This window comes from Oryzias latipes, chromosome 3 (assembly GCF_002234675.1).
Source record: "Oryzias latipes chromosome 3, ASM223467v1".
In the NCBI taxonomy this organism is placed as follows: Eukaryota; Metazoa; Chordata; class Actinopteri; order Beloniformes; family Adrianichthyidae; genus Oryzias; species Oryzias latipes.
Genome location: NC_019861.2, coordinates 20657493 through 20945850, shown reverse-complemented (window position 1 = coordinate 20945850; position 288358 = coordinate 20657493). Strand labels below are relative to the sequence as shown.

Genomic DNA, 288358 nt, shown 5'->3' with positions numbered 1-288358 from the left:
TTTTGCAACTTAGAAAAAAAAAGATAATGTGAATAAACTTTTTTGTTTATGTCACCCATCATTCTGAAATACTTCCTATTCTTTGCCCCTCCGCTCGCTGTCTTCCTCCAGTGTGATGAAAGGTTGCTGGCTCTCAGTCTTGCTTTATCCACCGTTCGTCTTTTTCTGCTATCAATCAAATTCAGATTCTCTGGGGAAACATTTGACCATTTCTTTCTGACACTTTTCTATATTTAATTGTAGAGCATGTTTGTGTATTTGGTTTGTGTGTTTGACTTATGTGTCTGACTGCTCGGATTCAAGAGAAACAATGCATGCAGGTTCTTTTGCACGTTGTACTCTGTTGTGTGTGTGGTGCAAGGTGAGGGTGTTTGGAGTGCTGTTGTTTTTTTAAGAGCAAAGGAAATGAAATTCAACACCGAATGAATTATAGAGTGTGCATTGTTACCCCGTCCGCATTGTTCAGAGTGTATGAGAGAATAGAATTCATGTGTGAAAGGTGCAGCAATAAAAACACAAAACGCAGTGTGTTGCAGACTTACAGCCACATAGGATATGTATTTCCTATGGTTGGCTTGCAGGTTTGATGCCTTTGAAATCCAAAATTTCTCTCCTTTCACTCTTAAGAAAAACACATCTACCAGCAAGAGGGAACCTTTGCTGTTTTACCAACTTCTTTTTTTTTTGCAGAGAAAGCAAAACTGTGAGGAGTAACAGCCTGATTCCAGTTTTTGTACAGATGTCTCATGAAGCTTTCAGAGTCATATTGGCATTGTCCTCCAGCTTCCATTGCATGCATCTCGTTTTACTGCGAGGGGCTAACTGGTGACACCAGAAAATCACTGCAAATTACTGCTGTTGCATTGCTTTGTTGAGTAAAATGATTATCTTTCATCAGATGTGCTAGTAGAATGTTTTTCTAGGAATTACTCATCAAAGGAAGAATGAGAATTTGACTGCTGTATTTTCCCTTTAGAAGAGGAAAAAAAAGTATACTGTAATTTTGAGAAATAATTTGCTTTGTTATTGACATGAAATGCACCTTCTGAGAAGCTTGTCTCCGTCAGTTACACAGACCGAGCCTTGTTGTGTTTAATCTTTATATTTTAATTTGATTTGACACCAGTTTTGCAAATAGAGGCGAAGCTATAAATACCTGTATTCTGATCAGTGTTTTCATTGTTTTGTATTTCCTTAACAGTATTTTATTTTTCAATGATTTTTCAGCATTTCTTCCTATCTTTTTATTTTATTTTCTACATGCTCTGAATGCCCTTTCTTTTTCACTTTCTGTCTGTGGATCTCCTTTCAGTCATAGCCATCCAGTTTCTGTACTTATTTATTTAATGTTTTTTTTTTCAATTTGGCTGGGTGATGGTGATGATGGTGGGGTGCAGGTTGTATATAGAGGTGGTGTCAGGAGGGGTGATCATAAATATTAGGAGCTGCAGGGAGACAAAGAGGCTAAAATGGAAAGGCTTGGCTGGACGAGGGGACCTGGCCATGTCATGTACCTCAGTCATTTTTCTTGTGCGCTTAGAACTCAGTCAGGGGTTTAATTGGAATCCAGACTTCAAAGAAACCCTCAGCCCATCCAGCAATCCCCTCCCCAACTCAACTCCACCCCTTCTTCTCTAACTCCCCTGGCTGGATCTCTACACATCCACTGCACATGCCCTCAGACCGTGACCACAACAATATCAGAGCGAGCATCACAATGCAGGACTTCTGCTGAAATGTGCTTTGCTCTTACTTGCACAAAATGTTTAGGTGTAGAGGGGTTGTCCTGCAAAGCAGAAATTACACATTTATCAATAAAAATGTTTGCGATTGATCATGTACAGACTACAAATGAATGATTTATAAATTGAAAATAAATATTTTTTTAATATATTGCTTGGAGGCAATGTGTAAAGGCACAACATCTATAGCCAATGTACATAGCTAATGCTATAAATCTAAAGCTTAGTCCTTTTAAAGTCCTGTTTACAGGCAAATTTGTTCAATTTCCTGATATTGTGAGTCTGGTATTTAACTTATCATTTGTTTGAATCAGATATTTTGCTGCCCAAAAGGAGTCTGTGGATACAACTCAGCTCTTGTTTGAAATCTGAACATACCTATGTACCAAAATGTTATTATTATTCGTTATTTCGTTGTAACACATCTCCCCACTCAAACATTAACAGATCAAGCAATCGTACTTTAATTTTCTCACATTTGCTGTGTTATTTGACACTATCAAATGACTTTGTGTGCTGAGTTATTTCCACTCTGAATTGCCAGGTATTAGCCATAATTGGGTGAATTAGAAAATGTGCTATTTATGGCTCGGAATAGAAGTGAGAAAAGTTAACTTAATAAAAAGCAAAGCCTGAAGAAAATGGGTGGAAGAAAATGAATGTTGCACAGTATAATTAATACTGCAGAAGCTGGAGCTGATGGGTAGTAATATATGCACTCTGTAATTAAGGCTTCTGACTGCTCTGTTGGAGCTTCAGTGGGTCCTGTTCACAAAGAGCTGAAGACTCTACCTGTAAGATAATTTGCTTCAGTGCTATAATTATTATCACAGATAGAGGACATTTTTTCCAGACCTCTAATGAATCACTTTTTTTTGTTACACCTGGCAAAAGGTGTTAATGACTCCTTGTCTTTCTGATTTCTTCATTTGAATTATGAAATAGCTATATAATTTATAATATAGTTAAGGGAGTGAATGTGAAATGGCAAAAAAAAGATTCAATTTCAAATATTCAAATTTTTTAAAGAACTGAGCAAAAGGGAATATAAAGGAGGTAACTGAAACTTTGGAGATCTAGATTTTTAATAAAGCTTACGGGGTCAGCTAATATTATAAAAGCAGGGATTTTTTTTCTTCTTTTTGAGTTGATGAGACACCAGCTATAAATAAGGTATTTTTTTCATCCAAGATTCTTTCTAATATTTGCTGGAAAGGATTTTATTCTTTTCATGTTGAGCCGATTTTCCATTAAAAGCTTAATTTATTCTTGTGTTTCTGTGTTTCAGCATTCAGCTGATGGTTTTTTTTTACATGCAATTATTCAATTCCTTAAATTATATGTTGTAATTTTAAACTTTGACTTGTCAAAGTTTTATTATTTTGCATGAATATCTGGTCAGGTGCAAATAAAATAATGTAAAGTAAGTCACTAAAGTAAAGTATGTAAAGTAAAATACTGTGAGAAGTCATTTCAGATGTGCAGCTCAAAAACATGCATAACTGATGAGAGCTGTTTTCATAGTATATTTTAAAAATACATCTGCTCATAGAACAGAGTTTGTGATCAAGTTAATCACCAACTAAAGGTTACTTGTGAGTTGTGTTTTTTCTCCCCTTTAGGTAAACATTGCTACAATTCTACCAAAGTGTTTTCTTTGTTTCCTATCATCTTTCCTGTTTCTACAGAAACCTTGAGTCTAAAAGGTGCATTCAGTAGTTTAAGATATCCCACAATAAAGTAAGAAAACATACAAAAACAAGAGCAAATGGCAAACAGACAGCTTCAGTGGGAGAAATTGGTGCTAAATCACAGAAATCTCAATCAAGCATGATTTGACTTGAAAGAACTAATGTGTCTCTACAAATTCGGCATCAGTGACGTTCGAGGAAGGCCTCTGCGGCACGAGAGGAAATTCATGATTCATATTCTGTGGCACCAGACTGACTCACATTCAAGCTCATCAAATTAATTCATGTCTGCTTCCAGTGGAGCTACAGAAGTGTGTGACACAATAGAACTGTTTAGGGAAAATTGTGTATATGAGGTGAGGATTTTTTCTGAGGCAGATGGAGGTCAGGGGTGCTGTGGGGTGTACATGGAGAGGTGGTAGTTAGGGGAGAGACAGCTTTTATGGTAATTGCATCTCAGCATCCCTTTATCAGTTGGCTCAGTGGTTGGTCTAATTTGGTAGTGCGGGTTGTTGTGTGTTGCACTCTGGCAGGCCATGCTATTGTCATATCCAGTGGAGCACGAGGCTCTGCTACACGTTCATTGCTGGTTTTTATTGAGTTTGGAGAGGAGGTGAAGGTTGGGTTAAATGGATGCACGTGCCAAGAAAATGCTGAACATTTGGTCAAACTGATGTCCTTGCATGGGATTAGGATAATGTCTAGTCTAGTCAATGTCTTTGTTATTGGTGGCCACATTATTTTAGCTCATGCTACACTACATGTGCAGCTGTCAGTTATTGTGCACTCTACAAAAGGATTTATATTATTGTTTTGACCCTCAAAGATGACATTGGGTTTACATTTAATGCAACGTAAACCCATGCATGCACTTTTTTCTTACAAATCTAATCATAGAAAAAATAAAATACTATTTTCTTTTAAGTAATGAGTAATGAATCACATTCATTAATGTTATTATATTCAAGAAAGAATCAAATCTGTTTTTGGAAGAGTTTACTGGTAGGTTTTTTTTTTGTTTTGTTTTTTTTTGCTGGTACAAGTATGAGCTGTCTGGCTATATTAAAAAAATGACAAATATTATTTATTTTTTTACATTTACACATTCACATTTGTTAATTAGGCTAATACATCTGTGTTGATTTACAATCTTTGAGTGAAATCAGACCAGGATGTACCCCACCTTTGCCCAACAGTAGCTGGGATAAGCTCCAGCAACCATATGACCACAAAAGGGATTCAGTGGGTTTATAAAGATGGATGGACGGATGGATGGATTGATGGATGGATAGATGGATTTAATCAGTCTGCCAATCTTGTAGTGTTCACTTCAGATGATACAATGTTTATATAAATTTGCAGAAAACAACATCTTGGTTCTCAGGAGCAATTATCCATCCTCCTGATCATCAGCATCAAGACAAATGAGCTAACTATACATTTTCTATGAGTGGATGACGAGCTTTACTAAAATCTTACTTTAATAACTTTATTATCAGAGCTGAGGGTTCCAGAAAAAGTCTACGTCAAGTCAAATAATGAGAATCTAAAGAGCAAGGATACTACATGACTTTAACTTTCCTAGAAATTCACCTTAATATAAACATAATCGGTTCCAGAATCTCATTGATCAAAGATACCTGACATGGGTATTCATCATCTCATTGGTGAGTAGGGGCGGGCATTGCTACGGTGGATGTGTTAATAAACCCATTTCACTGTATCGTCAAGTAAACACACGATAAAAGTAAATGTTGTAGGAGAACATTCATTTATAAAGACAAATTAGCTTTTTTTAAGTAAGAGCAGCTTGGATTTAAAGACAATAAAATGTAAAAAAATTAAAATGAAAAGCAAAAAAAAAACATTTTAAAATTTTAAATGGCAGTTCTACAAAAGAACAACCCAGACCCAATGAAAGTAAACGTTTTAAACGTTTCAGAACAAAAGCCTTATCTGCCTGTGGTTTTTAACAAATAACCTTGCAGTGCATCAGTGTCAACTTACTAAAGCTGAAAAAAAGGGCTGCAGATATTTCTGGTATTGAAAATCAACAACTGTACAATGAGTCATAAAGAAACACCAACAAATAAATAAGTTTATCTGAAAAACAATGATAAAAACCAAAGACAAAAAAGCAGTACACAAACTCCTGTTAGGTTGAAGGTCAGAGAATAAAAAAGGCTTTAAAGTTGTGTTTTGAAGGAAGACACAGAAGGGGCTTGTTTTACATAATGTACTAAAATGGTCCACAGTTTTGGTGCAGGTGGTAAAAACACGAGCTTACTGCTTGTTAAAGGGCAGCAGAAATTTCTGTCTTAACATTCAGAGGCCCAAGTCCTCAGCTCACCATATCATGAGCTACAGAAAGAACTGTTGAACAACTTGATTCCTACATAGTCATACAAAAACCAAAACAAACTTGGTAGTCCATCCATCAAAAAAAGTAAGGTAAAAGCCAAAAAGAATCTAATAGTTTTGTTCATATTTTGAAGAAGCAGAGGCAGTTGCATCATGGAAACAAGATAATGAAATCTAAGCAGGAAAAAAAGAGAGCAATAAGGTAAAAAAGAAAAAGAAAAACCCAGCTGGTATTATTTGACAGGGAACGCCAAATATTTTGCAAATCTTAACTAGATCAGGCTAAAATGGTTTCCATTTGCAAATCTCTTTTTGACAGCAAGCTTGGAATGACAAGTTGAAATTGATCAGCCTTGGCAAAATAAAGGGCGCAAGAACTTTAGCGCCTTTAATGATTTTTGTGGTCTAAACCAAGAACATCTCCTCTCTGCACACACACACACACACACAAATGCATCTCCGCTCACAAAGTGTTGATAGCTAACTGTACTGCAGAGGGACAGAGAGTAAATGAAACACAGTCACACTTCTCACCTTGCAGCGCAGACGGAGAAAAGTGAGCGTCTCCACTAAACAGCCTCACCTGCCTCTTGCCCCTGGTGTAAACATCGTGGCCTGCTGCTCTGTCATTGTAGGAGTAAATTCACACACCACATATATGTGTTTATTTATAGGTCTCTAAGCCTCTTGTTTGGGCACATTCCACGTAAATGCTGTCTTAAATGTCAGAGGGAATATTCCACAGCACAACGTCTTCAAATCATAAATCTTTCCAGATCACACATACGTGGTATTTAAAAGAAAAAAATGACTAGAATGCCAGCATCATAGTGAAATTATATTTGTTTGTCCTTTTCCTGGTGTGTTTTAAAGGGTATGGCATTACAGCCAGTGCAGAAAATCACCTGCTAGCTTTTTTTTAAAAGGCAAACTATTGCACACACTCATTTATCACATTTAATAGCGGAATTGTCAATATAAAAACCCTGTCTCATTACAGGTGGTGGAACTTTACATACTGATTCATGTCCTGAGAGATGAGTCACTCATATAATGACCAGCCAGGAAGCTGCTTACCCAGTGCTTTTTTTTTTTATTGTTTTGGAGCAAGACAGACTTTGTTTCCAGTGTTTCACTTTACTTATTGCTCATCTTGAACTGCCTGCTACTGTAATGTTAAAAAAATAAAGCAAATTGAAGCATTTAACATAAAAAACACTTCTTCCTCCAATTAAACTTAATAAACTTATTCCAAACTTGTATAATAATGTGCCTACATGTTAAAAAAAACATTCAAATGTCTTCTGAATACTTCTCTACATTAAAGAAAAGCACCATGAAGTCTCTCAAAGGAGTGACAGCATCTAGATGCCACTGTTGATGTTCTTCTTTTCATTCTTTAATTCTTCTCCTCAAACAACGGTTTCACCAAACTAAAACACAAGTACAAACCTTTATCTTCTAAACCCATTTTGTCCATTTCGGCGTCATGAGGCTGCCAGAGCCTATCCCGGCGACTCGTGGACATAGGTAGGGAACTTCCTGGACAGGTGGCCAGTCTGACGCGAGGGCACAAATCACACACCCAATCACATTTACACCTAGGGACAATTTTAGAGTAACAAATTAACCAAAGAAGCATGTTTTTAGACGGTGGATGTTAGCAGGTGTCCCCAGAGAAAACCCACAAATGCACTGGAGCTCCCCCAGCCGGGACTTGAACCAGGGCCCTCCTTGCTGTTAGGCAAGAGTGCTAACCAAGCTGCGCCAAAAGTTCAAACAAAATCACAAAAGATTTTAGAGTGTAGCACAGTGCATATGTGAAAAAGAAAAACACATTCAGAAGTTTTCTGTAGTAGGATCTAGATTTTTAAATTGTTAAGAATATCAAATCAATTTAATTTTATTTAGATACATTTTGCATTTCAATTTTGCATTTCAAATTGCTTGACAAGAACCCATCAGTAAAATAAACCCCCAATGTAAACACACCATGTAAGTTTTGTTACTATTTTTATATTAAAAGAACAGCTAAAATGCCTTAAACCCTTAAATTGTGGTAGTTTTTTTTGCTTTTTATTCATTTCTTTCAATATTGCATTAATTCTAATTTTGTGTGAACTCAAGGTGAGACCTAACTTCTCAAAACTATTTCTGTAATGATCTATGGTTCAGATTCTTGGGCTTCCATTTCTGAGGTGGGTGTGGCTCAGAGGGTCTTACAGGAACCCACCACATCCACAATTCCATGTAAGATGCTTTGAGGAGAAATGTCTCCTAATACTGGGCTGTTTGATGTTTTTCTTGCCATTGGTCACTAAAAAGAGACGATTTCCTGTTTTATTCTGCAAATTTTGTGTTATTCCTGTTGTCTGTAACTTGTACTTTTTGTCAGCCTCACATGTGTTGCTCAGTACCACACATGCTCCTTTTTTGACAAGATTTTCCCCCCAGTACGTAGATCTACTCCCAGTTACTTATGGTCATTTGCCAGATCCTGTTGATGTTGGTTATTTTAGTAGTTTCATTTGGGTTTCTTTAAATTTCTGTTAAGAGGCTGTCTCATCTTTTTTTTTAATTATTGTTTTTTAATTGGAATCATGAAACATTTGACTTGTATCAAACACTCAAGTCAAAAAAATGACTTTAGAGGTGTTAATAAACAGGCAGAACTAATTTCTGAAAGACACAAATTGAGATTAAACAGACAACCCAAGAAAAAAGACATTTTAATAATGAAATCTAATGTGTTTCTTTTTTTGGTCAAATTTATTGTGATTTCATGTCATAGCCTAAATAAATCAGAAAAACTTTTGGAGTGTCTTTTTATTGACAGTAAATAATGATTTTGAGACTAATTAAATGTAGCAAATAAAAAACAAAAACAAAACACAATAAACATGAATTATAATGGTTTGTGCTGCCTTCAATAAATAAAAAAAGTAGACATTAGAAGCGCTAAGTGTTATTCATCTTTATTATTTCTACCTTTTAACCCCAGCCTCTTTTGCTATGACAGTATTATCCCAGAAAATCTCCTTCATGTTCCCTGCTGAAACCACAGGCTGAGAAAACGCTGCTCCTCCTGCGGTTCTGTGTAGTAAAAACCTGCATGTTTCAAGCCTCTACCAAGAGGATTAGGCCTGCCAGGGGAGAGAAGCAGAGAAAAGGCCTGTTGTCTTAACGTGGGAGTGATCCTCTTTGCTGGTGGCTGTTGTGTGTGGGCTTTTCCACCTTCTGAAGCTGCACTTCACATTAGCCTAAATTACCTATGCTATACAAGCACTCTTCTTAGCGTTTGGAAGTCCTGGAGCTTTTATAGCACAAGCGGTACCTCTGAAGTCAATTTGAGGTTTTTTCATTTTACTTGAACGTCTTTGTACGTTGGATCTTATAAGAAACTGTTTTGTAGTTAATCAAATCTCAGGGATGGTGCATCTTCTCAAGAATTGTGTCATGAGTTTTGGATGAAAACGGAGAAAAACAAACAAACACTGACCGACCTACCAGTGTTAAAACCAGCCCTTCCACTGCAAGGGTCCCTGGTTCCATAAAAGCCTTAATTGGTCTGTAAAGTGTTACACTAATCACATGTGGAGAGCCTGGAAATCTTTAAACACCCAGTATGTGGTATTCCTCTCTACCCTCTGATATGCCTTTTCCATCTATGTCACGCTAAGACAGAACATGCTTATTTCAAAGAAATCCAATTTGGGAACCGTTTCTTCTCTCAGTGCTGTTGTTGTCTTTTTCTTTTAGAAGTTACAGAACAGAGTTTACAATTTTAGTTTTCAAATTGGCCCAGAATTGGTCTGCTTATATCTTGTACTGCCAGCACAAGTTTCACATGGTGAGACATGGTCTCATTGTTACCATCTGGTTTGAAGTGTATTGTTGTGAAAATTGAAAGTTAATTTTAGCAGGGCGCAGCAGGAAAGACTGAGTCATTCAAAGGCTGAAAAATAGGATGAAAAAATTAGCTGCAGAAAAAAAACGGTCTGGGTTCAGGTCAATCTGGGTTTTTTTCCACCTTCCTCCGCCCACTCACCCACTTAATCATTCGTTCTGCAGAGATGGACTTCAAAGTAGTAATGAGGACATAAAGCTAAGCTGACAATTTTTCATTTGATTGTAAAAGTAACATATATGGTGCGTCAAACAATGTTCTATTAAAATTTTCAATTTAAATTGGACAAAATATGCTTTTAAATGTAAATACTGCTGAATTTTAATCAGACACACTAAATGATTTTTTTTCAAACTTTTTTTTTAAAGTAGTTTAATAAAATCCAATTTCAAAGGGGGAAAAGTACGGAGCCCGTGTCCTGACATTAAGATATAAAAATATATCTTGTTCCCACAGATTAATATCTTGTTCCCACAGGTTATTATGTCGTTCGCACGAAATACTATTCCGTTCCCACAAGATACTATTCCGTTCCCTCAAAATACTATTCCGTTCCCTCGAAATGATTAACTCGTGCGAACGCAATAATTATGTCGTTCGAACGCAATAATTAATCCGTTCGAACGCAATAATTATTCACGTCATAAGTCATTCACGCGGATATGCTCTTTGTACGCCGGCAAAAGCCGCTTTCAGCGGTAACTTCCGTGTCTCTGTGCCCATATTCGTTCAAAAATGGAACATGAAAAACAAAAATGATCACTTTATTACCGTCTCAATGAATATAAGAAAAATATCAAAAGATTTATGATAACTAGGCTGCTTTGTCATACGATAGCTCCTGCTAGGCTACCACTAGCTCCGCCGCAGAGCTCTTTGATGTATGCCGGCATTTGGGCAACTGGCTGGTCTGTTGTCAGACAGCTGATATTGTAGTTTAGGGTCGAATAGGAATAATAATATTCAGGACTTGTCTTTTACTAACTTTAGCAGTCAGTATCTTTACATTCGAAGGCTATTAGGCTACATGCTAACTGACTAGCCGATCATTTCCTGTTATTAATTTACGTCATAGATTTACAGCAGATACCTTCACATTTCTGCCTGTGTGTGTCTCATTACATTGCATTGAAGACACGGAGGATGTTTAGAGAACAGATTTATTTATTTCAAAAAGCACAGAAGAATCCATCGTATTCACGTTCATTCACATGATGATGATGATCTGGTACGCCCTCAGTCATCTTGCTGCAAAAGCCGCTTCCTGCCGCTACTTCCGTGTCTCTGTGTGCATTCAATAGGGGTAAAAATAAAAGCAAGAATGGCCGATCTGTTATTTTCTCGACGAAAATCTGAAAAATATCATATTAAGCTGGATGCTTCGCCTAAAGCACTTACCTTTAGCTTGTAGCATAACAACAATAGCAGTACGTCCCGTTTCCCAGCGTGCTTTGCTGCTAATCACTGGCCAATCACCGTGTCCCTGTGACCAAGGTCTAACAACAAGACCAATGATTGGCCAGAAATTGGTAGCAAAGCACGCTGGGAAACGGGACGTACTGCTATTGTTGTTATGCTACAAGCTAAAGGTAAGTGCTTTAGGCGAAGCATCCAGCTTAATATGATATTTTTCAGATTTTCATCGAGAAAATAACAGATCGACCATTCTTGCTTTTATTTTTACCCCTATTGAATGCTCACAGAGACACGGAAGTAGCGGCAGGAAGCGGCTTTTGCAGCAAGATGACTGAGGGCGTACCAGATCATCATAATGTGAATGAACGTGAATACGATGGATGCTTCTGTGCTTTTTAAAATAAATAAATCTGTTCTCTAAACATCCTCCGTGTCTTCAATGCAATGTAATGAGACACACACAGACAGAAATGTGAAGGTATCTGCTGAAAATCTATGACGTAAATTAATAACAGGAAATGATCGGCTAGTCAGTTAGCATGTAGCCTAATAGCCTTCGAATGTAAAGATACTGACTGCTAAAGTTAATAAAAGACAAGTCCTGAATATTATTATTCCTATTCGACCCTAAACTACAATATCAGCTGTCTGACAACAGACCAGCCAGTTGCCCAAATGCCGGCATACATGATCAGACAGAGAGCTCTGCGGCGGAGCTAGCCTAGCAGCTGCTATCGTTTGACAAAGCAGCCTAGTTATCATAAATCTTTTGATATTTTTCTTATATTTATTGAGACGGTAATAAAGTGATCATTTTTGTTTTTCATGTTCCATTTTTGAACGAATATGGGTCACAGAGACACGGAAGTTACCGCTGAAAGCGGCTTTTGCCGGCGTACAAAGAGCATATCCGCGTGAATGACTTATGACGTGAATAATTATTGCATTCGAACGAATTAATTATTGCGTTCGAACGACATAATTATTGCGTTCGCACGAGTTAATCATTTCGAGGGAACGGAATAGTATCTTGTGGGAACGGAATAGTATTTCGTGCGAACGACATAATAACCTGTGGGAACAAGATATTAATCTGTGGGAACAAGATATATTTTTTTATCTTAATGTCAGGACACGGGCTCCGTAGAAAAGTAATTTTCTTGGAAAAAAAACATTTTCTTATGCCATTATTAAAACTGCAACCAACAGTTTTTAGAGTCGGTGAGTGGGGGGCAAAGATGAGACTGGCAACAATAGTTAAGAGGGTCTATTGCTTGACTCTTATGCTACGTCCACACCAGGCACGTGACATGCAATTGAGGACATACCAAAAACACACTCTTTTCTTTTACGATGTGTCAACGCGAGAGTTTTGAATGCAGAAGACTTACAAAGAATTCTCATTCATTGGAAGCGGTTGGCTTAACATGCATTGCTGAGGGTTATGTGAACGTAGCTTTAGAATTGTATTGACATCTTTCAGTTGACGCTAACAGTGGATTCTTAGTTGAGAAACTGCAACAAAACTATTTCACAAGGGAAAATGCTTGATTTCTTATGTTTGTATTATATTTTCATGTTTGCCAAGTGCAGTCTTCCACATGTTTTCACCACTAAAGTAGAAGTGGTAAAGTTGACGTCTCCATGAAAAGATTGACATCATTTGGAATGCTTGTAATTGCGAGACTGAAACAGCGCTCGAATGTTTTTAATCATGACGTTTGACGTTTTTCTTTTGATGTTGGTGAAGTGGTGTCCAGTTCTGTTATTGCACCTGTGAAAGCTGATAAGGTGAGTGTAGATACATGCTGATAAGAGTGGTTTTATCACAGCACGGCGGAGATACCAGCGATGGCTGCACGCACCCAGAGGGTACAGGTGCTCATTACGCATCCTATATGAAGACGGCATTTGCTCCAAGACACCCAGTCTGGAAAATGAAGCTTGAACGCTCACTCTAAACTGATTTCCCTGATGAGTTTGCTTTTAACTTTGTTTCCTCTCACTGTCACACGGCATCTGGGCTTTCCTCAATGATACAAAATTATGAAAACCGTGCAGGAAACGTTTGAGCTGCAGTTGTGAAATGAGACATCTGATGTCCAGCATTAGTAGGATGGAAAAATGCTTTTAAATCCACTTTCTTACTGATTATTTTTCTCATACTGCTTTACTTTGCTCTGTGTTCCCTACTTTCTGCAGCCTTTTTAGAAAGATCAGACAAATGTGAAACACCCAGTGGGAGCTAAAACACAAGCACGGTTTCACTCTGAGTCTTCTCATCTTGTTGTCTCTTCTGGTCAATTGTGTTGTACAACTAATGATGGATATAAGATGAAGCCTATTATACAAATATTTTGTACTTGCAAGACATTATTCGCTTTCTTAGTTGTTTTCTATAAAACTCCTGAAATCTTATTACTGTCATGGCAACAGCTGGAAAAAATCCCAACATTTGACCTAAATAAAAGTAACGGTTTTGGAATTAAATGCATGGTTTTGCAATGTAAATGGAGCCGGTTTTCTCCCAAATAAAAACATATAAAAGTATGAGTTGGGAAAAAACATGAGATCAACACTGTTACTACAAATGCCTACCATCAAAAAGAGATTGCTGCTCATGTCATTTACAATAGCTTATCCATTTATGGCTGGAGTTTCAACAGATAATTTCTGTAAAGCTGATATGGTATTTTTTCCTCCGATTTTGGTGGGCCAATGTTTAATTGATTGGTCATCACAGACCATGGTGCAATTTTTTAAACAAACTGAGAAAAACAGGCTGTATAAGGGAACAACAAAGATTGCTACAGAAGATGGATGACAAAAATAAAAAATAATAAATACAAAAATGTAAAGGAGAACAGGGCTGATTAGCACTGGTCTCTGATAAACAAAGCAACATTGAACAAATTAAAAAGAAACAAAGTGAAAGAACATGTGAAACACAGGCATGAGCTGACATTCAAGAAGTGAATACTAGGAAAACTTATGTCAACTGAAAGGATGACAAAACTAGCAGCTGGAGTGGTCATTAAACTGAGGCCAAGTGTGAGCAATTAACAAGAACGAGGTTGACGAGTCAAATAACAAATGCAACCAAATCAAAAAACCCGAACAGCACTGAAAAGTCAATACATTTATGTTGATGAACAGGTTGTAATTATGTTGTTATGATAAAGTCTGAATCAATACGGTGTATTCAATTTTAGACAATATTTAAGCACTTGCATTCAAGGCATACCAAGCATTTTATTTGTTTTAATGTTTTGAATCTGCTTTCAGTTTATGTTATTTTACATTAGCTTGTTTAGAAGAATTTCTCAATATTTTCTTTAAATTTTCTGTATTTTATCAATGTTACAATTCCTAAAAAAATCTAGTTACAATAGAATGCATTTGTCCTAAATAAAGCCACATTGTTCTTTATATTTTACGTTTTTAATCGGATGGACTTTCTGCAGTCCTTTGCTTCCACATACCCTTCTTGGAATGCAAATGTCCAAGCTTTACAAAATTTGTACAAATTCTGGGAATGCTAATTGTGAATTAAAAGAGAATAACATTTGAAGTGTTCCCTAAATACAGAGAAAAGCTCTTTTTCATGAAATATTTTTGCGTGAGCTGGGTTCTCTACTGCTTTAATCCTTGTGCTATCCTAAGCACTTTAACATTGGGAGTTGGGTCATCTAGACCCACTAGAAAGTGCGCTGAACCTTTTTTCTTCAATGATTTGTGATCTTCACTGGTGTCCACGGATTACATGAAATCTTTCCACCTTTATCCACCTTTGTCATGGTAGGGCGAACACTCAATGTAAGGGTGGGGTCATCTAAGATAGCACAAGGGTTACACCACTCCTTAACAAACACACCTCAATCAGTTCAAATAGATCTTTTGACTTGAACAATCTATAAATAAGATACAGATTAAGACTTTGCCTAGTGAGTGTTCTATATTGCATATATAAAACATGCTTTTTTTCATATCCTAATCTCTCTTGCTGCACATTTATTGAATCCTAGCATTTACAAAAATGCTCCTAAACCTGTAGAAAGTGGGGAATATTGTCTTCCTTCCCATTTTTCCTCTTTTATTTGAACCTCATGTGAGTCAAATTTTAATGTTACAAGAATTTAGCTACACTTTTTTTACAGTGTCTAATGTAATTCCTTTTACCTGGTTTGAGCACAAACAAACATTCAAGCGTAAGCAGTTTTTGGATATGAACCAGCGCGGGCTCTGGATGTCATGAAATTGTATGTATCACCTACAGAATTCCCTTATCGTAAAGCATTCTCCTGCAGAGCTGTGGCTTGCTGTTCTCTAGTGACACAGCAAAGCCTTACATGTGACACCCCCCTGTTGCTCCCAGTGGACTCTATTACTACCATCTCACCTCCATCTAGTCCAGGTCTGTGGCCATTATGACACCTGAGGAGAAAGGCAGGGAATGGAAAAGACAGAGAGCAGTCACACTTTGAGCAACACAAGCCTGACAGGAAAGGAGAACAAAGACTGTTTCGAAGCAGCATACTACATGACCTTTTATTCTTAAAAGCGGAACCATAGAATAGAATTATTGTCTCAGGCTTCTAATATTCTTTATTTTTTGTGTTTTTGTTTTTTTTAAGATGGATATTTGCCCAGTGGATATTTGCCATTTGCCATTTTGAAGCAGGTTTTACAAGGTTGCAAATCCTATTTCTTCTTTTCACTTCCTCAATTTTTGTTTGATACATTCACCCATGTTAGGGATGGGTTAAGCGTATTTCACCCAAAATGTCTGTAAAGGTTTAGCTTCTTTTGCTAAATGGAAAAAAATAATTAATTAGAAAAACATACAGTCTTAACATAAAAATGTCAAAGTAAGGAAAAAAAAAGATTTTTGAAGGATTCTGGGTTGACTTGGTAACTAAATATGTTTTGCTTTTTATTTATTTTTAAATGATTTTAGAGTGAAGAATCATCAAAGTGTGGAAAACACTCCAACCTAGCTTCTGATTCTCTAAAAGCCTTTCATAGGTTGAGTGATTGATGTGTAAAGAGGAAAAGAAATTATACAGCAGAGAGAAAAAAGGTAAAAAAAAATACTTGACAGGATTACTGGCTTCATACCTTTAAGAAACTGAAAAAAGACCTATAATTTACACAGATTTGCACAAGAAAAACTAGTTTGCAATTCATACTTTAAAGTAAAAGTTTTTTTTCTTCCACAAACTATAGCCATATAAAAATTGCAGAGGGCTGTATTTGAATCATAAGTCAAGTTGGACTTGTGATGAACATAGAATTTTCCAGCATCAGTCAAGTTTCAAACATTACTGTTGTCTTTATTCATATACAGGATGACAGAGAAATCCTTCAGTCACTTTTCTATCTCAACACATCATCACAAATAAATACGTTTTTTTAATGTAATTGGAGTTTAAACTCTTTTTAAAAGTTACTAAATGTTCCTCGTGATAAACTAGAGTTAAGGGATACTGATGGTTGTTTTTTAATTTTTAATTTTATGTGCATTGTAAGCCTAAATTCAAGTATTTCTTGTCTTTTTTGTGGTCATTCTCCCCCAAATCCACTTAAAAGAACTTATTTTGATTTAGCATGCATCATGAAAAACACATTCTAAAGCCCTGATGTGAGATAATCTCTGACTGCACTGTGCCAAGCAGTGGATGCAGTTCATTTTCCCAGATAGAATCCCAACTGTAAATTTGTTTGTTCTCACTGCCTAAGATAAAACTAACTAAATTAACCTACCCTATTTGTAACACATACTGTAATTTTTGTTTTTGTCAACAAAATAGTGTGTGTTCTTTATCAATAACTTTGCTTAACTGAATATACTGTGAAACAAATTTATGTGAAGCTTTGAAAGAGCTTTTGTTTTAAAACATTTGTTTGTTTTTTGTGAAGAGGTAGGCATGATTTTGACTAAAAAATACCCAAAAGAACAGTTGTTGAAAGGATTTGTTTGTTTGAGAGGGTTACCAAGGGAATAAAATCAATTACCTAAAGCTTTTGTATGCACGTAATAAAGTTTTGTACCCAGGCATTCACTTTTTACATTTTGGCATCTCATTTTATTCCATGGTGCTTCAAAGACTGACACAGTACTATAATTTTAATTTTATATTGCATTTTAAGCTTTTGGAAGGGGGTAGGGTTATAGAAAAGAGGATGTGATGGGTTAGATGCTGCATGCTGATTTATGGGAAGGCCAGAGAGCAAAGCCCTGAAGCAGCAAATGCTGTGCTTCAAATAGAGATTGCTGATGGCCTTTGGTGTGACCGGTGACCCAAGATGAGGCACTTTGTGATTTATGTTTCACATATACCCTCATCTCCTTTGCTCTACAGTGGTCTTGGGCAGTATAAAACATATAGAGCTTCCTGAGGAGCCTTGGTCTCGGCTTCCACCTACTTCAGAACAGAGACTAGCCCGGCCTGAAAAGCAGTAGAAAGGTAAAGCAAACATCTCTGATGGTTAAGGTTTGCCACAGACGTAATGGGTAACAGTTGCAGGTCAACATATCTCTTATACTTCTTAAGTTCATCAGCTGCAAAATGCAAACCTGTGGTTTTGTAATGTAACTAGTTTTGTTCTCAACTTCTAAAGAAGAATTTACAGATGTGTAGAACTGTTAGATTTTTTTTTAAATGTAAGACAAATAATACTTTTCCTGTAAACCTATGCACGATAAATAGGTCAAGGCCTCACAAATGTCTGGGGTTGAGGATGGCTAACAAGGAAACGTCTTCACAGTTGACTGGATTTGATACTAGGAGGAAATTCTGCAGAATCAGTTTTACAACGTCATCTGTCCAAAATCAGGTCTGCATGAACATGTGCAAAACAGTTTAATAGATCAGATTGTTTTTGTGCCAGAGCAGAAGAAAGACTATATTATGCAATTAGTGTTTTGTCCATTACCTGCATTTCCCATGGCTTGAGATCTTTTAATTTAAATAATTCTCTGTGCAACTGAAATTGGACAAAGAAAATATTGCACAGCTTTGGCGAGTTGAGTTGTCTTCTGTCCGTCTTTATGCAGCAGAGGAGTTTTTAAAGAACGGATGAGGCTGGTGCAGAAGCAAAGGACTGGAGGAACATACCCAACACTTTCTTTTTGCTATGAGTCTGCATTCGCCCACAGTTGGGGTCCTGCAAGTGGCCCAGGACAGAAAGCCATTTCCAGCCAGTGAAAGGTGATAATGAGCCAGTATAGAAAGTGTCATTCACCTTGAGGCTCTCTTTGTAACACATGAGGGTTATATGTTGGTTGGTTTTGGTGGTATAATTGGACAGGCAATATGTGGAGGAGAAAATGACAGCATTGCTCATTATTCTCCACCAACAGTCAGATGTAACCTCTCCAGTTCTGATTAGTCCCTGTTGATTTGTGTGAAGATACTGTGTTTAACTTTCAAAATTATAAAATTAAGTAGAAATTAATTGATAATTTTATTAAAATGAGCTTCTAAAGAATTAACGTTGAAGACATTTTACAGATTACAGAAATGTTTGTGGTTAGATGCAACAAGTATTGCATGTTTGTATATGAGTTCATTTCTACAGGCCAGACCCTTGGGACTTCAGTCCATGTCCTTTTCTGATGCCTCACTGTAGCTTCTTCAGAACCACATATTAGATTAGCTAGAAAATCCTGTCTTAAAGCCACTTCGCTCCACACACTCACCACTAATGAGAGGTGGTGACTATCAGCTTCAAAATAAGCCACTCAACACCACCAGAAGGGTAGCCTTAGTAATAAAGAGAATACTGATGTTACAGACAATTCTGACTCGTTACGAGAAGTATATTATCGCTTTGGCTGCAGTGTCCATGTGGTGTTCATTTTTGCTGTAACAAGAAAGACAGTAAATGCACCAGCTCAACCTGCAGGACAGGAGGGGTGTGACACAGAAACCTTTTCTCTTCTTGATACCTTCACAGAGAAGTTTTAGTTTGGCGCACATGTTATGCTAGTGTAACAAGAGACAACAGTAGCATAACTGTGTAGGAAAAGAACCAATCACAGCAAGATTAAATGAAAAGCTCAATTTTTAAATCTGAATTTCCTCAGATATAAACGGGGCCTAATTTTAAAAGCTGAGTAAAGCAGGTAGAAATTAGCATATTTAAAAATTAATCAAAAGTTGTATATATTGAGTACAAATTTGTCAAAAAGAATGTGCTCATTTGCCCAAATTTCAAAATCGATGTCAGACACTACAGGGGTGCCACAGCAGTCCTGGAGACATTTAATTGCAAAAATCGCAAAATTACACAACTGCACGGGACATGACTCACATAAATAGATATGACAAAACAATATATTTATTTCACAATAACATGGACCTTTTATGGATAAATGAGTGCAGGGTGTGGTAGGAGAAAAAAATTGCATTTATGCACAGGTGACCACAGGCTGGTATAAAAACATGCACTTTTTTTTTCTTTGCATCTTCATATTTTTGAATTTGGATGTATGCCATGTTCTATGTAATCTGAGCACAATTTTTTATTGAGGCTCTTGGTCTTTGGTGGAATGAGGAAGACACAACACAATTTAACATCTACATCAGAGTGGAACTCCAACTGTAATAGGAAGTAAAAGCTGCAGGATGCAGGGCAAAACTGCAGAGTAGTTTTTGCGTGCTCATTTTTTTAATAGTTCATTATCACAGACCTCTATGTCTACTGATCCCTTGTGAGTTCATTGTCACCAGTTGGCTCCAAATTCTGCACAGAATAAAAAAAGAATAAGCTAGTCAAAAGCATTTCTGATTCTTTGATGTTAATAGGGTCTCAGAATTTTTTAACATGGAACACAGATGCCAATATTAACCCCAGCTGAGAAAAAGCTTTTGTCACTATGACAAATGGCATCTACGGGGTTATTTAGTTTGGTGGCTGTTTGTTCTTTAGAAAGAAAAGGAGCTGGAGTGAGACACATCTATTAGTTTCCATAATATTTGTCAACTCTGCGTATGTTTCTGTGACGGATCCAACCATTACATGGTAATGTAAACTAATTTAGTTTAATGTATTTACTCACAATCAACACAGCCCTAGTTTACTATATATTTTTAAAGCAATGTCGTGCATACATATAAGATTATAATCTGTAGACATTTTCTTTGTTTGTTATCTGAACATGCTCTTCTTCAGGAAGCAAAAGTTGTGGCTAAATAAGCAGCTGGCTGAAATGATGAAGGCAGCTTGTGAGGCCTTACATGTGCCAGTCTCAAGTGAGAGGTAAATTTATTCTAATATTGTTTTGTTTTTCATTCGTTTTTTTATTTTTATTTTCTTTATCTCTTTAGATTCCAGGTGCTTTGATATCTAAACCCTTTTGTGTCTCTTGACAAACAACTTGTCATTTAATCTTTAGTTATAGTTGAAGACCCGCTCCGATAAAATTGTTTTTGGGTGTTTTCTGCATTTTCTTGTGGCATTTTTCATATGATGAAGGACGTATATGTGAAAAAACTAAGTTTAAAATCTGATGCTTTTACTTTTGGATGATTAGATCCATGTAAGTCTTTGTTTTCCTCGTCTGACCTGGCATCTGGCTAAAAAGTGTACGACTGAATGGCTCCAGTATTGTTCGCTATTTTTGTTGCACCTATAATGTTAAGCTAGGGTTGTGAGGCGCTAGCGGGAGAGAGTGTACACAAAGGTGTGATGATGGGACGCTACTTCCATGCCAACAGTTTTGCCCAAAACTCAGTCAGGAGTTTCTAATGAGCTACTGCGGCTCTGCAGAAACTGTACAAGAAAACTACAGTTTTTTTTTTTAATTTGGGCTAAAAAGGACCATCATAATTAAAAGATCACTGGGGACACTTTTTTAAAAGATCAAAAGATTGTTGGAGTGGGACTATAAACACTCTTTACTTTTCTTGCCTTTCTAATTGGTCTCTAACAATTTCCACGCTTTTATTTTAAATCCAATTTAATCATAAATGTAAAAAAGAAAGCCAAGATGGACATGTGATAGTTTGGTAGTTGGATGAATAATTTACAACTTTAGTAAAATAAAATTCATAGCTCTTAAGTAGCAGGTTGCAACAACTTAACAAAAAAACAAACAACACTGGTGCAGGGCTAAAAATGTCCAAAACATGGTCATACACTTATTTTCAAGTAAATAAAAAAATGAATACAATGAAGTACAAGTCTTTATTGTGATGCTCCACACTATCAACTTTGAAAGTCCAAGATGAAAACTCAGCTGGAAAACTTCCCAATGCAGTCACAATATTAAATATTAAATATTAAAATTTCCTCCCAAGAGTGGCTTTTTTTTTCTCTGTAATTGTTGTAATTAGAAGGAGTTATAATCACGTTTGCGTAAAACACTCTTCTAAGTATGTAACAATCAGTCTTGTCCTTTTTAGCCAACTACCTCAACTCTCACAGACCTCTCAAGCTGTCACTTATCTTAGTTCTATACACTGTCAACAATGGCATTCATTGGCAGACCATTTGATTCATCTGCTCTCATTCACTATTTGTTCTAACATCTTGTGGCGTTATTTGAGCAGCTTATAATGAGTTCTGAGAAATTAAAGGTTGTATTGTTTGGCTGCCATGGCCATCCTTGATCAGGATGCCAATTATGAAGGGTAATTTTCCTACTCTCTCCTTTTCTTCTGTGTATTTCCAACAATAGGAGGTTTCTGCAGGGAGGATCGAGTTGACGCATGGTGACAGATTCTTTTATAAATCGCTTCCCCCAATAATATTTCACAGCAATGATGTCGCTTTCTGCATCTTCATGAATCCTACCCCCATTTTCTACTTTTATGTGGGGGTAAAAAACAAAATACTGCTTTTTTGATTTAATTGAGAATGTCACCAGAGGTTTTTCATTTTTATATTACACAAATAACTGTTGTGACAGAAGGGAACAAAGTCTATCTTTATTGGTAAAGATGTAGTCAGACAAGTTTGCTCTAACTGCTGCAAGTCTAAAAATAAGTAAATAAATCTCAGATACTTTGAGGCAGATGGGGGGAATCTTTGCCTTTTTTCATAAACAATGTGTGAGGGGGTTTTTGCAAGTGAAATCCTTGAAGATTTACAGCTTGATTTGCACTTTGAGCTTTTTAATAAAGCAAGCTGGAATGCATTGGACATAGACAAAAGCAGAGTGAGTAGGATCTTCAAAATAATAAGAGTTGTTTGATTATATTCAGTGCATCTTACTCACCTCCTTATTTAATGCCATCTTGGATATGTAAAAACATTCACATTTACATCTTACACTTTGCATTTTTATTCAAAACATATTGCCAATATTAAACATTCTACAATTAGTATGTGGTCAAATGTAACATTTCCAATAATTAGAGCTTTAAGTTCCCCTGCATATAATGGCTCTTATAGTCTGGAGGGTAAGAGGGTTTTTGACTGCTGGTTGTGCAGTGACCTGTGCACATCAAGCCTTTCCCTGTTTATTGGGTTGTCTTCGTTCCACACTAATGGCCATGGGGGCTGAGTCCAGGCTTCACCTGACCACTGCTCACCAAGCTGGCTCTCTGGATCCGACAGGCGGAACAGAAATCACATTAACCTAACTCAAACCAAAAGGGAAAAAAAGCCTGTGTACTCCAGTGCAATATTCTAAACAAAAACAAGAGAGCCTCTCTGTTTTCCCCCTTCATCAGCAGCATGTGTCAGTTTAGTTCATTGTTGTTTATTCTTGTTTCACGAAGGCCGTCTGCCACCCACACCTCCTTCTAGAGGGCGGCCAGGAAGCACTTTGCGAGAACATTGGCGTTGTGCAGACCTATATATTTTGTAATAGATGGACAATAATCCACATAGTATTTGAGTAATATTATATTCTAATTTCTTTAATTTTGTTGGGCGTTTTTAATAGGTCAAGAGATCAGAGGATTTTCATGATTATATAAAAAAATCTAGGTTACTGTTTTGTGGAAAATAACAGGCTGCCTTTGGGTTTAAGCACAAAAACTGAAAGTGAATTAAAGCTAAATTAGTTATTAAAGCTTTTATTCTGCCTGCTTGGTTTTTTTTAAGACAGGATTTGATTTTTTAAAGGTGAGTCTCTGTCTCCCATCTTTTATCTGAGTGTACAGCTCTGTGTCCAAAAGGCATCTAGACTCATTTCTTTTGTACCCTTTGTGCTGCACCTCATCATAAACTCCCCCACAATGACAAATCTGTGGAGAATAAATGGACAATATTTCATCGCTGATGTTCACTGCCCACTCCCTGTTCAGTTGAAAAGACCAAAACAAAGGCATTTTATTGTTTTAATTTAATGTGTTCTTACTTGTATGTTATTTTTTTCTTTTTCTTGTAACAGATACCCATTTCTGTGTTTTAGCCACTGCACCACTGAGAGGATGCTTTCTCCAAACAGGCCTTTGTCCTGCTTTAATAGGCCCGGCACTCCTTTGAGGCCTTCATCTGTCTCAGGCCACTGTTGCTTCACTGCCTCTCCAGTTAGGGTTGCAGCTTTTTGCCCATTAGTCCTGTCTTTATATCACACCATACCTTTTGGTTATCCCTCTGCTACCTCACCCCCATCTCCTTCCTTACCTCAGGCTTTGCCTTCTTTGCTTTTTGTCTCCCAGCCTGCAATATTTTATCAGTTATAATATGCAAGCTTTGACTGTAACCCCCCCCCCCCCCCCATCCCCATTGCCCTTTAAGATCTGGCCTTGTCTTGTTAATCTGTATGATACAATGTTTCAGTTTTATGTCACAGTTCATCAATATTTTATACGGTTTATATCTGGCCACTAGGTAGACATTCATTTTTCAGGTTTGAGTGTAAATATGTATGTATGTCCTCGCAATTTCTGTAAAAAAATTAATGTCATGCAAATCCAAGTGGTTTCGTTGACTAGTTTAACTTTAGTCACCAGTTCAGCCATTTTTGGGGGAACTTTTCAGAGTAATGGCAATACAGCCTATAAATGGATGACTTTAATATGATGACGATAATGATAATATTTTATTTTCAGACACTAAAGGAAAGACAACATAAAAAGAAAGAAATATCCACAAAGCAATGAAAAGAAGGAAAAGCCTTATAAATGATCACCCCCCCCCCCCCCGCTCTTGACCAAATTTTTTACTACACCTGATGCACCCACTATCTGTTATAGTCCTGTTCTCTCTCTAATGAGGACACATTCAGTTTCAGATATAAACACACACATATAAATACACATATAGACACATACTTGGAAACATCTGACAGACATTTGTATGTAATATAAAAAAACAAAGTAAAAACTAGAAAGTTTGTAAAATTCATTGGAACAGATAACAAAATGGAATAGTAAGATCTAGGTTTTTTACAAAAAGAAGCTTCATTTAAAAACTGCAGAATTGTCAGAAGTATAAACCTTTTCCATAAAAGAAGAAATACATATTTTTTTCTTTTCTGTCTTGGACAATTTAAATAGTTTTGAGACTTTATGCTGTTTGAATTGTTTAAGTTGTGTTGTGTAATTGATGAAAACTGGTCACAGAGTGAGAAATAATATGTTTTTTGTCAGTCATATAGCAGTGGTATGGACCCCAATTTTATAGGAAAAGCTAAAACAAAGTACTTTTTGGTCAATTTAAGTTTTTCATCATAATAAATCAGTATTAAGTGTTTTGTTTTTATGATACCTTCAATTATTATATTTTTGATATAAAAACCACATAGCAAGTCTCGAGTTTGGTGCATCAATAAGTCATAAGTATAAGTTAGAAAACTACGATTTTATTTTTTTTAAAATAGCAAAAGTGTACAGAATTTAAGGTTTTATATTGTATAAATGTTGATAAAGATTCCTTTCTCAGAACATAAAAGTGGAGTTGAAACAGTGGACATCCGTCAACATCTAACAATCTTCCCAGATACTGTTTTTTCCCTATAAAGATCTGTCATTAAGTTACTAAACTGATTGCAATTTGATGTCTAAATTTGGCGCTGCATTCAAATTTATAAACATTTTTGGCATTGAAACAATGAAAGATATTCGTGTAACACATTAAAATCACATTAAGTTCTAACAGAGAAGCATCAGAATGCTCTTCTCTGAACTTGTGGGCCATCTTAGCATGAAAGGTGTGCATTCATTGACAGATTGGCAAAGCAGTTTGTTCTACCAAATTTAACAATGATATATCATTATCACAACTTCCGTAAAATCTATGAAATCAATGGGCCTGCTGGTGGAGTGGGATTAGTATTACTAACACGCTGAGAGAGTGTTAAAGTGCCTGAGTATGGATCTCAGTTGTGGCTTGGATCAATGGCATTTGTGGACACTAAGCTCAATAACAAGCCATCCAAGAACTGGTTGGAAGAAGAAAGAAATAGATGTGCAAAGCAAATTTGCTGGTAGAGAAGCTAATATCCTGTGCGCGCCTGGCTGAACATGAGCTGTGCGGCTGCTGGGTAGCAGAGGAGAGTAGGAGAGGGAATGTTCCTCTGCTGGAGAAACACGTGCAGCTGTCGTTATTGATGCTGTCCCATCACTGGTATTGACAGACTGGGCAAAAGAATGTAAAATGCATTGATCTCAGAGGGTGGGAAGAATGCACTGAAAGACATATGTTGATTTAAGTGGGTGTTTTCAAAAGCAAAGGAGGCACTGAAGAGTTTTCGAGAATATCATGTAACAAATAACTAGCATTTCTGAAACGTGCCGATCTCGATGATTGTTTGGGGGCATAAAAAGGTCCTTTTTGCTGTTTGTTTCAACATTAAAACAAAAAAAAATAATGTTTAAGAGATTAGAGCTGTTTGAAGTTTATTTTGATTCCCATCTACAAATAGATCACATGTATGTTGCTTGTCCTATGAAAAGCTCAATATTTTACACTTCCAATGGCTGAAGTAGAAGATCAAAAGTCAAATTGATTGAAAAACAAATTATTTATTAAATAAACTAAAACTTATGACAAAAGAAACTGAAGAACAGAACCCAAACTCTATCAGATCAAAACATGACAAAACCTGAATCATGACGAAATTTGACAGGCCTAAAGGGGAAAAAGACACTATCTGACAGCAAGTAACGAAACTATGGACCTGTTAGCACGGAGGAACGTTTAACTAACAGAAAGCAGCTGTGATCTTCACTTTTATTACCCAGATATGATGGGGAAAAAAAAACAATGCAAACAGTTTAAGCATGAAACATGAACTACAGGCACAAAAAAAGGAAAGAAAAAAATCAAGTCAGCTTCCAGATGTTTCTAGAAAAACCTTAGAGGGCCTCTAAAAGGAGCCAGAACTGCAAAGTGTGATTAGTTTATCATTTCTTTAGATTAAGGGGTAAATTATTCATTAAGTTCTTTGCTCTGCAGGGGACCTGGTGTTGCAGTACACCAACAAACCTTCAAAATGACCACAAAAATGTAAATATTCTTTACAGTAATAAAGTGAAAGTAAAGTCGAAATGAGGTGAGTTAAAATCGTTATTAACACAAAAGTGGGTGAAGATAGTATGCAAAAATAAATATCTTTGAGAGGGATCAAGCACGAGTTAATGGCGTTTTATGACCCTGCCAGAGGGACATAAAGGTGTCCTTTCAAACTATTTTTATTTACCTTTTCCTCTCTCTGAACAAACAAAGCCTCTTTTTCTTGATCTAAGTTGATCGTCTATGTCATTTTTCACCACTGTGAAAGATATTTTCTATTCTCCAGGAATCGGCTTGAGATTGTTGTTTTTATGAAATCGGCTGCAGTGGATTTCAGAAGTTGCTCATAAAATGGCAGACTTGTTATTAAACTAAGAATTTCCTGATTCCCAACGTCTAAGGAAAGTAAAAATGAAAAGGCCAACAAGAAGTAAGATTTATAAGTAGAGCATTAAAACATTACGCAAGTAACCACAATATTTCATTTTAGCTGACCCCTATATTACCTGAATAAGCTACCGCTACTTGCTGTTAAGAATTCGCAGTCATTCACAAAGAGAAAGTAGCTATGGCCTTAGTCACAACTGCCCTCATGGGTAGATACTGGCTGTCTGCAGGGAAAATGGGCAAACTTGCATGGGACACATGAAATATCAAAGTCGTAGACTGCTCAGTGATCCTGTAGAGCAAAAAAGTTCATGTACATTTTTTCTACTGGCATGCTCTGGGTGACAGGTTTCAAGGTACAGATTTTCCTCGTTAATTGCAGGGGATAAGTTGTAATAAATGAGCAGCTATAGGTAAATTTCAGCTAAGAAAATTACAGATGTTTTAAGGATATAAAACCCCACACTACACACTTTATATACTTTTTTCAGGCAGACATTTTCACGCTTTTTTCTTTTGTTTAAACTCTCAAAGTTAAAACCTTCGTGGAAAAATTACTCCAGTATTATAGAATAAAAACAAAGATCTGCTGAACGCATTTTGTTCAAGAAACACGGCACGGAGGAGATTGATTGACAGCCATTCGGGACACAGTGCAGTATGGTAAAGGCATGCAAAGTCTGCGTGGTCGTGATGAAAAAATCTGTGGAACAGTGAGACTAGAGTGGGTGAACCACAATACAAAGAGAGAACTAAACAACACGCAAGGGTAAAGTAAGAGTGAAGTAGGTGAGACCCAAGCGTGTTGAACAGATTTTTCGGTTTTTCAACCCCTCCCAGATTCTACGCACTGCGGAAGGGGTCTGTTAGTGCTATTCAAGTGATAACTGCGTGCCTCACCGTTATAAACTTTTTTTTAATTTAGGATATTCGGCAATTAGAGCCCTATGGGCATTTATGGATCACCTGCACACCCTGTGCATTTCTGTGCCATCAGTAAGGAAACATTGCACCCACCGTACTAATGATTAGTGTGGCGTAGTACTTACTAAAGACTGGAGCAGGGGTGTCAGAGTCCAGGCCTTGAGGCCCAGTGTCCTGCAAGTTTTCCAACCAACCTGCCACTAAGGTTCTTTATTGGCCAAACATGCCTAATCCAGGTAATAAGCAGCAGATGAGACATAATTTCTGTAAAACCAGCAGGAGGCTGGCCCTCAAGGCCTGAAGTTTGACACCAGTGGAGTAGAGTGTGGCATAAGGGCATCAACGAGTATCAAGTGAACTGCAAGACATACCTGCACTCTTCTTAGATGCTACCATTCCACATCTACAACCCTCCATGGATCCAGACAACCCAAAAACCCACAGCAACCCTCCGTATGGGGGCATGTCACTAAGATTTTTACATTCTTGGTCCAACGATATTGATGTCCTTGTAGAAACGAGACGCTGTCAATGTAAAACAAAAAAAACCCACACCTAATGACAAATTTTCCTTTTATTCCTGCACAAGCAAAACTGCTGTGTTTTTGAGTTTTCTCTTACTTTTGACTTGTATATTCTGAAGCACACAAAAATGTTTTCTTTTGTGTAACATATCTCTAATATAGAAACCAAGTTTGAAAGCCTTATTCTGAGTCAATCTTTGTGTACAGTAAACACTTCATATGTGCCTATGAAATTATCCACCATATAATTATTATTTGCAGCAAAAATCAATTTTTTTATTTACCTAGCCTCTCTCTAAACAAACAGTGAATCTGTCACTTGTTCTACGATGATTGCTCATGTGATTCTGCTCTCTGGCTGAACATCCTACACTGACAGGAGAAAGACGGCAGTGAGCTGTGGTCAAACAACATCACTTCCCTTTGAACACACATGGTTTGTCTACACAAAAGCTTATGATTACAGCAGCACAACAATATTGGCTCTGAAGAAAATAGAAAAGAAGAATGATAAATTCAGCAGAAGAGAAGAAAAGATGGATAAAAAGGGCAGGAACCAGCTTGAAGGAACCATGCAAGAACAGGGAATATGAACATACGGAGAAACTACAGTCCTTTTTTTCTGTGTTTGTTTCGTCCCCCTTTTTGACTGAGATGGGAGATAAATGAGAAGAGATGCCAACACGACGTAATTAAACAACCTAATGAGCCTGAGCGATGATTTCAGAACAGCTTCTGAAGGGAGTCTTGGATTTGTGCCAGAAAATCTCCTCTTTCAGAGATGTCAAAGAAGTTTCTGACAGAGCAGTTATCACAGCATGTCAAATTGCTTCAGCTCAAGAAATTATTTGGACTTTTTTTTTCTTTTCAGTCCTGCAAAACAAAAGCCCCCACCCTCCCTAATTTGCCTTGGCAGGGTCCCTCTAGGTGGGGGGTCCGCATGGACAGAGAGGGTTTTACCAGAGGATTTTAAGATGAGAGTGGGTTAGATGAGAGACTACAAGTGTGTTTGTGAGCTGGAGGTGTGTGTCTGTGTATGATTGGCACGAGGGTGTGGTATTAGTAATGGGGTTGCTGGCAATTTTATCCAAAGTGGTCCAATTGCCCCCACAATTGTACAGTGCAAAGCACTGCTGCACATTTTCCAATCTATTCATTATTATTTTTAATTTACTGATCTTTGTTTCACAAGTTAAAAAAACGCATTAAGGGGTCATTTTTGTGTGGTGAAGAATTTTTGTTAGAGTTCCATGCTCTAACGTTGTTGAGTTAAACTAATACATAGCTAGGTTTTACGTTCTGAATTGTAAATCAGTAATTTTGTCTTTTTAGCGATATTAGAAACTGTGTTAGATCCCGGATTTCTTCAAATTGCGTCTTCCTGCAGTCTCATATAATGCCTTCTTTTGGATGAAATTACCAATTTTGTGGTGTCAAATTAGTGCAAAGAAAATTACATTATTGTTCTGGGACACATGCACACAAAAAAAGAAAACATAATTTTTATAACCTGTGAAATAGGAGTTTATGATTTTCTATCTCTTTGAAACTTAATCCCCTCATAAATGATTCATTCTTGGCGAGAGATCATCTGACAAGGAATAATAAGCCCATACTAGCTGAGACGTATTTACATTCAAACAAATGCAGACAAAGGGAGTTCATATGAAACTATATTTTTTCTCTGTCTTATGCACAATAAAACGCAGTCATTTTGTTCATCTCAATGACTGACAAAGCTAATTTACAGTTAGCTTTTCTTGAATTTAAGACTTTGACATGACATCATTGCAGATTCAGACTTTTCTATTATTGCGCTCAACCATGTTTTATTTGATACTTGATTAAGAAAACAGCTTATTTGCACTGCTAGTAAAATATAACCAAAAGCCTCCACCTGCAATTGTTCAGTCCTCATTATCGAACATGGAAATAAAAAAAATCCTTTTATCAAAGTTCTTTTTCTTAAGGTGATAAAAAATAAAAAATGCACACAACAACATCATGGATAAGAAGTTAAAATAATGACTCTTAGGCATTTCTGCAAGGCTTTATATACACTTCATAAATGCTCAAGCCTTGACAATGTTGTAAACTCTTAGATGCTAAGGTTTATGGTTTTTATAAATTGTAATGAATAACCTCTGAATAACAAACAAGCTTGTCAACTCATGAAATCTGTCCAATCATATTGTCCTTTTACATTGGGGACACAATGCAGCAGGAAGAAGCACCAGTGCCAAAGGGATGTCAAAATGTTCCTTCTTTAACTCTAAGTTACTGCAGACACAGAATAGAGATAAAGAAACTGACTTAAAAAGCACATTCTTAGCACACAAAGACAAAAAAAAGATGTTTAAAGAACTATTGAACGACAAAAAAAATGTTTTTTACCCGTCCAACTTAATTACTGATACTTCTATTTAATCGGTGCCTGATTTGAGGTAGATAATTAGATAGGATATTGAAGAGAGCCTCCAGGGGCTAAGGTCTGGAGGATCAGGCGCACGAAGATGAGGGGAAATGCCATCTTTTCAAATTATTCTGGGGTCGAGTGCTCCCAAGCAGCTTATGCAGCTAAGGCTAGATAATTAAATTATAATTTAACCTGCTGAGGGTGAAGTGGCAGGGCTGGACCGGCCTGTGGGTGGAATGGCACTGACAGGATTTACACTTAATGAAATAATAAAGCAACACCAGCAAGGTAGCTGGCAGTGGAGAAACAGATGTGATGCCACTTGGCTTTCTGTTTATCCACTCTTCAGCACAGAGAGAGTTCAAAGCCAATAAGCAGCTCTCTGTCTGATTTTCCATTTCTTTTTCTTTTTTATCTATTTATATGTGCTTTTTGGTTTAGTGCAAGCCTGTGTAATTTCATTTTTACTTGTATGTACTCCCCTCATGAGTGCATGATTTTTTTATACTTTGCTTGCCAAGACCAATGTCTTCACAAGTTGAATTGGTAAAAGAAAATCTTTTATGTATTTGAGACTTTTTAAATGTCCACTTACTCTTCATATGCAAAGCTTCACTTTGAAAAGCATACTTGTGGTTCTGCGTTTGATTTCTCTACTGATTGATTTAGGATCTTTAAAAAACCTTACCAATGCCATCGAAAGAGCTGGTGGTTGGCACTTCCATGAATTAAAAGGGACTCCATATGTCACTATCTGAGTCCCTGATTGGTCAAAGTTTGACCTGGTTCAACTTGATTTCAACAGCCGTTTAATAGCTGTGCATTTATGCACAGCTCAAAAACAGTTAGAGAAACTTGTATAGCTGTGCATGAATGTGAAAGTTTTGAACGCGGAAGCCCTAAACGTGGATTTAAATCTGTTTACAGACTTTTTGGTGTGTTCAAGTGGTCACTTGAACAAGCTGTTCAGAGGCTGGTGTAAAAGTAGCTAAACGCAGTATAGTTGGATCCCTGGCACAACATACCAGGTCCCAACATTACTTTTGTTGTTAGGTTTACTCATTGACTATATTTGTTTATTATTTTCAGTCACTTGGAATAAGGAATTAGACCTTCAGTTGTGTCATGAAGGTTTGTTTCACTGAACCCAAATCCAATTGAAAATATGCAAATAAAATGCATCTTAGACAACATCTGACAGACAGCTCAGTGTGGAAGCGAAATGCAGTGTTCACCAATCCTGGTCCTCGGGGCCCCACTGTCCTGCATATTTATTTGTTTGGCTTCTCCAACACATGTAATTCAGCTCACCATCAAACTCTGCAGAAGCCTGATAGCAGCAGTCATTTAAATCAAGTGTGTTTGAGGAAAGAAGCAAGTGAAGCATGTGGGGCAGGCGACCCTGAGGACCCGAATGCTGAACCATTTCCTAATCCCAGTCATTAGGCCCCTACTTTTCATTTTTCCACTGTGTGATTCATGTTATTGTCATGCCTCATCAATGCTTGATGAAGAGATGATTAACTGAATCAAGTGTGCAGGAAAAGTGTTACAGATAAAACAAGCAGAGATGCTCTGGTCAAGAATTGTGAAGTTGTTGGGGAATAATATTTTTGACTGTTCTTGTATGAAAAAATATAACAGAAAGCCAGAGAACACAAAAGGGAATGAAAGACAAAAGAAATTATTTGAAGAGCGATGATGAAAGAAGCTTTTCATTCATGTCAAACGCTTGGTGCTGCTGCATCTTCTTTAAATGGCTTTTTGTGCGAGTGCCTCTCGGTGGGGGAAGAACTCATGCCGGGTTCTCTTAGACCTGCAATGCCCCAACCTCCCCCACAATAAAAACCACGTCTGCCACAGCCTGCCCCGCTCTTCCTGTTCACCCAAGCCTAAACCTGCCCCCAGCTGCAATCCAGCCACAGGCAGTGACAGACAGGCCTGGTTAACAGTCCCTGTTAGCCGGGAAGGAAAGCTGAGCATAGAGGTAAAATGACTGGACCAAGAATGACAGGTGTAGTTAAAAGAGTGAGGCTAAGAAAGGCTGGAGGACAGAAAGCCAGGACGGCACTGCAATAAGCAGGATGAGGTAGCTCAAGCATTGCCTAAGTTTTCTTGTCTCCTTCAAGAACACCCATCCTCAGATAAACAAAGGGAAGAGAGTTGAGAGTCTTTAAGACACCTCCTATCTACATTCAGTCACTCTTGAATTGCAGGAACGATATTACAACTAATAAAACGTAAATGAGAAATGATGACTGAGATTTAGGACCTTCAATAGTATTCTGTTTGACAGCACTACTTGAATTGTAAATGAGAAAGGAAGTCATTTTGTTTGCTCACCTTTGACTCATTAAGATGGATGCAGTGGAGATTTGCCTTCATGGTTGCATTTATTTTCTGTGTCCTTCATCCATTGTTCATCTTTTTAATCCACGGTGTGCCCAGTTTCATTTTAAACTAATCACTTGCTCTGCTGTATCCTCATGCGGGACAGGAGGGGATGGAAACCCAAAATAAAACCCAAAATAAACAGTAGAGACTCCTGCTGCTGTTGGGCTACGAGGACAACAAAGAAATGTCTGTTCTTTAGCCAGAAAACACCTCGAGTATGATAAAAGATTAAATTGTACATTAGATTCTCAAAGCAATGCAAAAATGCAGATGTCCACAAAAAACAGACACCAGGCTGTGCAACACTGACAGAACTCAAATGTACACCTTTTTAGGCTTGAAGAAGTGAAATATATTTACTTTGCCTCTGGAGGAATCTTCTAATTTTTGCAGTTCTTTTTATTTTAAAGACAAAGGGAAAACCTTAATCATAATTAGTTATAATAAAAACACTTTTAGGCATAAATAAATAGTTAAATGAAATTATGATAATGCTTACAGAATAAATAATTGCTATTCTCACCAAACAAAATGTTCAATTAAGCATATTTTAGTGAATTTTATGTTAAAAAAGAATAAATCAAAGATGTAGGACCTCTTTTATATATGGCATTACAAGTTTAGGCTTTTGCTAGGTTTTTAAAGGGTTATCCACATACCAGTGTCATTATTATAGAAACGTAACTGTTTCTCATGCAACATTTGTGAAAATTCAAGTAAATTATTTTTAGTTACAGACTTTATGAAACATTTAATCATGTCAGGAAAATCACATTGCAGCTTTTGGTCTACAGAATGTTTTTCATTCCTTCTTGACTCAATGCAGAATCTTATTGTCCAAGATAGAAATTTATTATTGAGTATATTGAAATATTGGATAATTTTGTAAGTATTATTAATCACTTACAGCCATCGTGTTGTATTTTGAATGTTTGAGTCGATAGGTTCACTTATTGGTTATTTACAAAGAATAGTCATTAGAAGCTGAATGGCTGGTTATTGTGCTTTAATTGTCTGTATTTGGTGTAAAAAAGGCATCTGTGACAAAGAATCAAACTAATGATCTATATTTTATCTTACAGATTTAGTTTAAAAAATACATTATTTTATTCATCAATTTGACAAAACACATCTGGCAAAATTTGACAGTCAAAAAATTATAATTTCCACTTTGTGGAATTAACAACGTACTATTCTATTCTATTCCACTTCTATTCTATTCTATTCTATTTTATTCGTAAATAAATAAATAAAAGACAGCCGGTAAACTATGTCTTATTTAGGTTGAGGGGTTATGGCATTTGACTAATTCAGTCATTAGCAATTAGAAAAGGAAACGTAAAAATAAATGTCAATGTAAATGTGAGATATCGCCCCTTCTTCCTCTCCTTGTCATCCTTGACAGCGATTACACTGCTGATGGGATGGGTTTTAAAAGGATTATCGCTGTTGCTCCCATAATTAGAATTAATGCACCATAATTACTGATTCAGATCAGGAAATCTGAACTTCATTATCCCAAGATTGCTTCTTGCCAATAAATCTGATGTGTTTTGAGCATATAGACCTAGCTAGTACCTAAAGACTTAAAACCTAATGATTGGCTCCTAACTAACCCACAACCATGACAGACTCACGTCTACTGAATGGTAGAAGCAAATCTATCAATTATTCATGTATTTCACTTCTATTTTTACAAGTGTGCATATTTCTCAGGATTGTTTAGAAGGGGTTTCATACATGAATTTAGACTAGCACAGTAATTAAATGACACATGCGCCCATGTCAACAATTCATACACAAAAGCAATGATCAGACATGAATGAGAAGTTGTCATTTATATGAAAAGCCTTTATTTTGAAAGTCTCCCTTTAATCTTGCTTAGATTGCACAACTGCTAGGGCTAAATTAGCCAGAAAAATGTAATTCTCCTTCTTGTTTGAAACTATTTAAAATTTTGAGAAAGAAGGAATCATTTGACTGTAGATATTCTGATCATAAGCTTTTGAAACATTAAATCGATGTCAACCAATATAGAGCCATATTTTATTGTTGTAAATACTGTTTAAATATAAAATTTACTGAAAATTATTTGGCAATTTTGAATATTATATCTTGTACTGGCAAATTTTGAAATTATAAACTGACTTATGACACTTAATAAGCCTTTCACCATGAAAACACAACATTAAAATATTTAAGATGTTAGCTTTTATCGAACCATAACTTATTTGTGACATGTGAAACCTGCCATTATTCTTAGGCTGGGTATGTCAGTCCCTTGGTCAAAAAAAGCAAATCTTTCATTATCAGCAGAGCTTAACGAGGTACAAGGAAGATAGCACATGTAATTCATGTAATATTCAGATGAGAGGGTCAGAGTGCTCCTGTGGGAAAGAAAGTCTCCATCCTACTTCATGATCAATGAGGAGAAATGCCAGCTTTGATGGCTTTGGATGACAGAACTTCTCACAGGACTTTTTTTGCTGCTGATGTTGTTTCTCTAAAAAATAACCTCTTGGTAGCATTTTGGACCTTAAAAAAAAAAGAGGACATCTGATTATCTTAAGGCAAGAATCATCCATGACTCTCAAAGTAACACTTTATACTTGCGATCATCAATAGAAAAAAAGAGCAACATCTTAAGATTTGGTTTATTTTTTATTTTTATTTTTTAATGTTATGCATGGCCAAAGGAAGGACGCTCTGCAATCTTAGAATATTATGATATGTCAACCTGGGAAAAGATTTGGTATTATTCATTTTCCCATCAGATTAAATAATGAAAAAAGAATACAAAGCGCATGTACCATGTCAATAAAAAAAACTTCTATGCTGTGGTGTTCTATTTGTTTTTTTTTCTTTAGCACATTATGTAATATTGATCCTAATTCTGTTCTTCTCACATCAATAAACCTTTGTCAAGATTTTTTTCTTTCCGAAGTAGTTTCATGTTATATCCTGACTTTGCATGTCAGTTCTTTTTATTTTGCCATTTTAAATCCATTATTATTTATATAGTACTTTACATACATAATTTTGTATCTCAAATCTTAATATCTAATTTTCCTAAGTTTGATACATCTTTGAATGAATGTATGTATACTTATTGTATCGTTTTGTGCATTATTCCTTGATTGCTTGAAAATAAATGAAAAAAATAAAAAAAAACATATTTGACTAAAACCAATCTTAAAATTCTAACCTTTGCTCACAGAAAGTTATCAAAACTTTAGGAACTACAAAACAACATAGTAAGCAATTTTTAAGGTGAGGAATCTTATTTTGCCTGGGTAATAGTAGTTAGAAATGTGTAATTGTAAAATATATGTCCATATTTAATTTAATTTAAAAATCTTTTGAGTCAGAGATGAAAAGGGAGCGAAACACACGCAGACAGCTGATAGAGATAAAGAGTAAGCCTCCTTTCAAAGTACATTTACTTTTAATTTATTTTTATTCTACCCAAAATTTATCATTTTTAATTTCTGCCCTGTGTTCTGATGAGTTCTCCATGAGTGTGTGTGGTGCCCTCTTCACTCTGAGCTGGGTCAACCCCTGCCCCGCCCTGTAGCTCCAGCTGAACTTTGATGCCAGCATCCATATCTATGTCACTAGTCTGACACCGTCATTCCTACATCAATAAATATTTGGGGAGGGCAGATTTTTTAAAGCTGAATAATTTATAGTGCATGATTAGGAAACTCTATACTGAGTGGAGGATTTGGTTGCTTGTATGTTTGTCTTGGATCTTTCCAATAGAACATGAGCTAGTCTGATTAGAGAGTCTGGGGCTGCAGTGCTTGTTCTGATGGCGTGTATGTGCGTGTGGGACATGACAAAAGCTCTCGCTTTTATATAGAGCAGTGAAGACAAGTTTACTGCATATAAAAATGGACAACAAGGGTGATATACAGGTTTTCTAAAGTGGACTTTTTTTAACTGAGACAAATATTCATTGATGATCATGATTTTTCCGTTTTTACGCCAAATAAAATAATCTGTGATGATTTCTAGGACAGTGTTTTTCAACCAGTGTGCCGCGGCATACTAGTGTGCCGTGGGATATGGTCAGGTGTGCCATGGGAAATTGCCCTCATTCACTGATATAAAAACATTTTCCATCTCCAAGATATCAGCTCTTTGTTCATCCAAACAGGCCCTGATAAAACACTGAATAGTTAGGAATATGAAAGATCATAAAACACTTTTTTCTTTGTGTTTATTTGATTCTATCAAAGAAGTAAGAAGGACTGTACCGCGATTTAGCCGCAGCGTCAGCTGGTTTCGGAAAAGTCCCGCCCCTTAAACTGTTTCCACCAATCATTCTTGGAGGCTTCATCATATGTCATCAGACTGACCAATCAGAAGTGGTTAAAGTCTTCACTTCCTTGTTCCAATTCTGCTCATAAAGTCTCTTAGTTCTAACAAAAATACCAGCTAAAGCTTGTCTTTAGCGGTGTAGTTTTCCACATAATCCGGTGTCAGACCGTGAAAAAAGTGAACAAAACCGTCAAGCTCAGAGACGCTAGTGTGTTTGTGTTCGGTGGCTGTTTGCACTACATCTCCCATGATGCATTGGTTTAAAGTGACAGCGCACAATGAGTCTTACTTTGACATCTTGAAACCACAACGAACATGCATCAAACAGTTTTTAAATCTTTTAACTTAACTTTTAGTACATCTTTTGGAAAAAACATCCAGCTTTTTCTGCCACAATTGTGGAGGGGCTGTAGATCAATACAGACTAAGAGTTTCTCCTTTTTTTTTTTTTTTTTGGATGCTGGTGTGCTGCGGGATTTTTGTCAAGGTGAAAGTGTGCCGTGGCTCAAAAAAGGTTGAAAAACACTGATCTAGGACATAGCAGCAGTAGTTCATTAAAGATTTGACTCGGAGTGCTGGGCCCCAATTTACCATCATCTATCAGTTTACACTCAGAACCCCAACACGATGTTAGCGGTGCAACAAAAAATGGCGAGTAATATTGGAGCTATTCAGCCGTACAGTTTTGAGCCAGATGTCAGCTCAGACAAGGAAAACAAAAACGTACATGGATCTATTTGTCTGCAAATGGATGCATCAAAATGAAGCGGAGCACAGAGCTTGTGGCACGCTGATTGTCACTGCCACAAGCTTTATCGAATGGAATTTTTCAGCTGCTCCTGACTTGAAACAATTTGAATAAAGAAATACTTTGAACTGCTCTTTTAAGTTTAGTTTTTTTTATATGTGTCCTCCATCATGACAAAAATGTCACAAGAACATGTCAAAAACGATTTAAGGCCCGTACACACCGGGACGAATATTCGCCAGGCGTTATTCGCCAGCGTTTTTCGCCACGTTTTTTGTGTTCACACCCAGGCGATTTTCGCTGACGATGAGTGGAGTGAACATGCAATTTCATTCCCTGACATTAGATGGCGCTTAATGTAAAACAGAAATACTCCTGTACACAAGGTGGCGCTGCGCAACTTTACGCTTCTTAAAGTCGCTTTTCACTCAGAAGAAGAGAGCAAGTACTTACACGCTTGTCAGAATCAAACAAAGAAAACATGAATATTTCAAGCACCAGTAGCTCCAACTGGTACTTGGTTCGGGGATGTTTTAGAATGTCCGTCATTATTGCTTCGCGGCTGTGTAGACGCTACTTGGCGTCTATCTTCTTCGCTGGTATGTGTGCTCAGCAAGGCAGTTTTGTGTTTGAGCGCCCCCAAGTTGTGTTTTACTGTAACTTCAGAAGCTCCAGACACGTGAGCAAAAGCGCCATTCTCATTGGTCGAGTAGATTTCGACGCGACGCGTCGAAAAAAAAAAACGAACCCGAGGCGTTTTTTTTTTCTGACGCTTTGTCGCGTGGCGTTTTTTCGCGTCGGTGTGCACACTCTCATTGGGGCCCTTTGTTTAGTCACGAGGCGTTAAACGTCGGCGATTTTCGCCGACGAAATTCGTCCCGGTGTGAACGGGCCTTTACACTGTAAAGACCTGTTCACACCGGGACGAATTTCGCCGGCGATTTTCGCCGACGTTTAACGCCTCGTGACTAAACAAAGGGCACCAACGAGAGTGTGCACACCGACGCGAAAAAACGCGACGCGTTAAAGCGTCAAAAAAAAAAAACGCCTCGGGTTCGTTTTTTTTTTTCGACGCGTCGCGTCGAAATCTACTCGACCAATGAGAATGGCGCTTTTGCTCACGTGTCTGGAGCTTCTGAAGTTACAGTAAAACACAACTTGGGGGCGCTCAAACACAAAACTGCCTTGCTGAGCACACATACCAGCGAAGAAGATAGACGCCAAGTAGCGTCTACACTGCCGCGAAGCAATAATGACGGACATTCTAAAATATCCCCGAACCAAGCACCAGTTGGACCTACTGGTGCTTGAAATATTCATGTTTTCGTTGTTTGATTCTGACAAGCGTGTAAATACTTGCTCTCTTCTTCTGAGTGAAAAGCGACTTTAAGAAGCGTAAAGTTGCGCAGCGCCACCTTGTGTACAGGAGTATTTCTGTTTTACATTAAGCGCCATCTAATGTCAGGGAATGAAATTGCATGTTCAATCCACTCATCGTCAGCGAAAATCGCCTGGGTGTGAACACAAAAAACGTGGCGAAAAACGCTGGCGAATAACGCCTGGCGAATATTCGTCCCGGTGTGTACGGGCCTTAAAGTAAATAAAACCAGACATCTTTTAGTCATACACATTTTAAAAACCCGCTATTCCATTATAGACCCTCAGAAGATGCAAAACTTTATTTTAAGTAATACATTTATTTCACTTTGGCACTCCCATGACTTTGATTTTTTCTTCGTGCGAGTCTCCTATAAGCCTAAAAACTTTCACTTTGTCATAGTAAATGGCAGTGACTGTCTGGCAAGCGTCTTTGTCCTTCACTGATGCCTTCTTCTTTTGGTGTTTTAGACGAACAGCAGCAAAAGCGCATCAGAGACTTCTCATGACTCCACAAAGAGTCTGTGTTTGGGGTGGGCGGGCGAGGGGTATCGGGGTATGTTCATTAGCACAGTCAAAATGCCTGCAGGCACAAGTACAAGTGGAGTGCATGAAGTAGAAGAAGGAAGGGGGGAGTGCTTGTATGGAAATTGACCAGTGTGCTCTAACTGTTCATCTGCTGTAGACCTTTGAAGTTAGCTGTGCAGCACTGCAGCCGGCCTTGTTCTTGATAATTGCCTAAATGATCTCCGTGGAGTGTTAGCTTGTGTTACAACAGAACTAATCCAGCGGCAACCCTCTGATTTGACAGAGAGCTCCACCACCCTCCCCTCTTCTACCAAACAACAACAGCCCATCTTCCATTCTGCTTTGTCTGTTTATTGGACTAACGCAGGAGGGGTGTCATGCCGACGTTCTGGGTTTTGGGGGAGCGAGGAAAGCGGTAGGGGTTGCAGGGATTCTGTTTGTTGCAAAGCTTGGCCACACGCTTAACCTACACTCCCTGACATTGTTCCCCCGCTTTGCCTTTTTGACATGGAAATGTGCAGCAGCCCCAACTGCAAATGGGGCTGGAATAATTAGTCTAAAACAACTACAATGACACACACGTCCTATCCGAGTGAAGCTGCCCCGTCTTTGTCATTTGAGCTACTTTTGGCAATCTGACAGCGACACTCCCCCCCACACACAAACACACATCTCATCCTTTCACCCCGAGCTGCTGCACCAAAGACACGGGTGGGTGGTGGGGCTTCTACAACAACTACAGTGTTTGGCCTTCTGGAGCCTCAACAGGATTTAGGGAGCCGGCGGAGTACAGAGGCCAGGCAGAGCTCTAGGCCATGAACGGCGAGTACAGAACACGATATGGGTCAGAGACCTTTCTGGTATGCAATAGGGTCAGACCAGAGAACGAAGCCAAAAAAACAGTGAAGCCAAAACCCTGGGACCTGAGCTTTACGGGTCCTGGAGGAAGAAGGCATCATACCCGCACACAAAAAGGCTAATGCTCAAATGGTAAGCAAAAGTTAAGTCAACAGTGACAAAGGCAGGAATGAGAGTCAGGAAGAGGATGTCTAAATTACAGGAAGAAGACTGAGAAAAATAAAAAAGCTGATGGGAAAAATATGAACAGCATCTGTTTCGGGAATACGACTGCAGTCTGACTGGGAAAAATAGATTATTATGTCTAATTTACATACATTTCTGGTGCTTCAAAGAAGCTGGTGTCATATTAGTGCTCCGGTGCCAGTCGTAATGAAGAGCCTCCCTCCCACTGTCCCAGGACAGGCCCAGTGGCAGAGTATCAGGTAGACTAAGGTCCCATATAAAAGCGGCCCCTATGAATTATAAATCATAGGCCACTGGAGCCACAGCCTGTGGGATACAGTGGGGGTAAGAGGGACTATATTCCTGGAACAAAGGACAACAAAGGGAAGAGCCATGGGGGAGCGGAGGGTTATTGTCAGACAGTAAAGCTTAAGGAAGAACAGAATATAAAGTCTCTTTATTTATAGTAAGATTTTGCAATAATGAATTCAGCATGTTGAAGCGTCATGTATTTTGGGACCCCATGAACGGTTTGTGTTCTGCGGAAGAATTTCTGAAACAGCAGGAATTTTGGATCTTTCCCTCACCGGTCATTGGGTTTCAGGCCTGGTTTGGTTTGAGGTGATTGAATAGAAATATTGTTGTATGTTTTTGTTTTTCTTCCTTTGTGGGGTGGGGGGCATACTGATGAAAGGTTGATTGATATGGTGTCAAGAGCTCTGTGATGGATTAAACTGCGTGTGCAAACGTTGTGGCCCTGGCCAGTCATGGCTGTTGCTGCCTTTTCCGCCAGCCGCTGCTGCGGCAGCTTTAAGAAAATTTGATTTTCGCAGCTCAGAAACACACGGCAGCCCCTTTCTCTCTGCTGCCTGACTTCCATTTAGTTTGAGAGTGCACAAGTGATTCTTTATTGGATGAAATCTGCGCCGGATTGGATAAAGTGTTAGAGCGCTGAGCCATCCATCACTATCACCGCCCCAGCTCCAGTTTCATTTTAAAAGAAAAGAATGAAAGCAAGAAAAAAAAAGAAGAATAAAAACAGACAGCCACAGGATGTTGGAGATTTAAAAATTAACAGTGGCAGGGGAAAAAAGATCTATCCTCCAACCACTAAGCCTGTTTCCTCTGCTAGAGAATACAATGCTTTGCTCTGTAGAAAAACCTCTAGGAATCTCAAGCTCTTCTTTCTCAAACGGTGTAAAGTCCACTCCTGTTCCATCTCTGCTCTGCAGGTGTTAGTTATTTAATGGAATAGTTGCTTTTTGAGTGTGGCCATCAGGTTTAAAAGTGTGCATCAAAATACTGGCTATGATCTTGATGTCAGTCCTTGACACAGTAAAACAATGAGCTTTTTACATTTTTGCACTCAATGTCAGAGTCGTGAAGATGATTCTTGGTAGAAATCTAACAAATCTGTTTCCTTTAGCTAAACTAAAAGATTTTATTTTACAAATTTACATTTTAAGGACTTGGTTTGTCTCTGTTTATTATTCATATTGAATAATGTTAATAAGACTAAGAAGAACACTGATGCAATTAATTTTCAAAGACTGCCAGATTAACATAAAACATCTTTAATGGCAATTGGTAAATATTTTATTTATTTGTGCTCGTTGATTTGTTGTTCAAAATGTATTAGTATTAATTATAGCACAGAATCCCTTCCATTATCCTTTCTAAAAACGTACAGAGAGACACAAGTGCTTCGAAAAGGAATCAAATGCATAACATTTCCTCTGTCACTGTAGGAGGCATATTGAGTAATTTATTGTCTTGATGGTGTCACTATGTCACCTTGCTGTCAATTACAAATATAGGTTGATTAGCTGACCTCAGACAGGTGTGTATTTTGGCCGGAAAGGTAAAAGTGTTTCATCCGGTGTCCGTAAAGAAACAGAAGAATGAAATGGAATCATGTTTTGGATTATGAAAATATTAAAATCAAACATTATTTGCTACTTTGAGCGAAGTGGAAAGACTTTCATTTTAGTCGTCAGGAAAACAGCAGTTTAGTTCACTTAGCACGTCAGCCAGGTCAATGTTGTGTCACACGCCTCAGTAGCTTCAGGTTCTAGATTTAGCTCCTATAGTCACTGTTACAGGTAACATTAGTCACAGGGGGTTTAAGTACTGATCACTCTGAAAACCTGTTAAAAACTTCCTAGAATGGGTCAAACTTACACTCAAAAACAACAAAAGCCTCACTAAATGAATCTGACAAATCTTCCATAGAACAGATTCTTTTCTATTTTAGAGTAAAACTTTTAAGTACATACTGTTCAAACATTTTTTGTTTGGAAGTTGAGTCATTATAACCGACAATAGTTAAAATTAGCTAATAATTGTATCTTTAACATAAGTTAAGAAGGTTCATTCCTCCTGTACAGTCCTCAACATGACTGAATTGGTCAGACTCATATTTGACAATCTCTGCTTCATCTTTCTTATGTCCCTCAACTATCCATTAGTACTTAGCTGCACAAAGAAAATGGTCATGATTTTACCTCTAGACGATGCAGGCAAGCTTATGAAGGGAGGAAGATTTCACTGTAAACCCCAATAGATTCAATCAACTCAAAATTTATGAGGAAACTGATTACATAATATTTTTTAAGTGATCTTACTTAAAAATGATAAGTTAATCGGAACTTTAACTACATTTAAACTATTACTTCTTACTCATACACATTCCTCTCTGGGTCACGGGCCTGCCAGACCTATGGTGAGAAAGCCAGACTTCCAGCATGCAAACTCCACACAGAAAGGTGTGCTGTTACAGGTCCCACAGTCGGAACTTGAACCAGGGTTTTCTTGTTCTGGGGCAGGAGGACTAACCGCTGTGCCACAGCGCCTTTAAGAATTTACTCAGTATGTGGCTGGGTTCATGTCATAACAGTCATGGGCGTTTGTTATGACGTAATCACGTCTCTTTACTTATACGTTTTGACACCAAGGTTTCATTTACTCAAAATGTTTTAGTTCAAGAAAGATATAACAAGTCAAAGTTGAATCAGGTTATAGGTTTTAAGCTGACTTGACTTGGTTGCTACTTTTGAGTTCTATGATTATAAAACTTTTTTTGAGATCATTCGGGTTTACAGTGTTGCTAAGAAAAAAGCAGGGAGTGTTTTTGAAAAAAAAAAAGGTGAAACTCCGATGTATTTCATTACTTATTGCATAATTCATCATGAAATGCATCTTGGATGATGTAAATCTGTACAGAGGCCCTTTTTCTTCCACGCCTTTACCCTTAAATGTCTCTGTGGTTGAAATGTCCTGAGGCAGTTTGGACCCACCAGCCTTCCCCACCCCCAGTCTTAATAAATCATTATGGAGCAGAGCTGCACTTATCAAGCTGGTCAGAGACTCCTAATGAGCGCAGGGACCACGACTCTGCACAGACCCAGAAATATTTTATCAGCAGCACATTTAAACACACTACTCAGGATGTATGGTCACATTGGTGAGCTCTCTGTAAAGATCTGCTTCATAAATAACAGGCCAGAGACTGAAAACTCTATGAAGAGATGCCCAGTAAGATCCAGTTAACTGTCCTCTTATCTGACCTATCCGCAAGTCAACACTGACTGCTCTCTATGGAGAGCTAAGATTATTTCCTGAATCTCAATGGCTCCTACGGGACCTTATGACCTTTGTTCAGATGCTTTAGTTATGATGGCCCATCAGAGAGGAGAACATACTTGCAAGTCAGACTTAGTCATTTGTCTGAGTAATGGTGTTCTCTTTCTCCTGGACCATTGTTTGATTTATGAGGTAAGATAGGTACTCAGAATTTTACAGCTTACCGTGTAAACAAGAAAAACATGTTTACTTTAAATTGTGTGGGGTTTTTTTAAACCATGAAGAATACTTTTTTTTCTTTGTCGGTAAAACAATCTTCCTGTGTCTTTAGTGAATCATGGTACTGTATTTGGTCAGGTGCAAGACTGCTAATCGAAAGCAAACTGCATACCTGTACGGCCTCCACATTTTTGAAAGAGAAGCACTTTTCTTTTAACAACTCTCAGACATTGTACTCCTTCTGTCTGCTTTGTCAAATGAAACACTGTTTTGATTGACAGGATCATGACTTTTATTGTATGATTGAAGGGAATATTATAAAAGAAGTGTGCAATTCTTCTCCTGAGATTTTTTTTATTATTATTAATGAACTAATGCATTTTTATATGGGTAGGTAAGACATTTAGAGGTAAAATGAGAAAAAGAAAGAGATCATATCGCAGGTTGTGGCCACTCTCTTTGATACAGGCAGACTATCATTAAAGAAATGCTTAAGCTCTTAGCAATGAATCCACTATTCAGAAACACCTGACCCAAGATAATGGCAAGTACATTGTTAATGCATCATTTTTTTAATAAGTATGAAAATTGCCTGGAATACTGAACAAAGGCAGAATGATCAAGGGCCCAGGAGTAGTAGTAATAATAGCAGGTAAAAAAAGCCTTTCTTTAATGTTCATGTTCTGTTTTAAATATGCAAAACTAAAAAAAAAATGCAATAAAAAACATTTCATGGTAGTTACTTTTTGTTTTCTGCCAAGAAACATTAGGTTGTGTAGAGATTACTTAAAAAGAGGAAACGCTGTACCTCTTCTTTTTCTGCTTTGTTTAAATTTTATTTTTTAATGAGAAATCTGCCCAGAGCTTGTCTGGAAAAGATATGAATGTTTTAAAATTTAACTCAGACAATTCAAGAAAAACAGGGAGAAACAGAATTGCAAGAAGATACAAAGTAAGAAAGATTTTGATTTAACAAATTCACCGTGCTGTCCCGTTAATCCTTCTTTTTCTTTCTGCTGGTAATCTTTGATGAAGATACACCTTATTTCTCTGCTGTGCTCCAAAGAAGAGGTGTTACGAGATGAAGATAGGCCTCTGATGAGACCAGGATGAGACACTTATAAAGTAAATGGAGTTTGGATGAGGAAAGTCATCATTTTTTTTAATCTTTAAATGCACACTAATAGTGGAAAATTCTTATAAATTAGCTTCTGAACAAGACACTGCTATATAAACACACTTTTTTGGTTAGTGAGGACATGCCACATTTAAATTGAGGCAAGGTATTACTGTTTTTTTTATAAATTCTTTTAAGAAAATTTTAGTATGTAAAGACACATTTTGCAGCGCCGATATATACTACAATACATGCTGGAGTTTCTATTGTATATATTGTATTTTGGATGGTTTTGTGATTGTCCATCAGCGTACAGAGCTTGCTGAATAAAATTACTGAAATATTTTCTGTTTGTTATTTTGAAACACATTCCATTGCTCCATGTGGTTAGTTTTATTTTTTCTAAGTAAAGATATCAATGTCAAATAATGATGTCTAAAAATAGTGGCCATTTTCTCAACAAGAATGTCTGATGCTTCTGCATCGTGATGAGGGGTGCCATTGACAAATGATTAGTAGCAAATTTAACACAACTTCATAACCCCGAACTTAGAATACCAGGAAAAGCTCACGGTAAAGTCAGTAAAACCAGCAGCTCTGACTGAACACCATAGTATGAAGGGTGGATGAAACAGTTGGATTTGGTCACTAAAAGTCTCAAAAATTACAGCTGTTGCAGAAGTATTTTTGGGCAAATTCAATTTATTTTTATTGTATTTTTACTACATGAAGTTGGGTTGTTTTTGCAAAAGTATCCCACATAAACTACAGCTCAGCAACAGTTTCACACAGGAAACAGTTTGCGATTCACAGTTTTGAAAAATAGAGATAAAACAGTGAGGACACAGGAAAAAATGAGTCTGAGATGATGAGGGAGAGGGAAGGATTTGCTGCTGAGGTGCAGCCCTCTGCTTCTCTTTTAAGTAGAGCCCCAGCATGCTCAGCAGCACAGCCAGTCAAACCTGCAGCTCCCCGAGGATTCAAGCTCTGCTCAAGGAGTTCTCCACTGTGAGGCTACTCTGTGTGAACGACAGGCCATGGCTGCTTTTCACCTCCCTGATCACATACATGATTTCTGACCAGGATTCACATGTTGTTGACACTGTGTCTGAGGAAATGCTCTGTGATAGCATCCCATTATTGATCAACTATCTGTGATCATGGCTGCTGAAAAAGGAACCTGGAGTTTATCAGCAATGATATTTAATACTATAGTAGATAGGCAGCCCAGCCTGTGGTCTGCCATACTAGGGATGAGGATGTAGGGTTCACCAAAGGTGAGAGGCCCTCCTTTCCGTCTGTAGTCATGAGAGTCAAGTTCAGCCAAAGGGTCTGTGGGGGGACGGAGGTCTGGACGCCACGTCCATCTGGATCAATCTGAATATGGAAGCCAGCCGACTGAGATTACGACAGCCCCCCTCCCGGCCTGCGACCGAGGAAGATGGCTGAAGGGGGCGGCTGATTTAGAAAATATGAATTTTCTAACCAGGAAATAACTGAACTGACAGCTTTTCAAAACACTTAATGCAATATAAATTGATTTTCAACATAAGCATCCATTTTTTTGATCTTGCTTGTTCCTGTCTATCAGACCTACTGCATGTGTGCAAGAAAGCTACAGTTTTTCATTTTTTTACTTGAAAAAATGACATCAAAATTAGGTGACATTAAACCTTTGACTCTTTAAAACCATTTTAATATTTGAATGTCTTTTTTTTTAAACTATGCCCAATGCAAGTATCCCAACAACTGTTTTGTTTGATAATAGATGTCATGCATCTGTGTGGGTAGATGTGTGTGCAAAAAGCATTCATGAGATTAGTGTGAGCCTTGTCCTCCCTGAAGGTTCAAAGGCCAGGCACGCTGCCGCTGCTCATATGCATCTCTTTTATAGTCCATTGTGTGCAATCACAGTCCTCTCGCTTCTCAGAGCCAGACTTTTGACCCCTTTTATTTTGCTGTCCATTTTCAGCTGCTCCGCAACATAACAGGCAGTGGGCTGCTGAACAGATGTGGAGGGGGAAGCCAGTGAATACTAATGAAGGCCTCAAAAACTCCAAATGTGTAGTATTAATAGCAGGGTAGACAAAAGACGTATAACAGGTTCTGAGGGCAGTCTTTTTTTTTTTTTTTTTTTTTTTTTTTTTTTTTTAGAAGGAATGAAGATTTTATTTTAGCTTAAATTAAAAGTCACCGTGCTGGTACCGGACCATAGGGGAGCATGTGTCTGAGTGTGTCACCCTCATGTAAGCGTGTGCATGCAGCCGTCCATATGCCTACGTGTCCCCAGGGTAGATAAAACACGGAAGTCTTTGGCAGTTCCCTCCTGTCTCTGCAAAGGCCTCTGTGTGTGCAAGAGTGTGATGAATCTCACACAGACCAGTTATGGTGGTAGGACAGCATCCAACGCTCCCGCCCTCACCGCCTCTCCCATTTCTCTTCCTCCTTCTCCTTCGGTCCTATCTTTCCGTTGCTCTGACTGGGAGACAGTGGGAATGTCGGGTCAGACGAGTCTTTAACGTGCCCGTCTTTTGGGAGGACAATTAATGCATGCAAAGCTGGAGAGCTGATTGGCCAGCAGACACCTCCATTCAGGTACATGTGCCATCCTTTTCTTTGGAGCTGTTCAGCTCTGTTTGGTGCTGTCATCCAAGCTTTGCTGACAGACTGATTTACTCTCCAGCTTCCACTGTTTTACACTGTCTCATCCCTCCTCCCTCTTTTCTCTTAACCCAACACACACACCTACTGTACACAAGGTTTTGCTCAAGTGTGTGTGTTTGTATCGTGGAGTAACTTTTAATAGTGTTTGCTAGAATGAGAATTCATAGCTTGGTTTCCCTCTACACTGTGTGGGTTTACAAGTTTACAGGTGTAGAGTGGGAGAGGCACATTTTATGCTCTGAGGTGGCAAATGTCATGTTTTTGAAGTTGAAGTGGGTTGTCTTTACTGCTCTGGGCTGTACCAGGTGCTTCTGCACCTCTGATCGCCTCTGATCGACTTTCACAAAGGTTACATCGTCTCTCTTTTCTGTGATTTTGAGCATTTGATGTGTTATTCCACGCTGAGATAAAAACCAAGGTGTGTGGCAAACTGTGATGATTCTGATGCAGTTAAATCTGTTTGACTGCTTTGCAACATGGTTACTTTGTAGCCGGAAGAGGTTTCTAAAATCATGCACTTTCTTTGGATTAAAAATTGAAACTTTAAATGGGAATTTAATAAAAAGCGGCACATCTTTTCGTATTTTATTTATTATCTATTAAAAGGCAAAATATGTCTGCTTGTTTACTTAATTTTTATTGCCTGAATGTAATAATATTTACAACTTGCCAATTTTGTTTTTAATTTAAACGTTTAAATAAAAAAGATTCTTCACTTTCTAATTATGTATCAGTCCAAATGTGTTTATTTTATGATTTCTTCAGACATCATAATGTACATGTTTGTGCTTCCTCAGCCGGCACATTCTCAAAGTTTATGCAAGCCGCAACTTTACCAATTTATAAGAGCAGGAAGCAGGGCTTCCTGTAAATGTCACACTCAGTTTTAGCTGAAAACTTCTTTTTTCAAAGGGTCAGTGCAAGAATCTATGTTTTCTGCTACTCCATGAGCTTGGAAAGTGAGCTCAGGAAAACCACTTGACATATTTTCCAGAAATGTGCCAAAAAATGAACATCCTGCATGTCATGGTGTTCTAATATATCTTAAATGTGTTAGCATTCCACTTATTGAATGAGGCTGGGTAACCCATTTAGAAGTTGTTTTAAACTGATTTTACACGTACATCCACCGGTCCAAAAGGTTAATGGCTGACAAATTAACCCCTGAAGCATTATCTTACAAATGGCCTACAGCACATGATAACCTATAATCAATATCACCAATTATATGTCAGACTGAGGCTGCCGGCCGCGACCCGTCTCTCATGAAGAGACCTTCATAGGAAACAGGATCTCTTCCACTATGCAGATGCAGGATATCTCCTACACTGATGTCATTAGAGACACCTGGGACCCCCTCAAATCCACTGACTGCATCCATTTGTATGATTCTGTCACGCCAAAAGCCTTTCCTTTTTAAGACCTTCATCACTGTGCCCGCCACCTCCCCAAAACCTCAACACCTTCCAGACAGATCCTTTATTTTTATCAGTCTCTTTTTTATTTTTTACAACAGTCAGTTTTCAACACTAGTTTTAAAAGTTTGGCTTCTCCTTCAGTGTTCTAACTGTTTAATCACATATGCTATTAAATTTAGTCTGGTGCAACAATGAGTCTCTAATTTAACACTTCCTTCTTTTGCGGAACTTGACTTCAAGAAATAACTTTGCTTTTATGATGTATCTGCTCTGATATGATCTTGTGATAATAAATCACAACATGAGATAAAAATGTGGCATTTCCCATGTAAATAATCTGAAAACAGATTGCTCAAACAATTAAACACATTTCAAAGAATTTATCATTTCTGATTACAGGTGTGACATGAATTCTCTATTGTTTATTCTTCCAGTTGACTCTATAAAAACTCTCTTTAGAACGAAAAAATGACAGAAGGAAAATGAAAAAGATTTGTACCAGTATTGTACACTTTTCATTAGGTTATTCATACAATAATTTGAATTTGTAAATTCTGATTAATAATCATTTTTCCAAGTGAAACAGTAACAAAAAATAAAATTGAGGAAAACAATTAAAATAGATGTTGGCCTTTATCTTAAGATGCAGATTTTAGGATTATGCAAATGAAACATTAACATTTGTTTCTTTTCAATGAATCTATGAACATTTTAAAGGGTATTTATTATATATATATTTACTTTTATACATCAAGGCTAAATAATGTTATAAATGAAACCAAATTAAATAGAAAAATCTGGTATTTCAAATTATTGTACAAGCCCACATGAAGATATCAAAACAGACTTACATTAAGCCACATTTAAAAATAATATCACCGATGATAATACAAATAATAATAATAATTTTCCTTCAGTCGTGGAGCCTTCAGGACAGACTGAGGGCAGGAGGGGACACAGGCGGCAGACTCTGCCGTCTGTGTCCTTCCAGTTTCGTTAATGGTCACCGCGGAGACCTTGAACTTCACTGGCTGGGGGGCCATCTGAGAGCCATATGCCCCCCTCCAAAATGACTGCTGTTCCCCAGAAGTGGGTGAGTAATGTTCGCTGCCTGCTGCTGCTTCGGCCTTACCTGGATGTCAGCTAGTCTACGTCAAAAACACCTTCGTGCAGACGTCACCTTTATGTTTTTCATTTTTTGCTTAATTTTCGCGCATCTAAAGCCTTACCTGACAATTATTGGTGTTCTATTTTAATGAAAATTGTAATATGGATGTAATTTTAGGTTTTAGCTGCTAAACGGGCTTGATTTAGACGGCCTTCTGCAGTTTTCTGGCTATGAAATATTTAGCATAAACCTAGAGATAATCAGAATCAGGTAGTCGGCCTTGCTTACATCCTTTTACTCATGTTTCCCAACCAAACCGATACTTCTGTGTCTGTAGTGCAGCTTCATTCAAACACGTGTTTTTTTTTCCTTCTTCCTGTTTTTGTTTCTCCTAAATGTGGCGATCACATCACTGCTTCTCTCATCGGGTTTTATTTATATATTTCTTTGATTTATTTATTTTTATTTTAAACACCGGCTATTTAGTTTCACCAATGGTAATTTATTAATGATGAGCGCGGCAGTAGATCCTTTTACATCCTGCATTGATGTTTCAGGTCGCTATTTTTTGCTGCACATCAATTTTTGGCTGCAGCAGGCAGCACTGCAGGCCCCATGTCTTCTGATATGTCAGCTCAGGGACGGACAAGAACCACAGCCACTAAACAAACCAGCTTTTCTGTAAATATTTTTAGATTTGAAGACGTAAAACGTTACTACTTAAAAAAGAGTTTTTATTTAGCTAATAATATTTATGCGTATTAATTACTAGCTTTAAAATACATTTGTTTTGCCTTTCTTCTGAAAAGCGTTGTCTTTTTTACTAACTAAAATAAATACAAAAAAATATATACATTTACAATTTGTAGTCATGTTTAAAAAAAATCGAAAATGAATCGTAACAGGTTCCTGTTGCTTTGCTGTTGTCCTAATTAGTGCATCCATGCTAACAAGAGACCTATTAGAATATAATGAATATTAAATAGACAGAATGAACTTGTCACCTTCAATTGGATCAGGCGCCAAATTCCTCAACAGTTGCCCTGCTATAGGCAATTAATACAAGCTATTACCCCGCGTTTAAGCCTAATTAGCTCCGATTAGTTGCGAAAGGGGAGGGGTGGGGCTGCTAATTGAAAAGCCCTTCAGAAAAGCCGGTTGTGGGCTCCTCGGAAGCAGCTCTCACTGGTAAATACCATTCACATTCAAATGAGAGCGACAAACTTTGGCACGGAAACAAGCACGCGTCCGCCTCCCGGCCTCACAGGCTGCCTTAAAAAAAACGCCTTTTGTTAACCCGACACGTGTTTTATTGTTAATTCCGTGCCAGGGTGGCAACGTGCCAGAGCGTCCGGGGAGCACACGGAAAACAATGTAAACATTAGGCTAGCAGAATTTTTGTTTTTGTTTAACTTTATTTGAATCATCGTTTTTTTAATCTGATTTTAAAATACTACAAGTGTTATTTGTAAAAAATAAATAAATAAATGAGTAAATAAATAAATAAATAAACAAAAAGCGCTCACGCACGAGCCCAACAAAGGGAGACTGGAAGAATAATCTCATTGAAATAAAATAAAAAAAGGGGGGGGGGGGTCGTGTTAAAAATGGATTTTAAATGCGTTTATACAGTGCACAGAGCAGCAGAGCCTTGCACCTGTCTCCCTTTCGCACCCCTCCTGCTGCTGCCTGCGACGAAAGTCGTTTTTCTGTGTGGATGTGCGCACGCGCGTGCGTGTGTCTAGCCATGCATGTCATATTTCTGACCGACACACACACACACATGCAAACAACGCCTTTCCTGCGGCATTTGTCTCTTTCTTGTACATTACTGTGAATATGTGACCTAAATAACCATTTTATCGTCTGTTCCCCCTTTTAGACTTCTCACAAGAATAATCTGTAAAATTGCACGTTTTGTTGCATCTCCCTCTCCTTGCCTACAGTATAGTCTTCTTTGATAAGTGTAATATTAACATGATAAGGAGATGTCAATGAAAGGCTCTCTACCTGACTGAGCAGAAGGCTCTGTGATATAAGCTACTGGCTCTAATGTAATATTAATGCATGCAGGGCTGATTTCTTATCAGGAAAGATCTCGCCAAAATTGTCCTCCACAGGGACCTACTTAGAGTGAAGCACACATAATAGGAATGATCACTCTTTTTTTTAGGCAGCACCTAAAATTTATTCCTCGATATTTTGCAATAAGTGGCTAGAATTTAAAAAGCTTAAATTACAGTGCTTTTTAAAAGTGAATTTATGAGGTACATTTGAAATAATAATTTGTAATATTTTAACAAAATAGTTTTTTCTTTAGCTTTATAAATACATTTTATATCCTTACTTAAGTTCTAAATAGAGATCATGAACTACTTGGACAAAATAAAAGCTCAATGGAAAACAGAAAAACACAAAGTGAACTCGGCTCAATTCAAAATGATTTAAAACCAATAAATATTAATAAAATAGCATTTTTACTTCATTCATAATAGTTAAATTGCAAAACATTATTGTTTATTACCATGTATTTGCTGCACTAATTAAACAGGTATTTTTGTTTGCCAAAAAGATCATTTACATCTGTTTGATAATAAACAGAAAAAGGCAGGATTTTCTTTTTAAGAATGAGGCCCACTTTTAATTTTCTTTCCCCCTCCTCACATGAGACATGCTCAAATGGATAATGTCGGCTGTTGTGTGTATTGATTGTGGGACTGCAGACGTGTAAATAAAATAGAGTGCTGATTTGTCTGCCCGGCATGCGGACACAGACGACCCGAGGATAATGAGACATAATGCTGCATGAGACGGGCCTCCTGCTGAATAAATCCCAAACCATTCCCCAAACTCATGAACGTTCGGCTGGGGGCCACAAGGTCAAGTCCATGACCTCTGACCTCAGGGAGTCTGGATTGGGAGTGGAAGTAAGGCAGGAGCTTGCTTACATGCTGCTGACAGTGCCTGGGACCTGATTGTTGTCTCCGCAGGGTGCTGTCCTCAGTCCTGCATTCCCTTAACTGCTTCTTGATTTTTTTTCCAAAGCCTCATCCATTATTTAACACACTTAATAAAAGTTTTTTTTCAGAGCCATCAGGTCTTACCAGATGACTTGAGAAAAGGGGCCTCCTGAGTGGCCAGACAGACTAGAAAATCCAAATGGACACAGTGGACCTGCTAAAACACGCAGGGGCTCTAAACAAACAGAAAACACAGTTTGCATTATTAAGAAGTGCATTCAGTGAAAAAGCTTTTTCAATATTTCACAAGCACAATCTCAGATATAGATGAATGTTTAATTAAAGCCAACTTTTGCAGTGTGTCAAAGTAAAACAGTGCAAAAATAAAAAGAATTTAAAACTAAAACAATGTCTTACTGACAAATAAAGATTTTTAAAATGTGTGGTAAATCAGAATGTAACACTTAAATGTAAAAAAGCACTAATTTTGACATTTAGAGATTTTAGTAATAGTAGTTTTGAATATTATATCTTTTGGCGCTCTAGTTATTTAAAACATTGAAGTCAAATTATTTATTTTGTCCAATAAAACAAAACAACACAAAAAACACCCATCAAGACTATTTACTAAATCAGAGGGACAATTACTTTTATCAATCCTTTTTTGGGATAATTTAACTTCATGTCCGTTTTAATCCCAATTCATCTGAGAAGCGGTGGCTTTTACTTTGGAGACTGACTTAACCTATGTCTGGTAACAGCTTTTGTACTGGCCTCTGCAGGGTTTTGAATATTCAAATCTTTGTTGAAGAAGCGTGACATAACCTTTCCCCCTTAATGAGATGTGTGCTCATGCACTTCCCATCTGTGTCCAGAGAGGGCAGGGCTATCGTGGGAGTGGGGGTGGGTAGACGGCGTATGGAGCAGTAGCTGGCCAACGCAGAAAGGTCAGTGGAGGCAAGACACAGGCGGGCTGCACGGCTGCTAAAGCTTTGAACCTAACAGATGGTGAAGGTTAGGTGACGTCCCCTCTACTGCCCTTTCCCTGGTAATTGAGGATAATTTGAGTACCAAAGAAAGCAGGCCTGTCCACTGTCAGACCCAGAGAGGAGAGACGAGGTTAATATGAAAATGATTTTGCATTACAGCTGGCTTTGTGAGGCTGGGTGCTATCCTAATCCTGGCCTGGGGCAGCAGGAATGAAGAAGTGTCACCCTGGGTCCAGGCACCACGCCATGCACATGAATACATTTCCAACCCACGGCCCTGTGCCCCCCATTAACCAGCATTCTGCCAGCACCGATTACACACTCCCACTCAGGAACCAGGCAGGCTTTTGGGGCATTTCAGCAAGGATTGGGTGTGAACCTACATCACCTCTTATCCCGTAAGAACAAAAGACGTGCAGAAAGATATCAATGGGGATTTTCCACCTCTTTCAAAGGTTACTATTGCCAATAACTCCCTTTTTTGCCAACAAACTTAGATATAAATTACTTTAAAGAGCCCAAATTACAGATTTGTCTTTTAAAAAAAAAAAGATTCGAACATTTGGAAGTATTAAAGTCAGTAATGTTTTTTTTTATTTCAACTTGACACATTTTTTAAACTTTAAACCAAATTTAAATCCAAATTTTCTTTCATCTCCAGCTATGGAATCAAAAGTGTTCACAGAATTACCCCTTCGCTCCGTCAAAGGCCTTCTGCAGCGGAGAACTTCCTTAAGATGGTTAAACTGAGGAGCTTTGGACAGAGTTTTAATGGAAGTACAGCGGGGACCCCATCATGACCTTAAGCAGGTTGCGATACAGAGTTGTGCTTTAAAATGTTAAATCCAGCTCCACCCGTCTTTGAGGGTTCTGTCGAGCTTCCTCTCTTTCTGTGCTCATGGTGTGGTTATAGAAAATAAATTACCATAAACACAATGTAGTGTTGCTTACCTGGCAAATGAAAGCAAATATTTCAAATTATTGTTTTAAATTTGTATATCAATATTACCAAAAAAGCACACAATAGGATTTTTAACTCAATGTCGCATAGACACTGGGAGTCACCTGTTTTAGAACATCATATAATCATAGGTCTAACAGTGTTTCCATCCTGTACACTTTATTTAATTGTTGCTTAAAAGTTATTCCGGTGTCTGTTTTTCGGTAGGTCACATGTTCGATGCTCACACACTGAAGTAAATAGACATCACTCCTTGTTGTTTCTGATGTAGTTGCTTTGTTGTGGGGCTGGGTGGGCCCCGGGCTCCCACAGGTGTAGTCCAGATGAAGGGGCCTTTACCGGGATGTCCCCGCTGCTGTGCCCTTTGCTTGTCCGTCTTGGTCTCGAGAGCAGTGAGCTTTACAACGGCTCGGCCTGTGACCCCCCTCCTTCGGTGTGGCTTGTCGGGAGTGGGATAGGACCCTCCCAGCCCTGGAGGCTTTTTTCCCTTGCTAAAGCAACGGCTATCATCCTTCTCTACCGCTCCTTTCGTGCCACTCCTGCATATAGAAGTCCCTGTTGCAGTTTTTGAGAAATAAAACAAGTTCAGGTTAGTGTGTGAGCATACCTACATAAGCTTTAGTTTGTTTGGATCCATATTGGTTTCGATCAAGCAGAATAACTGTCAGTTAGATTGAGTTTGCTTCCCTTGTTCTAAAGACGGGATGTCCATCCTGTTGTGTTTTCTTCCATTTCCCTTAATGTCTACGCAGCCTCGTATGTTTTTGTGTTCTGGTCAAGTGTCGTGTTTGTCATTTTCCCTGAGGAAGAAGGTCAAATTAAAAGTTTTTACTACTTCCCCTGACCATGAGTAAAACAGCTGTTTTATCTCTTTTTTATATGTCTCTTAGGCAAGCTTCTATTTACCACGTGACACAGAGCTTGCACACTCTAAATGTATTATCTACTTTGCTCCTTTATGCAACTCAAATTTGGGATCATTTTATAATCTTTCATTTTTGTCATATTTTTACATTTCTTTTTCACCTGGAGAGCATTTCCACATCTCTTTTGTTCGCTTTGTTTTACAGTTTTTTATTGTTGCTATTTTTATTGATGTTAAACCAGTAAAGCACCACTTTTATGAGTCTGCACTCACACTTTGACACTGTTTTGTTCTTTTTGTAACAATGGGAAAATAAGATATTAATCTTCATCTTCCTCTTAACCAGCTCCATTACAGTTTAAAACAAAGAAGAAGAAAAAAAACAGTTTTACATAAGATCAATTCTAAACAAACCCAGGGCAGCTCTTTGAAAACCCATGCCAAGAGATTTACCTTGCCCTGTGGCAAATAATATGCCTTGAACTTGGTTTAAGTTTCAAGTGTCTTGGGTTAATAAAAAAACATCAGGAACAAAAGAAAAGCATAATCTGAACAGCAAATATTGTCTGCTGGTTGGGCAAAATGTCAAGATTGCCTTTTTGTTGTCTCAGAGAAGTTGATCTATTGTCTGGCAAATCCTTGAATGTATCCCCATTTTCTGGAGTGTAGTCAGAGCAATGTAAAACATCTGGATGTATGGTTTGAGGGTTGATTCTTCTGTATCTCATATTTTCTCCTTTTTATTGGAGGTAGATGGTTGTTTCCTTCCCTAGTTTTTGGAGTCTTTTTTATTTTTTTTGTTTTGTTTTACAATGTGGGTTATTTTGTGTAATGACGATATTACAGAAATTTCCACAAGGCACACACTATTATTTGTTTGATGAATGAACATGTTGAAACTAAAAAATTCTTTCTTGCTTTGTAATAGCAATTTTTTTGGGATGATAAAGATTTTAGTAACTATTTCCTCTTTCATGGTAATAGCATTGCTGGGGAACCAAGTATTGCTCTGTTCCCCTAATCAGCCTCATCAAGCGATGATGAAAGCTTATAGGAATCTGTCACAGGGGCCTGGTGTGACATCCATTACTCCTTAATATCCCCAAACTTTGCACTCTTCTCTCCTTCTCTTCTCTACCTCGCCTTTTTTTTTTCTTAAACCTGAACATTTTGTCTTTTGTTTGTTTATGTGAACACATCAGAGCAGGGTAGCTAAGTAATGATCAAAGAAAGCCGCTGCTGCACTGCTGAGTCACTTTTCTTTTAATTGGGCACAGCTTTTTCCGCGATTCTCACCGGCTGCATGAAGGGAGGAACGATACTGCCTGTAATTTGGTTTTCCTTTGTAGTGAGCCCCTGTCAGAGCCAAATAAACTGAGTGCAGCTCACCGACCAGGCAACCTTTCCCTGCAAACCGATGCACCCCAGCAAGACATCCTTCCCTGTCATCTGATGTTCCACTCCACTTAAAACAGAGCTAGGGGGTTGGAGTGGAAAAAAAGACAAAAGCACCAGCCCTCCTATCATCATTTTATTTTTGATTTTTTCCAATCCCATTCTTTAATCCTTCTGATGGAGTCTGGACAGGCAGAAGCATGCTCTCGCAGACAGCAATTTCACTTCACCATATGTGACTCACACTTGGAATGGCAGGAAGGAGAAGGGTCTGTCGTGAGCGTAGCCAGGAGAAAGGAGAGAGGAGGAAAATACACAATGTGATACCCAGAACGGGCAGCAGCCGGGGCTCGCTGTTACCCTGTGATGTTCTGCTTTGCAGCATCCCGTCGTTCTTCTCCAGCGACATGCCCATCATGCATTCTGTATCACAGCCTCCCCATAATGAAGGTGTCAGAAATGGCGCGCGGCCTGTTAGAATTATTCAACACAAATACATGTAAATAGAAGAGCCAGGTACTTACACCAATAGAGCCAGGTATGCACACAAAATGGTGGTGAGCACAGTACTGCTTAGCCCCTCCTTGCAGTGACGCGGTGCCGATACTCTGATCACATGACGAGATCCAAAATAGCTGTGAATGTACTGTGGCTGCGGTCTGGTTTTCCTGTGTTATTCATCTGCACAGAGGCCGTGCCGAGAGGAGATATGTCGTTTCCAGACAAACAAACAAAGAGACAAGTTTAATGTCTGATTAAAATCCCATGAAATGGATTAAGAAATCTGTTTATTAAAACCTGTTTTATTAAAAAATGTTGCCGTATTGACAGATGTTGGTTAATAAACTTACCAGCAGAATGTGATACTAAATTTTCCTTAAAAAAACATAGATTCATGTCTCAGTGAAGAAGAAGAAGGGGAAAGGCGATAGATGGAGGCCAAAATAATTAAATTTAGGTCAATAGACCTTGCCCTGTTACACACAAGAAGAGATTCATAATCCTGCTTGTTCCTTGATCTGCTTGCATTTTCCACACACCATGTGCTGACCAAGCACAATGCTCTTTAGCACTTATACTCACTTCCCATATGCATAATATATTCCTCTCATATTTACTCCAGACCTGTTTGTAACCCCCCCACCCCCCCACACACACACTTGCAAATGCACAGATCTCTGAAGGATCCATTGCTTTTATTTGTGACAGAATGGATGGATGCAGGGGAGCAAGTACCAGGTCAAACTCTGATTGGGTGGAGTGTAATTAAGGTTGCATTTGTCAGCTTTCAATTTTAGGTGAAAATTGAAGGGGAAGTAGAGTGGTTGTATCTATTACTAGGCTCACCTCAGAGTTCTGGGGCATGTATCAGTTCTCAGTCCCCTCTAATAGGTCACTACGGCTTGCTGACATCAGGGGGGCATTTGGAAAGAGCAGATATCTTCAGAAGATTTCAGTAACTTTAAAAAGGGAAAGGGGAAAAAAAAGATTAAACATTGCAGCATTCTCCACAGTAGTGCACCACTGTTAAATATGTCCTTGCAGAGTTGGACAGTGGCTCCAGCGAATCGTTTTAAATGTATTTTAAATGGCAGTAATAAGGCTTGCTGAGTGATTGATGTTGTCAGCAAATAGCGTATACCTAAGCAACCCTGAGCCCAGCAGGTGTAGATCAGCAGCATATCAGACAGAAAGGAGATATGTGGCACGCATGTGGTGATGTCTGGAAGAAGAGACATACATCAGCAGCTGCATTACAATATGCGTTTTAGTCACTGAATGTATGGTAAGATAGTTCTACCCAGGAGAATCTGGATAATTCTCTTCATTTGCTGCAAGGGAAACTAAAACATCCCAGGATATTGATCCACCTATTGGCGTCATCAGATGGTTTCTTTCAAGGATTGTGTTAAATTGCCAAGTGATGCTGCAGAACTGTCTTGGGGTGATCTCTGTCATCAGGGTGACATGCATGTACTACAGAATAGACGCAATCAAATGTTTCACTTAAAAGAACAGTTATGTTCTGTGCATCATGGTATACATTGGCAAAAATGTCCCTCTCTAAATAAGTTAAACATAATGGGACCAGCAGAATTTTTTGGGTAAGACTTCTTCAAATGGCCTGCCATTATAAGACAACAGTAAATCTCGAAAATGGCTATAAACAGTTATATTTAGGAGTATTACTCCAGTATTTGGAAATTTTATGCCTTAAAATATGCATATATCGCAAAAAAAAGAGTTTTATGTCTTTAAAGTAGCTATATGCACTTTTTCCCCAAATATATCATATTTTAAGAGCTACAACAGTCAAGCTTTTTTTTTTCTAGACCACAATCACCGTTAAGTGAGATCAGAATTACACATTATAAAATAAATTTGTTCTAAAAATTTACAAGTGATAGAAGTAAAATAAAACTTTGTAGTTTCCTGAATCAGACAAGTCTGTTTCCTGAAACTGGACCACTCACAATTTCCAAAAAAACAAACTTCTCTTTAAAAATATTAGGTAAATGAAAAACAAAAAACTTGTTTCCTCACAAATGTATCTCGTAAAATATGATGTTTTCAAGATCAAATGTCAAAAGAAATTCAAGATTTATTGTCCTAAAACAAGTCATTTCATTTCTTTGAAAATTTAGAATGTTGCTCTTATATCAAGTATTTATAGTGTAATAATTTAATGTAATAATTTTTACAAATAAATAAATAAATGAAATTGAAGTTATGATATTTAAACTACAAAGTTGACTAAAGTAGATTTTTTGTTTTTTGCAGTTGAAGCAGTTTTCTAGATCACAAAAAAATGGCCACTGACTCACGACCGCAGCCTGATTTTAATTGCATTAAATTGTAGAACAAAACATGTCAGTATATATTTTAGCAGTTTTCCTGGCACAGCAAAAGAAAAAGAAACTGTTGCTATGTCCAGTCAGGGGGGAATGCCCTTGACTTTGAGCCATTCCCAGGCCCTTGAGGACTGGGAGGGTCTCTGAGGGGACAGCTTTGTATTACGCACAGAAAGCAGATGTTACCCTCCATTTGTTGTGGTCGGTTTAAGTCTCCGTGCAGACCTTCCCCCTTGCCCCCTGATCCTTCAGCTCTATTAGTATGCTGCTATACAATATTAGAAACAAACAAACAAACCAAAAAAAAAAACTTTTAATTTGCAGATTTATATAACTTCAGTAAGATAATTTTGGCATTCTTTTGGTTCTTTAATGGTGGCATATTTAAATACAACAGATTTCATTCTATAATAGGTCTTAATTTGATTTTTAAAAATAGAAACACCTTTTTTCATGCTTTGACATTTTGTGGGATCAGCTCTTGTAAGATGACAGCTCTCTTCTCAAACACGTTTTACAGCCTTCTTTATACCGGCTTGTTTCAGGTGATCCATTTTTGGCAACTTTATCCTACTATCCAAATATATTTTTTCCGAATATTATCAAATTTCACAAATGCATATCTTTTTAATTAATTTAAAATCATTCTGTATAAAGCAAAAAAGGCCACATTAATATAAAGCAAATATGTGTTTGTAAGAGGATATATTTCACATGTCTAGCAAAGAACTGATAGAACCCTAATATAACTCTCATATTAGGGTTTCAATAAGAATAAATAATAGTTCTCTATAAATAGAAAGGGCACGTTCTAATATCCATTCCAGCAAGAGTTTAGCAGGACTTAAACATGACACTAGGCGGGCAAGAAGATGGGCGATGTTGGACAATTATACTGGTATCTGGATTTGTCATATGAAAGTTGCCTGCGGTATGACAGGCTCAAAAGATGGCGTGTTTCATTAAAAAACGGCATGGAATGAAGTTCCAATGTTATTTGGTGCAGGTGGTAGCTTTTTCAGACATTTATACGCACTTAAAGCAGAAGAGATTGTCAATTCAATTCATTTTGAACTCTTTAACATACAAAAATTTGTGTTTGGGTAACTTTTACTAAATGTAAAAAAAATTCGGGGACATACTAGTGACATAATACACTGATTTTTAATAGATAATTAAGTGACAGATTGGCACTGGCACCCCATGCTCTTAAATAAATTCCTTATGGCCCTTCTTCTGCTCCATGAAATGTGCTGCAGTTAGAGCTTTCAAGGCTGCTCCCCAATTGTCCACCTTCTGGCCCCCAGGCTTTCTGAGGGGTATGAGCTACTTTCTATCCTCTTCAATAAAATTCCACAACAGGTATCATTTGCAATTCTTGTACGCGTGTTCAGACTTTATAATGTGACAAGCAATGTCAAAATCCAGTTGGATATAACACCATACATTGTCCTCCAATGGCTCATTTGTTAAGGGTCTAATACTGATTGGTGCTCAGGACGGTTAGAAAGATTCTGGAAAATTGGTTCCTATTAAACCAGGAAAAGTAAACTTTCCTTGAGTTTATCCAACTAAATGCGGTGCTGTTGACGATACAGCTTTGTTACTGAGACTGACAGGTCCTGATGGCATTGCTCTGGATTTTGACATTCGCAAATGATAACTCTTCCTTATGTTTTGGCACATAAACTACTTGGTGTTGTGTTATTGCATGATATTCTATGCAACAACACAATGTGGCAAAACTAAATCTTGACAGCTTTGATCCCTCACTATGCTGTTATTTATAATTTTACAAAAAAAATAATTGAACCAAAGCTATTAAGTCACTTAAGCTCAAAGAAATGATCACATGCTTAAAAAAGTTAGCTTTTAAAAAAATCAGGTGTCTGAACAGTGGCAACCCTGTATTGTCCCTCTCATCAAAGGCATGGCGTGCTGAGTCTGATTTTACCCCATCCTCATTGTTGACATTTTCAGGGTGATGTTATATTGTGTTGTCTGAGGCACAGCGATTACTACTTTCTCTACAAAACTTTCTCCAGGATCAAAAAGTGTCTTACCTATTAATAAAGGGTGTCCAGCTGTACAGGGAAGAATGAAGAAGTGTGAACAGTGTTGTAATTTCATATTGCCATCTTTTATGATTACTGGGCAAAATGTATATTTATCTGAATTTGACAATGATTCTATTAGGTCAACTGAATCTGTATATTTTTAGAGTTCCTCTACACAGTTTACAACAACAACAAAAAGTGTCTAAGAATAGATTTTATTACATGAAATGTAAAGGGGGACCTCACCAGGCACACTTTTTTATGCTTTACAAAATGCATTTTATCAATGTGTCATTGCAGTGTAACAGTTTACATTTGAGCACACTCATTCTCCTAAAGTTGCCCCATCTCTCACGCAGAAGCTGGTCAGGTTACAGAGGCCACTAGGTCACTTGTTATAAACATGCTGACCAATTATTGGAACCCTGCTGACACTGGTCAGCAGGCTTGCCAATATCTGTCTTCAGCTATCATAGCCAAACAGAGGTCATTATCAAAGATCTGGGCCACAGTGGGGACCTCAGAGACTCCATCTATTCACCGGCTCAACAGGCCTGTAGTGGAGACGGGTCAGATCAGGTCAAGGCGACCCCCACCCTCCCACCTTGAACTCTTTCCGGATGGCGTTTTAGCTCTACATGCTGTCTCTTTCTTCGTCTTGCTTTTCTCGTCAACTGTTCTGTGGCATCCACAATCAGTATCAGAGGCAGGCCTTGATGTTTACTTTGTTTCTCTGGTTGCTTTCTATCTCTAGATTTACAGCCATTTAGGTTATCAGCACCAAGGGCCTCTGAGCTTTGCCTGTGGCTTCTGCAGTTGACATTTGATGCAGAGGAATCACAACTCCTCAGTATTTTCTTTTTAGCTGACTGCCTCAGGCTGATAAATCAACACTCATTCAGACTATACGTACACAGACACACGCATTACAAGCAATGTATCTTGTATACTTAGTCAAATTAACAAAATACATTTTACACAGAGAAAAATATAATTCATGCATAATTGATTGGCAGCACGATTGCCTGAGTTTACAGTCATTTTTCTGTGGTGAAACGCCTTTCCTCGGTCGGTTTAGCTTAATGGACTTTGGGGAGATTTAATTTAGGCTTGTCCAGGAGCAAAATTAGAGCTCCAGAAGTTTCACTGTCTTTCATTCAACATGTATGGCCCTAGCCATTCAAATGACTTCCATTTACCATGCTGACTCGTGGTCAGAACTAGTCTAATTGCCTGTCATTCTGATAAACCCTATTAAATGATTTGATTGTTGCACCTTGCATATCCCAGTTGTAGCTGCAGGTGAGAGGAGTGGGGGGATTGTAAATTTTACACAGACTTGCTAATATTATTGATTTAATACTTGGCCACATAGGTGTTTAACAATGAGCTTTTGTTTTCAGTGTCTAATCTAAGTGGCTATTAGTGGGAGACGAAGTTAGTCCAGCAGCCAACACAATTCTACTGAAATTTAAAACAAAAGTCCTAAATTTCGGAGTTTAAGAAATGTGATATGACCGTTTAGTAGCATTCCACTTCAAGTAAATAAACAACAGTGACATGTCTAAGGGCTGCACCCTTTAATGGAAAAAAAAGTTTTCACTTTAAATAAATTAAATTAAGTTTGAACAACCAAACAGCCAAGCAGGATTTTAAATGAAACATCCGCTTTGGGTCTAAATGTAGACATGTCATTCAAACAAAGTTACACCAAGGAGAAGACTGTGTATGATGATTAGGATTTCAAACACGGTATTCCTTTTGAGCATTTGAATTAAAGCATATATTTACTTGTATGGCGCCTCCGAACCTGTACAGGCTAATTGCAGTGTGTGTCAGCGGGTTCTTTCACAGCTGGTGGACAGGGCCAGCAGAACACGGGCAAGCCCCCGGTCTGTCGCCTCTTCATTATACCTCTGTAACCATCCACATCAGCAGACACCTCAGCCCTAGCCTGCTGGGCTCACTGCAGCACCAACCACTCGCCCGAAACGAAAGGCAATGAACTCCAAAACATGCCGTTCATCTTCCAGATGGAGTGATTTACTGATTTAGCATGGGTTCTCTCCCTGAAGAGCCACTGCACCCAGTCACTGCCGTTCCTTACTCTGCTGAATAAACATTTATATTCTTTAACTTGATGGTCTGATATTGTGAAAATAGAAATCAAGCAGTCAGAATGCATTTGGAACGTTCTATGCATAACCAACCGATGGAGAAAATTGAGAAAAATGACAGTGGGGGAGTAAGTGATGAAAAATGAATAGATGTGACTGGACGGCAGTGCACAGAGGATTGGAAACCAAGCTGGAGAGGAATAGAAGTGGGAGCTGCTCCTTTTCCTGCTGAGTTGTGCCAAAAGAGGAAATGGGGGTAGGCCTACAGTTATTTTTATTTCCCTTTCTTGTATACCTTCCATCAGTGAGAGCTTTTTTAGAAACTGGATTTCACTTTTATAATTTAGCCTTCATTCTGATCAGCCGCCAGCCTTTTCCCAGCATCACCTTCTTTTTGTATCCTGAGTAATAAGCATACATCCACAAACAGAAAGGCAAAGGAGAATGACCAAGGAGGCGGAAAAACAAGCTGTTAGTGATGGAGGCGCAAGATGAAGAAGTGAGTGGGGGGTTGTAAGGAAAAAAAAAAGAAACAGCACTGCATTGGCATTGGGGGAAAGGAGGGGGATTTACTAAAAGATGAGAGAGGTGACCTTTTTCTCCCTTTGCTTGCATCTGGCCATCAGTAAGCAGCCATGTTTTAGAAGGAAGCCATTTTCTTACTGCACTCATTACTGTGTTTTATATTCAGCTGTGCTGTGATTCGCTGGTCACTGTTCAACCCTGCAGTCATGTCAGGCGTCTGTTGAAGGGTGTGTATTATGCCTGTCTGTGCATGTGTGTGCGTCCGATTTTAGGGAGGTGCTGTGAAGGGGAGCCAGGGGCACAAAATGAGACAGACCTCTAGGTTGAAGACCAGAGCTCAAGTTCATCACTGGAGACAATAGAAAGCTCTAGAAAGCAATTGGGCTCTATGAGCATTTGGCATCTGCGATGTATACCTGCGCATGCGACACCACAGAGATATCCATGTCTGTGCTGATGTTTTTACCTGGTTCATTCCTCATAGCCCTGTGCCGCTGCTCTCGATCGCCGGCTGCGAGCAAACGCCAGTCCTGATTGTATGTGCGTTTCGGGGTTCTGTTTTTGCTGCTGTGATAGACGGAGGCGCTGCTTTGCTTGGCATGCACACAGGGTCAGACTGTGCTCTGAGCACAATAAACAGCGACAGTACAACACTCGCGTGCACACAGGCATGCTAGCAACACCATCCTTCCTCCTCCTGTCCTTCTCCCCACACAACCTCCTCCCTCTTTACACCCCTTCACGAGGACATCTGCTCCCCCGGCGTAGCTGCTATTGTGGCACCCCACGCTAACAGGGGTTTTAGCCACTGGTGGTGTGAAATTAAACAGCCACCTCGTCCCCTGATGATAAGTGGCGCACTGTCTTCATGCTGCAGCTATCTCTTGCCACACGGCACGAGGTCACGCTTTCAAGGTTGATCGTGGGAATTAAAGTTTACTACTGTAAAAAAGTTAAAAAGAAAACATGTAACAAAAAATAAAGGGAGGTGGGAGGTATTTTTTTTTTCAAAATTTACATTTATTGTAATACTTTATTATGAATACTTTATTGCTTTGTTTTTTTTGACTGAAAATAAATCTATATTTTTAACCCTAAATATTTTTTTTTATTGTTGTTTGTTTTCAGACTTAATACATGTTAACATATACTGACCTTTCTTGTAGCTGATATCTAATATTCACAATATTAGATATTGTGAATATTAGAATTTTCAGTACAGGATAATTGCATAGTTGCCACAGAGCCACAATCAGAGAAGTTCACTTGAAAAGAAAGAAAGAAAGTCACAGAAGTAATGAAAAGGCTTTTTTTTGTCCCTTGAAAAATTATCTTTTTGATATTGAAAGTTAATATTTCAGTATTGGTATATATTTTTAATTCACCCTTAGCATTTTTGCAAATATAATGTATCCTTCCACATTCATTTCACTGCTCAGCCTTGATGAGTACTTCAATTGTGAATTAAAGCACTCCATTTTAAAATGGAAATGACTAATAATTCAAAGATATTAATAAAACATAATAATGCTATTCAGGAAAATTGAAAGTTGAAAAACAGAGCTAAAGAGACAGAAACAGTAACTCTCAAAGTGTTTAGTGGTGTTTTATGGTTGCAGATCTGGAATATGATTGACTCGCAGAGAACTAGAGGGCAGGTTTACGTCTCACTGGTCACTTGGGGTGAAGAGGTCAAGGAGAGCACATGACAGTGGGAATAAGGCTGCTTAGTTGAACCAAACCACTCATGAATATGAATTCCTTTTTTTATATAATCTGTTTCTCCTGTGACTTATAACATGGTGAGGCAGGCAAGGGCCCAGAAATGGTGCAGACTGACTGTGTGCTGGTTAGTCTGAGAGGATTCGAGGTTCCTCTATCTTTCTTTGACTCATAAGTTATGACTCTCTTTGTCATTCACTCAGATGCTCTTAATTTAAAATAGTTAAGTCAAGGAAATGACATTTCCTTTTTCCTCAATGAGACTTATAAAAATATTAAATACTCTTATCATAATGACGGCACTAAAATGATTGAGATAGACTGTCAATGCCAGTTGAGCAATTTTCCACTCAAGTCCCCTTTGTAGATATTAGATGGTCAGAATGAGTCTTGGGACACATCATTTCCTTCTGCAGGTGCAGAATAAGAGCATCCAACAAGTAACTGTTTTAGGACAACCTGAACAGAATGAAACTTTTCTAGAAAGGGGCAGAAGCAGGTTGAACAAACATTTGTTTGTTTTGGTTTAGATCTGTTTTAGTGTGGGAAGTTGTGAGGTGCCGAGCAGACGCCGTAGCACCAAAGATGAGCGGCCTTCCTTGGTTGCTGTGCTTCTATTTTTGCCTTATATCTCTCCAAGACTGAGGGGAGAGACAAGGCTGATAGTGCTGACAGAGTCTTGACGGTCTGCTCTGCAGGCGTGACTCCTGTCTCGCCGGTCGCCCCCCAAGGTGCGTATTGCAGGAACCTTTGACCAGCAGGGCAGTTCCAGCTTACACAGCCATTTATTTTCCATGTGTAAGTCCAGCTCTCGCTCCTACAAGCCTTTATTCATATATTTCCTTTCCCAAACTTCTCATTAAATATATAAACAGTATTCATATTCATATCTAGTTATGGTTTTGTAATAAAAAAAACAATTTAAAAAAATGTGTTGTTATTTTATTTTAATTTAAATTAGTTTGCATAATTTCTGCCTCTTTAAAACACACCAAAAATTATATTTTAAAGAGCAGTCAACCATTTTGCCAGTTTCTTTCAATTTTATTGTACATTTATATTTATTAATATTATATTTAAATATTCATGCATTTGTATTATTTTATTAGCTTTTTTGGAAGTCCTTATTAATTTATTATTAGGTAAATTATACATGTACCTAATAATATTTTTGTCATTTTGTTTAAATTACAAAAGATTTTAAATTCTTTTTTGAATTACAAAAAAGTAAATTTATTAAATCTAAATATTAAAAAAAACATTTAACCCCTCTGCCCAAGTTGTCTTGATGCAACACTATGTGCTCCTATTTTTATTAATTTAACGTAGATGGAATTCCTCCTCAATACAGTTTTCCGGTAAAAATCTTCCCTTATTTAAAAAAAAAAAAATAAGAAAACTGGAATTTTTGTCATTGATTCATTTTTCTTATTACTACTTATCCACTATGACACACATTGATAGAACAGCAAGAAGAATTTTTTACAAAATATTATTTTAAGATTTTGACAACCTGGGAGAGGAGTTATATCATTAGGCTGCATTTATCACGATAAGCTAATCCCAGAAATAAAAGTCAAACCTTTAATTTTGAACTCATGTTTGAACCCTGCTTTCACAAAGGCAGGAATCTGGCAGGAGGTGACCTCTTACTCCTGCCTCCACTAAACTCATACACGTGGCAGATGCATGACTGTTTTTGTTGGTGCACAACTGATTACCTGCCCCACATTTTAAATGGCATGTTAGAGTAAAAAAATACAGCTTTGCAGTTAAAAAATGTATTTTACAAAATACCTTTCTTGATGGAGACAATCTTGGCCTTATATGCACATCATCAAAAAAAATCCAGGTTCTCCTCCTCAACTGAAATCTGTGACAAACATAAAAGAAGAAGAGTGAGAGATGAAGGAAGTCATGAGAGAGAAGGAACGGAAGAAGAAGAAGAAGAGAAAGAAAGGGGGGTTTGGGGGGTGGGAGGGAGAGAGTGGCAAGCATATTATAACTCATCCATGTGGATCACCCTAGTAGATTGGGAGCAATCCCTTGTTGAAATTGTCTTCTAAACACTTAGAGAGAAGGAGACAGAACGGAGCGGCCAGCCCATCCCAGCCAAGGTAGAGCACCTCTGACAGACGGTTTGCATGTGTGTGTATATTTCACCTGACTCCTCTCTGTTTGCGCGTGTGTACATGTGTGTGTTGCCTATCTTGTCAAGCAGCCAGCTCGTGAATGTGTGTGTGAGCAAGAGAAGAGCAAAGATGTGTGTGTGTGTGTGTGTGGATATGTGGGTGTGGGGGGCAGAAGGGTGGGGGGTGTCGAGGGGTATTATGCACCCTGAATGTTACCTCGTGCTTTAAACAGCTGCCTACAAGCCCAGGTAGTGTGTGTCGGCTTCTAAATAAGCAGCACACTCACCGTCCCCCTTCAGGACGGGAGGCAAGGCTGCAGAGTGTGAAATCAGACTAATACAGTGGCGTAGGGCTGAGCAGGAGCGGTGGGGAAGCTCCTGCATGACTTACACAGACTCAAGGTTTAGGGGACAAGTACCAGCTGAAGAAATAACAGGGGATTGGACATAAGGGGGAGAAAGGAAAAAAAAAAGGCAGTAAGGTCAGTATTTTTCTTTTTTTTTGCCCTGCTTATTCTTTCTTTCAGTCTTCAGGATTGTGTGTTCAGTTAGTGTGGAGTTGGGACTGAGAATGTGACTGTTCTGATTTGCTGGGGGAAGTATTGATCCTTTGTAAGTTTTGTGGGAAGTGTGATCTTTTTGATCCTGCCAGGTGAGAACAGATCGAAACACAATATGGGGGGTGGGGGTGGAGGGTAGGGTTGGCAGGGAGTGGCTAAACTCTTTACTTGTGTGTGAGGGAGGATAGATACAGGTGTGTGGGTGTGTGTATGCCACTGAGTTTGGATATGCTTGTAATACCACGTACTATATGGTTACTTCACATAAAATGCAAAAATGTCAAGTGGCGCACTGTATTTTTCAGCCAATATGTGTGTGAGATATGTGACACAGGTACAGGTTCTGCTTAGTCCAGATAGCACAACTGGGAATGAATTGTGACTTGGAGAAAAATAAAGTAAATGAGTTTTCATTTTTGATGTGTGCAGATGGGGCAAAGAAGCCATGGTCTCTCTATATATAAAACTTTTATTTCTTAAGTACACACACAATATGATGTGCACATATTTAAATAAAAGAGTTGCACCTTTATTGTGTAGTAAATTAATCTATTTACTACATTTTGCTATTTAACTAATTAGGAAAAGTAGCAAATTGTTTGGTTTATTAAGCTTTAGTGTTGCATTATATAAAAGCAAAGAAATCTTGGAATTGTTTTAAGAAAACAAGATCTACTTTCTGTAAAACAAAATTTGTTGCACTCTATTTAAAAAAAAAAAAACGAACAGCAGAAGATATTTGTACATAGAAGCAGCCTCGGAACAGGTGAGAAAAAAAAAACAGCCTTGTGTGCGCATGTGTCAGTATGTAGATGCCTTTAGCCACACAGAAGCACAGCAAAAAGAAAGGCCCGGATGGCCAAATTGTCAGCAGTACTAAAGACATAAACACAAAAATTTCAGCCATCCATCACAGCTGTCTGCTTGTTTGTGTGGCGACAGTGATTTATTCCATGGCTGAAATCTTTTGGAGTCTCTTTTTTTTTCCCCTCTCCCTTTTAGACCAACTCCCTCACATGCAGGTATACAAACAAATGCCATGTACAGCCATTCCTCACACTTCAACCATTCTAAGTTTTCTTTTTTTCATTTGTGGAGTGAAATTACGAGCTGTTTGAGGAATTATCCATGCACTTAATTTGCTAAAATGGCCCATGCTTTCACAATATACACTTATTTTAAATTTTTGTCATAGCAGTATGTTAACTTCGCATGAGAAAATATTAACTAAGAGATGACATATTAAGGTGAATCTGATGAAACCACAATTACTTGATAAAGTACATGTAGTTAAAGAAGGAAGTTTAGATTTTCCAGGAACCACCTTTAAGCATTTCTTTTTTATTTCACACAAAAAAGGCACCAATTTAATGCAATAAAATTGATATTAGCTTGAATATAAATATTTTGTTTTTAATGTCTTTCTGTACTGATAGAAAATATGAATGAAGCCTTTGACCTAAATTCAAGTTCCTACATGGATCCTAAAAAAGGAAGTGCAGGTTTCCCTGCAAGTGCCCCAGACTTTTCTGTTTTTGAAATGCACATTAGCCATGCAGTTAGCGGCTGTTGAGCTCTAGACAGGAACCAAAAGAGTGTGAAAACATAAATAAATCTAATTCTTAATGCGCATGCGAACAGATAAGAAAAGTGTGTTCAGGTAAGAAGAGGAACAAAACACGTCTGCAACAATACGGGTTTGACCTCCACCTTTTCACGCCACTCCCATCACTCTCATTTCATTTCCTTTCTTTTCTCCACAGCTTCTCTGGTATTTTTTCATTTGCCAGATGATAACTCCAGTCCTTCTCTGAGGAGGAAGATTTATAAGTCAGCACAGTGCCCCTAATATCCCCCCTCTGCCAGCGAGCACACACACTTTTCTAAGCCCTTGCTCTACCCCTAAGCTTTAGTCCAAGCCCCATGACTGCTCCCCGAGACTGGCGTGTGCATGTCTTTGTTCAAGTGTGTGCATGCACATGCAACCATTTGACTGTGTGCTTGCAGGCATCGAGTTGGCTAATGGATATTTTTTGTTGTTGCATTTTGCCAGAACCCAGTGATGCTTCTTCTGCAAAGGCACGGTCAAGAGCTGCCATGTTTTGATATTTTCTCCGTTGGCACAGTTATGTACTGAGTTGACCTAAACTACTCTGTGTGCATCTGAAGAGAAAAGAGGACTGGGTTGTGTAGTGTGCTCTGTTCAGGTTTGACATGGATTCGGAGAGTGGGAGCAAAGCAAGTGTGAGGTTGAAGATGGCTGGAGATGTCACTTAGACTCTGTGTGAACCACAAATCTGAGGATACCTCAATTCATTTTTAACAGAAAGAGAAAGTTGATTATTCATTTGAAAAAATTATTTATACAATTAAATAAACCTGAGATCAAACATTTCTGTTTTCGTTTTTTGTTTACTCTTTATGTTTCTATTCATTTATAAAAATCTGTTAATTGAAAAGGCAAAAGTCATAACCACAAAGAAAAAAGAACTGAGTGAAATTAATTACAATTGTTATAGTGCAGTTCATTCCAAACATTCCAGATCAACATAATCTAATTGAGTGGAGAAACCAGATTGTCTTAATTGCATAAAAATGGCCTAAATAATTGACCAACAGAATACATCACAGAAATGTCAGTACAACTCCTAGACTGAGGCAGCAGTTGATCACCTATTCATTTATTCCATATTCACTTTTAATAATCATTGATATTAGATATTAGTTCTGTTTCGGCTACATGTGAGGCTACTAGAGTGAGTCAGTACTTCTGCATGGTAACTGAAGGCCATCTGAGGGCTGGGCCCTGCCATGATAACATGCCAAACCTGGCTTTGCTCTTACAATCCTAGATTAATGCCAGCTTTAAGAGCTTAACACGGTCAGCCATTCAAACATGCATGGGATTGACTGGGTTACCCTGGTTGCCCGTTATCTCCTCTTGAGTCGAACAAGCAGAGTAGTCTGTGGGGGGCGAGGGGGTGTATCACCACCAATGCCTGCTAGTCTCCATGCTGCGTTCTACTGATGTAATTTCTCACAGAAACCTTTTTATTGCTTTTTTATGAATGATTTTCAGATTGTGCTTCAGAAAAAATATGGATTCTACGCTGTGACTAAATGTTTTTTTTTGGAGTAAAGAAATAACCGTACATTTAAAACTTCCTTCAATGGTTTTTCTATCTTAAAATATTTATACTATTACATTCGTTCTTTAAAATAATCTGCTTTAGAAACACTTAATAAGACTTTTTGTATTTTTTAGTCATGGAGGATTCGATGTTCTTTTACATTTTTTTAATGATGTTTACAGAAAACAAACTATAAATATTTTTTATTTAAACCAAGTATTGGGGTAATTGCGTTGCATGGTTCCCTGGAGAGTTCTTTTACATTTTCAGATAAAATTGACCAAAAATATCGAACTATTCATGTCTTTTATTGTGGATCAAAGTTTGTGTTATACCACATCACAAAGCCGAAATAGAAAATACTGTATGGGAGGAGAGCAATTGATATTCAGAGATCTTCTGTCACGGGGCTTTTGTTAGCATGTAAATAATGGCTCTGTTGGCTTTTCACAGAGACTGACGTCTGTTCTCTTCCAATAAGATTCTCAGCTCTCTGCTGTCACTGTTGTGGAGCAGCAGGGACTCGATGCCGCCCTCAGGTATTTAGTGTTCACTGACACAGGAGAGAAGAATAACATTTTTAAGAAGACAAACCGTGTCGTTTCTGCATTGTGCATCATTTATTTCTCCACCACAATCTTCAGAACCCAAATTGTGCAGAAAGAGAAGCTGGTGCCAACAGATACAGTAGCTTAGTTAATAGTCCTGATCATATTAAATATGTTTGATTTTCTGAACGCCTCATATGTTTCCATGTTTTTTCACAAGCTTTTAACATATCGAACATTTTGCATATTTTTTTAATGTCTTTTTTTCAGTTTGATTGGCTTTCAAACCATCTTTTGTGGGCTCTAAAAAGGGTTTCAGAATCTTCATGCTGTTTGTTTTTTGAACGACATTACCACATGTTGTATTCTTATATGTAGTGCTAGTGAAAATCCAGATAAAAACAAGATAATTGACTTGGCAGTGAAAAAATTTGAGCATACCCCAAACTTATTCACCGTTTTTACAAATCCGTTTCATTTTTAAAATTGCTCCAAACCCTATTATGCAATAATTAATGTAGTCTCTCATTATGTTCTGTAAAGGTTGAATGCTTACACCTTACAGAGAGGACAGGTGCGCTGTGGTGATCGGTTTAGGATGCTTCTGAGAGGAAAAAGTCCTTTTGATTTTCTGACTCAGACTTGTTTGTTTCGTGGTGTTCTGTGTGCACAAGTAATGATTGTGGGATTTGGTACTAGACTGATAATGTCTTGTACTGCAATAATTCAGGGGGGGGGGGGGCACCATTTTACTACTCTAGTCTTCCTCCGCCACAACTGGAATATAATCTTCTGTCTTCTGACCTTCAAATCATGCAGCGCTGCAGTCGTTTCGATTGGCCTGGCCGCCATTAGCGTGAAATGTCCTCTAGCCACTCTGCTTCTGCTATGGAAGATTTCCTTTTTCCCAGCATGGCTACTCTCCTCTACTTTGCTCCTTCCCTCAATCTCTTATTCTGTACTCCTCACCCCCTGAAGCCTGGCTGCCGTGGAGGATGGAAACCTCTCACACTAAGGAAATGAGCCACCACAGGAGATGCTTTGGTCAAAGGACAGGATGAAAAACACACTTGTTTAGTTTTTGAAGCATTTGTATTGAGTCAAGTTCCATCAAGAAAGAAAGAAAGCACATTTGTTTCTCCTCTGATATTTGTTGTTAATATTCATTCTTAACGCTAGACTGATGCAATGCTGAGTATTTAAAACCTTTAGTGCTTTGTTTCAGTTATATTTTGAAAATGTAACAAATGACGCAATCTTTACTCTCATAAATACACAACTTCTCAGGTTGTGCTGCTTTGCAGTAATACAAAAAACAGGTTTGCGGTGGCAAGTTTTGTCACATGCTAAAGGGAGATCCCCTGGCATTTCATAGAGGGAGCATCCAGGGCCGCCCCAAACGTCCCGAGTAGAAGGGAGACCGTAAACTGCCTGGAGCACGGCAATCACACGCCAAAGCTCAGCATGTGTCGTGTTGCACGTAGATAGATCAATAATTGAAGGAGGACATGTTTGATATGATCTGAATATTAAAATATATCAAGAGCGCAAACAACATTGATGGCTGCTTTCAGATCTGTGCTGAGAGATGTGTGTCGAATCTCAAGAGAGATACTTTATTCATACGGGTCAAGAGGTTCTCTAAGATGGAAGAAAGCTGGTATTTATTTATTTAAACATTTTTTTTTAGCTGCTTATTTACAAAAAAGAAATATAGCATTAAAGAGTCAACATTACCTTTTAGCTTCATGGTTACTACCAACAAGCCTTATGAATTGTTTTTCTTCGATTTTCCTCCTGTGACCTAGAAATCCACATTTAATTTTTTTATGCATTTTTGTTTTGCTTTTTTAGTTTTTTCTGTTAGCAAACACGCTGTTTTCTCGGTTTGCAATGCTTTCTTAGTATTCTGGAGGGGAAAATACCACAATAAAGCATAGGTCTCAGCTCAGGGGTCAAACCTGATTAAAGTTGCAATGTAAATATCCATCGTCTCATTTTTTTAGGTCTTTAGGCCATGTTTGTGGTTAAAATCCCACTCTTGATTGGTACTACACAAAATGTAAGTATTATGATTGATGACCCCACTGGGGTGTAGCCATAATGCTATGACCTCAAGGTAAAATTGAAATGCACGCTCTGGATGTAGAGCATTTGCTTATTATTGCCCAATGTACTTAGCAGCCATTACATTTGTTGTCACTGGTGAAAATAAAAAAAGAAAGGCTGTGAGGTTTCAAATAAGCAAGACCACTCTAAGAAATGGACTTATTGGAATTGCATTAAGTGGATTAGACTGAGAAATGAATACTATTTACACTAGGGCAGTGTTAAACACTCTTGTTTCTCCTGTCTATAGGAGTACATTGACAGTCAGTCAGCGTCAATTAAATCGTGTGATCTGTATATCCTGAACAGCCGGACTTGTTGTCTTCTAATAAAGCCAGTCTGTGGCGGCAGAATGTTTCATTTCCTCTTGGAGATTGCCCTCAGTAAAGTGCTTAACATAGTTACACAACATCCAGCTGCTTGATACCCAGATCAACCTGAGCCCTGGACTGATAACACCTCTAAGCCCTGCTAGGACCCTTTTTAGTTGCAAAGATGCATGATCACTACTATGCTTACAACTTGCTTCTTCAATCCTCATTGATGTATGTTGGTAAAAAATTATATGCTCTGTCTGTTTTTGAATGGTTGTTAATAGAGCTTACATAACAATATCCCTTTTTTGTTTTTTTGTTTCTTACAGGTTTGGTGGCTGCATGGCATTTTGGGAATTTTACGAGTGGTTGTGTGTGTCTGTTTGTGCAGATGAAAATGAAAAATTGGGTCTGGGAAGGACAGGGTTGTGAGGGGGCCAAGCTGTCCCTGGCCATTCATTCTCTCTGGCCCCCCTGTCTAATTAATGGGCCACGTTCATACACGTTATTGCACCGGAGGGTCTGTCACTCATTAATCATATGACCCTCTGTGGCACAGTTAATGACCTTGGAGGAGTATATCAGCTGGAGATGGCTGAAGCTTTGGAATTAAATTGTTTCTGGGAGTGGTCATGGTCACATCAGGAGCTTTAACAGCCTCTCTGCTCAGGCCCTCTCCTGTTACACCTCAATCTGTGTTTTACCCATAGGCCTTTGCAGGCTGTGCAACTGAAAATTGCAAAGGAGTTTCAGACAGAAGACTCAGGATCGGGATTAACCCTTATACACCGGAGCGTTAGCTCCAACGTTTACATTCTATTGTCTACCGTAACTCTTCAACTGATGACGCAAATAACAGAAATGAAGAAAAGCAGCCTTGTGCTGAAATTCAACACTTCTTACTAGTGAAATGCTTACACAATCAACTTAAATCAGCTGATTCTTTAGCGGAGAAAGAGGCTTTGGACCGTTATGCAACACTTTACGTTTGTAAAACTGGAATGAAAAGCTGCATTTCTCTGTGCCAATACTAGCAGATTCACTGTGATTATGTAAATTATCTAAGGTTTATGGTATGTCAAAGAGCGTGTGATATTCAGGTTTCGCCGACGACAGCTCCAGTGTTAAAGGGTTAAATGCTAAACTAGTCCCATCTTTTTTGGAGCATTCTTGTGTACGCTTAGTGTTATCTTTGAGAAGTCCTTTCATTTTTTCAAGATTTGGGGTTATTGCAGGGCCTACATACAGGAAACTAGAGGTAGTATGACAAAGATTTAATTTACTAAAAAACATTACTTGGGAACCAAAGTATTGAACATCATAAAGTGACCCAAGACCAAGAGAATCTATAGGTATTTACCTGGAATGATTGGACAGTCTGCAGAGTTATTTTTTACTGGTAAATTTTAGGTTTTTAAAGGAAAAACTGTTTTTTTTTCTACAAAATGGTGAAAAATGCTCCAAAAAATTGTTGTAGTGCTGAAAAATCTGGTCAGGTTGTCTCTTATTCTATCCATTGCTTCTTAGAGAGACAAACTAACAGACAACGTGGATTTAGTACAAAATTTCAAATTTTTAGGAAATCTTTATTTTATTTTATTCCTTGTTGTTCCTTTAGTTCTTCCTCAAAACAATCTCCTACCTGCACTGGACAAACTTAGAACGTTGTGGTCAAAATGAAATAATATCAGTAATTTGTTGTCCTTGTTTAATGTGAAAATACAAGGATGGAGGGTCGTTACACACGTTGCTCAACAGCTCATATTTTAATTTACTCTTTTGAGAAAGATCCTAATTTGTCCAGAGTTAAATGCAGAGATCTCTTTTTGGTTGGCACCTTCTGTTCACGACTGCAGAGTGAGAATGTTGGCTTTCTTCTCAGTGACATTGAAATGGGGGGGGATTTTGTTTATCCCCGTCTTTGTTTATTTAACATTTTGCTCAGCGGGGGAGTTTCAGAAAGATTGTTTTCGAGACAGTCCCTGCAGACAGCGAGCAAACACACTACAGCTTCATCAAACAGAACAATCTTTAACTTTCCCCTTCTGCAGCGTGCAGAAAAATGTGACTGAGAGGAACATCTTAATGGAATATGATTGAAAATGATTGTCATAATTTTCTTCCGTGTGACTCTAACATTAAGCTAGCACTATTTTTTAGTGGATTTATTTTGAACCATGTCTAAGTGTACCCTAACAGGGAAAAAAAAACACAATGATGGATGAAAACATTTCATTTTTCGTGTGGCAAACATTTGCAAGTTGGGTTATTAATAGATTTGTGGCTGTGTGATGGATTGTTGATATACAGGGATAGTTTTATTTCTTTGTCAACAAACCAAAGAATGACATTGAGACAAAAAAAATCACATTGAAATGCAGATCGGCAGCTAAAGTAAATCTTTGGGAACTGAAAAGTGAGTTAACCCCTGCATGAAATGAGAAGAGAACTGAATTCCCTTCAAGTATGTGTGTGATTTCAGGGCAAATGTTCACCAGCTAAGATTTAAGTAAAGCCAGCAAAGCAAAGAAAATTCCAATCTCAGAAATGGCAGCATCCCACTGATACTGCAATACTTCCAAGTTAGACATGAACAGTTGCAACTTTGCTTGTTAAAATACTTAAAAACAAAATATATAGAAGCTGTGTCATTATCCCCTCTCCCTCTGTTACCACCTTCTGTCTTCCCTCTCTGACCACCATCCCGTTTCTCCTTGTTGCAAGTGCAGGCCTGATTAATATTTCCCACTGCTCCGTAACCATGGCAATAAGGTCACTGCATATGATACTTAATTGAATTTTCCCTGTGCTTTTGTCTGTGCCTCCACTGTCCGGACAATAAAAATCTTCCAGTGATGACTCCAAGCCCCCTCTCCTGCTCTGCTCTCCTCCATCTTTCTTTTCATGTTACTCCCCATGAATTTAATCATTTATTTTTTTCTAATCTTTTTTTTTTTTTTTTTGGTTCCTGTTTCTTTCACGCCCTTTTTCTGACCTAATCTTATCTAGCTTGTCACTGGGTTTTCCTTTTTCTCCTTATGAAACCTTGTTTTTAGGAGGGCTCGTGACTTGATTCGCACCAGCATCTGCTGCTTTGCTTTTCTCTGCTTTTTTTCTCCCCTCATTTGTTTTCAGCCACATGCTGGAACAACACTTAACAACTTATTGCTCTTTAATGTTGGAGTAATTCTCAGCAGGTCCTCCTTCCCAGACCTTTTTCCAACCCACTTTTCTTTCTTTTTGTATGTTGCTTACTCCTTTTCTCTCCATGCAATGATTTGCATATTCAAATCAGTCTCCGACACAATCGTTAAATTGATTTCAAATGACGCTGATGACTGAAGTGGGGAAACAAAGACCCTGGCCGCCCGTAAAGTGTTGGGGACACAAGCGAGCCACTGACACAGGTTGCTCTCTGAGCAGGTGCTCTGATTAATGCCCAACAACTTGGGGTCTGCTGAGATCTGGACATAAGTAGCACACACATTTGTTGCCTGAACTAACTCATAAACACATGCTATCTGGGTCTCTATTCATGCAAATATGCAGGCTAGTCCATGACAAGTGGGGGTGCAGGTTCATAGGGAGAAAACACTGGAGTGGATAATGAGCGGAAGGGTGAAGAGGACTTGTTAGTCTTTCTGCAAAGCTTGCCTTTCATGCACTGTGATGAATGTTAACAAATAAAATCTGAATATAATGGAAACACAATTTGCACAACTTAATTTCTACACTTTTATAGTTGGCTTTACAGACAACCTTCAGTTATATCGAGTTTGGCCAGATAAAATGTTTCTATAGGGATTTACAAACTTTCCAATGTGACAGAATTCGTTCAAACAAAAGTGCGACAACGATCTTGAAGAAATCATTACAGTCAATAAAGCACAGCAACACAGTGAGAAACATTAAAACTGTACACATCAGCTTTGACATGTGCACCATAAAACAGCTATTAGCTGTTACCTACAATGTGAAGTGACAGCCTATCAATAATGTCACTCTGAAAATGGGACAGGTTTGTTGCCGTCTTTAAATCATCAGACACTCCATACAGTATAAGAGCATGCAGGTACAGGAAATGCATTAGGGCTTGATGTTAATGGGTGTAGTGGGCGCATTGGGACATCAAGGGCATAGGAGGACACTGCTCACTTCTCAGTAGGTCATGGGTGTCAGACGGCTGCCTTGGCTGCGGGGTAGCTCCTGAGATTACACTTGATTAATTTCAGCAGTTGCTATTATTTGGTTAGACCGTCTCCTCCAGGCTGTTTTAATAAAAACGAGAAAGTTTGAAATGCAATGTAAAATTACCCTTTTATTAGGTTTTGGCAGTTAAAGTATACAATAATATAAAAAATGTGCATATATTAAAATACAACACAATTAAATATGAAGAGATATGGCAAACACGTCCTTCCCATAACGTTTGAGAAGGTTGTTTTTTTTTTTTTAAGTAGCAACTGTTTTACAGCCATCCTAATAATCTATGGATTGTGCCAGTGGATATAAAATACAATGCTTTTAAGCATACTCAAAGCAAACTGTCACTGTCGCAGCTATGTTTAGACACAATAAAACAGGCAAAGACAAGTCCCAATCCTTTTGATTCAACACAGATAAAAAATACAAATGGGCCTCTTGATGAATGGGACACGCAAAACATATTGGCCTGCTTTAGAAGCTGAAAGCAAGGCACGTGGCCTTTCTGTTGCCATGTTTAACATGCAGGCACGTGAATGCTATAGTGTGCCCACCTGCTTCCCACAGGCGGACCACTCGTTTCCAGCAAGCGCTGGTGTAACAGGCAGTAGCAACAAGTGTCTCCACATTGACATACTTGCCAGCTCTCCTCACTTGGCAGCGAGCCTGCTAAGCTGCCCTGCCCCCTCATGAGAAAAAGACTTGATTGTGCCAGGGGAGTTAGTTAAAGCAGCTGACTGGGAGGAGGAACAAGGAGGGGGATTTGATTTACATACTCCAGCTGATGTGACACTCATCTGATTTTAAACATCTCCAAAGCAATTAAGGGTCATTAGTCCTTTTGTTTTTTTTTGTTGCTTTTTTTGTAGCGGCATAATGTAGCGGTGACAGCCCCGTGGGGGCTGCATGTGGGAATGTCAGCATTATACTGGCTGTTTCTACCGCCCATCCTCCCCCTGCACGCCTGCTCCTCTGGCATTGACACAGCTTTGCTCTGTGTGTAAACAAACACTCAGTGGCAGCTTGGCACTGCAAGGGAAGCCACTTTGGCAAAGACTCAGCTCTTCAGCGTGCAGCAGGTGATGGTGTCAGATCTTGGGGCGCGGGATGCTTTTCCTAATTGTTCCAACCATGACAACAATTTCCTTCGTTTGACCTAATCTGCAAATCAGCAGCATTCAATTAAATTTATATCAGTGAAGAACGCATGTAGTAACACCGCTTTGAAGATGTTGTTTTCGTAGCCTGAAGGGCTGCTCACTTCAATGTGGTTAATGTTCTATAAAGCTGTTAAATGTGTTAAATATAACATCTTATAACTATGCAAATTACAGTTTCCCGCAAATTGTGTTTTTTATTTTTGTGCTTGGATGTGATTATTTTAATTGCACTCTTTATGCTGACTAAAACTGTGCTGAAAGCAGTGATGTCATGACAAAAATTCCATAAAACAGTAGTGCACAAGCATCATGAAGGGTGAATGTGATAGAACAGGTATTTTAAATAACCTGCAGTAAATAAAATATACTTTTGGGTAATTGTGTTGTTGTAATGAATGCATGAAAGCTGTTCACCTGTTTTGCACCTAGCAGGCGGTGTTTAATAAGCCACCCAGCTACTATTACAAAAAATAAATAAAAACAAAGGCAGCAAAAACAGGCGTGGAATAGCATGTGACTGTTTGCGCGTCCATTTATGTGGCTGTTCGACCCTCCTCAGTCCGTATAGAAAAACACTTACTGTTAATGTAAATAGCAAGGCAGCATAAATCAGGAGACACGCGCAGCCTTAGAGAATATCGTGTAATAGTTATTGCGAAATGAAGTGGCATTGGGATCAATATCCCACTATATCTCACTCTGGCGTAATGGCACAGAGGAAAGCTGGAGGCCAAGGGATTCTGGACCCTCCACCCCATCGTGGGCCTATAAATCTGCCTGACCTGCAACCCACTTATTAAAGTACATACACAGTCGGCAGCAACCATCCAAAAATACAAGCTTACTTACTGACCTGACGTCAGGGGAATGGAGGCCTTTACCTTGTCTAAAGGCAGGAGTGAGAAGGTTATTTGATCATCATTGGTTAATATGTTCACAATAAAAATATTGGCTTAAATGCTGACACTGTTTTCACTTGTCAATTGTTATTAATACATTTGTTTATTAATAGAGGAATTTGGCTTTTAGTTATTCTTATCATCATTTTACAAGATCAGGTAAACCGACTTGAAACCAAACAGAGCAACAAAATGTAAAAATGACAGCGTGGCACTTTACACACTGTCAACTCAGACTGTACTGTATTCCAAAGCACTAATGGCGGCCATCTTGATTGTTTACAATTGTACCTCCATACAAGAATCAACCAAACAAGGTTTCTGTTACATAAGAATTTGGGATGTGTTGAATTTAATTTTTATGCTTCTGAAAATGTACGTTTTTTTTTTTTTTTTCACGAAACATTTCACCAAATGTTATGTCTGAGCAGTTACCACTGGCGTAATGTATGTGCTTGAATGATTTGTCTCTGATTTTATAATTATGATAAGGCAACATGTTTCATTCACATCAGTCAAAAGCAGAAACTAAAAGAAAAAAAGGTTCTATTTCATTTTACAACCCTAGTGTTTGTAATGGCGTATAAAATAATAAAAGAGCTTGCAGTTGACTTGGCAGTGTTTTTTGTGTGCCGTCCACATATAGCAACCTTATCAGATAAATCATAGATTGTTTTCTGGAGCTTGGTAAAGGGGTTGATGTTTATGGAGAATAGTGATTTAAAATGGAAAGTGACATTTGGATGAGTAAGGGATAATGTGCGGGAGTCTACTTTTTGTCTGAGCTGCTATATGAAAGTGTTCTAAATGAGATTGCCATTGATGTATGAAAGAAGAGTATTAGATTTACATTTATCCTTTTTTCTGAGAAAGGGATGTTTTTCAAGGGAGCTTTTATGCATTTAATGCTAAATGTGTTTGCAGAGTGTCCTTTTTCACCCATAAGTTGTTATAAGTCCACAATAAACAGTGCAGAGCCTACAGTCAAAAATGAGTGCAAAGTAACAGTATAATGGCTTCCTGTGATTACCTACATAATTCATGTTTTATCCTTTTAGACGTAAGATTTTGTGCCAATTTTTACATAGCCTTTGGGCAGAAAAAATGTTTTCCAAAGGTGAATAGTTACTAATAAACTCATGAAATTCTGTAGTTTTAAATTCTTATTTTCTTAAGGACTGAATATGATTGCTTTTTTTGTGTTTTGCAGGATTGTGGAAGCCAACAACACTTCTCCTGTTGCACATTTGGTGAGTGCATGCTTCACTTTTTAATTTTCCTTTGCACAGAAAGTTACAAACCTCTGCAGACAAAAATAAATAAGGCAATGATAAAATGATTTGACTAAATGAATTCATGGGACACACATGCATGAATGCGTTCATCCCTTATTTGAAAAAACAATAAGTTAAAACATGTCAATATTAATACATCAAATAAACATCTGTGTAAATAAAAACTTGTCATAAGTCATAAAACATTTATGACTTGTTCATTTGTGGTTAGTGAGTCATCCAATCTTTTCTCTTATTTCTTTTTTTAAAATGACTTAAAATGAATTATTTGCAGCCTTCTCTATGATTACAGCTCTACATACAGACGTGGATTTACGAAAACTGCTTTTTATGAAATTTAAGCAGTTGCCAAAACATTATTTTTAATAATTTATGAATTCCAACATTTTCAATAAAAAAACAACTAGTAACAAACAGAAAACATGGTCAATTCACAAGGGCACATTTGACAGGAGTTAAGACATGTTATGTGATTAATTGGAGCAAGAAAGGACGGCGAAAATTTGTCACAAAGTCAGGTGATGACAAGACAGAGTTTGATTAATTCTCCCTTCAAAACTTGTGGTAACACTTAACAAATGTAGGCTTCTCTAGACTATTGATTGAGGATCTAAAAAGTAATCTGTCTGATGTTTAAAAAGCTGAGAAAGACCATAAAAAGATATCAAAGCACTATCCCTCTGCTATTTCCACTGCCTGGAACGCCATTAAGACTTAACAGGAAATGTGAGAGTGAAGACAAGACCTGTAAGAAAACTTTCAGATGAAACTGCCAACTTACTCGACGGAGCAAACCTTCAAGAAATCTTCTACCAGAAAAAACATCAAACCAATAATGTCTTCAGATAAGTTTCAAACCTATGTCTATTACTGTATTGTATTGATAAAGAAATCAGTAAATTACAAAAATTCTGTGTTTTTATTTATTTTGTCATTAAGATAACATTATGGTTGTATGCCTTAATTAACAATGTAAGCCCGTCCATCCATCCATTTTCCTAAGCCACTATATCCCTTTTGGGGTAATGGGGATGCTGGGACCTGCCCTGACTGGAACAATGTAAGACAATTTTCTTTTTGTAATTGACAAATGTAAATGACAAATAAGTGGTCCATATTTAACAAGGTGCCAAACCTTACATCAGCTCGCGCAGCGAGCGCGCAGTTGTGCTCAGTCAGGACCGCTAAGTTAGGATTGCAACCGTGCAGTTGTAAAATGCAGGGTCGCTTACTCAACTTCTGAATACATCTGCTCAGGTATCTTTGCGTTTGTTCAATTAATGGCTGCCATGAAACGCCATATCACATCAGTGACAAGTTGCATATTGGTGCAATGCCAAAATGCAACCTGCTATTTCCAGTATCAGAATGAAATGGTTCACGGTGATTGTGTAAATGGTCAAAGAGTTACAGTATGTCAAAGAGCAAGTGTCAAGTGTTAGGCATCGCCAGCAACATCTTCAGTGCTATGGGATTAAGAAAGCCATCCGTGGTACTTAAACTATTTTTAGTCACCTTGGCCTCTTTGTTTCGAATTGCCTGCATTTAGGTGCATTCAGTCAACCACAATCCGGAATGATTCATAAATCAGTTTATTTTATTAATTATCAGCTAGTAAGTCAGACTGCATTGCTTGTATAACACCTCCCTTGTGGTTACTTGTTGAACTGACCTGTCTCCAGTTGTTTTTGTTTTCAAACTGGCTTCAGGATGGAAGTCAAAAGGTTGCCTCTCAGTGAGCAAGAAAGGATGATCCGCTTGTGCAAATTAAGGCATGGACTGATTTCCCATTGCCACATTAAGAGTGAGGCTTAAACAATATGTGTGACCTGGGCTTCACTACAGACCTGCTGTCTCACAATCACATGTAAATGAACAGCTTACACTGACCTCTGTCCTCTCTGTGTGAGGATCTGTGACTATTAATCCTCTTCTAAATGATTTGACAATAGAGACACTTATTGATCTGGGCAGTCTTCTGGCAAAGAGGTCAAGAGCCTGACTCAGAACCTGAGTCTTCTTAGCACTGCTGGGTAAAGTGGCATAAATACTGAAGCCTCTTTATCAGTCCTTAACATGTGGTTATATGCTGATTTTACATGTAATTTGATCTGTTTTTGTTCAAATAGACCCTGTTTTTCTGATGCTATACTGCCTTTTTGCTGTTATTTGTTGCAGAGAAGCTTCACATAGAAAGTACATGTATTACCTGAAGTTTCTTTTTCGCTTCAAGGCAGCATATATTTTACATCTGATAGTCTTGGTTTCAACAAAGCACATGTGTGCAAACTCCCTCTTGGAGCCTCAAGCTTTTCACACCTCACCTGGGCAGTTATTCTTTTCTTCACTCACCCAAAGAGGACTTGCCAGCTTCCACATCTGGCCAGACAGAGGAACAGAGAAAAAGCAAGGAAATTCACCAGCTGACCACTAGTTTTCCCCATCTGCACAGTAAAACCATGGCGCTCTCTCAGATTCTTTTGGAGTGACTCCTGGTAGAGCAACATCTGGAACGAGCAGCAGTTTTCTTTCCCTGTGTTTTTTTGGGGAGATTTAGGCCCCCGATAATCCATCTCCCTCCTCATTAAAGGAGCTGAATAAACACAGGCCTCTTCCAGTTGTTCCTATGAATTTCCTCACCAGGCGTCAGGAGACCAAAGTGGGGGCTACTGGATCAAAGTTGCCGGCAGCTCCGCATGTGCAAAGAGTGAGAGTGTGTTCTGGGGTTGGGCCCATTACCTTTTTCCCTGGAAACCTCAAAGTCTCCTAGGTCAGTGGCTGTCAGCTCTTTGCCCCAAGCTCAGCAGAGACAGAGAAACACCAGAGGAGGGAGGGGTTTACTAAAGGAGATCCATATTACATGGTGACATAGGAGAACAAACCAGAATATAAAGAGCAAATGTAAAAAAAAGTTTCAGGTACATAAATTAGCAGGTATGGAACGAAATTCAGCCTTTTCACATTCTGCAGATTCCTGCTAAAAGTCAAGTCTAAGAAAATGTTCAGACTTGACAAACACTTTAGCTCCACAAGACCTCCTTCAAAAGTTTTTGTGGTTTTGCTGGATCACTGTTCAGGTGCTAGATGTTCCCTGAAGGGGGGGGGTGTCAGTAGGATTCATTTTTTTGACAGGTGTGTTTAATTTTAGCTTCTAGTATTTTTTATGCAGAACAAAAAATAATAATCAGAAAATCAAAAAATCAACATTTAAGACAAGTGTGTGGGTTTAAGATTAAATATAGTAGCGCTTTCAAATGTTACACTTTTAAATCAAATTAATTACTCAATCTTTTTCAGCAAATCAAAGGAATTCCCATTTAATGGCAAATGTAGTTTGATATGTAATTGTCAAAATTTTTAACCAGTGAAAGTCAGACCTTTCTTGATTAAAATGTGGCATTGTGGGTATGTTGATTGAGAAATACTCAGGGAACTGAGATCCAGGTGAAGAATGTTTCATAACTGAGGTGGTTAAATTATAAATAATTGGTTGTAAAGTTTGCAGATGGTGCCAGGTTTTAGAAACAAGTTCTACCCAAATTTGTATTTTTGCTTTGTGTAACCTTTCAGAAGCAGAAATACTTTGTCAAAGTTAAAAGTATATCTCTAAAGCCCTAATCACAACCCAACTTTCCTCAGGAATGAAAGTTTTTACTGAAAACTTTAGTTAAAAGACATTTTTTTGTGTAATTATAAACATTAGTGAAACCCAACTTTTTACTGTATTTGAAGGATGACATGTTGCCTTGAATTTATGTGTTCAAAATACCAAGTAACCAAGTTTGTGGCAGTTAATTTTACTCAAACCTATTGCACTGATTGTAGCTGCTATCTTCATTTATTTTTTTAATCTTTATTCTTTATATTACCTACTGTATGTGCTCTGATCAATTTGAAGTTAAAATGCAACATGAATTGAGAAAGTAGTTTTTTCTTTTTACAATGCAACTAATAAAAAAACAAAAAATTAACTTAATGTTTAATCATGATTTGGAATTAACCTGGCATCTGAAATTCATATATTTGTTTACTTTGCATTAAAGTTAATAATATTTTGCAAGACTTGTTATAAACTTAGCTCAAAGCCAGAAGAAATTGGAATGTTCCTAGATTATTTGTCTGACTTAGATACTCCCATACAGAAATGTAGGGGGAAAAAAATCTAAATTGAAAAAAAAAAATCTTAAATAAACTACAAAGGATAGAAATAACATCAGACTTGTTTAGAGAGTTATCCATAAAAATGTTATTCGTTTTTTTTTCTTTTACCTTCATTAAAATCATTTCAAATAGTGCTCCTCATGCTCGCAACTTTGTTTAGGTGCCTCATCCTCAGAATCAACAAAATTTTACTCAGAATCTCTTTCTGATCATGTTTTTTTTTAAGTTTTGACTTTTAGTTTTTGAAAACCAATTGAGAACATTTTTGCACAAAAAATGTGTTAAATTTTCACAATATAAATACTAAAGCTTAAAATGCATCCTCTAGTAAATACATAAAAAACTTTAAATGTATGTAGTGCATATCTTATGTTTAAAACATTTGCCTTTAAATATATTCATGGCCTTCAATCTTCATACAATTGATAACATTACTCCAGAGCAGATGTGGCTTCCATAAAAAAGGTCAGCATACTCAATAAAGAGGTGACTTCCACAGACCCTTGTATGACACTAATATTTTTCTCATTTTTTACATTGCATATTACTTAAAGAACAATAGTTTGTTGGAAAAAATTTGCAGGACAGTGTTTAAGGTTAATAAAAACCAGAAATCTTAAAACTACTGGCTGCAGTGGGGAAAAAAAGCATAGAAAGAAGTGATGTCTTGCACTGCAATTGTTATTCACTTACTCAGAAAGATGATCAAATTTATCAAATTGCAACCTCTGTGCTCAAAAGAAAAAAAATTGCCAGTATTAAATGGCCAATGTAATTAACTTGCTTAGCTACTGGCTGTGTGCAGCTGCAGCTGGAAATGGCTGTATTGTTTGTGTTTGTATATGTGTACTGTGTGTGTGTTTGTGTGTGTACAAATGGCCCAGTGGTCGTCATCAGGCCCCCATCAGCCCCTCCATTAGTTACTGAGCTGCAGGTCCGTGCTGGAGCCTACCTGCACTGAATATAGATTAGGACAGGAGCATGGGCGGCAAGCACAATGAAGATGAACATGGATGTATGTTCTGACAAAAGATATCATTAGCATATTATTTATTTTGACATACAGTCATGCATTTTCACTCACGGCCTCATTCTGTAAATGCATTTTACATATTTAAGGGATTGAAATGTTGTATGATGCTTGTGGAAAGATGGTTAGATCATTCAAAGGTTTCTTCTGGCTGACAAAAGCATATGTTTTTGATTAGTGCCTATCAATGGACACTGACATTGCCAACACTTGTGAAGAGCACTTCATCTGATGCAGGCAGATCATAGCTTACACAGTCTGAAATAACAGCACACACAGCAAAATACACACACCGGCAGTCCTGCACAAAGGCAAATATGGCCGTATACTTCTCTTTCTGCAGTTGTTGGCTCGCATGCTTGTGACAGGAAATTTGCTGTTTTGTCAGTCGACTATGGAACACGCAGCTGCCCCCCTCACCGCTAATGTTTTTTTTCAAAATCACATACACTGATAGCAGACATACTGAAGTTTAAAATAAATATGTTTTTCAATTCAAGGAAAGCATTTCTTTAATCCTTTATCAAAACTGTGACAGTGGGACTAGTTTTCGATATCATTGCTTTATTTTGGCAGGCGTAAGGAGCAGAATGAGGCGATGAAACGACAAGTAACATTGTTCATATCTAAGGAGGAAAGAGGAGTGGGGGTCCAGCTTGAGTTCAAGGCCAAAGAGCACGTCGCAACCCTGGAGTTCAAGCATGAGTTGTAGGGCATGAGGACTGGGGGAAGGGGATTGTGTGATGGTTTTTGTGTGTCTCTCTGGCAGTGCAATGGGTCTCTGGGGAGTCCTAGGTCAGGAGGGCTCCCTGCAGCCACCCTGCTCAGTCCCTAACGCCCCCCCTCCCCTCCTACCGCATTACTGTGCCATTTAAAGCCACCCAGCATCTATTTCCTCCAATAAAAACTAATAACCTTTTCTGTCGGAAATCACGGCAGCTCTTGAGTGCTGGAGCACAGGCCTGGCTGGATGGCCTGTAATTGCGGTCCGGTAGTCTCCCTTTAGTTTATTTTTTTGCCGTGTTTTGGATTTGATTTTTTTCCCCCCAGTCCTCTTGGTCCTCTGTGCTTTGCGGCTGATTGCCTGTGCAGCTCACCCCACACTCAGTAATCAGACAGAAGCTGGAGAGGGGGCAAAACAGCAACTCAAGGACCTTTTATAATTGGGAGATATTTGGAGGGCAGTTGGACTTTACATTTGGTGAAAGAATAGGCAGTGATGGTGACTGTCAAATAACAGGGATCGAAAAAGCCCCCCTCCGAAGTCAAGTACTCCACTGTAAAGCAGCTATGAATAGTCGGCACGTGTTGTGTATCTGCTCCCTAACTGACCATTTTTGAATGAGAGCGGTGCATTTCTGGGAAAGAGTTTAAACCAGCACAAACCCTTTTAACAAACACTTTTAAACTATTTAGTCTGTTTTATGTAATGTTCTATAGCACTCAAAAAATCATAAACATATTTTGTATAGTTTTTTTTAACTGCTACTAGTTTTAATTGCTGTTATTTTTTGCTCAAAAAGTACCATACCTTGTCTCTTATGCAGAAAATATAAATAAAAACCCCCAATTGTTTAAGCTTCGTTGTTGTTTTTGTTCTGATTTAAAAATCATTTAGGGTCTCTAATTTGTTCCTATACTGCTAGTGTAATTTGCAATACTTCTTTGCAACCTTATGAACACAAACTTGTATTACGTTGTGATTAAATTATGCGTTTGTTTTTACAGAACAGTTCAAAACTGAGAGGTTTAAGTATGAAAATATATTTGAACTATTTCCAGATTTGCGTTAAATGTTTTCTATAAAGGTACACATTACAAATGGAAATAAGGAAAAAATCATAGTAAACAACATGTGATGTGGAAATCTATGTGCTTTTAATACTTAAAACTATTCAATTAACATGCAAAAGAATAATACTATTTTTAAAATTTTTCAAAGTCTTGCATGCAGCATGAAGGACTAACGTTAAATGCCAGGAAGCTTGAACTGTAACCCATTCAATTGTCGCTGAATCTCCACCAGGGCAAGAAGAACAGGACAAAAGCTGTAAACTGTTTATGAATTTGGAAGAGGCAGGTTTAAACGCTACTCTTTGTTTATGCAGTGATGTCTAATCTCAGTCCTAAGTGTCCTTCACGTTTTTTTCTCTTAGGTTTCCTTGTCTTACCTGTTACTAATTACCTGAGATGTGGGTCTTACCATTGAGAACTAGCAAAAGCAGGGGAAGATTGAAAAGAAGCAGGACAACAGTCCTAAAGGACTTGAATTGGACACTTTTGGTTTTTACTGTCAAACTCTCAGGCCCTCCCTCCAATCTATTTCTTTAATTCGATTTCTCCCAAATAAATTACATATTTAGCCGTTATTGGCATGCATTCCCCTTCTACAAACATGGCCCAGTTGTAATTAATAGTTTGCTCCAAACACAACCTATTTGGTGACAATGTTGAATGAAAATGTGTTTTATTGCAGAGAAGAGGTCACTGAGTTTATTGGGATTCAGCAGACAAAGATAATGTAAAAGATATGTCTTACAGCAAAATGGTAAGATTTATAATTGTATGACCAAGACTGTTAGATACTAATTGAAGAAAACTGTAATCAACCCCCCCCTCCCATAAAGATGTAATCCCAGTTGCAGTGTTGCCTGTCCTGCTCACTGACAGTTAAAAAAAGGGAAATTATCTTATTTAAATAGGCTATTTTTTTCATAATATGCTCTCATCTATATATCTTTATCTCATTTTTTTTGTTTTAGGAGTGTAAGTAATATATAGAAATTAAAAAGTAAATACATTTTACTAAAACACCCTGCAAATACTTATAAATGCTATTATTCTTTAACAGAAAAAACTACATTATATCATGAGCTGCACTCTGTTTAAATTTTATAGTTATTGCGTGTACTAACCTCTTTGTATATTTGACCAGCTCAAATGGCAAAATACAAGACAGTATCTATGTTTATATTAGAGAATGGGAAATATCTACTTATACAATCTTTACAGCTGAATTTCATCATATCACAAATATAGTGATTAGCGTGCAAAGACTGAGTCAGAGTCAGCAGATTCTTGGTTAAGTGCTTGAAAATGTCTAAGTAAAAATTGTTTTTGTGAGGTTGTTAGATTCTTGGGTACACAAGTCAGTATTTCTTACCATCCAGTAAAAGCTTAAATTCTTCTTTTGTCATTGTGTACTCCGATCCAAAGTCAGTTGATATAGATTTGTTTCCAGACATGTTGCTACTTGAAAGACACTGAAGTTAAACTTAGACATATCAAATTTAATCACAGATCAAAAGTCTTTATGGAGCCTTCAGGTCCAGACTGTTCAATTCAATTCAATTCAATTCAATTCAATTCAATTCAATTCAATTCAATTCAATTCAATTCAATTCAATTCAATTCAATTCAATTCAATTTTATTTGTATAGCCCAAAATCACAACAACAGTCGTCTCGATGGGCTTCGAAGTAAAACATGAAATCAAAAGGATCACGAATACAAAGAGTTCAATAGAAAAATACTAAAATAAACTAACAAACTGACTAAGCTATACTGGCATCCCTGCCCTTAGACCCCCCTTCGCGGTAAGGAAAAACTCCCAAAAAAAACGGATTCCGGAAAAAACGAAGAAACCTCAGGGGTGCCCACATGAAGGAGGGATCCTCCCCCAGGACGGACAGGCGATTTACCAGAAATCTTAGAGAAGAATTAACTTATCTAAATCTACAACTACATATATAAAAGTCCAGCAAACGAGCTTCATCCAGCCGTGGTTGTGGGGACAGTCAAAGGCGCGAGTCGAGCCGACTGTGACTTCTGTAAGCCCACTTATGATTGTGCAGCGGCTATGCAAAGTTATCATTGAGCAAATGAGGCAAAGCTTTGTATTAGACATAATATTAAAGGTATATGATGTAATACTTTTTTGTGTAAGTTTGAATGTTTTGAAACTATGCTAATATAATATGCTATTCAATATAACATTGTATATCATATACAAATATAGATATACTGTGCCTGTCTAAGGAGAAACAGCTGTGACACAGAGTTAAAGTTATTTGCTCTGACCTATTTTTTATTTAAAATGATCTTTTTACAGCATATTACAAAATGAATAAATAGCTTGATAGATGAAATGGAAATGGAAGTGAAAGTCACCTGGACATGAATGGGCAGCTGCACATAAAAAATAAATGAATAAATTACTCAACAAGAAGTTTTTTACATCGCTGAGTGACTTACGCTTGTAATCTTATAATAAAGCCTTGGTGGATTTTATCTAATCTTCAAGCCCATCTTTGTTAGAGGCTTCCTAAGTGTTCAAGAATGACTGCTTCAGAAAAAATATGTGTATCTGAGCAAAGGCCTTTCATCCTGAGCTAAAGCACCGTTTGTCTTTTTGTGTGCTTTCTTTATGTCGTTTATTAGATTAAACCTGTTCTTAACCACCTGCAAAAAAAAAAATAAAAAAGAAAAAAAAGCACATTGACTTAGAAAATGTGATTCCTTTTCTAACTACACAACATACTTGAACTTACCGTTTTATTCTCTTTCGCTTGTATTCAGACAGAGGGGGCATTTTTCAGTCAGTCTTTTTATTACACACTTGTGGCACAAAAGCAAAGCATGTTTTACAGACTTCAAATAGGTGTGCATATGCTGCATATTTATCTCCTAATACATCGTGCTGTTAACGTTCAACTAAAATGGGTGGCTATAGTTTTTCCAAACAAAAAGAACTCAGTGATTTTTTGTTTGAATTTGAAAGTCTCAATAACTAAAAGTATGCATTAAAACCTTTGGCTGTGAAACTCCTACATGATGCAACCAAGCCAAGGTGTTGCCGTGCCAGATTGATAAACCTTTTTCAAAAATGTCTTTTTTATTTTCATAGTGTATTTCTGTTTTTGTGTTTCAGACTACTGCTTGTTTGTGGGCACACTTCTTTAATTGCATTAAGAGGATGACGCACTTTCTTACTCTGTTTAAGCTCACTTTAATTGCCTCTGAATGGTGCACTGGGGAAGCAGGGACTGACGGGCCAATGTGGACATGCAATTAGCTAGCTTTCATAAGATGCTCCAGGGAGAAAAGAGAGGGCTCCAATTCATGGAGGAATTTTACACAGAAGGCAACAAATGCTATTTTGTGTCACTGCTGTAGAGGCATCTTGACGAAATGGTATTTCATTCATTAAAATCATACTTTCGGACTGAGAAAGACAGAGATTTCTATTCAGGAATTGGAAAAAAAATCAGAAGGAAGACATGCACAGCAACAGCTGCAGAGGTCACATACAGTGGGTGAAGAAAAAGTGAGTGAGAGGATAGATCAAAAGGGGACATGGAGGCAGGTGGAAAGGACAGATCCGTCAGGGTAAAATGATGTTAAGGTATTCGATGAAAGGCGTGTCCGTGTGAATCTTTACTTTGTGCTGAGATTGACAGAATGTTTTTAGATTCTGTTGGACCTGTGGTGTAGTTTGAAATTGTCCAGCCTTTTTACAAACATCCCATTTTGTTTGAAATTTACCAGTTAGAAGATGCCAGAGCTTTTTTGCACTTTTTTTAATGGTTTTGATACGGAATGAGGAGATTGGGAAATACATTTTAACAGCTTCTGCTTTGGTACCACAAGAAATCGAAATGAATGACCTCTTAAAGCGACACTTTTTAAAGTCCCACTCCCTTTTGAACTATTGCAAAATCGTTCCCAGTGGTCTTTTAATTAGGATTATGACATTTTTAGGCAAAATCAAAAGACCTGACATTTTCACTGACATAGTTTCTTTAGAGCGGCAGGGGTTCATCAGAAGTTTGCCTCTGAATTGTCGATGGGACTTCTGTTCACACGCTCCCCTGCTAGCTTACAGCCCTTCACAACCCACTCTAGCACAGGCGAGCACCATTGGAGCTATCCAGCCGTAGAGTTTTAAGCCAGATGCCAGCTTAGACAAGGAAAACAAAACAATTTGAATAAAGAAATCATCAGAAATGCGCTTTTAAGCTAAACTTTTTTATGTATTTTTTCATGAAAATAAGTGACTCAAGAACATGTTAAAAACACTATAAACAAAACTTTTATTGGAGTGGGTATTTAAGCTTTGTAAATCGTTTTGCCTATCATAAATCACACAAACCCCAATTCGTTATAAACATGATTTTATATGATTTTTGAGACATGTCTCATGTGGGCCAACAATAGTATGGTAAGTAGCTCTTAAAGCATGGTATTAGTTTATGATCTTTTATCTAGACTGAGACGTGCTGAACATGCATTTTTCATGTTAATACAGTTCTAAGTGTAAGGCATTAAGTAAATGACGTCATGCATTAGGTTAATGGCATTTTTGCGACACATATCAAAAGCTTTTAATGCCACACAATGCAATAGGTAGCTCAAGTAGCACTGTTATCTCCTGTCACCCCTTCATTTCCCTCTGCCTTTACTTCAACTCATTTTCTAAGCCCCCCTCCCATCGGTACATTTCATGTTTCCTAACCCCCACCCAAACACCTACCCCACCCATAATCCCCTCCCCCCATCCTGGACAGTCTATCTCTGTCTCATGCTGTCTTTACCGTTCTTCCTTCGTCTCTCTCTATGTCCCAACTCCATTCAGCCGATCCCTCCCTCCACTCTTCTTCATTTAATAGTGGACCTCAGAGCGGTTGCCATGTCGACCAGCCAGCATATTACTATGGCAACCACTCAGAGCAAGACGAGGCTGCTGATTAGGGAGAGATGTCTAGTGTAGCCTGGCCAGTGAAGGGTGGGGAAGAATAGAGAGAAAATGGTGTTGGGGTGCCAGAGGGGGGTTGTATATTATAGGTCTGAGTATTATGTGTGTTTGTATGAAAGTGTGTGCTGTACATCTCTGCAAGTCAAAATAGGATTTTATGGAGACTGGTCATTTTTCTAGTTGTAAGCTAAAAGATATTTTACTTCAAACATTTTATTAACTTTTTAAAAATTATTATCTTATTCTATAAACGTTTTTTCTTTTTAGAATTTTTACATTCAAACAAGATATGATAACTTCCTCTAAAATATTCCAACACAAAAAAAGGGTAGATGTGTTTTTAATGTGTAATTTTCAAAAATCCCCATAGGAGTGCCTATAGAAAATATTTTTTTTCTGAGTCATTACTCTGATAAATATAACAGTTAGCAGTATAAGGGCTGTTTTGTGTTGCATACACAGTAATTAAAAAAAAAAGTTTCCCAACCTGTTTTGTTTTGGAGGTATATACACACGAAACTCAACTTGGCTATAAATAATATTTGATTTATTTTTGGGCAGATTCATAATGTTATGACCCAAGAGCAAAAGAACAAGGAGAGCTTTTAAAAAGCTGCACCCATCTCCAAGAACACTAATAAACGCTGTAGAGGTTGCCTCAGACCTCCCAGATCCATCAAAGAAACTAATTACAAGATCCAATTAAAGAGAGAAAAGAAGGAACTGAGAGAAAAGAAAGAATAGATGGGAGAGGGGGGGTCTCAGTTTGCCATTGACCCAGTGAAGTTGTCAGCTCATTTGAGGCCGTATTTATAGCTTATTTATTATTTATCCTTGAGCCAAAGAAGAATGTGACATTTCAATAACAAAAATAAGTGCAGAAGAAAAAAAAAGGCAGTTAAATCTACATACTTATTAATTGCAGTCTTCAGAGACTAAATGACTGGAAAAGTTTAGCTTTTTCATTCATTCATTCATTCATTCATTCATTCATTATCATCTCTGTGGCCTTAATTACAGCAGAGGGCCTGCCCTGATGAAAAGGCTTTGAAAGTACCCTATTTATTTACACTAAAGCCACTTTTGAGTGGAAGCAATGCCCTTTATTAAAAACTAGTTTAAAGGGTTTCTGTGGACATAATCCTCAAAAAATTATGATGGCACAGTTTTCCCGACAAATCTGCTTTGTGTGTTTCATACAACAAGCTCTTGTGGCTTTTTCCCCACAACTTTTATTGTTAGCTTTACTGATTAAAGTTGCTAGGAAACAAACTTACCAGATTTTCCATGAAAACACAATCACATATTTCTATGAGTGTTCTCAAGAGGGTCTTAGCATTATTATTTATTGATATTTTATTTGATTTTTAGTCTATAAAGTTTGAATTCAATGTAATTTTCTTTTCACACTCCATCTGACCACTTCTTCCCTTCCCTAAACCGAACTTGAAGGCACCACATTTATTCCAGCTCTTGCCCTCTCTGGCTTTGGCACAGGTGAGGGTGGACTATATCACATTGTTATGAAGTGATGATCCACTCATCAAAAATTATAGATGAGCTTGTAGCAATCCTAGAAGTCGTGTGCTCAATTGAGTGGGATTTTATGTGGTCTGCCTGACACCCCTTCTTAAGCATTTGGTGGAACTAACTGTAAAGATTTTTTTTTCACTAACATATGGATTTGCTCATCACATTGCACAATATGGATTTATTTCCTTTTTTACTGCACCTTGCAGAGACTCTCTGAAGTTGCATGTGCTTCTGTTAGGTAAATGATGTAATATTATACCTAAATGTATTAATTATTTGGGGCATCTCCTGCTCACAATTAAATTTCTCTGAGTTTTTTCAATTAGAGGCACTTGTATGTAGATACACAAATCATCCCATGAGATTGTACTGCACGTAAACTCCCTGTTGTGGAGAAGAATGTGGAACAAAAGGTTTTAAACCTCAAGCATTGTTAGCAAAATACATGTAAACAGTTTCAGGAGTTTCTTATATCTACAGTTTTGCAAAAAAAAAAGTATTGACACTTAGCAGAGTGGGGTTTTCTGTGGATGGGCTTGATTGTAGCCTTCTAAAAAATATCAGGGAGAGCACTAAAAATAGCTTATTTGCAAAAGTCCAAAGATTGAAAACAATGAATAGTAGATCTGGAAAACACATTTGCTGAATTTTTGTCATTATTCTAACAATTGGATATATTCTATTTCAAAGCAGTGATTTGTAAAGCTTGACTAATGGAGCAAAGCTGTATGCAGACATGTATTAGCCAGGATCTTTTATAAATAAAATTAACTGGAGTCTGGTTCAATTTATCAAGAAACTGCTGGGGCTTGTTGCAAGTCTGGCCCTATTCACTTTCATGCAACAAAGCCACATTTTAAAACAAAAATAAACCCATTTCTGTTTTTTTTTTTTAAATCTTTGTGGTTGGACAGGATGGTGATAACATTCTGGAAAATGGCTACAGTGGGAACTTTGATTTTTTTTTCAGATCTACGCCATAGAAACCATTGTGACATGTGAACACATTTATCAGGCATTAGAGACGTCCCGGTGTAGAAGATTCTCTGTGTCATACTCACACTATTTGTCAGGAGACCTTCTGCAACTACACTTTGTCAACGAGGGGGAGTCATTGACCTTACTAAAATATTTGTGATTATCTTAAACAACTATCCATTCAGAATGTCTGTCATTGTTACTGAACTGATACTTAGATGTGTTGGGAAACTTGGAGGGACTGGGTTGAAGGCTTGGTCATCAATATGATGGAAAAGTTGTCAAGTTCAGAAACAATGTTGTTTAGTTTCCATTCGTTTTCTGACACAGTCTAATAAACCAACCACGCTCTGAACAAGAATATAGTTTTGCACAGGCACGAAAAACTAAATTGCAAGTCATTAGCTTCCATTTTACCCGCCCTTCGTGCAATTGATGTGCAAAAAGCAACCATGGGATTGATATAGAGAGACAAATATTTATGAACGCAGAAGATGCAAATTTATAGCTGTATTGCTGCCTGATTACACTCATAGAAACATGTACACACTGACCAGATCACAACCCCTTGGGGCCGTGGGGCAGTGCTTGAGCGATTTCTCCCCAGGGGGCTGATATTTTATAGTTTGTGTCCGTCAGTGGTGTAGCCCAGGGCGCCAGGGTTGACAGTAAGTGCTCTCAACACCGGTGACACTGATTCATCGGAGCCATGACACAGATGAGAGGGAAGAGGGAAGATTGGTCAGTCAGCAAACAGGCAATAAACACAGGAATACCAGCTCTTGGCTGCCCCCTAAATCAATTTAAAACATAATCTGTGCATTTTCAATCAATGCCAGGAAACACCTAATGATTTTCAATGTTTCGGTTTAAGATTTTTACTTGAAAACAAAATAGTTTAATATTATGGGATTATCATAGGCTAGATTGTGCTAGATTGGTTTAAACTTGGGGTCTCCAATCTAAAATGGCATTTCAATCTGTCGTTCCCCTTCACTGCTGCGCTGTGCACTGCGTCGCGTCTTCTACATATATATGGGGGGGACACCTCTGAAACCCAGTCCTTAGATGCGCATACTAAGCAATCAATGTGTCACCTCTTCCTGACAATCCTATTTTTTTTTTTTTCATTTGGGGACCCTGCTCATTTTTTCTTGTCAGCAGAAGGTAATTTGCTGTATTGTGATTCAGACCTTAAACTTGGTGACGAGGTGTCTGATAAGTCACTACCTCCCCGCCACCCCACCAACACCCACTTTATGGAAAAGCTGAAAGAAGCACAGTAACCCCCGCTCCATCCGCACCCAGCTGCACCCCCACGTCCCTGTCCCTTCTTTCCACGCCAAGCGCCACATAGTAGCATCGAGGCAGGCTGCTAAATTAGATAAGCCGGGCTGTGGTGCAGCACCCCTGATTAATAAAAGATGCAGTGCTCCCTGGGGAAAGCCCATCTGAGGGCCGAGCAGAGTCTACCCACAGACAATAGAGTTTGTCTGCGTACAATGAACAGGAAATGGAGAGAATGAAGCAATCATGGAAATATAACATTTAAAACAGAACCATCCTGTGGGCCTTGCAAACATTATGAATGCATCATAATAGATAATAACAAATGTTAGAAGTGAGAAAAGAGCAAAAGTAATATATTCATTTATTTAGGAAGCATATCCCGCTGTTGACATGTGTTGGATAGAACAGTTTTTCTCATGCTGTTTTATGACATTCAGGGAAGCATTTGTAAGTCAGCAGAACCCCAACAAATGCATGGCTGGTTTCATTTAGCCATTTAAGCTTGATTTTTGTTTGTTTGTTTTTTTTTCACCATTAAAGCTGAATAAAATAGACGCAGATTCTTCAAAGTCGAGCTATGCTGGTTGGTAACACGAACATTTTAGAAATAGAATAAAAAAATATTAAAACAAATGTTATAAAACGCCAAGATCTTTTACTTTCCTTAACATTACAGTATAATAGGAATGTTTATATGTAATAATAATAATAATAATAATAATAATAGATTTTATTTAAAAGCACCTTTCAAAACACCCAAGGACACTGTACAGGTTCAAAAGTAAAACACACAAAAATCACAACATATATGTGACCATTTTGGGGAATTTCCAAAATTAATATTTCTGTAGTCTAATTGTTTTTCTTCAACAAACTTTGTCATTATTGCAGATGTTGCTTAAAAATATTATTTGGATTTGAACATATGCAGGCAATTAAAAGGTAATGAGATGTATGTAAAGAGAATATCGATTAAAGAAAATATTTAAAATTAAATCTATCTGGAGTAAAAACTGTTTTGAATTAAGAATTAAAAACCCTCCGCTTTAATTCAGGCAAATACTTTTGTTACATACAGTTTTAACCTAATTGCTGAGCTACAAGAATAGAAATACATAAAAGTGTTCTGCTGATATCATGTAGGAAAAATGTAGAAAAAAGCAACTGCATGCTCATCTACTTTTAACAACAACAGCATGTAGATGTAATTTTATCCCTACGTCATTTCTATTGACATTTGCCACAAAATGGCAATATTACTAGAGGGATAATATTCCTATCACTGCTTATTTTTATAAGACAGCCAGCAGTGAAGCAGTTGCCCATGGAGAAAACTGAAATAAAGACTATGTAACTACCTGTTTCCCTGCAAAAATGTGCCCAAACTGTGCAGTTAAGCTGTTCTCATAATAATACAAAAGCACCCACTGAAACCAGTATGGCTAACACTGACAGGTTGCAGGCAAATGTAGAGCAACATTATTGCCAAACAATCAACATGAAAACATCGACACATGGCCTCGTATGTGCACCGGTGCAATCATGCAGCGACCAGGCTGGAGCAGGCATGTTTGTACTTTTCCCCCGTGATGCTGTATGTGATTGCTGCATGGATCATGAACACTGAAGCATTTATCTTTAAATAACCTCAACCCCCCACTGCCACTGAACAATTGTGAGATGCCTCTAATTTTCTGCAAGATAATGGCAGTCATATTGTGATGAAAAAGGTCAAGGGTTGACTTGTAAGGTTCTGATTGGTTCGGAGCATTCACATTACCCCTGCAGATGAAATAGAAAGTGATATATCATTCATAGCACCTCCCTTACAGACTGCATAGCAATTTTAAGTGATGAGGAGGGCCAGCTCCGCCATGATTAAAGTGCATCTAATGCTTGACAAAAAGCACTCAAACTGCAATGTCAGCACTTTTTTTCTTTGCCCTTTATATTATTTTATCATACACAAAACATAGTTTAAATATTTTGTTAAAAATCGATTTTGCCTTGGAAAAAACAAACGATGGATAGATTTTTTACAAGAATAATATCTGTAGTTTTTTTAGACCAGGAAATACTCTTGTTCAGAAAAAGTGGGCGCATGTCTCATCAGTTTGAAAGGTGTGAGGAAGTAAAGAAGTAATCACTGAAACTCCTGTTTTGTTTGGCTTTTCCCATTTTGCTTTTGAGATCAGACCAATTAGCAAAAACCATCAGTTACAACAGCTAGAGTTAGGGTCGGTTTGGACTGAAATGAAGCATTCTGTAAAGAAAACAACATGAAGAAGAAAAGCTGGTTGGTACATTAAGGCGTTTATCGTTTTGTGAAAACACATTACTCACACTGGTAATTGAAAGATTTTCCTTATTTTTTCCTGATTTATACCTTTTATGGTATAGTTAGTTATAGGATAGTTCATCTGCATCCAGACTGTAGTAAACCAAATCAGACTTCACTTGCAAGCAAACTGAAGCCCTCATTTTAGGCAGATTTGGGTTTGTTTGTTCAATCTGTGTTAAAGTTTAGACAAGTTTTCAAATCTTCCAAATGAGATGAACCTTATGAGAAAAAAACTCTGGACTGACCAAACAGCGCTAATGGGAATGCGTCTTAAGTCTTACTTTATGATCCTTTTAACTGCATACGTGCTGGTGTAGCTATTTTAGGACATAGTCCATACTTTAAGTGTACACCAGGTCTGCTCTCCAGAACTCCAAAGCAAAATCAATTACAGACAGCAAACCTGATTGAGTTTGTGTTGTTTTTACAGAATTTACCCAATCATTTTAAACTTGCTTTGTTTTTTCTGAATCCACCCTAAGGACCACGTGAATGACAGTCTATGCAGTGACCCAACCCATTTTCCAGACAGCATTTAAGGTAGCGGGAGTGGCCTGAGCTTGTTGAGTTAGCTGCCCTTTAAGGTCAACACAATGGTCATGTGATAAGCCAGCAGAGTCCCCTGGGCCATATGACAAACCGAGCTGCCAGGCCAAGGTGTGTGTCAGGGGTGTTTTTCCACAAAGCATTCTATAAAAGTCTAACTGCACTGTATTTGCCCTTTCCTCCCGCTACCGGTTCAGCCAACAGGCCCCTGAAGATGTCTTAAAAAAGTGCTGATCCACAGAGCTCGGTTGGCACTCTTATAATCCTTCCAGCTCTGTTCCACCTCCCCTCATGTTCCCACCCTCTGTACCTCCCTCTGCTTCCTCCTCATTCCCTCACTGTCTCCCGCTTACATTTGGTGCTCCTTTTCAGGGACAAGGTGAGGGAATGCTGGGGCTTGCTTAGGCCCCAAGCTAATTACCACACATTAGAGCATGACTAAATAAATCTTAAGTGCTGCTAATTGCTTGGCAGGGAAAACAATAACTGTGGTACTTGCCCAGAGGCTCTGGGGAAGTGAGAGGCTGGGGACCAAGGGGCCTGGCATGAGGCCAGCAGAAGACACCAGCTCCATCAGTCAAGTGCCTTCATGCTTAAATGACACACCACTGGGCAATGTTGCTACATGCACCATCTGCCCCTTACCCAACACCCAGTCGAACACAAACAGACTCCCCGCAGCCTTCATCAGCTAAGACTGAGCTGTTCATGACAGGCACAAGCAAGCTCCGTCTGCGTGTAGAGCCATCATACATCACTGCATTAATAAACATGAATTAGTAATGGCACAATTAGATGGGGTTGGTCTGACATTTACTGCTACAATAATGGTATTCTACTTTCTACAACCCCCTTTGGCCTTTAGTTGAGTGCCATCAGATTTGGATATGAGGGTGGAAACAGTTGAAAATGTCTCAGTCACTATGTATCTTAATCATTTCGTCTAAATGATCTATATCAAGACTGTGTGTTTATATAACACTGTTACCTCATGATTAATGCTTTAAACCACAGTGACAGTACGCCTGTGTTCTGCATGCTCTGTTTTGTTCCTCTCTTAGGTTGCAGTGTGGTTTGTGTGTGTATATATTTTTGAGTGGATGCATATGTGTGTGTTGTGAATGTTTGAACAGCTTGTCCTGCTACGATGCTGCAACAGTAGCTCAAAGGTACGATCAAGACAGATTCCATGGGACAGAGCATGACAAAGCTTTTATCTACACAACGTTGCCACCAAAACACAAACAACTTATTACTTCAACTCACTGAATGTCATTTAAAAAATCTTTCTATTTTATTTTTAAAGTCTAAATAAATATATACTTCACAGCTGGTTCATAGCTGCTGCTGTTTATGGTGTCCCCAATAAAGGCTTAACCAATGGTTCCACTTGATGCAGTCATATGTTCTTTTTAAAGTAAAAACATAAATGAGGGGGAAAGTCTCCATAAGCCCATTTATTTGTAAGCTTACCAAATACGTTAAAAAGAAAGACCATCATTTCGAGATTGCACATTCATTTGTCTTTACATTTTGTAGGAAGATTTTTTTTTAAAGAGAGAATATTACAAAAGCAGTGTTTAGATATTGTTTGGTTTTTACTGCTACTTTTGAAAAGCCTCTTCACTAAAAAATAATCAAAAATAATGTCCACCATAACAGCAATAATTAAAAAAAGACTTCTACCCTATAAATTTGGGCAAAAAAGAAAAAACGAAGGATTTTACAATGTTTTAAATCAATCTTTAAGAAAGAGAAAGAGGTAGATTGTCATAAAAGCTCATTAAATGTTTTGTTTGAATGTCATACTTTGGGGTTTAAGGATACATTTCTTGATCCAAAACATACATCCTTTTTGTTTGTTTTTTATATTTTTCAAATTTTGATCCCCTCTGTTTTTCTGTTTTTTTTCATAAACCGGTCAAGTGTTTTAATTTATTTTAATTTTCGCAAATTTTTGCCAGTGGGCGGTTGTTCTGAACAAGTTCTTCTTCCTCTCATCCTCTTTAAGCCCACTGCTCCTCATTTGCAGTGTCATTCTACTGGCTGGTGTTACTGCTCTCCCAAAGGGATGCTCCTTTGTTAGCTTTTCTGTGTAAACACTGTCTAATTGGTTGATTTGTTCAGCTTGAGTGACTTGTTAATTGAATAGTAATTTCGATTTGATGTGTTTAATGAATGCCATAATTTATTGTTTGGCACTCATCCAAAGGTTTAGCTTTTACATCAAGAATCAAACAAAAGGATGAAAGAAAACAAGAAAATGATTAAGCGCACCAGTGTTAGTTTGTCTGCACACTAATTAAATCATTGAGTAATTTGATAACACTTAGGCATTTGTGTTTTTTGAAATCAAGCAAATAAGGACAACAAAAAGAGCCTTGACATCAGTACAAGACATTAGAGGCAAGTAAAAAATATTATACGGTCCTTTTCAAATGATGAAAACACTAAACAACACTAAAGCGGCTTGGGTGATTTAGGTGGCAAAAGGCTAAATCTGTTTAATATTTTAGTTAAAATAACGAGTTATTCTGCATCTTTAAATATTAGAAAAGAAGAATTGCCTGAGTTTAACTTTTATACTGGTGGTTTTATTTTCCGGTTAATTACAGCTCATTAAAATCTAAAAGGTGAAAATAATGTCAGTCATCGATCAATTCTTTGGTTGCATTTAGAACCAATGTGGACAGCATGTTCCCTCACAGAAGGTTGACACTTGCTGCATACGCTAAGCTTAGCAATTGTGACAACTATCCTCTTGTGAGAACAATGACATTGGAATGAATTTCACTCTACAAAACTATGGAAAACTCTATTTTGCCTGTCGAAAGGATGAGGCCTAAACATGCTGGAAAAAGATATACTGCTAATACATTAGACTGATACAATAATGGTATTCTACTTTTCATACCAGTATCTGCAGTAAATGTTAAATTAATATTCAATGACAATTTGGGCCATAGTTCTTAAAATACAATCTTTGGACCTAAATTTTTACAAAGTTTAAATTCCTTTTAACCATTTATCAATAGGAATGCATTTTTAGAGCAGATGTTTGAAATTGAAAAGTACCCTTGCTTTTTCACATCGAGTGGACTTACATGTTTACTTCAAAATGAGAGGGTTCTGACTTCAAACACATTGAGATTCAGACTTGAAATTGTTCATTTCTTAAAAACACAATTAGATTCATCTTATTCATATCAATAAATATTCTGAACCACATCTCAGTTTAACTACACAGGAGAGGGATTGACCAAACAAAGAAGCAACATGTCACAATTTGTAGGTAAAATATTAGTAACATTAGGGCAAAATCCAACATTGTTTGACATGCAGTTTACACATTAAATAACGTCTTCATAGGTTTTGAAGGTAATTCTTAGTACGAAATATATTTACACTTGAATAGTTTGACATTAAATACCATTTTTAATATATAAAAAAAGCAAAACACTTTCAATGCCCAGTCTTTTGAGAAATAAAATAAAAATCCACAACAAACTAGGTCCAATTTTTTTTTATTTAAATTAAACTTAATCAGTGTGATTGAGTCATTTATACTAGTTGTCTCTGGTTGTTTTTAGGCAGTTTTTTACAAAGCTTAAAATGCTGACTCTCGGATTCAACCATTACATCAGTTAGTCTACATTTAAGACTACATTCAACCACTTGAAATTGGATCTCTACGCAGGCCCTGTGATCCAAATGTAAACAGGTCAATAGATGTCACACTGATACATTCCCGGAACTGGACTGTTGTGTCAGTGTTGTGCGGTTTCAGACCATCTGATAAACGTATGCTTTCTTAATCCATTGGACCAACCACACTTCCTGGATTGAATTTATTTGGGACCTTAAACTGCATTCCTCCATAAAAACAAGCTTTTGCTTTGCCATAAAGTAGCTCTCAGTCTGAATGTTTTATGACCAAAAAAAGATTTAATTGTGAAGTGGCTCTTCTGTTAAACCCTGATAAGAAAAAGACTTCTGCACATCTTAGTGACTTGATGTACTAAACAGACAATAATTATCGTTCTTTTTTACAATAAAGTAAACAGAGTTTGGAAACATAATCTTTTTTTTTATATTATGGTTACCACTAAGTTAATTATAAATCTATTTTTATTTTTAAATAAATCAAGTTCTGTCATGTGTTTCTTCTTTCTGTTTTAGAATGAACACCTTAATCAAACACCTTAATATCAAACTTCAAGGAGAGCTGCTATTTTTGGTCAGTGTGTAGTGTACCAAGGTGAGTGCTGGTACATGATTTAACATTCACATTTTGTATTTATTTGGTTTCCCTTGAAAATATTGATGTATATTTATTCCTCTGTTACGTTACATGTTTTTCTTCAGGCAGGCACACTCAGTGTGAAAGACCTGAAGGTTCACCTCCAGGCCTTTCATATTGAGTGTGCCTGCAACATGTTTCCAGTGCATTTTGAGTTCATGAGCATCAAAAATTCCCTCAACAATGTCTTTTATAGATTTGTTTTCCTTTACATCCCTAATTATGAGAAGAAAGTCATTTTAAAGTCAGTTAATAGAAACTTGATTTCTCTCTAGGGAATCGATCTCAGAAGCCTTTTGATACCTCCTGCGGCGAATTGAAGGCGGAGGCCTTGAATCATTGTTGAGTCTGTTATTGGGTGTAGTCCCATTGAAAATAAAATAAAACAAGAATTAAATCCAGTCTAATGAATGAACATATCCAAAAACATCTTTAAACCTTGCAATAGCCCAAATGATGGTTTAGACTTTCTTGTTGAAGCCATTTTCATGTTTCACAGTGGTGCTGTTTCCTCTGGCGCTTCCACCTGGGCTTTAGATGATTCTTATCCTCAAGGTTATTTATGTCCTCAAAATGTTCATTCCTGATATTTCCTGAAACAGGTTAATCCATATCAACTTTATGTGCTGGGGCCTCTCTACCCATGACTGTCACCAAGGTCTTTTTGCTCCTATGGGGTCTTCATATCAAGCAGCAGATCAGATGGAATTTATCGTTTCTTCCTCAAAAAATTGGAAAAAAAAATTGTGAAGCCATTCATCTGCATGCACCTGCATCCATGCACCTGCATCCATGCACCTGACAGCGCTGCATGCCGCAGCAGGCCAGGCTCATGCAGGACTTTCCACAGGTGTTGGAATCCTCCCTTGGAATCCATATGCACAGGTCCTCTCGCCTGTCACTTCGCCGCAGTAGTCATTAGTCGCTTTCACTCCCTCCTTTCCGTTAATGAGAACGCAATTACTGTGTTGTCTACCTCCAGTCCAAGTGGCCGGGCAACATTTCCCGAAATCTGCTTCCTTACCTGCATTCAGCTCTGCGTCTGCCTCTCTCTCAGTTTCCCTTCTCTCCCCTTGTTCCTCTTCTTCCTTTTACTGTGGCTGCAGACTCGCTCTCTTTCTCCATCCCCTCTGTAGCCTCTCTTATTCGCTCCTCCCATCTCTAAGCTCTAGGCTGCTCTGGGTTTTAGACAGATCACTCTCACAATGCTTGATCAATACAGGTATTGATCTGCTGGCAAAATGTTTATAATATCGTTTTGGGCAACTACGGTGCAGTGGGGAGAGTATGCAGGGCGATGAGAGGGCCAGACCACAATGCCATTCGCCTGCATGAGGGCCGGCCCAAGTCCTTGTGTTAAAGGACTTGCCAGGAAGCAGGTTGGCACAGTGCACATTTCCTATTATTGCTTTGGACACCACAGTCATTCTCAGCTTATTAAGACTTTATTGATCTCAATAAGTGCAATTAATCCACTGTTTATGTGGCTGAACTCTACAGCATTACAGCAGAGTGGAGCTTTAGCATTTCAGTTGATGATGATTGCATGCAAAGCAATAGTGCTCCTTTCTGTTTTTGTGTCAGATAAGAAATTAATGTGTGTACATTAGAGCTAAGCAAAGGCTTCTAGTCTTATAATCAACTGGTGCTTTACTCCACCCACCCCCTTTTCTCCCTACGTACTGTATTATAATTATTAGCACATCAACCAACAAGTGTTTCTATCTTACTGCTTTTAGACTTTTTAGTCCAATATACCACTTTTACACATTTTTTTCTGAGTAAGAGACGTTTCATTTTACAAAAAAGATACTAAAAGAAAGTGGCACAGTGTGATGTAACTTCTCCTAGAGTCACAACTCTTGTTGATCTAGACTAACATCTGTCCGCCATAAGGCCAGGCAGCCGATGTGACCTACCGTCAACCTCATCCCTCTCAGTTGTGTGTCTGTCTGCTCCTCCTCTCTCTGACACAAATCCTGAACCCAGATTCCCAGACACTGGCTTAGGCCCCAATGTCTTGTTCTGCCCATCTTTTCTTGAAAAATATTGTTTAATTTGGGGAATTTTACACCACGCAAGAACTTTTGCACCAAATCCGGCTGTTACGCCCCCTTTGTGTCTAGGGGTACCTAGGAAGGCATAACATAAAAAAAAGTAAAGGTTTGGCTACCAACCTTGACTGTAACAAAAAGCACCAAACGAATGTCTCCATAAAATAACCAAATTTATTTACAAATTAACAAACAACATCCAACAAGAACTAAAAGTGAAGCTAAAAGGCTTCAGGGTGAACCCAGGCCAAAACAACAAACAAAACCCCAACTAACTGCAACATGTAATCTTACCTGCAAAGAAAGAAAAGGGAAATCAAAGACAGAACGCTAACCTCCCTTACCTAACAAAACCAGGAGAAAACATGTACTAAACAAAATGGCGGTTCACCCCTACAGCTTCACTTAAACAAAATCATAAACCAAAGGACTAAACAGAGTGGGCACAGACAAAACTACAAAGAACTACGAAGTGCAACACAAACTAAAACAAGTGGAGACGACATAAACAAAAATGGAGAAGAGGGCCAAGCTGCAGTGGAGACTGTTGCAGCAAGGCTCCCTTCCCCCTGACTGGATGTCCAAATGGTGGCTTTAAAGGCTGCCTCCACCAGCTGGTCCAATGGGAGGCCACACCCTTTCCACCACACCTGAAAATAATCAGACAAAAACAGACACAAAGATCCACAAAAAACACAAGTCCCACTCTGATACAGAAATAATACACAAAACAAATAAACAAAACAAAATCAAATACGGCCACAGCCGTAACACCGGCACATTTTAATTTGCTCGCCTCTGTTTAAGTCAGGGCAGAAAATAATTCCCAAATTTGCAAGCATTTCCTTTAGCTTGCCAGGACCGCTTTCCCAAAGAATATTATTAGCATGCTTACTTAGACTGAAACACTGTGTTTGCAAACACATCTAACAAGTGTCAGTCGCACATGTGTTGAAGAGCAGTGATTATTCCAACACATTCAGAGCTGGCCGCAGCCCATTCATTACCATAACGTGTTGCAATGAAGTTTAATCCCTCATCATGCTGTCTGTGGTTGGAGAGTGGCTGTTGCTCTGCACAACTCCAGATGTCTTCCAGGCTGGCTCTTCACAGCTGCTAGACTAAAGACATGACATTGTCTCTGTATTGCTCATTTAGACATTATCCATTTAAAAGCATTTCTTTTGCATTTTTCAACTCATCCATCTTTGTTTTTTGACTACCTTGTTGACGCCTTCTTCCACATACAGTTTCGTCTTCAATAAACCCTCACATTTCTGCAAGAGTGTGCTATTTATTTCATCTAAATGCTGTGGCTCTTTGGTGCATGCACTTCACAGAAATCAATTTGCGCTCAGACTGCATAACCAAACAAAGCACTACATCCATTTTAGCACAGGCAGAGATGTTACCCATCTCTTTCATTTTTTATCTCCTGGTCCTTTATTGGAAGACATTTTGTTCTCACTCTGATGCCATCATGTCAGTCACTGCAGCCATGTGATGTGTGAATGCAGCTTCTAAATGAGGCGAGTGCTGATCATTTCAGACTACAGGGTTCATATATGTGCAAATTTTACTATTTTTGGTAGTCACCCCTCTCTCAATGAAAAATATTTCAGGTTTCCTTTCTTTCACTCTCTTTTCTTTTATGGGGAACAAAAGAATGTGCACTGACCTATCTGTGAGACTATATTATTTCCATTTAGCATGTTCAAAAACTCTGGAAATGCAAAAACACTGCATATAGTTTGAACAAAAAAACAACTTTTTACCATTGCATGAATGAAAAACAGGGTATGTTTGCTCTCAACTAGCCTAGTATTTTCTTTGTACAGAAGTCAAGACCACCAGTTAATGCAACTGCTAGATAGGACTCTTCCATTCCTCTGCTTTTATTGATTTCAGCCAGACACAGAGACAGACAGAAAGAAAGGGCCTTTTCAAGAAGAAGTTAAATGGTCAAGTAGCGAGTGGAGGGTGGCTTTCAACACTTTATTGACGAGGTGGAAAAATGTCACTATTATGGAAGCCCTTGCAGCAGATAGCGAGCTGATTGGATGAGTGCCCCCAGGTCAGAGTGGAGCACATTCCCCCTGCAGCCAAACGAGAGCAAATAAAAGGCCAATGGAATCCGCTTGAACTGGAGGTGAGGCTTCTCACTACCAGGCCTCTCTTTAGTCAACATTTCTCTGGATGTGGAAGGCAAAGTGCCTGGAATATGGACAGAGGTCCAGTTTCTGGTGGTCTTCATTCTTCTGAGGTTCCTTCTTAAAGCTTTTCTAGTTTCCAAGATCTGGCAGCTCCAAGAAACTTGATGGTTGAAATTAATGCTACTCCCCAATTTTTTTTTTTTTTTTTTACTTGTCCTGTCCAACAGCTAGGCAGGCAGATGAGAGCTGAGGGCCTCTTGTGTTGGACATTCATTCATTCATTCATTCATTTTCTTAACCGTTTTATCCCTTTCGGGGTCACGGGGCTGCCGGAGCCTATCCCGGCCACTTGTGGGCGAAGGCAGGGGGGACACCCTGAACAAGTCGCCAGTTTGTTGCAGGGTAGAATGTCCTCACTCACACACCCATTCACTTCGCATTCACACCTATGGTCAATTTAGAGTTGCCAATTAACCTATGAAGCATGTTTTGGGATGGTGGGAGGAAGCCGGAGACCCCGGAGAGAACCCACGCATGCACGGGGAGAACATGCAAACTCCACACAGAAAGGCCCCCCACTGATGTTCTGTTTTTCATGTCCCCCAGCCGGGACTTGAACCGGGGGCCTTCTTGCTGTGAGGCAAGAGCGCTAACCACTGCGCCACCGTGCAGCCTGTGTGTTGGACATATTTTACTTTAACAAGAGGGGTTATTAATCTTCAGACAAACCAAAGGTATGACTGAACAAACTCCTTTTGTAATTGAGGCCAAACTTTATTCATTTCAACCATGATTGAAAATCTTTGGTGTTGGACCGGACGGAAAAGGAAAGAAGGGAAGAAGAGGGAGGGATGTCAGGGGGGGGGGGGGGGGGTGATAGTGAGAGGGGGGGTAAGACCATGAAGCAGCATAGAGCAGACAGGTTTACTGGTTGTTTATCGTTACGGTACAGTTCAAATGTAGTACAAAAAGGACGGGGCCTGTTCACACACACTCAAATATTATCAACACACCTGCTAGCTGCAAAAAATGTTCACATGTCAACATGCACACAAAACAGATAGTGTTCACGAACGCATACCTATGCCTTTAAACCAACTAGTGTGAAATCTTTCATTCATTCAATCATGCAAACTATAATTGCAAAGTGAGCTAACACCTGTGCTCAGGTGAGTGTTTATGTTCTTCTAAAATGGATGGTGGAATGTGAAAAGAAGGAGGAGGAGCGCCCAGCCACCCTCACACCCAGATGCTACCCCCCAATTAATATAACATGCATCATGGCTTTATGAGGAAACCTCAGATAAAGGAGGATGAGAGATTAAATTAAAAAGTTGCGCTAAGAAAACTTTTTTGTTATTCTGATGTGCTTGGTGTGGAGCATTATAGAGGAAAGAATTAAGGAGCCAGAATCTTATTCAGACTGAGGATGCACAGATGCATCCTGTAAGGATCTTTAAGTCAATAAATACAAGATATAATACAAGTCTTAGAGGTTCACAAACAATGCTTGGTTTAATGTTGCTCTAGACTGGTATAAACTAACCACCAGCAGCTTCTTTGAGATGGTTCCTTCATTTGTCTGCATTCCCATAAAGCAACAGAACTTGACCTAGACAAAGATTTGGATTTATCTACTCAGACAGGAAATTTTTAATTTATTTAGACCCACGTTTGACAAAATGGCAACGTTTGATAAGTTTTAGATGTTTTGGAGGATCAGATATTTAGGTAACCTTTTGCTCACTGTAAACTTCCAAATGGATGTGTTAAGTTTCTGGTTTCCTCATCTATCAGCAAAAAAAGTTGAACAATGTCAGCAAAAGAAAGACAGCCACAGAGCATGTCTCCAACGAACAACTGGCTGCACAGAATATAAAAATGAAATTAGGCTGACTTGTCTGATAGTCCCTAACAGAGATGCAGTTGTGAGCACTGACAAATGGTTCAAGTACAAGTCCCCCTGCTTTCTGACGTCAATCAGTCTAATTAGTCCAGTGTATTCTCTGGAAGGCCCTTCTAGCAGCACAAGACAGACCTCTGGAAAGGTCAGCATGCCACAGTAGAGACAGAGCAGTGCTTAATCAGAGGTGAAATGGTTTTTTTTTCCCAATTTGATTCCAGTCCCGATCAGACAAGACTACATTGTGTTGAGCCATTTAAAGTCTTAAGGGAAAAGCAGCAGTCGCTTTTAAGAGGGCTTTTTAAAGCAAGACATTAGCAAACAGAAAACTGCTCTGGTGACATCTGGATTAGGGCCCAAAGAGCAGCGGCCCATATGAAAGATCTAACTGTCCCTCTGCCTTCTTCTTTTCCTCTATCGTATATCTTTATCTCCTGTTCTGCATGAGGCACAGTATGCGCATTCACATGTGGATGTGTCGGTACTCCCACAAACTGGAAAATTCATTCAAACTCTAAGTGAAACTTTCCTTCCGCACTGTCAGACTTGCTAAATCCCCTTTTCTGTGTTTACCCAAAACAGTTTGAAATAAATATTTTGACTTTGTTCAGACAAAGTAAACCAAATGTCATTAACACCAGACCCCTGAGGCATCATATCTTTTTACACCCTCTTAAAACCTCTTCTACAACAGGCATGTCACAGCCATGTATACATAAAACCAAACATCTGCGCTTGCTCACACCCAGCTGCACACTGCGCATTCACTAACTCCCTTATGCTGAATGCATAATATATGTAATGAAATAATATTTCCAGTGGGGATGGTAGTGGCTGGGGGATGGAGATGTGTGGTGAATATCAATGTGACTCTCCCCAGTCTCCCTGGTTCAGTTAGTGGGATGGTGGGGGGTAAATGAATATGTGTTGGTGAAGGAAGCGTTATCCTTTGCCCAAAGCAACAGTGAAAAGTCCAAATAGACAGAAGAGAGGTTCTTGATGTGTTCACTCAGCCATCATGAACTTAGGCTCTGTGCACTTTTAACTAACAATGGCTTTTGTTGATTGACTTGACATTTGGGGTCTAAATAAAATAACTAGCTTTTCCTTTTTAAACTATGCAGGTTGCTTAAAAACAATCAGATTCCTTGGCCATTGACAGAAAACAGACTCTATGCATTATAAAGTGGCTAACCTTGACCTTGACTCACTCATCTGTTCTATTTTGTTAGATGCTTTGTCTATGTCAGCAGAGGCTTTTGATGTTTAAACATTCACCCTTAATAGTTTGCTGCATTAGAATTAATTGCTTTGCTACTGTAAGACGAGTCATGCATAAATCAAGTCCAACTATCTTAGCCTTGAGAGTTTGAGGTCAAGAATTTGCGATGAGACCAAACCTTCACAGCGACCAGGAAGCTGCGTTTGTGTGTCTCTGCATGTGTAAATCTAGCAGCTGTGCTCCAAAAATGAGGCCATCATGTTTCGGAATGCGTTCAACACAAGAAGGCATTCACATCTGTCATTTGTCCACAGTCATAAGGAGAAGGTGGTCACATTTGTACTAAAAAGATAAACTTCACAGTTAAGGATTTGTGCAAAGTCTAATGTCTGATAAGGAATATCTTCAAGTTAAGTACATAACAATACAGAAAAAATGCTATATATGTCTTTTCATGAGTATATTTCCCAGTGTTAGCTCTTGGATAACATTCATTGCAGGATGTGGCTACTTTTGCATTAGTTTGGATCAGGAACTAGAGAAGTATTTTTGTGACTTCCAGATGTTCTGTTATCTGTAATTCCCAGCTGTGTTCTGAGAGGTTAAATGAGCTGGAAAGTTCCTGTCCAACTTCTGTTATACTCATCAAGCTCAGAGAAATGTAATTAGTGCCTTTTAGAGTTCACATCGCCTAGCAACTCTCTCCTAAATAAACACACACACAATTTCCTTACAATTTCATGAGGCCACACCTTTCGTTTAGTCTCCTCCTCTGGAGTGTATTTGGCCATACCCTTGCCTTGGGACCCTGCAATGTAAAGACAAAGTGAGGAATGTGTGAAGCATCCAAGGAAACAAGAACTGCTATTTTCCCACAAGTATGAAAAAAAAAACTGTCTGTGGAATCTTTCCGATGCAATCAGCTAGTGGATGGCTCCTTTACATTTGGGATTTCTACAGGGGCTCAGGCCAGGGTGTTGCTTAAGTTCTAAAAGGTACAGATCTAGGATATATCTTTGTAAAAGCCTCCTGTGTGGGCAAGCAGGATGTGCAGAGGAGTGTTTATCTGATTAAGAAAAAAAGACTGATAATTTACAGCAGGGCTGTAATGGCTGTCCTATGTAGAAATTCTTCATAACTGCTTTTTTGGCCATTTTCAAAAACCATCTGTATGACAATCTATTAGCTGTTGGTTTGTCAAAGTATCATTTACAAAAAATGCCACTTGGGAGGCTTTTACACTGCTCTAAGTGGCAACACTGAGCTAAAACTGGAAAGAGCATCACTAAAGAGGTCTTATGAGCTCAGAGACCCAAATCATTACCACTCCATTGTTGGCTCTGTAATTTTTCATACATTAGACGAATAGTTAAAAGGAATTCCCAAACACAAAAACAGACCAAACTTCAATGGGTCTCTCTTTCTTTCGTGATCCCATTATCCCTGCCCCCATAATCACTGTTATATTCATCACAGTGCTTTGTATTTATAGGGTCTATTTCCATCATAGTAATAATGTCACTCTGGATTTGCCATGCAGAAAGACAGAGCAATATAAATGCACAACAGACTATATGGAAGAGCCAGATGTTGTTTGATGTTGAGGATGCCATTACAGCAGGTCTGTGCTAGCACTTCCATTTGAATATGCCTTTGTTTTGTCTGGACATTTCTTCTCTTGCTCACTATGGAGCCTGTGAATGGAGTGCATTGGGCCTGGCCCGAGCCTCTCGTTGTCGTGTCGGTTGCAGCTGTGTCCTGGAGCTGGCACTAAGCCTCCTACTTAGACCCTTTTGAGTTTTTTTCTTTTCTTTCTTTCTTTGGGGGCCTTAAACTGACTCCAGTGGAACCCACTGCCTCCTATTTTCTGCCCCAACAGCGTATTTGGACATATATTTAACACCCACATGTGAGGCCGAGTAGAAGTGACTGGGGGATGGAAATGAAAACAAGCATGCCCTCTGTCCTGGCCCTTTAGTTCAGACCTACTATAAATACCTCTTTCTGGCATGCCAGTTCCACAACTGGTGGCATGGGAACTTCTCTGGTTCACTTGACCACTCAAGTTTAGTCTGGGAAGGCTTCAGCCAGTAGGTTGGCCTAAAGGGTGGGTGTCTTAGAAGGTATTCACAATGTGCCCCCTGTAAGGAAATAAATATGAGAAGACTGTGTATGTCATGGATGGTCCTTCTGTTTGTTTTGTCTACTTTTCCCTAGGAACGTCCCAGTGTCTTCACTCTCTCCCTCCCTGTCATCTCCTGTTTCAAAAGACTTCATGTATACGGCATTCATTCTGTTTTGCCTTATGAAGATTGTATGAATATGTGCTTTTCAAAGTGTTAAAAAAAGAGATCCCCTTTTCTTCACTGCAGCGAAGCGTTTGTTATGTTATTCCCCCAAAAATTGATTTAGACTTTTCAAAGGTTTGCTCTTCACAGCGCTGTCTCCCTGTGTCGATGCACGACAGGCTCAGCTCATATTTTCAGAGTTTGAGGTAATAGTTTTAAACTGACAGACTAAACATCTCTCTCCCTGAGTGTTCCACTTCTACAGAGTAAATAGTTTTGGGTGCACAAACACACACGCGTGAATACACATTCTAGGTAACTTGCTGCTGATTATTTGTTTTCCTTTTTTCTTTGGCTCAGAAGAATTTGAAGATTTCAAATCAAGACTTATTGATACAGGAACTAATAACTAATTTTTGTCTTTGCCGCATTTTCCTTTTTGGAAATATTGCCTCTAAATTTTAGCAAAGTACAAGAAAAACTGGGATATTTCAGCACCGTTCTTCTCAAATGCAGAACAGCCTGCTGCAGTTATTAAAAAAATATTATCATTTGAATGTTTTGTATGCTCAAATGTTGATCGTGCCTTTTATTTGGTCATTCACCGTGCTTGACTCTCAGATGTCTCCTTCTCCGCCATTAAAATGTTCACACACACCTCCTTAGCATTCTTCTAATGTTCCCTTCTTCCCTCCTGCTTAATACACATCTTTTCTCCTTCTCGCTCCTACAAGGCTCACTTGTTATTTTTTTGTACAAGGTTCTGTAATTAAGTTTGACATAAGCGCAGGGATTAAATATGCGGTTGAGGAGGGAGAGAAAGGAGCTCTGTTACAATCTCAAGGCCAGCTGTAAAATAGAACCAGATTGCAACACTTGGAGTTAGAAAGTTTGGAGCAGGAGCTTCAGAGCCCAGCCAACAGAGTGTTCAAACTCCAGCCAAGGAAATTAATATGAAAATCCTTAGGCAGAAAACTAACACTCGCACTGATCCAATGATAATCTTTTTTTTTTCTGCTAAATGATGCCCATCTCCTCTAGCTGTACATTAGATGTTGCATGTCAAGCCATTTCACTGATACAGTTACGCTGCCAAAATCAGATGAAAAAGCAAAAGTACAACCTAGTTAACTTCTCATTTACAGTCTGTGACTGCAATGTATTACTTCCCATCGGAAACAACAGCTAATTTGTCTCCTAGTTATTGCCTAGTTTTTGCAAAATAACTTGTGTTGCTTAAGACAATAAAAATAGAATGAAACGGTTCAGGGTCCCTCACATACCTTCATTATAAAGTAGGGGTGTAACAATCAACCAGCTTAATAGGTGAATCTGTTATCTTACTTACAATTAACTTATAATTCTTGTTTACTTGTTTGTTTGTACAAATATTTATATGAACACTTAATTACTTGCAATAAATACAAGGAATCAGGAAATCATCACCTGCACTGTTAAGGATTTTCAAACTAGTCAGGTATTTATCGCTGAGTCACATTGGTTGAATTTTTGGCTATAGATGTTTTGGATAGATTTTAGGTCAGTGAATCAGATCATTCAAAATTAATCAATATTGACTATGAATCATATCGTCAACCACAAACGATGATATGAATCGAATTGTTAAAATAAATTGTTACAGTCTAATTATAAAGGTAAATTTTTACCACATCATCAAAAACTGAGTACAATCAGACACCATACTGATACTGTCAGTCAAGGTTTTGGAGGAATACACAAATAATCTTTTGAAAGTTATGTTAAAAAGTTAGGAATGTGTTTAAAGAAAAGTATATGTCATGCAATCACTCAATCACAGACAACAACAAAAACAGTTGAAAAATATAGGCTAAGATCAGCCTCCAGTGCACCAACCGTGTCAATGGGATTTTCTTCTGTTCTGAACTCTGAGAGGTCTCACATGGAACTTTGCATTCTTAAATAACTCTGGCAAAACGCTTTAATCTTAATGAGTCTGAACAGCAAATCTCTCATCTGCAGCAAAAAGGATTAGGAATGCAGAAAAAAAGGATGCCCATCCACTTTGATGAATTGTGTTTAGAAAATCCCTAGGCATGAAGTTCCTCCAATGAACAAAGCGTTAGACGAGAACGGATGCTTTTAAACAACACAACTTATCGGAGAAAAACAGAACATGCATTTAAGTGAAAATACAAAAGCAGAGCTGATTCGAATCCTCTGCAAATGATAAAAGCGACTAACTCTTTTTCTCAATCCATTTTACTACTTTTGGAATCAAACCCAGAGTAGCTTTGCACAAATTACGTGCATTGTGATTTCAGTCCCTCATCAGTGTTTATTTACTCTGCATGATGCATTCTGCCTTTGTTAAGAATAAATAAGTGGCTTCATTTTTTTTTTTCCGCTTCTTGGTAAAAGCTTCAAATGGGTGATTCTAAAGGAAGCTGATGAACACAGACAGTTTAAAGCGAAGTTGCTTCCAAAAACCACAAAAATTCTACAGACTTTGCTCTCTGTGGTTTTCATTACTGCTTTAAGATGAACTTTCCTGCTTAGTGTGAACGTGTACTTACTTAAGTATGCTATTATGCAAAGGTGTTTATTTGTATTTGACTAATGCATTATTGATAATATGTTAATGTAATCCAAATCAAAGCAGTTCAGTGTTTACTTGATTAATTATTACGCTGTGGTGTAATTTCCCCAAACAGGCTCTTGGAGGGGTAAGGGTTAGAACAGTAAGCCTCTGGCTAGTTCAGAGCTCTCAAACTACAAAGAGCCGTACTGCACTGGGACCTGCTCCTTGTTCCCCCTTTGCAACCCCACACCCACCTCTCCAAATGCCCTCAGGCATTTAAAAGAAAACACCCCGGCTGCGTTCTGTTGTATTTGTTTTACCTTAAGTTCCAAACGAGAGCTTCCTTTTGTTTCGTGTAATCGACATTTGGAGATCTCGCTGACACTGGTGGAACATACGATCTGTGTTAATGAGAAAGCGCTGGTGTGTGCACCTTTAGTAAAACAATCATCAAACAAGGTTGCTATTTTACACATGCAAGTGACTTTTTGCCCAGCGCAGTCTTCTGTCTGGTTCAAACACCAGCGCTGACAAACATTACCATACACTTGACCTGTATTGATCCTCAGCTACCATGTAAACCCGGCACTAAGGCGTTGAGCCGAAACATCTGGTCACCAGAGTGTTCCACTGAATGACAGAAAACATCTGGGAAGACTGCTGCTATCACAGGAAACAATGTTCATATCCCCCTCTCAAACTCCACACCCCCTTGTCCCGCTTTCCCCATGTCCTGTTCATACTCACATCCCTGACATTGATTTCCCATTAACCCCTTCTAGTCTGGAAGTATCTGCCCAACCTGACACGCAGACATCAATGGATAGATTAAAAGCATAATGACATCAGGAGTGCTGCCCGTTTTCATCAGTCTGACCAGTCAGACTGTTATGCTTCTGTGGGTTTATTCGACTGTTGTCATTCAGTTTTTCCAGTACACCCCCCCCCCCCCTCCTGCTTAGAGAGTTTTCCCTCTCTTCTTGCTCTCCATGTCAGGACAGTGTTTCTTGAAAAGTTCCTTTTTTGCCTTTAATATCCTCTCATGCCCTTTGCACCTTTCCCCTCTAAGTTCAGCACTGGCACCAAGCCTGTGTTTAAAGCTATTTAAAATGCAACTCTGAGTGCTTTTTTTGTTTTTCAAATAGCAAAAATGAACTTAAAATTGTGAGTTTGTGCTGTGTGTGAATGACAATCTTCCTAATTAGTTGCATTTTCTGGAATTTTCTATTAAGATGCTAAAATGGATTTTTAGAATACATTTTTTATTTTGAACTATTTCACTTCTTTGTCTCCTCCGCATGCTCATTTCTTAAATACAGCACGCTGAATTACCTTTGTGAATAAAATGTTTTGATCAGAGGTTTTGATGAAACTGTCTCCCATCTACCTCACACTTGAAGAAGTAGAAGTTGCTGTTTTTTTTCTTCATAGACTACATATAAAAGCACAACGTATACGCACATGACAAGATGACTCATCCAAGGCAGCGTGTGTTTCTTCCCCGTCTTTGTCAACTGCAGTGGTAGCAGGAATAAAGTTAATATGTGTTTGCGAGGTTGTGCTGTTGTGAGCCACAGTGAAGGCAAGTTAAAAAGACTTTCATTTAAGGATGGTGCGCCTCCATCAGTCCTGCTCTCTGATGTACAAAGGGCCCAGAGGAAGGAGCTTCACAGCTGTTTGTAAACTATGAGAACAGGAAAGGTCAACAAAGTAATGCGGTGCCTTTTTTTTGTAACACATTTTCATCTTTCTATGTTCTGTAGTGAGACAGCAGGGCTGTGCCCTGCCTCAGTAGTACTGCTGCATTTAAATTACTGTTCTTGCCTGGAGAATAATGGTGAAAGCATAACCCCATTGTATTCTTTGATAAACTCTGGAAAATGCATGGTATAAGCCGAGGAAAAGGCGCAGTTTAAGGGCACAATTGCTTTGCAAATCTACCATGGCAAACTTTTTCTCATGGAGAGAGGGAGACGGGGAGAACGAGTGGGGTGAGGAAGGAGGAATGTGGGGCTGAGGGTGAGATGGAGAATTGGAAAAGAGATGGAAGATTCAGCATATGGGTAGGACAGGGGGGTCTCTGTTTCAGGGACATGTGTTATCTCTGTGTGCAGAGGTCTTTGTTTGCAGGGCAGAGAGGTATAGATTTCCTCTCGTTGTCTGCGCCTTTATTTGGGGCTCAGCTCTGAGGGAACAATGGCAAACTAATCCACTACTGAATCGGGATTAATATTCGAGCTGTAAATATTAATTCGCAGTCGAAAGGAGGAAATGCAGAATCTGTCAAAACACTCAAAGAACAAAAAACGCCAGAGAAGCTTGACCAAAAATCCCATCTGACTCTTTCACATGAGTACTTTATTTTTTGCTGGGTCCTACAGCCTTGCCTCAGCATTCTGTTTGATTTTTGTATTAATCTTCATAATGATTTTCCATAGAGGAGCGAGAGCTGGGGGAATCTTTGGAGCTGCATGTTGTTTTTGGCTATTCTTCTCACTAAGCTTTGGATTTAAGATCTGCATTTGAATATTTATGATTGAAAATAATGGAGGTTATAAAAATGGGTCCCTGCAGAGCTAGGCTGTAAGTTATAGGGGTAAGCAATGCCTCCCACATCAAAGGAGCCTGGAGATGTTGGCCAGCGTTTGTCTGATGCCTGTTATAGCCTCTCCCTTCACACCCAGCAGAGAGTGCAGTCCTGCTGAAGATGAATGATCCAAAAGTGTCACTCACTGTCAGGGTGCTCACGGGTGTGCAACATTCATTAAGTTATTTGGCGCATTTTAGTTTTTACCGCCTGAGAACAACAAGAGAAAACAAACTGGCCCTCGGGGTGAGATGATTCGACTTGTTTCAAACATAAGCAGAGTCTGTTTAAGACAAACAAGCAGCAGTGTTTGTAAGTGACAGGTGGCTTCCTTTTTAGTTTCTACGTAATGCCTTTTGATCCGAGAAAATGTTTAAAACATGTCAACTTGAATCTGAAATAAGTGAGACTTTGCCTTTCAATTTCAGTTTTGGAGTTCTTCACACTTCAAAGTCGACATTCAGTGAAAGAAACGTGAGAATAGAATTAGGTGGGAAATTCAAATCTATTATTTTCTGTTGACTGGCAGGGGCCTAAAAGTGATAGGGCTAGTTCCAAGGTTCGGATATAGGCATGGGGGGGGGGCAATGCCCCTCTAAATGCAGTGACTGTTCCCCCAAATGTGATATTCCATCAAAATGTACAACTAACTATAGAAATAAGAATGACATAAACCAAAACACCCACACAAAAGCCAACTTAGAAATGCAAAAAGAAAAAATATGTAAGGATGGACAAACAGACACATGGACAAATAGACAGTTATAAAAAGAACAAAAATAATAAAATAAATACAGCCTGAACAGGGCACAGACCAGTGTTTTGCTTGTGCCTGGCCCAAGAAGCCAGGGTAGAGGGTACATGCAGAGGGTAGTGTCAGCAAGAGCATTCAACATAAAACTTTAAAGTCAAATCTAATAGATCAAATGAGAAGATAGATGAACTGATATTATGTTTTTTTTTAAATTCATTTCAGGGGCTCGGAGGGGTTTGACGACACCCAAACTTTCAGCTCTCCGAGAGCCACCCTCCTCCCCGATATTTTACGTGCGCCCTATAGTGGGACTGGCTAAATCCTGGCATGGCTAGTTCAGGTGATGTGCAGGTGAAATCTAATCTTGCTGCCAGATCATCTAGCAAATGCTTGTAACAATATTACTTTGAATGACAGCAATAAAGTGAGAAAAGGAAGTTCTTCAGGCCAGATTGTTCCTTCAATGGAGTCTGACATGCATCCTTGCATGGTCACACCACACCCCTTTCAGTATTTTTATGCACACACAGGCACAGTAATCCCACTACAGGGGGTGGACGCCTGAAGTATACCAGCCAACAAAAAGGCATTGTGATGTTCAAAGGGGCCTTACAGGGGCTCCAAGCATCGATAGAGTCTAATGTAATGAAGGAGTGGAAACTTCTACATGGTGCAACATAATACCAAAAGGTCATCTCATCTTAATCCTCAAATCAGCAGCATCCAGGCCTGTGGCCCCCATTTCATAAAGTTAAAAAATAATCTTGGACAGAAGTCTAAAGAAGGCCCTCATAATCTTTTCTGCAAGCTCCAATCAGAAGATGTCATTAGAGTGTCCTATGAAGGCACTGTAAGGAATGATTATTTCTCTTTTCAAATCGGCTCCAATCATATCACAAAATCAGCTGGACTGTGCGCTCATGGTGAGAAGCTTTATTATGTCCAGTGATTAATCATCAAGCGCCACCTTATCCCTCTTAGACACACGGTATACTGCTGTTCACAGAGGGAAAATGGGAAAATACCAGCTTCATCAACGCAACGCTTGCTTGGTTTTCTGTATTCGTCAGTTCATCCTCACCGCTGGCCTCAAGCACTAAGCTGCGTATCATTTCAGGGATGTGATATTCCGTTTAATAGACAGCATTCACTCAGGTTCTGATAAGTTTTTTAAAGAAAAAAGTAAAAGCGTGGCACATGAGCAGCAGATCTTTAATCGGCGCTCAGTATCTCTTTCTTGGGCTTCTTCTTTGTTCTCTGCATTATCTTTTTTGATGTCTCTTTTTAATAAAAGCTTTTTCATTTAAAAGGGAAATAACCGTGTCAGCCTAAATTCCAAACAAATCAAGGACAGATTACATATTAAACAGCCACACGGTGAATTAATGTAGGTCAAAAAGGTTATTGTCTCCAGACTAAGTTTGAGCAATTTGTTGTTCAGGAATCCTTTGTTCTCCTCTGAAAGTGTGTCAAATGTAGACAGATTGTGAAATATTTATTCCACAACTGCAGATCATATTGGAGTGTTATTGTTTGCTTCGTTTTGTATTTCCCCCTCAACTAATTTGCCAGTGGTAAAGTTTGTGGGGAAGTACACCAAACACACATCAACTTTAACAAAGCCGAGCTCGTCCTGCAGCTTTAATTAGAGTAAAATTGTAAACAGACATGCAGGGCCCTTCTCTTACAGATTATATATACTTTATGACTGAACGTTTGAAGTTATGAGGGATTCTGAATCAGCACAGCTGAAGCGGCACTCTTATAGGACATTGTTGCCTTCAATTATTTCACCGTCTCTAAGAGGTAGAGGATCATTTATTATTTAAGGATGCAATCCTTGCTGTTTATCTGGAGTTTTTAAAACCGGGTTATCTTTCCAATTTTTTTTTTTTTTATTAAACTGAACAAAGTGTTATAAAATGCCGTTTCAAATGCATGCTTGTCTCTCCAGTGTCAGTGCTCATTTGCCATTATTGTGATTTAATATGAACAGTGACAAGCAGCTGCAGACATATGACAAATAATGAGCATCTGGAATGCTTTAGTATTTACATAAAAGGTCTGGCACAGAAACTGGCTGTTCGTGGTATAGGCAAGTACATGTATACATAATGAGTTACAGTTTCACTTTTAAATGTCCTCAAAAGTGACTTGTAGACATATTTTTCCGCTGGATTAATTCTTTACCCCATAAGTTTGATTCAAATAAAGCTTTGTTAGTTTTTATTATGCTAAAAATTGATCAATGTTTCTATTGTACGTCCTGAAAAATAAAAACAAATAATCTGTTGAGAATGGTAGGAACCAAATCTTAAAATTGAAAGATGCAAGAAGTTCTTCATTTGTGTTGAATTTTTGGTTCTATACCTTACCTTACTTCTTGTCATTATACATTTTCTTTTTCTTTTTGTTAATCCAATTTTTAATGCTTTCTAATACCAGAACCAGTCATTTCATTTTGTGGAAGTTCTCTTTATTTATTTATTTTGTTTTATTTTAACTGCTTTAACCATTACGCTAATATACACCAACACTTGACCTGGAAGCCTCTACCCTAACCCTCCGTGTTGGGAGACCTGTCCAAGTTCAGTCATAGTAGACAAACCTCAATCAATATTTGAAAGAAGCAGTCTGCCTGCATCAGATGGCCTTGATGCATAGCAGCCGCCACATAGCCAGTCGTAAATAGATATTGGCTGGATGACCCCTGACGACTAAGGCTCATAAGGTCAGCCTGGCCAGACTGACCTTATGAGCCCAAGAGGTCACTGTCCAGTTAGACTGGGTGTACCATAATGAAGTGGTCAGTATTGCCTTTCTGTCACTCAGCAATTACATGGGAGACATGGGCTTAAACACATGAGCTAAAGTGACTGGTAAACTACTGTAATGTTTGCTGGTAATGACTGGAAGCAATAAGAATCGTAAAAAGCTTGACAGATGTATATGAAGTGTGTTACAGCTGTTTGTGCAAGCACAAGAAACACTGCTGTACTTTTTACCATTAGTAGCTTTTTTGTAAGTCAAAGGATTTGCTGTGGAGGTGTGTGAGGGTATTAGCACAACTGTTACTTAAAAGACACACTGTTATGTATTTCATAAAAAAGAAACATTTTCATCATATTGACCCATTTTCCTATCAGCTTTGTCCACTGAAGATTGGCTCTTTAAACCTTTTCAAAGAGTATTTCAGGTTGCAGTGCAGAGACTGGCCTCTTATTGATGACCCATTTTTATAACTGTTTCTTTTTGCTCAAATATCAGTAAATATTGTAGAAAAAAATCTCGCTGGATATTTACCTGTCAATGCTTAATAAACTTGAGAAAGTGCCTTAAATACTCTGGACTAAAGACATAAATGTGACAGGTGTATCCCGCAGAGGAACCAATGGCCTCATTACAAGTAAACAAACACATGTAACCATGTATGTCCCCTGGCCTTTTGTGCTTTTCAATACAGGTCATGGACCAGGAAATCCCTAAAGCCATCCAGCTGCTGCCGTCACTTTATGCATTCTTGTATCTGTTAACTATTTAGTTGTCAGTGGTTTGGTTAAGTGGAATTGACTTTTATCTGTAGTGTGCTGTGGGGCTGCCACTGGCAATTCCGAATCCCTCTTCCTTAGTTCCCGTTTTAGCATGGTGTCACATCCAGCACATTGCTATTGGCAGCTGAGCCAAGCCTAATCAATAGCACAGGTCAGGGATCGCCAGCGGCTCTGCTGTGGGTGGGCTATTGATCCGACACACACACTCCCACAGGTCGCACTGACAAACTGAGAAGTCGTGGCCTGGGTCGAATTATAGGAGAGGTGGAGGAGAGATGACAAATTAACAGTTCTGTTCTCTGTCTGCTGGAACTGCTGACAAAACCATGTCATGAAAATAATTTAATTATTGATTAGAAAGTGATGCACTGTGTCTTGTTCATGTGCTGCAGATTAAACAGATAGGAGTGATGTTTGTGATTGGATGCCGAAAGCCGAGTTCATGATGAAGTTGTTAGGAACTGATCAGGCAGCTCAAACGTGAGTTTCTTGTAAAGACAAAGGCGGCACCCTTCTGATTGTCATTCATTTTCCTTCCCCATCATCCTTATTTCTTTCTTCGTGGATCTCCTCTTGTGATTCAGACGTACCTGTGGACAATGAGCAAGCCTCTACTTATTTTTGTTGCAATTTTAAACGTTGCTCCCAGAGTGTCTTATCAGCACCACACCAAGAACTCTTGGGAACAATTAAAAACAGGGTTTAACTCGAGTCGAACCACAGAGGTAAAAGCAATCACGCAATGTTTCCAAACAGATACGGCTGAAAAGGAGCTATTCATTTATCACAAGCTCTTTCCTTTTCCAGCTGTATTCCCAAAATTTAATGTGGTGCTGTGGAAATACTGAAACATATCACAAGCGTATTTACCCAGCTTCATACGCTCGGCCCATATGGAATACAAAGAATTTTTTTAACATCTTTTTTTCTTTCTTTGCTGGATTGACAGTTGAATAAATAAGTATTGTCTAAAAGACTTTGTTGTCACAGGCTGCAGATCCTCTGCAGAACTGGCAATTACATATGCCATTACAGGAATATGTCTTGTTCTCGTCACAGGGAAATTAAGTTTCTCTGCAGATCCTTTTTTTATTTTTTTTGAAAAGTCTTCAGTGATATAAGAACAGAAATTACTCACGACAATTGATTTGCTATTAAATGTAATCTTGAAATCATGCGAGGCTGTCTTGCAGCAGTCGAATACAGATAATTATAGATTAATTTTGTTGACTCTAAAAACAGATGATTAATTTTGAAGTCTTGATGGAAGTCACATTGCTCTGGTTTGCCTCTCCTGAAAGACATTTATTATGCGCACACATTTCCGGGTTGAGGTTCAGAAATTGTGGATGCTCCCAGACTGCTAATATGGAGCAGTGTCTTTGTTGTAATGATTTCCCGCTGTGTTCCAAACATGAGTGTGACATTGTTTTTCTTTCCTGTTTTCCTTTGTTCCAGGCAATGGTGGCATCCTGATTTACTCATCTTGTGACCTGGGAGTCTCTAAACCCCAAAACATATAGCTTTGGAAAACCCTGGAAACACCTGGAAATCTAGGAGTACATTTACCAAAACCACTTCAAGTGGCCAGGCACTGGATCAATAGCTTTAGAATTTTCTTTGCTGTTTTTGTATATGCAAAGACGGCCTGAATTTTAGCAATAGCTGCTGGTCATCCACCTCTGCTTCGACAAACCTGCTGTGACCAAGAGGGCGTGACCTTTCTACCTGCTGACTTCAAACGGACACTTGAAAAGGAACACAGTCAGGGTGGCTTCTCTGTGTTGGAAACTCAGACCAGAAACCCCATCAGGTAAGACTGTGAAGTCCCGCTTTATCCTGCTGTCCAAACTGAGTTTTTTACCTTTGTAAGGGCTTTGAAGCTAACGTGTCGCCCAGATGCTTAATTTGCCTTCAGATTTGGTGTAAAGGAAAGCCTGACTGACAAATGGCCCATTTTCATGCTTTTGTGCTTGTGTGTTCCTTTCAGAGGTTGTCTATATGTTGGTTGGGGTTGCATACTCCTAGAGGCTCGTTCTGAATTTTTCGTACTTCAGACATACAGTACAGACTAAAAGTTTGGACACACCTTCTCATTCAATTGGCCTGTACTGTATGTCTGTCACTATCTCAAATTTAGTATTAATGACTCGGTAGAAGGCAGACGGCAAACCTAATATGATATCATTTAGTGCTTCAACAGTTTTTGAGTCCACAGTTATTGGGGTAGTTGATCTGTATGCACAAAAAAACAAAACAAATAATTGCATCTAGATGCCTGAAATGGGAATTTTCTTTGTCAGTCTTGTAGTATTTCTTAAATACCATTTTGCATTTTTTGTTGAATTATTCTTGTGTATTTTAGACATAAATACATCAATATATTGGCGATAATGACATGTTTATTAATGATTTATAGTACCCCCCCACTTAAAAAAAGAAAGAGATTGTTAATTCTATAGCAATGGAATTAATTACATACCAAAAGTATATGTTTTTATGAAATATCTAACTATGTATTAAAAGTAAATGGGATTGATGCCAAAAATAGGCTTAACATATCAGAAACAAAGATGCAAATTTTTCAAATTTAATTTATTACATTTAATTTAAATATCAGAATGTTTTTGTCTGTATTTACCTTTTTTGTGTACATGAGTTTTATACAGTTCAAGAAATCTGGAGGAATTTCAAGAGTCAAGCTTGACATCTGTGTCATAAAACAGCTTTGTATATGATAGGAAACTATTTAGATTTTTCTTGGAGTTTCCATTGCACTACATAGCAACTTAAACCAGTGAATGCCAAGCAAAACATTACCGTTTAAAATGGATCCTCACGTTAATTCTTTTTGAGAAGTAGCAATAACATTTTTGTGTTTAGGGGCATCAGGAAAGGTCATGCACTTTTCCTTCAGTATTCAATAAATACAATCTATTTTTTTTCTTTCTAGGAAATGAAAGTCAAATTGTTACCAGCAACAAGTTTGAAAGACAGGGCCGTCTTTGACATGTGTCTTTATCTGTGCTTTAGGAAGCTGTCCATTTCTATGATCACAGACAGATGTCTTAAAGCTTCATGCTGCCTGGAGATCCCACTTTTTTGTAGCAATGACTCTCCTTTGTTTTAACATAGCAACATGCGAAAAATGAATCAAACACGAGTTGCAAGTCTTGAAACACTTGCCTTCGGTCTGGGCATCATGATTACTTTTGTAAAAAATATTAAATTCAGCATTAATTTTAGCTGACTTTTTGTTCAATTTGCACGTTGAGATCCACCTAAACAAGGAATAGGTAGGTTTCATGTTGCATTTAAAAAGACACTTTACATACACATATATGCTATATTCAAAGACTTAGACAGGAACAAGCTTTAATACAAAATGTCATCCCTAACACATCTGCAGTCCTCATCCTCTTGGATGCTTTTCATTACAGCATAGGGTCAGCAACAGGATGAAGTGAACTCTTTGAGAGGCTTGTGCTTTCACAGCCTGAGGGACACATTTCTTCATATCCATTGACAATTTATCACCTTCATTTCTTTTTGATTTGATTGTTCTATCTTTCTTTTTATTAAGCCAAGGTTTGTATTTTTTGCATTCAAATCTTCAGATGCACGCTTTCCCATCATCCTTTTCATTAAGTGGCGAACATTCCGTCAGTCAACGATCAACCGCCTTTTAGGGACCAGAGTGAATTATTCTGCTGGTTTTAGTTTGATCCATTCTGACTCAGATTCATAAATTCCAAACAGACAACTAAACACAGCACACCAAAAACAATTTTATTTGAAATTAGGTGGAGAAAACACTGAGGCTGAAGCAAGACAAAAAAAATAAATGGAAGGATAAGAGTTATGGCTTTTGTCATTGACGGAAATGTGTTTAGTAATTTTTTAGCAACTGTGATCAATGAGAGAACAAGTAAATCCAGAGCACCTTTTTTTATTTGATCCTTTTTTAGTTTAGGTTAAAGAAAAACACTTGAAAGCACAAGAAACAATATTTTTCATTGTGGGACTAATTAAGGACGTGATCTGGAAACTTTTTCTGTGAAGTCTGATTTAGGACCCACAGGGTCAGCCGCCTTACAAAGAGGGCAAAAATAATACAGCAGGAGTCATCAGCAAAAAGCACTCAAGTCTGGGGGAAAGCAGCTCCCCTCCCTGGCCTGTGCGCTGATGGAGCTGTGCTCCTTGCCCAAGGCTCCAGGGCTCCGACACTAGACCTTATTTTTCATGTGGTCCGCACACGGTTCCTCTACAGTAAGTTGCTCTCTTTGTGCCAGCCCTTCCCATTTAGAAGAATAGACCGGCATGATTTCATACATGAAAGATGTATGTAATTGGACAGCAGGGCCTGTGCAGTGCATTTACAATTCTAAACAGAACAGGTTAGAACCAGTTTCTCCTTCCTTTTGCCTCCGTCCTGAGGAAATGTATTTGCACATTTGAAGAAACACAAGATCAAAAAAACGGACAAAATGCAGGTTATCATTGTTGGTATGCTTCTTATAAATCTTATGGTAATGTACCAAGTGCTCATGCAGCTCCAGCATTCATCTCTCTGCCACTGAGGGATACAGTTGCAGCTTGAAACATGTAATGTGATATAATAGAATAATGTTTATATAACTGAATATAGGGGTTTCTTTCACAATTAACATTTTTGTCTCTATCCGGTGTGTTCTATCATTGCATAAATAAGAACAAAAAGTATTAATCAAATTCCTGTTTAACCTTTAAATACAAAACAGATATTTTTAGCACATCTTCAAACAGTTAAATTCAACATCAATCATTTTGTGAAGCTGTTTCCTCTGTTTTCATTTTCTAATATCTCATCGCTAAGCATTTCATTTTTATCAACACAAATAAACTTGTATTTTTTCCGACAAAGCAGTGTCACATTCAGGGATGTGCTGTACTACGTGATTTCAAAATAGAATCAAGCTGCAGGTGAGGTGTTGTGTGTCTGTGGTTCAACGCACACGGACCGCTACTAAAGACGGCTGGTCATCAGACCACAGGGAATGTGCGACCTTTTATGGAATATGGAGATAGTTTTTCATGTTTATACCTTTATGTCTTTACAAAACAAAAACAGCTTGTTCGGACGGTTGGCGTGCAGCCGATATGCGAGCTGGTTGTTGTGGTGCATTTTTTCACAGTATTTTTAAAGAGGATAAAATTTCTAAAGACATTCAAAACAAAAGTCCTTCAAACTGTCATCACATACTCTTTATTAAGAATCTGCTTTTACCTATTTACAAATGTTTTGAAGATTTCAGAAACACAACACTTTTATGGGTCGAGGGACACCAGACACCCTGGCTCCAGGAGTGTACCTGCTATGCAGAAGTAAACACAATTTCTTTTTACTTCCTTAACAAGCTAACACCTAAATAGATGAAACGGTTTTATAGCAGTCACCCAGTTTTATGGAGTCCAGGAACATTTAATGCTTGATAGGCTGCACAGTACTGAGGATATTGCATTCATGGTGCGCAAAGTAGCCGGCAGACAGGCAATGCTTCATGACTTCCACTACCACACTCTGGGGCAGCTTTCTGGCCACCTGGACACATTTTACATTTTCAGGGCTCACAGGGGTTAATCGTGCCTCAGTTACCATCATACAACAGGAGTCATGCTTCAGAGGTCTGATGGTAAGAGACTTCTGAGCTGGTTGGGTTTGTTCCTGAGCTGTTTCAAAGATGTTGAACCTGCATCTGTGGAGGATTATGGGTAGTGTTCACACATTTTCATGCATCTGAAGTTCTCTGAAACTACTTCTAGCACCTTGAATCAAAGCTCACAGTTGGCATTAAAATTACACCCACTGATGGGTATCTTGTCAGGGGAAATTGTTCCTCTAGGTTTATAACTGTTAAAGCATCAATTGTCTTTCATTTGCCATCAAAAATGTTGTAGATCTAAAAAGTATAACTTCCTTTAAGTGTCAGATATAAATGCCTTTCTGTTCGGATTTCTTTATTTTTGCTGAAATTATGAGACCTTGAATTTATTATTTCAAAACATTCCCATGCTTTCTTTTTTTTTTTCTTTAAAATGACCATCTTCTTGTATACACACATGATGTGATCAAGCGGCTGTATGTGACGCAGGATTTGACCTTTGGGCAGACCTGATTTGCAGAACACGTTTCTTCTGTGTGGCTACCACCTGTCATCTTTCATCTTGTGGAGTCATTCAGGGGAAAACGCTTGGCATCAAGAAGAAAAAAAAAATCACTATCTAGTAAGTTTGTAGCGTTGAAGCACATATGTAGTGAGAACAACGTGGCCTTGTAGGGATCTTCCCCCTCCCACCCCCACTGTTATGTTTGGATGGGTTTACCAGCAGCTAGATGTTGCCTGGAGTGTTCATATGGCCCTGATTTGGGATCCCTCTGTTTCACTGAGCTTCTTTAAAACGAGTAAACCCCCAGAGACCCGCCTGTCTCTCACCCGGAATCTGTAACAGCAGCTTTCAGGATTTCCATGTTATTCACTATATCAACCAACCTGAAAAGTGCATTAGGCCGTTTGTTTGCCCTGCTCTGTGTTGTTTCTTTCTTCAGTCAGCACCCGTGTCTCTGCATCAAAATAACACTAAGGTGACTATTCCGTATTTGATAAGTTGTGCTTGGTTAGTATTTTCGGGCTTTCAGACTAAATGCTTTGCATTCATCTTCTGGTTTGTCGGTGTTTGTTTTGTGCTCGTGCTCGACATTTCTGCTGGTCTGGAGCCAACATATAAGCGAGCTATTGAGAGACATTTGGAAAATGACGAGGATGTTCCAGCGGACTGTGAAGGAGAAAGAGCCCAAAAAAACAAAGCCTTTTAAATACATTTTAACAGATTTGTGCATCATTTACAGTAGAATACACATAAAAAAAACTTATTCTAAAAAGATTTTAAAATATCTTGTGATTCAAGTGTGTTGCATGAGGAGGAAATGGAGAAAAGCAGGAATAGATTATAACAATTATAAAAGAGATATTGACTTTGTTCTTTAAAAAAAAATTTTTTTGGGGGGGGAAGTTACATTATTAAGATTATTGTTAAAAAAATAAATTCAAGAAGAATAAAATCTGCACATTTTCGTTTGTTATGCAACATAATTCATGTTAAATACTATTTCTTTGCACAGCACTCACAGCTGAGCTGTGTCTGACCGCTCAGCCTTTCACTCACGCACATATGCGCACGCACGCGCGCACACACACAAGAATAAAGGAAGTCGATTTTGGTTCATTTTTTTCTGTGGTCAAGGCAGAAATCCATCGCTAAATTGATGATATTTTTACAGCATGAATAAAAAAAACGTCACCAGCGCTTTATTTCTAAAGTTCACATGTCCAAAAATGCTTTAGAAGAATGCATCGGTTTGGCAGCTTAAGTAAATGTGTGACAGACAGACACTGAGAGACTGAACTCTGCTTTCATGATTTCTCTGTACGTGAACACCGATCAAAAAGCTAGTTATTAATTATTATTGCAACATAATAATAAAAACAATCAATTTTCAAGAGCATATCTGAAATACTTGCATTTGTATTAATTAAAAATAAAACAAACAACCGTCATCACTGTTAGAAATATACTTTATTTGTCACATTTTGTTTGGCAAAAATGAAGGATTTCTTATTAAATAAAATGATAAATTAAAATATATGCATAATATCAAGAACAACAGAAATCATCACATTTAAATTTGAATGACTTTAAAAACAGACATCAACTCACACATTGAAATCCTTTCAATAAAGTAAGCAAACATCGGGAATGGGGCTGCTTGTAAACAGCAGCAGCAGTCACTGCGAACGCTTCAGTCCAGATGGAGAAACGCAACCACAGGGACTCACAACAGTTGAATGACTCGAACATGACAAGACATTAAACATGTACTTTTTTAATAGTCTGATTACATACAAATAAGGGGAACAACTCGGTAAAGAAATCACGTTTTTAAAGCTGTCCAAAACATAAAAAAAAGAAGATGGGGGGGATAGGAAGGGTCTGCATGAGAAGCACTGTTCCAAAAGCGTCTTTAAAAATTAGGAACATTAGTAAATGTTCTAGTTTAGGTTGTTCTGAATCTTTGCGCTGCTCCACTGACTTCTGCGGGACTTTTGTCCAGTTAATTGGGACAAGGTGACGTTGGATCTGCGTGTGCTAAATCTAAAAAAAAACCGCAGTTTCAGACAATATGCGCCCTCTTGATAATCATAACCATTAGAATGTTTGAAGAACATCCGAACATCCCGCTTTTGCCTCCTTTAACCAACTTTAATGTTATCGAAGAGCTCTCTAAATTTTGCTGCATGATGATGTTTATGAAGGAGATGAAGCGCGCTCCTGCAAACAACAGCTGGTCCGCAGGCGCTTGGCTCCTGTGGAGGAGCTGATGCGCTATTTGATCCCAGTGGTCAGGCTGAACATAAGAGGGCGCTCCCATTGCACCTGGCTGCGCTGCCCTATGCACCCGAGGCACGGGGGGGAGCGGGACACAAACCTCTCATGTGTGAACCGGTGGTAAACAGCCCAACCTTAATCTTTTTTCGCGCAATGGATTTACTTAAAAAGCCCCCCCGAGAAAATCAACTGGATTCATTTCTGAACTTTCTAAGAACTTAAAAAAAATCTAAGCAAAAACATTTCTTTGAATCAAATCAAAGTCTTTGTTTTACACATGCAATAATATGGCCGACTTAAAAAAGAGGATTTCTGCAGCCTTTTATCTGCCTGGCTGTCTCTTAAGGGGAATCAAACAGGCCCTAAGTGTGTTTACTGTCTTTCAAATACATTTCAGAGCTGTACCTTTAAGATGTCATTTTTTTGGTATGCATTAGTCCCCCCCACTTAAAAATACTTCGTATTTGAGCCTGTTTTCATAAAGTAAGCCAGGTTTTCTGTTAATTTTCGTGCACTGAACATATGCCTGACACCGTCCGTCTTAACATTGCAGCCTATATGCACATGTTAAATGCACAAATCGTTCCCAATGGAGCGACTGTTATCTCTTTATAAAGTTAGACGACTTTTCATTCATGGTAGCTTTTATCTTTAAATTCTTTTCACCACTGCTCATTTCCTCTGCTTCCCTTTGCGCTTTGTCTGGAAAATGTGTGCGCATGCCTGATATTTGAGATAAGTCGTTTCATTTGAAGATGTTCAATAAATATTTCTAAAAAAAAAAAAAAAAAAAGAAGAAGGCGGGGGGTGGGGGGCACGTGGAGTGCGTGTGCTTCGGCCGTGTCCAGCCCAATCACAGAGCAGTGGCGCAAGCTTCGCCCCGTGCCTAAGTGCTGCGTTTTGTTCCGTGCACTTCTGGCGGCGGTCAAACACTTCCGTGAACCCCCACGTCCACGAGCAGCCCCGCATCCTAAGCTGCTCTGCCTGTCCCCTTTGTATCATGCACGAGCTGTCATAGCCACAAGTTGTGTTGAATTTGCAATGCCACTCATGGATGTGTGCCTATTGAGCCTGGCACGTGGACTGTTATTCCTTCCCACTGAGAGGCGCATTTGAATGAGGGTAACACAAAGGCCCCCAGACCTTGTCAGACCCCCCCCCCCCCACTACTACCACCACTTTCCTCTTTTCACTCATGCATAGGCCCTACAAGGAACAAGGCCTCTGTCTGGCAGGCCCTCCTCTGATTTAGCCATCCTCAATATGGTCAGCCGTGTCAATCATGCGCGCTAATTTGCAATCTGAAGTTATAATCTGGAGGAGAGCAACTGGTTTCCTACTCACAAAGTTTTATAATCTCGTTAGTTTTACGCTCTTTTCTACCTTATTTCTTATTTTTACAAGATCTCCTCCTAAGAGGAGCAGACACGCTGCAAATCCTGGAGATTCCTGCAGTCTGCCTCTCACTCCACACGAGAGGAAAAAGAAAGAAAGAAAAAAACGAAGGCGGCTGACTCCATGGGGCGATGCAGTTTTCTTGTTCTGACTCTGGTATTCTGTGCAGCAGATGCCGGTATCAATGCCTGTCGCGGCTTGTGGAAGCCGGAGTGCTGAGGAAATGCCGTGTTAAAGCACACCATATATTTTACCAGCAGGGAGAGGGAGAGACACTGCGAAGGGAGGGTGAGCGTGATGGAGGGTGGAGGTTGGGGTGGTGGTGGTGGTGGGGTGGTAGGGGGGTGAGTTGGGTTCTGGCCATATAGGCTACAATGTGAGAAGTTTGATTTTTCATAGGCTCTTCAAAGGAATAGTTGCTATTGGATCTGCAGAAACGCCGCGTCCCATGGGGGTTTCATAACCTCTCCAACCTTTAAGCCAAAGGCCCTTGGAATATATAAAATATAGTTTATTTATTTCAACACCCGTCCTCTCGACAGCATCACAGAGGGCTTCTAACGTGTCAGGACAGCAATGCGCAGATTGTTTTTTAAATGAAAAACACACATTTCGGCGCCGTTTATGCATTTCTTTTCGTGCGAAGAAATAAATACCAGGCACTTTTATTAACTCCGTTATGACTTGTTTATTAAATCGCAGCAAACAATAATGGCTACTTTAGGTTCTGCACACATGTTTGGATGGGGAGCATTTTGCTCTTTTGCTGGTAAAGCGCTGCATCGGAATTTGCCACAAAGACGCACACTTACACATCCGCAAAATGTCTCAAGCAGCACAAGCGCCTCATCCATGATCAGTCAGCAGGCTTGGATGGAGCCGTTTGCGCACAGAACTGGGTGGATGCATGTGCCGGTGTGTGAGGTGTTGTCCATCTCCTCCGAGAGTCAACAAAAAATTATAACAAAAGCTACAGAGAGGCTCAAAGCTTGATACTTGGTAAATAAAAAATATATATAGATATAAATTTATAAAAGGCTACAGTTTTTACCCAAAATGAAGTGATGAGACAACAGTTAAAATGTGTTAAAAGAATGGATGAACAAACGCACGGCCTTAAGAAATTATTCCTAATCAAGAAGAAGTCATTTAAGACTCACCATCTGCTGCATAAAGAAAAGAAATGTAACTGAAACACACTGGAACCGAAGATATCAAAGCTACATCAATATTATTTTGTATCTATTTTTTTAATTAATAATCTGAATTTGGGTGAACCATAACATCGTAAAAATATGCTCTTTTCAGTTACAGATTTCACAGTAGTCTTCAACTTCCTCTGTTTCACACATACACGTGGGTATAATCATATTTAATTTTTGCATTATTTTAAATAATTAAAACAAATTCATATAATAAAAAACATGTTAAACTGAAACATAATCCCATATCGATTTAGGATGAAACAAAACATATTTGTAAAAAAAAGTTTGTAATAATCTTCTTATTACTTATAATGTTCCTAAATATTTTAATTTTTTGCCTCACACCTTTGATTTCTTTACTCATTTTTGCTTTTTTTGTACAAAAATAACGTTGAGAATTTTATTTGGAATGCATAGAGATGTCTTATATCTTCTCAGGTAAACATAAATATGAATTTTTACACTTTATGCGCTTTCAAACGTCATTTTTATCTTATTAAAACAAAAAAACGAGCACGCGGTTTTAATAATAATATTAACAACAATAACAGTTTTAAGATGCGCTAAACATTCATATCGGCTCAACACTACGCTTTCTATACTTGGATTTATATGTTTCTCCGCCCCAAACAAAAACAGAAATGTATCTCTGAACATCAGGCGCTGGACAAATGACATGAAGTTTTTCAAAGTTCATCTGAGTGAAAACATTCCACGCGCATCAGGACTATTTCACCTCAACTTTTAGGCTTTAGACACGTGGTGTTTGCTCCTAATGCTCAAAATATATATTTACCGGGACAAATAAACGCTTGTCTCTGATAATATGCAGGTGGCACCGTACTTAAGATAAGCTCTGGTCTTTACAGATCTACAATATAGCAGCCTGCACCGGAGCAGCTCACATGTTACTGTTCAGTCCTGCGTGGAAATCGCTTTCAACGTGTTTGACTCTTCGGGAATTGCTGTTTGCTTCCACGCGGGTTCTCTGCGTGTTTACAGCGGAGACACGCCGAGAAAAAATACACTTCCATAACAGTCACAGAAACGTACTTTTTAAAAACTTGAAAGTGTAAACTCGCTATGATAAGTTGTGTTTTAGGCCAGAAAGAGACTAAAAAGGAGATATAAAAAAGCGCGATCGCGCGCGTGTTTATAGTGGCGACATAGCTGCTATTGTTTTATTTCAAAAAAGGGCATAAACCGGGTCAAAAACCGTTCTAAAAGTGGAAAAGGAGCAGGGGGAAAGTGTGAGGCGCGGCGCCGTGCCTGCGCTCCAGCTTTAACTTTCTCTGTCTTCCGTCTAATCAAACTCCTACTTTCCGCTCTTTTTAATTCCATATTTTCAATTCCTGATCATTACTTTTCTCTTTTTCTACTTGTATCTATCCCTCCATCTCTCCCTCCCTCTTCTTTCTCCCTCCCTCCCTCCCTCTCTCTCCTGTGCTCTCTCCTTTGCTGAATCTTATTGATCCAGAAGGCGGCTAATTAGCCCTTCCCTTCGTGCCTGTGTAATGAAGCACATGCGCACTGAATTAATCACAGCCATTTTTTGCAGGAAACTAATTAGCAGGAATAAAGATCCAAAGAGTTTTTTCTTTTCAATCACCAGATCTCACTTTCACCTCTTCCTCGCTCGCTCCGACACAAGGCTCATCGGCTGCTTTGCATCCAAATTATTTTTATATTGCCTTTAACAACTAAAAGTACCTACTTCGGTTTTTTACGCACCGCCACAACAGTGATCTTTCTTTTGCCACCCTAAGCGCAAACTGACCAAAAGGAGACTGCCTTGATGGGATCTTTAGCTATATCATCTCAGTACTGGATTAAAAAGCGAGGATCACAAAGCGGCAGCGAGAAATTGTAAGTTTCAACTTTGCGTTTGTCTCTTTTCCTCTCTGTTTCCACGATCCTATTCTTTTCGCTGTGTGACTTCTCTGAATCTCCCCTCTGTCCGCTGTCGGTGCTCGCGCAGCGGAGCTGGCGATTCTCCCAATCCGAGACACAATTTCCCTTCAATCCTGCGTGATGCCGGACAGTTTGGCTTTATTCTTGAATTTTGCTCGTGTCGTTACCTGTGTTTACATGAGCGTCCGTCCTCTCCTCATGAATGGAAGATAAGAAAACGGGAAAGACAGCGATCCACTCCAAGCATGTTGACCGTGGAAAAGCTCGCTTTTCAACCAGAAATGTGCTTTTTTTTTTGGTCGGTGGGATCGGGGGAGAAAAGGGTGAAGAGCCCTTGATGGGGTCGAGAAGCGTGTTTTGAAGCACAAACGCGACAAGGAAAAGGGCTGTGGAGAGCGGGCGGAGGGCAGCGGAGGCGCCACACGAGCACAGCCCCGACAAGGAGCTCCTAGTCCAGCCTTCTGGGTCCGCGAGCGTCCGGGAAAAGAGGGACTTGTTTCGCTTTCTTTCTTTTTGGACTGATTCGGCACTTACCATATCCAAGCAGCTTCTGCGTCGTCATGTGCCTCTAAAGTCTCCTCTGGATAGAAAGCTACATTTTTTGTGTTGTTCTTCGACACGTCTCGGTCTGAAACGCAATCCCTCCGCCCTGCCTCAGATCCTCCAGCTACACTTTCCCTCTTTGCCCCACTTCGTCCGTGTTTTCCTTTATTACTATTACATTTTCGTCGCTCTTTGCCTCTTTCTAGCCTTGTTTTTAAGTCGATTCTCGCTCGTTCACTAACAGACTCACAAGCAAATCGATCGACAAGTGTGTGTGTGTGTTTGTGTGCGCGCACGAGGGGGTTTGTGTTTGCGAGTGCGTGCGTTCTGTGAATGCGATGTTTGGAGGGGGAGGGGGTGGGGGACCGGAGCCCCGGGTCTCCGTGATGACAAGACCGGAAAAGAAGGACTTTACGCACGGCCAGCCGAAACTAGCTGCAGGAGCAGGAATCGAACCCTCTGCTGGGCTGCAGGGAGGACGCAGGCTGCTTCCAGAGCCTCAAACTACTTGACCACCGGATCCGACTTTTATTACTACTGTAGACTTTTTCTCCGCTTCTTCTTGTTCTCTATTTGACCCTGAGAATTACCGACCGGACAGAAACCCAAATCACAGCTTCAGTCGATATTTTCATTCTAAAGTGACTGCCGAAAACTTTCAGCAGCCTGTAGTCCAGACTGAATCCCGAGTCCCTGCGCGCATTCTGCCTCCTCTCACTTTGGATTTTTATGAAGGGGGCAAACTAGACATGCTTATTTCAACATACACGGCTTAAAAAACAGTTTGCCCCACTAAGCCCCCCCCCCCCCTTCCCTTTTCTTAGAAGTGTATTAGATGACACTAGTGATCTCACGGAAAAAAAAAAAAATCCGATGAAAAAAACCCATAAATAAAGAAACGCAGCTATTGTCTTTGCGTCTGATGGAAGTGCTGGAAAAATCCACAAATAAGAAGAAAAAAATCTAAAAGTTTCTTTTCTGCAAAGATGAATCTACGTACAGTGAGGAGAAAAAGGCGAGGAATTGAAGTCAGTGTTGGAAATTTTTCGCGACATGGCCAGGGAGAGAAAGAGGGGGAAGAGGAGGGGAAAAAAGGTTTGCGGGAGAGCAGAGGATGATAGGATATGTGCACCCACCGTTGAGGGGGGGTGGGGGGGGGTGGGGGTGAGAAGTTCTGGGTGGGTTGGTAGGGAAGGGGAGATGGTGGTGGTGGTGGTGGTGGTGGGGGGGTGTAGGTCAGACAGCAGAAACAGGGGGAACAGGGGTCATGGAGTGAGTGCAGAGATAAAACAGAAAGAGAGGAACCCCCCCCCCCCCTCACAAACAGCCGAAGGATAATGGGGAGAGAGTGGGTCTGGCAGGGAGAAATGGCTGATGGTAGTTCGCTGGCATGTTTTCGGAGCCACACATAGCTCTGATGGTTGTCAGAATCTGTGGCTCCATGTAAAAACAGAATACAAGAAGGGAGGTTTTAAAAAGGGATGTTTTTTTTTTTTTTTTTTTAAATAAAGTTTATGTATTTGGAGAAACCCCCTCCCAAAAGCGGGGGCTGAGCGTAGCTGTGCTGGGAGGTCAGATAGCTATGGGCCAGAGAGGAAGAGGTCAGGTAAACAGACCCCTGTTTTTCATACTGGAAAAGAGCACCCAGACAGATATTAACAACACGAGGGGAAGACGAATCGGCCTACGTTTCTATTTATGCTCAACGTTAAATTCGATCATATTTCTTCCTAATCCATATGTGTATCAGTAACTTCAAAGGGTTGTGATTGAAGTGGCTCAGATTTGCTTTTCTATAGGGCAGGTTTGTTGCTGTGCCAGAAAACCGGTGATCTCCCTTCCTCCTCTGTCTGACACTAACACTCCTCTCCTCCTCCCTCTCTCCCTCTTCTGTTACAAAACAAAGACAACCGAAATGTTAACTGTCATCTTACCTGTCAGGTTTTCCTACCCTGCTTCATTGTCATATATGTTTAATTATAACATTTCCAGGAGAAGGTATAGAAATGACAAAAGGATTGTTTCAAAGAATTCTTTTTGTCTTTTTTACTTAAATAATATCAGGTGGAATGTTCAGCATCTTAATCTGTGGTAGCTAAGCCTGCTGAATGATTGCATAGAAAGGCTGCCAAAACGAGGGTTTTTACTGCATAAAAGTGTCTAAAATATTCTTAAATTTTTAAAATAATATTCTTTATTTTTTGTGCCATTTAAATAAAATAAATCTTCCTCTTTTTTATTTTTCTTTTATCAAATACATTGAGATGCAGACATATTTGCATGAAGGAAAAAAAACAAGTATTAGGGCTTGTTTCTCTTTGTGCTTTAGTTTGTGATGATTATTTTTAAAGCAAATTAAATTAAGTCAAATTACAAATTGCCTAAAATTAGAAATCATTAGGTAGTTATAACATAATTTCATTATGCTCTGTAACATTTAGCAAATTTTCATTTATGCCACGTGCATCTCTTAAATGTGTGGCAAAATTCTTTGTTATAATCAGCCATGTCAAAATGCTTTGAGACGAGTGTGTGTGTGAATGATACAAGATCAGCTGCGTTATTGTGGAGTAGCTCAGATTGTAGTTGCCCTGCTGTGTGCTATTCGAGACCTAAAGAGAACATGTAGTGTCTGAATTTGGTTGCAGTTTTCGCGTTCCCTAATCCTCCACAGTAACATAAAGCTGGAGCACGGCTTGCACTTCCTCCTCATTTGTCACTTCATTCGATGACAACATATTCAGAGCATTCAGATGGCGATTGCACGTGGGGGGCACCATGTCCAGTTGAGTGGAGAGATGAGGGGAGTCGCAGCCTCCACAAACTGGCTTGTTTAATGCTTTGTGAGGTAACGCAGAGGAAGGGACGGTCCCTTCAGCTGTCATAGCCCCATCTACATCTCTAACTGTGCCTCTTCTTCTTCTTCATGTCTCATTCTCTGCAACTGTGCACAAATCCCACCTCCTTTTGCTTGGGCAATGGCACAGTGGGGGAGCTCGCTGCCATGTCTTCGGTCTAAGGGAGCCCTCTTTGGGTGAACTGGTGGCTCGGCTCTTTACATGAGAGATGCAGCACCGATTCAGGGGAGTGCTTGGCAAAGTGCACAAAGAAAAAAACAAATTTTAACACATTTATTTTCTAATAAATTACATTTATTGTAAAAAAAATAAATAAATAAAAGTAGGATAAAATATTTATATGTAAAATTATTTTATTTTTTGATTATAGTAGTCATTTTTATGTTTTCTTTTTTTTGGTTTTGTTTTTTCGACCCTGTCTGAAATACATAAGAAAATGTGTCTGTAGTGGTATCTATCTGTCCTCTCAAAAATGTAAATATAATGACGCTTGTGTTTCTTCCGATAAGCGCAGTAGAAATAAACGGGTGACAGCTTTGAATGTAACGTATAGGTTTTAATATGATCCTGCAGCAAACACCAATTTTTCCAGTTGTCCTGCAGCTGAGGCCAGTATACATGTCATGCTATCACAGAGAAGCAGGCTGCTGGGGTGTCGGTGAGACGGGGGGCGTGGTTCTACCTCAACATTCAGTTGTAGGATAGTGCTGAAGGACGACGGAAAAGATGTGATTCCTATGTGTGTGTGTGTGTGTGTGTTGACCTGCTCAAGGTGTGTATTAGGTCTTACCTTTAGTCCCAGCTGCTCAGCGTCTACATAGACTTAGGTTTTGCCAAGAAAAAGCAGCTGCATTTTTCTGAAAATTTCATTCTCATCTTTGTATCCTCCATTTTTGTCTCTTCTTTATCATCATCCCTTCATCTTTTTGATGTGAAATTGGCAGGGTGTTTTTGTGGTTTCCTCGTACACAAAATGTTATCATGTTAACAAATCATGGTTAAATCTTTGTGGTAGACTAGATTTATGACTGAGGAGATGCATCTGTCGCTGCATGTGTTTGCACGCTGCAGCGTACAGATCTGTCGCCATTCAGATTTTTTTCAATTCACTTTTTTTTTTCAAGGTCTCTCGTTAAAAATGTGCTTTAATTTTTTGCTTTAGGGTTAGGAGTGTTTGAAAAAAAATTTAACTTTCAAAGACTCCGATTACAGCAGTCATGAAGGCAGTAAAGATAAGTAAAAAAATAGAAGAAAGAGATCCTTTCACATCAGTGATGTTCTTAAACAGCAAATTATGACTTATGTTTTGATTTTTCTCTCCATCTGTGACGCACTCTTCTCTGTTATCACACAACACATCTAAATATTGTGCGAGCCATATTCATAGAAATGTGTTTTCATTTCTAGCACTAAATGACAGCTGTTCTTGTCATTGAGGAAGGTTATAATGTTTTTCAGCGTCCTTGAATTTCTGGGTTGTTTCTGAAATAAATTACAATGGCGGTTTTGTTGCAAACAAGGCCATTTGTTAGACCCCGGTTGTACAACCGTGATAATCACTGTACTTATATGTATAACTGTGAAGAGACCTGTATGTTTACATGCGTGTCCAGAACTGTCTGTGATTATGTGTGTGTGTACGTCTGTGTGTCGGCCGTGAGGCGACAGGAGCAGTAGCTAGCTCCTTCTGTTCAGGAACGGTTGTATAGGCTACATATGCCTGCATGCAGGGATGACAAGGAGCACTCAAAGGCTGCAAAATTGTACTCTTCTGCACCCCAGCCCCCACCCCACCACCCCATACTCCTCATAAGCCCACCCTTCTTCTGGACCCTGGAGGCCAGCATTCCACCCTCTGCACTGGCGCTTATCATCACAAAGGACAGAATGCATAAAACATGGAGGACGCTTAGACAGAGGCGGCCCAAGTTGCCCAGCACCCCCACCCCACCCCTCAACGCTGAGCCCTGGAACAATACGCGGGCCCCTCTGGCCTGTGACTCTGACGACACACACGCCGTCTTTTTGTCCTCTTCTATTCCTTTGTCACGCTCTTCCTCTTCCTCTGTGTCAGTGGCTCTGTGAAGTGATAACTGCCCTCGCGTTGTTTAACTGTGAAATCTGCGTTGTGTAATCAAAATGGTTGAGTGTCGTTGTGCGAGTGGAGATGTTGGAGGGAGCAAAAGTGACAAGTTTGACATATTGACAGTGGATCTTCTGCACAGCACCTTCCTTCATACTTCACATTGTCCATTACGTTTATATTTCTTTTTTGTACTGTTTTTATAAAAGAGTGAATCTTTGCTGCATGACACAGAGGTTAAACATGAACAGTTGTAATGATTTTTCTTAATGTGAAGAAATTGATTTTTTTTTTCTCAAAATGAGTTGTGTTGATGCACTAATATAATCTGTTTTAAACCATTAGTATGAACTATTTATATTTAATTTGCTGCTGGGCCATGTCTGTGTTATTTTTGGGCAGAAGTATGTATATTTGTATTTGACATGTTGTGAAGACACTTTCCAGAATAACCTCCATTCTTGTTGGGTCTATAGTTCTGATGAGGACAAAAGACCAGCCTTAAAGCATAGAAATTGTAAAAGAGTTAAAAGTTGGACTGTTAACAAAGACTGGGTTAGGTTTCCAATTAGATCAGCAATATTTTTTAAATCAACCTTTCTGCATATATTCTGTATATTTCTGATAAACTGTGGGTTTATCGTTTGTGTTGTCACAGACTGGAAGGACTTTAGAAAAAAAGTTTAAAAAAAGTTGCTCGACTGCTGTCAGTCTGACGTTGGTCTTTTTTGTGTGGGTAAGTGTCAGATAGCCAGGCTGCAGGAATTCACTGCTGGGATGTGCTGGACCCCAGCAGGTCTCTGCCACTTCCTCTCTGTGTACCTCACAGCGTATCTTCCTCAGGATTATGGGAAAAAAAGAATAGAGTGGTGGCAGGAGCACCCTATTTCGTTCTTTTCTTTTTTTTTACACATGCACACCCCGGTCCTAACAAAAAGCGTAATTCACTTGTAAATGTGTAATGGCCAGTCTGTGCTGTCAGTTGAGGAGGGAGACAAGAAGAAGGAGGGGCAGAGATGGAAAAAAAAAAGACAGAAGGCCACAGTCTGTTTCAGTGTGAGGCAGGGCTGAGTTATAGACACAGAGGGTTTCCTCCTGGTCAAACTCAGTTTCCGAATTTATTTGCACATTGGTACATTCCCATGAGGTTTGTGTGTGCTCCTTTTATACTATCCCAAAAAGAGAATTCTGCTCTTATGCTGCGAGTGGTTATCATAAAGTTCATACTCAGTGCTATGGCTGTCACTCCACTTGCTTCTTTTGCAAAGACCCTATGCTGTTTACTTAGGGCCCCGGGCAACTGATCTTGGAGTAGTGAAGGGGTTAAGAAACAAGAATAGCACTCTTTTGTCTCTGTGGCCCTCTTTGCCATTGTTGTGGTGGAATTGAGCTTGGTGCACCTCACTTGACCACACCAAAGCAATAAAATGGCCTCTAAGTGTAGCTGCCACAGTCTCTGATGTGAGCTCTCCTTCTGTTTCAGTTTTTCTTTTTTTTTCTGTGTGCAGTTTGCTGTGAGTATCCACAGATACTGTACACTGTTGTAATAATGTTGCAGTACATTTTTATTACTCATGCATGGCTAGTCTTAATTTGAATAAGTATATATCCTGTGGCTTTTTTCTTGTTGGAAAGTATGAGCTGCTGGAGAGTATTTCAGTTAATCTGACACATGAGCACAGAAATGCACACGATCCACACACATTACAGAATATAAACACAGGGTCCTGTTGGCACATGCAGCGTTTGAAACAAGTCTGATTGTTAACGTATTTAAAAAACAAGTTTAATATTTTTGGGATCCATGAAAAATAATGACATTTCTAAGGTCTACCTGTAGCACAATAGCAGTGAAAATATTGTTCTTTTCTTGTGTGTGTTTTTCTGGATTTATGAATATTATGTGACAGTTTTTAATCTAACTGACAGCTCTACCTGATTGGCATTACAAAACTAAAGGCAGTCCTGCTGTTATGGCTACTGAATGAATAATATCTTGCAGTTTTAGACACCTCATAAGATATTCACTGCCTGCTTGTTTACATTTTCAGATGTATTACTAAAACCGTTACAAAAAAAAACACACTTTCCAATAATTTCATTTTCCAATTTGAAAACATTTTATAAAATGCAGTGTTGGTGCTATTGTTTTTGATTGTACAGATGATTGTTTATAGCGAAGTCCCACCTCTGCAGACATTGTAATTAAAAGGAAGATATACTACATGTATGTCTGTCGCCTACCCCTCCCATCTGATCTTGTCAAATGAGCATCTAGCTGTTGCAGCGAGCGTGTCAGTGGATTTATGAAAGATTTGGCTGAATTATAATTGCCACTGTCCTGAACATAAACCATTGATGTCAGGTGTCATACAGACCGCTTTAAATGTTTGGTTGCAGTTGCCATTAAAGCAACATTTCCTCAAAGCAGCATTTTTTTTTCTCACCCCGAATCTTAGGGCTGTCTCCGTCTTACGTGTTTTCACAACCCCCTTCTGGACGGTTGCTCTTCTTTGCTTAACACGTGTGGTTTTCATTTCAAATCTCTGTACAAAAAACACAAATGCTCTTTGTCATTTTCTCTGGCTTAAATGAGCAAACAAGAGGATATCAGTCTCTCATAAGAAATTCATGACATAAACCCTCACATATGTCTTCACACTTCTTTCTCTCTTGCTGGCTATGAACAATTGTATTGTTCATTGTATTGTATTGTAGCTTGTAAAATCGTAACAAAGGTAGGACCACGATGCGTACATATTTAACACTGGGATAACTTGAAAGGCTTTAATTCCAATCGTCAGAGCTTCATTTTGGATGGTGGTCTGACAGAGGTGGGGGTGGGTCCCATGTGGACGACACAGGGCTGTATAGTTGTAACAGAACGGTGACCTCGGCTTTGTGACGTCATCTGGCTCGTCTGGTCACAGTGGATTTCATTTTCCCCACTGTTTAATGAATGAAAATTGGGTCCCCAGGCTAGTTTAGACACCTATTAGTCGTTCTGCTGACTAGGGGACATTAATACGAAAACGTTAATACTAAAAAATCCACTACATGCATTTGTAATCGGGGCTTGAATTTAAAGCAACTACTTTATCACCTTTTAAAATGACTGTTGACAAGTCTGCCACACTCCAGTTTTGAGTTGAATTAGATGAGACATTATCTGTGCTTTCACATAAGACCTGAGCAATCGGACGTTTCTGTTTTACCCATGCGGTTAAAAATCCTGTGAAAGCATTGTTGTGAGAAGCTGTAAAACAAAACACACCCTGACCACATAGGAAGTCACTCTGAGGTAAGAGTTAGGCCCAGAATGATACTGGCAGTTACAACAGTTTTTTTCTGTTCTTAGGTACAATCCTTTGACAAGAAATGTTCTGATTTTTTTTTTAATTTCATTTATTTTTTAACTTTAGTTTTTACTATTGTGTTGTTTCTGTTATTACCGGTACGAAGCCCATTGAGACGACTGTTGTTGTGAATTGTGGGCTATACAAATACAATTTCATTGAATTTAATTGAATTCTTGGCACACGTTTAAAATACATTTTCAAAGGACATTTGAACAAAAAAAAAAAATTCTGAGTAATGTGGACAACAAGCCTTTTCTCCATCATTCAGTTAAACCCTCTAACTAAGTTTAGGTTCGGTATCAGTAAGAGGAACACTGTTGAATTGCCCCCCCTCCCCTCTTACAGCTTACTTTTTGTCATAGCCAGGTGTTTCCTCGTGTCGGATCATGCCCTGGTGGGGAACAACAGGCCACATGGCAGGTGAAAATGAAGAGTTCTGCAAATAGCTTTTAGTTCTGTGGTCTTCCTGTGCCACAAACAGAGCTCAGAAACATACTGCGAGGACACAGATTAGACTTGTAAAGTTACACTCTGTGCTGAGGATTAACACAGGAAGTAGCCCTTGTATGGTGCTGGAGCTCTGAACTCTCTCCCCCCAAGCAGTACCAGGCGCAGGAGGAGTGTATGGATGATACAGTCTTTGTTTACACCGAAAAGAATATGGGTTTGGTGCAAGAAGGGAAAAAAAAGAGGAGGCACTCAGGGCAAGAGGAGGGCAGACACTGGTCTCAGCATTTCTTTCTTTTTAGGCTTTTCCAAAAATTATTACAAGTTTTATTTGTAAAAGAGGAAAGGTCCTCTGCTATATACGCATGCTGGTGGAAGTGGATGTTTGTCTGTGGGTGTATCTGTAGCGGTTCCTTTTGGGAAGAGTTTGTCTTGACAAAACAGGAGACTGACACCTGCTCTTGCTGTTAAGTCGAATCTTGTGGTCTGGGCAAAATGTACTTTCACATGACATCTGGGTATGTGGGCCTACAACAGGAAGCATCGCTAGTGTTTCACAATTCCTCAAAAAACAAGAACAGAGCAGCCACACTATTGTAACCCGTCTGGCGTTTTTTTTTTTGTCATGGATGCCAGCTTGTCTGTAGTGGGTTTCAGAGCAAGGCAGAGGGAGGGGGGCACACGGCATAAGTGGACCCCTGAGACCTCCTGCAAGGGTAGAGGTGTGGCGAGCGTCTGTTTTGGGCATGGCTTATGTCAGTGTATTTAGCGTTTGCCTGTGAGGGCATTTATATGCAAATGTTAAACAACCCATTGCGGTGGCTAATTACAGCAGAGCCTTTGTGCGTGCCAGGCAGTGAGAAGCAGGGAGTTTCTAACAAACCAGGACTGGACTTCCCCTGCTTGTTTACTCATTGTCTTTCCTTATTACCCCCTCATTGACACTCCCCTTTTGTGTGGCTGTGCCGTTTGCCTGCTCACTGGCTCCTCCTCTTGTGGTGATGGAGTTAATGTAGCAGATTAAGTAGGCAGTGCTCTGACCATGTTTACTTCCTCTTTCATCTGATGGCCCGGCTCTACTTTTCATTGTAGCCCTTCAGTCTGTAGTTTTCATTTGGACACCCCCCATTCAGGAAGTATCTAAACCCATATCACACTTTCTTTCTCTCTACAGGTAGAAATGCTTCCATGGATTTAGAACAGCTTCTCATGAAGTGCAAATGTATGAATTTGGGAAAAGCAAATGCCCAACAGTGGCCGGGTTTGGCTTCGGCAGCCCAGTGACCCCATAAGGGAAAAAGTGGGTTCAGAAAATGGATAGATGGAAGGAAGAAAAGCATATGATAACTTTTAGAGTTACACTCTTTGGTTTGGGACACAGGAACACCTACCCTGACTGTCAGATAGGTTTTTTTGTATGCTCTCATTGTGACTGCTTACTTTTTTAGGCTTTGTTGTCTGGGATCCAAGGACAATAACAGCTATGTATAGTTTACCTCTAGAACATCTTTAATAAGAATGAATGCCTGCATGTGAAACATTAGAATTCATTAAAGTTCACATGTATGTAGCTCTAGTTGCATTATCACACTGAACTACAAGTAGGAATGCAGCTGTGGTGGAGTTAAACAGTGTGTACACTGGGTATATTAACTGAAGAAGAATATTTTCAATATTAGTCACTGACAAATGGTAGCTACATTTTATATACAAAAGCCCTTTAGGCATCACATTTTATTGCAGTAGGTATGCCCAAAGCATTTTTTTGTATAGTACTTTTTAGATGGGCAGAACTTTTAGAAGTGTGAGGAGAATTGGTGTAGTGAACTTTCTTTCATGTATAGAGATCTCTTGATTTTTTTTGTATTTTTTACTTTACAAGTCTGGCCATTTTGGTTTTATTTAGATGTTTTAGAGCTTTGTTGTTCCAGTCCTTAACCTCCTCAGATGATATTTTTACATTTTTACCACTATTTTTCATCAATCAAAAATCTGCTGTAGGGTGTTGAACAACGCTCACTTGCAGGCATAATATTTCTCAATACTTGTATGTTAAAGAGACTTCTCGTTCAGTTTTGCATTTTTTTTTCAAACCTCTGCAGAGTACACAGCAGTATCAGAGTGGTTCGGCTACATTTTTGTAAAATTATTTGCCTAGTGCTAAAACCTAGAGAGAAAGAGAAGAAAAATTGTGTTGTTTTTTGTCTTTTTTTTTCTCCCTTTGCTTTGTTGGTTAAGTTTTAGAGCTGTGTTCGTATTCGGGCAACACATGTCCTACTACGCCAATTACAGTACCAGCCCCACTTTTTTTTTGCCTGACCCTTATGCATACTCGTACATACATAAGCAGGGTGGGGGGATGGAAGATTGAATGACCAGAAGAGCTAAACTGGATCAAAGGCGATGTGTGAGGGAGCTGGGCTACCTCATAGAAAACAGCTGCCCCTTGCTGTCTCTGCCGCTCACCCTGGCCTGACAGCAGCTAGAAATATGAGGCCTCTCCAGACCTCTGTCCTGGGAAAGAAGGGAAGGACAACACACATACACTGAAAAGCTTTTGTTTCTGCTCCAACTCACTTAGGCAAACAAAGACAAAAAAAAGCTGTTTGCCTTTGCTCATTCACACATTCAGCTGCAGCTAGAAATCTTTGTTTTGTGCGCTCCCCCTGCCATACTCCATGGAACAAAAAAAAAAAAAGAAAAGCAACATTCTACAGTTTTTGTTTTTGTCCTTCTGTTTATATGGTCTAATTATTTCATCGACTTTTTTTGGTCACTTAACTTCAATGTGTTTTGTCAGTCTTGCTATTCTTTTGGATTTTTCTCTCAAACAAAATGTGATACTTTTTATTGGCTTTCATCATAAAAAAGTCTTCCAGGATTTTGAATTGGCTACATTTCTTCATCTACATCTTTTGTTTCTACGGTTTCTCATCTTATATCTGAGTTTTCTCTGACTTATCATATTTTTATAGAGCTGACAAGCATTCAGCTGTCTAATCGAGGCTCCTTCCATCAAGAATGCAAATAAGAGTGAATATGTGACTAGCAGAAGTCCAGCAACATCTGCAGGAGCCTGTGACGAGCTCCCGCCCTCCCACACCCACCATGCCCCCTGCCTTTGAGCATTCATTCAGTGCCATTATTTCATTGTTTCACTTAACGCCTGTGACCGGGCAGTGCAGTTAACCCTCTGCTGCTCGGGCTTGGCTGGCTACAGTCCTGCACACAGGGCCATGGGGGAACAGAGGAAGAGTGCATGAGTTTGGAACAGCCCTTTCCCAGGACAATCTTTCTTCCAGCCCATCTGGACTTTTGCATACAGCCCCAAACTGTTTGTTCATACTCTCCACTTATAATCAATGGACATGTGTGTTATAGTTTGCTTATTAGTGCAGCCACTTGTGAATTAAGCCATAATTGCAGAAATTACCATTTGTGTCCCTCCAGACAAAACATAGTTTGCACTTTCTTAGGTCTATGTGATGAGGAAACAAACTTTTGTTAGGGTGAAGTTTGAGAAGACAGAGGTGTGAAAGGATTTAATAAAAATAGTATGAACTTCTCTGCTAGGCTGCAAGGTTGAAAAACAAACCTTCTTAGATGTTACCCACATTCGAAATGATGAACTACGATAGAAATCTGCCACCTAAGCATGCAGCTGATTGAATTATTCTCATTTTCAGTGGCAGAAATATTACTGGATTAGATTTCAAGAAAACAAGACAAAGCAAAGATAAGATAACACGTATGCTTCAGTCACAGGTGCTGGATTGTTTTAATTATTTTAAAACTAGGCATTGAAGTTGACGTGAAGTCCAGTTCAAATGTAAATATCGTACATTTTGGGCATTTAAAGAAAGTCTCAGAGAGGAAAGTTTCTCTGTTACATTTTCAACCAAATATGATACAAAAGTCTATAAAACAGTTTAAACCTTAGTGTTGCTAAATTTAATATTACTAAATAAAAAGATTTAAAAAATTTTTTTCAAACTTTAAACATTTTTTTAAGTTTATCAATCTTGAACCCATATTCAGGCAGGTAGTATTTCTTACCTAACAAATTTTAGAAATCTGTCACTCAATCAAAATATGTGGGGTGGGGAAGGTGAGTGAAATATCAAACATTTCACATACCCCTGTTTTTGTTGGAGCATTGAATGGTGTCCACAGTTTTCAAATTGAGAAAAAAACATATTGCTGCACGATCTGTGTTGCCAAGGAAACATAAAATGAGCTAGGTGTTTTGCATATAAGATAAAAAGTTTGGTACAACAATGTGTTGTGCATAGACCTGTTATACTAACTGATGGTAGTGTTCACGGAAGCCAAGCTAGGATTTCCGCCCTTTCTCCTGTAATAAAGGCTTTTTAATGTTATATTGTGTAAGATCTTTATGGGCATTGGCATTCTAAACCGTTTAAACTCTTTGGGTTTTTATCTGTACCTATCAGTTTAGTTCTCAAAGGTTCATTGAATGAGAGAATAAAATGAAAGGAGGTTCTCCCTTTTGTAAAACCCATCTTGTGCACATTGACATCCACAGGACAGGCATAATCAGAGAATGAGGTACACTATTTTGTGCACAATGACGTTTTCCTCCTTTCTTTTTTCGTAAACCATGCTTTCCAAATTCCTTGTGTCCTCCCAAAGTAACATATACGTGTTTGAATAAAATTATAGCACATTACAACTCCCTCATTCCGCTGTTTACATGCATGTTTCAGGATTTCATGATGGTTTAAAAGGAATGGGCTGTACAAAGCCAAATTGGATTTGGGTATGTAAATACTCCTCTGATGTTTAATGAGAAACAAAGTTAGCTAATTATAGCAGCTCTGAGAAACATGAGGAGGACAGTGGGAAATGTTTCCATCATTCCCTAGCTCTATAGATTACTGCCTAATTGCTTCAATCGAATCAGGCGGAGACATTAGCTAGAGAGGCAGAGAGTGAGAGAGAAACATGGGGATGTGGCTGATTACACATATCCGTCGGTGGCTCTTTAGATAATCCAGCAGTGGACCTGCAAGTTGGGCTTGTGACTTAGTGTGAGCCTGTCTGTCTTCTTTAGACTGCGTGTCTCTCAAGGTTTGTGGCCCTCCCCCACTGCAGTTATGAAGGTGAGGAGAGCAGGGTACTGTTTTCGCTCCTGCCACGACAGCCAGCTGCAGAGGTGATTCATACTCGCATGCGGAAGTTTTTTCCCACTATAATTACATGTAATTCTGACACATGTTTACGCCTGATTTTACCAGACAGCTTCTCCACTAATGACAAAGTAGCACATAACATCCGTCCAAACATTTGTTACGACAATATTTTTCTCTCTTATCTTTGCGGCTTGTGTTCTAAGTTAGAAGTGCATGCGAAAAGTCAGTCAGTGCTCCTTTGGCTGAACTGCTGGCAAATTAGGGAAACAGTTTTGAATGTTTTAGTGGAAAAATCTTGAAAAAACGACTTCTCAAAAGTGTGAGTAGAATTAAATGCAAAAATCAAGACTGTTCTTTTCCTGGGAAACTCAGTTTGTTTTTTCTCCTGGTTATTTATGGCAAGCTGGGAATACTTAAGAGCTGACTTGTTTACTTTTTTTCTGTGAATTCTTTTAATTCCTGCTAATGTTGGTACAGAAATGAAGTAGAAAATATTCCATGCTACTAAGAAATGTGAATCACGCTTATGTTTTTGTGTGTGTGGAATGTGAACCTCTACTGGATCTGTTTCATCCTCAGAGCACAGTGATATTCAGGTCAGCTGTCCAAAATGATCTTGTGTTAAGGAATCGGCGAGTCAGCAGGGTCAGAGCAGTACCGCCATGACGACACTTTCTCCACGGTGATAATGTTGCCCTCCTTTCCTCCCCTTAACTTTCTCTCCACAGAAACAGCAGAAAGGATTCTGGTTTCTTTCTTCTAACTGTAACCCAGAATCATGTTATCTAAAAAAGAAAAAAAAGGAAAAAAAAACACAAAAAAGAATGAAACTATAGGTTGGGCTTAACCAATTACATAAGAGCAGTGGGTTATATGGCTCATCTATAAAGAGTTGAACATGTAATTGATCCTTACCTTGTCCGACAGTTGTCTTCGTCAAACTCTAGGCATTTGTTATGAAAGACATGTAAGCATAAATCAGTATTTCAGAACATTCTGGAATCAGGTTTTCTATGTTAATAACTAGGTTTACTAGGTTGAGTCATTGAAACATCTTAAGAAAATTGTGTCTCTCTCTAGTTCCATTTTCTGACCTGTAGTGATAGTCTGTAAATAACCACAGTTTGAATCAGTTCTTAAAAATAATCAACCAAATACAACCAACCTCTTTGAATTTATCACTCTTGTGCTGCTTTCTAACAATTTCTCTGTGTCTCTCTAGCGCTCTCTCTCTCTCTCTCACACACATGTTCCCATAATTTATGGCTGCCGGGTCCTTGATCAATTGATAGCAGGGAATCCTTTGGTAAATAGAGTTTTAGACACATTGCCAATAGACCTGGGCTATTGATTGGAGTGTAAATTAAAAACTTAATCAGGTCTCTGAGATAAGATTTATCTCCGCTCCAAACAAATTACAGGGGTGACTTGGAGACATAAGAGAAGGATGGTGGGCAGATCTGTCCCATCATGGGCGCCAAGGTTGGTCATGATTCTCAGTCCTCCTTTGCCACTGTTACTAGGACTTCTCAGCGCTTGAACCAGTAATGCAAAACAATTGGAGAAGATGTAAGATGGACTAAGATTTTTGTGTTGGCACAATGGGTTAAGTCTTTTCTTGCTGTTGGAGCATCTGGTGGACATAATTATCCAAAGTGTCTTATTATTCTATTATGTACTTTGAGGCCCTAGTAGGACATAGTTTTATTTCTTTGTGATTTTGTGTTCTTAGGCTGTTTGTCTTGTTCAGTTTTGTCAATATCTCTTTCTGTCCCTGCTCTTTCTTTTTCATGCTGAATGTTAATCACTTCCTTTCATCCCTGTCTGTGATGAAATATCTAAATCACTATAACCAGATTTTACTTCTTCGATACATTCTCATCTTGTTAAGTTCTTTTTATGCCACACTCATGCACATTCATGGGCATGTGTGGTGTTGTCTATATTTTATATGTATTAAGACAATCCTTGAGATTGCACATTGATCAGTTTATGGATTTCTACAGTAATTGCTGAAGGAAATTTTCTCTGTCTCTACTCTTGTTCATTATTAATATTGGGAAATGGGTATACATTCAAATTGTCTGTGTGCATAATTTCTTTTTTGAATAAAAAGAATGCATTTGAGTTAAACCAACTGATAATAAAGCTGCACGAATACCAGTGTTTGGGTTCTCTTAAGGTTTTACAGATACAAAGACATTATTACCAAGGATCTTGGGACAGGTACCTTCACAGGTATTAGCCTGGATCCCTTCAGTCTGTAATTAAAACCTACTCTTTTGTCTTTTTGATTAAGACTGGAATTGGCTCCTTTCAGGGATTAAAGCATTTCCTATTATCTCTAGGTATAGTTCTCATAGACAAAAGCTGTAGAAATGACATTGACCCAGAGTGACTGAAGCTAACAGTAAGAGACAAAGATGGAGAGCAGATAGTTGAGATCAGATAATTGTTCATATAAGTTTAACACATTCTACAATACCCCAGGGACATGTCATGTATTTGTCGAATAAATGGAGATTGTTTTGAATGGTTGAAATGCTTTAAAAGTGGCAGGGGTCCCCCAAATGAACAGTGCAACTGAACCCATCTAAAACCTGTGAAATAGTGACCAGCCTCTTTCTTTGTCTAGTTGTGGGGGGAGCTCAGAACATCAGTAATAGGCTTTTTGCTTGATAAGCCTGGAAAATACTCGTTTAGTTAGTGAAAGTGCAAAGGGATCCTGGCCTGATAAACCCACTGTTTCCTTCTGTAATACCTAACAGCTAAAATCAATACTTGGGATAATTCTCCCGCTAGTCATCCAGCTACCTTTATCTACAGCCTTCTTCAACCCAAATGCATGGCGGGTGGGGGTTAGCTGGAGTGTGTCTCTGTGTGGTGAAGTTGCACACAGTTGTGAAAGTAAAATCTAACTTTTCTTTGTGTCTGTTTTGCTTGTCTTATCTATCAGATGTGGCTCTGCATTGAGATTCTCTGTTAAAATAGAATTTTCTTAAAAATGTTATATGTATTCCAGCTTTTGTCGTCGGCTCTTCAAGATACGCAATGGTCATAACTAGCACTTCTTGTTTTCACATTTTATTTGTGGATAGGGTGATGCATCCAACCTTCACCACTGATTTTAGGTGTTGTTTTAAAGTAAGTGCATACAAATCTAGTGAAGGGAAGTGGCTGTCAGCACAGTTTGGTCCTGGAAAAGGCCTCGTGCTTTGTCAACAAAATGTGCTGTGTTCTAACAGAGGTGCATGATGAGACTTAAAAGTACAGCACCGGCAGCTCTTTTCTCAAAGACATTAAACGGTTGAAACTCAAAGATTAGCCTTAGAACCGCAAGGGCGTTGCTGGCTTAAATCTCAAAAGATATCATTTTAAACAGTCCTCCTCTTCATTGTTCTGAACATACTCCTCCAAGAGGTGAGCTTGTGCCAAAATACCTAATCAAACAAATAAAACTTGCCACACAACACAAATCTTCTCTTCAGTGCTATTATTTTGCTGGCATGCACTCCCATAGTTGGTTTCTCTGTAATCTCTCTTGCCATCATAGTGCTGCTGTAAAATACAACCTCAGGTGTTAGTAGCTGGGGTGGTTAGCCTGCGACACCGTTACCTAAAGTGCAGTGTATTAAAAAGCAGTCAGGGCCCTGGATCACAGTATATCACCAGGCAGAGGCAGAGATAAGGCTTGCCTACCCACCAGCAGATCAATGAAGGTTAGTGACATCATATCACAAAGTGAAAGCAAGAGCAGCACCTCTAGCTATTTATCAGTTGTGTGTTGGTTATGAAGGGGATACAAGGGAGGGGAAAAGGACGCAAAGGGGGTTGAATTGCTGACTCTTCCTTTCCTGTCTTGACACCTCTATGTGTAGAAACATAGAGGACTAATAACAGCTTACAATGAATGCTAGATCTTTCAGGACTACAGTTAATGTTGGAAATCTGTTCATCTACGTTTGTAATGCTCTATCCCTCTATTTATTTCTGTAAAGTTCCCTTAATTAATTAATTCATTAATTAATTAATTCATTCATTAATCAACATGTGTTGTGAAGCATTTTCTTTTTCACACAGAGTATTCTTGCATCAATATGATAGTATTGAGCTGTGTGTGTAAAGGCACCTTTCTGTGTCCATGCCTAGGAGATCATGCTTACAGGTACTGTATGAGTTCCATTTATCAGCTGCCTGGGGCACAATCTGGAGGATTTCCCCCAATGGGTTAGTGTGTAACTGCTCTGTCAATACATGCTTGTCAAGGCTGGGAGAGTGTGGAGGAAAAAAGGTCCCTCACTCCAACGCACTGAAGCCACTTATTGAGCAGCCAATAGCTATTTACTTCTGAATGGTGGCAGGCAGCAAGGGGCCTAGCCAGGCAAGAGAAACTCTGTGGCTCAATCCTTACTCCCTGGACTTTATTGCTGCTAGGTTACTCTGAAATGACTCATACTCTAAAGTGTACTCACCCTGAGCAGGATAGCAGACCCAGTGGCACAGAAAAAAGATGGGGAGGTTTGTGTTTAGGTTGTTCTCTCCAGGCTCCTGGTCTTTGCAGGTCCTGATTGTGTGTATAGCTAGCTGTTGCCCTGCTTCCTCTCTGGAATCTCTGTGTTGACAGAGAGCATCTGGGTCCTGGGAGAGCTTCCAGCCCTGCTGGGTCTTTGCATATGCACATATACAAAGGAGGATAGAGGGAGACAAAAGGAAGTACAACATTCTCATTGACCTATCAGTGTGTCCACTTCTCAGTCCTCTTCCTTCACAACAAGCACTTAAAGGTGGTGTGTTTTATGAATGAGTGTTTTTTGTATCCTCTCCTGCTTACATTCAGCAAACAAAATAATTTTGTCAAGGGGGTGTTTGTCTTTCCTCTTTTCATTTGTTTTCTTAGACCTTCTTGCTCTAGTGAAAATCACCCTTTTTGTGAGATGTTCAGATCCCTGCATGGTGTGTTTGAGTTGTTAATCGCTTGTCTGGACTTGTCCTTCAGTTCTCAGTCACAGAGGGATGAGTTAACTCTCAAAGCACTGTTTAGGAAAAGGAAAAGAAATAAGGTAGCTCTTACAGACTAGAATGTCCACATTAATGTATAAATTTGGTTCCTCGCACTTGATCAAAGACCCCCCCCCCTGTCCCATTTATAGAAGCTTTTCGACTGCATGAAGTCAAAATGAGCCAGCAGTTTTGCACAAAAGTAAGCTACACAAGAGCAGAGGAGTGAGATGGCCTGCTGTTGACGAACAGCTGTAAAAACAGAGAGGGGAGAAAAGAACAAGAAAAAAAACATATTATTTCAACATTTTAAAACAGTTGCTCTGTAATCTGGTATTACTTCCACAAGCAAAGGAGTGGCCTGTGTCAAGCCAAAATGAACTTGGATACTGTTATGACAAGAGGAAGCCAACTGCTTTCAAGAGGTTAGCACAAGATGTGAGGGTCTATAGACTCATCTTAATCCAGGGGCCTTGTACTTAATCGCTTTTGATGTGCATGTGAAAATGTCCTGCTTCTGCATTCCACATTCTGAATTCCAACCCTGACCAGACCAAGTTCAGAAGAGCAGGAGCTGACTTAAAGCAGATGGGAGGTGATGATGGTGGTTTTTGTGTTCTAATTAGCTGCCAGGCTTGTCCATGGTGCCTGAGGCAAAAAGGAGCACAATGACTTCCAACTCGTCCTCTTTCAAGCTCTTGGTACTTATGGTCCTAAGCTTGTGTCTATCTGCCTGCTTGGCTATGTGGCTATGCATAGGCCACACTGTTCAAGATGGCACGTTGTTATGAGGGATTCCAGTCAAAGAGAGAAGTCAGACAGAGAATGCTTTGTCCAATGGGTTTGTCGTGGGTGGCATCCAAGCATTCTTCTTTGTGATTTCTTCCCGCAGTGACCAAGTCTTCATTGTTGCTCCAGTCAAAGTTAGCAGCTAATAGCACAGAGCGATCCTGTAAAGAGCATGAGAAATCTAGTCTGTCTACAATATGGTTTGAATAGACTTAATATTGTCTACTTAATTATTTAGGCCACTAAAATGGATGATGCAGACTAACTATGCAGTTATCTAGAATACTACTGCTTATAGGACATGAGAACAATGGAAGAAATGGTGGATAAAAAACAGGAGATCATGACATAGCATTTATAAACAGATTACATCCACACACAAATCTCTATTCACAAAGAAATTCACATATACATGAAGGAAAGGAGAAAGGCTTACACACTACAATCTTTGCCAGGACTTAAGTGTTGCTTGCACACATGCCTCTTCCTGTTTGTCCCTGTGTGTGTGAGTTTGTGTGTATGTTGTACAGCAGTTCAGGTGTGGTTAATGTTGGCACCATATCTTCACGCCGGCGGCAATAAACAACAGAGCAGGCAGGAGGCCAGATGCAACTCCACAAACTTTTAACCTCTCCCTCAGCAAATCCCTCGCCATGCTAGTAACTCTTTCTTTTTTTAACTCTTTCCCTCACCTCTCACTAGCTCTCTGTTCTTTATTTCTCCTCCCACTGCCTTCTCCCTTTCTTTGCTTCTTTCTTTTCTCTTCCTTTCCATTAGTCCCACTTTGCTTTTAAGTGAAGTCAGTGTGTTGACCTCTAAATAAAGGCCGGAACACTACAGCTGTTACCAACTTCAAGCAGCCACTGGCTCAGAGTGTAGTTTGTGCGGGTGTTTGCGGTAGAAATAATGTTTCTATGAAAACTTACTTAGAGGCTTCTTTGCTCTTAAGACTCCCTCTGTCCAAGATAACTACACGAACTTAGGGTTGCTACGTGCAACAAACCAATCAAGTTCTCCCTAGGTCAACTATATAAATGAGACTGTATTATTTTGAGCACCACTTACCTTTGTGGGTTTTTTTTACATTTGATTTTATTATTCCACGTATAGACTAGTTCTAAACGTATCCTGAATTCCCTCACATTTTGCACCAGTTGCAAAGTTTGACTGGTCATCATCTAATCTACCCTTATGCAAAACAACTGACTCTAAACAAAAGGGCCTTGTGATTAGTGAGAAGAACAGGCTGTTTTGTTATTACTTAACCTGTAACAAAACTTAAACAGCTATTACAGTCTAGCTGTCTGCTTCTTTAGAGTGCCAAGTTGCCCTAGGGAGCTGGCTCATCTTCAACATACTCACCAAAGCCTGTTTCAAACTTGGCACAGCGACATAAATGGTAAAATAAACAAATATCATAGGATCCTTAATAAATTATTAAAGACTTTCTAGATGTAGTGAGCTTAAACTTTAGCATTGAAGTGCTTTTGAAGCAGACAGTCTTATTTTTTTAAGTACTAGTTTTAAAAAAGTTGTCTTGACATTTGTATCTGCATAGTTCATTCGTGTGGACATGACAGGTTTACAAGCGATAACTTTTTCAGGTATTTTGTTTTTGCGTGTACTTGTTTTTTGCATGCTTGTGCCTGTGTTTGTTTTTTTGAGAAAAATAATTACATGTTGCAGGAGTTGTCATTACGGTGCGCTCTGTCCGGCCTTGCCCCGGACTGACTGCGATGGGTTAATTACATGTCTGATGTTGATGATGTCACCTTGTGTACATGCTCAAGTTGAATTGAACTCAACTGGGTCCTGGTGCTTCTCTGGCTGTGAGATCATCTGTGGAGTTTTCCTTTTATTCTATTTCACATTCCTTCAGACAGTTCCTATGACAGTTCCTGTTTACCATGACAAAATGAATGTATACAGAGAATACATGGTCTCCTAATTTACAGTTCTATCATAGATCCTTTGCAGATGGTTGATAGTTGTGAACAACATGTTGCTGTGACTAAAATGCACTTGGTGGAATAAACATGTTACAGTATTTTAATCCCACATCAATCCAGAAGTAGTTTTCTGATTGCTTAAAATTAACCTTTTAGAACTTTTTTAGTATTAGAAGGATACTTAAAAAAAAACAACTCATTTATTTCTAGTCGAATCATATAATCAAAGCATGTGCAGGACTGGAAGAAAAAGTACAATGCATTCCAGCCTGGAGCAGGTGAATGCACTGGTGTATGAATGGGCACTGCATTCCTTCTGAAACACCTGAGAAGTTAGGCAGATGGTGACTGCAAACTAAGAGAATTCCAAATCTCTGTCGACAACTTATGCCCCCTGCTCTGCTCTGCCTGGGGAATGTGTTACCTAATGGACCACAAAACTACCTGGAAACCTCAGCTCTCTTATCACTGATATTAGGTGACCCTGCAAAAAGAGGAATCCATCATGAAGAATAAGATCTTGGCAGAAAAGTAGGATTGGAGTCTTCTCTCTCAGTTTCGTTCCCTTTTTGTGGACACAAGGAATGAATGGCAGGTAATGTTATCTTGTTCACAGTTACAAGAATCCTGCTTGCAGAAGCTATGGGTTTCGAGTTTCTAATATGTATATAAAGTTTCACAGCACAATGGATCTTTTGTCTCGAGCAAACTGAACACTCCCCCTCCTTCTTTTTCTCTCTTCTCTTGTTTAAAAAAATGCATTCATGTGGTTGTAGGGCTGTGAGGATTCAGGTTTCTGCTATCTTTGTGTGCCATGTCGTCACTCGCCCCCTCGAGCTGAAATGTGCATCTTGCACAGACAGGCGCACTGCCAGGGCTGCTTCCAGCCATGGATTAGGGAGAATCCAGGAAACGAAGAACTCCTAACAAAACAGTTGCATGACAGGTAACCAAAGTGAGGCTGGGAGAAATGAGGCAGACGATAATTACAGAGCTTTTTGTTTTCTGGGCACTCTTTGCTGGCTACTAAAGTACCTGATCTGAAATCTGTGCCTTGTAATTACAGTAGTGGGCCCCATTAGGGCAGAGGTCTTGGTGGGGATTATTCTCCTTCTCTCTTTTCCTCTGTATATGTGTGTGAGCTCCCCACCTTCTAATGCGTCATGCACAAACCACAGCTGCTAGGGCAGGAGGAAGAGAAAGAATTAGCCTTACTGATGTCTGACCGTCCAGTGTCCATTCTAAGATTTAGACTTGCTGCCTGATTCTAGATTCCACTTATATTGTACCATGACGTGTCCTTTGTGTAGCTGACTTTTTATCTTTTTTATCTCCCTTGTCGTTGGAGTTATTCAGCTCCATAATATCTTTGTTGCCCGTGCTGATGCCGAGAGATTTCAGTTGATTATGACAGGGTTGTCAGAGTGATGAGAGTGTGGTGTAGTATGTGTCATATCGAGTTGACAGGGACTTAGGTCTTTGCGTCTCTGGAGCTAGGTGGCGGCTTTGGGTGAGGCTGGCTTAAACACCTCCAAAACTGTGTCATCAGGTTGGTGGAGACAGGCCAAGAGATTTGTTTATAAAGATCAGAGGATAAACCCAGGCTCTACCTTGGCAAATAACCTTAGGGGCAATATGATGATAGCACATACAACATGGAAGCTGTATGTAGTGCTCAAAGTAGGTCACAAATAAACTATTATCAAATTCTTTAAAATTTCTATGTTTTTAAATGCAGTTCCAGCAATCAACATTAGAAAGATCCTGTCTCTTTAAGCTTCTAGCCCTTCTAATAGTTTCTTAAGCACTGGCTTTATTGCATGTTAAACAAGGATTACCCAATCAATTATGGCCAGTACAAACAAGGATTACTTAAAACAGTACATTTTTCACGTTGAGAGGCTAAAAGCAGGCTAAATGGAACAAACAGCACTGCTGTTGATTTGAAGAGCCCTCAGTTGGCCTTCCGTCCATGAGTACCACACAAAGGTCACATAATTCCACTTTTTGCTGATTGGGTTTTGAGGACTTTTTGGAGGATTTCCTCAGTGTTCTCTGAGTAATTTTTGGGATTACTTTCATTGTCATCAGCATAGTTGAATAACTAAAGTTTTTTTAACTGGGTGTGGAAAAAAATGCCAGTCTCACATCTTCGCCCTTTTTCTGAACTTTTCCTTTGTTTACATTTTTAATCACAGCCAACAGCCTTAAAATACCCAGCAAGTAAGGGCATAAATAGTTGTCAAACCAGATCCTTGCAGTCACCTGAGTCTCAGTTTCACCTGTTGAATACCATGAACTACAACCTCACAATGTCTGTTTGTTTGTTGTTGGTTTACAATTGCCTGTCATCTGTGAAACACTCTTGGAATCTTTAAGCAATAGTACATGTCATTTAAAGGATGGACCTTGACTTTGAGCCTGGTTGCCATCTAGAGCTCTTCAAATTAGTTTCTCTAAATTTAGGGACTAGCCAAAGCTGTGGAGAATTCAGCAGGGTTTCCCACAGCTAGATGTCTCAGCCCCTTTTTCTTGTTCTCTTGACTTCACAAACACACACACACACACACTGTCTTTCATTCAGTTTTCCCCATGTTGTCAGTCAGCGCTGAGTGACTGGTGAGTAACAACCCTTTGCCTTGTTAAAGGTCAGCTGACTGGAAATAAGGAGTCAGCTGTCTTTTTTGGAAGCAACTCTACCCACAGTATTCAGAGCATCAGGCTGTCAGTATATCTGTCAACAATTTCTAATCAGAATAAGTTTAAATGCTGGAGATGGATGGTAAAATGCTGGGGTTCAGATTGTAGTCCTTTTTTTCAACAACAGCAAACAGATGTGTAATTTTTGATTAGTGTTGGTTTGTGCTGCTGGGTCACCTAAAAAAAAAGTCTCACCAAACTGGTAACTTTAAAGAAAAGTTACCATTCATAACACCTCCTACAAGATGATAAACCCTTGTCTCATTTTGAAATAAATTTTACCTAATGAAAAAGCAATGAGAGCTCCACAGACAGCATTCATTAATTAACTTAAGTTGACTGCTGAAACCAGATCCACTGCTTTAACAACAACCGCCCCAGTGAAAAGCATCATTCTTGAGATAATTGTCCTTTTAGTTAGAACAGCTCAGGAAGGCTCTCCTTGTTAGGAGAGTTGGTTTGGACCAAGGACAGCCAGAGGCAGGGAGGGGGCCGGGAGTAATACTGGCCCAACGCCCATTCTGACAAGCAAAGTTGTGCCCTCTGCTGAAATCCCTTTGGCATGTGCTGGAATCAGCAGTCCCTGGGGTGCGGCACCCGGGGGGTTTGGTCATTAATTATATACCCTGAATTTTAACGAATGAGCAGCAATCAATAAAACAAAGTAGATGTATGCAAATAGGATGCTGATTATACTGCCTAATTGCATGTCGTGTTGTTGAGTTGAGAGAAGGGGAGGAAGGAAAGATATGGAAATCCAAAAGGAGCCAAGTTTCCAACCTCATGTGTGAATCTATATTAAAACATAGATAGATAGATAGTCTTAACTTTGTCATGTTTTTTTTAACAAGTTATCTCAGATTAAAACACTATCAAAAAACAAAACAACTCAACAACTAACAGAAAAAACCACAGATGCAAAATCAATGTCTTCAAGTTTCAGACTTTGTTGCAAAAGTGTTCAATCATCTCGGAGCAGATGTAGAAGTGCATGTCTTTAGTATTCAGCAAATTTTAACCATAAAAGCATTAAATCAACTCTCCCCATTAACTTTGAAACTGCATAGCCACCATGAATGTGCACACATGGGTGGGATATTTATACCCCATGGGGTCAAAAGAAGAGTAGAGGTACTTGATTGCAACTTTTTTCTAAAATAATGCTTTTAAAGGTACTTAAAAACTGCTAGGCAATGTAATTACTACGTTCTGAACATGTTTGTTTAAGCTCAAAGTTGCATTTGTATTTAATTTTTAAATGTAAAAAGCGTGCAATTGATTTTCTCCGACTTGAGTTTAAACACAATGACACAATTAAAGTTAGGTGAGCAGGTGAACATCAAATGATCAAAACACTGTTAAGGGGCCTATTCTTTTGAGCCATTATATCTTTCAGTTTAACAATGCAAAAGAATAATTTAACCATGTAATGCTGCATTTACTTAATGATGGCCAGAGTTAACATGTCATGATTTCAGCATGTTTTTATTCAGACTTCAAAAATTTGTGACAAAAATAAATATGTTTTGTAGAGGGTGTCATGTTTTCTAAACGTTTGTCTTTGAATTCCAATTATAAACTGGGAAAAAGCATGTTAAAATCACATGAAAAAATGGCTAAAATATGTAATCATTTGTGATGAAATGGGAGCTACCCATTAAATTCTATGCAAATTAATCATAATAAAAGATATAACCAATTCACAGCTCTAAAATATATTTAAAAATTGTTCAAGAACAAGAAGTAAAAGTAGATGTAGTAGTAGAAAGAAGTAGATGTTATCACTGTACTGTTGGAGATGCCAGAAAACCATGTGATACTAAAGAGAAAGCGTTGGATTGAGTGGAATTTAAGCAAGACAAGTTAAACTGTAGTGATGATATAGGACTGTCAGTAGCACCCTTGGAGATTTATAGACAAGGACCACAAGGGAAAGGAATAGTGGTTATCTCACCTGGCAGGAGCTCCACCACTGCATCAGGGTTGGTTTTTGGAGCAGTCAGAAACTTTAGATCTGTCTTAAAGCAGAGAAGGGAAGAGGGAATTGACTGTTTCTGCATAACGCTCAATTCCAAGGGTGCGCTGTGTATCCATTCATGCCGAGCCAGAAAGAGCAAAGAGGGAGGAACAGGAAGGGAGAAGGAAGGATGTCACTGTAACAAAGAACTGAAATCCTTTTGGAAGGAGACATGATTGACATTGGGAACCATAAGACATCCTTCTTGGAAACCATACAGAAATTTGTTTTCATTTTTTATCACAATTACCTTCAGATTGTATTAAACTGTTCTCTCCTCTGGTTTATTGTCGTGGCTTGTTGTGATCTTCAGTTTCTCCTCAGTGCAGTGAAATACAAGACGGGGGCACTTCAGGAGACCAGGACAGTTCAAGGAGAGGCCAGGGAACAGGTGTTGACCCTGTGCAGCCCATGAGTATATTATTGACCAGAATCCAGCATCCAGATTGATTACTTTATTGTATTGCCATGAACCTCAGTGGCCAAGGACCTCTGGTTGACCCTGGCTGGACAGAGCATCGCAGTGACCCTCACCTTAGCTAAAGAGTTATGTGGCTTTGACCTGCTCCCTAATGGGGAGGTCTTGACCTGCTGAGGGAGTGGCATGACTGCAGAGCTCAAGTGGGCCAATATTCCTCTCCCTTTCCAGTGTCAGTTTAAGGAATTTAGAGGCGGGGGGCAGGCCAGGGACTTATGACGGTCTACCTTGTTTTTGACCTGTTTGTGTCTTGCCTCTAGACCTCTACTTGACCCGTCTGTGTGCACAGTGTCAGCCAGACGTGTAAAGCAGGAAGAAACCTTCATGGTCAAATAGTTGCATCAGAATAATTGAAATTCAGTTATCTATCACCAGATGGTTTTTCTTTTTAAAGTGGTTGAGTTTTATATAATTTTGCTAGTGCTGGAATCTAAAAGCTTATACATGAATTTAATTTAGATTAAAATCCATTAACAATTTTTTTTGGTATGTATAAGGATTTTTCACATAGCCAGCAACAATTCGTACTGTCTTGTGTGGTGCAGTAGTTTTTCTGGGCTGTATGCCATACTGATGAACCTCTGTGTAAACAGGGAGAGCCAACCCTCAACGCAAGGAAGCAGCCTTTACCCTGGTGGAGGCTGTTTCCCCTACCATCGCTTCCTACTTCCATTTAGCTGACAGACATAATATCTGTCAGGCAGGTTTTTCCTGTACTCTACATACTTTTTGTCAGCTGCAACTTCTCATTTGACATAAACAAGCAGGCACTTAACACGTTAGTTAAACAGTGGACCCAGCAACGCCGGCCTTTCTCCACCCATGTCTCTCTGTCTTACTTCACACATTGCCCTTGTTTAGTTTGTTCAGTTCTTCCGCTGAACTTTCCCAAGATCCTCATCAAAAGCTGTGTGAGGCAAAAAGGATTCTTAAATGTTTAATATAGATGTCATATTTTTACCGTTCCCAATGCATTACATCTGAGTGACGCTACAACATGAGCAGCTTCCCGCTTTTAAATGCAGATTTATTTTTCGGTGCCATTTTTAACACTTGTCTCCCCCAAGTAAATTGGGGGCTCTGCTTTGAGTGGAAGGGAAGAAAATGTGCTTTGAAATAGATACGGTTTGGAGCAGGATATAAAAGCCACATTTTTCTCAGTGCAAGTGTCTTCTCGTGACTGAGCTGATGCAGCCCCTTAAAAAGGGTAAACCCTTTCATGTGGTGCTTAGCAAGGTAATTAGAGAGGCCTAAATACAACTCCTTAAAACAGGGGTCGGGAACCTTTTTGGCCGAGAGAGCCATAAATGCCACATATTTTGAAATGTAATTTCGAAAGAGCCATACAATAATGTAGTGTCCCTTCCCCACGGAGACTTAACCTCTTTTAAAGTTCTTTATTCTGGTTACTGCAGACCGCAACAAACGCCGTTCAATTAATTCAGCAACTCCTGAATCTCTCCCGCCGACACGAGAGCGCTTCTCCCAACTTTATATTCCCCTGCTCCCGCTGCAGCCCTCCCATTTCCTTATTCGGCCCATAGCTGAACCCCATTGGTCCAAACTACCTAACAACAGGCTGAGCGACAGAACTGAGAGCCAATCAGATCTCTGCTTGACGCGTTCAATGAACTCCAGAACTTTTAACGCGGCCCAACAGCCATCCAACTCAGTCCGCGACAATTTGTTTAAAACTAAATACACAAATGAATGTGTGCATTTGATTTAATTTCAACATTTTTAAAGTACAATAAGTCTGTGGATTCTTTTTAATAACATTGTTATTCTGTTGCTAATAAATGATGAGTATTTCTCGTGGTAGTTTTGCTGATGGTCTAGTCTGGTTGATTATGTGGTGAGTTTCTGCTTCGTTCAGGCGTTGAGACTTTAAACGTGATCGTAGGTCTGAATGTTCTGTAGATGTGAGACAGACTGCTCACATGCGGACCTGGAGCCAAACACACACTCACACGCTGCAGTGAGTGACGGGAAGCGGGTTTTACGTTTTTACAATCCCTGCGCGATTCACCTGCTGCCTGTCCCCACAACACCTCAGCCCCACCCTTTGCTTTCTCCCTCACACATCCCGTCCCCGCATCTGCGCGCTCTTTCTCAGAGACGGGAGCGCGTAGTTTTAGGCGCGTCAATTCACAGGTTTCCAGCTGGTACAAACTCTGTGAAATAATAGATAATAGTAACTGATAGCGCTGGCGCAGATTTCTCTCTCCAAGCACCGCTACTACTGCGCGCCTCTTGCATCGCATCGCGCCCGAGAAGGACTGGTCTAATGAAAAAAAAAAACTATAATTAAAGATTTGTCTGCGAGCCACATGTGACCATCAAAAGAGCCATATATGGCTCGCGAGCCATAGGTTCCCGACCCCTGCCTTAAAAGATCAAATGACCAATAAAGTAATTTTGATTTTGGGATTTTTGCTTATAAGGTAAGGATTTCTTTTGGTCAGAAGTCGAATGGCACCTCTATCTGTTAACTAGAACGCTTCACCAAACACCTCTACGAATTACATAATGTTCCCTAAACTGACCACTTCCAATTACATCTCATTAGATAAATATTTCTTTGTATCAGCATTTTGTACAAACACAACACATGTAAACAATTGGTCACATGGTTAACTATGACTGGCTTTCATCAATATACAGTCTAGCATTTCTGATGCTTCTGCACAAATTGGTACTCCATCACCTATCCTCCCCGTGCTCTGTCCCAATTAATACTCAGGCCCCTAACATTGATTAGGAGAGGTGTGGTATTGGTTAAGTGAACCATTCGCACATTGATAATATTGATTAACCATGTGAACCATAAGAAAATGTTGAGCTGTATATTTCATATGATCCACATTCGACTTTCAAAAATGCATTTGTAGTTAAGGTTAAAAAATTGTCTCGCTTTTTGTTGTTGCTTGAAATGTCTCCGAAAAGACAAACATACATAGGTGGGTGTGTTTCTGAGTTCACCTGAGTGCATTCAGTGTGGTTCTATAATATTTACATTTCAGTTCATGATCTTTGCGTTTGGTTTTAGGAGGGTAATTAGCATACATCACACCTAAACAATATTCTTAGGGGACTTTTCCTGCTGGGGTTGTCCGTGGCCCCCACATTCAGTTTGTGTGCAGCTTCTGGCATTCATGACAAACACACCCTCTTACAGCCAGGCAAAAGGGCAAACTGCTGTCCCGCTGTACAAAGGTGCACCTGGCACCTAAGAGCTCACTCCAATTACTTTTCCCCAATTAGAGGTTAGGAACCAATTAGTCACCTTCTCAATTTACACTCCTTATATCATTCTCTATCTTCACAGCTAAAAAGAAAGAGGAAGAGGGGGGATGCTATTTGGTTTTTGACAAACAATTCTAACATATGGGGCATTTTAGATTGATCCCAAAAAATGTTCCGTTTTGTAGAAATAATGTTTTCATTCAGATGTGTGCGAATATGTGTTTGTGTGAATGGAAAATATACTTGTGACATGTAAATACCTCATCGTGAACAGCTGTCACAGCCAGTTGCCTTAGCAAACTCCAACATGCACATGCTTTGTAAGAAACACATTCCAGGGACAGTTAAAGCTGTCAGCTTGTAATTTGTTGCAGCACTCAACTTGAACTTTCACAGTGAGCCAGTTGGCCCTTCTCTAATTCTCACCTCCCCTCTGACAAGCTTTTTTCACATATGTGCCTGCATTAAAGTAGGTTAACTTAAATGTGGATTTGGATATGTTTTGTACAAGTATCAAATTTTGTGTCTTTTGAATTTGAATAGTGTTTTCTAAGTTAAGGGATGTGTGGTGCACACACAAATGCCCTTTCTGCCAAATGACTGTTCTTAGTTGTAGCAGGTACGTGTGAGCTGCAAAGTCGTGATCAGAGTTTAGGCTTTGCTATGTGAGTAAAGGCTGACTCTACAGTCTGAATTGAGTACAGCACATTTTTATTATAACTGTTACAGGCATCTGCCTTGGTGTTCATTTGGAGTTATGTGTGTAATCTGTTTTTTGCAGCAGACTGGAGGGACCTAACTTGGTGATTAAAGTTAAATTCAAATTGATCATAAATTCATTAATAATGTTAATAAAATAATGTGCAGTTCTCCACTTGTAGACTTAACAGACTCTGCAGCCACTGAACCTTATTGTGCTATGTAATTTCCTTTTTTTTCTATTGATTTGTTTTACGGTGGCATATTTGTGGGCGCCACCTCTTTTGCCCTCTCTGTGAACTCCTTTACACTGATGCAATGTTAGAGTTAGCAGATGCATGTGTGTGCATGATTGCACAGTGCCATTGTAGGTTCTTCAAATTGCAAATAAAGTTTGTTCCAACAACGGAAGCACAGCACATTGCAGGGTGGTTTTCCTACATTTAGAGTTAGACTTTGTGATTGCTCAAGTTTTGGACCAATATTCTGTACACCACATAGTCTTTTTGTAACTTGTGCTTGCTCCCATAGGTGGAATATGAATGCACAGTGTTGCTGCTCTCTGTCATTATTGCCTTATCAGCTTGAGAGGCATATATTATTGGTTTAAGCCTCTGATTGTCAAGCTAGATGCTCAGCAGTGTAAGTAATAGTCTACTGCATGGTAGTGCCAGTGTAAAAACACAGTATATTTGAGTTCCACTTCGTCACTTGGACTGGTATTTCGGTATTTTTTTTCTTTCATGCAACTGTTTGTGTTCTTTTAGACATGTTTTCTCCATTCCTGTTATTGCGTAAAGAGTTATCCAAGACTGATCTTGTGTTATGTTTGCTAATAGAGTATGAAGCTGAGTGGAAAGGTGAAAGGGTGGAGCTTCCAAGTTTGATGAGCCCGTTCACACGTTGGTTCCAGCTGATGTAAATGTACAAATGTCCATTCACTCTATATGTGTGCCTGTCTTCTGAAGAATGTCTGGGTACTATTGCAGAGGTTGACCCTCATACCCCCGGTCCAGTGACTGAAATTCCACTTACAAACACTCACACACTGACTGCATTGGTGTAGAACAGTCACTCAGCTGCTTTTATCTTCTTGCTCCGAAATAGAACCTGCACCACTTAGAAACTGTAATAATACCCACAAGCCCCTTACAGCTCCCTGATAACAAAGTCCAAAGATAAGTGGCAGTAAACAACACTAATTTAAGTTGTGGGTGTTTTTGAAGCTTTTGATCCCTTAAAAATGTAGTTGAACGAAGAAGAGCATGGGTGCTCTAGTGCTTCAACATCAAGCCTTACTTGTACTGTGTTGTGCTCAGCAGGCTGTCCAGCTGGGACCCAGATGTGGCTGGCATGTCATGCAGAGCAGGGAGGGCTGAGATAAGAAGCTGGTGGTAGACCTGCTCGTTGGTCTCTGGTCTGTTCTGCTGTAGTTCAACTAGATGTTGCGGTCAGAGCGATGTGAACTTCGATGGCCTGTGTCATGCTTAATGCCTCACTTCCCAAATACAGCTTGGTAGGACTGATTTATATCTACCAGGTGCTACGCCATGTAAGCAACTTTGGCATGAGAGAAGGCATGTGGCCATTTCATTAAGCCGGATGAACAAGGGCTGTAGTGTGTGTGTGTGTGTTTGGTGTATGAGTGAAGGACAGACGGCATGGTATTTTTCAAAAATAGCTCCATGCCACTGAAGTTGCCACAATAAACAGTCAAATCCAAGAGCAGTGAAGAGGAAATAAAAGCAATAACACAATCCGATTCTCTTTTTATTGTTGTAGTCTATTTTTTTGACTGTTTCAGCCTTAATTTCTCAGTTTCACACTTTTTCCTCAAATTACAAAGGTGGGGTGCTGGGGTGTTTGAATGTGTTTTTGTTTTTACTTTTTGTATGCTTCAAATCAGTTGATGAAAATTGTAGATGCCTTTGTGCAGAATTTGTGAATGTTGTCAGAAAGGTATCATCTGTGGATGAATTACCTTCTCATTTATGGACATGCAGCCACAGGGCTTCTCACTATAAGACTTTAGGGGCACACTTGGCACATTGCTTAACTTTATGCAACTGCATGTGAGAAATAGGTTACTCTCTCTGTGTTTTGTAGTCTGATGACAGCAGCTTTTCTTCCCTGTCAGGTCTCCCTTGAAGTCTCTGGCTCAGATTTTGTGCACATGAACGGCTATTATGAGCAATGCAGAGAATGTTTTTCTTTTTGTCACATTTCCCCTGTTTATTTCCTGCCAAACAGTAGCGCTTCTTTTCACACTTGGGTCTGTAAGCACTGGAGGTTAGCACTGGAGGTCTAGCTTTCTTCAGGTTGGCTCCAGCAATCCTGTTTAATGTTGTTGCAAACTTCAGAGTCAAGTACAGGGATTTCCTTCAGCATTGCTGTTTTATTTTTATTTTTATTTTTTGTTTTCTTTAAATACTTTTCCTATGTTAATAGTTTTTCACAACAGGTTTCTTCAAAGAAATGCACATCAGCTTCTCATATTCATTTTGCTCTATGTGGTTGAGGTTTACTTTTAGGGTGACTGTTATATCAAGACCTGATTTGACCAGATGTAAAGATAAAGCAATAGACCCGCATGTGATGCAACAATCAGTAGCATTGTCTTTATTTTAAATTCCTTTTTTTTATCCTGATCTGATCCCAGAAACACCTTGATGGGTGTATTTTCCTTTGTTGGGAATTCCTTCCTGCTTTCAGAGATTCAGATTAGTCTTACAGCTGACTGGCAAAGCTGGTACAAGTAGTGACTTGCTGTGAGCATCCACTATAGTTGAATGAGCTACTGTGCATCAAAAATAGCTTTACATACTACCGTAATTTAGTTAGCTCCATTAAACATTAAAACTGGATGTTTATAGTTTTTCTTTCTTATTTTTTTTAAATCTTGATGTTTTTAAAATGGTCTGCAACTAGTGATCTTTGTGTTTGCTTGTTTTTGTTGTAGTCTTTTAAAACTCGATGTTTATTCATTTCCCCTTAACACCCTTAAGGGATAAGTACGATGTGAAACAAAGTCGTTTTTGAAGCTTCAAGTTCACCGTTTGACATAGGTGCACTTCTTTCCCAGGGAAAGGGCTTCAGCCTTGTAACGGAATTTAAAACAGACCTCATAAAAACCGTTTTGCTGTGCCAGATTTAGTTATCCTTCCATTTTTTCCCCTACTTTTCATTAATAACTTTTGCAAATGTTAGGTGGGAAGTGAATAGTTCAGCTGTGCGAGCCTTCAAAGCAACTCTCTAATTATTTATCCAGAGTATCCCACTCTAGAATTAAAGACCAGGTCACTGTTGGCTTTTATGCTTGTCTTCCGCAAAGAAATTATTTCCACGGAATGGTTTCACTGGGACACTCTTTAATTCCTACTTCCTTTGTGTGTATGTGAATGCGTGTGTGTGTGTGTAGAAGGGTGGAGGGGGTGTATGTGTGTCTGGATATATGCTGACACACATGATATGGTATGTCCATACTAGCCTTCATGGATGGGGTAGCACTGGTTCTCAGGATGAGGTGCGTAAAAGAGACAGTGACTTACCATTTTCCACACATAACACTGCGTGACTTCCCTCCGATAGGCTCTCACCCTGGGCAGCTTTCACCCACAATACTCAAGTTTCCTGGTCATTCGGCTTTCACATGCCTTTTAAAGAGGATCTTATCACTCTACTCAGGTTTAGACACTTAACCGAAACACTGGCCCTGACTTTCTGAGTCTCTATGTGACTTGACGCACGTCCCGTAATTTTTGTCTGATCATAGCTGGATAGTTGTTTTTTACTTCTTCTTAAGCAATAGGGCATATTTGATACAACTTTTTATCTTTCAACTTCTAAAATGCTTTGTTGCATTTTGAGTCTATCTCTTCAAGAAATTGTACCTCTGGTTATTTGTTTAATTCTATGTGCTTGTAAAGCATGTGTTTTACCAGGTGCAGGAGTGGGTCATTACTTAGGTATTTGTTTTCCAGATTACACAGTAAGACTCAGCATTATAGAGGTGTCATTCATATCCCTAATCTGTCTGTCAAGGTAAGACTTTTGGTTTGCTGTTGCAGTGCTCTTGACCTGTGTTCTCCTGTTCCGATCCACTGCTGGCTCAGAATGTTATAAAACAGAGCCCACGGCTTCAGGGAATCCTCATCTCTCCTTTTGGTCAACTGGGGCTCCACATGCTAATCCACACTTGATCTAGTGGCAGTGGTAGGAACGTCTCTGTCAACTCCAATCCCTCAGGTTTTGGGTAGCAGGGCATTAAGGTGTGCGTGTGTTTATACTTAGCTCCACGATGGACGAGCTTTTGATGGTGTCTTTAACATGTTTATGTAAAGTTTCACAATTGGGATGAAAAACAGTTTTATCATTGGGTTTCCAATCAATAGTGTGGCTTTTAAAGGTTTAATATTTCAGTTTTATTGATCATTTTAACAACTTTCTTTGTGGTTGCCTCGCCTAAGCTCAGACGCAGCAAAAAGGTGTGTGCGGGCATGATTGTCATCATATGATTTTTGACCTGTGATTTTTTTTTTCTTCTAATTTGACACAAATAAGTCCTAAAGTATGGTTTTATAGTAATTGACATGTGTTTTAGGGGTAAAGTAGACATGCTTTGTACACAAACACTCAAACACTCTAACAGCATCGCTTTCGCTGGTGCAACAGATCAAATGAAATGGACTGGGTGCACACAGAAATTCATATTTCCCAGGTTTCACTTCAATCCTCTTCTAGAACAATATTTAGTTCCCACAGATCTAAAGGATTAGATCTTATAATCAGTAAAAATAAAGTCTTCAATTAGCACTTTGGCCCCTTCTTTCTCTCTCTCATATTCCAAATTTTCTTAGTTTTTCAGCTGTTGTTTATTATAATCTGCAAACAGAGCAAAAACCAAATTGTTGAGACTTTGTGTAATATGTTTTTTGAGAGTTTCTTTTTGAGAAACTCAATTTGTCCTTGACAAATGAAAGTACAAAGTATCAACCTTCCTCTCAGTGTTTCTGTATTCCGCTCTGTGAGAACCTCGGCACTGCACGCTAAAAGTTGTGAGACGCTATCAGACCGTTGCAAATCATACAACACCCATGTCTGTTTGCCAAAATTGAGCAGAAATGGAGGATGTGTGTCTAACAACTATGTATCTGAACATATCTTCCGCTCAAATCCCAATTTTTGTTCAACATCCCCTCTGTGTGTGAAAGTATAGCAGGACTTTATGCACAGCTTTCTGGAATTAGTCTGTGTACAGTAACATGTCGTGACAACACATCAATACCTTATTTCTGTGGATAAATGATGTGCCTATAAAACATAAAGCTTAGGCCAGAAGAAGAAAATACACTCGTTCAGATGTGCAGTAAACATAAATAATTTTTACTACATCGTTTTATGTTAATTTTTTTTTTTAAATTATCTTTCAGATAACATGTTTCTTTTTATACAAGACGTTACTTTATTATATATATATAATATATATCAAAAATTTAATTAGTCTTAATTTTATTTTCTTTATATATATATATATATATATATATATATATATATATATATATATATATATATATATATATATATATATATATATAGTCACATTTTTTCGTACTGTGCATTTTTGGTGTCTGTCTTTTTTAATATCTTCGCTCTGTTCCCTTTTGAAAAAAATTCTATGAAGTTTCTCCCATTTGTATGTATGCACACCATAGTCTCCCCCATGCTGTTTGCTAATTGGTGAAAGACTGGGAGCTTCCTACTGTGTTCGCTGCTTCCCTCTGCTTTGCCACCCTACCATGTCTTTCACCATCACCCAATAATTAACCCCCGACTAATTAATTGCTTTTAATTACACCAGCACACTGTTTCTATCTTGCACTTCAGATCTGGGAGAAATACTTAAGAGCATCGTCATACCTTACTGTAGGGTTTTGTAAGTTAGATCAGCTTTATTCTTGATCACTTCATTAAAACCTAATCTGAATATAGCAAATGTAGCATTTTTTTGCTCCGGTAAGAGAAGAATGGATTACCAGAGTTGGATGATGTTACAAGGTAAAACTGTTGTGAATGTTACATTTTTTGATCTATTAACAAAAGAGCCAATATATATATTTAGGAATCTAATTTGCCTTTCTGGTTAGTTTTGGTAAAAGTTGAATAGAGACCTGTGGAACTAAAACACGTTGCTTTGGGTGTTAATGTTTATCAAAAATGATTACTTCTGCTTCAAATCTAGTCTTTGAGTAAATCTAATGAAACTTGTAAGGCTCTTTCTTGTTTTTGCAGAAGCTAGTCACACACATGACCACTGTTACATGCTTCAGTTCTGCTATATTTGAAAAAAAAACATACTCCCAGACATGCCAGGGACCAGCCTCCTGTACTCATGCAAGCTCCTGTAAACACACAGAACTGTTCCTCCCTGCCTCAGACTCAACACAGCCACGACTATTTCTGCTCCACAGACTGATAGCTCCCACTGAAGATCATTGATTTTACGGGAAGCCCTGTTTACAGGCTGAGTGCCATCGACCTGAGATGACTTTTTGCCTCCTGCAGTCGGAGCATTCTTATGTCTGCATCAGGAATATAGTACACTAAATGTGTCCAAAAAGTTAAGAAAAAAAAGCTAATTGTAAGCTTTAACACTGTTAACGATGAAGAGGAAAAAGTTAATACATCAGAAGAGGCACACAGATACTTTGTTTCATTACAGGAATTACATATTTTACTTAAGGAAGCAGGTTTCTTATTGACATCAATATTAACATTATACTCTTAAGTTATATTTTACCTTAAGTATTTTCTTTCTTCTTAGAAAGTGAGTGTTAGTTTAAATTAAGTAAAACGGACAATCAAAGCCAGCAGAACACGGAATACCTGGGACAATATCAGAAACATGAATTTTCAATCTAACTCACAAGTATAACCTCAACACTTGATGCCATTTTTTCGAATATATTCACTAAAGGCAGAAAAGCATCCATTCTTTTGTTGTGATCAGCTAGAACAGAGGTGGTATACCTGTACTTTTCTCTGCCTTAGGACTACAATGGTTCACTTGTCAATGAGCATGTCCCCAGTGCAACATCAAAAGCCTTCTCCGGCTTTATCAATAAGAACCCTTCCTTCCCACATCTTCCTGTAACTTGCTTAGCGTTCACGCCATTGATTTTCCAATAAGCGCCCCTTACCCTGCGGTGGCTGGCCAGGTTCTGTGTTAGCTCAGAGACCAGATACAGAGAAGCAAAATCACAGTGGAACAATTGAAAATCAGTTCTGCTGTATTGTCAGTATTCTTCAGTCTATATTAGGAAACAGTTTTTATTTTAAATAGGACCTGATTCACTGTTGGCTGATAAGTTTTGGTCAAGGCTGTATCCAGGCTATGCCTTTTACAATTTCAGTCAGAGGTTATTCCCTATGGACGGCCTGGAGAACAGGGTCTTCCTGAGGCAAGGCCAAGGCTTCAAAGCAGGTGATCAGGCATGCTTATAATCAGATGGTTCCTTAGCCTTTAATTCCTCCCTTGGTTGACTGCTAAATCCCTCCAAATGAAAAAGACCCATAACATAAAACTTATCTCATTTTGCATCCTCACTAAATGATATCCAGACCAGCTCCGGCACCATTTGTTATAACTGGGCTTTTCTCAAGGTTTAACCTATCTTAGTAAGACTGGCTTTGAATAAAACTTGATTTCTTTTTCCATTTGTGTCCTTTCTTATTTCTTTCATTTATTTATTCATTATTTTTTTATGGAGGGGAGAGGTTGAAGTAGTACTAATGTAACTGAATTAACTGAAGAAAAAGTCAGGATCTGTGCGTCAAACTTCTCTCCCTTAGATCAGCTCTGGAATCCAGCCTTTTCTTCCTTTTGATGATCTCATATTGTCAGCTATGGTTTGTTTTGGCTGCACACAACCAGCTTATTGTCAACTCGGTTGGCTCCCACTGTGAATTACAGTGCCACACAAGACTGGGGCCAATGTTTGAAAAAAAAATTATTTTCTAAACTCAGCAGCGTATAACTGCTTGATGATACTTAGTAATAGTAACCTTTAGCAGGTTTTTCCATCCTTTGGATTTGTGGTTATTAGACCAGTCAGCACTTAAAGACCCCAGCTTCCTCCGCTTCCCTTTTTCAGCCGCGTCTCTTTGTCTGTCTCATGTACTTGTTTAGTGCCTCTCAGAGATTAAAGCTTTTCCTGCTTTAAACAGGTGTCACTGAGCCAGGCAGGCCTCCAAGAGACAAACAGCGTTATATCAGTAGGCCCATCTGCGACTTTCCGACTCCAGACAATCCCATTGCTCATCAGTAACCGCTGTAGGTTATTGAATTACACCATCTCGATTTTAAAGGGCAACCCTGTTTTCTGTAAACAGTGAACACACCAAGCTGGCTAAGAGCTCCAGCTCTGATCAAGAGTCTTTGTGTTATTCCATCTACTTTTAATTGCTCATAGTATCTAGGAGTTGTAATGGGAACAGAAAGCTACGTGTCCTTTATACAGTACAACATACTGAGCGTATTCACACTCATCAAAGCAAAGAGGAGGTCATTGTTAACTAGCAGTTTTAACTGCTGATTGCACATGTGGGCCCAGTGTTCCCAGGCCTGGTTGAGACAGGCAGTGGAATCTGGAGGAGGGGCTGGCAGATTACAAGAACAAAGTGTGAAACACTCCATGTTTAGACGTGAAAAAGTTTTGCTATGAGGCTGTCCTTTATACCATGTCTCTCTTCTTTTTTCTTTTTTTCTTTTGCGTTTAATTTGGCATGATTTATCCAGTTATCTTTATCTGGAAAAACACAGTGTTTGACATGTCAGTTTTGTTCATGGTCTCACTCTCACTGCCTTCTTTCAGTTTGTGTAAAATGGCTGTGGAGTTCATAGCCTTCTATTAATGGGTGCAGATAATAAAGACCAGTAGGGCTAGTTTTTTTCTCATTCAGTATGGCGACCATCTTTAAATCATGTCTAGCTGTATAAAAAGCTATTTTGTTAATGAGCTGGCCAGTATAATATCTTTTTATATGCAAAGTAACTTAAAGGTCATCAAGGTATACTTCTGTAGCTTCAAACAAAATAACCTGGTCAGAGATCCCACCAGAATAAATTCATACGTATTATACATGTGTTACGTCCATAACACTGTTTTTATGGGTAATTATTATTTTGAGTCCAGTCCTTGCTTTATCTTCTGTTACTTTTTGCTTCTTGCTTGGTATTGTTTATACTAAACTCTGAAAATGTGTGTGTCATAGGCTGGAAAGATGTCAGGTATATTGTGGTGAATATAGGCTTCATCAGACATTCATGAAAAGGTAGACAGACATTATCAATCTCTCCTCTCCCTCTGTGGTTTCATGTTAGGCTGCGGGGGTAGACTCCATTCCGATCACATCTGAAATTTGCATCCCTAAGTAAATAAGTAAATAAATCAAGTGCAAGCAGTGAATGTGCTAATCAGCCAGGACATGGCAGTGAGCTTGGTGCCGGGAAACTTTGCTCATGTAATATTCAGTACCGGTGGGTTAAAGGGCAGCCCAGAGTTATTGGTTTCAGCCCGACTGCCCTCTTTAATCAATGTTGGCTGCATCCCTTTAATAAAATTATTAGCTCAGCAGTATCTTGCGCTATCATTTTATCTCTTCTGTGCTCTAAATTGCAGCCTGTCTTGGGCCTCTCAGATGCTCGGGGCATGGCCAGCTCCCGAAAGCTCAGTTCCCATTTATTATTTCAGAGGGGGATGATAACTGGATAGTTTGAAAGCAGGCTTGAATGTAGAGGTTGTTGGATGCATGCTCTTCACTGCTGCAGCTGCAATAACGTTTCACTGTAGCTTATGTGTTTTGTGATAATATAGCAATAACAGAAAATACAACTTACCTTCATATGCAAATGGTTTGGTAAATGTAACATTTAAATAATTCGCTATTTAAACTATTGACAGTGTTTAATTTAACATACTTTGCAAACATAGCATTAATTTAGCCAGTTGTGTAAATCTGCAATGATCCTATAGATGGTAATTATCATACATTTGGTCTACAAAGTTACTCTGACCGCAAAATAATCAAAACCAGTCGGACTTGAAGATAATAAGATCAAAATTGTTGTTTAGACAGTGAAGAGAAAAATGGTACATCAGATATATGGCAAATAGCTGAACCATAGACCTCTTATAAAGGCTTGTCCCAGGTATTGATTGTGTTTAGGAACTATTCTAGCATAATGATCAGGATGTCAGAATTCCAGTTTTATCTCAAACTTTTGCCTCCTTCAATATATTTAATTTAATTATCTTTTCAAAGTTCCTTTACATTCCTCTACATGTCATTTTACACATCAACATAATGGTTTCAACAATGTAGATATTAGTTTTTAAGTGTACAGTGACATGATAAATTTAATGTGTTTCTTTGGATTGTGTTCTATGCGCTAATGGTTCACTTGTGTCTTTGCAGGCCTAGATGCAATGAAAGCCTCATGTAGGCATCAGCATGGACAGCTGTGAGTCTCCCGTGGCATCTGGGGCAGACAATGGGCTTGGCTCCTCCCAGCAGCAACCACCACAGCCCTGGAACGATCACTCAAACTCGCAGGTCAATTGTACCAACCAGGCCCCTTCTCTGGATGCCCTAAATCTCTCTTCTCCCTATCCTTCTCAACCTCAAAACTCCATTGCACCTCATGACGGGGTGAGAGAACAGCAGCAGCCAAAACAAACACCACCACACGTGCATCGTGATATTGCTGCCATTGGCCAGCTGCATTCCAGAGGAGAAGATCTAGAGGCGGTGGAGCAGGACGGAGGGAGCTGTGCAGAAGAGGAAGAATCTGAGGACTTGGATGAAATGGAAATTGACAGCTGTTTCCCAAGTCTTCAGCCCTTTCCAGGCATGTCGATGGCATCAAGCAGTGGAGTCATGCCCACTCTTCTGCGACATCAGCCTACACAACAGCAGGGACCACCTGAAAGTGGGAGTGAGGACGGAGAAGAAGAGGAGGAAGAAGAGAGCAGTGATGTGGAAAACTTGGCTGGAGAGATAGTCTATCAGCCTGATGGCTCGGCCTATATTGTGGAGAGCCTTAGTCAGTTGATCCAAAGTAGTGGAGGCATGGTACCTGGCTTGCTCTCTACAAACTCTCTCACAAGTGGCGGAAAACAGGGGGAACCTACTGGGAATTCTTCCTCGGTCTACCCACAGATCATCAACACTTTCCACATAGCTTCGTCTTTTGGAAAGTGGTTTGGCAACTCAGACCAAGGTTTTCCCAATACCTCAACAATGGCAGGCCTCAGCCCTGTCCTGCACAGTTTCCGTGTCTTCGATGTGCGGCACAAAAGCAACAATGAATACCTAAACAGTGATGGGTCTGCCAAGAAGTCCTGTGTATCCAAAGATGTTCCCAACAATGTGGATTTCTCCAAATTTGATGGTCTTGCCCTTTATGGCAAGGGTAAGCCCATTCTCATGTGTTTCCTCTGCAAGTTGTCCTTTGGCTATGCCCGTTCCTTTGCTACTCATGCTGTCCATGATCACCGTATGACACTGTGTGAGGAAGAACGGCGGCTGCTCGGGGATAAGCATGCTTCTGCTATCATCCAGGGCATTGGGAAGGATAAAGAGCCCCTCATTAGCTTCTTGGAACCAAAAAATAAGAGCACTCCTCTGCCACCTACCCTGCTGCCCATGAACTCTGGACAGAGCTTTTATGGCACATTTAGTGGTGTCCATTTGGATCTTGGAGGCAGCAGTGGAGGCAGTGAGACCCTTGTGAACAAAGATTCTGAGTCCAGTCTCCAGCTACAGCACCAGCAACAAGGCACCCTTGGCTCTGTCCTTTCTCTTGGTGCGCTAAGCATTCCCAAAGCATCCACTCTTACCTCATCCCCAGGCCCTGCCAAAGACTCCAGTGCCCTGCCCAAACAGGGAGGCACAATAGAGGAGCCTTTGAGGAAAGAGTTGGTATGTCAGAGAGAGGGTGAGAACAATAAGGGACATGAAAACAAGGTGCAGCTATCCAACCAGATGGTGGGCTTGGAAGAAGATGAGGAACTGGTATTAGGAGAGGAAGATGATGACATAGAGGCAGAAAGTACAGGAATGGCCTGTGGTGGTAATGGTAGCAGTGGTGGGTCTGAGGCGGGGGAAGCAGCTGTCTCAAACCAAAGCATTTCCAAATCTCCTTTATTAATGCCTAGTAGCACTCTCCAGCCTTCTGCCTGCACCGCTGCAGTCAGTTCCACACTCAACAGCAAAGCCCCTGCTTCCATTTCATCCTCTGTAAAGGAAGAGGGTTCGCTTTCAGAGAGTGGGGGAAGGATATCAGAACTCCCTTTGAGCTTTAACTGCCAGGGACCAGTTGCTCCCTTGGCTATGGCAGCAGAAGCTGTCAGAAGGAGTGAGGATGACACTGCTTGCACTTCATCCTCTCCTCTGTCCTCCAATGCTGCTGATGAAAGTGCCAATAGAGATAGTGCCACAGCTCCAGAACCAAATGATTGCCCAGCAGAAGGAGATGAGGACAATGGAACTCTTCTGCATCATCATCATATGCACCACCATCATCATCACCTCCATCCTTCATCTCATGGTCACTCCCTCACCCTCCCAGGGGGCTCATGTGATTCAGCTGGAATGGGTGAGTGTTCACAGAACCATGGTCCCAGTGGAAGTGGAGGAAGTGGCGTGGAGTGCCCTAAGTGTGACACCGTTTTGGGTTCATCACGCTCCTTGGGTGGTCATATGACCATGATGCATTCACGTAACTCATGCAAGACACTGAAGTGTCCGAAATGCAACTGGCACTACAAGTACCAGCAGACATTGGAGGCACACATGAAAGAGAAACACCCAGACTCTGGAGGCTCCTGTGTGTATTGCAGCAGCGGTCAGAGCCATCCTCGTCTGGCTCGTGGAGAAAGCTACACCTGTGGATACAAGCCCTTCCGCTGTGAGGTATGTATCCAAGAAACATGCCATTGTTTTGAAGTTCTGTGCTTCCTTTTTTCCTTTTTTTAAATCAGGTGTTTCACATTTTATCTGTAACATTTCCTTGCACTTAAAGGTGAATTGTGCTATGTTTCTTAGGTGTGTAACTACTCCACTACCACAAAAGGCAACCTAAGCATTCACATGCAGTCAGATAAACACTTAAACAACATGCAGACACTGCAAAATGGAGGCTCCATTGGCTCTACACAAGAGCAAGTTTTTGGACATGCCCCAGGAGGAGTGGTAGCAGTCCCCTCAGTCACCCAGGCTAGTAGCCATCACCCTCCTCATCAACATCCAACACAGTCCTCCACCCATATGCCTGTACCTTGTGGAGCCCCTTCGCCTACTAAACCGAAGAGTAAACCTACTTGGCGATGTGAGGTTTGTGACTATGAAACAAATGTGGCACGGAACCTGCGCATTCACATGACCAGTGAGAAGCACATGCACAACATGATGCTCCTCCAGCAGAATGTGACTCAGATGCAGCATGGACGACTTGGCTTGGGAGCTATGCCATCCCCTTCTGAGGCTGAGCTTTACCAATATTATTTAACACAGAATATGAGCCTTCCACCAGGCCTCAAGATAGACACAGCTGGACCTGAAGCCCAGTTCCTGATGGGAAGCTTTCATCTAGACCCCAGCATGGCAGCCTTGGCCCCAGCTCTTGGTAAGCACTATACTGTGTTTCTTCATCTCAACTGCTCAGAGGATGTTGTAGGTTAATTGAAACTACATGGTTTAGGCAGAGTTGTTGTTAAACAGTTACTAGTCAGGGTCTTTACAAGAACTGATTAATGTGGAAAACACAATTTTTCTTTCTACCATGCTACTAATATTGATGTTGAGTTATAAACCTTATTATATGGGACGCAATGACACAATGAAATGAGTCAATAAAAAGTCATGCTGGCCCGACTGAATGTAACTCTACAATTTGTCACAAACAAACACTTTAAAATTATATTTACTGTGTGGTACATATGGCCCTATAAATACATGCTGACCAAACAACTTAAGCAGTAGTTGCATTTTTGTTATATCAGTGCATGGCTAGAGAGACACTGCAAATGTTGCATTCACATCATTTGAACCTCCTTATGATGCACATTCTCAACACTGCAGTCAGAGGTTATTAGGAGATGATGGCAAAGAGAATTAGAGAATGCAGAATGTTTAATTTACCAAATGTAATAAAAATTTCCAATAATGTGCTCTTGTAGTACAATAGAATAGTAATGCGAACATCACACCTGTCAGCATTGGTTTAAGTATCAAATAATTCAAATTCTGATTCAAAGATCCAATGTTACAATCAATTTTTTTTGGGAGTGGTATTAACATAAAACTACAGAATCTAAACAAAAAAAACTTTCATTTAATGAGAGGCGCACAACAATCCCAAACTAGGAAAAGTAGTCGGCCCTTTTTAACATGTGTGTTTATATTACAGCACAATTAGCAAGGAGCAGATTACAAGAAAAGATTTCAGGACACTTCTGAAAAGTACCCTTCCAAAAACAAACCATATGCTATTTCTCAAAAACAGACCATATGCTATTTCTCAAAAGAGAAAGGAGCTGTTGTATTTGATTCAGATACAATGTAGTCCGGGTAACATCCATATTTCAGTTTGGGCTGTAGGACATTAAATACGTGCAATTAGAAACAAGTCATCATGTCTATATGGTTAAGGTCATACTATATGAGCTTGCTATCCACTTTTTATCTCCTGTGGAAAGCATGGTGTTGAAGTGCATCAGCTCAAAAATGTTATTTAGTTTTTTTCTTTTCAATATCTTTCGTAGAAAATCCAGTCAATTCTGCCTTTCAGTTTAAACTATGAATTGATTTAGATGCAATTATATTCACAAAACAGTCAGCCAGTCTGGCATCAATTAACTTCGGAATGGATATCTATTGTAGAAATGAGATAATTGACATTGTTAAAGTTGCATAGGTAGCTATGTCTAAAAAGAAATGCGTGTGTACAGCCATTTACATACTATTTTCCACTTTTCCCTTCTTTCTACTTGTCTATGTTGCAGTAGGTGGGGAAATCCCTATGGATGTGCGGCTAGGTGGTGGACAGTTGGTGTCTGAGGAACTGATGACCCTTGGAGAAAGTCTATCACAAACAACAGACCCGACGTTGAAACTCTTTCAGTGCGCCGTTTGCAACCGGTTCACCACTGACAACTTGGACGTGCTTGGCATGCATATGGGAGCTGAGCGCACCCTGCCTGAGGAGGAGTGGCGTGCAGTGGTGGGAGACTCTCATCAATGCAAGTTATGCCATTACACCACTCAGCTAAAGGCCAACTTCCAACTGCACTGCAAAACAGACAAGCATGTGCAAAAGTACCAGCTTGTGGCCCACATCAAAGAAGGGGGCAAAGGCAATGAATGGCGGCTAAAATGTGTAGCCATAGGCAACCCAGTGCATTTAAAGTGTAATGCTTGCGACTACTACACCAACAGCCTGGAGAAGCTTAGGATGCACACTGTCAATTCTCGTCATGAAGCAAGCCTCAAACTATATAAGGTTAGTGATCAGCCAACACTGACACCCACCACCCAGCCCCTTTATGCCAGTCTTTGATGGGTTTGATGCTATACTATAAAATAAATATTTGTAGAAATCACAACCAAATTAATTTTTCATTTGATTGTTTTAAACATAGTTGCAAAATTTCAATGAAATATAATTCACAGTTGAGCTCTTTTTGGCAGCAAATTGAAGCAAAAACAGAATACGTATTTGTTAATTTTGACAGTTAAACTGATATTTATTAGCAATACTTGGTAGATATCAAAGTGTTATCTACCAGCAGCTCTTTTTCAAAAGGCATGAACAATGCTTGCATGAATGATGTCTGTTATGGGTAAATGTTGCCATACCAGCAGTTATGTAGAGGCTACATAGCACACTACTACCATGAGAAGAACCTAACAAGAGAGGCTGGTTTGGAAGAGTAGGGTCGAATCACTTGGAGACGAATGAAGAAGTGTTAGGAGACAGAGGTTTGGTGCTAATACTCCTTCGAGCGGGAAAGGCTGAATTGTTCTCGACAGCCGTATTGATTTTTGCTGGACTTGGAGCTTCACCTTCTCCTCTAATCATTCCATAATAGCCAGTGGATGAACACTCTCCGAACAAATGGCCATAAATCTAACGGGCCTGATTCCACTTAGGTACCTATCCTGTGTGTCTGCGGCTTCGGCCAGACTGCGCTTAACTCAAGCTGGCATAGTCATACATGACACATAGTGAAACTTATGCAAGTTATGGCAACAGATACTTGAAAAAAATTTCATCATCAAAAAACAGTTTTATTTAATTACATTTGACTTCTTGACATGCCTGTTGCAGATATTTAGCTATTAAAATGTAATCAGAAAGTTTCCTAATGCTAGTGCATGTGTTATTCATGTTGGTGTCTTTTATAAGTAAGATATTTAAACTAAACAAAAAAAAGTGAAACATTGGTCAGGTATTTTAATTACATTGAAATTTGACAAAATGGTGATTTAAATTCAATCCTTTAAATTATTTACTGCTATCATACAAGGCTGATTTCTACAGTGTCAAAATTAGAAAATTATTTGAAATAATTATTCTACAAATGTAATTATGGACTAAGTCTGTAGTTTGCACCAACATGTTGACTGCTAAGGAATTTCATTGGGTTGTTTCTAGATGTTTAAAATGTGCAAATAAGTGTATAAGTAAATAATATAAATAAGTATATTATTGCACATATTTCAGTCCTTTGTCCTTTTTATCTTGATCCCAGCTGCTTGAAATATTGACCTAAATTTCCAATTCCCACGTGAGAAGAAAACAGGCTCAAACATTGTCACTCCGTCTCTTCCTCTTACCTTTATAGTGCAAAAGCTCTCTTGCAATACACAATGCAAGTTCTAATAAAATGACAGTATTTACTTCTTAGTGGGGGGCCCCACTATCTAAAGAATTTCTTCTTTTTTTCCTATACTTTTTTATATTGATGTCACACATGCCACACTGCTGCTGAAGCTGGCAGAGATTAATTCTTTACACACATCCAGACATGACTATTTTTATGGCTTAAGTCTCTTAAGATAGCCCCAATTTTTTTTTAAAAACAATTGATTTTCGGAGTCAAAACTTTTTTTTTGACAGAATCAACCTGCAGTTTCAAATAGAGGGTATTTTTCAACTTTCAGCTCAGGCAGCATTTAAAAATAAAGATGCTTACTGGTTGACAAGAATGATTAGAAGAGTTTATGAATCATCTGTGCGATGACAAGTACATGGTTTGTGCGGCATCTTGACTGCACCCGACTCCCCTCTGACAATGTCAAAGCTTTCCTCCGATTTCAGATTTAGAGTTCTGGGGGAGACAGTGACAGCCTTAAACCCACAGTGCACCACAAGTCTGTAAACCCTATTTGGTATATTATGCATGGACAGAAATAGGAAAATCACCATTCATGCTTTCTTCTCCAAAGAAATCTGATGTGAAAAGCAACATTTTTTAACCTTTTTGGGGAGAGAGTAAATCATCAAGTCAGCATAAACAGACTCCACTATGTAAGATGTGGGAGATGCTTGGGACACATCACCAACATCAAACTGGTTTGCATTAAATAGGCCCTTTGTGTGCACAGCTCCATATAAATTGGAGCCTGTAATTACTGGAATTAAAAAGGAAGGTTTAAACCGAGGGCTAAACTGGATGGGATAATTTGAGAGTCTGTGGTATGAGGCCCATATTAGGGATTTCTAAAAATATCACCCCCACCACCCCATGTATTGGAATGTTTCAAAGGACTCCAGTACAACTCAATTCCGCAAGTTATATTGACCATTAGATTTCAACACCGGTGCTGGCATGTTCTTCCCCTGTGTGCTGCTTTCTCATTTAGGGTGAGCCTTGTGTTTTTCCATCTTCTTTTTCCATGAATTATGCTAATTTTAGGAAGTTTGATGTCAGAGTGATTGGCGTACATCTGCTCCTGGAATGCTCAAGCAAATAGGTTGTTTGATGTGCTATCCGCTGTCAGTCGTTGGTTGATAGAAGATAAAATTAGCCTTCAATTAAACTAAATTTGTTATATTTTGTTTACTATATGTCCATAGCATCAATTACACAACTAGCAGTGGGTTTAAAATGCCTAGGTGAGAAAGTAATCCAGCTCCTGACACTAACCATCTGACTAGATAGAATGGGTGGGGCCAAATCAGGCTTAAGCACAAGTCTCAGTTTCCAGTCAAGGGTTGGGGAAAAGGGGAGGAGCCTGGGGGCGGGGTGGGTTAGCTGGCTACTATCCTTGTCTCGGGGGCCGGTGCAATCGGCTGTAATTGAGATTGATTGAATGTTATTTTTCCTCTTGCAAATGTAGTCCATTAGCTTGGCACGTGCATAATCAGTTTAGAGTGCAGTTAGCTGAATGTAATCATGTTCCTCGGTGTCTGCTAGCACAAAATCCACTCCAGATGCCGCTTGGCCATAGAAAGACAGGGAGAAAGTGCTGTCACTATCAAATGGGGAATCTTTAACCAATACAGTCCTGACATCCATCCCCCTTTCTTGGCCTCGCTCTATTGAGTATGCACAAGTGTAAAAGCAAATGGTGGGGGGAAAAAAGGGAAAACTGATATTTGTACCTTTCCTTAAAAATCATTGACATCCACTGTCCGTTTCTTATCCTAAAGTACACAGTTTTTAAAACATATTTTCTGCCCATTAACAAACACGCCATGTGTGTATTTTGGAAAGAGCTGCTGCTCTTGTTTTACCTCACCATGCATCCCAAAAGAAGTGGTGAGAGCCAAGAATGGGAAAATGTCTGTCTCATTTAGAGGGAAAAACAATCACACTCAAACATAATAGAGGAAAAGTGGCTGTAATGTAAATGCAGGGATTAATGCTTACATGAAAAGACATTAAGGTATTTCACTGATGATCTTACTCAGCAAAAGTGCTGGCTGTAATGACCTCTCTACATTAATGATAAAACGTAGCAGGATTAACTCTTATTTCTTGTAAGACTAAATCTCTAAGTGTAGCTTGAAAACAACCACATATAGGCTTTGTTTGTGTTTGAGATTGAAAGCAATTAACGCTTTTTGCTTGAGATTTTTTTTAGTTGTCCATTACAGAAGACCTGAACAAAAACAAGTTGTCACTCAGTACACTATACATGCTAAAATTAAGTCAGTTGATGGGACCTTGCCTTTGCCCTCCATGACCAGAGTTTATCTTATAAAAGAACAGATACAAAAAAAAGAATGAGAGATGGACAGGAGAAGGGGCTGAGAGGTTGACGTTGGTGTGTGTGGTGGTGGGGTGGTTGGACAGATAGATACTCTGCTAATTATCATGGCGAGCCTATGATTGTTCAGTAATAGTGCTCAGTGGGAAAAGTTACAGCAGTTCCAGGAAGAGCCGAGCTCTGATTTACTGGTACTACCGCTCTAATAAAGCGTGAGCTGCACATCCTGGGAGACTGCCCATTCTCTCTCTTCACATGCACAAGCGTGTGAATACACAGACAGATGGACAGGCAGACACTTACAGCAATTGTGCAACCTAACATATCACAAGACTCATAAAATGTGTCCTTTTCAGAGGAAAAGCATGTGAAATTTGGATCCACTTTATCATGTGTCAGTTGCCAGTGAGACGATTGAAAGACTTATAACAGTATTAACAGTATTAATAATCATCTACAAAGTTTTTGAGCTGTTGTATCGTTTCCTAACAAAGCTTGGATGTTCAGGACGGAGAAGGCGGTATTCAGCTTACAATCCACGAAAATTGGAGAAAGCGACTGTGGGACACATAAAAGAGGGATCTTAGGGCTTTGTGTTTGGCAGCGTTCAAGAATTTCACAACTCCTCCAGCTCCCGCCCATTGAGAAGGCCAGGGAAAGGGTCAGCCGCTGACCCGTGGGACAGCTGTTGCTGCTGGTGGTGTTGATTGTATGCACTAAGGCTCTACTGTGAGTGTTGCTAGGGACTAACAAAGTGAGACTTCACAGGAACGGCGTTGTGTGGTGCAGTGGTAGGGCGGTGGACCTATGATTGAAATATTGCAGGTTTGATTCCTGCTTCGCCTGCCCATATGTCAAAGTGTCCTTGGGCAAGACACTGAACCCCACCATGCTTCTGGTGGAAAGATGGTGCCTGTGTGAATGGGATTGTGACTATAAAGCACTTTGGGCCTTCAAGAAACGTAGAAAAGCGCTATAAAAGTATACGCCATTTACCATTAACATTAATACTTTTTACACAGATATTCAGATGCTCGCCTCACGTAGTTTGAAACAATGATGCATCAGATATGCATGTATGTTATGGTTCTATCTTTTCACCCACCAAACAAAAAGCCCTGTTGTGAAAACATCAGGACCACAGTGCCCAGTTTATCTACAGAGCCCTGCAGCCTTCTAACCAAATACATGCAGTTCCAGTTTGTTAGTGCTATATTAAGTCATCAAAGCGCAAATAAAAGAAACATAGAATATAAAATTCTTTGATCTTTTTTCAACAATGATTATTTTTAAAAACCTTTACCTTTTTGAATGTTCTATTCTTGCAGTTCCCAGAACATTATTATAAACCATGCAGTTCAGACATCTACTTGCTCATATACATGTGGATGCTCATGCTAAGACTTATAAGAATTAAAAGGTTTAGCTGAAGTTCCTATCCTCTTGCAGGCTGTGCCAAACTCACTTAAGAGGGTAACAGCTGTCATTGGCAGGTAAATGCTGACTTGATGAGCCCAGCTGAGGGCTCCTGTGATTGTATAGAAAGAGAAAGTGAGGCTGGCAAGGCTCTGCACCATTAATACATCAGTGGCTTAGCCACTAGATTAATGGCCTCTGAGTGGTCAAGGCCTTAAGATTACTCAGTTCTGAGGTCTGCTCAGTGGAGCCTTACATGGAAGAAAGCCGGAGTAAAGAGAAAAAATTTGGAGAGCAGAGGTTATCCAAGAGGACAACATCTGAGCACATTGTTTTTTTCTCATTTTCTTTCATTTTTGTTTGTTTTGGATAATTAGATAGTCTGAATAATTTTAGGAAAATATGGATTTTGCCCTTCTCCCCCTACCCTGTTAATGCTTCACTTTAAAGTTCAAGATGATCTTTTAGTGCTCTCCAACAATGTTACAGGTTTCTTTTAAATATTTGTTATGGTGATGGTTTAAAGTCATGCTTTGTTTACAACACTGATATTAATTAATGCACTATCCCTGCACATCGTGACAATTTAATTAGGCGTTCAACCACATTCTTTAACACTTTTTTACTCCTGTTGCCTGGAACCTTCCAATTTGATTATTCTCTGATAAATGTGAGATGATCTCTTTCTCACCTGGATTTTGTTGGCAGCGGGCAGACGTTTCTTCAAGCAGCTAATTTTGGATAGATTTTTAGCACAAAAAACCCACAAAGTTCTTTATTTAATAAAAAGTCCTTCTTATCACTGAAATGTTGAGACAAATGAAAGACAAAATAAAATGACTGAACTATCCATTCACAAGTTGAGTGGGTGAAATTTTTTTTCTTTAAGCTGTCTGACCTCTGGTGTCAAGACAGAATAGCCATCCCTTCCTGCATTTCATGGCTCTGGTTGTCCATCCATGTTTTTCTTAATTGCTTTGTGCTGGACTCCAGAACTGGGAGCTGTAAATCTTCTGATGTTATGCAGGCAATGTTTTTTCCAGATGTAAAAGAAAAGGTTTTATCCTTTTGTAATTAAGCGGTGCAAGCCAGGGTGTCATGTGGTTTTTATTAGTGCCTTTGGAAAAGAATCACTCTCCACCTTGTTTTCCCATTATTCCCTTCGTTTTAAGATACAAGAAAGGGACAAAATGGGAGGATGAAAAGAAAATACATTATAGAAAGGAATTCCTAGTCTAAATGATTAAATGGAAATGACATGGTAGTGAAATAGTGAAATGCCATGGCTTGCTTGGGTGAAAAAAAAAAGAAAAAAGGAAATCAGGGATATTAAATAACTTTATCCAACTTTATTGTACTCTCCAACTTCATACATGGCTGATATCTTGGTCACTCTTGTCAGTGTCTTTCTTTAGCTGAAGAGACCATGTTTTTAATTGACGTATAAGTTGAATATTTCTGTCCCTTGTTGACTGCTGACGAGAAAGTCTCCACAGCTGCCAAATTTCAAGATTCACTGCCAGCTCCACGCCCTTTTTTCTATATATTATCATTTTCCTTCAACAGTATCCCTAAATGATCGTCTGCTGCTAAATAATTCACGCTAAAAATCTTCTGATTGATTGTTTTGGTCTGTCACGAGGTTGGAATTTCTTTAATTTATGCTTGTTAGATTGAAACAGTCATGTAAAAACAATCTGAAAAAGCAGGACCGACTTTGCAGATTTGTGCTCTGGGACCTGTTTAAGTTTTCAAAAAACCAAACCAAAAAACAGTGAGATCTTAAAGGCAAATAATTATTCAAATCATTTTTTTTAATTCCATGCTGAAAGGTTTGACAGAGAAAGCTTAATACTCTCTGCAAAACATTTTATCGTTTGACGTTTGAGGATTGAAATTGTCTTTATTGTCATTGTACCAGTAAATTCTTTAATCATTTTACATCCCTGTGGGACTAAAATCCATTGGTTGAATACACATACATGTTTTTTTTATTATTCTAAGAGAATTTTTTCTCTCAAAGAAAATGTATAAATGCTTTAAACCATTAGTTTTTTTTTTTTTTTTTTTACAGACCAAACAGACCTAACACCTTTAAATTTAAAATTGGTCACATAAGAAGCCATGTAAAGGAAAATGCATCAGGATATGTAATTGGTGTGAAAAATCTGAATTTTCGGGACCTGCTGTTTGTACTCTTCTAACATCTTCCCTTACACACCAAATGGAGCTTATCATTTAATTTTCTTCCATTTACAACCTTTTTTCCTGGCTCAATTTCTAGATTGTGCTCTCATTACCGACTGTTGGGTGAAGAGGTCTGGAATAATTTGGTGTATCAGCTTTTGGTATTTAGGATTATCTTTGATCTTGGGGGATTTTGAGTCATACAAAGCCATGACTTTTTCAAAGAAGAAGCCTGTACGCATGTCATAAAATGTGGCCCATGACTGAGATGTCTTCACAACAGAATATAGCTAAAAGCATATGTGTTGTAAATTATTTTGTAATGATTTATTACTCAAGGAAAATGCGGCTTTAAGCTGTGGATGTGCACGTGGTTAGGAAAGATCAGTCCTTCCAACCCCAAAAAAAAAAAAAAAGAGGTTTGAGCAATGAGAGATCTGTCGTTGGAGTATTCCCAGTTTTCAGCTTAACTTTTAAATCATTATACATGATGAAGCCATCTCCACAAAGTCAGAGGTTTATATACGAAAATCAAACACCATCTGCCATTTCTGATCAGATGCAACAGCCATCAGGCCAGGGTTACCAAGGCAGAACAGGAAAAGCCATTAACTGCCAATCACTGCATCGATCGACAAGCCAGTCCACCGCTACCCCCACCCACCCATCTCTACCCACTCCTGCCCACAGACGCTCAGGCATGGTTCATCATCTTTCCTGAACAATGGACAAGAGCAGAAATGCTCAGGCCTTCTTTTGCACTATGTGACAGCATTTCCACTTTGTCTCTTTTTTTGCTCAAGCAGTGTCACCTCCTGATTTATCTGGAGTCTAAATTTCAGGCTCATCGTACTGTCCTAGTTCAGATACAAGCTGTTTTTTTCCCTAAGTTGGATGGGTAAACCCCCTCTGTGCACTTGAGGGGCAGTCACGATGATGTTCGAAAGATATTAGAAAGATATTAAGTTCGGACCAGGGATTTGTCATTTCCTCTTTGCTAAAATATATTAGTTCATCGAAAAGTTCATTGCCCCATCAGAAGGAGAGGAGACACTTCGTTCTGCTCTATCTCCTTCCACATTTTTGGAGTCAACCTCCAGATAAAAAGGGGAAACTAAAGTAAATGAAGGACAAAAAAAGGAGATGAATGATTTTATTTTATTTTTTTTGTCCACCATCTCTTCCCGTTTTAGTCCTGCGGCTTGAATTTAGGGTCATTAGAAGAACATTTTCCTCCTTCCCGATGTAATAGAGATGCTGTATATCAGAGTGATCTGGATCAGAGGTCAGGGCAGGGGGTAGCAATTAAAGCATATAGATCCAGGAGCTCTGCTCTGTTCCGCTGTTTTTGTTGTGAGCAGAAACAGATAAGTGAGCTAAAGAGAGACAGATTCCTGCTGTATAGAGCATGGGTATATTAATTTATTGAGCTTTGTTAGTGCTGAACTGGTAATGCATTAGTGAGAGCCATATATTTATGTGTGTGCTTACACGGCACGCTTTTCCACGCATGCTCTCAGTTGCATGCTGCAATTAGTACAGCAGTATTTTTTTTTTTGGATCATCCACAGTAAACATGCCACAATTTTTGTTGCTTGGTTTGGTAAGGTCAGCCTTTACTGGGATGGCTCAATGGCAGGATACAGAAAAGACGTGATGGATGTGGCCTGGGGCCTCAATGCTCATTTTGCATCTGTGGTGGCCTCATCTACACAGGGAGGGAGGAAGGGCAGAGATGGAAACCAGACCAGACATTTTCCTTGTTCTGCTCATAAATATTTGTGTGGCTAATTCATAAACAGTTGAGCAAGAGAAGAGATCAAAGTAAACTTTATCGCGCTTACATAAAAGTCCGGCCTTTTCATCATGCTACTTTACACTTCATATTCATATCTATCAGAACAACAATTTTAATTTAGAGAGTTTATTGACCAAAACAGAATAACTTCCCAAAGCTTCAAGACTCTGACTTTTCTCAGCAGTTGCTCCTGCAAGGGTTTCAAACACAAGTTAAAGGCCATCAAAATCTGTTATAGCTGAAACTTAACCTCATCCTGCACTGTGTAAAAGGTCAACAGCCTCTTAGATGGATTCTAAATGGCTTTCATAATCCTACGGAGCCACATTAAAACATGCTAGTGCAGGGACGAGTCGCAGTGTATCCACCATAGTTAGGTAACTTTCATTCAAGTCATGTTATGATTCTAGAAGTTTTAATGTGGGGAAGCCTGCATTTATGCATTTATGTTTAAGCAGGATGTGAGTTTTTGCTCTGGTAGAGTACAGAATTGGCGAGTTGTAGGTGACTAAAACACAACCTTATCGGCAGACTTGCAACAAACACTACCTGACAAATAAGGCAATCCTACTACAGGGAAGTTTCAGGTGGCTGTGCATGGTTGATGCAACTGAGGGTCTTGGATGAATAAATGGTAGAATTTTGTTTTTAAACTTTAATCATCCAAACAAATAAACAACATCTGACAATAACTACATTTTCTGTTTACCACAGTAAATCAATTTCTATTCCTACAATCCAACCAGATCGCAAGTTGTTAATCAAATTGAACGATGCCATTATAAAATCATTTCAAAATAAAATAAATCGATTAATTTTGGTAAATAACATTTGGATTGAGGCACAATAGGTTTATTTTACCATAACGTAAAAATGACCTAGTGTCATCACAGCGAACAACACACATGTGATGGCAGCAAAAAATTATCCAGCCATCATTACAGTCCAATGTGTGGAAACACTTTGAATTTCTAAAACTAAAATTTGAATGAATTTGCCATTAATTCTTGTTTACTCGTTTGTTTGTACACATTTTTATTTTATAGTTGATTATCATGCAAGAAATACAAGGAATCTGGAAAACGCCACTTTTATTGTTCAATACCCAGGTATTTATCTCTGAGTCACACTGGGGGAATTTTTGGCTAAAGATGTCTCGGATTGATTTTAGGTCAGTGAATTGGATCATTCAAAATGAACAGATATTGACTATGAATCATATCAGCAACCACAAATTATGAAAGGAATCGAATCGCTGTTAGAATGAATTGTTACACTTCTAGTTAGACACTTTTCATTCAATCTGCCTAATTTACATTATAAGATAGGTTTTTTATTCTTAAAAAAAAACTTCTTGAAAATTTTTTTTCCTACATGCAGGCATTTGTTTCTGATGCTCTGTAGTGTGAGACTATCTGGATGTTTTTATTTCGCTAACAGCCCGTACACACAGGCGACTCTGCGGTCGGTCTCCTGGAACATTGTGTATACAAGATCACTCTGATCAAGTTGGCTGGAACTAAAGAGAGAGAGAGAGTAGAGTTGTCTTCAGATAGCTTTACTCCTGGAGTTTATGAGTTTCTGTGCAGGGAGTTCAAAGTCCTGCAGAACATCAGAGAGCTGATGCTGAGTGAGGCTGACTAGCTGCAGCCTGTGGTCTGGGAAGGGTTACTGAATTATTACTGATGGTTTCAGGGGTAACTGTCCGACCACAGGACTGGGGAATATTAATCTTTTATTTGATTGTCCGCATGTGCTGATTAATCAATTTGAGTAGGATCTCCAGGATTAAGTACCTTATTATTCCCCTGTAAGAACAGATAAGAGATAAGCCTTTAAAATATCATATTCCATTTATCATTTATTTTTAGATCCCTGCTGATGACTGTGAAATAAAAACTGAGGTTAGATCAGGCAGAACATCAACATGGGAAAAACTGTTCCGGGAGCAGGATAAGAGACCGAAGTATGATGAGAGGGGGGAAAAAAAATCTGCACAGTTGAGTATTTGTGAAGATAGGGAGAAAAGACAAAGCCCTGCAATCCTTCAAAAATGGTTCAGAATAAGGGGAAAAAAAGCAGCTGGGAGTGAGAGAGCGGGGAGAAAATGGGGGCGGAGAGACAAGAGGAACAGGAAGTTGATGGAAAAGTGATAGCTGTCTCCACCTGGAGTATAGCCTGAGCTGTGTATTAAGAAGAGAGACAAAGCAAGCGAAAGAAGGGAGCTGCTGCAATTGACTCCTTTACTGTACTCTGGTTTGGGTAAGTTTGCCTCTCATAGCATGAATAGCTAGCTGAACAAGGGCAGTATTCTTGTTTATCCCACTCTCTATCTCTTCAGTATATAAATTCTCAATCTGCCAACTGTTTAATGCGTTATGTCATGTGGTAAAGCCTTTGATTCCAACATGCCTCCGTTTGTAAATACAAGAGGCACTCAAAAGGCTGTGGTTTCTTTACAAGCATGGCGCCCCCGGCGCTTTCATTGGGAATGCACTGAGAGGGAGAGGGAATGAAAAGAGTAAGGGAGGGAACAAGTGGTGGCTAAAACTGTATACACTTCCCATTGCACCTCTGCCAACCTCTCTCCGTGCTGCCTCTGGTTGTGCAGGCAGACACTGAGCAAGAAATGTGGGAGGGAGGAGTGTATCCTCTCTCCTGGCTGAACACCACACTTTAATTATGCACTTTTCAGCAGGTTTTACCTTTAACACTTTCCTCCCGGGGTTGAGATTAGTGTTCTCCATGCTTGATTTACAGCACAATTACTGAACAAGAGCTCGGCCTAATCAATAAACCGAAAGGGGAAAGTAGTTGTCTTTGAAGTACAGTTTGCGATGTTTTGCACGATTGAGGGGTATTTGTGGTGTGGCAGGTGATGGCAGCTAGTCCTCATTGCTAGCTTGTAAAATGTGTTTTTTACTAGTCACGCTTGTCTGCTTTATACATGTTTAAGGGTCCTTTCAAAACTCAGCTGCTGCAGTGACAGGTGTGAACAGCTGACTACTGCTTGTGTGATAAGTCAGCAAAAGGTTTTATGTTAAATATTCTTTAAAATACTGTGAATCTGAGAATTCCTTGCAAATATTATTAAAAATATCCTCTTTTGTTGATTTGTTTTTTTCTATTTTCTCTGTGTCCCCAAAGCAAGCGCACTGCACTTTTTTAAAAGGCTTCAGTGACCATTTAGCATGAAATCTTTTTGCAGCTTTCAATGTTTTTTTGCAAGCAGGACCAAAGAAAAAGGTCTCTTATAATTAGTCAGGTTTTCATTTGATTTTTGGTGATGACAACTATATTTCAACAGTAATTATGCTGCTCTGGGAATGATGGGGGGCCTGGGGTATTGATTCTAAATTGATCATCCCAATCAATGAGCACTTTAGTATTTTTTTTCTTTATAGAAAATGCATTTATGTTTAGCTTTTTTCCCCCCTTTTGGCTAATAAGTAAACTGAACGGTTGTAAAGAAATCTATGTAATAACAGTTTTTAAAAAGTGTAATGCTTTTATTCTTTTTTGCGTTAGAGCTGGCACAAAAAGGGGTTTGGCACCACTATATAGAGGATCATTTTTTAGTGTATTGGTCTGATCAAAACATGCAACAATATGATTTTAATTCAAATTAAAGATAAAAAATATGTTTCGCATTTTTCTTTCTTTCAATTCGTGAAAACAGTTTCATGTACTGACTGAAGTGTCATTTACTTGTCTGTTATATAATCCATCACTAAAGTGAAATATCAAGTGTTCAGCTTATTGAAGTTGCAGCTTTTAAATTGCCAGCTATGGAAGATTTAGTAGGTGAAGCTGGTGGGTGTTTGGTGTTTAAACTGCTTTAAGAACCCTCAACAGCCATTTCACTCCCGCAAGGTACTCCAAATTCTATGCAAATAAGCCCATATGTAGACCTACTCTGTATATTCACCTCTACTCAACCCTTCTCATTAATTTTCATTTTAAGAAAAGGACCTCTCAAAGGACACGTTGCTCATTTACAGTCCTGCTAATAAAGATAGCCGAATAAGACTGGGTTAAATATTGACATTGGCTGAGCACATCATCACTGTTCTTAATTAGCTGGTGTCTCTTGCGGGGCTATGTGAGGGCAGTGCATGAAAAACTAAACATTTACCCTTTTGAGATCTCAAATGCCCTCTGCCCAAAAACACGTCTGTATGAATTTTTCATAAAAAAAAGGATACGGGATCGTCAGAAAACATACAGTGTTACAGCTATCGCAGCCTTATTGCATAGCCTGAAGCTGCAACCAATTAAGTGTTAATGAAATATTTACACTACCAAACCGAGAACGCCAGGGGTGAACGCTTGAAAATACAAGTCTGGTTGGAGTGGATTCTATCTCTTTTCTCTGCTGTTGCGTCATTGTTGAAGGTGAAAGTGAAGGTACATGAGATAAAAAGGCACCAAAAGACAAGTGAGAGGGAGTTTAGGCCCACTTAAAGGATATTCTATCTTCTTTAGCAAAAAGTTTATTTTAGGTTGCAGAAGCCAACAATTTTGGTCAGTTTGGATAACTGTTTTTTGTGGCTATCTGAATTGCCAAGTGAGACATTTTTAGTTTAACTGTATTTAAACTACATCCTCAGACTAAGATAGCTGTGAATCTTCGTTCTCTGCAGACTGCAATGTTTGTTCTCACTGACTAATTGTGTTTGGGTAATGTTCTTTCTCTGCATTTCATTTTCACTGAATGCATTAATCATTGCACGTTTTGTTTTCTCATATCTTTATCCAACCCCTTCCCATTTTGCACGTCACAGCATTCCCTACCCGGGCTCAGAGGGCTTATTCCCAACTGCTGCCACTAAGTTCATTTTTTGTTGTCTCCATCTTGCATGATTTTGTTTTTCTTTTGTACAACACAGGAGACAAATGCAAGACATAAATGAAAGGCAGTGATGTGTAGGCCAGTTTCTAACCAAATTCCCATATTATAATGGACTACAAGGGCAAATGTCAGGTCGACTGCTCTACCTCTAAACCACAGCTTCCCTTAAGTAAAAGAGGGATGAAGAGGGGTGATGCTACAACCCCAGACATGTCTGGGGTGTAAATGCTGCAGGTTTTACATAGCTAGATTTTGCAAGCAGCTTTATCAGTACATCGCAGTACATTCATACTTCTGTGTACAGTTCTCTGGGGCGCTAATTTAAAAAATTTTTGATTACATTTCTTTCAAGGGTTCATAAAGGTCATACGTCCAAAAGCCAGAGTAAAGTACATTTGATGGATGCATTTAATTGAGCAAAGTCGTTACCTGTACATTTTTTTGGTTTGCATCACAAATTGTAACTCCATCCAGGGAGCATTAAAAAGACTTTAGCCAAACAGAAATATAACACTTTTTTTCACAGACATGTTGACCCAAAATTCTTATGATGAGTGGGTCTCAGGGGTGGTTTTTAGTTACTTGTGTCCTCAAACAGATGATATCTTTGTGAAGAGTGTAAAAAATGAGATAGAGCTCTCTAAGAAGTTTGTTTCACGCATTGTGTGTTGAAAGGAGATGCACGTCTTAACTGTTTTTCCAGTTTACTTCTTGCCATGAACACCATTAAAAATGAAGGATTTATTACAACCCCAAAGCAGTTGTTTTTTCTCATATTGGCCTAAAATACAATTTTGATGGTCACATTACCATAATGAAAACACAAGACGCTTATCGTGATGCTCCAAATCCAAACACCCCTCCCTGCTGTGCACCTTCAGCTGTGCTCACATTAAATTGTTAAAAGTATACTTTACCACAGCCCTGTTTAAGTAGTTATTGTCATTCTTGCCTAAAATGGAGGCCGTTATGTTGACAGTGTATTCTGGATAAAATAGTAAAGGACCAAGGCAGGTCCAGATTTGTCCCACTTGTTTTCCAGATGGTGTAACACATGTCATATAGTGGCTGTAACCATTTTTTTCGTAAGTCACCCAGCATCCACCCAGCATCGCAGTTTTTCCAAGCTCCTCCCAACATGGCTTTCATAAAAGCTCCAGGAGGTTAAGTTCTTAATAGACCACTGAAAGAAGAGGCCAAAAAAAATGGCATTAATTTGTTTTACTATTTCTGTCATAAAAAATATACAGTACAGACCAAAGGTCCAAACTTTTGGTCTGTACTGTATATTTTGTGAGGATTTACATCACTTCCTGTATGTTTTGGAGTCATCTCCATGTGTCACAAAAGCAGGACCCTGCTCATTAAAAAGGGGAGAAAAATGTTTATCCGGCCATGATTAGAAGTGCACATTATGTATGTATAGCCATGCTTATCCAAATGTTCTTAATGAGAGAGACCCTGGACGCCAGTGTGGGGCTCCTGTGGGCATAGGCACAGGCTCGTTATCACCACACAGGGCATTGATCTCTTAACCGCCTGCTCGCTTATCCTCCCTCTCTTCCCCTTTTCAAAGACAGTGAGTCACACATGAATTATGTGAACACATTGATCAGCTGATTGAGAGATATTGTTTAGAGCCCTGGGTCATTATTGAAGGAGGGATTACCCAGCTCTGGTTTTCTTCGTGCATGTGGGAGAGTGTATTACTCCCATCTTTGTCACAGCACACATTCCCTCATCTCACCTTAGATTTGCAATGGCTGCACACAAAAAAAAAAAAAGCACTCACACTTGTGCACACAGAGCACATATAGCGACCTACACAATCAACATGGCCCAAATGACTGCCTGCATTGATTGCCTTCCATATGCAATTATGTTCCCATTGTTTACTTTCTAGCATCTTACTCATTCAAACGGAATTCAATAATTATTGCTTTATTTAATGTAAAAGTAAGTAAGAGTGGTGGGTGTGGAGCGGTTGTAGGGCTATCGTTTTTAAGTATGTCCATGACCCCTCCCAGCCTACTTCATTCCTTAGGTCAATGCTAAGTCATGGGCTCTCATGACACGTACAGTGATCCATCTTTACCTATCTACCATTCTTTAAGACGCAGAGGTCCATTTTGTGTCTCCCAGTCCTGTCAGAGACAAATATGCAACCTGTTTTTATTCACCACTAGTGATGGATCATTTCTGCAGTAAAGCAATAGAGAACGCAACAAAGTACATTATAGGCTTTGTAACAGAGGGGCAGGATGCAGCAGAGGGGTGGCAGGGATTAAAGAGCAAAGGGAAAGAAAGGACACGGGAGGAGATAGGGTTCAGGAAGCGGTAGGTACGCTGTCTGTGCTTGGAATACACAGTTCCCTTAAGCCACAACCAAACTTTCAGGCGTGTTGTAACTTGCAGAGCCTAATTCAAAGCAGCCGCCACACTTGGCACCCATTGGGGCTTTTGTGGTTGGAGCTGTTGTTCGTACTGCTGGCAAACAAAACATCACAGGCTGAAACGGCAGGCACTTATTTACTCCAGTCACCGCTGTTCTTTGCTAAATATCCTGTCGGTGTTGGAGGGGAATCCCAGAGTCCAGATTCATGAGAATCAGATTTCCAACAAATGTCTCTGCATGAAGACACGGGTCATTTTCAACTTTGCAATTTTCTTTTTATGATGTTATTTAAGTAGTAAAATATAAACTAGTGAAGTGATCACTTTTTCACACATGCTTTTCCACTCAGGAGTATTGTCTTTAAAACCCAGGAAGTCAAAGCCTAAAGCTATGTACACATCGGGCATTTGCCTGATGATTTTGTCCTAAATGCGCATTCTTGCATGCTCATTTAGCCCATGGTGTTCACACTGGACAAGCATGGAGGGGCTTCTTCTTCTTTTTTTTTCATTTACTGTTTAATAGCGCAGTCCACCACCCACAGTTGGAAGAGGCATGGTGCGAAATGTCAAAGCTGTACAAATCTTGCGATTTGGGCATTAAACAGTTCGGTTTATTGCTAGCATCCTATGGATATGGATTGCAATCATGTCCAGAAAGAGGCCTTGGTTTATCTTTATTTGAAAAACTAATGCAGACGCCGTCAGGCCTAGTCACAGTGCCTGGGTCCACCAGATAAACCAGATTCCTATGTCACCACCAAATCTCTCTATGATTGGTCAAAGTTCGACCTGGTTCAATGGTTTTGTACTTAGAACGTTATACATAAAATCTTGCGTAGCTATGAGTGAATGTGAGTTTTGAATGAGGAAGCCTGTAATACGTATTTACATAGACTTTTCATTAGAAGTGGCTGCTTCAATGTGTGTTGCTGAGGGCAGCTGGACGTAGTTTTAGTCTCACCTCTCCATCATCTTCACACAGATCTGTCTGTTTCTTTTGCATTGCATGCTTTCAGCTGGAAATGTTGGCTTTCAAACCCATGCTGCACAAACAAAGATGCAAACACACACATAAAATAGCTTTTAGTGACTAAAATTAGTGAGACAACACTTGCTGTTTCTCACAGAGGGAGTTTGGATAGCTATTTGGCTCACAGATAGTCATCTGTTTAATGCATTATTTTTGTATTAACAGCATTGCCAATTTTAATGGTGGAAATTAAGGTCTTTTCATAATAGCCCATTCCTGTGTGTGTTTGTCGGTTTTTGTTTATAAATGTCTAATGTTCTTTTTGGCAATATTGTGGTCGCACGTTCTCAGCGATGCTTAACTCCACCTCATGTTAGCGGGACCCTCTTGGTGAGCTACATATTTTGTGTTAAAGGTGCACTCTTACTTAAAAATTTTAGTGGATGGAAATGCAGATGTATGATGTACCATGGGTGGGCGTTGAAAGTGATACAGGCATGTGTTGCCCACTCAGGGGGCAGGGTGCACTCTAGAGTTGTGAGAGATATGATGGGTGGTTCCCACACCACCCCTGTCCCTCTTTTCCTGAAAAACCACCGAGTACTGCTTCAGCCTCCACAGCAAATAGACGAGGCCCTTCATCAAAATAGCGCCTTGAAAAAAAAACGTAATTGTGGTTTCAAACCATTATAAAAATATATAGTTTTCCAAGCTGGATCTTACAATTGAATCACATTAAAAAGCCATTAAAATAAGTTGTTAAACGTAATTTAACCATTGCTAATTTCCAGTTGCTCTCTCATTTATGGTTTCTTTTTTCCAGATTTCACCATTTGAATAAAATTGACGGAATTCTGGTATGAACTAGATTATAATTAGTAAATCTTTTATGAAATTACCTGGTTATCTGGCTTCACAAATAAATATATCCTCATGCACACAGCCAATCTCTGTGCTGCTGACCATATCACTGTATTACATACAGTCAAACACATTACCTTGCTCAGCTGAATCTACTATGTAATTGCTGTAAATTCCCAGACAGTTCAGTGGTATTGAAACCATGCCGCTGACCCAGTCAGCTTTCCCCCTTTATGCTCCACAGCTCCTCTCTCATTGGGGCCTTGATAGGGTGTTTAGATACCCCAGAGCCAGGCAAACCAGCTCCTGCTAGTCCAACATGACTTTTTCATTAAGCCACCAAATTCCTACACTCCAGTTGGAGGTGATTTATCAACCAGGTTCATAGGAAACAGACACAAACACTGTCTCATGCATTATTATGTTTCACAATCAAAGCCTCCATGCATGTGTGTGTGAAGCAGAAAATGAGCAGGCTCAGGGGAGTGCTGGGCTCAATCTGTGTTTGCGTTTTAAGATATAATCCTCAGAAAATGTCATTGAAAATTCCAGCAAGTCAATGGGATTTAATGCTTGAGAAAGTTTGTAATGATCACACTGTACAGTTGTCCTCTGTGTTTTTCTTTTACAATGAAAATGGGCCTCAGCTTTTAATTTCAATAGGTTTAATGAGTAGGAGTCACTTTACACTACATGGATGTTCTCCTGCTTTTTCTGACTCCAACATGCCCCCAGAATGCTTTGGGTCAAGTCCAGTGCCAAGATGGTGAACGTGCTGTTTTACAGGTGTAACCGTTTGACTTTGTAGACGGAGCAACAAGCACTGGGGCAGCCGTTTTTGGCCCGGTAGAGGCTCTCCTCGGCAAGTCAGTTTTATAGTGAATTATGGTCAATTCTGGGGCAGCCAGTCTCAGGTTCACTTCTATATAAAGTCCGTGCTTTTTATGGGAAACTATAAAACTCCCAAGAATTTTTTTTCTTTCTTTTATTTACCTCATGAGGCCAGCTTTGAAGTTTCAGTCAGGTGCTGTCATTTTTTAAAACCTGTCTTCTTGCAGATTTTTGGAGCCTTAAGTCATTTGTGGCCGCAACTCCTTTCCCCTCCCCTTTTTTTCTTTTTAAATTTAAGACATCTGATCTTACTGAAAGCGATCTGATTGATTTGCTGTCATCTATAACTAAATCTGTCTCTCAGGTTTCTCTATATCTTAAATCTGATGCAATATTTGTGCACAGAGAGGAAGGAGAAGCCCCCCCCCCACTACATCCAGGAACACCTATTCATGACATCATGGACGGCTTAAAATGAGGCGAGAAAGGAGAGCACACAGAGCTTTTTACAATCACCTAATAACTCTATTACACTGAGCTGTGGGGCTCACAAGAAAGAAGAAAAAAAAGAAGTGAAAAAATCTCCTATTCCTTTTCTTGGAAGCAGTGTCTTAATGCACATTTTAGGTGTAGAAGTGAAAAATGTGAAAGAGAATAAAACACAATAGCTCAAAAAAGCCCAAGGCAATATTACAATATTCCAAGAAAATTAAACATTAGGACAAAGGGACAAAAGCATTTTAGGGTGGAATAATATTATTATGAGTTTTTTTTTTTTTTTTTTGCCATGGTGTCAACACTTAAATTTTGATGTAATGTGTTTAAATGTATAACTCTTAATCCTTTAAATATTTGGCCAGTGAAAACTGTGTGAAATTTCTCGTAATATTTTTCTCATGTTCTTATGTTAAAAGTTAAATAAATAAAACAGGGGTTTCGTTGATTTGAAAGATTTTATTATGTTTCTATATTTTCACATACATACCTAATACTTTCAATGAAAGCTTTATATTCAAATAAAATGCTTACATTTTTTATTTTAGCATTGACTTTTTCACTCATTCTCTGTGTTACATGCAGGGGCAGGACATGTTGGAGTAAAGCAGAAAACTTTTAGTGATCTGCATTGATTTTAACCACAGAAATCCACAGTTAGGCTGCAGTTTGACATTAGAGTAGCAACTTGCAGGCGTGATACAAGTGGCCATACAGAGTGTGGAGCTTTTATTATACATGTGCGTCAATGTGAGGCTTTAGGAAAATGGTCAATAAGTGGTGCTCACACCAGGCCAAGCAATATTGTGTTGGCCTTACATCATTGATTGAGCCATGCAGGAGGTAATTAGGCTGGAGCTTGGTGGTGTGACTAGAGGTTGTGGTGACACGGTGTCACAACAGGGTCTTATGCATGATGTGACGTCCAAATGGTAGTACTGAAGGCTGAGCTTGGCATGCCGTTGACTTTGGGAGGAAGCTGCGGTGATGTTGACGGGTCAATACTGTTGCTGATTTCCTGTCCTCCAAAGGTTGTCTGTCTGTTCAGGAATGCTCCATTTTCCCTGAGAATGCACTCAGTCCCCTTACCGTCTCGCCACAGGCTGGCTTTGCCTCTTTCTCTCCATGAGAGCCAGGATTTATCTCACAATGATCAATATTTAGTATCCCATGCGTGAAACAGGCAGATGTTTGGAGTTTCCTTTTCAGAAGCGGGACGCTTCTGTTGAGTGAAGGGGATCAATGCTTCCTTCCGTCTGTGAAGCCGCAGACCTGCAGTTTCTGAAGGATGGCTGATGTGATTCTTGCCCTTCCTGGGGCCCCTGAGATTTACGTGCCTCCCTGGCCTCTCCTGTCCTGTTAGTCCACTGATACAGACACTCACGCAGACAAGTGTGCAGTCCAAACAGTTGTCCTGAAGTGGAAGAGATTTGGATGTTAAACAACAGGACTGTGATTGGGAATTGATTTGTTCATTTGCCAACTGTGTGAGTGAAAGTGAGTCGGTGGTGCCTAGCCAGCTATCTGCCATCTACAATAACTTTTCTCTCTTTCTCCGTGTTCCCTTCTCCTTGGCTTCTTCCCCCCTCACAGCACCTGCAGCAGCACGAAAACGCAGTGGAGGGCGATGCCTGCTACTACCATTGCGTGCTCTGCAACTACTCAACCAAGGCCAAGCTCAACCTCATCCAGCATGTGCGCTCCATGAAGCACCAACGCAGTGAGAGTCTCAGGAAGCTTCAGCGTCTGCAGAAAGGCCTTCCAGAGGAGGAAGAGGATCTCAGTTCCATCTTTACCATTCGCAAATGCCCTTCCTCAGATACAGGTCAGAAGATGCCCCTGCAGCTCCTTATATGTGTGTGTGTGACTTTCAATTTTTCCTTTTGTTTTATTTTTCATTCATCCTCTAAACCCACTTTTGTCCCTTTTGGGGTCACTGGGCTGCCGGAGCCTATCCTGGCCACTCATGGGCGAAGGCAGGGGACATCCTGGACAGGTTGCTAATCTGATGCAGGGCCACAATAACACCCATGCACTCTCACATTTACACCTAGGAACAATTTAGAGTCACCAATTAACCTATAAAGTATGTTTTTGGACTGTGGGTGGAAGCCGGAATCCCCGGAGAAAACCCACGCATGCGCGGGGAGAACATGCAAACTCCACACAGAAAGGACACCCATCGGTGAATGGGAATCCTTTCTTTAGTTCTCCACATAAACATTCACTTTGCTTCAATACAACTGGCTATTATGGTAGTTTATAACAATATTTTGTGTTTGCTGTCAGACGGATTTATTTATTTTTACCAGTAATTAATTTGTTCCAGCTCCAAAAACACACATTTTCCTAAGGTTTTGTTTTTGCCATCAATTTTCTTCTATTTCATTTTTGTTTTTGTTTTGTTTTCTGTACTATTTCTATTCATGCACACTATTAAGTGTTTCTTTTGCTTTATGTCAAGCTACCGTATTTGAAGAAATACACTCCGTAAGAAATTTGTTTTAGGTCAAATGAAAGTTGTTTTGCCCAGTGTTTTCTTACAAAGACAGATGCCCCTGTTAATGGAAGCTGCAGCTTTTAGCCTTTGAAAGACACATGGATGGTGAGCATTAATGCCTGAGAGGGAGGAGCTGCACAACACAACCAGCTGCTACAGTAACAAAAACACCAAAACATAGCCATGGCTGAAACAAACTTCCTCCTCCATCCATTTATTATGTACTGATTAGGAAGAGTGAGCTGTGGTCAATTAACACTCTTCCTTAATAGAGATTTGGTTTTCTAATCACTTTAACTCTTATGCCCTGACAAAGGGCTTCTATTGTGCGTTCCTCCAAGAGGGAACCATTACTTCCCTCACACACATACTCACTGTCTGTGTTATGTAGGAGAAAAAAAGGGCTCGCTTGTGAAGACGCTTTGTTCCAAGGAGGCAGGGATAATGAAGCCAGCGGCCGGGAAATTGCGCAAAAGGCAGTCACAGATCTGAAGCAAATCATTAGAGAACATATTTAGCTGAGCAATTAGGGACAATTAAGCTTTCTGCTCGCTGCACTCCAAATATGTTAATGACTACAGTGTAGTGGACAAGCGAACATGCAAAGGCAAGAGGAAGGGCCATTTAGATTAAAAGGGTTTGGGGGGTTGGGAATTTACTTTTTGTTTCCAGAGAGGAAGACGTGGGCTGTTTGAAAATAGATGAGTGTTTCTCAGTTTTAGGTGAAACCTTGTTTGAGAACCATTTTTCTTTAACCTTTCATGAGTTGCATGCCCATGTTGGTGCCAGGACCCAAGCTTTGACTTGGGAATTGTGTGTAAGTAGTGTCATTACACACACACACACACACACACTGCACTTAATGATTTGCAGAGTTTCCTCAAATTGCATTAACCTCTCACAAAAGAGCCTTGGTTTCCCACAAAATATTTCATGTGATTTGAATGTCATATGAGAGCGCTCTTTAACAAAGAAGCTTGATCACTTAGATTAGCGTTGATGCCTGTTTTCATAACTCTTCTATACATACTCTGTAAAAGTTATCACTTGCAATTACATTTTTTAATCCAATCAGATACCTTTAAATCTTTTCGATCTCCCACAAGTTCAGGAACACATTATTTTAGCAAAGACTTTTCAAATGCACCTTTTTTGCATCTTCTTTTTTTAACGATCAACTATCTCACTGAAACATTCACAGCAATGATCTTCATGTAAAATGTCTTACTCCTTCTTTCTCACAGTCCGATTGCATCAGCAGGGCAGGCCCACCTCGTCACCTCACCCGCTTAACTGGGGTTTAACAGAACCTTCTCATTGTAATATTTTATTTTCTCCTTTGTGGCATTCCTGTGGCAAAATGCTCTTTTCTTGTGGTTTTAATCCACTTACTAAAGTGGTAAAACACTCCTTGATTCGTTAAACAAAGCTGCCCCTGGATTTCTGGGTCACCAGAACAGTAATTTTCCTGCCTTCTGCTGTGATCTTGAAAACGTCTCCCTGTCGGTCTTTCTGCTTGGCCCACATCCCACTGTGGATTTTCATCAGAAGACAGACAATAATGTTTTGTCTTTAAAAGATAGTCAAAAGTAAATAATTAAAAAAAATTTCATGTTTGCCAAGTGGAGAGGGAAAAAAATGACTCAAAGCCCTTTTTGCATCTCAACCTTTACATGTCATGAAGTGATTGTTAGGATTCATGTTTTGGCTCATGACAGCTTAAGGATGCTCCAGTTTTCACAACTTTGCATATCAACATTCTTTATGAGGAGGCAGCAAATATAGACTGCAGGGATTTGGTGCTGCAAATCTCCTCTGGGCTCCAGATCCAAGGAGAGCAAGGGCAGCAAGAATTAGATTTCTTTTTAATTAGACTAACAGGGGGAGCAAAGACCTGCATTGTTTTAATTCTTGCTCTTACTATAAATGTGCTGCTTAGGCATCTTGCTCTGTGGCTCCACCTCCATTATTTTTTTCCTTTAACCCTTCATCTGTGGGGAAACAAAGGAAGCCTTAAAGGGACCCCATCCTCTCACAGCTGTTCTGTGTGCAGAGATGACAGAATAAAATCCAGCTTAGGCTTCACCAAATGTCGGCTTCTGTGTTCAAAATGCCACTTTATTTTAGCAGGTAATTACTGCAATAAAAAAGAAAGCAAACGATAAAAAGGGATATATCACTTTGAGGACAGTGAGACTGACAGGCTGATAAATGTGAGATTAAAATTTCCAAGAGATCAGGTGAAGTCATGTGTGGAGCAGCTGATGGTGGCTGCTGACAAATGCTGGTCCAAAATGCAGGTTAAAATTGCTTAAAGTTAGGTTTTGAGTTGAGAAGAGAATGAGATCATGACTGCAAAAAAGGGCAAAGTGAGATGTTGCTGAAGGGTGAAGATCATTTTGTTGGAGTTGTTGTCTTGTGACTGCTCACAGAAAAGGGAGAAAGCAGATTTTAAAAGAATGAAATAAGGGGGCTTTTTTAAATTTTGGACAACAAATGTTATTTTTAGGAGTGGGACATGCGTGCAGGTTTATGTTTGTGTATTAAGGAAGCGGAGATGGAGAACTAACGTGGCTGTCAGTGTGGATTAGCTCGTGCTAGCTCAGTAAATCTCCCTCAGACACAGATAGCAGGCTCTTGATCGCTGGGCTACGGTGGCTGGACTCTCCTTGCAGGAGGAAATCCCTATCTGTGAGTTTAGGAAGACGGGAGGAAGAAGGCCGAGACTAAAGCCACCTGATCAGCCAATGACGTCTCCTGTCCGTGAGGATGCAGAGGTCTACATTCTTAAGCAGGACGAGTGCTGTGATTATACTGCATCTTTATTTACTGCTTTGTGACTGCTTCTGATGAAACCTAAATGTCCAGTTTAGATCTGTAATACTTTTAATAACCAGTTATAAAACCTGGGCTAGGGAGACATGTTCATTATTAAATGGAAATGAGACAAAAGGATGCATACAAATTACTGCATAAAAGTGGTATCCAATATTAGATCTATTGCTTGTTGCGCTAAAAGGGGTGCACTTTCAGGGTCACACACCTAATAGCGAGGCCTGTTCTGACAACAAAGGCGTTTGTCATCCCTCCCCACACATCTCCCTCCTATTTTCATGCATAATTCTTGAGCAAAAGTGGAACAATAGACACAAACATGGAAAGATGCTTCAATAAAACATATTAGCGCTAATATTTTAGATTCATACAATGCATTACATCACAACAAGGACTGAAGCTCTCATTGAAGGCAGTATATTAGGCTTATTTTTCACTAGATGAGACTGAAGTTCTCTGTGAGAAGTGCATGACATGTTTTGTCAAATTACGTATGAGACCGTCACACTACGCCTTTTTTGGTTGTTGGCTTACACCTCTGTTTTTAACAGCTGGTTTTATTGGGTTGGATGACGCACTCGAATCATCCTCTTTCTATTGCAGATTATGCCTCATTTAAGATCTGTTTTTGACTCTCGCAATGACAACAGAAACATGTATTTGCAGACAAATTTTAGCCAACTGCAGTGAAGCATGCGATTGCAACTTGAGAGCACATTCAGCACACATCTCAAAACTCTTGAGTAATATTATTTAACTGCCTTTTTTTTGTTCATCAACATTTAGATTTTATGTGTGCACCGTCTATCTTAGCTTGTGGAGAGATTTTCTTTTTATTGTGTCCTAGGTTATCTCTTTAGAAGTGCATGACTTTCAGAGATGCTAAAATAGAAGACGGCCGTGGTGCAGCGGTAGGGCGGTCGTCCCATGATCGTAAGGTTGCAGGTTCGATTCCCGCCTTGCACGCCCATGAGTCGAAGTGTCCTTGGGCAAGACACTGAACCCCACCTTGCCTCTGGTGGTAGGCGGGCGCCTGTGTTTGGCAGCGGAGCGACCACCAGTGTGTGACTGTGTGTGTGAATGTGTGTGTGACTGGGTGAATGGGTCCGTGACTGTAAAGCGCTTTGTCCTTGTAGGAAGAAAGGCGCTATATAAGTATACGCTATTTACCAAGAGTAAATTTAAGATTTTAGACTTACATTAAGAACTCATAAAAGCTACTCTTCAGTGGCTGTGGCTACGTGTTAGAAAAATTATCTACTAAGGAGTTAGTCAGTTGTTTAATTCCTGGCTTTAACAGGAATTAAAATCAACTTTACCCCCCACTGAGTACAACTTACTTTTAACATTTAGTTCATGCTTTTTGCTTATAAGTAGTAGTTGATCCATGGTTTCAATAAATGGTGCATTCAAAGAAAATTTAGAAAAATACATCTCAAACATCTGATGAGGAAAAAAATGTCCTATAGTGATCAAAATCAGTAAAATAAATAGATGTTCATTTGTCTGTTGTCCATCTCTTAGATAATACAAATAGCAACTAATGATTTTACTTTCAAAATCCTTTACATTATTTTTTTATATTCCTATTTTTTCATAAAAATAGCTTTATTTCATATTTATTGCATGTAATGCTGTTTGTTGTCCCCACTGTAACTCATTCGGAGCTAAAACCCTTTTGAGTATTACATTTGCCATTTGCAAGTTGACCACATACATTAAACCAACTGTCCCCTTTAACAGACGAGTGTGTTTGAGCGTCTGGGGCGGTTCTAGCATACCAGCAGCGGTGACAGGTTGAGTGTCTGTGTTCTACTTGTCAGGGAGACTGGACACCGGTTCAAACATTCACGAGCGCATGAAGTTAAAAGATTCTGAAGCAGGAGACCTTACTATTGCACATTTCGAACATTACATTGTGTTTGAGCAGTATTTGCGAAATGTCCTTTACAAATACAGAAAAATTGTTTTATTTTTATGTAAAAGAAAACATTTATAGGTAAGGCATTTTGCCAGTTTATCTCTGCGTAACTCTTACTGCAGAATGCATATTTGACATTTTCTGGCAAAAAGCACATCACCTGCACATATGTCTTGCTCCCAAATATCATTGATCAATTTCAAGACACATGGAAAAACTGCTTTTTTTTCATACGCAGTATGGTTTGGCTAAACTGGACAAACCTTTTCTTATTGCTGCACTTTGAAGTCATCCTAGCATGATGAAGCATGATGGTCACGGTTTCAACATAGCCGTTGGGAACAGTTGTATATTTTTGCCAAGAGATGAAGCCCTTAGTAATAGCACATTCTGTAGCATTTACTTACACCTGTATCACATCTAACATTCTCCATGGATCATAATGACATTTTAGATTTATTTTCAGATTGTTATCTACTTTCCAACAAATGAACAGGGCTTTTTTCCCTCCTTGCCACAATTCTATCTGCATGACCCATGGCTGTGAAAGCCAGGTAAAATGAGAGGTGAGCCAGGCCACGCTTTGATGGCATGCAAGGTCCATAGTCTGAGCGTTTGCTCCCCACAGGCAAGAGCAAAACAGACGGTAGCTGTTTCTGGAATGTCCAGCTGTATTCAGGCTTGTTAAAATGCAAAGTAAACCTTTTCAGAAACAGGATATTGTAGCCCCTAACCACCAGACCCTTTCTACATGCCACATTATGGGCAATCTGAAAGTAAGTTGTATAGACATATGCTGTTGCTATGCACTTTTAATAAAGGCTGTTATTGCACTGTGATGCAGAGTGGATATGAGGATGAGGGGCTCTGCAGGCCTGGATGAGCATGGCCCAGAGGGCCTTCAGCTCAGTCAAGCCTCCGTTAGCCGCCTGCCTTCTACTCCCTGTCCGAAGGGCATCCAGGCAGCATAGGAAATTGTTTGCTGTCTCCAGAACGTGCCACTATATTCATAAATACATCATTCTTCATTTTGAAAATATTACAAAAGACTAGACATTTATTAAAAAGTCAAAATGATGGCTTTATAGATTTCCCAGATTTTTTATTTTTTCAACTTTCATTTTCCCCCCGCTGCTCAATCTAACACAAGCAAGTGTTTTCTTTGCAGGTTTCTCCTTCAAAAGCCTAATTTGAATCCAAGTTCTCGCTCATCCTGTTGCAGCAAAATGACCAAAAAGCCACTGCTCTATTCTTGGGTGGACTGCGAGTAAAAATATCTCTCGTCCAGATTTTTATTACCACTTGTGACAGAATGGTCATGTGGAAAAAAACTGGCCAGCTCTGCCTTCAGACTGAAAAATGTGCAAAATCAGACTACTTGGGTTCCTTTCTGTACAGTACATGTCGTCGGAAAGACACACAGAGCCTCAATTAAATTCTGAAACGGAAAAATAAATAAGTAAGGTGGAGAGAATCAGAAAAGATGCATTAAATTAGTCTGCCAAAGCATCAGCTACAGTATGCATGAAGAGACTCTCACATGCTGAGTTCACCATGTCTGTTTTCTCTATGTTTTATGCCCTGTCTGTGATTTCTCTGTCAGTTATGTCAGGTGGCTGCAAATATGCGCTAAATTTTATTTTGCTAGCTCACTCTTCCATAAATGAGCACACACATAGGTGTGTGCACTGAAAATCAGGCCTTGTGTGGGCGCCGAGGTTCTCGCTGTCATCAAGCCCATTTTCAGAGGAGGTCGGTAGCACATTATAATATTGGTTTCTCCCTCTCTTGTCATTACCACACACTCTCCTTGAAAGCTGATCCAAAAGATAGACAGCCCATCAGGAGACAGTCATCTCATTTGTACTTACTAAACGTGTTAATGAGTTCTATTTTCAGGCCCAGAAGCTTTGCTGAGCAGTGGTGTGAGGTGCTGGATTGCATGAACAGGACGAGCTCACAGAGAGGGTGAGGAGGTAATGCAGTAGCCCTGCCACCCCTCAAGTCACTTACACGGAGTGACCACAGCCTCCAAAGGGTCTGTCAGTCACGGCTGAGGCGGGAAGTTTGTGGTTACAGACAGACAGGGGAGTGGAGAATAGATTAGGTGTCAGACAAGAAATGATTGTGATGGGTTTAATTATAGCAGCAGTCATTTCAGTGCCACAGGTAGGTAGGATAATGGTTGTTTTTCTTATTTTTGGTTTGCAATCTGATTTTTTTTTTTACAAAAAAAGAATATTAACAACAACTTATTTGCAGAAGTGGCTTGGGAAGTGCCATACGGCACTCATTTATAAATATTTTTTTTATAGGTAATGCAATGTGCAGCTTGGTTTTCATAGTACAATTACTTTAAGTGCAGCTGGAGGTAAAAAAGGAAATGCATTTACTTACACTTCAGAGAATATTATGCAGGTTGTCAAAATTTACATCTTAAGTATAATTAAAATTAATTCGCTGGCCCGTTTTAATGACCAAATTAGAAGGAGCCAGTTAAAACTGTCTTTCATTATTAAATCCAGTTTGACTGATTCTCTCAGCCGAACTGTTCATGGCAGTGCTCTCCATTTTCCGAAATGTACATGCAGGCAATATATATTTATATCATTGGGAAGTCCCTTGTTGTTTTCATTTTGTTTTGATATTATACTGTAGTTATAATTCTGATTTTCTTTCTTACATGATCCTTCCTTGAACTTTCCCCCACAAAGGCAGCTCACATTATTATTTTTCTTCCAGCACTTTTTCCTCGGCTTTTTTTCATTGATTGTTGTTCAAATCTATGCCAGGTAATCTAGAAACTATATCCAATAATTTATTTGGGAATGCTTCATGTGTTTGTGTGTTTTTTTGTTGTTGTTGTTGTTTTTTTTTAGCATTAAGCAAATGCGGCTGCTCGCAGTCAGAACCAAGCAGCTCAATTTGCCCATTGGCAGCATCAGAGGGAAAGACTGGGGTAAACTTTGGGAACTATTGAGCTGAAGCAGGAAAGTTTTACTTAGCCATATTTAATGAGGCTGTTTGTGCCCCCTGGAGAGTTGCTGAATTAAAGGGCATGGTCTGTGCTGTAGATGAGTTCAGCCGGGGTCCAGCTGAGATGATCAGCCTCGCTGACAGCAAAAACAAAACCAGAGAGAGTTGATGCTCTATTCAGTAGCATGTTGCCCTCAGACTTGGAAGACTCCGTGAGAATAAAGGCAGATGAAACGTAGATGGCCTGAAAGCACATATATTCGGAATCATTACTGATAGACTCCAGCTGCAAACTGGTGCATGAGCTTTGTGTTTGCAAATCCATGCTTGTCTATTTTTTATTTTATAAAAAAAAAAAATATATATATATATATATATATATATATATATATACATCACGCTACCAGGCCAAAGAACTTTCACATTTACATTGTTCACATACAAAACAAGTCCTTGCTTCCATGTTTTCAGTGCAGTAGCAAAGAGTCCCCCTCGACAACATCAACTAAAAGCAGCCAGGCAGATGGCAGCAATGAGAGAAGTGCAGAAATAATCCAATAGTGAACCTCTCTAACCTTTACCTGTCGGCGTGAGCACCAGTCAATGGTTCATGCTGTGCTTGACAGTACACTACACACCACCTGAGGAGGGCAAGAGCTGGGTGGACGCGGAGAAATGGATACGAGTTTGGTAAAAAAGCACAGAAGGTATGATACAAGTTGGATGATAGCTTAATAGCTAATGATAGCTTAAAAGAAGTTGTCCCTAGATTTTGAAGGCCCCTACTTTATTCAACCATGAAACCACTAGCAAGACTGAGACCACAGTTGGAGTCCACTAAATAAAGCACCTCTATTTTGCAGTGTTTCAGAGACAAATGGGTAATTTGGACATTGAAACTGTATGGTGTTTGAGCAGATGGAATTGTTTTAAAGGTTTAAGTCCAGGACCTAACAATATTTCTTTTGCATTACCCCTGTTTTAGCTGGGCCAATGCTTAACTTTTTTTATCTGACTTAAGAATCTTCATTGCCTTTCCTACACTGTAAAAAGTATTTCTTTGATATCACTTTTAAAGACCAAGGCAACATTTTCCAAGCAATTTATTTGTACTTTACTAAAAAGTGGAATTTTGAGTTGGTAAAACCTAATATTACTGACTTTTTTGTGTTAAAAATGTTCATAATTATTGAGAAAAAACAACTTTTAAAACATTGTTAAATCTGAGTAGGCAGTACTTGTAAGTCTTGTAAGTTGTATGTAGCAAATGTATTCATTTTAGTGAAGTCTTTGAACTTAAGTTTGATAGAATTATTTTTTTTGTTAGGACTTAAAATGATTTCAGAAATAAAAAGACCTCTTTTATTTTGAAAAGTTTTATTCAGTTTGTTAAGTTACAATTTTTAAAGTACTTTTAAAATTCCAAAAACGTAAAACAGTTTTACATTAACCACCAACTTAGTTTTGCCATAACATAACAGAGTAAGATTGTCAATATTTAAAGCAATAACACAAAAAACAGTGAGAGAATTTAGAGAGAACCACAAAAACATTAAAAAACGTCACAGGTTTTATGGAGTTTTGGTGGATCCCAAATCTGCAAACAGCAGGCTCTTCAAAATTCACAGTTTTGATATATATATGTATATATATATGTATATATATATATATGTATATATATATATATATATATATATATATATATATATATATATATATATATACACCCATATTTTTTTCTTTTTAATATGTTTTTATGTCTTGCCTTATGCTTTGAAGGGTTTGCATTTGTAGCTATTTGAAGCAATAAGATGAATGATGCATAATTTAGCAAAGAAAGCAAAGGTCAGATTTCGTGTTACTTGCTCAGGAAACATGTAGGAGGACCCATCTAGTCAATTCATCATCAGTGGTAATGTGCTGGGGTTTGTTTGGACTGAAATGCAGCCATAATTATCTTTGCATTTCATTTATTTCATTTTGGATTTTCTTTTGCGCATATCCACAAGTGTTTTTAGTCAGAATTTTTCTTTCCTTAAAGAAAAATGCAGCATGTCTAAAAATGTAACCCAAGCTCTTCCGTCTGACGTTTGTTTCTTTTCGTGGTTGAAGGCTGTTGACCATACATTTGTGATTAGTTGCAACTACAAATTAACAGTTTAAACAAATCTGGAAAGTAGAGCTCTGTACTGTTTGAGACAAATTTGTTTTATCAAAAAAATGACTACAAGGTATTTTGTGTTGGACTTTAGTAATTAGGAAAAATCTGTTTTGGACAATAATGGTGTGGAAATGTCATAGATTTACAATAATACAATCAATAACAGTGTGACGTGTTTTTTTCTGGTCATTGAAAAATGACCTTAATAAATCTTACTTAGCGTTGCATGGTTTAACTCTACAACTAAAAAATAATTTGTAACATATAAGTGTGTTGTGTTTCTGGCTCTTGATTGTCTGTGAATGGTTATTTAAAATGTAAGACAACCACAAGATGGATTCATGAATCAATAAGACAAATAAAATATGGAATAGAATAGCAATACCATTTGAAGTAGCAACACTCTAATGTTAGTGGTTATTAAATTGCTTTCAGCATCTCATGATCATTTGCTCATTTACCGTTTTCTTTCTGTCTTGTTTTACTTTTCATATGCTGATCCACAGTATATGTGTAGATAAAACCCACATCTACTGTTGCTGATAAAAAAAATCTTGGTCTCATTGTTGCAGGAGGTCCTTTTTTTGTAGCACAGGAACATAAAATCTCATGATCTGCACAAAAAACTGGGTTTTTCAATGAAATGTGTCAAGTAATATCTGGTGAGTGGAATCTTCTTGGGAAAGGAGCTTCTACCATGTAAACAGTAAAACTTTCAAGCACTTGGGAAAGCTGACATATTTGTGTGTGATATGTAGAGCAGAGAACACAGTGGATGTGTTTGAATCCATGTCACAAGTCCTTGTCAGTCTCACAGGCAAGCCTACACTCTGAGGCGTTCTCGATTAAAGGTGGCACAGAGGCCAGCCTGACAGCCAGACTTAATAAAAAATAGGCTGTTTTTGTCATGTTAAACTGAGCAAAAGAATGTAATTAGGTGGGAGAGAGGGAATGGCAATGGCCCCTTTTGTTTAAGGAAACTGTGCAGCCAGTTTTACAGACCACTGTTCGTTGACCACAATAGCATTGGTTTGTGCTTCAGTCCTGGAGTCTTCTTTTCTCTGACTGTGCAGTCAGCTTCTGTCCGTTCCGCTCCATCTCAATGCTTCACCTCTGTTCTCCATTGGCTCAGGACGGAGCTTAAAAAATGCCCCACCGCCTTCTCCATATCCCCTCTTTACCTTGCAGTAATCTACCAATATCTCCACCTTCATTTTAACCTGCTTGGATAAAATAGAAAATTGCAAGTCGAGTGAAAGTTAAATGACTTTTTATGAATTTTACTTTCGTTGAAGAGAGAAAAATATTTAGAACCATTTATTAGAACTAATCCTTTGGTGAGTGAATAAATATTAAAAAAAAATAATCTTGGTTATTTCCCATTACTATTAAGCAGGTACAAATAAATGCAAGAATTTATAATTAATAGAAATTCAATTTTTTTCCTGTAATGAAATGAATGAAAACAGACAATTCTAAATTAACTTTGAGTCATGATTAAAAAAAAACAGCCTTTTCTGTTCATGGTTGTTTCTAAGAGCTTGTCAAAGCAGTTTTCAGATTACCATTGTATTATTATGCAAAAAGATAAAAACACAGCAAGTGGCTATAAACCAATTGTTATTTGTGCATTATCAAGTATGTACATAAGACATCTTTATAGAAAAAACGTGTCTACCTCCAGTGGATTGAAATGCAAACACAAAGCTCAGTAGTAACGGTCCTCTGCACTCTGAAGGTTAAAGGGTGAGTGGTAAAAACCGGGGCACAACTGACTAACTTAGGAGCAATCTTGTGAGGCTTTAAGTGTCCTTTTTTGCTGCAAAGGTCATTCATAACTTGGCCTCACAGCTGATGTACAGTGAGGGATATTGATTGATTAATGCATTAAGTGCTCACAATCCATTAGGTTTTGTGAAAGAGACTGGAAAAGAGACTTCTCTCACTATGTATTTTCACCTCTCCCTGTTGTGCAAAGGGCATGTTTTTTTTTTTTTTACTGGTTGAGTTTAAGGGACAAAAGCAAGAATATCTGCCAAGTAATGCATTTAAAAGAACGTTGGTTCTCATAAGTGTCAACTCAATTATACTCAAAGGGTTGAGAAAAGGAATTGCTACTGCATTAGCCCGCTGCTCATCTTGACCCAAAAAGAGAAAGAATGCATAGTTTAGTAAGTAAAAAAAGCTCAGGACAAAAAATAATGAAATATCTGTTTTTAACAAACAGTGGCCTTACAAAAATGCAGTTATCTGTCTCATCTTATTGTTATCACAGCAGTAAATATTGGTTCTAGGAGTAGCCACATCCCTTAAGTAAATTTCGTGATGTCAGGTAATGTTATTTCCAGCCTTGTCTCTATTTTGAGCTGATTATGTTGATTCATTGGTCAGATTCACTCTCAAATGTGTGCTACCACAACCATCCCCTTGTCTGTTTGGCACAGTTCCCAGGACACAGGAGAGAAGAGGCCACAGCAGTTTTCTACCTTGCAGCTGTGACATGATGAGCCTTCATCAGCTGTGCGCTGAGCATGAATGGATCTGTAAAAAACCAGAGAGTCAGTCATTACCTTAGAAACACGTGCTGCATTAGAGATTCATAACAGTGTGCCATCTCTGCACCTTTAATCTCTGCCGGGGCCAGCTCCATTAGGATCTTTTATCTTTGTGCTGATGCCTGCTGTTGATAATGGGGCTGCCGAGAAATCCCAAAAAAGTAGAGTCAACTCTGACATTATCACCCCTTTGTTTTTTCAAGGAGATGAGTGATCAGTTTACAGTATGATACTTGGGTCCTGATGTCTTTTCTGAAAATAAAATTTGCAGGGTTTTTTTCTATTTCCTCACAAAAGGGGTTATGCCCACGGATTATCCTTTGTTTTATACATTGAAAATTAAAGTCCCACTCAAATCATAATTTGATTTATTGTAAAAGCATTCCCAGTGGTCTTTTCAAAATGTTGCTTTTTGCCCAAATCCAAAAAACTGTCATTTTCTAGGACATAAGGCCTGTTCACACCGGGACGAATTGTTTAACGCCTCGTGACTAAACAAAGGGCACCAATGTGAGTGTGCACACCGAGGCGAAAAAACGCTAAGCGCCAAAGCGTCAAAAAAAAAAAAAACGCCTCGGGTTCGTTTTTTTTTTTCCGACGCGTCGCGTCGAAATCTATTCGACCAATGAGAATGGCGCTTTTGCACACGTGTCTGGAGCTTCTGAAGTTACAGTAAAACACAACTTGGGGGCGCTCAAACACAAAACTGCCTTGCTGAGCAAACATACCAGCGAAGAAGTTAGACGCCAAGTAGCGTCTACACTGCCGCGAAGAAATAATGACGGACATTCTTAAATATCCCCTTACCAAGTACCAGTTGGAGCTACTGATGCTTGAAATATTCATGTTTTCTTTGTATGATTCTGACAAGCGCGTAAATACTTGCTCTCTTCTTCTGAGTGAAAAGCGACTTTAAGAAGCGTAAAGTTGCGCAGCGCCACCTTGTGTACAGGAGTATTTCTGTTTACATTAAGCGCCATCTAAGGTCAGGGAAGGAAATTGCATGTTCGCTCGGCTCATCGTCAGCGAAAATCGCCTGGGTGTGAACACAAAAGACGTGGCGAAAAACGCTGGCGAATAACGCCTGGCGAATATTCGTCCCGGTGTGTATGGGCCTATAGTTTCTCCAGAGCGGGAGTAGCTCATTAGAAATTAAACCTACAAGCTTTTTACAACAGCTTTTTCCCATCTGCTCCTGATTCACAATGGTTTGGATATAGAAATACACAGAAATGCAGTTTTAAGTCTAATTTTCTTTTTACATGTCCATCACGAGAAAAATACCATAAGAATATGTTAAAAACATCAAAAACACAATTTTAATTGGAGTGGGTCTTTAACTATGCTGCAGCATAAGTGAAGCTGGAGACTCATCAAAGTGCTAGTAATGCAAACAGATATATGCAGAAAATATTACATTCAATTTTTTTTCATGCACAATTGTAATCAGTGCCGCTGCTATCAAATAATTGGAAAATCTTTGTAAGGTTAAAGTTTGAGAGAACATTGCTATTATCCTGAAAGTACACTGACGGTATCCTATGCAAAGCCTCATTGAAAACTTTGCTTTTGGGCAGACGAACACAACTTCCTAATGTTTTAGTAATTCATGGTAACCAATGTTACAATAATTATGAAAAATATTCCTCGCTTTTCCCTGCAAAGTCGCAGCGTACAAATCTCATTTCCAAGGCAAAGCGGGAAGGGACTGCACTGAATAATCATTGTGTTTAATGCTCTGGTCATAATCCCAGGTTTTATGATGGTTTTCTAATGATTTTCTAATGATGTTAAATATTAGTAGAGAGTACAGCCATAATTTGAACACAGCGGTCGTTTTTTCAGTGCTCGATCAGCATAGCCGATTGCAACTACAATGAAAATTACACTGGGAATGAGATTTAAGGCCCAACCCTTTTGGTGTTTTATTTTGCTGTCTCCCCATCTTCCATAAATTTTACTCCAGCCTGTCTTCCCCAGGTGGGAATACAATTAGGTGCAGGAGGCCATTTCATTCAATGCCACTGTCTGTCCACCACAGTCATTCATTAAAAGAAGTAAAAAAAAAAAGATTGCTGTAGCTGTCCCACAGGGCAAAACAGAGGATCCCTGGGGAATTTTAGAAGAATACAAAAAATATGGATAAAAGAGGGGAAAAAAGCAAATAGATGGCCATAACTTACCATTAAAAAAACTGTAGTTCCTGTTTGAGTAGATTCAAACTTTCTCCCTATTTTGTAACAACACTGGACAAAATATGTATTGAAGACAAAGGCTTTGTCTCCTTTCTGTTCGTTTTCAATGAATTACACCTCTCCACCCCCTACCCCAGCTTTTTAATTAAATGGCTGCAGTTCCATCTCTCTATCCGTGGTTCCCCATTACAGTGGCTAGATAAGGGATTGCTATCTGTAGCATGTTAAGAAAGGCTGCTGGGCAGCCAAGACTCATGAAATTTGTCACAAGATCTCATTTTCCTCATTGCCAGACGTGATGCTTATAATTGATGTGGAGGCAGTAGTAATTTATTGGCCGTCCGCAATTATCATCCCCTTCTAGCAGGGGGATGTGACTGCAATTTATAAATGTGCCCGTGTGTTGTTGGGTCTTGCGTGTGGGTGGGTGTGTGGAGGGGTGGGTGGGGTTACATTATAGTCCATAGATTAACACAAATCATGTTTGTCCTCATCTCATTGCTGGTCTGTGTGTGTTTTTGCTCATTCAGAATACAATTTAATTATTATTTCCATATTGTAAACAATATGTCCTCTGTTAAAGAAACTGCAGCCTTTTCAGCTGAGGCGCAGCGGCTGTCATTGCGCCAGCTGGACTTTCACACTCAGCCAGGGGCTTGAATGGCAACCAAAAGCCACAGGGTTGAAGGGGGGAGGGGTCACAAAGGGCAGGCTTAGGCAGCAGAGATTATTGCAGTCTATTGTCCCCGGCTACACCTAATGTCCAGAGTTCCAAGGTTTGATTTTACATGAAGTACAAAACAAGAAGAAAGACCCTGAGGGTTGAGTGTCAGCAATTCAGCCTTCCAAAAACAGACAGCACTGTGTTTAATGCAGTCATTTATCAATATTCTTCAGTGTCAAGTTCAGATACTAAAATGCACAATGAAAAGCTTTTAAATCTAAAAGGGATAATGATTAAAGACACCTGTTTAAATGTAATGTCTTCATATTACGTGGATATCCCTATGCAGTTAATATCCTTAAATGGTCAAATTAATTACTTTTCACATTCATAGTTGCATCTTTAAAATTACTAAAACCTATATGTTCTCAGAAATATTAAAACTACAATAATAAATCATTTTTTTAACAGAATGCCCTTAATGTTTTTTTGTAAATCAATCAGCTGCATTTCTAAACCACTAAATATTCACTAGCACTGGTACAATATCTCACGTTCCATCCTCCGCTACTCTTTGATATTCTCTGTTTTCACAAATAATAAGTATAGTGGTTCCTTAAACCATCCTTTTGCTCAGCAGCAAGCTCCTCGGTCCGACTGGATGGCTGCCATAGCATGGGGTAACAGAATGAAGAAAGTAAGGGCTGTCACCAGCAACCTTTTCAAGTATACTCCAAAACAGAACCTGTTTGTTTTGTCTATACCTGCATGCCTGTAGTGTGCACTTGCCAAATTAGACTTTCAAATCAAGAAGCCAGTGGGAGACCAAGACAATTTTTTCCCCCTTCCCTTTAATAATCATCTCTGTTCACTCTTCGGGGAGCTATCTTTATATTTATATATTTTTTCTTAAATGCACACTCTAAATGGGAAGAGGGTCCTTAATAAAGCATGCCATTCCAACATGTGAATTGCACAAGGGAGGACTGAAAAAAAGCAACAGAGGAGCATCGGAGAAGGGGGAGTGGGGTCTGCCGCTGCACCTTTCATGCTATTATCATTGTGGCATACCAAAGCAAGCTTTAGGCAATCAGCATAAAATTGTTAATTGCTTAGCCCACTTGTGTTCTGCTCAGGGGACCGGGGCCTTGAGGAGGTCCCACCATGCAAGTAGTAGCAGTCTAACTGACTGCCTACACATCCGATTTGCCACTGAACCCATGACGCTGTCCGACACGCCTGCTTTTGATGCCACAGAAGCAACTCTGGTAACAGACAAAGCATGCTGCCTTTTTCCCCCTCATCTATACACCTTTCTCTCTCAGATAGAGGTGGCACAGTTGGCTCAGAGACGGATAAATGAACAGCACACCTCCTGTTACATGTTCAGTCAAAACATGGTGCCCCTCCTTCTTGGTTATAAGTTTGGTCCTTGCTGGAGTCGAGGGAGAAAGGTTACACAGGGTGTCATATTAATGGGGCCTGTCACGGGCGTTGATCGTCTTAGGCATGGAGGAGGATGAGCACTCAAAAGGTGTTGTCTTCAAATAGGATTTCTGCTAGTGAGACATCCTCGTAGGGTGATATCCCCCTCTGAACAGCCACTTTCTTATAGAATGATCTGTTATTAAGCAAATGAAGTGCTGCGGGCCTAACGGTAAATCCCTCCACTTTGTCATGGTGTGCTTTCAGTTATCACATCCTGCTCTCATTCACTCCTGATGTTTCTGCCCACTTTACAATGGAGTCACTCAACACTTTTGAGAAGGTAGAACACCGGCAAGTTTCAGCCAGCTTGTAAAAAGCGCACTGCTATTGTAAAATAAATAGAGAGGGATCCCTCAAAAGGGGGATAAAGCAAAATGTTGAATTGTTTGAATTTAAAAGCATTCAATTCTGATATGTATTTAAAAAAACTTAGTTTGAAGCAAGGAATACTGTTTTAAGAGGAAAACTTTATATTTCAAAGAAGCATTTATGTAATTACAATCACTTGAGAAAGGTAGAAAAGTGATGCATTTTTTAAATAAATCTTTGTTGCCATTACAGCATGCGTATGAAATAATTTGTTTCAATAGTGAGAAGCCTACATGTTAAAGTTTTCACTTGTAATTACGGGCCGTTAATAGACTCTTAGAGTCGTCTAACCCGAGGGCAGTTATAGGATTTTCTGTCCTTCAGCCTGACAACTGCTGTCAGTTAAGCATGGACTTTAACAAAAGAGAATGTCTTCATTCACTTTTCTTTGACATGTGCATGTTGTCACAGCTACCTAGAGACGTGATAGAGAAAAATCTGGGGCCATAGTAAGGGGGCAGGGTATAGGGTTGGAATGGCCACTTGCTAGACAGCAATTGATTGCATTAATTGATATGCCAATATGTAAGCTTGTTACACCCACTGTTGCTTAGGATGATAGCTAACTGGCTGATCAATGGAACCAATAAAGCCCTGATCCATTAATGAGCAATGCTGTAATTAATGTTATCCCTAAACCAATTACCTCAGGCATTCTGACCAGGTTATCTCTGCTACACTGCTAGCAATTTTCCCATGCAGCTCTTTAATGGGCTCTTAGTCAAGATGGCTGTAAAGCAACAGTCTGCCGTAGACTATTTGCAGCTGTGGAAAAAGAATAGAAACTCCATAAAAAGATGCTATTAAAAAAGCCTTCTTTAGAAAGATGCACTTACTATCCAGTGCAAGTGACATTGTACTACATTTTCTTTTGATTTATCATACAATTTAGGTTTTTGTCATAATGATTAAAAAAATGTAAAAAAATTATTATTAAGGACATACATGACAGTTCCGTGTGTGTGTGTGCATATATATTTATAATGCCTTATCTTAATTAAGGTATCCTAATTCTTGATGACATTTTTATGGCTACAATAATGAAGCTTTAGATTCAATTTAGTTCAAAATTGCCAATTTTCTTTCAAATGCAAGATTTTGATGGTCCAGTCAGTCCACATCCTTCCACATTCTCATGTCTCAACAGTGTGAGTGACAGTAAATGGTAATGGGGTGGTATAGTGCTTCTTACCACACCACAAAGGCCATTCTCTTGGGACTTACATTTAAAAAAAATTAGAATAAATAAAAACAACAAAAAAATAAAAGGTACATTTTACTGAAAGACAAACCATCTGCATGTGGAGACGAGTAGGCTAATGTTTGTTTTATAGACAAAAAAAAGTATTTTTATTGGTTTTTTCATTATTTTTTCCTCAATTTTATTGGGTGAGCAAAGTACAATATTCTGGAATTTGCTCCTTGCTTATTTAAAAAAAAGGGGGAAACATTAAATTGGTAAATTGGCTTTGTTTGAAGTTGGTCTTTGGGAAACAGTGTTAAGTCAAGGAACATTTAGTTGTTTATTTAAATTCATCACTTTATATCATCATTGATTCATGATATCTTTGGCAAAAAGAAAGTGCCACTTTTCAGCTGGACTTAGTTGTTCTGGTGTGAGGCCTGCCGTCTTGTACTTATCACTTGTTTTGACCTTGTAGAGGAATTCTGATGACCTATTAGTTGAACAAGCCCTTTAGACCCAAATTCAGTTCATCTAATAGGTGTTGTAAAAGTGCAGAAAGGTCCATCTGTCTCTCTGCTTATTATCCAAAGCCTTAATCGGGACTTACAGCAGGGCAGGCTAAATAAACAGTAAGTAAGTTGTCTTGGGTAGAGGAACGTCAATGCCTGCAACTTGCTCAAGCCTTTCCTCTGAATGGTTCTTTATTGACCCCTCAGGACCCCCCGAGAATTCCCTAATTGAAAATTAATATTGAATCAATGCTGCGGACCATTTGCATATTGATTATAAACATCCAGGAAGGCACCAAGTATGTCTGGGATCAATAGGGCCCTTCTGCAGCAGACCGAGTGCACTACATCACATGGCAGCTGCCTGCTCCTGAGGTTAATGACTGCTGCTTGTTAAGAAGCTCCTGTCAGGTGGAATCCAGGTGCAGGGTCGTTTTGCCAAGCTTTGTGGCAAGTGAACTGTGGAGGAGGAAGATTGCTTGATGGGGAAATTAGGGATTAGGGCAACCCCTTAAGTGACTTTGGAGCTCTGGTGTTACTACTTAAGTGTATCTTTTTGTACATTGTTGTGGGAATTTTTTGCCCTGTGGTTGAACCTTGACTACACCATAAAACAGATAATAAAATTTCTGTATTAATTATATTGTTTTATGTGGGTTTGTTTGGAAAATGTTAGCTATTTCCAGACCCAGAGGGAAGGAAAAAAAAGAACAATACATGCCAGATGAAACAAGTCTCTTTTAATATTGAAATAAAACATTAACCAAATCACAAGACAGATGATGCCCAGATTCCTCTACTTTATAGCTCTGATTAAGAACGAACACAAACTACCCATAATGGCTTCCAAATGTAAAAATCTGAAGGCAGGAGAGAAGTGATCACGTTGGAAGAAACAAGAGTTTGATAAAAGTGAAGCAAGATCAAGACAAAGATTTCCAAGCCCCCTCCCGAAATTCAAGCCTGGTTAAACTAATGGAATTCTCATAAACTGGGTGATTCTCTGAACCACAGGAGACTACAGATCTCGGGTAAAGCACAATTGAGAGCAGCTTCAGTCTTTGAAAGACAGTGTCTTGAATTAATGTATCCGTGTAGTTTATGTCCACTTTCTCTTAGTCATGGCCCCCACCCAACCCCATACTCTGCACTGGGAGCTGGGGTCTTGGAGCCAAGAATGGAGTGCCAGGCCTGAAAACCGAGCTGCATCTGATTGCTTCATTACAGGCCCTTTCATTGACTTGGTTGCACTGAACTGATGAACTGAGGCAGTGGACAAGAGCACATAATGGGAAGAAATGAATTCTTATCACAGCCTTCTCAGGAGGCCACCAGTCTTCGCTTGAGCCAACAGAGGCCACGGCTGAATAAAGAGGAGGAGTCTGTGTCTGGGCCTATTTATGAGCCAGAGGCAGAATGGAGACAGAGAACACGATGAAGCTTTGGGATCTTGGATCCGTACACAGAAGGAGGAACCACAAATACGCAGAGAGCCACATTATTATAGGCAGCATGTTTTAATGATTAGTTTGGTGATTAGTGTTTGCTTTCTCCTGCTAACTGACACCCTTGGCACAATATTTTTTTCTCAATTGTTTACTACATCAGTCCTCAAGAGGCAGAGCTCTGCTTGTTAAAGTCCCTGCTTTAGGCCCCACAGTTGCACCCAAACACCAACCACTGGGATAAATAATTAATTGTGTACCTTACTGGGCTCTCGTCCCCAACTCTTCAACCTTTGTCTAATGAATGAGAGGAGTCTTCTACAGTGAACACAGTAACAGCAACCATAGAAAAACACCAACACCACCCATGCATATGACGGAAATGTAAGATACTGTGGAACACTACCACTTTAGCAGCATGCTGGATCTCTGTGGGGGAAAGGTTGTTAATCCCAAACCGTGCCTTAGAGAGGGTAGGGACTCCTCCGCTCAGATCCACATATCTCCTTAACTCTGAGCACAGTCAACAGTACAGTAAATAGATGGGGATCAGGGTAGGAAATGTGAGCTGTGCTCTTTCGACCATTAACAATTTAATTTAAAAGTAGAAGTCACCTTAAATGATGTGATGTTACATCTCTCTAATGTTCGGCAAATGTGCATAAATCAAAAGTCCTTTTAGTTGGTGGATGGGCGGATCAGGCAACACATATTTCTGCTGGTGTGAGTTGCTCTGTTCTCTCTTATCTGCGCTGCCATCAAACCCGCCACCATTCATACCTGTTCAGTCAGTGCAAAATGGTTTCCACAAAGCCGTTTAATTAGCCTCTTCTTTAGAATTCAAGGACACTTGGCATGTCTCTTATAGATTTGATATCCTACTTCTTTTTTTTTATTTTTGGAACAAACCTTTTAAGGGTTATAGTCTTAGTGTTCTTATTAAAATCTTTTGACTACAGTTTGATTGATTTATTGGTATTTCATGTATTTTTTTCCTATTAAACATCAGACATTACAATTCACTTTATTCATTTTAAACTTGCTGGCCTCTTTAGCCACATCATGCTCTCATTTTTGTCTCAGCTTCTCCCTCTCCTCAGCCTTCCTCTTGGATGACCTGAAGAGAACTGAGAAGCAGCATTTCTCAGTTCACTCCAAGTCTCCTCAGGAGAACCGTACAGGGGCAGCAGCCCCACAAGACAAACTTGTAACTCAAAGTTTCATAGCATGCTCTTGGAAAAACAGGGCATGTTATGATAAAATGTTTTAGAGAAAATAAAAATCTAACCTTACAATATTAGAAATGATGAAGAGAAAAATCCTACTCAGGAAAAAAACATGTAAGTATATGGTGAAAAGAAAAAACCAAGCAAATATGAATTTGGATTTTGCCATGTGTTTTGTATTCTGGTATTTTGCAGAGTTTATTAGATGTACCTCCATGTGCAAGTGATTTGATAATATTATTGCTGCTTTATTAGTATTTTTCATTTTTCAAAATGTTTTTTTAATGCAACAGAAAATATTCTGGTAATATTGCCAAAAATGGGATTTGTAGTTAAAATTCTCAACTCCAGATTAGATATTTTTAAACACAAGTTTTTTTCTTTAAAATGAGAAAAGCTTGGTATTTGTTTCACTGGCTTATGCGATTTGTAATTTTAATTGTCATTAATCATGGTTTTGGAATACATTTTTTGAAAATTTAGGAAATAAATAAATATTAAAATCTTGTTAAACTTTAACATACAATAAATATACTGTATATTAATCATTTAAAAGTTTCACAAAGTGTGGTCACCATCAAGTATTTTAACATTCTAGAGAATGTTATTGTTGTACAAATTCACAATTTGAGCACAGCATTTCGTAAAATTTAGATTTGCTTAAATGCATTTTCCATAATTGCACTATAAGGTTGGTTGATTATTTTATGTATAATTACTGTGGGAAACAACATGCCTATTAAGAGTTAATGGCAGTAACACAGAAAGCAATTACCCTTACTTTGCTGTTTACTGTGAAAATAAAGATTTCTTAAATAAAAAGGATCCTCAGACTTCAGCTTGGGCTAATTGTGTGTGGTCCTGTACGTGCATCATGATGTACATTATTTGCAAAGGCTCAGTTCTGAACAGAGAGCAACACCTGAACAAATTGTGTCCTGAATGTGGGTTTTTGGGACTGCTCTGCTGACAGGGAGTTATAGCTCCTGAATTATTTACCTACCAGGCTGCCGGACGGTAGTCAGGGCGACCTAGCCCCCGTAGTGGTTGTCGGGCGACATATGCCTTAAACAGGGCCATTAATGGACAGAAGTAGGGGTACTAATGAACACGCTGCAGATTGTGGATGGAACCAAAGGTTTCTCACCTTCCAACTTATTCTAAAACGAAGAGCCATGGGACTAGATAACAGTACCGCAGAGATTTTCAAAGATTCAAAGAGTACAAAACTTTTTAATTACATAAAAATATAGGTTATATAAAGAAAAAGATTGAAAAAGATAGAAACAACCACCCGTTTTGCTATTAAGGAGAAATGTCAAGCGCGGTGGTAAGGCAATAGTCTGTGTGCATCCCTTTGTTGTCCTCCCTGACATTGAAGGCTAATTTTTCATGGTTATTTGAACTGGAAAATGAAAGAGAGGTTTGTGATTATTTCCTATAAATGACAACACAATCACATTACGCTTCAGTACAAACACAGAGAGGATATTGCCTTTTCATATTTCATGTGAAAGTAATGGATGGGCTATGCAAAGAGGAACAGAAAGAAAGACAAATGGTAAAAGAAAGCTCCCTATGTTTGATTTGTATTAGAAACTGGATAGATGGAGGTGGGGATAGCATTTTTTTTCCAATAAGTGGTTGTGCTCTCATGGATGTTTTAAAGTGCCTGCACAGTATAATGATTGAATTTCTTCAGCAATTAGCTATAAGAAACCAACCAAGTTGTAGTTCAAGGAAAAGTTGCACTGCATATCCACTACAGACTGCAAGAAAAATAAATATCTTTGGTAAGGTATCCCAATGCACTGACTCCATCCATAAATGTATAGCAGTATGATGAAATAAATAGAAATAAGTAAGATAAATAAATGAGCACGATAAATCACTACCACATCAGCCTTCACCATTTCTCTCCTCTAACCTAAAACATCTGTACTTAGCGGGTCGTTCAACTTTTGAGAGCAAACACACATCAATTCTACCTTATATTTTATATTTGAAATAAAATTGATTAGCAAAATTGGTATTCATAAGCTTGCTGAATTCTGTTTTATCTCTGAGTACGCTTTCAAAAACAAACAGACTGTCAAGCTCAGGGCTTTAGATGGAAACAGAGAACTAGTACAACTGTAGAGGAGGATGGCAAAACAGTGTGCACTGGACCAAGGAGCTCAGAGAGGTGTTTGTGTACCTTAAGTTCTAAAGATTAAAGAACTCCGGAAAGCGTTTGGCAGCAGGACTCATGTAAAATAGGACTTATGTGGGTTCCACGAGTCGGACTCCTTGCACGTGCAAAGGTAGGGGCTACATACATCCAACCATGGTAACATTGATCTTTGAGCTAATACCTCCACATAACAGTCCACAGGCAGATGGAAGCACTACAAAGATATGCAAATGGTACATTCGATAAATCGACAGACAGAGATCTTTTTCAGACAGTTCAGTGTACTGGTCTGCGGTGCCTAAAAGGAGAGATAAACAGATAAGTACCTGTTAATGGACAGAGACATAGACAAACGTGCGTGCTCAGATAAACACAAACCCACCTGCCTGAGACTTGGGAAAACCCAAATCAATGGGAGAAATTTCATGTCAAGCAGAAGTGTGTTCAGAACTCAAAAAGTGTAGGGACCAGACAGTGTGAATTAGAAGAAAATCCTTGTATATCGTGGCACATTGTACTTTTAATGTCAAAGTTCTCCAAGAACAAAGCACTTTGCTCTCAATTGTGTGTGTAAGAAAAGAAAACTAACAGTGGATATAGGCTTATTCATTGCTCTTATTTGTTAGATATGAAACAAAAGCTGCTGGGTGTATGTCATATATAATAGATGTGGGCTGTCTTGTTAAACCCAGCAGGCTGTATGTGGCTATGTCTCTGTGGAGAGGGGCTCTGAAGCTGTGTGTACCTGGTAATTAAAGGGAGTTTGTGGAAAAAGCCAAACATCAGGAGAGATGAACTATGAACAGAAGAGCTGTGACAGTTTCAGGTTATGTGATTTTTGTGTCCCTTTTTGCCAAATGAAAAATCAATATATTTTCCGCGTTATACATATTCAGAGTGTCCACCATACTTCTGCCCTGATGGAAAGTGATGGAGTAGAGGATAGGGAGGGAGGGGAGGGGAGGCTTGCTTGCTCGCCTGTCAAAGCTGTACTATCGCATTTTCCAAGTCAGTGGTGAATATTTCAGAGTTGATGTGATTGCCCTTCATGACAGCAGTGATGCCCCCGACCCCCACCCCCAGTTCTTTTTTCCTTTTTTTTTTTCCTAACCACCCCTCCAGCCGACCTCACACTCCGCCAACCCATCCCAGTTAGGTTTGGTTCCTTTGAACAGCCATAAATAGGTGAAGCCATTGTAGTTTGAAGACACGGGGGGGGGGCATTAATAAAAAGAAGTTGGTTTTAGAAAGAGGCTGCGCTGGTAGATGATAAGCAGAAATGCATGGCGGGGGTGGGGGTCATTTCCAGGGAGGCACTGTGACTCTTTGTACAGGACAATGTCCCTCAGGCAGAGTAGATGGGACAGCGCCACTGAGTGATGCTTTTGCCCCCATCCAGGCTTTTAGCCTACTGTCCTAGCAGGGAAAAGTACAGCCTTCATCTTCCATTGTGAGCGTAATATGTGTTAGTTTGCAGCCATCATCTTGTGCATTCAAGGAAGTCACAGTATTGTGTGTGTATGTGTGTATATGTGTGTGGCAGAAAAATGAGCAATGCTTGAATGCTCAGTCCCAGCGTAGTCACATTAGCTTAGATCCTCTTCTCCTTTATCACTCAAGTGAAACGCACTGGAGCTGCACTTACATTATCCACTTTATTTGTAATGTATCTAAACATGCTTCTATCAAAAGAAAAGTATTTCTAATTACTTTGATTTCCCACAAGGCAGCACATTAGGGAAAATTACTCGGCACTCGATACATATTTTTAATTTGAGTATCAAGAGCACAAAAAAAGTTGTCAGATTATCCACTTTTAGTGCTATATTGTTGTCTGTTTTTATGTCCCAGGATAGCATAAAGACTAACTCTGACCTGAATACTTTAAATGGCTCCACAGAGTTTGAACTCCAAAGGGATCAAACTAAGTGTTGCGCTGCAGACCCACAGGCTGTTGTGATGAGCAGGCACCACCAGGAAAACAGACGAGTGGCTGCAGGAAGGGCTGCTGCAGCGGGGTTTAAAAGCAATCTGAGCTAATAGCGCTGTTTGTGATTAACCTGCAGTTGAACACTTTCTTTTTTTTTTTTTTTTTTTTTTGCCCAAACCCTAGACTCCTGCACTTCTAGCCCTCCTCCTCTGGTTACTCCTGCCCTCAGCCCTATGAGACACAAAGTATTCATTCACATTTAGGTCCTGAGGTCACAGCAGGGCCAGTGGGGAGAGGCCAACGAGTCCCCCCGTGGACAGGTCAGGAATCTAACACATAACTCTGACCATCGGTGCTGACTGAGGGAGCTTACTCCTCTTTCATTTCAACATGTGAAAGTGGGAGAAAGTATGGGAGGGTATGCGTGAGAAAAGACAGTTTGGAAATGAAAACATGCTTTCATTTTGTGAGCACTTGGAATATCCAGAATGTAGTGAAACATTTAATATATAACCACACACTTTACCTCTTTGCAGCACGAGTTTGGAATAGATAGCCTTGCTTGGTTTTCATATAACAAAATCTCTGTGAGTAAATAGATTGTTGTTTTTTTTACAATGTGTGTTTATATATACTAACATGGTTCTCAAAGTGCAGTAGCGGAAAATATTTCATATCATCCTGCGAACTGAGTAGATGGTCATAAGCAAAAGCCCCATCCTAACGTGGGTCATCTGGTTTTGTTTAGAGGTGCAGCTTAAAAGGACACAAGGAAAGAGCTTCTGTAAGCGTGTGCCGGAGGTGGGAGGGTTACGAGGGCTGGGGGGTGTTTTCCTGTATATGTTATGCCTTTAAAGAGGGGTCTTGCATATGGGGTGCAGAGGTGCTGATATGAGGAGCAGACAATGCATGAAAGCCCTCAGCGTGGGTCCTGTGTCTCATTGTCCCATGGTACCCTCCTGTCACTTTCATTTTGTGCCCTCGAGTCCAGAGTCAGGCCAACTTTGATATAAGGAAGGGGTGCAAAGGATGATGAGGGGGAGGAGGGGGCAGTTTAAAAGAAGAAGAAGGGGAGAAAGATGGAGTCTGTGAAGTGTGAAATAAGATTGCTTTTTATCCGACAGCGCAGTGCCAAAGAAAAGGAAGCTGTCCGTCCCGGGATAAAACGGGGGGGGGGGGCATACACCTCTTTGATTTACAGTGCAGTCATGTGACACTTGGATAAAAATGATAACGGCAGCCTTGGTAATTTTAATGAAAGTAATGAGATCTTAGACTCAGAGAAAGATCCCAGAGAGAAGCTGCCAGCAATGGGGGAGAAGCACAGTTTAACCTTTTAGATAGATAGCTGTCTTGTTCAGCCACATACTATAGGCAAAGAGAAAAAATCAACAGAAAAAACACTGGAGCCATTTTCAGGTAGGGTTGGATTTTTGTTCTCTCAGAAAAGCAGTTACCATCATAGCAGTATATTCAGCTGAGGCCAAAGACGGAGGAGGAGCCTGACCTTGTGAAAGATATCTAGAGTGACTATTATTACTTGCTGCTGCTCTTCTCTACAGTCTGGGAAGGAATACTGGAAAGTGCAGTGGTTACTATCAATTATTTATTCAACCGTTTGTGCCTGTCAGTCTGATTAGCATTAGTGTAATCATTGCTCTTCAGGGGAAAGGAAGACTGCTTTCTCCCATCTGAAGGTAATCTTGCCATTTTCGGTTTCTCATCTTCACCGGGCGCCTCTTGCATAGCATCTGCTTTTGTCATTTCCACATATTTCTTCCCTTTTCCCCTTCCCGTGTTTCTGTCTGATGCTGCTGGGCCCCCTCCCCCCTGCACCTCATTAATTTCTGTGAGGAAGTCGCTCTTTCCCAGCTTGTATAGAGTGACACCTATGGGTCTGATAAAGTCTTTGCACTCACTTGCAAAGCTCACCAGGGGAAGGGCTCTAAGTGCCAAGATGGTTTATGGGTGTGTGTGTGTGTGTGTGTGTGTGTCTGTCTGTCTGGGAGATGCTGCAACAGAGAGCCTATGAAGTGAGTGACTGGCAGAGAGGAGCTGATATTTATATGCTTAGAACAGATGAGTTTAATCTCTGTGTCGGCAATGGGCTTATTCAGCTTGCATGATTAGATTAATGTAGTTGTTTCATATCATTGTATTAGGATGGTTAATGAAGACAATTAATTAGAAGACAACCTTCAGGCTATTGTCCTTTACATCTTTCAGATTTGGGTTAGAAATGGCTGGCTGCCATTGCTTTGAGTGTTTCTTCTAATCTATTTTCAGAGTTAATCTATGGCTGCAGTTTTAGTGCTTCCTCCATTTGCATCCCACTCCTTGGCCACTCGTGACCTTTCATTAATTATAGTCTGCCTAGCTTTAATCATTCTGTAATACTGTTTAGATGAGACAAGAAATGGGCAAAGCCATTTGCCACTCCAAGATGTAACAGTGCTCTTGGAATCATGTCTGCAATTCTGGATAAATTATGCATGGAATCCTGCGTTGTGTGTGCTTAATGTGTCATACATGTTGGTTAAACATCTCTATTAAGAAAGAAGAAAACACCTGAAGAAAAAAAATGTCACTTCATACATTTGCATGTGAAATATGTGTGCCGGTGCCAGATGTTGGGGGTAGGTACAGGGAACCTGAACAGCTTTGGAATGTTGGCTGCCTATCGGCGTAATGTTTGAATGTAAAGTGTGTCGAAACGTGTAGGTGGAGAATTAGTCTCACTACATGTGTCACCTAGCTAAGAAATGACACCATGCTCTGTTTTCAGAGGTGAAAAAACTTACCTGGGGATTATTTTGTAATCTGAGTGCCTGCACTGCTGTACAGCATCTTAATTCTTGCACACTACTGGAGATTTACATAGACAGGTGATAGATGAGAATTTGGAGCTCTGCAGCAGACCAGTGGATATCTGGAAGCGCTCTTCCTCACCAGCTCAGGATGAGTTGTGCAGGAGGGTTTCATTGCGCTAATAGAAAAGAAAGGAAAAGGAACTCAGTTGTTTTGTTTTTTTTAGTTAAATGCATTGGATTTAAGGAACACTAAAATATGCTTTTTTGCAAAAAGCCAGTGATTCCTTTAAAACAATGGAAATTAAACTTAGCTTAGTTTAATTTTAAAACTTAAACTAAGCTATACAGAACATTTTCTCATCCAGAAAATAGAGAAGCACTCCTATATATTAGGAAGCAGAAATTGAAGGGTATTTTTCTTTTGATGACACACTTTTCCCCTGTATGCATTTTAGCAGCAGGCAGATACGGCAGCTATATGGCAGCTGCCTTTTTCTGACCTTTAACATTTATGCTTAATTGACAAAGATACAAGCAGAAAATAACACAATATAAATTGACTAAGCAATACGTTACCCCCCTAAAAAATGTACAGTGACCTTCATATGATAGTAAGATTCATATGTTCTATAACATGTGCCAGAAATGTCATGGGGGTCATGCCATGACAGTCTGGCTGAGGAGTTTGTTTCCCTATTGAGACTTTCCTGGTTTGGCGAACACGATGAGTATGAATTTATTCAGCTTTTTCCCAACTGAGGGGATAAGCAGCAGGTGATGAGGGACAATGTAATGTCGTAAAAAGTGGTTTTGGCTCTGGGCAGTGATGGTGAGCTCAGATTGGATGTGTGATAACTGCATGGTTGAATACTTGAACAGGATATTTCAGCAGCTCTTGTAGCTTTGTCAATATATCAATAGCTCATAGAGTAGAGACCAAAGCATGAAAGCATTTTCAAAAGAGCATTTAAGTACATTTGCTGAGAATTAGCTGACTTGTGTAATAACTGATAGAGGCTATTGACTGCGGCCTAGTTTACTGTTGTCAAATCAATGCTACTGCATGCAAGTCCCACTACTTTTAAACAAACTTAACAGGCAAAGGGGATGTTCAGGGGGCACTAGAGGGAAATAAACAAGATTGATGCCCTTTTTATTATCTGTTTTTGCTATCTTTTCCTCTGTGTGTTACTTACAAATGGCGTTATTGAATATCCATTGTTTGTACTTCGATGCTCCTAAATGGTCTGATATATCGAGCTGAGGCTTTTAAGGTGGTTACATGGGATTTCTGCCTTTGACTTGGCATAAAAATAAAATGAATTGTGGCTCGGAAAGTTTTAAATATTCATGATTTTTTTCTTTCTATAGTAGGATAACAGAAGTGAAATGGGATTTGTATTGGTAAGTAATCTAGCAGATGGCAGCAGGGGACAGTAAATGTGTGTGTGTGTAGAATATGACAGAGAATGTGTGTGATATAAGGTCTTTGACTTGAGAGATATGCTTAACAGAATCATTTTTCCATCTGTCCACTTCAGCCCACATGTGTGCTTCTTTTCCCTTGCAGTTTATGGCCACATTAAAGAGGAAGAAAATACTTGTCAATGACGAAAAAGGAGAGGAAGAAAGATGAATTTTTCCTGTTCCCAAATCAGTGCATGCCTATGCTAAATTTTAAGTCAAAATAAATATGACGGAAAAGATCACGCCGTACGGAACAGAGCAGAAGGCAGATTCTGCCCTCTTTGTCTGCTAGCCTTGCAACTGTGTGTCAGCAAATGTAATTGTTGTGAGCTCCTATAGAAAAAAACGCTGCCGTCCCTTTAAGTGCTTCCACCAATTCTGATGGCGTGGTGATTTACATATCCCGTTCTCCCTCCCCCTTCAGGAGAGCTGAGCGAGGATGTGGAGGCTGCTAGTGAGACCACCACAGACCAGGAGGACCAAACCAAAGATAGAGAAAGTGGGGGGGAGAAGGATCTCACCAAAGGGACAGGTAAGACCAACATTTACACACATTCACTGTTTGTATGGTCAACAAGCTTTAACATAACAGGCCTTTTTTCTTTTGATTAAAATAAACATATACAAACAATTGAACTTTCAGTATTATAACAAACTTTGACAACTTACTAAATAGCGTTTGGAATATTGTTGTTGTGTGTTTTCAGACATTGAAGCTCGTTATAAACTGTGACATGTGACCATGTTTTGTCATAGGTGAGGAAGGTCTGAACTAGTCTCAAACATCCCAGTCTCAGCTTTGTCACACAACATTTAGCACACAACCCTCTCCAACATTTACCTTTAGCAGTCAGGATGGGCATGTCTTTCTTTAATGACGTATAGGTGGTGACTTTTATGCTTGGGGGTGGAGCTTCAGGTTTGAATCACTGATCAAGCAGGTTGCTTTTCATTTTCAGATATATAACATATCCAAATTTTAGCTTTTAGGTGTCCCTTTTTTTTAGTCAACTTTTCTTTGTTTGACTTTTCCAAAATAAAGGAAAGGATTTTACATTTTTTGATTGTTTTTGTCTTTCCTGGCCTGGTTTTGGTAATAAATTTGAGTCACTGCAAGCATATAAAGGAAACATCCAACCCTGTGGATTTTTTTAGGTAAATATGTATTTCTTTTTTTTTTTTTTGGGTGGAGATTACTGGCCTTACTGGTCACACAACAGAACAGAACAACTATGATTTTATTAAGCATGAAAAGAAGATGCTCCTATTGTTGAGGCCTCCCCACCTGTTGTGATGACATGTCTGGTTGTAATGCATCTGGATGAATGATCTAAGTTGGAGCAGCTTTATTAACTGTACTCGCACTTTGCTGGTCTTAGATATGTATTGGCTTCACCCCACTGGCAAACGAGGTCTGCACTGATTAAACCCCGAAATGTTAATCATGTTCGTCTTCAGCTAGTTTTAAAACCTTCATCCTAAATGGTGCTGACTACAACTTCACTTTTATTCATACCAACATCTGTAGTTAGGTGCTTTGCTCTCCATAAAGTTTTCTCAAAAGACAATTTCTTTCACTGAGACTTTTCTGTCCTTTCCCCTCAGTTTCTCTAATTCATAAAGTTTGAAGAGTATATTTTTCAAGCTGTTTCTTTATTATTCTAAGGACATGCTGCTTTCAACTTTTAGGACATAGCCTCATCTGTCCAATTCATTTCAATAAATTCCCATTATGTCTTTGTTACAGGCTGCTTATTACAGAGTTTCTAAAGGTACTTTTTAAAATTGGGGCTTAGCTGTTTTTTAAATTTTTGTTAAGAGTTAATTCAACAGCTCGCCATTGCTGGATTCAAGTACCTTTTTTGATTTAGCATTTCTCTTAACTTAGTGTAAAGTGACTCAAAAAAGAAGAAGGTTAAATCAAGAACAATAGCCTGAGCATGGACAGGTACAAGGACTGGAGGGAAGATGAGTAAGAAAGACACCACCGTTCATAGAGAATCTTACAAAGGCTTTCACGAAGCTTAGCAAACTTGCTCAAGACCACTTCAACACTGTCAGGTTAAAAAGTAAAAACAATTCAGACCTTTTGCATACTAAGTTTTCATAAAGTATAGCTGGAAAAAAAAAAAAACTTCATCATAGTGTTTGAAGCCCGGCCTTTGTGAAATGTCTTTGATATTCGAACTTCTATTTTAAATGAGGCTGAGTTGTTTGTGCTCTTTGAAAGGGCGACACTCCTCTTTGATGGAAGAAATAATGATATGCATGCCTGACTGAATATGGCTAAAAGTATGTTTTAGCACATCAAAATAAAGCACTTTAAAAAGCATTAAAATGAGCCGGCCGATTAATAATTCACTCATACCTGTGGTGCACAGGAAGACGACTCCTCGCATTAGGATTCCTATTTTTTGAAAGGCATGCAATTTGATACAAGCATATTCAGTTTCTTTCCTCCCCTCTGTCAGTCGCTAATCACCAAATAAGTGTGTTTCTGTGTTTTCACAAAGGAAATATGTGCTTGCATATGAAAAATTTACAGCTTCCCAGCAGCTTATTAGAAACGCTTAGTTAAAAATAGCATTGCATTAGGGAACCAGGTCTGAGGTTCTGTTTGATGTCAGTGGAAAGGTGGATGGGTGAGACGGTATGTGGGTTCAAGGCTGTGTTGTCAGCAAAAGGCAGACGACTGTAGTTAAAGGAAAGGCTCTTTATGTTTTTCTGAGTGACAAAACCCATTCAGAATAGATGCCGAAACGCTGTCTTATGAGTTAAAAGCAGAGACCAAACAACAGATTTGGTAAAGAGGTGAGTTCTAAGCTGGTGATTGTCTGGAAATTTTGTACTGATAGTCCACAGTTGGAGTGGTTGTTAAAAAAAATGTTTGGGAGTCTTGGACAACCTGTTATTTTGTAAGGTGTTTTCTACATCCCACTGCCTGATGCTGCGCTGTTTCTAAAGTCAGTCATTAGAATTAGTGAAGTACTTCTTAGCCTTGTCATGTCACTGGCAGAACAGAGTGCAACATTGTTCCTTTACAAATGACAATCACTGTCAGGCAGACAGAAAAAAGGGTCCCTCCCTTTTAAAGCTTCTGTCAATCTTATTTTCGTTTTCTTGTTCCAAGAAGCTCTTCAGTATTCATTTAAACCGTTTAAAAGAACAGCAGCAGCCTTTGTAAGATACATATGTATTTGGCCTGTCATTTCTTGAAATCTGCCGTCATTATTCTTTTTTTATTTACAACTGTTATGTGTTGGACATGAAATAATCCAAAAATATTAAAATAACAATAATCCTGTTAATAAAAAGGTAATAATAATTTGAAAAAGACTAATCAAAATGAACTAAAATCATTATCTCACAAATGATCACAATCATATTCAGTACTAAGTCAGAGGAAAATACTATATGAACGTAGGATTTTTAACTGATTTAAAATATCTTTTGGGGATCATGTCAGCAGTCGCTGGACAACCTTCACGGTTTTAGCACTTAAAAGGCCACAATTCTTTTTTAAAAGGGGTTCAGATCATCTGCATTTTCCTTACCTTTCTTAAAGCATCTGCTGTATTTATGCTGCATTTGAATGTATGGAATGCAAAAACGGAGGGAGGCAGGTGTGAAGGGAATGTAAAAGATGGGGGGAGGTGATCAGAAGTTGAAGGAATAGGAAAGGAAAAAAGAAAGGGAATTGTTAATGTGCCTGCAAACTCAGGCACGGTGTGTTCAGCACAAAATGAAAACGCGTGATGATGATTGCTCTAAATATTTTAGGAAATGCGAGTATTTCCAATGATATTCTTACTGTATATATTTATGATCATTCTTCACAGAGAAAAGCAACATTTGCCGACAATAAAAAACTTGTTAAAACCTGATATTTTCTTACTCTACATTTCCCTACAATAAGACTTTAGTGTTTTCAATCCTGTATAATGATTATAATCAATATTTACTTCAAACCTGGGGGGCTGTCTAAGGCTGTGAGTTTAAAGCATGCCTCTCTTCATATTCAGGTGTCCTGGGGGGTAACAGAAGTTAATATGTTTTATTCTGCAGCTTCTGCATGTGATCTGGGTAATGAATGTGATGATTAGCATCCCCTAGACGCACGACTGGGGCATTGCATCCTGCTCATTTTTTATTTGGCTTCACTTTATTCTGTTAGTTTTTGGCTGTTGCTCATTCAGACATGTATAATGAATGACTCTCCACATAACAATGCAGATGTGCTGATTTTAATATCAACTCTGCTCACAGCTGAAATTACATTTTTGGGCTTATTTATATTGAAGTTATTGGCGTCAGTGTTTATGTCACTTTGAACAATTTTTGTGCAGCAGTGATTTGTTACTGCTTTTAAAATGTAATTAGCGTGGAATCTATAGACAGAGGAGTGGCAGTGCTCACAAATTTATGTCACGTCCTCAGTTTGTTTGTCACCCCTCAAAGGAATCAAATTATAATTCCTTTTGCCTTTGAGATAATAGGCCATAAATTGTCCTTGTTTGTGATTCTCCTCCCTGAAAGCTCAGTGTTTGAGTTTTGCAACAGAGTTTTCAACAGCCTACAGGCTACAGCTGGAACTGTGTGGTGCAAAGGTGAATAACTAAGTTTCTGTTCACCCTACAGCAGGCCTCTTTGTGTCATATCTATCTTTTTATTTTTCAGTTTATAAACTCACCCCCCCCCCCCCCCACCCGCACACACACACACATACGCACAGTTCTTAGAATACCAAGTTCCCTGTTTTGTCATACAGAAAAGAAGTGAACCCTACAAATGTAAGGAATATATTTAGGTAATTCTGCTTTTTTAATCTTACACTCTAAGTTAAAAAAAAATCATTTTTTAATGCAGAGTAATTACCCCAGAGATATATGATGAAATGGAGTACTGCCCTTTATTGCTCTGGGCTCTGACACAGGCTGTAGATTAAAAACCTGGAAAGAAATGGGAAAAAGAGAAGACAATACCCAGGTATTGTTGGCATTAGCACCGAAAGAAAATGAGTTGTAGCATCGGGGGAGTTGAATCATCTCCATATTAATGGCCAGCTTACTGAGGGAATGGAGGTTAGGGTTTTCCATGGCAAAGGAGTGGGAGGTCTCAGCGGTGTGAAGGTTTTAGGTTTTGGAAGAGCTGGAGATCAGTTGAAAAACTTTTCAAAAATGTAACATATAAATTTAAAGTTTCCCAAAGAAAGTACTTGGACTGTCTGACAGCCTAAAGTTCCCATTTACATGTGTGAAAATTATTGTAATGTGCAAATTCTACAATTGGGCCCCGACAACAATGAAGGGTTCTTCCCCTTCAAAGCATCGTTCTTTTTTCCCCGTCGTCTTCATTCTATTCACCACAATTTCTTACACGTGGAAATCTTTTCTCAAGGACGCATAAGGGTAGCTGTGATTTTGCACTTCTCAAAGATTTCAGGGGCAGATGACCTGCTGTGGTTAATCCAGCCTTTGCTGTGTCAGTCACTCTGTCCAGTCGCCATCTTTTTCCCCTTGAAAGCACAACAAGGCTGCAAGGATTGCTCCAGAGACTGGTTGACAGCCCCTTTGCAGCTTGAATAATACAGTCCGGCTACAAGAGAGAGACAAGGTGCCATAGTCCAATTCACTTAAGGGACCCGACAGCAGAAAAGCCTATGGTTTACAGAAAATGGGCATGAATTAATTATCACCTATTGTAACTGACTCATAGGTCTTTTCTGCCCTGTCCTTCTGCCTGTAGTACTTTAACATAAAAGCCACCCTGTGTATCTGTCAGAAGATGTTTGGTGTGGATGGAGGCTCTGTGTCTAATGACCAGCAGAAGAGGTTCGGGTTAGGGGAAGGCCTGGAGAAGACATTAGGGACCCTAATGGGGAGGGAACAAAGTGGTCATGGCTGTTTCGGACTCAGCTAATTGTAGTTTATTTATATATATTTGCAAGGCTCTGAAAAGTGGGTTTTAAGTCATCAAGTGTTAAGTGTTGACAGAAACAATAATTACAGGAGTAATCTCCACGCTGACTTCAGAATTGAATGGTGCTTGACAGAAAAACAGGATTTCTCCTTTAATTTCAAGCCTACTTGTAGATCTTTAGAAATCAAATGTTTTTCCACGTAACCCAAAAGAACCCATGGTGAAATCAGTGTAACAGAAAAAAATTGGAAATGTGCTCTGTGGTCCACTTGCTTTGTGGTGTACCCAACATAATTTTCCCTTTAAGGAAAAATGGGTCTGGGTTCTTATGGGTTAATGACCATATTTATTCTTATGCTAAAATCCAAATGTTGGTTTTAAGTCACAAGTCGTTTACACCTAAAAGACTCTAAATTTCACAGTTTCCTGTGTACTTGAGGCCTCTAAAAAGCAAAACCATGACTTCCTTTGATGTTATTCAATATTTTAGGACATTTTTGTACTCCGACTTTGGCAGTTCATTGTTTCTTTGATGCTCCTAAGGTCTGCTCCATCAGGAAATAATCTTTCATTCTCATGAACATCTTGACATATCACATGTTTCATGCATGCAGGTTTCTTCTCAGACAGCAGTGTCAAATCTACAACGTAAAGGCTATACCTAATGATCAAAAAACCTCTACAACTCTCTTAATGCTATTTTCTTCTTTTGCGTTTTTTCCTTCCTTTTTTATTAACCTTGACAGGAAAGAAAGAAAAAAAGGTTACAGTAGTTAGATGTTAGTCATGGGTCTGGTGATGGTGTTGGGGTGTACTGTTCTTAAGAGAACAGGTTTGATCAGATTTATGGGGTCCTAATTGGCCGTGACGAGTGAGACTGCGCCAAACTAAGCCTCCACAGTTCTCCATCTGTCCTCGCCTCACACATTTTTCTCTCATCCATACTTAAACACAAAGCACCTGAATGAGGAAACGAGTTTGGGGCTGTTTTACCACAGCGTTCTATTGCTTTGGCATAAACAGCCACTTGTTCCACCTCTCTGGAGCTAATTGAGCTGCTGGGAAAGTACAGTTGTTACATTTATTCTCTTAATCAGGAGGTTAAGAGGATACTTGATGCTTACAGTAATCTGTGCTTGCTTTCTTTACTGCATTTACACACTTCACAGCTGAGAATGAACCACTCCTTTTTCTCACATTTGATCTCCTTTAGTAGAAGCCGTTTTGTTTCTTAATTCCTCTTCCACCGCAGGGAGAGAAGTTAGCCTTTTCCTACCTTTTGGAGTTTGATGTTAATTATAGTCAAAGAGCTGTCGTAAAAATAACAAGCTACTGAATGAAAAATGAAAAGCAGCATTTGCTTGGAGAGTTTTTTTTACCATGATGACACAAATGCGTTTGCAATGAAAAAATATACATCAACATTATTCATTAAAATTTTTACTTCACTACATGTAAGATGCCAGCCAGTTTTGAGGAGTCTGATGTGGATGTATTGGTGACAGAGCCATGACTAAGAGGTTCATGTCAGTGAATGGGAGGTTCCTTTTGTTTAACATTCTCTTTGTTATTAGTGGATGTGTTTAATAGGATTGACTGTGACTGGACCCTAATGGGGTCTCCTTGGCTGATCCCAGTGTCTCTGGGAGACCTTGCAGGCTGCTCTGTCCGAAGCCAGGTCCCCCACTGAGTAATCAGCTCAGCTCCCCTTGTCCTGATTCAAACTGACATTTTAATGTCTGGAACAGCAGCATGGTCAGCCCTCCTTAACCTGACCCCTTACCACACCACCCCTCCCCTACTACTGCCCCTCTGTTCTCAATTTAGACTTCCAGAACTGTACAAATCAGGTTAAATTTAACTCTTTATGGGCTTATTTAAGGGTTCATGAGACATCTCCTTAAGTTTCCTAGTAATACTTTCCTACAGTGACAAAATATGGCCCCACTGCAACTCTCCCATTAATGCTTTGTGTGGGATTCACTTGTAGGAGAACTCGTAGTTGTCTTCTTGTTTTGATGCCCTAAACACATTTTGTTGTTTTGAGATTTCCTCAGAGGTCAAAGAATAGTTGTTGTTTTTTTTGTGTTCATTGCAATAACTGCAATCCAGTAAAGAAGTTGTTTGATAGAAATACAAAACTTAATTTATTTTTTCTTCACTATTCTACCATCTTTGACATATTTTGATAATATTTGATTCATTGTATTACACTGTGAAATTATTTTTCCAATAATTTCAGTGTTATTTGGCAAAATAATGTGTTTTAGTCCCATGATTAAGTTTGTAAGTATATGCAACAGAAAATGGTGGATCACAGTAGCCACTCTGGCATACTCTATTAAATAGACTTCTGTAACGTTTGGGTAACACATTCCATAGCTCTGTATCCATCTCTTCTTGACATGCCTGCTTTCCTTTCTATTTTTGCATTTAGCTTTATCCAGCCACACAGAACGGCACCTGTCAGACTCACCAAATTCTTCAAAGAGGCCTTCTTCACGGTCAGGGACTTCAGAGAGCGTGCTGTCCTCGAAGCGTCCCAGGACAGCTGAGAAGGGGACTGCTGAGCAGGTGAGAATTACAAGCCACAGAATGTTGCTAATAATTAACGTAATATTTTCTTACACTGCGTGTCTTTTAAACTGGGGATTTAATTTAAAAAGTACTTAAATCCATAGTTACCGAGCCCTTAGAAGTAGTTTTTTTTTTCTTTGGACTTTGGTCCATTAAAATATATTAAAATGTGCACCACTTTTTAAATGTAGATTCTGCTTTAACTCTACTCAAAACTAGTTTAGCCCCTTTGCTTTGGTGTGTGTAAGGTGGAAAAATCAATGTTGTATTAGACAGATGAGAGCACTTTGAAGTGGGTGTCAAGACTCTGTGGTGTTCAGTATAACACTCTAGTCTGTGATCAGAGGGATCTGCTCATTGGAAAGGAGCCCCACTCCTGCCCCCTCGTCTACAACCCCCCCCCCCCCCCCCCCCCCCCCAAGCTAGTCCATCATGCCCAGTGAACAGACTGCACCAGAATAAGCCCTTGTTTCCATCTATCTTTCTCTTTCTCTGTGTGTCTGACCGTAAAGATGTACCAGTGCCCCTACTGCAAGTTCACCAACACGGATCTGAACCGTCTCAGAATGCACGTGATGACACAGCACTCTGTTCAGCCGATGCTTCGCTGCCCGTTATGCCAGGACATGCTCAACAACAAAATCCACCTGCAGTTTCACCTCACTCATCTCCACAGTGTGGCTCCTGACTGTGTCGAAAAGCTGATTGCCACAGTAAGTTATGCTTAGATTGAACACAAGAAAGGTTGACAAGTTAAAGGACCAAAAAAATTTTACTTTATTATCTAAATGAGCCCAGGGATGTCTAAAGGATGACGAACTTGCTTCTACTGAATCACTGCAGTAGCTGCCTAGCTTTTTTGTAAAATATCTAATCATGAATGATTAAAAATTAAGAGCTGGCCAATTTTCCCACACTTAACAGGATTAGGGTGTAACGATTCATTTTAACAACAAGCTGATTCACATCATAATTTATGGTTGCTGATGGTCAATATTAGTTCATTTTAAATGATCCAGTTCTCTGAGCTAAAATCGAACCAGAAAATATTTAGCCAAAAATTCAACCAGTGTGACTCTGAGATAAATACCTGGTACTGAACAGTGCTGGTGACGTTTTCCAGATTCCTTGTATTTCTTGCAAGATAATCCAGTGTAAATTAAATATGTGCACAGATAAATAAAAAAGAATTAATGTCAAATCCATCCACATTTTAGTTTCATAAAGTTCTGCCCACTCTTGTTTTTCCACATAAAAATAAACTTTATTAGAACATTAAAACACACTTTATGGTCACGGTTCTTCGCAATATTCAAAATGTTTACATACATTGGACTGGAATGATGGCTTGATCATTTTTTTGCTGCCATCACATGTGTCTTGTCTGCTTTGATGCACTCAGTCGTTTTTACGTTATAGTAAAATAAACCTTCTGTGCCTCAATCTAAATGGTATTTTCCAATATCCATATAATTCATTTATTTATTTAATTTTGAAAGAAGTTTTTGAGGTCGATTCAGTTAAAATCTTGTCTTTGACAGAGTGATCTGGTTGGATCATCGAACTATAAATCAATTAATCAATCAAGTCAATTAATTGAATTATAACAGAATTGGAATGCACGGTGGCGCAGTGGTTAGCGCTCTTGCCTCACAGCAAGAAGGCCCCGGTTCAAGTCCCGGCTGGGGGACATGATAAACTACATCAAGGGACCTTTCTGTGTGGAGTTTGCATGTTCTCCCCGTGCGTGCGTGGGTTTTCTCCGGGATCTCCGGCTTCCTCCCACCATCCAAAAACATGCTTCATAGGTTAATTGGCAACTCTAAATTGTCCATAGGTGTGAGTGTGAGAGTGAATGGATGTGTGATTGAAGACATTCTACCCTGCGACAGACTGGCGACCAGTCCAGGGTATCCCTTGCCTACGCCCAAGTGGCCGGGATAGGCTCCGGCAACCCCGTGACCCCGAAAGGGAATAAACGGTCAAGAAGATGAATGAATGAATGAATGAATATAACAGAATTATAGAAATACTGTGCATTACGGAAATAATCAGAATAATTCTTTTTTCCCGTGTCCAACCGTCATTCATTCTTCTAAACTGGAAAGTTATTTCTTTGCCATTGAATGATTTGTTTACAATTGGAATCTTTGTGATCTTTTTTTTACAGGTGACTGCTACCGAAGCACTACCAGCAACTATGTTTATACCTGTGGCCAGTCCAGACAGAGAGTCCCGGAGCACCCCACAGGCAACAGCCAACTCTAACATAGAAGATTTAAAGAAACAAACTGGTTTGTAATGTTTTCATTGAAAATATTGTATTAGTTTAAATATCTACTACTTTAATTTAATTTACTTAATTAAAACGTACCAAATTGTTATATTTATATATATTTCGCATTGATTGGTGGGTTTGTTGTTACATTCATTCAATGCTAAAAAACATCTGAATGACTGATCTTATTGCTTACAAGTCTTACCCGCAGTTTTCAACTAAATGATTTTTTTTAATAACTTAGATAGAAGCCTCATGATATGCTTTTTGTTTTATGATTTGTTCACAGATGCAGCAGATGCTGATCTGGAGAAGGGGGTGTCCCTCCCCACTGATATTACTGAAGCTCAAAAAACAGCTCTGGAGGATCAACAGTTAGAGGATGCCACTGGATTTCTGTGTTGGAAAAAAGGTTGCAATCAAGTGTTTAAATCCTCAAACTCTCTCCAAACGCACTTCAATGAAGTTCACAACAAGAGATCGCAGCTACCGGTGTCAGATCGCCATGTCTACAAGTATCGTTGTAACCAGTGCAGCCTGGCCTTCAAGACCATCGAGAAATTACAACTCCATTCGCAGTACCATGTGATAAGAGCGGCTACCATGTGCTGTCTTTGCCAGCGGAGCTTTAGAACTCTGCAGGCCTTGAAGAAGCATTTGGAAACCAGTCACTTGGAACTAAGTGAAGCGGATATCCAGCAATTATATGGAGGATTATTGATGAATGGTGACATTATGGTATTAGGGGATCCAACCATGGGTGAGGAGCATGGAGGTCTGGGGGAAGATGAAAAGGAGGCAGATGACAGTGACCAAGAAGACAAGCAAAGTCCAACGGGCAGTGACACAGGCTCGCTACAGGAAGACTCTGGATCAGAACCTAAACGTGCTCTGCCATTCAGAAAGGGGCCCAACTTTACAATGGAAAAGTTCTTGGACCCGTCTCGTCCTTTCAAGTGTACCGTATGCAAAGAATCTTTCACACAAAAGAACATTCTGCTGGTTCACTATAATTCTGTCTCCCACCTTCATAAAGTGAAGCGGGCCCTTCAAGAATCTACCACTGGTCAGCCTGAGCCTACCAGTAGTCCTGACAATAAGCCATTCAAGTGTAGCACATGCAATGTGGCATATAGTCAGAGTTCCACTCTGGAAATCCACATGCGCTCTGTTCTACATCAGACCAAAGCTAGGGCAGCCAAGCTGGAGGCAGCAGGAGGAATTTCCAGCTCTGCAAGCAGTACTGGTCCAAGTGGTGGAGGGTCCAATATCAGCACTTCAACATCTAGTCCAACCCCTGCAAGTAACTCAGCTACTAGCTCTACGAGCCACAGCTCTTCTGCCCCTCAGACAGCTCAGAGTATTCACATGAACCAACCTCATAGCATTGAAAACATAGGAAATTCTTCATCAACCTGCCGTTCTTCCCCATCAGAAAACCATGAAGCAAAAAAGTCTAAATTTTCAGAAATTCTCTCAGCTCGGGGGCAACAGCAACAGCAACAGCTCCAGCAACAACAGCAATTGGCCCAAGCGCAAGCCCAAGCTCAAGCTCAGCTTCAGCAAGAGCTTCAACAACAAGCTGCACTTCTTCAATCCCAGCTGTTCAATCCAGCACTTTTACAGCATTTTCCAATGCCAACTGATGCGCTTTTACCATTGCAGCAGCAGCAGTTGCTGTTCCCTTTCTATATTCCTGGGGCAGAATTTCAGCTCAACCCAGAGATCAACATCAACAATTCAGCACTTGGCCTAACAGGATCTTCCACCTCTTCGCTGCTGGAAGACCTAAAGAATTCTGCCCAGCAGGCTCAACAGAGTTGCTTGCAGCAGCAGTTGTTGCACCACCACCTGCAGCAGCAACAGCAACAACCACATCAACATCAGAAGCAACAGCAACAGCAGAGTCAGGCACAAGTTCAAGCCCAGATGGGGTTGCTACACCAGAGTGCATCCCTCCTCCAACAGGCTGATAAAAAACATAAACAATTGATTGAAAAGGATAGAGAAATACAAAAGGACAAGGATACAACAGAAAAACACGATGACTGTATAAACAAAGACACTACAGAAGCCAAACCAAAAGAAAAGAAGGATATTCAACATATTTCCATAAATATTAACCAAGACACGGGATTAATTCCACCAAGGATTGCTTCTGATGCTCGAGGAAATGCAACTAAAGCCTTGCTGGAAAATTTTGGATTTGAATTAGTAATTCAGTACAATGAAAACAAACAGAAAGCTCAAAAAAAGTCATCTGGCCCCACTGGATCAAGTGGTCCTGGAGGAATAACTCGAGTGGTGGACCCTATTGAGGGTTTAGAGAAGCTGGAATGTGAAACCTGCGGCAAGCTGTTTTCAAACATACTGATTCTGAAGAGTCACCAAGAGCACATCCATCAAGCTTTCTTTCCTTTCCAATCCCTTGAGAGATTTGCTAAGGAATACAGAGACTATTATGACAAACTCTATCCACTGAGACCTTCTACACCAGAGGCTGCTCCAGCTCCTCCACCTCCTCCTCCGCCTCCTCCTCAACCGCAAAGAGTTCCCACACCAAATATTCCAGTCTCTGTTGCCTCACTCACACCTCCTACTGTACCAACCTCACAACCACAAGTTCCAATGACCCAACTACCAATGCCAATGGATCTACCCCTCTTCTCCCCTCTCATGATGCAACCAATGCCTCTGCAATCTTTGTCTTCTCAGTTACCACCTCAATTACAATCAGTTGAGCCTAGCTTGGCATCTGATCTGGCTCAGCTTTATGGACAACAGCTTACACCAGCAATGCTTCATCAACAGAACAAGAGGCCACGTACACGCATTACCGATGACCAGCTCAGGGTCTTGCGACAGTACTTTGACATCAATAACTCCCCAAATGAAGAACAAATTAAAGAAATGGCAGACAAGTCAGGGCTGCCGCAAAAAGTTATAAAGCATTGGTTCAGAAACACCCTCTTTAAAGAACGACAGCGCAATAAAGACTCACCCTACAACTTTAACAATCCACCAACAACAACATTAGAAGACACCAAAATTGATTCAAAACCCCCCTCACCTGAACCCCAAAAGCAAGAAATGTATGGAAGTAAGAGGTCATCCCGGACAAGGTTTACAGACTATCAGCTAAGAGTTCTGCAGGACTTCTTTGATGCCAACGCTTACCCTAAAGATGATGAATTTGAACAACTTTCCAACCTTCTGAGCCTCCCCACCCGTGTAATTGTTGTGTGGTTCCAAAATGCTCGCCAGAAAGCAAGAAAGAATTATGAGAACCAGGGTGATGGAGGAAAAGAAGGTGAAAGACGAGAACTGTCAAATGACCGATATATCCGCACATCCAATCTAAACTACCAGTGCAAGAAATGTAGCCTGGTTTTTCAGCGGATATTTGATTTAATAAAACACCAAAAAAAGCTTTGTTACAAAGACGAGGATGAGGATGGACAGTATGACAGTCAAAATGAAGATTCATTTGATCTATCCCAAGATTGTTATACCCCTTCAGGCTCTTCTTGTCACACCCCAATGCCTTCCTCCTCAAGTCTGTGTCCACTTCCTCCTTCAACTTCATCATTCTCACACCTCACATCTACAGAAAAAGAGGAAGCATCACCAGCAACCACCTCAAACTTTTATGATGAAAAGCCCAAGCAGTTACCTGAAATCTGTGCTGATCCAAGGGAAAATCAAATGTCTATTAAACAGGAGATTATACATCAACCCCAGTCTGAGGCACAACTTCACAGATCTCAGCGAGAAGATAAAATCCAAAATGTCTCTAAGTCCGTCAAGCATTCATCTCAGTCATTTTCCCAGCAACAGCAGCAATCTGGACCCTCAGCACCTCAGACAAGTCAGGCGTCGTCTCAAGGCGCTCACATAAGCGTCACTCAACACCTGACCGCAGCTGCACAACTGGCTCAAGCAATGATTCCTTACCAGTGTGAGCAGTGCAAGATTGGTTTTCCATCATTTGAACACTGGCAGGAACACCAGCAGTTACACTTTCTGTCTGTGCAAAATCAATTCATCCATCCTCAATTCCTTGACCGTCCAATTGACATGTCTTTCATGCTGTTTGATCCCAGTAATCCTCTTCTGGCAAGCCAACTTCTCCCTGGGGCAATGCCACAGATTTCCAGCAGCTCTGCTACCTCTCCATCTACCCCAACCTCGACCATGAACTCACTGAAGAGGAAGCTAGAAGAAAAAGCTAGTACTAGCCCAGGAGAAAATGACAGCACTAATAGTGGAGAAGAGCCACAGAGAGACAAGAGGCTCAGAACCACCATCACACCTGAGCAGCTCGAGATTCTTTACCAAAAGTATTTGTTAGACTCAAACCCCACTCGAAAAATGCTTGACCACATTGCACATGAGGTGGGATTAAAAAAGAGAGTTGTGCAAGTCTGGTTTCAGAATACCAGGGCTCGAGAGAGAAAGGGTCAGTTTAGAGCAGTTGGGCCAGCTCAAGCCCATCGTAGGTGCCCTTTTTGTCGAGCTCTTTTTAAAGCCAAAACTGCCCTTGAAGCTCACATTAGGTCCCGTCACTGGCATGAAGCCAAACGCGCTGGATATAATCTTACTCTCGCTGGTATGTTACCAGAGCAAGAGAGTATACAAATGAAAATGGATGCTTTAGAGACATCAAATTACTCTCAATTAGTCCCCACTACAAACAGTGATGGACAAAGCTCTTCTATGTCACCAGTCAACAAAAATGTAGATCTGTCGCCCAGACATCTACTAAGTCCTTCATCCATCAAAGTTGAAGGAATGGAAGACTTTGAGAGTGCAGCAATGTCCTCTGTTAATCTCAGCTTTGATCAGAGCAAACTGGATAATGATGACTGTTCTTCTGTAAACACAGCCATCACAGACACAACCACAGGTGATGAGGCTAATGCTGATAATGACAGTGCTGATCCAAAGCACAGCCAAAACAGTGGAGATTACCTTTCAAAGTCTACCGGCACAGCCCCCAGCCTTGAAAATGATGACCAGATGTCTTCAGGGCTGGTAAGCCCAGCAACAAGCTATTATGCTAAGGACTACGACAATGAAAATATGATTGACCACAGTGAAACATCCAGCTTGGCTGATCCTTGTTCTCCAAGTCCTGGAGCCTCAGGTACCAGGAGCATTGACAGTGGAGACAGACCTGGCCAAAAGCGCTTCCGAACTCAGATGACTAACCTTCAGCTGAAAGTTCTAAAGTCCTGTTTTAACGACTACAGGACACCCACTATGCTGGAATGTGAGGTACTTGGTAATGAAATTGGACTTCCAAAGAGAGTCGTTCAGGTGTGGTTTCAAAATGCCCGTGCCAAGGAGAAAAAGGCAAAACTCAACATGGCCAAGCACTTTGGAATAAATCAGACCTCTTATGAGGGTCCAAAGACTGAATGCTCATTGTGTGGTGTCAAGTACAGTGCTCGTCTGTCTGTTCGTGATCACATATTCTCCCAGCAGCACATCTCTAAGGTGAAGGATACCATCGGGAGCCAGATCGATAAAGAAAAGGAATATTTTGACCCAGCTACAGTTCGCCAACTCATGGCTCAACAAGAAATGGACCGCATTAAGAAGGCCAATGAAGTTTTAGGACTGGCACAACAACAGGCCATGCAGCAACAGGGAATGTTTGATAACCCAGCAATGCAGGCCCTGAATCTTCAGTCGGCCTATCCAAATCTGCAAGGCATTCCACCTGTTCTTTTGCCAGGGGTTGGCAGTCCCTCTCTTTCCAGCTTTAACTCATCTAACTCAGGTACGCAATTACGTTGCATTTAAATAACAATATATTGCTAAACTTAAGGCTGTACAATTATGTTTATTTTTCAAAAAAATTTCTATTTTGATTTTTCTAATTATTGTTTAATTTAAATAGCCTCACATTTTAGGACCTTATATATTTGAAAACAGATGTAGTTGAATAATTTGTGTGAATTTATTGATGCTAACATTGCAAAACTTTCAACATGTTTATAGCTTTAATTTTCTGTGTGCATTTGTAAAATTTCCAGCTTTAACTTCCCCCAAACCACCAAACCTTCTGAACCTGCCTGGTGCCAGTGTTCCCTCACCAAGCCTGCCCACGTCTGGATTGCCCAACAAGCCTCCACCTTCATCATCTCTTGCAGCATCCAGTCCAGCCCAGACCAACTCATCCGCTTCGCACTCAAGTCCAACTCCCACATCCAACTCCACTTCCTCAACGACTCCTTCTGGTTTACGGTCTGAACCCCCCAGAGAACGTGAGCCTGAGAGAATGGTAGAAAAGGAGAAGGGTAAGGAAAAGCCAGAGAAGCCCTCAACACCAAGTTCAGCTGGAAGCACTCCTGCCCCCTCCACTTCTGCTGCCAGTGCCAAAAAGGAGAAACCAGACACAGCTGTTCCTGCCACTTCTATGCCCACACCAGGCATGGAGTATGTGGTCGACCCTGCCCAGCTTCAGGCTCTTCAGGCTGCTTTGGCATCAGATCCTACGGCTATCCTTACAAACCAATTTTTACCCTACTTCATGCCTGGCTTTTCACCTTACTACACCCCACAAATTCCCGGTGCTCTCCAAGGGGGCTATCTGCAACCGATGTATGGTATGGAAAGCCTCTTTCCTTACAACCCAGCATTGTCACAAGCATTGATGGGTCTTTCCCCTGGATCGTTACTGCAGCATTACCAGCAATATCAACAAAGCTTACAGGAGGCACTACAGCAGCAACAACGGCAGCTTCAGCAGATCCAGCAACCCAAGACTGGCCAAACTCTAGTTCCCCCTCAAACCTCGGGGGATCGTAAAGATTCTGCCAAAGATTCAATTAAAAAAGAGGAACAAAAGGGCAACCCAGAAAGTGAAACCGCCACATCTTCCTCCTCCTCCTCGACTTCCTCCACCACTTCCCATAGCAAATTACCCTCTGATAAGAGTGAGATGGATGGCAAAGCTTTGGACTACCATCTAGACCAGTACATTGTCCCAAAAGTGCAGTATAAACTGGCATGCCGCAAGTGTCAAGCTGTTTTCACCAAGGAAGAGGCGGCTGTTACCCATGTCAAATCTAACTGTTTCTTTGGTCAGTCTGTGGCAAACCTGCAAGAGATGCTGCTGCGTGTCCCCAGCGGTGTAGGTGTAGGGGCTGGAAGTCTGTATGACTGCTTGGCTTGTGACACTACGTTGGATGGGGAGAAAGCACTCAGTCAACACCTGGAATCGGCATTGCACAAACACAGAACAATCAAGAGATCAGTCAGAAATGCCAAAGAGCACGCTACAAGTTTATTACCTCACTCTTCAGCCTGCTTCCCCAATCCTAACACCACATCTACCTCGCAGTCTGCCACTCATCCCATCAGCAGCCCTCCCTCCCTGCCAACATCTGCCACCATGCCATCATCTGCGGTTCCCTCATCCCTATGTTCCTCTACGGCCACGCTCAGCACCACGGCTGCAGGCAAATCCTGGTCCCAGGCTTCTTTCTCAAGAGCTTTAGCTGGGAAGACCAACGCTAGCCCTTTGTCCTTCTCTTTTCCTCCAGTGTCCTCACCTTCAACGGTTACCTCAAGTTCATTGAGCACCTCAGGAGTTCAGACCTCGATACCAACAGACAACTTTACCGATGAGTCTGACTCTGACTGCAGTCAGAAGTCAGCAGACAGGCTGGGCATGACGGCAGAGGAGCCGCAACAGCCTGGTTTTGTCAAAGACAGTAACAGTTGTAGTAGTAACCTTGCTAGTGTAGGAACAGACTCCATCAGATTGTAAAAGAGCTTTCAATGATGAACAATATTTAAAAAACACTTTAAAATGACAAAAAAAATGACAAATGGAGAAAAAACATAAAAAGCAGCAATGTTAAAAGTACATTAAAGTATACAAACCAATTTCAGAAAAAAAAGATGTGTAAAGATTACCTGCAATTCCAAAGCTTGTAACCAAAAATTTTAATGTTAGTGGATTGTTTTCCCATATCAACATGCTGGTTTTCATTTTGTTTTTTTTAATGTTTTGTTTTTGTTTTGTTTTTCAACTGAGAGTCATGTAAACTAATATGTGAGAACAGACAAGGTCAAACTGGTGGAGGATTGATGTACTGTATGGGAATGGACTGCCTCAAAGCTGAAAAATGGCTCGAAAAACATTTTGAAAAAATGTGAGTCAACAAGCTGTCCCTGTGTTTCCTAATAATTTCTACTTAATAGCACAGTCACTAAAAGCCAGTATGTACTGTATGGGAGAATAGTCTATCAATTTTCTTGCTATTTAAGCATTCAGATACCAATGGCTTGCAAAGGTAGAGGAATAATGTAATGTCTATTTAATTCTCAGGTCAACAGCTCGCAGACATTTTTCTTTTACAGAATTTCATGTTTTGTTTTGTTTCCAAAAAGTGTTGAGCAATTATTTTTTACAAATCTTTTTGACTTGATTCAACGACAGAAAGCTTTAAAGTTCAATTCAATTTTAACAAGGCTAAGTTACTGGGCATTCAAAAGGGTGAACAATTTGCTGGTTTTAGTGCTAAAAACATTTTTAGTGTGGGGAAATAAAGATCTGGTTCCCAGTTATATTCAGACAAGGGAGAGCATTGCAGACTGATAACAGGTGATTCACTAAATTTTGATATGAAAAAAAATCTGCCCTCTGTATTTATAATAGATATGAGCATTTTTGATGTTAAGTAGGTTGTTACATTGGAAATGAATTTAAGCAGTATGTAGAATGGCAAAAAAAAGTGTACATTTAGCTTTTGTATTGTCCAGTTTTATGACACTTCATTTGATGTTGTCTTGGTCATTCCGATGGTCTTGATTATGAAAAGGTAATTTATCTACTTTATTTCTGTCTTATTCGTAAATTCGTGGAAAATATTCACCCAGTTCCACCTCCTAATTAATTCTTTAAAAGAATTATTTAAAACTTTTGGTACGGCTGATTTTTTTTTTTTTTTAGGTCAAGCCAAAACAAAAAGCTCCTGGGTGAAATATTGAGAGTTTGACTTTATTTAAATTTTTTGTTACCTTTGTGCACTTATATCTATCTAACTCTAATTTGTCACTCTTTTTATTTCCCTTTACGCACTTATTTTTTCTCAGCTCTCCTGCGTTTGGAGACCTGCGTAAAACACAAGCAGGTCTCTTTCTTGCTTACAATCTTTTTTCATTTTGACCTTTTTTTGTCATACATGAAAATGAAAAAGAATACTAATAATAATTCTCACGCTTTAAGACAAAAGAAAATCCAAAGACTAAACACTTTCACCATTGGTGCATAAAGATGAAAAAAGAGGCTTCTTTATACTTGAGAATTTGTTGCTGTTTTTAGACGAAAGGAAACAAAGTTGTTAAAGAGAAAGAACGCATTAGAGTTGCCGTTTCTGCTTCTTTGCAAGCAAACAGGTGGCTTTTTTACGTAAATACCAAAAACCAAAAAGGGCCCTTGTCCTTGCATTGTGGAGTAGCACCGTTACAGAGCCATTGCAGTTTGTAAAATAGAGGTTATTAATCTTTGTTTGACTTTTGTCACACTTAAGTGTCCATCATTTTTTTTAAGAAAATGTATAAGGTCTGGTCTTCAAGGACATACATTTTGCTGCTAATGTAGAGTTAAAAATAAGAAAAAAGGAAACATAGTTGCATGCTCATTTTGCTTTTGGCTAAGCTTTAACTAAAACAAACAATAAACCAATTTCTTGCCTCTGCAACACCTTTTTTTTTCTTGTTGCAAAAACGGAACTTTGAAGACTGTGAATATATGTTCCAAAGGACATTTTGCTGATTTTCTTTTGAACAGACCAATGTTTAAAGCCAATGATCTATAATATTTGTAAAAAAAAAAAAAATAACTGCATTCCAAATATCACTATGATTTTGTTCTTAAGCAAGGACTGATTTTATTTGACTGCTTTTAATTGTCACAATCTATTTTTTTTCTTATGATTTTAGGTGATGTAAACTGTTGTGTACATTTTTTTTTGCATTGTTTGCTGAACAAAGTGACCTCTAAATGTCATTTTGTTCTGGCTTTGAGCTTTGCTAAAAATCCCTCCATCCAGTCAAGGTTGTTGCTCACTTGCAAGTAACAGTTGTTACCAAAAAATGTATATAATACATCTGGTACTGACACATCTCATGGGTTTGGTGACGTTTATGCCAGTTAACCAACAAATAGTCTCAGAGAGAATAAATGGTTATTTTGCTGAGGTGGTGTCATGCCCTTTACTGGGAGGTCTGCCAGTGACTTGTCACATGTTGTCTGCAGGGTGCCGCTTCCACATGTAGATTACTAGTTTTTTCATGTTATCTTCATTCCAAAGCATTATTTATTAAAGAAAACCATTTTTTTCTTGGTTTAAAAGATGTCTCTTGTTTCCAATAGCATGCTTTCGTACCCAAAGAAGTCTTCTACTTCATCATGCTGCCATGAAAATGTTCACTCCCTAATCAAAATCTAGAAATCTTTAAATTTGTAAAAAAAAAAAAAAACATCTTCTTACTCCCGACATAGTAAATATATTTGTCCAAATAATTATGAGGCTCAAACTGTCCAAAAAGTGTAAGCATGTTACTTCTCATAGAAAGGTGTGATTTGGTGTTAAATCCAAAATTTACTGTTGAAAGTCAGTAGATCTTGTCTGCAGCTTAGTAATTAAGTCCCCTGAAAAATGTCTGTGTACTTTATAGTTTAGAGAAATTATAAAGTTGTAATTTCTCTTCTTTTTTTTTTTTTGCATTTTTTCCGGTTGTAAACTAACGTTGAACCTGTGTTTCTTCTTTGTATGAAAGCTTTTGTATGTTTCTTAAATCATAAATTGACACTAGCTTTAATTAATTTGTTCAAGCTCTAACACGAGAGCAAAAAGAAAAGAAACATGGCCACTTTAAAGGTTTTTCTTTTTTTTTAATTATGTTATTTACCCAGATTTTCTGGTATGTTTAATCAGAGCCAGCATCAATTCAATTTTTTTACCCACAAAGCTGGGTTATAAATGACTTCACTTTATGAAAAAAATGAAATTTAAACATATGAGAATACTGACACTTCAGCGCTGAGCAGTTTAGAATCTAAACATGTGTACACAACTTAAGCTTTACACAAAAAGAAAAAGATGTATGGCCCATACCAATTGATATTTTTAAATGTGGCATAAGGTGGTTTTGTGGATGTTCACATCCCCCATTTTACATTGGAATACTTGACTTTATTGGATATTTAGAAGAGGGAGCGTAAATGACAAGTGTTGCTGTAAAGGTAATCTTCTGCCCACTGTGAGACGAACGCATACCTGTATACAATTATAGATATATTTAAAAGCAAGACATCTTTTTTTATTTTTATTTGTTTTGTGTGTGTATGTATGTGTCATTGATATAAGGAAAGAATGAAAATAATTAAAAAACAGAAGAAAAAAAAAAAACTCTGGAAAGCTTTGAGATTTTGTTAGGAGAACGCCACAGGCTGTGGGCACACCAAAACGGCACGGGTGCCGGGAGCAGGCTCAAAACAGCTTTAAAACCCACCTCCTTATATAATAACTGACAACTCCATAATGGAAATGGACTCTGGAACCAATGAACATGTGTGACAAGCAGAGGAAAGTTGTTAGTGAAAACGGAACTTAAGTGGCTCCAGCTGCCTCTTTCTCCTATAAGTTTTTTTTCTCTCCAGCTCTGCCTTAGCGTCTTTTCTTTGATGGACATTTTCCAAATTTGAGGACTGGATGGACAGAGATGTGTGCTCCATTTCTTCCTTTTTATGTTGTTACCATTTCATTTCCTCAAGCTTCTCTTTGGTTAACAAGTGTATTTCTCCGGTCAAATAGCAGCTCACCTTTCTCTGTGTTGGCCACATGATCTAGATAGAGATTAATAACATGGAGAAAGGATGGATTCTCATTGCTGTTGTTCTTAAGGAGGCAGTCACTCTAAAAAAAAAAGCGGATTAACCAAAATTACCAACCAAACTACCAACCAAACAAACATTTGCTCCAACTTCAAAGATGAACTGTTACTTGGAGCACTCTGTTCCTTTTGTGACTTCTGGTGCCACAAGGTTTTATTTTTATGCTATGGTTTTTGTTTTCTTGAATTACTCCTTTGAGCCTCATAAGCATGGCTCTGTGGCTCCAGGCAGCCCATCTGAGGGTAGAAAAAACAGCCTTGCAATGTACAAAAAAGAGCAAGTTAAACCAAAAATGTTGTTCTTGATGTCTTTTCTATACTGTAGTCTTGTTAGCTTTTTTGTTACTGTAATTATATGAAGATTTCCAAACTGTACCAAATTACATGGAAACTAACATACATACAACCACATGGAACTTCAGACTTTTAAAGAAACTTTTGTCACAAAAACCTTGTTGTCCTAGTTAAGTTGATTGTAGATGGTAATTGAATATACTCCTTTGAAAATATTTCATCAAGTATGTTTCTTGCTCATTGTGATACATTAAAAAAAGTATGAGCATAAGCTGCACTGGTTTGGACTACTTCTTGACTGCTGTGATGTTTGAAAATTGTTTTTGAAGGAGTCCAGACATCTGGAGGTTAATAGTATATTGAATTGATCAAATATGTTTACGGTCATATAAGAGCTCAAAAGCTTTCCATTCTGCAGGTTATGTCATTTGTTGCATACTGCAGTAACTTGTATGTTTGGTCATGCACACATTTGATTCTTGATCTGTTCTCACTGGTTTCAGGCAGAAACATGTACACTGCAGATTATTTCTTTACTGCACTGGCTGCACTTTAAAATTAATTTGAAGACATATTTTTTGCTCATTTGAAGGTTAAATAATTTAAGAAGAAATATCCTTGTGGAGCTATACTTAACTTGAAACAGGTAAGCATGGCGGCTGTCAAAGGACATAGCAACAAATGAGGGACAATGGGAAAGAACAATGGCAGTAGCATTCTGCAAGTAAGATTAATAACCTGCATTCAGCACAGCAGTGTGGTGGTCAGTGGGGTCATTATTAAAAGAAGAATTCCAGTTTTAATAACTGCGGGAGGCTTTCTGTATGGACTCTGCATGTTCTGTCTATAATTTTTTCTTCAGAGACTCTGTTTTCTTCTCACAGACCAGGAAACATGCAAGACTAAGCAGGTAGAGAAAAAAAAATGAATATATCACTATGGAAACGAGTTATGATTCTTCCATTGACAGACAAAGAGAAATATTTACCTCAAAGAAAAAAAACAGGTCTTATGCCAAAATCATATTCATTTTGCCTTTCAATTTTCATTTAGATTATTATTTTTTTCAAAGACGAATAAGTGGGCCTTACTTTACCTGACTGCTTTAATCTGTCATCAGCTGTTTTTGTGGAGGCATTGTCAGCCAAACAAACCTTTCAGGTCTTTTTGACCAACAATGGCTCCCTCTCAGATGTGTTCATTATTTTGCAACTATTTCCAATTTTTTGCACTTTTGTGATACTTTCTGCAACAAATTTAGAGTTTTATCCAAATGAAACATCACAAAATCCTTTTTTTATTTAGTGGAATCTTAGCAGATGATGAACGACAAAAATCAACTGGCTGTGGGAGAAGAATGAGTCTCAGTTAACCTCTTGCAGTCACATTGTGTCAACAGCAATTAACAGTACTGACTTTTAACAGTACTGCGTGTGTTGTTAAAATAATAATGGATCTGAGTTTTTTTTTTCTTCTAATTAATAAAAAGTGACCTCGTCAGATCCCTTCATCACCTAAAATTCTTCCTGCCCATGTGTTACATTAACACCAGCGGTGAGGGTTGTTAGTGTGCCAGCTTAATTATTACATGTTAGGCAACAACTGTGAACCTGCTATTAATTTGAATGTGTTGCTAATATACTTAGTAGCACAGGGACTCTTCTTTGAAAAGTTACCCTTCAAAATTACTGATTTTAGATGACTGCAGGATTAACAGGATTGCTAAAACAATATTGTGTTTGTTAAACTTATAAAATGATGCTATTCCATATAATCGTTTGAGTAGCCTGAATGTTGAAGCGATGAACCGGATAGTTGTACGTTTCTTGTATCAAACTTTCAAACAGAGTCTGGAGAACAGAGCATCCTGTGGCGAACAACAACAGCCATGATTCATTGGCCATGTTGAGCTAATTAACACGCAAGGGCACATCCCGAATGAATTAAAAGCATTCTAATCCAATCAGCGTTAAAGGCAAGGCCATTTCCTTCACAGGTCCGAACCAGATGACACTCTCTCTCAGAAGCTGCAGTGAAGCAGGCCCAGCCCAGTCACAAAGTGTGAAATTGGGTTAGAGCCTGAGTCTAAAGGACAGCCGTGGGCTATAGGAGCACCAAAACCCAATGTGCCCTGGCCTAAAGGTACAGGGCCACTATGCCAATCTTTGGCACCATTTTTAATTATTACTCTCAATGCAGCTCACTGACACTCATTTTAGACAAACATGCAGCTTGCAGGTCATGACAGAGAAGGCCAACTGAAAACATTATATATTCAGACACATCTGTTTCCACTCGCTATCACTTGAATGGCTTAAAAAGTTACTATGTAATAACATTTATACGACTGTTTGGATGAGTTCAGGTAATCTGACATGATCCAGTACCACAACAACTGTGTCCCTATGAGTTCTTCCAGGTGACAGTGGAAATCACACCAAAATGCAAAACATTGGGTCAGTCGGGCTACCTTTAAGGCAAGGATGCTCTCACAGAAAAAAAATCATTTTGAAATAGTAGTGCTGTTAAAAATAAGTTACAATGATATCCTTTGCAAAAAAAAAAGAGTTTTTGCAGATGTGCTTTTTGTACACAAGAGAAAAAGTTAGTAACAGGTCCCAGAGTAACAAAAAGCATTTTCCATTATCAACAAAAGTATAACAGAAAGTGCCAAATCAAGATGACACCACACTTGTTGATGTAACCCCAATGGACGGTGTGCAGTCCTTACCAGGAGTTATTAACTTTCATTTCCTAATAAGGTGTTCATATGTTCATAATTTTCATTTTTTTTTATTGATTTTTATTTAGTAAGCTCCAGTTATTAACAAAACTGGAAAGAAAAGCAAAAGACAAAACAAAAACAGATGAAAGCAAGAAGATTAAACCATAGATTTGTTGGTGGCTGTGGTGCAGCAGTGCGGTCGCCCCACGATTGTAAGTTTGCAGGTTCGATTCCCACCCATGTGTCAAAGTGTCCTTGGGCAAGACACTGAACCCCACCTTGCCTCTGGGGGAGGTTGGCGCCAGTGTTCGGCAGCGGAGCCGCCATCAGTGTGTGAATGTGTGTGTGCATGGTTGAATGGGACTGTAAAGCGCTTTGGGCCTTCGAAAGAGGGTAGAAAGCGCTATATAAGTATAAATATACGCCATAGATAGCTATTTAATCCAACACCTTTAAATTTTGTCTAGTAAAGTCCAGATTGGACCAAACTCTTTGACTATTCTTTTGAAATAGCCCGTAAGGAAACACAGGTAAGGAAATGCATTAGACTGTAAGTCTTTTGAAAGCAGCCCCTAGTGGTCTTTTGAGAAACTGCAACATTTAGTTATGGGTTTACTTCAGTTTGAAAAACCATAAGTCAGGCTCTGGTGAGGAGAACTCGTTTGCTTTGACCAGTTGGGGTTTAGAGGTAAAAGACAAAAAAAAAAGACAGAAACATTTGTTTTGAGAAAAGTAAAACGGCTCATCAATTTATGTGGAGTTTAACAGCTTAGAGTAACGAGCAGAGATAACATTTAAAAAAAAAATGTTTGCAACAAAAATGTGAGCAAATAAGTTCTACAATTTATACATTCACTAGGAATTCTACATTTTTAAATGTACATGTTTTATACATCAAAATATGAAGTATGAATATCATTTGACATAAAGGTTATTAAGAAATGTTATCACTTTAGGGTCTGTAAGCTAAACCTGTCCCTGACAGACTCCATCTGAAAGCTTGGGTTGCATTTTCCCACACTTGCATATTTAAATGATATTTGTAGAATTAGATGTAAAGTGCTATGGAGTGCACTGACATTTAAGCTACTTGACGTGTTCACAGCCAATGTGATAAATGGAAATACCACATTTTCAAAAAAATAAAAACAAAAACCCATATAATCTTAACAATTTTGCATGTCTATGTCGTACACTGTGTAAATCACAAAATCAATTGAAAAAAAAAATCTTTTTTGCAAATGATCTTGAGGCTAAGTCTAAAAGCATCCATAAACTTGCCTCATTCATTCCCATTATTTTCCAGGTGAAATGATGCTTCAGTGTTAATCAGAGGTCGAACTAATTTACTGTGCAGAAATCTAAAGGTTAACAACTTGGGATCAATGAAAACAACAAAAATGTGGATTTCATTTATTGAAATTATGCCCAAATGTCTTTAATTCTAAATACTTTTTTTTCATCACACTGCACAGATAAGGTACCCAGACTGCTCAGCAGAGTCTATACTAAGCAGGTTGCATGTTTTTGTTGTTTTGAACATGTATTTCATTTGATGGAGGACATATATAAAGAAAAATAGGCTCAAAACTGCATTTCTGAGTATTTCTTTATTCAAATCGTTGTGAATCAGGAGCAGATGCAAAAGGGTTGGTGAAAAAAACTTGTAAGTGTGATGTACAAGTTACTATGGAAAGCCCAAACAGCCTGCTCCGCTCCATCCTGATGCATCCACTTGTAGACAAATAGATCCATGTATGTCTTTGTTTTCCTCGTCCAAACTGGCATCTGGCTCAAAACTGTACGGCTGGATAGCTCCAACAATGCTTGCCATTTTTGTTGCACTGGTAATGTTAGGTTGGGGGTGTGGGGGGCTGTAAGCTAGCAGGAGAACATGTAAAGAGATGAATGATGGGAAGAGGGCAGGCTTACTCCACACCAAGAGTCCCGCCCACAAGTCAGAGGACCACTGCTACTCTGCAGAAACCATGTCCTGGCTAAAAACAGCATAATCATAATTAAAAGACCACTGGAAAACTTTTACAAGAGATAAGAAGATGTAGAAGATGATCGTTTTGGGACCTTAATACATTAACAGTCAAGGACATTTTTTGGAAGCGCATTCAGCATAAAATTTACCAAATCCTCATGGTACATACCTCATTGTGGGGACTTCTGACTAATTAAAGGCAGACAAAATAGGACCTCAGTGTTGATGGAAGAAACACTATAAACAAATTGTTTTCTAACAGGTTTAATAGTTCAAACATTTTGTTGTTGTCCAAGCCCGACTCGTGCTGACAAAAGTGTGCAAGTTTGTTTGGTAGATCACAGCATTGCCTAAGCTTTCTTTTCTCCTAAACACATGATCAGGTGTCACCATTTCCATCGCACCTTCTGGTTCTGTTTAAAGGTAAATAAAGGCCATCAGAAGAACTCCGACCAAAACTGAGCAAGAATGAGCCCTGACAGGCAGGAATATTAGCCTGTGAAGGCAGTCAGTAATTGAATGATCGCCTTCCCCCCTACATATAATGAAGAGAATATGTGCTGGGAATGCATTTGTCCTTCTATATCCTTCATCTATCCTTTGCACACACCTCCTCGCTCCCTTTTTTACCCTTTAATAAATCATTTGTGGGGGCAGAAATGAGGGATAATTTTACTTCACTTCAAAGTACTTCTCGTTGTGTCATTTCTTTAACCTCAAAGTGATGATGCGTTATAAAAGCTTCAAGTGAGCTCTGCCCAGGAGTGTTTTGCCTTGAAATAAGGCTGTGCTGATAGTGTCGTGAGAGAGTAAGCTGAAGTACATGAGAGATCAATTATCACACCTCATTTTGTTCTCATATGCAAAATTGTAATGGGCAAACCATGTCAGTCGTGAACCATCAGGTGGTGTATCATCTCTCCATAAATGTATTTCACAGTCTGAAGGGGTCTGTAAAATCCCTTCAACAGTTAAAAAGCTGAAGGGAAGGAATTTGGCTTCCTCTTGATCTGCCTTCAAATGTCCCCTGTTAACAGGTTTTAAGAGTAATAAAACATCAGGGTAAACCCAACACACAGCATGATTTCACCGCACACTTGTAAACACCATTTTCAAATACGAGTTAAAAAAAAAAAACAGATCTGCAAACTTCACATGTTTGTCAGCAAACAATGAAAGTATTGTAACTCCTTGCCTGTCCCATTGAGACAAGCGGACTTGTGTCACAAAGGAAGACTGTGTTTAAGCATGGGTGAGAAAGGGTGATGTTGCAGGGGGAAGCATGGGGCACAGCTTTGAGATGTAGCTTCATATTTCGCCAAGTTCTGGAGAGAATGTCAACTTTGTGAAGGATTTTTAATGCGGTAATTGCTTCGAGACTTGCTCCTATTAATACCGATGTGCCTTTGTCTTTTAAGAGCTTTAAACAAAATCAGTTGTAGTGTACTGCAGCTGGAATGCTTGTCAGATTGAGCCCTGACCCTGGGCCGGCTGCAATAATGATGGGAAGATGAAAGAGCCAGGCCCATTCCCAGGCTGCTCAGTTAGGGGTTGTAAGCCTGTGAAATGGAGACATAATGGATACCAGGTGTGCTGTGGATGTCTGAGACCATCCTCATTCAGTCTGAGAGCTCCACTCAGTGAGAGGGAGGGCACATTACCACTGCTGAAACTCACAGCCTGCTTCTTCATCTTACAACTTTTTTTAGACCTACATCTTCATTTTATGCTTAAATAATAATCTCTATCCACATGATCTGCAATAGTTTTCACCTAATAAAACACTTTTGTTCTGGACTAAAAAAGGCACTCCTGCTAAGATGTATTGCTCATTTTTGTAACAAATTACTATTAGATTAACCATCAAAGTAGTTCTAATTTAAGATAACAATCCTGGGGCGTGTCTGCTATATAATTAGCGAGGAAGTTTGCAAAAATGCAACATGCAATTTAACACCAACAATTTCATTCTTGACTAAGAAGTTGAAGACGGCAGCAGAGACTATGAGCAAAGCAGCCTGTTCCATTTTTACACTTTGTGTGAGGTCAATAAACGTTACGTGGTTAATGAGCTGAGAGGAAGAATGTAGTTATCACTTTTTGAAGTGTAAATTCAAAAGGTATCATTTTAACCTGAGATTATTTTGCAACACTTGGGTTTACAATAGGCAAAAAAATTCCTAACAAAATGCAAATGACATGACACTGACACCAAATCTTGGCCCCACACATCCTTTGCACCTCATTTGATCTGTCTGAATAACATTTACAGGGTTAAAACATATTTTTAAGCTTTAAAATAAACTTTGGTTAGGAGGTTACTTAGGCTATGATCTGGCTCATGTCATCCTTAGAATAATCAGGTGCTTTGTAAGATCATGGTCGTCTTCCTGCTCTTTTGTTTACATGTTTTGTTTCATGTTGGTTTGTTACACCACCCACAGTTTACAGTACTGCTTAAGCAGTTTGTTGCACTAAAGTTCTTTTATTTGTGAGTCATAGCCAATTAATCTGCACCATGCTGCCTCAAAGTCCATCCCCACCCCCAGCACAAAACCTCACAACAGTACAAACAGGGTTATTTTCCTGCTTTGCCTCTGTGGTGATATCACTGCCTCCCTTGAAGGGACATGACACTCTTGCAAACTCAAGCCAAGGTCACTGGAAAGCCTGTCAAAACTCTTGGCGTGTGCTGCTGTGTGAAAGTAATAAGGGCATCATTTAAATGCTGCAGTTATCAAACTCACATAACAAATGCCGGGCAATCTTCCCACAGTGCACTCTTTCTCTCTTTCCTTTCCTTGATATATTAATTTTTGTCCAAACATCCCCACTTGACTACTGTAATGAGGTATGATGTATTAAGCCTTAGCTGTTGCCATGGAGACAGCAGTCCCTTCCTACTTGTCATTACAGCACAAACAAGAGCTGGCATCTAATGTCATTCCAGTCAACATAAGGGAGAGAAATGAGAAAGGGGATCTGTTGGATCCCTGACTACGTCTTCTCTGTTTGAATTAGTTTGTGTGTGGATTGTGCGGCTTGGGCCGCAAGCTGTAGGCCAGTGCTCCGCAGGATCTTTGTTTGGTCATACACCTAGGGTGAGAAACACTCACTGTTGTCTTTGTATGCTTCTATTCATCTGCTTTGATGTTGGCCTGCAAATGGAAATAGGTGACTAGATGTGACCAAATAATTACTTATGTGAAACCCAGCACACACTTTGCAATTTTCCATAGTCTCAGATAAAAGGTGACCTGTGGAAAAAAAAAATCACAGTGATGTTTTTCATCAGATCTAAAAAAGACACTTCTTTGCTTTTTCTCTTCAATTTTATCCTCTGCCTTAAGTAGGAAAGAGGTGATAACTAAGGTAATCTTTTGAAGCAATCTATTGCTGGTCTTGGATGAGCAATTTTTTGTATCAAAGAGTAAAGTTTGACTGTGGTGATACTTCTTTAAAATGTGTTTTTACTTTTGTCTTTGTAAATACAGGTATTGCCCTCAGACAGCTTTGTAGTTTAGAAATAACTGAATGACACCTTACTTATTTAGATAAGCTCACTCCATTCAAATCCAATTGAACTTAAGTTATCCGAACTGAACTTAGACTTTTTTGTAATGAATGAAACATAACTTCATTTTTTTAAAGAACTAATCACAAAGAAAACTGTGTTTTTGGTGTTCTTGTGGCATTTTTCTCATGATGGAGCACATACTGTGTATAAAAGAAAATTAAGCTTAAAATTACATTTCTGAGTACTTCTGAGTACTATTGATAACATTTTGAATCAGGAGCAGATAAAAAAATGCAGCTTGAAAAAGATCATATTTGTGACGGAGAGGGTACAATGGGTGGGCCACAAGATCCCTGCTCTGACCTCTCAATGGTGAGGGGAACAGGGATGGGGTTGCTCTGTGCCAACAACAGCTCAGGCAAATTTCTAATAAACTCCTGCAGCTCTGCAGAATCTGCTTCCAAGAAAACCACACAGGGTTTTTTTCATTTGGGCAATAAAATATCATAATCATAATTAAAAGACCACTGGGAGCACTTGTAAAAGACATGACCGGAGTGGGACTTTCTATCACTTAAATTAAATAAAAAAAGGAACATTTTAATTTAAAATTATTTATACTAAATTTTGAAACATTGAACTTAAACATAATTGATCAAAAATGTTGTAATATAATTTCCCAATAAAAGGGCGTTGAGTATGAGAAGGCCTGCCTGCGTAATAGACCCCCTTAGTTTGTGCCGTGTGTTTGGTGGAGTGACTCAGTAAACTTTTACTATGGATAAATGTGACTGTGCTCACCTACAATAAAAGTATCCCTACTGCTTATTAATCTCCCTATTTACAATTCTCAAATTTCATTTTCTTTAACTTAAACTTACCAAACAAAAATAATAAATACAGTAATATATTTACAACATCACCCAAAGGGTGGCTGTTAAGTTAGTGTTGATAAAAAGTAAAGCAACATGGATTTCTCATTTTCTGCACAATTGTAATAATAGTGGGAGTCAATTGTGATAAAAGAGAATAAAACAAATAAAATCTACAACTAATTCTTTAATAAAGATTACAGAAAAAGAAAAATATGTGCATTCAATACAGTGTCCCATAGTTCCTTGTCTCTGCTAGCATAATTAAAATTGATACTGAGAAAAAGACATAGCTGCAGGCAGCAAACCTTTTTAAAAAAAACAGAAAAACAAGTCTATTTATTATAAATCTTTCCTTTTGGGGGGTCTTTCTTCTCCGTTATTTCAGTTTTAATCTGGGATCCTTTCTGGACTTATAAAGTGTGAAAGTGTAGCTGCACAACCCATTGTCTTTTTTCCAGCTGTAATCTTTTCTTCACATACAGCAGAACAATAATCCTATCGTATTTTCTCAGTCAGTGTTGGGCTTTTATTACTTACAGGTGAGAAGGCCCTCGCTGCCTTGCAAGCAGATGTCCTGGAGGGGAGGGGAGGGTGGAATTCTTTAGAGTTGTGCTAAACCAAACACTCATCTGGCGCTACGTTTTGATGGAGGACATCATAAAAAAGAAAAATGAAATACAGATCAAACTTTGAATTCAGGTGCAAAAAAAGTCACAAAAGAAGTTGCAATTGAAGAAGAAAAAAAGAAAGCTATTACAAGAAGACTCTTTTTCAATCGACAAGAATTTAGGGATTAATAGAAATTGCTGGAATATCCATCTGTTAGTAAGCTGTCTGTTGACTGGACTACAAGATCGCAAGTACTTACAATGAAAAGTGACAGGAAATTGACTAAAGCATTGGAAATCAATTGAAAGTAAATGTGCTCCCTAAGTACAAGTGAAGAGCTGAAAGCTGCTCTCTGTCTGGCCTTTTTATGTTCAGTTCTTGTTTTTCTCCTTTTTCCTTCATAATGGAACAACAAATACTTGTGTTTTAGATTGTTTTACATAAAAATGAAATAGTACAGATGATGAAGACGAAAAAGAGAGGCAAAGGACGAAGAGACAAGATTAGACCGCCACTACTGTTTCACGTGTGTACTTCCTTATGTTTGGAATACACGTTTTTGGTTAGCAAAGTTACATTAACAGGAGTGGTGGGAGAAAAATGGCAAAGCTAATCTTTTTTTTTTAAAGCTAATCTTAAAAACAGGTGGTGAAATACCAGACAAAACAGTGGACCCAAATTTGACTACATGAGACAGTTCTCACACATCGTCACAAAAAGGTATACCTCTCATTCACTGCTTGTTTTGGCTGTAAAATTATGCTATCACACACAAGCTGCACAATCGCTAGCCCTCCAACATATCTCAGGAGAAATCAGTTCATCCTTTTTCATCCTTTAATCTGCGCATTAGCTTACTAGTTATCTGCCACACCAGGGACGATGAAAAATTGGACTTTGTTTTTAGTTCAATGGCACAGAAACCTTCCTTTACAACATTTGAAATGAGGAGATAGTCTCAAACATTCAAGAAAAGCTAGAGATCAGATGGTTCCATCGCCAACATGCTTAAGTCCTCTTCAATGCAATTTAAAGTCCCCCTCCAGTCAGCTTTCGATCAATTTTCTAAGCGCTCTAGTGGTCTTTTTATTATGATTATGCTTTTTTCATGCAAAAACAATGTAATTGTTCACAGTTTCTGCAAAGCGACAATAGTTCACTAGAAATTCACCTCTGAGTTGTGGGCGGGTCTGTTGACGCAGAGTAAGCCTCCCCTGACTTCCCATCATCTCTTTGTGACACTCTCTCCCACTACTTTACAGATAATATTACCGGTGCAACAAAAATGGCGAGAAATATCAGAGCTATCTAGTTGTACAGTTTTAAACCAGATGCCAACTCAGACAAGGAAATATTCTCTGCCATTTTCTGCAACTGGATGGATCAGAATGGAGCGCAGCAGGGAGCTTGTGGCTTGCTGTTGTAGGTCCTATGTCACATCCACAAACGGTTTCCAACAACATTTTTTTGTCTGATTCATAATTTGAATAAAGAAATACTCAGAAATGTAATTTTAAGCTTAATTATTTTTTCATTTCTTTCCCTCATGAAAAAATTCTACAAGAGCATGTTAAAACACAATTTTTACTAGAGTGGGTCCTTAAAAAAAGAGTTACTTCTGTCTATATGGATTGTATAAAAGGAGCAAAGGATTGAACATCACACAGAGGATTCTTTCTTTTTATGATTTTTTCTTTAAAGCAAAACCTTTAAAGTTGTTTTAGTGTTTTATTTCTGAAAGTAAAAAAGAAAAAGAGGGAGGAAATATACAGAGTAAGCAGTAAACAACAACAAAAAAGGAAAACAAAGGCCCTTCCGCCCATACCAGTTGCCTTCCCACCTGCAAATGCTGGCACAAGTGTGACCAGGCAGGGGTTAAATCTATTGCACCATAAAAAAGGAGCTGTTCATAAAATGGAGGAATAAGAAGCAGAAATAATATTTCAAGTATGATTAGTTCATCCGCAGGGCACCTTGTGCAATTGAGAAAGGGGTGAGAGGGAGGGGGTATTGTGCACGGCAAGCAGTAAATTATATCTAGCCTTTGAATGATTCCTGCAGATCCTATTACGACAGTGAGGGGGACTAGGGAAGGGTGGTGGAGGTGGAGAGGCAGTTTGGAGAAAGAAAAGCAGCAGAACGAATCGGATGAATTCTGTTCCCAGCTGTCCGAATGATGGGGCAGATGAAGGGTGCACGGTGGGGGCAGGGTGTCCGGAGAGACAATCAGGCAATCACTTGTTCTCTTCACAACAATTTAAAAAAAAAAAATGCATGTGTGAACATTTATAAAGTCGAAATCCTTTTTTTTATATTCCACTTCTATTCCAGATGCTTCTGCCTGTTAATTTTACAAGGTCTGCAGAATCAGAAAAACAGTAGCTCCTATCACCCCCCCCCCCCCCCCCAAGTACTGCTCCACCATCCCTGAATATTTAAGAGGCCGCTTGTCTGCCATTTGTCACTATGACTGGTGATATAGCAGCTGACAGTGGCATTAATGTGCAGCTGCTGAAGATAGTCCTCACAGAGAGACAGAGATACTGAATTTATTTACCCACTGCTTCCTTCCTTTTTTTGCCATAACATACATTTGTTCATCAAACCTCTCTTATATTTTTAGAGAACAGAACTATTTCTGTTTCAGTGCCCTGCAGGGGAAAAATGATGCCGTCAGTGTAAACTCATTTTAGTAATGGGGAATATTCTAAAATAATTTTGTCAGCCACCACCATGTAAACATATTTATTCAAGCTATATTCCTTTTTCATGATGAACAGACCATTTGGATCAACTGCCACACAAACACAGTGTAGAGTGGTATTGGAATCATAAACACGTTTTTGGTTGTTTAAATAAACTTGATTTGTGATGTTTATGTTTATTTATTTGTAAAATATCATGATTCATTGCAAAACCTTAAAGCCTGATTTAATAAAAGCCTAAAAAAATCACAGACTTTAGAACTGCACAAACCTATTGGAAAAAAAAGATTCTGTATCAATGCATTTGCCTAATTGGAAATTTTAAATTTCCTCTAATGGATTCAGACATTTTGAGTCACCCAAATCCATCACTCTAAAGGGTATTATTCTTCAATTAACCTGCCACCCCAATACACCATCTTTTTGCTTTGCTTCAAAAGGGACGGATTCTAATTACTTTCAGACATAACACAGATTGATATTCCACCCTGCTTTCAAATGTATAGTTTCCTGTTTTCTGTGATTTTATTAGCTTTTTTTTTACATAGGTAAAAACACAGGTAGTTTAAGGTTTTGCTAACTACTCAGCATTCATTCACAGTGATTGTTCTACAAAGAAATGTAACAAAGGTTACATAACATTCAGTGAATCTCAAGCCATAGAGGTAAGCCCCATAACATTAGCACTGTTAAGAGATGTGATTTTTGGATAACAGCCAGTGGAAATACAGTGGGTAACCTACCAATATTTTTCTTTAGGAAAATACCAAATAAACAGCTGATTTCCTCACTTATAGAATAATAGATTCAATTCTATTCAGTTTTATTTATAAAGCCCAAAATTACAACAAAAGTCGTCTCAATGGGCTTCATACCAGTAATTGTATAATAAACATGAAATCATAAAGAACATAAAGTGATAGAATTTAATAGACTAAACTAAACAGACTCAGCTAAACTGGGCATCCCTACCCTTAGACCCTCCTTCTCGGTAAGGAAAAACTTCTAAAAAAAATGGATTCTGGAAGAAAGGAGAAACCTCATGGGTGTCCACATGAAAAAGGATTCATCTCCCAGGATGGACAGGCAATGTACCAGAAGAATTACCTTATCTAACTACAACTACATGTTTGAAATAGTGCAGCAGATGAGCTTCATCCAGCTGGAGTTGGGGGGCAGTTGGGGGCCCAAGACGAGCCAGAGGCGAGGTCCACGGCCAAGTGTACGAGCAGGAGCACAGATCACTGAGATGAGTCAGATTCCTGAAACTTTAATATAAAAATGTTTTGCAACGTTATATTAATGCTTTACTCTAAAAGTTTATTTATAAATGCACAACGCACAACTAAGCAATATGAAACGAACAAGACAAAAATTAGGCCTGTTTGTTTACGTAAACATGTCATTTTAAAAAGCTATTTAAAGCTGTTTTTGGGAGAAAAAGACATCCATTAAATAAACAAACTGAGTCACAAACATCACCTTTAATTGTACGTTCTCTGATGTATCCAACTTATTTTTTTCATAACAGCATGTTTAAATGTGAGGGTTTTTTAAATAATTGCAATAAGTTGTGTTATGACTGTGTCAGGAACTGGTGTTGTAGTAGCCAAAATGGCAGCCTTGATGGCAAAATATGTAAGTTTACACCAGGAGAAAACAGCAAAACAAAAAAAAAGCGATAACAACAAATGAATTGATAAGGAAGAACTGAAAACCAGACACTCAAATACACTGAAGATGATTAACTTAAATTAGGACAGCTGTGGATAATTGGCAACTAAAACTATGTGAGACTCGGACAATAGGGAAAAAAACAAGCTAGAACTTTACAAAAACCAAGAACTGAAAACAAGACAAAGTCAAAACTCAAAATAAAGGGGAGAATCCTCACAGATGGCTGCTGTTGGCAGGGCTAAATGACCTTCTGAAATCAACTTTAAGTAAGAATTCAGAGAACAAAAATGTTCTCTGAATTCTTACTTAAGGTTCGTACTTGAAGGTTGATGTTTGTTTCAAAATATATAAAATTCATTAGCAGGGCTGCAGGGTGGTGAGTGGTTAGTATTTAGCACTCTTGCCTGACATTGAGGTTTGAAAACCAGCTAGGACCTACCTGTTTGCATGTTGAAAGGTTTGCATGTTTTCCCCATGCATTTGTGGTCTTTTTCTAAGTTGTCCAGCTTTCTCCCACAGTCCAAAAACATGCTTAATAGGTTAACTGGTGACTTTAACCTCTTAGGACCTGGAATCCACATGTGTGGAGACATTTTCCGTAATACTACCAACGTAGTTAATTCTGGTTAACTGAGGCCCTGTGACTACTTGTGTAGATAGTTAGATCAAATGTTAAAGTCCCAGTGGTCTTTTAATTGGGATCATGCTTTTTTATGCACCCCCCCCCCCCCCCCCCCCCCTGTTGTTCTTCATAGTTTCTGCAGAGCGGCAATAGTTAGTCAGAATTTCACCTCTGGGTTGAAAAAATATATATATCTTAAATTACATTTTGTAATTAAATTGTGTGAATGTTGAAAAGCCCTCCTGGATCATTTTCTTAGCTCTTATATACTGAATATGATTTGAAAACAGCATTTTACCTTGACATTGCTTGTACACAGCATGCCATGCTGATTATCTAATTTAAATGCATTTTCAAACTGATCATCCAATAAAAAAGGAACCTGCTGCCTTTTTTGTTTAGAAATGACATCATTGATTTCTGTGTGAAATGCTTTATGTTGTTGTACTGTTTCAGTTGATGCATCTTACATGGATTGATATCATTTTGGCAAAAGCAAAGGTAGTAAGACCATCTTCTCTTCAGTCAACAATCTTTCATGAGAACAAAGACACATTATCAAGTAGGCTGAGAAAACTGATCTCTTTAGTGGTTCCATGTTCTTTTTTGCTGAAAAAAGGCCGAACAAAGTGCATATCCATGATATTCACTCCTATTCTGCGATCCTCCATTATCTTGCTCTGCCTGTGAGAAGTGAAATCACAAAAAACAACTTTGCAGAGGGAAACAGGGAGTGTTGTGTTAAAGTGAAATGAATCTTGCATTTAAAAAAATGCTCCACTTTTTGTGATTTGTTTTATTTTTTCCTGGAAAGCATTATTGAGGAGACATGGTTCATTACAAGGATGAGAGACTTGGAGACTTGTACTGGATGAGGTCCCAGATTTTAGTGTAAAATCATTTCAAGTCTAAGGATTTCATTCAGGCTGTTTTTCCAGTGAAACTAGTCTCATAGTTAATGAAAGTTCTATCAACACAAGCTATCTAATTCTGAGTTGATCTAGGGTCTATGTTGACCAGACTGCTCTGTAGCATCAGAATGCCAGTGATGGATGAACAACTTATGTATAGGTAAAAATGAGAAAGTGATTGTAATGATGATTGTGGTAACCTTGACAGAACAACAGACCTCTCTCTAGAGACTACAAAACACAAGGCAGTTTGCCGTGAGTTAACACAGATGCACTCAGGTAGATGAATCACTTCTTACTTGTTGATTGTTAATAAAACACGTGGGCAGAATACTGGCAGGATGAGGACGGTGGTGGAGTAATTCTGGAAGCTAGGTATATTGATTACTGAATATAGTCTCTGTCACAGATGCGAACAAAGTTCCTGTCTTTCCTGAGACAGGAACTGAGCTGTTGGGAAGAATCCACTAAAAGGAAATCCAGAAAAAGAATTCAATTGTCAATTAGGGAAGAAGCAGGATCAAATTCATTTGAATTCAATTCAGTTTTATTTATATAGCCAAATATTACAACACAGTTGTCTTAACGAGCTTCACAAATTGTACAAAACTTAAAATCAATTATAAAATACCTGATTGAAATAGCTGATTGCTAAACAAAACTAAACAGACTAAGCTAAACTGGACATCCCTGCCCTTAGACCCTCCTTCTCAGAGATGTCTAAGCGCAGGAATGTGGATCTATCCTGAAGCACGGTTCAGGATGGTCAGTGAGAGCTTGAACTGAATCGTGGATGCCAGCATGAAGTTGGATTGAGTGTAAATGTGGACTTGACTTGAACTTTCCATGGAAAGGGTGGGAAGGTCCTTACAAACTGGTGCTGAAGTGAAGACGCCAAGGACAACATATACAGGAGGAACCAGTTGAGTAGCATAAGGTTACACTGGAAAACATGGAAAAACTGGATGGTCAAAAATCTTGAGTGAGAGCTGCATTGTAGGGGATCATGACAGGAATGGCACGAGTTAGAGATGTGATTGTTTTGTCAAACCGTATTTTTTAGAATTGCAGCTCTTAATAATGTCAGTTAAAAAAAAAGATTTTTAAAGAGATGTCTTTCTTTTTATCTAACTTGAATAACAAAGATCAGAAAACATGAAAGATGAACAGCATTAAATGTTGATATGAATACGAAGACAATCTTAATTTGTCACATGCTTTTGGCACAATTTAGTTCTAGCTGGAAGCCACAGCTGTTGACTTTTCTGTAGATGCAAAAAAAAAAAAAAAAAAAAAAAAAAAACTAATTTAATTAAAGGCCAAAGATAAAATGGCCTGAGCTGATGGTTTAATGAGTAGCTGAAGGACATTGCTTTAACATTTTTTTGCAATAAAGATATAACCTCGTCATATTTGCATTAATAGCCTAAGATAGGCACTTCAGATTATTCACACAACCCTGAGGAGTACACTCCCTTTTTCAACATCTTCTGACTAAACTGATGATTCACCATACCCGTCGTCATTTATATATTTTTTACTGAATTAGTAAATCAGGTGCTCTATTTAGTACTTCAAGTCACTTTTATTGATTAAGACACAGCTGTGATTAGTTTTACAGAGCAGAATTACCACATGAAACACAAATTTATGAATATATTTTGCTTAGAAAACTTCCTATGAGGTAGACTCATGTCCTTTCTTTCTTTGAAGTATTTCCACTCTAGTTTTGATCTGCATTGCTTGAGACAAATTAGGATCTCAGATATTATTTGCAAACTAGAGGATAAAGTCTTCTGTTAAGAAATTGAAACCCCAGAGAATTGAACACTTCTTTTTTTGTATGGGGTAATGTTTTAAGATGGTAAATGCTGTTATAGGATGCTGTTGGAGATGTTCTATATTTTAATGCGACTGTTAATGTTCAAGTCAGTGTCCAGGATCATGCTTAGATTTCACATCTGACTTGTAGGTTCTAGAGAAAAGAGACTGAAGGAGATTGGTAACACTTTATTTGTGTGTCTCTGAGCTAAAAACAAAGTTCTCAGCCTTATTTGTGTTTAATTCCCAAAAGTTGTGTTACATCTACTTAAAGATCTGTTGGATGCCAACAAAGAGTCCACAGGTCCATGAAATGTGAATGAGTGTTATCTGGATCCTTGTTGTAGAATTTATTATTGCTGCTTAGTTGGCTAAGAACAGAGGTTAGAACTGAGGGTTGCATTCCAGCTTGTTTTCCAACATACATTCCAACATTTCTGGCATTTTTGAATGGGCTGGACACACCTGATCCAGGTAACCAGACAGCCCTTGAAGCTGGAAGTTCCCCACCCCTGGCTTAGAAGAAGCATACAGATTAACCACAAGAGGTCCCAAAATGGACCCCACAATCTTCATATCTTGAAGATTTTAATCATTTAAGGGCAGAACTAGACAGGCCTACCCAGTCATTTAGTCTTGGTAATGAAATCCGATGGTGAACTGTATCCAAGTCAGTACTTGGATTTCACAAAACTAAGATAGAGATAGTGCTTGCATCTGTATTCAGACTATAGTCATTTGTGACCTTAAAAGCAACAGCGTCAGTGCTGTGATGGGGCCCAAAATCTGTCTTAAAGTTGTTTAAAATAATTTTAGCAAAACACAACACATATGATGACAATGGAAATTCCTTGACAACAGTTGATGTGATTAATTTGGTTTTCAATATTTTTTAGAGTTACACATTAAAACTCTTAGCTATCGCATTAAAGTTATTTATTTTTTTCCGTACATTAGAAAACTAGCAAAGTTGCAAACGCTTTGTCTCTCAAAAACATTTTACAAGTGTTTTGGAAAATTCACAAACCCTTTATCAACAAGATAACAAATGTAAAATAAAGGTAGGCAGGCAGGCAGGCAGGTAGGTAGGTAGGTATTTTGGCAGCCTGTGTATTTTCAGAATAATTTGATTTTACTTACCCTTTTTTAATAATTTGATTTTTAGTTAGTTACACTCATCTCTCTTTTTTTCCTTCTAAATTTCTTTTTTTTTCTCTTCTCTCAGCTGATGTTGGTGAGATTTACCAGTTTCCCAGCTCCCCCAGTCCTAATTGCTGTTTAGCAGACTCAGGTGTTTTTACATTCTGATTACCTGGATCAGTTGTCCCTGGTTAATGAGCAGCATCTAAAGCAGAGAGGGTGAGAACACAGGTAAGGTGGTAGCTCTTGAGAACCAGAGTTAATAGTAGAAAATATCATTGGATTGAGATACAATTGGTTTATTTTACTATAACGTGAAAACAACCAAGTGCATCACAGTGTACAAAACACACGTGATGGCAGCAAAAAAATGATCAAGCCATCATTCCAGTCCAATGTGTGGAAACTTTTTGAATTTTGAAAAGCCATGTGACCATACAGTGTGGTAGAAAGTTTTAATACTGTTCTGTTTGGATTGTTTTGATTTGGAAAAACAACAGTGAGCCAAACTTTATGAAACTAAAATGTGCAAGAATGTGTCATCAATTCTTGTTTGCTTGTTTGTTTGTACCAATTGAATTTACACTTTATTATCTTGCAAGATATACAAGGAATCTGGAAAACTTCACCTGCTCTGTTCAGTACCCAGATATTTATCCCCCACCTAATTATCAATTGCTAACAGAAAAAAAGTTTATTTTTCATCAGTGTGGAATAGTGTTTTTTTAGACTTTAGTTCAAGTTCTCTCTTCTCTCTTCAAGTTCTCTTCTTTTACTTGCTGATTCATATGTAATTTAAGGTAAATGCATTCAGACTGCATATAAACAAAATGGTTTAACATGTAAAGTGTGTATGCTTGATTTCAGCTGTTTTATAACAAAAGCATTTTTATCTTACTACATTGATTTATTCCTACAAACACACGAAGCCCTTTTGATCGTCTGTTGTCAGCAAAGTGAGATACCCAGCTTACTTGGCAGTTCTCTGCACTTAATTAAAAACAATGGCGTGTAAGTTAGGGCTGGGGAAGATTCAAGTACGTTATTAAAGTCATTTATTACAGGAGGTTTAGCTTCTCAGCTGCTCCACAGAGAGATTCTTAAGAGTTACATCTGCGTGCAAGCTTCACAGTACTAAAGCTATTGACAAAATAGGATGTTTTGCTGATTGATTCATCTGATGTTCTGTCTGTAAAAGTTTTTTAGCAACAACAGAACAGTTCCAGAACAGTCAACTAAATTGTGTTTTGCATTTAGAATAGCTGGGCATAATGGCCTTTGAATTTATGTATCCTTGACTAGCATGGTGATATACAGGTTTCATTTTTATGATTGTATTATGGTATGGTGAACTTTCCATCCAACTCCCAGAAAACTAACCAGATCTGGTACAATTTTTTTAACATTCTTTTAGGTTCTACAAATATACATAACCTATATTTAGCTCATAGGAATACTTCCCTCAGACATCTTCGATCTTGAGGAAGTATGTAAAAAAATCTATGCATCCATACTGCAGATAAGCACTTAGGTCATGTCTGTCTTTCTGGTGGCTACTACAGCAGGTTTTTAGCAGATGGAATGAATGGAGCTGAGAGACAGCTGGGATGAGAAGCCGTCTGTTTGTGGTCAGAGAATGTGCCATACTGCTTTGTTGTGTGATACTTGATCTGATGTTAATGTGCTGCGGTGTGTGTGGGAGGGAGTAACTTAAAGAGGCAGAGGGGAAGATGGACAGATAATCCCGTCTGCCTGATGAGATTGAATGCTGGGATTGATTGATCACCTAATCATAGGAGGAAATGGGCCTGAAAATAAATGGGGATCTGCCCCTGGCTTGCTGTGGAGTTGGGTCAGAGGGATCTTAGCTGCAGAAAGACTTGGGCTTAATGTGAACGAGACCTGATTTCATTTGCGTCTGATATACAGTTATATGATCTGGGCTAAATGATCAGATAAAAAAGAGGAGGGTGAACAGTGAGTGGGATGTAAATCAAAGTTTATTGCTGGAATATTACTTTTTTCATATCACCTTAAATGGATGCTTTGGATGATCAAAAAGAAAAAGTCTATGCTGACTGCAGCATGGAACAGCAATGTGTATGTACCTGCATTTAGCAGACAGATTGTGAGACAGTGAGTCATTCCATTTGGTAGTCTTTGGAATGCAAAACTCATTGGCTTATCTTTGCATGGTCATGTGCTTGTTATCTTAATTTCTGATGTTCAAAGACCTTAAAGAGACCAAGAGCCTTTTGGAAACATTTGAACATTTGTAATGTGGGCTGGTTGTTCTTATTTTTTTCCGAATGCTGTTTGATTTTACATGGATGAGAGTCAAGATCAGGGCGATTTTGTGAAAGTTTGGGTTAGGATCGGTGTTGAATAAGGATGCACCATTCTAAAATAAAAGGCAAAACTATATCCTGATAGAGGTAGCAACAAAAGCTTAGTATGTCTAGAAGTGAGTTAGTCTGATCTAAATACATTTATTTAGGGTATTTAGGTAACATGACATTGTCATCTATATAAAACTTTTTTCCCCTTAATTTTTGTTAATTTAACTTGTTTTTGTTGTTGTTGACATTACATTTGCAAAACACTGCTCCAATTTAAGCAAATGGTTTTTACCTTACTACTTAGATCATAGTAGTAGGTTTAGGGGCTGTCATCTGGACTTAGTTTTTAAAGTTAGAAGACGTTTCACCTCTTATCCTAAAGGCCTTGTCAATTTTGGATAAGAGGTGAAACGTCTTCTAACTTTAATAACTACGTCCAGATGACAGCCCCTAAAAACACTACTATGATGGAATCAACCTGGATGAAGGAGAGTCTTCATAGACATACTTACTACTTAGAGTTACTTCAGCCAGATGGAGACCTCAAACTGGATCACTTTTTTTTTGTTGTATGACCTTTTATCCAGTTTTGCTAGACTGTAACAAACACGAAAATTACAAAGAGTTGGCAGATTTTATTTCTTTTTAAATGCTTGGCAGACTCTGAACTTTAGGATTTATTTACCTGCATTTTCCGGTTTTTAGAGCACATGTCATTTTAACACAAACCTGTTTGTGTTGACTGTAGTAGCATTTACTTGAACATAAAACTGTTGCACATCAGTTTATCATTTCTTAGTGTTTTTCTACCAGAACAAAGCCCAACCATTTAGGGTGGAAAGGAAAGACTTGTTATCCTAAAGAAAAATACGTACATTTTAACATTATTTTGTTTTTTGTTTGGTTTCTTGATGAAAACTCTATATGATATGACAGGAAGACAATACATATCTAAAAAAGAAAATTACAGTAGATGCAGTTATTCATCAATTACATGCATGTACAGATTTGTCTGTTTTGATTTGGTTAATTAGGCCTAAAAACAAATTATTAAGACATTACCAGGGATTCTCTGTCTCCCTCTAGTGTGCAGGTTGTATCTAAAGATATCCATATTGTGGCTTGCTGGGATCCAGGGCTTGAAGCCAAACAGGGGGAGGTACTGTAACTCAAGTGATCAATGGCATTGATCAGTCACTCGATCCTGGAGTCTATATTCTACTCTGTTTACACTCCTCCACTACCACCAAGTTAAAGTGAACATGCTTGGAGCAGCCACCTTGGGGACCCTCAAAAAAGGTGGCCACACAGATGTCATTGATTAACATGTCAGTTATCCTGGGAGCTGTTTACAGCACAGCATTTGGCCACTTTAGAAAATAATGATGACAGGGATTGGATGGGCCAAGTCAGAGTCAGATAGAAACAGACACTCATTTTTCATGTTGGGGGGAAAAAATTATGTTAGTGAAAACAAAAATCTGTCAGAGTGGCTTGGAAATTTACATAACTTATCATAATCAAATAAAGCTTTTTATCCGTATTGTTAGTCTTTTTTTTGGGGGGGATTTTATATAATAAAATTTGTTCTCATATACCATCTTTTTTTTTCTTTGTTCCTTTATCTTTCTCTGTGCCACCTTCCTTCTTACTGTTACATTCCTGTTGTTATATTATTTTTTTTAATGTTTTTATTAAAGCTCCCAAAAAGTTTTACAATACAGTATGGCACTTAGAAATTGTTTTATGTATAAAAGTTGTTGTTTTAAGTCTTTCCTTGTCCTGACTTATTTACTAAATACTCAGACCAATTAATTATTTGTAATTATTTAGACCAAAACAAAACTTGTTTTTTTTAGTTTCATAAACTGACTCAAACACATAAATCATCTAAACAGCTAGCAATAAAATTAAATTGAGATGTGTGAGGTAACATGTCAATAAAAAAAAAGTGTTATTTGTGTGAAGAGACATTAAGATTCTGCACAACCTAGCTTACAGAAAGAGTGTGAACATTATTTTTCTTACTTTTTGTCTTTTTTTTATTTATTCCTTTCCTTGGTGAAATGAAAGCTCTTTTGTGCAGCACCACCAGCTCTCAGGGCTCTTCAGTTTAGGTCTTTTCAACATTAATGTTTGGAAGATGTGCAGTTCTTAGACTACATTCAATATTTTGCTTTCCATGCCACTTAGAAAACAAAAAAAATGAAAACAAAAGACGGAAGGGCATTACTTTTAGTGGACACGTTTCATTCTGAATTGGTATGTAAAGAGTGTATTTTGGAGGGGAAGAATATAAGAAGCAAATAGGGAAATGTGGATGTTTTTTCTCCAAAATATTTCAGCGTGTTAATCCCTTATATAAGATTTTTTTTTTAAAAGGGAGTTTGACATTTCTTTCTTTTGCTGCATAGAGCCAGATTTCTCATGTATATGTCTGCCCAGTTAATCCCATTGAGAGTCAGATCAAAAGGCTCTCTTTTTGTTACCCCAGGTAGTGTCCCGTGAAAAATTTAGAGGACTGCTTTTCAGGTCTTACAAATAGGTTTAAAAAAACTCTTGCTATATTTCTTTTAAAAGTTTCCTTTTTTATTTTGATTATGTCAATATTTTTGGTAGAAAACAAAGATATTGATATTTTTATTTTCAGATTTACAAACAATTCATGAACAGTGTGTGTTTTGACTGTAGGACAAGGAGAAAACCACCATTTTGACTATTTACTTTGAGTGTAAACAGCAAAAAATAATATTCTAACTTGCAGCACTAAAATGTTCTTATATGTAAATCCATAATTAAAGTAGTTTAAGACCAGGTCCATTTCCCCGCTAAAGCAGTGTGAAATAGTTTAAATGGTCTCTGGCACATAGCAAAAATTTCTCATGAAAGTCTGATAAGCTCCACATTTTTTCACTTCGAACCCATAAAAAAATTATACGCTTTTTTTAAATGCTTGAACCTTTTTCCCATATACACCAGTTGGTTTCAGAAGAAACATTTTTTTTTTCAGTATTCCAATGCTGGCTCATTATCATTCTGATTTCTCAGCTTCACTATCTGATGAGAAGGAAAACAATTTTCACCGTTGCTGTTTATGATGAGTATTAACTATTTTTGGTAACATTCCGTTTTGGTCGTTAAACCTCATCTTTATTTATGAAACTGATCACATGTTGCTCCTCTAAAAAGACACCTACACAAACAATCCACCACATGGTATTTTTTTCCACGCCGTTTAAGTGCTGAATCCTTCTGTTTTGTGGTTTAATTCAAGGATCTAAAATAGGATTTAAACTTCCTTGTTTACTGAAACAGTTGATATCATTAAATCTCTGTGATTTGATGGGATTACTAGAATATGCCAAAGTTTGGCAAATTTGCCTGGATTTAAATCTAACGGTGTGCTAAGTGTGTCCCTAGAGTCAAGTTTACTTCATCAAGCAAGAATAAAGTCAAAGGAGAAAAATTACCGCATGAAAATACCTATTAATTTCTTACCGTAGACTACCATCATTTGCATTTTATTCTTTGTATAACCAGAGGATTAAAAAATGTTGATGGCTTGGAAATTAAATATGGAGTTTTTTTGTTTTATTTTTTATTTTGTTGACTAGCAAAGACTCCATTTAATCAAAGGATAGCGAGTACTGATAATCTTCACACACAATTTCAAGAAATAGGAAATATATATATTTTTAAATATTGCCATAAAGACAAATAATATTATTCTTATGATAATATTGATGCATTTTTCATATCTGTAATCAGGTGGTACTGAAAATGTAAAGCAATGACACAGTTTTGAACAGGTTATTTATTTTAAAATGTCAGCTCGATGTTTGACAGCTAAAAGACACATTTAAAAGACGTTTAGTGGCTAAAATACATGTGACAAGTCAACATCGAAATCTCACAAATACATTTCACTTTTACAAAGACAAAACCAATTGCAAAAACTCTGTTCCATGGTGTGAATATAAATCAACACATGATTCAATTTAGAATTTTATGATTATTTCAACTTTTGAATTGTTTGAAGAAATCAGTAAAAAAAAAAAGGAAATTGTAATGAAAGTAAAATTGATAGAAATGTATTCATGGTGATAGAACACATTTGTAGTTCTTTGTAAGCAAGTGTCCTGGAATGGAATTTCACTTTTTTGTATAACGAAGTCTTGCTTTAGTAAAAGTGGGATTTTAGTATCTGAGGCTTCATCTTTTAATTTTCCATCTGTTTTAGGGTTTGATTTGTACCTTCACTTTAATGTTCACTTTTTCTTAGCACATCAGATAACAATCATTTGAATGGTTTTTGGTTTCATATTTATTTCTTATTTGAGTTTTTTGGAGGTTCCTCCTGATTGCTATAATGGTTTGCTTGTTACAACTTTCAGTACTTATGTCAAACTCAAGAGAAAACCGAAAAATCAGCAGATGACTCCCAGCTCATCTTCCATATTTACAGGAATGATTGGGACACCTTTGTCTAAACTTAATCTGACATTGTCCCCTTTCTGTTTCTTTTCATGCTTTTGCCTAGTCTGTATCTCTGTGTATCTCTATAGTCAGCAAGCCGATATCATCCTTTGAAAAGGTAATGATAACACTGTGTTGAGATTATGCGCGTGTGCTACACAGTGTAATGGCCTGGCTTTTTACTGCCTGCCGCATACTAATCTCGCAACTGAAGGAATGAGATGACACCTGCAGGGATCTGTGTGTGAGCGGCAGCCCCACATGAAAGAATGGCCATTAAAAATGATCAAAGAAATGACTGCACTCAGCTGCTGAACACTGCTCATTCGCCCGGCTAGGTGTATGTTCCTCCGCACCTACACACATGGATGTATAGGAACATTCATACATACACTCAGTCTAATTAGTATCAGCCTCTGATGCATACTTTTCAAATGATTCTCTGTGGAAATGTTGCCTCGGGCTCTCTGTAGCTGATGCACCCACGCTTGCTGATAGGAAATAGAAGACATGCATGAGTTTAAAATGATAGTTGTTATCCATACCACTGCCTCAGATAAAACATCTTCTTTAGGAAACTTAGTCTAAAATATTAAAAAAAAAAAGAAAAATTACAGCTGAACATTGATTTTGCCTTGTCTCCTGTCCAGGAATACATTTCAAAGATTACGTTTGGCTTCATAACACTTTCCTCCCTGATAAATAAGTTCCCTGTTTTTTAACACTTTAATTTATTGTGCAAAACTTTATGTGATTCGCTTTTTCTTACCTGTTCCAAAATGAGCATGCATGCTCATTTAGCACAGATCAAACTTTTTCTCAGATCTAGATGAAGCAGGCAGCCTGCACATGGATAGGCAGTTAAGTGTTTGAGGTAGTTCTATTGCTTTTAATTGTGTTTATATATTTTTAATAACTGCCCTTTACAAAATCTGTGATGGTGTGCAAAAGCAGCCAATGGGAAATGCCTCCTGATGATACTGATAAAGGAGTTTTTTCATGTTTGTCTTTCCTCTCATCTTTTCTTAGTAAAGTACCTAAAACAGACATCCCTGCTCCACCTGCTGCTGACCTAAATCAGGTGTGTCTTGTGATCAAGATGCTCAAAAGCCAGGGTTGGTTGAAAACAAGCAGGACATCAGCACCTATAAAGACTCCACTCTGACGCCTTTGATTATTTAAGGGCAGAGGTACAGAGAAACCTAAATGCATCAGAGCCATTTTTTAATTGCAAAAACAAAAAGATACTAAAACTTTATGAACAGCAGCTTTACTGTGTCAAACATGTTACAGAATCAGTGTCAGATACAAACATGGGTAACAGGTATGTAACAGGTAAGGTAACAGTGTGAGTTTCTGTGGCATTGTGCAAAAAGAGCAATGCAAAAGACCACGTGGGATTAATAGTAGTGATGCTAATGCTTAAATATAAAAAAGAGAGGTGTAAACGATGGTTAGAATGCATTTTGCCCTGTTATGACGTTACAAATTACTTGAGATTCTTGGAGTTGTAAATTAGTAAATCAATACCACTGTCTTGCAGGAATAAAGAAAGAACTGTATTTGACTTCAGCAAATTAAACCGATTATTCTTTTAAAAATATCATAACATTCCTAAATCCTATCAAACCACACTTATCTTGATAAACAATGAATTGTCAGTCATAGGAGATTGCACCCTTCCACAACCATAAATCTGCATAGATGAATACTAAGCAAAACAATGTACTGTACGTTCTGTCACAGGCAGAACAATAATTATTCTCAAAGAAGAAAAATACCTTGAATCAAATTTTGTCAAGAAATTATTACTGCAATATTCTTTATTTTAATCTGAAGTTTGCTTTTAATAGGAGAACTCTTTTCACAGTACTTCCCATCTCTCCCTATTAGACCATCCTTTTCTCTCCCTGAGCGGTCCATTGAAGAACCATTGCAGCTGAATGGTTTGGTGGGTAATTTCATTGCCTTTTCATGTGTTTGAGGGCTAGGAATCCTCTATTAGGTGGTGTCATCGTATGATGTATGCACACAAAGCCAGTCCAATGTTTATTCATGATTTTCAATGCCTTAGCTTTTATATTTCCTTTCAAGGAGCAAAACTACATGGGATTGAGATTTCAGTTTGAAGGCATACAAG

The 288358-nt window shown here is 38.9% G+C and overlaps 1 protein-coding gene and 1 long non-coding RNA gene across 2 annotated transcripts; both read left to right on the top strand.

The window, feature by feature from the left end:
• The first annotated feature begins 70103 nt into the window (after positions 1-70103).
• On the top strand, positions 70104-128493 carry LOC111947148. The gene is made up of 3 exons (XR_002872968.1): positions 70104-70339; positions 83992-84031; positions 127540-128493. It is a non-coding gene; the product is annotated as an uncharacterized LOC111947148 (long non-coding RNA).
• Positions 128494-134992: 6499 nt separating this feature from the next.
• On the top strand, positions 134993-261082 carry zfhx3 (zinc finger homeobox 3). Its single transcript, XM_023953481.1, has 11 exons — positions 134993-138971; positions 180809-183307; positions 183440-184019; positions 185398-185894; positions 207011-207242; positions 238252-238359; positions 246184-246320; positions 246836-247036; positions 248494-248617; positions 248891-254386; positions 254643-261082. The coding sequence occupies exons 2-11, from the start codon at positions 180845-180847 to the stop codon at positions 256379-256381; spliced, it is 11577 nt and encodes a 3858-aa protein (XP_023809249.1). The 5' UTR covers positions 134993-138971; positions 180809-180844; the 3' UTR covers positions 256382-261082.
• Positions 261083-288358: the final 27276 nt, after the last annotated feature.

What these genes read in the sequence shown, in the direction of transcription:
- zfhx3 (XM_023953481.1), top strand. Translation starts at nt 180,845, where the DNA reads ATGGACAGCTGTGAGTCTCCCGTGGCATCTGGGGCAGACAATGGGCTT. An exon ending in CAAGCCTCAAACTATATAAG is followed by an intron (nt 185,895 to 207,010) that starts GTTAGTGATCAG and finishes CCCCCCTCACAG; the next exon opens with CACCTGCAGCAGCACGAAAA. An exon ending in AGATTTAAAGAAACAAACTG is followed by an intron (nt 248,618 to 248,890) that starts GTTTGTAATGTT and finishes ATTTGTTCACAG; the next exon opens with ATGCAGCAGATGCTGATCTG.